Here is a 288,358-nt window from a genome sequence, read left to right on the forward strand (position 1 = left end):
AATCTCGACCCGGGAGCTCGGGCCCGGTTGGTGGAATTCCTCCGAGCCAATGCCGATGTATTTGCCTGGTCGGCGGCCGATGTACCTGGGATCGACCCGGAGGTCATTTCTCACGCCCTCAACGTCGACCCGACCCACCGGCCAGTGAAGCAGAAGAAGAGACACTGTGCCCTGGATCAGATCCGGGTGGTCGACCAGGAGGTAGACAAACTCTTGGAGGCAGGATTCATAAGGGAGATGAGTTACCCCGAGTGGCTGGCAAATGTTGTACTTGTCCGGAAGGCGAGCGGGAAGTGGAGGATGTGCGTCGACTATACCGACCTGAACAAGGCGTGCCCTAAGGATAGCTTCCCGCTTCCGCGGATAGACCAACTGGTCGACGCGACTTCCGGATATCAGCTGCTGTCTTTCATGGACGCCTTCTCCGGTTACAACCAGATAATGATGGCCCCACAGGACGAGGAGAAAACTGCCTTTATAACGGACCGGGGGCTGTACTGCTACAAGGTAATGCCCTTCGGTCTGAAGAACGCTGGCGCCACTTACCAGCGCCTCGTCAACAAAATCTTCAAAGAGCAAATCGGCCGGAACATGGAGGTGTACGTGGACGATATGCTGGTGAAGAGCCGCCAGGCAGACCAGCACATCGTGGATCCGGAGGAGACTTTCACCACCTTACGAAAGTTTCGCATGAAGCTGAACCCAGCGAAGTGCGCCTTTGGCGCTTCGGCCGGGAGGTTCCTTGGTTTTATTGTCGACCAGTGGGGTATCGAAGCCAACCCGGACAAAATCAAGGCCATCCAAGGTATGTCCCCTCCGACCAAAGTAAAGGAAGTTCAGGAGCTCGCTGGAAGGGTCGCCGCGCTCGGACGATTTGTGGCAAAATCGGCCGAACGCTGCCAACCATTCTTCAAGGTGTTAAAACGCCCAAAAGACTTCCTCTGGACTGCCGAATGTCAAGCAGCATTCGACCAGCTCAAGGAATACCTGGCATCTCCTCCTCTACTGTCCAAGCCGCAAGAAGGGGAGATGCTCTACCTCTATCTGGCGGTCTCCCCAACCGCGGTCAGTGCGGTGCTGGTTCGGAAAGAGGCAAAGCTCCAGAAGCCTGTGTACTACATCAGCCGGGTCCTACGGGACGCCGAGACGCGGTATACGAAGGCTGAAAAGATCGCCTTCGCGCTGCTGACCGCGACCAGGAGGCTCCGCCCCTATTTCCAGGCTCATTCTGTCACCCTCTTAACTGATCAACCGTTACGACAGATCCTCAGCAACCCCGAGAATGCGGGACGGCTGGTGAAGTGGGCAGTAGAACTCGGAGAATTCGACATCCGCTACCAGCCTCGACCCGCCATCAAGGCCCAGGTGCTCGCGGACTTCCTCGCTGAGTGCACGGTGCAGGAGGCGGAACCTAGACCGCCGGAAACGCCCAGCCTCGACCTCCCGACCTGGACGCTTCACATCGATGGGTCGTCGAACCCCGAGGGTGGAGGGGCCGGGCTGGTCCTTACCAGTCCTGATGGAGTGATAGCCGAGTATGCCTTGAGGTTTGGATTTCCAGTTACCAACAACAAGGCGGAATACGAGGCCCTAGTCGCAGGACTCAAACTCACTGGGGAGCTCGGCATCCGGCGTTTGAAGGTCTTCACCGACTCCCAGCTGGTGGTCGGGCAGGTCCGTGGGGAGTTCGAGGCCCGGAGCCCGACCATGCAGAACTACGTCCGGAAGGTGCAAGCACTCATTCCCGACCTCGGCAGTGTCGACATCCAGCAGGTCCCCAGAAGCGAAAATGCCAGGGCCGACAGGTTGTCCCGCTTGGTGGGCGCAGAGGCGCACAACTTGTCGAGGGCAATCTACCTGGAGACCCTGGATGCCCCGAGCATCGGCGAGGCTGGAGCGGTGATGGCGATTGATCCGGAGCCGTCTTGGATGGACCCGCTCGTCGCCTACCTCGCCGAATGGATCCTCCCTGAAGACGAAGATCAAGCTCGGCGACTTGTCAGGAAGTCCGCCCACTACGTACTCTATGAAGGGAGGCTGTATCGGACCTCGTTTACCGCCCTCCTCTTAAGGTGCCTCCGCCCCTCGGAGGCGGCCTACGTCCTCGGCGAAGTCCATGAGGGCGTCTGCGGATCGCACTCGGGGGCTAGGTCCTTGGCGCACAAGATCATGAGGCAAGGCTATTATTGGCCTACCTTGTTGGAGGACTCAAAGGATCACGTACGGAAATGCGACGCCTGCCAGCGCCACGCCAACATCCAGAGAGCCCCTTCTGTCCCCTTGGCACCAATCACCGCACCCTGGCCCTTCGCACAGTGGGGAATGGATATCCTCGGACCATTCCCCGTCGCTTCCGCCTAGCGGAAATTCTTGATTGTTGCAATCGACTACTTCACCAAGTGGGTGGAGGCAGAGCCGTTGGCCACTATCACGGAGGCGCAAGTCCGGAAGTTCGTGAAGAAAAACATCATTGTCCGATTTGGGGTACCCCGGGTCCTCATCTCGGATAATGGTCGACAGTTCGACAACAAGCATTTCCGTGACTTCTGCGAGGAATTCGGGATCGAGCATCGGTTCACATCTGTGTCGCATCCCCAAACCAACGGTGAGGCCGAGGTGACAAACCGGACAATCCTCCAAGGAATTAAGGCGCGAATCGGTCGGACGGGGCAAGCTTGGGTCGAAGAACTCGAGAACGTCCTTTGGGCGTATCGGACCACGCATCGGACCCCTACCGGGGAGACGCCTTTCAGCCTAACCTATGGCACGGAAGCGGTTGTCCCCGTGGAGCTCGGACTCCCCTCGCCCCGGGTGGCTACGCACCGACCCGAGGCCAATTCGGAGCAACTCCGAGGAAACTTGGACCTCTTGGAAGAAGCGAGGGAAATGGCGCAGGTTCGGATGGCGATGTATCAGCGGAGGGTGGCCCGATATTATAACTCCAAGGTCCGACCAAAACTTTTCAGAATCGGAGATCTGGTGCTAAGGCGAGCCAAAGCATCCCAACTCGCGGAAGGTGGGAAGCTGGCGCCAAATTGGGAAGGCCTGTATAGGGTTCGCTGGGTAAACCGACCTGGCTCCTACCAGTTGGAGGCCCTAGATGGTCGAGAAATTCCAAGGAGCTGGAATTCCGCTAACCTACGGGTGTATTACCAGTAGAAAGACAAAGCCAGAAAGACAGTTCAAAAAATGTATAGTCCTTTTCATTTCAATAATTCCTGGTCACAATGGCGTGTTCGTGTGATTACAAAGAATTCCCAGAGGGGGATTGGGGAGTAAAGAAAGTAAGGAAGAGGTGGGGACTCCGTAGAGTTGAAGATCCGGGATCCCGAACCCTCCACCCGAAGCAGCTGCAATCCCACCGGGCGTGGGTGCTTCTCCCCGGAGGCGCCATCGACGCCTCACGCAAAAGACGAAGAGCCGGCGCGGACGAAGAAGAAGTGGACGAAGAAGGAGTTCACACTGCTCCTAGAGGAACGCCACCTCCAAAGGATATTCCGGCCCTCCCCAAGAGAAGGGGAGGGAAGGAATACAAGGGAGAAGAGCGCGAGGAGGCGCGATCCCGGATGAAGCGTCTGGCGCAGAGCTCAATCGGGAGGTGGGACGGAAAAGAAGGGGGATGTGATCCCGGATGAAACGCCTAGAGCGGAGTTCCACCGGGGAGAATCTCCCCGTTGATCCCAGATGAAACGGCTAGTTGGCGGAAGTCGCGAGGGGCGCACCTCCCGTTCTTCCGGCAGGGGCTTCCCAGCCACGCACCGGAGAGGAGGTCCACGATCCATGGCAACCTGAACAGCTCCGGCTTGGCAGGCTCCACCGCACCTGCACTTATATTTATAGCCAAACTGTGGCCCCCCGGTCGTTCCGATGCGGGTGGCTCCAATAAATGCGGGCGCATCGAATCCGGAGCCGTTCCGGCTCTCGAGGCGTATCCTCCCACGACCTCCTAAGCGTCGTTCTCCTTAATTGCATTCTTCATGCAGGACACTCCGGGCGGCGTGTATCCCACGGCACACGTATCTCCGCACGCGCCCAGGCCGCATCCGCCTCGAAGAACGCGCGTATCGCGGCCGCTTAACTGGCACTCCTCGCAAGCAGCAACTGGCCGATCCGATTTCTCAGGTAACGCCTCAATTAGCATTTAATAGCCTTCCGGTGTTCCCCAGGCGACGCGTCGAGAGGAGGAGAAATACGATCGCAGCTGGCCACGGAGAAACCCCGTCGAGCGGCAAGTGATAGGCGCGCGACCAACGAGCGGAATTCCCCGAGGCTCAGTCCTCGGATGCCAGGCTAACCCGATGGTCATCCCGGGAGCAGACTAGCCTGAAGCCCCGACCGGTCGCCTCGGCTTGCGCCAGCCTTGGCCGACCAATGAGCGGAATTCCCCGAGGCTCGGCCCTCGGATGCCAGGCTAACCCGATGATCATCCCGGGAGCAGACTAGCCTGAAGCCCCGACCGGTCGCCTCGGCTTGCGCCAGCCTTGGCCGACCAACGAGCGGAATTTCCCGAGGCTCGGCCCTCGGATGCCAGGCTAACCCGATGATCATCCCGGAAGCAGACTAGCCTGAAGCCCCGACCGGTCGCCTCGGCTTGCGCCAGCCTTGGCCGACCAACGAGCGGAATTCTCCGAAGCTCGGCCTTCGGATGCCAGGCTAACCCGATGATCATCCCGGGAGCAGACTAGCCTGAAGCCCCGACCGGTCGCCTCGGCTTGCGCCAGCCTTGGCCGACCAACGAGCGGAATTCTCCGAAGCTCGGCCTTCGGATGCCAGGCTAACCCGATGATCATCCCGGGAGCAGACTAGCCTGAAGCCCCGACCGGTCGCCTCGGCTTGCGCCAGCCTTGGCCGACCAACGAGCGGAATTCCCCGAGGCTCGGCCCTCGGATGCCAGGCTAACCCGATGATCATCCCGGGAGCAGACTAGCCTGAAGCCCCGACCGGTCGCCTCGGCTTGCGCCAGCCTTGGCCGACCAACGAGCGGAATTTCCCGAGGCTCGGCCCTCGGATGCCAGGCTAACCCGATGATCATCCCGGGAGCAGACTAGCCTGAAGCCCCGACCGGTCGCCTCGGCTTGCGCCAGCCTTGGCCGACCAACGAGCGGAATTCTCCGAAGCTCGGCCTTCGGATGCCAGGCTAACCCGATGATCATCCCGGGAGCAGACTAGCCTGAAGCCCCGACCGGTCGCCTCGGCTTGCGCCAGCCTTGGCCGACCAACGAGCCGAATTCTCCGAGGCTCAGTCCTCGGATGCCAGGCTAACCCGATGATCAACCCGGGAGCAGACTAGCCTGAAGTCCCGACCGGTCGCCTCGGCTTGCGCCAGCCTTGGCCGACCAACGAGCGGAATTCCCCGAGGCTCGGCCCTCGGCCTAACCCTCGGATGCCTGGCCTAGTGCCAGAGGAACTTCAAGAGTCAGGAGTCGGCGAGACGCTATCAAGAGTTAAAAAGAGGAAGGACGAAAGTGAAATGAGGAAACACTTTGTTTGCATTAACTTTCGTTGCATCAGGGCCGAGACCCATACAACATGGCAAAACGCCAACATACAAAGAAAAGAACAAAGAAAAATTACAGAGGGTCAGCTTGGAGGAACCCCTGGATCGGGAACGGCGAGCACGTCCGCAAAGGGTAGGGAGACGGTTGGAGAACCGGCAGGCAATGGCATCGGAGGGGAGTCGAGGAGGGAGACCCCACTCAGGTCAATTCCGGGGTATTTAGTGGACACCCTTGCCAGGCCTTCATCGAAGCCTAAGGCAAAGGAGTCGGATCCCGCATCCGACATGTCACGGATGAACTCGGCGGACTGACGATAGGCCTGTACCGCCTGACGCCCGATTTCTGCGCTCTTCTCGGCCAGCGCCGCCTCCGCTCGCTCCGTAATCTGAGCTTTCGCTTCCATGACCTTCGCCACAATCCGCTCGTCCGCCTCGGAGGAGACCCTCAGCAGATCGGCCCGAGCCTCCATGTGCTTCGCCTCGGCAGCGACGCGAGCAGCCTCAGCCTCCTTCAGGCGCGAATGAAGCTCCTGGTTGCTCGCACGAGTCCCCTCCAAGGCCGACTCCAATTCGGCCATCTTGGCTTCAAGAGATCGGGTTCGGTTGCGGGCGTTGTCGGCCGACTGCTGGGCCTTCTCCCACCTCTCCCGGAAGTCGGCAGCCTTCCGGGACTGCTTTTCGGCTCGCTCCTCCGCCTTCCTGATCTCGCTTTCGAGACCCGAGGCAACCTTGAGTTGCTCCTGAGCCTCCAACAGTTGCCTCTCGAGGGCGGCGAAGCCGAGTGCCCGCTCTTCGGCCACCTGGAGCCTCGTCTCGAGGTCCCTGGTCGTTCTCCCCGCCGCAGCCTGGCCTCCCTCCTCTACAGCTTTCAGTCGGCTCTCGGCCTTCGCCAGGAGCCTCGCCTGTTCCTCGTGGCTCTCCTCCAGACGGATCATGTACTGGGCGAGCTAAGAGACAGGAAAAATGAGAGCGTCAGACGGGGATCAATAGAGCCTATAAATGACGAAAGCGACCAAAAGAACACTCACCGACATGAGGCAGACGCAGCTGGCAGCTCCGACTTCAGGGATCCTCATCTGCCGGACCTGCCTACGGTCACCCTCCAGCAGCACCGTCTCGATGAGGTTTCGGGCGCCGGCGAAAGTGAAGGCCGACCCCGACTTCGCCCCGGAGCCGGACGGTGGTTCTGCGGCCTTACCCTTACCCATTGCTTGAGGGAGAGTCATGCCGACCGTGCTCGAGGCGGGGGCCGCGCCAGAAATCGACAGGGTCCCGCTCGGCCGAGGCCTCGGCGCGCCCCTCCTCGTATCATCCGAGGCCGACCGAGTCGAAGGCCGGGCTGGGGACCGACCGCATCCGACCCGGCCGTCTCGGGCGCGCCCGGATGACACCTCCGGAAAAGCGGTAGTCTCATCACCGGAGGGCTGATACGGCGTCAACTGTCGGTCCGAGCCCGCGGCGTCCCCCTGATCGGTGGGCCCGGACCCGTCTGTCGGCGTCGGAGTCGCCTGCTGGCGGGGCTTCTTCGCCGGTGGGACCCCGCTCGGAGGAGTCCGTTTCTTCCTCCGGACCGCTTCCAGTAGGGACGCCCTACTAACGGCCATTGCCCTGTCCGACTGCATGACGTCGTCGATTTCTGCAAAAAGAACGAGATGGTTAGAAACTGAGAAGCTGATGGAAAGAAGAAACGAAAGAGGAGAAAAGAGCTAAAAAAGAAGAAGTGATGGCGGGCTCACGGTCGGCGAGGACCGAGCTCAGACCGACGTTCACCAAGGCATCCTCGGAAATAAGGCGAGCCACCGGGGGGAGCCGGCCCTCGGCAACCAACCCCCTCAAAACGGCGACGCCATCGGACTCCTCCCTTGACAACCTCGATAGGCCGATCGGGGACTTCATCGGCGTCTCCCAGGTTGTCCCGATTCCCCAAGAGGGATCTACGTCGATGAAAAAGAAACGCTCCTTCCAGCCATGAATGGAGGAAGGAGCCTCCTTGACGAGGCCGCACCCTCGCCGCGCCGCAAAGCACCACCACCCTCTGTCCCGGGGGTGGCCGTTCAGGCCGTAGCATTCCCAAAAGACATTCAGGGTGGCGGGAACCTCGTGCATGCGGCAGAGAACCTGGAAGGCCGTCAGGGTACGCCATGAGTTCGGCACCAGTTGCGTCGGCGCCACTCTTAAACCTCGAAGCACCTGCACGACTAAGTCCGAGGGGGGAAAGCGGAACCCAGCCCGAAAGATGTCCTCATTAATGGCGACCTTCCCTGGAGGAGGATGGGACATCCTCTCCTCAGGCCCCGGGAGCGTAACGTTGCAGGCTTCGGGAAGGTGGTACCGGGCCACGAACCTATCTAGGTCTTCGGGGACCAGCTCCGACTGAATGCGGTCCGCTCTTACTTCGTCCATCCCTAACGGCCAGAGAATCTACGGTCAGGACGGGGTCAAGAGGGGAGAAGGGACCGGAACGACTGGGGTACACTAATACGAAAGGAGAAAGTACGGAGAGCCCTAAATTGAAGAGTGGGGCAACTCACCGGAAGGGAAGGAAGAACGGCTCCGAGAGCATCAAAGGAGGAGCGAACGAACAGTCCGACGGCAACGGCAACAGCACAAGGGAGAAACTCGAGGATGCCTGTGAAGAGAAAGGCGGATGGGGGAGGGCCCCCGGTTAAATAGGCAGAAAGGCGGGTGACGCCTCGGTGACGCCAGAGGACGCCTGGCTACCGAAGGATCGTTCTCGCCCCAAAGGCGAATCGACGCCATTAAGGAAGGATGTCCGCCGAAATCCGCAGACCGCTAGATCAGCGACAACTGCCATACGCCATAAAAAAAGAGCGGGGAGCTCGGAGCGCGCGCGCCTTTCCAAGGGATGGCGGCAATCTCGAAGCATCACTCCCTTCACCCGTTCCCCTCCTGGTTCCAGGCTCGAAAGTGGGGGGCTACTGTTACGGGGGAACTTAGCCACCATGCCCCACGTGACCGGCACGCGCGCCCAGAAAGACTACGGCTGCCCCTTGATCCAGCAATCCGACCTCGGGTCGGATATCTTCGGCTCCGCAGCCCGACCCCGAGTCGGCTGCCCCTTGATCCAGCAATCCGACCCCGGGTCGGATATCTTCGGCTCCGCAGTCCGACCCCGAGTCGGCTGCCCCTTGATCCAGCAGTCCGACCCCGAGTCGGTTGCCCCTTGATCCAGCAATCCGACCTCGGGTCGGCAATCTCTTGACAACAACAGACTGTTCTCCTGAGGCACGCCGCGGCCCCCTGCTCCACTACTCCCTGCAACGGCCGAATCCGGCGCTGCCCCACGATCCCCTGTAACAACCGTACAAAGCGGAGCTCCACTACGCCCTGCCATGGCCGTACCCGGCGCTGCCCCACGACGCCCTGTAACGGCCACGTCAGTGGCAACCCCATCGTGCCACACGATGACCAATCCCCAGAAAAACCCCCCAGCCTGATATATATGGGGCTGGGGGGGAAGGGGGAGGGTAAGCAAGATTCTCCATAGCATCATCTTACCTGCTACCTCTCCTTCTCCTTCGATTCCCTCTAACCTGATCGTCGGAGGGCCCCCACTACCCCAGTGATGGTGCGAGGCTTGCTTGCAGGTTTTCCGGCGGAAGGTGGAGCGCAACCAAAGCAATTCAAAGGGAACCCCGTTCACACCGCTGTGCCAATCGTTCTCGGTTTGGACCCCAGCAACACTTTCCATAATAAATTTTAATTCGGCCTTGCCCATTTAACTATTCTCAAAATAAATTAAAAAAAAATTGTTATCTTATAGAAAGTTAGCCGTAGAGCGCACCAGCCAGGAGCAAGCGGAACGAACTTTACGGAATGCAACTTTTCTTAGTAGTATACTTTTGCGCCCAAGTACTACATTTTTGTTCAAAAGTTATGAGATTATTATATATCACTTTTCACAAAATCCCCAGACTTAAGGGGCACAAATTAGCATAAAATGATAAAAATTACATATTTTCTATCTCGCATTTTTCCATGAAACAATTCAATATGTGAATATGCATGACCACATTGTGTTTCATAGAATTTCCAAATTTGAAGACATTGTTGTAAAAGACTTGCAGAGATGAGATTTTTAATAGTTCTATTTACTTACAAAAAATTAGAAAAATGTGAATTCACATGGTCTTGGGTTCAATAGATCCCTCAAATTTGTGAAATATAGGGTAAAGAAATTAAAAATAATGTGTTTATTTGCCACCTTCTATTACTAAACATGGCCAGCAATTCTTACCAAATCGTTTTTATAGCATTCACCTTATAAAAAAGAGAGAGAGAAAATAAAAATGAAAGAAAAATATACAATAATATAAAAATGCCAAAAAGTCCCACTCTTGGTTTTGAAACTTCCTAGATAGGAGACAGCCCAAAATGTGAGATCTGCTGCAATACCTTCACAATGTTATCTTCTCCACCTGAAACAACCCATCGGTCATCTGGGGTGAATCTAATGGCATTGACCCGTCCGCTCTGCCCTTTGTATGTGTGGATGCATCCCTTCCTTCAGCATCCCATATCTTTAGGTTTGTATCCAAAGATCCAGATGCAATGAATTCCCCAAATGGATGAAAATCAACAGATACACAGTTGAACCTGTGCCCTGCTAGAGTGCAAACAACTGCAGGCCAAGAAAACAACCTACCATCACAAAGCAATTCCCCATGTTTTACTTTTGTATATCATAAAAAACAACCTGTGCATACCACGGGGATCAATTCTGGTTCTTAGCTTTTGCCTCCACTAATTCCCACAACTTTATCATGCCACTGGCAGATCCAGCAGCCACTAAAGCTTCTGATGAATCAAAATTTAACGACTCGACTGCACTTGTATGGCCTGACAGGCTCTGCACATTGTCAGCTGATTCATTTAACATAGGCAAAACCATATTACCCATCTAAGTAACCAGATATAGTTGCCAAGAATGTAAGGAATCTGGTGCAGCAAATAAAAAGTATCCTACCAGTATGGCATTGGGTTTGCCAATAGCCCAGAGATTGACCTTGTGATCTTCTCCACCGGTAACAAGAACCCTTGAAGTCTTCCTCCCAATCTTGAGGCATTTCACATTGGAAGCATTTGTTACAAACTCCCCTGAATTTAATCAAGTTAAGATACCCAAATAGAACCCGGAATTCCCAAATGAACCAAACCACAGATACTCTTAAATGTCAATGACAATTCATATAAAATTAAAGAGTTTTCATAAAAATCAAAAAATCATCTAATGAGCCACAAATAATTTAAGAACTTGCTTTTCTTAAAAACTTCTGAGCTAGGACAAATAGATCCATCAAGCAATCATAAATCTCAAACTCAAACACAAAAAAGGGGCTTTTTGATTGATTTTGGACAAACCCTAGCAAAGGTTTAAGAAAAAAATTGGGGGGGGGGGAAGAGGATACGTAGCTTATAGGCACGCTTGGTGGTCATCATGAAGCTGGGACGGAACAAACAAAACAGAGCCTCCTCTTCTTCTCCTCTCTCCTCAAAATATAACCAAAAGGTCCAAATTCGATCTCAAATTCCGCTTCCTCAGCCCATGACGGATCTCAAGAAGCCAAACCCCGCATATCTCCTTCTCTCTCACCTCCCCTCTTCCATTGCAGCACCGCTCCACCAGCTGCTCTCCGTCCACAGCTCCCGCCCGCCTAAACTCCCAACCAGAGGCACAAAAATCGAATCTTCGTGTAGAAGAGCAGCGATTTGTGGGCACTTCCGGAGCTCTCTCTCTCCCCTTCTTCCCTCGAGATATCAAAGAGAAGAAGAAGCCGAAAGGAAGTGAAGGGTTCCAAATTGCAACCAAAGGTCGAGTTGTTCTTATTTTTCGAGTGTTTCTTGGGTCTGGATTAAAAAGGCCGGACCTTTCTCCACTTCTTTGCTTTTTCCAAGGAAGATTCATGTCTTCTGACATTTCCCTCTCTTCTCTTCGTTTCTTCTCGGTTTGGTTGCCCACCTTTCCCTCCAATATCTTTGACGGGAGCTGGGGTTTTTTTTCTTCTATTATAATTCCGTCCTCCGTTTTTTAAAAAAAATAATGCAAAAAAATTAAATTATTTAAAAATTTTATTTTTTTCTAAATTTTAATTTAATATAATTAATATATTAAATTATTAAATTTATTTAAGTTGGACTTTTATGAATCTGCTCGCTGCCGTGACGAGATTATCACGTAATCGGCTTATATCACAGAAGATGATGATGCCTCATATAACATTACGAGATAATTCCATTACGGCAGCCAGAAGAAATTTATAATCAGAACCTGCATTGGACAAATTTAAAAATTCGATTATATTATTATACTAAATTAAAATTTAAAATAAAATTAAAAATTTTTAAATAATACCGAATTTTTTATATGATTATTTTTGTTTATATAACTAATTCCATCCCCATTGTACTGGGTATTTGCCTCGGGGTTTTGCTTGGCTGTCCATGTTTTAAGTGGAAGGGTTTCTCCTGTAATTAAGGTATGATGGAAAGTCGTATAAAAAAATAAAAATATATAAAAGTATATAAGAAAAACTGTGATGCGAAGAACTAAGTGGCTTTGGTGGCATCATAATTCATAACCCAGTAATCAGCTGAGATGTGTCCAAGTATATAGCAAAGTGAACGTTGAAGTGCAGGAAGAAAAGAAAATTCATTTTTTGAAGTAAATAAAACTCCAGCAAAACCTAATTTAAAGTGGGATTAGTGCTAAATACAAAATAGCTGTGAATGGAAAAGAGTTTTAGAACTTTAATCCATCTCTTCGCCTCACATTCCTAGGCTACTTAAAAGAATGAAAGATGAAGAGCTAGGTGGTTCATAATGTGATTGTGATTTGGTTGGCTAAAAATAGTCGCATGTCCAACAACTAGCATTAGGGTTCATCCACTCAAATACTTTCTTATGGTCTTTGATAGCTAGAGAAAATTGGGACTCCATCTTTGAAATCCTTGTGCATTCTCATGTGAATTACATCACCTAGGAGCTCCTACATCCTTACTTTGTAAAGATCAACTTCAATAGCAGTGTGCTAGATGACTAAACCAATGTTCGAGTAGGCTTTGTTGTTCGCATTCCTAGCCCGCTCTTCGTGGCAGTGTGGGATGTCATCTCTATGATACTGTTGTTCTGTTGGTAAAATTAAGAGAAGTATGGAAGAGTTAATCTATGCCACTACTATTCTTGAGGCAACCAATGGTATTAGAGGGGGATTCAAAAATTATGATCACTTGGTATCCAAGTCGGCAGCCTAGAGTGATTACACTTATCCACTTTTATTGGACTATTTGAGGATTACCTTATCTCTTGCAACCTTTGAAGCCATCCTGCGTATTGAGAGGCTAATGATGCTACAGATTGGGTAATGTCATATGTAACAAATCATATGAGTTCGATTCTCTGGAACTCCATCTCCTCCATTCCCACTCAGCTTTGTGATATGTTATACTCACATTCAAATGGATGTATAATATAGCAACTCTATCAAAAGAAAAAAAAATTGAGATACGTGAGCCAATTGGTGGGCTAGTTAGTTTCACGTTAAACAAGACTGACGTGCAAGAGGTCTACTAGGAGATGATGCATTGATGAGGATGGATTAAGGAGTGCCTTTAGGCCTAACCAAATTAGTCTCTTATGATGAATCTAGCCCCATGCCATGCAAACACAGGGAGGGGGCACTAAGCACACTAACGCTAGATTGGTGTTGTTAAGGCTTACAGAGTCTTGGCTGTCCCTATACCATGATAGCAGTGCAAAGAATAAGTATTCAGAGGTCAATTATAATAATCCATAACCTCATCCAAAAAAACTAGGTGGAAAATATTATATAGATTTTTTTGCTCTATATAAATATTTAAGATCTATCCATCGATGTGGAGACTAAACACATATTCGCATATTTCCTCACACTAACATTATGGCGAAATTGGTTAAATCTACTGCAAATTGCTATAAAGACTGGAAGAGACGCCGATTCGTGCTTTGGGGATGCTCCTTCAACTTGCGGGAGCAAATTATTTGTTAAAGACTAATACTATGAGCAGAGTTTTTTTGTACTATATTGCATAAGAGAATCAATATTCCAAGAATTTATCCGTAAGCATGAGATACTTCAATATTGAGTTCTTAATGATTATTAATGAGCCCAAAAATACATATAACGGATGCACCAAATTGTTTTTTTACATAAGCATCTCAAAACTCTCTCTTTTTAATATTTTTATAAAATAAGATAAAAACACATCAATATTCATTAAGATCATGAATTACAGTCAAAATAGAACTCAAATCGATTAATTTAACAAATAATTCTCAATGACTTTAACAAATAAACCAATTGGAATTCTCCTCGGAACTCTCTATGGGAGCGACAAAAATAAGCAAATAAAAAAATGACATTAAAGGCAATATTGAAATCAAGATTAATTTCTTTAGCAACCTAGGGGCATTTGTATAGGTGATGGAAGCAATGACAAGCAAAGATCAATCAAGACAAATTACACTCAAAAATCAAATTTAGAATGGAAACCATTTACTTGCAGAGGACCCTTAATCCAAATTTTTCAGGATTTTCGATCTACATTCATATTAGTACAGCATTTTTCAAAGTTTTGAAACACCAATTCTAGTTCTCTGAAAATTCGTTATGAGGGTGTATGTTGATTTGTCATCGCTCAAGCCTGCTTTATAGGTTCTAGATGGTCGTAATGCAATTTGTTGTGTACATGGCAGCTTGCATCACAAATAATTCCAGTCTAAATCTTCATTGCAAGCAATGCCCTAGGTGCCTGAACTGTAAATAACCATACTCTGAACCATGTGGATATGTCACGCAAACATCTACTTTCTATTACCTTTTTATTCTATTGAAAATAGTCACCGACAAGTTGAAAGCAGTCTTTATATGAATTACTCTTACTTGAATACAACAAGAAGAAACAAAAAGTGTCAAACAGCATATGCTCAAGGATGGATTGATGCTGCTGGTATGTTTGGCTGCTTATTATCCCCAGCACGCCAGTGGTGATGCGGACACAACCATCACGGGATGAGTGTTTTCCTAACTCAAACACCCATGTAGCACCCTGACATGCCACAGGCCAAGACGTAGTAGTCCAGCACCATAACCAAGCATGCACCTCTATGCCTCTGCCATGCAATTATATCGAACTGAACAGTGGACACAAGCAACACTCTTGAGTGCCCGCAAGCAATCCGACCCCTCAGATCTACCGCAATGCTCATGCATACCTCTATGCCATAATATAGACTTTTCTTAAGAGTGCTTTATAGATCAGCACCTCTATGCCAACTCTAAAGCTTTGCCGCTCAAGCCAAAATACTGCTCACCTAAGATGTCTCAATTATCAGGATACTTTTGTGCCATGACATAACCATTGTGCCACCGATCTGCAAGCCACAATGATACAACCATACAACACCACAACTATGCATGAGGCCTGAGCAAATCTATCTCTAATATCGCTCAGCCGAACCACCAAACTGACACACCTCGTATCCCTTCAAAGCTATAGTTTACCGTAACTTGATTACCAGAAAAAACTCTAACCATTTATTTTATTTAAAAAGAAAAAAAATCTCTGTAGCGTGTGTGATGTTGATGGCCATCGTCCAAGCATACATCATGTCGTGGTGCAATAAATAATGGGCTAACACAACTAGAGTACGAGATAAAGAAAGGTGGTGGTATGTCTGAGTTGGGTCCGCACATGAGTTGGTGCATCTCCATCAAGGGAACCCACCATAACCTGTCCTCTAAATAATCTTTCAAACCTCTCCTCCCTTGCTTCCTTTTTCACCTTTTTTTTTTTTGTTCATTTCAGTTGATGGTGGAAGGATTATAGTGATATAATTTTTATGCGATACAATTTTTTTCTTTAACTATTTTTGAAATACAATATAGAAATATAATAAATTATATCGAATAAAAATTTTTAATAGCCAAATTTCTGTTGCATATGATTATATGAAGAAGCTAACTTCATTGATGATTGAAAAGATAAAATCCGTTGTTAATATCAACATTGATTAAAATCTGCTATTAATACCACATGAACCACCAGCTAGCATCCAAGCTTGGTCTAACATTTACATGGAACACATTTACAAGTTTGAAGTCAATTATTTTGGAAACTTATCAACACCTGAATGAAATACTGACTAAACCGAGCTGATAAGGAATAATACAGTTCAAAACTATATAAGTCCAATTTCCTGTGATTGTTAAGATGGTTAAGGTTAAAAGACTCAAAACGAGCAGAAAACAAAAAAAAACAAAAACAAAAGCTCAATAACAAGCAGAAACAAAAATGTTCAATAACAAACCTATATCATGTTGGTTGACATATTTGAGATGGATGAGCTGAGAGACGGAAAAATATAACACATGGCTCAAGTGAAATAGTCCATAACTTTAAGCTGGCATGCAATAACGGGATAAAAAACTATTATAGATGATATAAGTATCAACAATAATATGTAACTAATATTTCTCTAGGGAATTTCACTGAATGACTCACTGAGGTTATTGTTTTATAAATTAAGTATTTGATATCAGGGGACATGCAACAGCAAACAAGAGAAGAGACAAAAATTTAGTTTCCTACTGTCCATTCAGAGGATGTGGATACACCTCCTGCAGTTCCCATCTTTGTAATACTGTGAACTCGTACCAGTTTTTTTGCCTGAATGGTATGGTACCAGGTAGACGCATGGTATGGGACTGCATCTTGTACCGTTACAGTACTTACTGGTGCCGGAAACCAACTAGAGCCTAGAAGTACCGTCCTGTTCCAGCAGTATTTGAAATCTTGTGTGAAGTATCAGAAACTACATTTGCTCACTTTTAAGGTTCAACTACTTGATTAGAGTCAGTATGACTAAGACATCTACATACATATCGTTACTGCCAACTTTATGTACAATGATCTATCGACCCTTTCAAAAAATATAAGACTCATTCACAACAGTTTCAACTTTTTGTGAATGCTGATATTGAACTTCTAAGGAAATTAAGCTTTTCATGGTTTTCTATTATCAACAATACTTATCTCTTCCAGAATTCAGTTGTAGGAATCTTGAATTACAAGCTGGTATCTTTTCTCTTTGCAATCAGTACGACAAAGAGACAGATACAGCAGCTCATGAGTACCAGATATATGGTAAAATTGATCCATAGATAGAACTTTCAGATGAATACCTTTCAACATGTATAGTAATTAACATAAACCTCTAGATCAATATAAAAAGTATTACGAAATATATTTATCAACTACATTACATACGATATCAGAAAATATATTGTTAATTATGATATCCAACATTTTTCATCAAAACTTCTATGCATTTGTCCAGATGGCTCTGTTCGAGCAATGGAGAAGCACCACCATGTTGGAAGTCATGGCCTATACTGATGGAATGCATGTTGCAACAAATAGCTTGATCTAGGGTTCTCAAGGAGTTAATAAAAAAAAAAAGCATACACATGGTTCAGCACCGCAGCCTCTGCCTATATGCGGAGACAATGGAGAAAGTTTCACTAGATGGTGGAGAGTACAAATATGGTGGAGAATACAAACACAAAGTTATAAAAAATCTAGCCCCACAGCCACTCAAGACCCCCTGAATACAAGATGATACCATCTAAATCCTAAAGATCCTTACAAAAAAACATATGTAACAACTCAACAAATTCAGGAGTGGGTTGAAGGCCCAAGGAGAGGCCCTTTCCCTTGCCCTTTTCTAAATACAAGACATCATCAATAACAACTTATGATGCTAACTCCCATAATTCTATAAAGGGAAGCAGCAACCCAGTGACGACCAGGAGAACAATCACATTATACAACATGAAATCGCTAAAAGATGATTCTTGTATTCTTTTCAAATGTACATTGTCTACCAGCAACTCTCATCAGTCAAATCTAACTATAGGAAGACAAATCCTAACACTACAAAATTATTAACAGAGAATGTAATAAGAGTACATAGGAATCATCTAGTGGCTCAACTAACAGATTAGATTACGAACCTTCCTTCCAGGAATGAAGTATATGGGAGATGCTGTCTAATCTTTTTGGAACCATCTACTCGAGATCATGTAATCTTGCACTGCCTTTTCTCAGCTAGAGCCTGGGTCAAGGACTGGAAGTCTGCAGTGGAAGCTGATGGATTTATCCGTCAATCTTGTTCCCGGGATGAAGAACTGGAATATCACCATCAAGCAAGCACCTTGTGGAGCTATACCTGCAAAGAACTCATAATAAACTAGCAGTAAGCCAACCAATCCGGTCCACGTAAAGATAATGTAATTGACTACTTCAAAGACCCCAACCATAAAAGGCACAATCTGGCTTGGCCAAATGGCATTGCAGACTCCTTGCAAGGTGCTTCATGCTCACGTGCTGCATAAGCACACAAAACAATCCACATAAGCAGGTCTATCAATACAGAAAAAATGGCAAGAAAAGGAAACCAAATAGATTACAAACAATGGAAAGTGCCTCCCCCCTTTGAATTGCCATTTCAGTGCGTGTTGGAGCACTCAAGTTCTGGTCCCCCACTGGAGCATTGGCTGAAATTGATAACCAAACATGTCATCCTTCCATAAAGCTGTTCTTTTTTCTTTCGAGCATACAATTACCAACAGACAGGATTCAAGCCATACCATGCACCCCAAGGACCCTGAGCCTCCTGAACTCTGAACCAACAGTGATGAGAGAGGTCGAGACTTGCAGATGGAGGTCCCCGTACTGTGTAATGGCGACGGCGAGCAGATCCCCAACATTCTTGAGCCGGTCAACCAGGTTCTGCATCTGGGCCAGATCCGGTACCTGAACCAGAGTCTGCCAACAAAAGTTGACGTTTTACAGAAAAACGGATTTGAATATCAGATTATTTGCCAAAATAGACATGAGCTCCACCAATTGCCTCAAGTTCAAAAATCCAAGATGGAAAAGGAGAGGATTATCAGCATTCTATCACAGCTAAAAAAGATAGCAGACAAGCCAAAAGAATGGAATTTTAATCCATAAAGAGAAAAGGAATTTAGTAATCCATCCCAGATTATCAGGAAAGAAGGAAAAAAGAGAAGAGCAACACCAACTGGATGGGACTTACAATACACAGAGAAAAGAGGGCAAAAAAGGATTTTGATTCCAGATAAAAGACAGAAGCTAAGCCAGATGCAGGAAATCGCCAATTAAACAAACAGATTTTTTTTCAAAAAACCAAATTGAAAAGAACATGCAAATTAAGAGGGGAAAAAAAACTGAGGTAAGGTTGGAGACCCGGGGGAGGTCCTGGGCAGCATCAAGGGCAGACTGAAGCTGGAGAACATCGGTCCGAGAGAGAGGCTTCGAGATGGGGACGTCCTGCACAACAGCAGAGCGCAGGCCTTTTGTCTCAAAGGTGAGGTATGGCGCGGAATTGCGAGACCCGGCAGGGAGCTTCTTGACAAGCTTAATCTGGATAGAGGCCGTGCCATCCCCGGCCTGGGTCTGGATGGTGACAGCACTGCGGAGGGCGCGGTGGAGGAGGGCAGCGTCGATGGCGAAGGCGATACGGTCAGCGTTCTGGCTGGAGATGCGGTAGTCCCGGAAGAGGACGTCCTTCTTGAACTGGGCGACGGACTGGACGCCATCGCCGCCGAGGAGATTGTGGAGGAACATGGCGTGATCGGGCGTCAGGTAGACATGGCAGATGCGGCCGAGCTTATCAAGGGCCGGGAGGAAGCCTGGAAACGAGAGAGGGAGAGAGTGGAGGTTAGGTGTTTGAGGAAATGAGTAACAGGAGGAGCGTTGAAACGGGAAGGGATAGCGGGAAGCATACGCTTGTCGAGGAGGTTGACGCCATCCTGGGTGAGGAAAGCTTTGAACTTCATCTCTCCTTGGTTTCAACTTTTCAGTGGTGGTTTGTTGTTGGGAAGGGAAGAGGATTTTTGCCTTCGGCGTTCCTCCCGCCTTTGTAGTTTCATCCCGATTTCAAACGGCCAAGAACCTTCCCTAAATTCCGGAAGGGAGGGGTGGCAACGGGTCCCACTCAGGTGGAGAAACATAAGAAAATTATGGACCTGATCTTTAATAAATAGGTTGATGAATACAATCCAAATCTTACCTAATAGTTGATTGGATACAATCCAAACCTTACTAATGTAACCCAATTAATAAACAAGTGGAGGAGGATATCGGGTTTCGGGTCAACATTTTGTTCCATATCCGGCATGTTGAAGTCGGGTTGGGTCTAGGTTCGGGGTAACAAAGACTTATCACGTCTGCAAGCATCCAAATATGTTTTAATATGTGATTGTTTTTATTCTATCCCATTTAGTTATAAAATTTTCATATATTAACTGTTCAAAAATTAGAGGTTATATAAATAAGATTAATACTATATATGTATATAAATAAAGTGAGTAATTAGTATGGAGCGAGTTTGGCTGAGTTTAAAAATCTCAAACAAGACTCAACCTGAAATTTTCAATAGATCTAACTTGGGGCCAAATCCAACCTATTCATCGGCTGTTTGGGGTTGAGTTTTGGTCGAGAATGGATTAGGTCTAGGTTGGGTACTAGGTTTGTAGGTTAGAGTGGAGGTTTTAGTGTAATATTGACTCAACTAATCAACTTATAACCAATGTTATCCACTAATTTCATATCTAATTAACTTATAGCTCTATATAATAACTAATAGGCATAATTTTAACATATAACTATATTCAAACATAACTAAATGAGTCTATAATAGATCTCTTTAAGATTTGGGTCATAACCATGTTGATCTAACCTAATTATTAAGTGAAAGCAATTTAATCAAGTGTGTCAAGCCTCTAAATTTGAACCAAATTCATTTGATAAATAGGTCAGTTGTGCCAGCCAACGTTTTTAAACCAATACAAATATGTCTTCACTAAACATGCTGTTGGATCAAGCGCTTACCACCATACCAAAAGCAATTGTTATTAGTAGAGGCGCAACTTTATTTCCTTAAGCTGAGGCTGACCATCGTAGGGCACCCCCCATGGCTATCAATGGTAGAGCAGAGCCCATACTAAGTAACAGATGGGCAGGAGGAGCTTCACAATGAGCCCCCCTAATTGCATCAACAGGCTGGACTGTCAAGTACCGATGCCACCATATGGCCCCCATAAGCCACACGTGGCAACGAACCCCTAAGGGGGGCTTGGAAAATCCCAACAATCCCCCCCAAGAGACACCCTGGGGGTTCGAACCTGCAACCTCGCTCTGATACCACTTATTGGATCAAGTGCTTACCACCATACCAAAAGCAATTGTTGTTAGTAGAGGTGTAACTTTATTTCCTTAAGCCGAGGCTGACCACTGCAGGGCACCCCCCACAGCTATTAATGGTAGAGCAGAGCCCCGTACTAAGTGACAGATGGGCAGGAGGGGCTTTGCAATGCGCCCTTATAAGCGCATCGGCAGGCTGGACTGTCAAGTACCAATGCCACCATGTGGCCTCCATAAGCCACACGTGGCAGTGAACCCCTAAGGGAGGGCTTGGAAAAATCCCAACACATGCTAACTTCAAACTGGGTCAAGGATTGGCACCCTTGGTTTCGTGTTATTGTTGATAGGGTACGAAAATGGATATGATGTAGGCATCTCATAGATTGTAGAAGAGATCATTGTACTTTTTATGTATATATGCATAATTATACATCATAAAATCAATTCATTGATGACATATATTATGGAGGTAGTGGTCACTAAGCTAACTCAATAGCTAATGTATTAACATAAGTGCTTATACCATAAATTGATTAACTAGAAGGGTTCATCAATTGATAAATCAATCAAAAAAGATAATATTTAGACAGCTAGTATGTGCCATGCATGTGGAAAATCTATACTACTCCCAAAAAAAAAAAGAATGTTTTTCATTTCTCACCCCATTTTTATTTGGATTACTAAACTACCCTATAATAAGAAAATAATTATAATTCTTGTTAAACATTTTTGTAGAGATAAGTTGTAGCCTATATAACAATCAATAATGATTAGATTCCAGTAAGTTAGAAAGTGGAGTGAATATAAATCAATACAGATTAATTACAATTGTTGGTGCATGTCATAATAATATTTAATTATTACATATAATGATAAACTACAAAAAAAATTATAATCTAATTTATATTTTATAATAAAATAGTATATTTATTTTTAATTTAACTAACATTGCTCATAATATTTGTAATACTATTTTGTAAGAGGAACAAACTATGATATAACACATATTATTATATTCCTATTAGTTTTTATTTTAATTTTTTTAGACCCATTCATAATCCGAGATTCTACAATCCGAGGATGAGCCCAAAAAAGTTATTGGGTAGCCCTCACAACCCAAATAAAATACTCTTCTGTTCTCTAAATGATCACGAAGAAATCTATAACTCATCAAATTCAATCAAATGACGAAAGGAAAAAAATAATTGCACCCTCATATAGAAATTTCTAAATCTAAATCAAAATCTACAAATCCAAGCCATAACCAACAGACGAAGCAAATCAGATTGAACATTAACCAAAAATTAAAATACTACATTTAATAAAAATTTCTAGATCAAAAACATTAAACCTCCTTAGTTAGCACCAAGATCATCCCTCAATCAAAAAAATAAATTAGATTGGCATCCACCGATTTGCAAATAAACTCGCCATATTGAATGATCACTAGTCCAAGATCAATAAGGCAAAACACATATGCTTTAGAGTCCAAAAAGAGCTTCCAAGTCATCCCCATGCCACCAATCCCAAAGTTGAGGGGGTCAATCTAATGCTCATGGTTCCACCAAATACCATCATCATGAGATTTGATGACTGTCGAACTCGTTGAACAACCAAAAGATCATGAACTAAACTGACTTTTTTTTCTAGCCACTATTAGGGTTTCCTCTGACACTTCTTCATTTTGTAGAGCTCGGAAAAAGGGATTGATTCCTCGATGATGGTGATCGTGCCTTCACCATAAGGGCCGCAGTCAACTTCTTATACCACTTCATCAAAGGCCTTCACCACTCCCCTAATAACCATTGCCTTGGCCTCTTGGCAGTTTGCATAATAGCCCCTTGCCTTGGTTCTTGGTTTGCTATCGAGGGCAACCTATTCTTCACCTTTGATTGATCCATGGTCTACCTCCACTAGGGAAGACCATGACCCCAGCCTCATTGCCCACTTTATTATTTTTGTCGACATCTTCATTGCCATCATGGATGGTAGCAAGATCTTGGTCACCCACTTCATCAACACCAACAGACCTCCTGCACCAATGGTGGAGGACTCTTATTGTTCTTATCTATCATCATCATATTACTTGGAAAGATTCGACATTAGTCCTTTTAAGAAAGGTCTAGTTAGTTTGAAGCGCCCTCTCTCTGTCCTATCAGAGAGTCCAGTTAGTTTAAAAGTCCTATCATGTACTTGTAGTAATGATGAGGAGTAACATAATGTTGCTTGAGAGTCAAAATGACGTGATATATATGAACATGATCTTCTAAATATTTGTACATCAAGCTTAATAGGTGGCTCTTCTTTTATTTTTTGGCACTAATAATGAGCCATCTCTTTACATAGATTAGTCTAAAGAAATTCTAATTTGTTAACTCATCAACAAGCCTTGTTGAGACCCTACTAAGGATTCATTTTACTTCAACAAGAGTTTCTTGCTTTTTAGGTAATCTTTTTCTAGCTCATAAAGTCAATGGTTATAACTGCGTTAGAGCACAAATTTTATTCGTGTCATCTATTTCAACTAACCCAAATAACTCAATAGGCACCTATGAAGATATCCTTCATGACAATCCTAAGCATTGCTCCAAGTGACACTTGACACATTAAAATTTTACTCGTTAGTGTATTAGTAGGGGTGTTAGCCCTTTCCTTCAGAGTCTCAAGGGGGATGTCAACCCTTTCCTCTTAAAAATCCATAAGGATATCAACCACCACTTGAGCCTCCGCAATGGAGTCAACCACCTTCTTCTTTGCTGGGACCGATTCATATGTTGTAGGAGGTGCATATATTGCAGGTGGTGCACTATCAATGCTAGATGTGATAATTGGTTCATAAATCTAGAGCACCAAGATGTTGTATGGCACCGATGCAACCTTCTTAATCAAGGTTGAGCTATTTGGAAGATTTGAAATATTATCAATTTGCTAGTCATATGAGTGATGCTCAAGAACTCTGTGCCATTGGTAGTAATATCAATGGTTTAGATGTGGATGGTAAGGAGGACTCTTTTGCGAGAGAAGTGGTGACCTTGCTGGCATCATGGTAATCAAGGGTGACATAAACAATCATGAAATGCTTGAGACTGTTAGCAAGGAGAGAAGAGAAGATTTGAAATATTATCAATTTGCTAGTCATATGAGTGAGGCTCAAGAACTCTGTGCCATTGGTAGCAATATCAATGGTTTAGATGTGGATGGTAAGGAGGACTCTTTTGCGAGAGAAGTGGTGACCTTGCTGGCATCATGGTAATCAAGGGTGATATAAACAATCATGAAATGCTTGAGACTGTTTGCAAGGAGAGAAGAGAAGGCTAACATTTTGGAGTTGGTAGTAGTGAGAATCACGTGGTTTGACGATGGCTGATCTCAATGGCAAGTAATTTTGTAATGCATTTTTATCAAAATAAACTTGTTAGATCAATACAATTGGTTCTAGAAAAATCTTGCTTCCAGTGACTATCAAACCATTCATCATGATTTGAACAATTATTGCATTTGTCATTTTGCTTGCCAACAACATGATAATTTGAAGTCCCCATTTATTGAAATGCATCTGCAATGAGACTACTCAATGTACCCAATTTAGCTTAATTTCTATTGCTATCTTGTGGTCATTACTAAAAAAGAAAACTCTTTTGGAAATGAATAAAGCTTTGGAGTAACTCAAGGATGTTAATCCAATAGCCATATAAACATTCTAGGAGCTAAATAGGAGTAAAACTTTTCCTATAGCATGTTAGTTTGATTGAATATGTTTTCATCATGGCTTGAACAATTATCATTATGATTTTTGAATAGAACACCCACTATTACATATTCATGGGAACCACCCTCCCTTATTCGTATTTAACAATTCAAATAAGGCCCATTCTATTTGCTCCAACTCTAAGTTAACCTAAATTTGACTATCATCTATGGTTACCAAAAGATAAGCTGACATCTGCCTTACGTATAGAATTTAACTTATGTTTATTTTACAGATGTGCTTTTAATTTCTATGTGCAATTTTATGAAATGTAAGATTTATACGCACATTTCCTGATAACCACCAAGCTATAGAAGTAAAAGTAGAGTTAAAACTATTTTTTTGTACTCAAAATATGTTTAACCATTCAAAACATATTTACGAACCAACTTGGTGTTGGTTTTCATGTTATTTAATAATTGTCCATTAAATAGCAATATGATCAATGGTTTTGCATACATTAGTCCTTATTAGTGGAGCAAAAAGTAAGGAACAGAAAGAGTTTATATGACAAGGTTAAGAAGCATGAAAGAGATCTATTGCAAGAAGTATGACTGATAGTACATATCACCTGATATGTTCAACATATTCTAATCATGTGCTATTATTAGACTATATTCCATCCATGGTTACTGACAGAGTCATGGTTTGACTCCCAATTCATTATATTTTTTATTCTTGATAACAATTTTGGGTTCAAAGATAGTGAATTATAAAGGACTCCTAGTATGCATGGGCACAGCATGCGATCCTCTTATTATTTGACTATTTTCAACATAATGTCATGTTTCTTGACAAAATCATAATTTAATTTCCAGTTAACTACTTGTCTGATCCTTGATAAGCAATTTCAATTTGTCTTCTAATGAAAAGTTTGAATAACAGAGGAGTTCTAGTTTATTTCTTTATAATAGTGTAATTTTTTTCGGTATACCTAGATCGTGGTTGTAAGTTCACTACTTTTTCGATCCTCAAAAGGCAGTCTAATATTTTTGTGTGCTGTTGATCACATCAACAACAACTGGACTAAGGATAAGAGCTCAAAATCAGAATTTTAATTTGAGCAACTTCAAGTTCATTGTGGTAGATCAAAGTAATGTGCATCTTCACTTTTAGTGAACCTACTAATAATAAGGAACTTTTATGACAGCTGCAGTCATTGGACTGTAGCTCCATGTTGCAGATGATATTTTTCTTATCACTCAGAAATCCAACTAATACTATGAACATTGGCTTTAGCTAGCATTGGTTTTGTAGAGCCACATCACAGCACTGAATTTCTGGGTTCCAATGTCTGCTCTTAAACTGCAGGCAGGCATGACAAATATGTAATCTGAATGGGTCATACAAACTTCATGATACCAATCATAAACAGCATCTAGTGAAGTGCAGCATCCGAAGTTCAAATCCAATGCACATACTTAAACAATTTTACTGAAACAAAGTGATTCAAGTTCTCCATCGAACATTAAACACAAGAAGAACAATCAAAAGGGCATACATTGTTGCTTCTGCCGCTGCGATGACTACATCCGAACAATGTATAGGAGACAAAAAAAAAAATCACATCTTTGAAGAGCAAACTTTCTTGCTATGACATCAACCTAGGCATGACTGAGTTTGCAACACTAAAGCTACATGATGTTGATGCTAAGAGCTAATATTGATGCTAAGAGCTAGCAGCAGCAGCTTTCCCACTCCCACCACCGAAGCCGCTACCACCGCGGTGAAGCGCGCGATGATGATCAAGCTCTCTCTTCTTGCTGCCTGATGACATTGTAGTTGGGAGGCTGTTGGTAGTAGATCCATCCCTCAATCTTCTGCCCCGAGCTTCAGAGTTGCGGGCAACCTCTCGCGTCGACTGTTGCTGCTGCTGCTGCTGTTCAACTTCATCGCCATTGATGGACTGCGAAGTCCAATATCGGTCAGTGGAATCACCTGAATTGGGCTCCCAAGGAGAAGACCAGGGTTGTCCTATGAAGCTATTGCTCCCTGCTGACTCCTGCGGCTCCATCTCACCACCTCCCAAGTCCCTCACCGAGACATATTTGTGGAGGCTGGGCTCCATCAGATCATCCTTCACAACGATCTCAGATTCGACAAATGGCCCCTTCGGCACCAAGCCCCTTCGTCCGAATCGCCCATCGAGCGAGCCATCATCGTTGTTAGACCGGTCTGCATCGGAGCTCTTGTTTTCGGAGCAGGAGGATTTGAGGTCAGCCACTGCCTCAAGGATGGAGCAGGCCTTGGAGACACAGGCCGGGAGAGAAAAGGCGGTGTTTTTCTGGTGGTAATTGTGGATATCTTCAAGCAGCAAAGAGGTGTAGGAAGTTGGAATGAGGTGATTGTCTGGGTTGAGATCCAGAGCGTGATCGAAATCTCTTGAAGATCTCCTCGAGGATCTAGTCCTTGTTATGGTTCTTGGGTTGAGGCTGCTTTCCACTCCATTGCTTGTCAAATGAGCCTCGCCATCCTTTGAAGCCCCTTTGACTTGTAGAGCTCCCTCCCCTATCTCAGGCTCCATTTGCTGCTCCTTGGCTCGCCGGTTCATCGGCTGCTCGCGAACGAAGTTGGTGATCACGTTGGTGCCTTTAACCTCCACTGCTCCTCCATTTCTCTGCTCGGATTTTCGCAAATTAGCAATGTTTTCACTTGCTTTCTGTGATAAGACAAATCAAATTACATCAATATGCAACAAATAGAGGGAAAAATTAGAACAAAAAAAAAAAGATCAACCCATAGAAGAACAAATATCTTTCATAAAGTAGAACATAAGAGCTAAGTGATTCTCACCTGAGTCTGTGATTGACTTGGCTTCCTTAACCCTTCCTCCCCTTCTTTGATCTTCTGTGCCTTGCAATTGTTGCTGCCATTCTGGTTTCCCCTGAGGGAGTTTTCATCGAGCTCGGCCATCGGATTCCTCCTATAAGGCGATCGCTCCGCCTTCCTCGATGAGTTCCGGCTGAGGGACTGAGGCTGAGAAGGCTGAGGATTGTGATGCACGGCATTCTCAGTCGCCGTCCTCGTGGTATTCGCAGGTGACCGGGACCGAGGGGATGCGCTCCTCAGTCCCCTGGCCTCACCAGCTCTCTTACTAGCCGCAGCGGAGGAGACCCTCCTTGCACCCACACCTCCAGCCTCGGTGACCAACCCGCCACCCTTCTCCCTCGCCGGGACCGACACCATCTTCGCAGGTTTCTTCGAATTATCGCCGGCAGAGCTAGATGAAGTTGGACCTTCCGACCTCCTCCCTGGTGATCGGCTCACCCTCCTTCCCCCGCCGCTGCTCCTTTCCCTGCTCCCTGACCGCTCCCTACCGGGTGTCCTCCTGCGGGGAGAAGGCCTAGAGATTGGCTTCTCCCACTCCTCCTCCTCCTCCTCCTCCTCCTCCTCCCCTTTCTTCTCATTATCAAAATCGTAGCTCCGCTTCGAGCCCGAGTACTTCCTATGCCCACCCCCACTCTCAGTGGAGGCCTTCCCTGATGAGCTGCGGCTGAGGCGGCCGCACTGGATAAGTATAGCATCCACCTCCTCCTTCGTGCAGCTCGAAGTCCTCACTGCGCCTAGAGGACTCCGGTCGCCACCACTGCCACTACTCTCTCCTCTTTTGCGGCTCTTCTTTGTGGGTGTCTCCGCTTTCTTGATCTTATCCTTCTCCTCGGCAGCAGGAGTTTTCTTTGGAGTTTGGGTGATGCCAACGTCCTGCTTCTTCTCTGTGGCTACTTCTGCCACTGGCTGAGCTGCTGCTGCTCCTTGCTTCTCCTTCTTCTCCTCTACATTCTTCTCGTTTGGAATACATTTTGGAATGGGATCAGGAGGAGGGGAAGGGCTTTCCTTCCTGCTGAAACAAAGACCCATTTGTTGCAAAGAGGAACAGAGAGATGGGAGAGAGGAGGAAGAGAAGATAAAAGACTAGCTAAAAGTGTGTCTATGGGTTACAGCGTTTAATATAAATCCACCACTACGGCTATGGAGGAGAGAGACAGTGGATGGTGGTCCGAGAACCAAGGAGAAGACAAGGGGTCCTTTCTTTTTTTCGCACGAGAGAGAGAGAGAGAGAGAGAGGTCTTTGGACCACTAACTCCATTTCGACCGTAAGATAGCCGTTGAACGTCCGGTGCAAAAAGAATTCCCCGCTTTTGGTCGGATGGCCACCTTCCAGTGGGACCCTGGTCAAATTATTAATTTATTGTCTAAAGATTATATTCAAATTTTGGGTATTTGAATGTTGCAACGGCTATATTCGGAGCAGGTACAAACCACGTCTTCCAGATTTGGCAGCAAGAATTGTAACAAAAGGGGTCTGGAAATGGATTCGACCGTTGGAGCATGTGGGATTAGGAAGGCTGTTGTTTTTTAAATATTTTAGGGTATTCCATCCTATCTCTTCCTACTCCATACTTCACATGAAGGTCTACCTTTGGTTTTTGCATGGTAATTTGGACACCTGTTGGATTTACCATCCATATTTAGTGGACCCTTTAATATTTTTTACCATCTAGCTAAGCTAAATACTTGGATAAAGCTATCTTAGACTGCTTCTGGTAGACGGATGTAACTGTGGGAGAGCCGTTGTCCCTCTATTGCAAGAGGATCATTTATTTCATAAAATAAATTATTTTTGGTGTTTGGTTGGAAAAATAAGTGGAAGGAGCAAGTAAATTCATTGATTTTTGTGATTATTTGAATTATTTTAAATTCATTTGATAAGTTCTGAATTATTAGAAATAAATTGGTATACAAAAAATACAAGAATCAAGATAACACCCAATGCGTAGGAATGCAACATATTGCAAGGAATCAGCTTGTTACATGCATTGACTGCAGAAAAACCTTCAAGGGCACATAAATTATTTTATAAAATAGATAAATAAGAGATGGAGGCAAAACGAACTATGTATACTGGCTATATGCAAGTAGACTCTTAAAGAAAAGGCGTAGCAGCAAACAAATGGAAAAGAGCACCATGCAAATAAGGTAATGTCATGTAAGTATGATGATGATAATGATAAATGATAAGAGAATTCGAAAATTCTTAAACGGGGAATGGCAAAAAAACAAAACACACAGACGACCAATGGAAAACAAAAAAAAATCTAAACTTAAGAAAATTCATACTTATCACTTTAAGTCATGCAGAAAGAAGAGACTTACAACAACAGAAAATTATCGAAAGGATTAAATTGAAACTAAAATGCAAGGCAATGGTTATAGCAAAAGAGAAACATATAGATCATGATCATGATAAATAATAATGAGAGCAATAACAGTAATGATAATAATTATAATAATAATAATAATAATGATAACGATAATAATTTGATTATGACGACAACGACGACGACGACGGCAGCGGCGGCGGCGATGATATTTTGATGATTATCTAAATCCAATGACTAAACATGAAAAGTATTAATAATATTAGAAGATCATTATTGGATTAAAATAAACATGATGAAAATGAAAGTACAGGGAGAAAACAGATCAAATAACTCAATGGACTAAATCTTGATTATGTGAAGAATGGCAACCGTTAATTACTTCAGTGATCATGACCACAAATAGTAAGGACAAGGATAATTCAGTCACTTGGCCCGTATCTTCCTCAGATTAATTTCAAAGGAGACAGTAACGAGGAAGTTGCACAGAAACTTGATCTCTCAGATTAACAAGGAAATGGAAGTTCCATCAATTGATGATAACTTTCCTATATTAGTTAGAAAGATTGACAAAAGGATGAGCAACCACCGATCAGGTGAGTAATATGTAGTCTTGTTGGATACAACAATAGCAAATGCCAATGACCATTTAGGGTTGAAGGTTATGTGCAAGAGGTAGTTCACTTGCAAGAGATACAAAAGACTATTCCCTCTTTCCATATTCTCTGAACTCATCGGCCTATTATTCACCAACAGACAAATGAAGATCCTAATCTTCTCAGGTATAACACTTCAAGAAATTGATGTAAAGAGAGGAGGGAGGGTTCCACCTTGGTGAAAGAAATCAAAGAATTTCTTAGAAATAAAGACTCCCTTTACCCAGCACCACTGCACTTCATCCGCTTCCTCACACGAAGGCATCATGTGAGGACCCGTGCGGGCGTATGTTTAGTTCTACAACGGTTATTCGTCAAGATCTTGGGTACTTATACAAGACTACAAAACTTCAAAAAATACCTCCGGCTAGCCTTTTTATGTGAAGTTCTGGGTTGTTACAAATGGTATCAGAGTGAACTCAACCCATAGATTTGAACCCTAAGCCTAACAAGGACCCGTGAGGACCCGTGCGGGCATGTGTTTAGTCCTATATTAGTTAATCACTGAGGAGATCTTGGGTACTTATACAGGACTAAATAACCCAAAAAATACTTTTCGGCTAGTCTTTTTGGATGAGATTTTGGGGGGTGACACATCAGTTGTAAAATCTGAAACAAATTGAAAGTTTCCTCTTCCTCCCTACAGTACTTGGACCAAATCAAAGGTAATCCATTACCAATCTGCTACACTCTCTTGGTTCTCTTTCAGGATAAGAGTCATAAGAGCAGATCAGCTAAAGGATGCTCACCCAACCAACAATCTTTCCAAAAGAATGTTTCAGATCCATCTCCTACCTTTCTCTAATTGCTTTTGAAGATACGAGCACAGCCAAACTTCCTCCTCCAATAGTATCAACATTTGATGCTAATTTTCCAAATCAATCTTCTTTCCTGCAGAAACTTCCACCACCATTTGATCAACAGAGATTCATTAAAAGTTCACAGATCCCTTACTCCTAAGCCTCCATTTTTGGCCGGCAAACAAGATTCCAACTGGCCAAGCAATGGTCAACTTAATAGTACCTCTTCCTTTCCAAAGGACTCCTATAGGGTCAATCTTCTTCCTCGGCCAACGAAGTAAAAGGAAAGCAGGCATGAAGTAGCAAGGCAAATAAGCATCGAGTTCACCAAAGGGAGTCTATTCCCAGTGAGAAGAATGAGTAGGTATAAGAAAATTCCTTCCCCTCTTTAAATTCCAAATTACACCATGAACCATTCAAAAAAGGGAAAATCATGAACCAGCCGAGTAATCTGTCTGATTTCCATAAGATAAAAGAATCAAATTATAAGAAAGTTAAAAGGAATGGAGTAAGTGGATAAATGAAATGCAAGCTCTAGAATTCTTTTTTTTTTTTCATTTCATATATCAGTGATGATCTTCAAGAAGTAAAGAAAAAAAATATTTAATTAGCTAGATACTCTATATGACCTTTGGATGTTTGACTTGCAAGTTGCAATATCACTTTCTGCTTAAAGTCAGTGCTCATGCATTGCATGTTGCATGTAAATAAGAGGTTTCATAGGAAACCTACTGCAAAATATTTGACTTAAAGATTTAGGCAAAATATATAATCAAAAATCTATCTTCTATCCCATTGTTTCATCCTATTGTAAACATGTAATAGTGCTCTATTTTTTTCCAGTTAGAATTTGGATTTGATAAACTTCAAGAACTCTCTACAGTTTTCATGTCATCCTCTTGATGAGCGATATCATCTCTGCTTACTAGGAAAACATCACTCTGCCGCAATCATTCTGTCAACGCCTCTTTTGTATGTAAACTATAATTTTAAATATTCTTAGCCATTCATTCCTATCAAGGGCCATGTCCACCAAAAAAAGCCTTTTCAAAGCCTCAACAGGAAAAATTATTCAAGATTTCATGACTTGTGCACGAAATTTATGTTAAGAAATTTTCTTGAACAAACTTTAGGATTGGAAATCCAAGTTATTTGGTAGCAAGTACACTGTCAACAGGCAACAATTAAAGATCTGCCCTGTCCGTGCTTTTGACAAAAGTTTTCTTTAGGGAGACTCATTTCTAACTATGGTTTGACATAGCAGTCGGTGCCAACGTATACCAATCGTATTATATCGATACAGAGGGGTATTAAGTGCTCATACACCAAACCGGCCCTAGTACCAAACGTACCGATATGGTAACAAAATGGTATCGATACGGGGCCCAGTACTGAAATGGTGAATCTTACTTCTAACACTCCAGAAAGTGTCTTTTGCTGTAAGAATCCATAAGTAATTACCCTTGATATTATCCCGAGTCTTAATTCCCCATGGTATCCTTGATGCCAAATCTTTGTTGCACAGACAGGTGCAAAAGTCGGGAAAATGAAGCTAAGCTCGATGATGTGCTAAATTCAATGTTTGCGAGTTTATCCTTCCAACTTTTGAGGTTCTTCAACATCCTTGGAGTTGCAAGTAATCAAGTTTCAGGCTTTCTGAGGACAAACGTTGGCGGATTACCCAGCCTAAAAGTTTAACTTGATTCTCTCTTGTCCTGAGATATCCTACTTGGTTGGCAGAGTTCTATACTTCTTACATGTGGATTATGTACCACCACTCTTCAAAAATATGCTTTCCAAGGAAAGCAATAAACATGAAATATGCTTTCAGCAGCAGCATATCAGTCATTATGCACAGAAATTTTTTCGAGCCAATATAGCCGGGTCTTACTGCTGAATTAGAAACTATAATTGAAAATTTTCTGTTTGCTTAACAAGGAGTCATTCAATTAACAGGAAGAGGTTTTGGGCCAAAGATTAGCGTTGAGATGCTTAATGATACAGCTTTTCAACAAAAAGGGACTATCTAAAAGGATAATTATAAAAAATGATGGCAACATCTATTTTAGATTTTGAAAGTTATGCATGAAAGATCAAGTGTTATTTATCTCTTAGGATCTATATGCACCTAAGAAAAGGACATGCAGAATCCATGGCTAGTTTTTTGTCTTATTTTGCCACAGTGAGTTTCAGCAAGAGCGCATGCACCTGAGTCATCTGCTACACTGTACAGAATAGTTTCAATTTTCAACAGATAAAGAAATTCATGTAAAGTGCCCATACAATAAGGTAACCTGGGAGTTAAATCTCTACAATTTTTCCTCCTCAACACTCTATAGTTGGCTGTTGGCATCCTTGATGATGTCCGCACAGGCAAAAATTATATAGTTAGCATCTTGGTCATGAATATTTATGACAAGAAAGGGCCTCTGAAGCGTTGTAAAATTATTTTTCCATGGTAGCATTGTCAATGTTTTTACGACGCTTTAAAAAGCGCCAGAAATCTGACTCGCAGCGCTTTTTCGCATTGGCAAATCCATTAAAAAGCGTCGGCAAAACCAGATGTTCCTATAATAAGTTGTGGTCTTATGTATGTATGACTGACTGGGAGTTCTATGTAACTGTCTTACGCATTCCAAATTTTGAATCATTAGTTTCAAGACTTGGTCCTTGCATATTTGGAAATATAAAAGTAAATCCATATAAGTTCATGTTTTATTCTGATCGCTATATTTATGACGGGGGTTTGTTTATGCATCTAGAATTTGGTGGTTAGGAAGGTGTTATGCAGACTATGAGGTGAAACAGGATAGAATTTGGAAAATGTCTAGTAGGAGAAAATAGTAACTCCCTAACTTGTTAGGTATTGCCATGGAGGATAACTAAATAGAAGAAAAGTTTCATTTTATCTTGATGCGATCGCCGAATCTAATTGAATACTCAACTTAGATCGTATGCAACAACCTTAACCGCATCCCTCTCCAAGAAACTGATAAACTCCGAGTTTAGTTTCCCTTAACAAAAAAAGAGGGAAAGCGAAAGCTTGCGACGGGTTTCCAGCCTAGCTTTTCGCAAAGATTGATGCCTATAGCAAGGGACTTTAGTCCTGTTCTCACGAATGAAGCTACCAATCTCCTTAAGAAAAGCAGCATGGAACCTAATGTTTCGCATACATTAAATCTCAAAAATAGACAAAAGCGTAGAAAATTTAAAAGAAGTCGGAAAAAAATTGTAGGAGAACACGATACATTAAAACAGCATACAGTTTATAGCAAATAAAATGTTTAGCATAACATATTAAGCATCCATACAGTTTATTATCAACTTGAGATTACCCAAAATATACAAACTATGATCAAAAATAGCAAAACACGATTAAATAATGTCAAATAACTGGATTTTTTATTTTTCTAGTTTTCATTTTGAGATTTTTCTAACTTTTAACTGAACTCAGAGAAACTGCCAAAACTGAAACTACTCAAGGGATTGAAACCCTGGTAAAATCAAGTTTCACTAGATCTACTCTATGGCCTGACAGGTGAAAACTGTAATCTTTCTAAACAATACTCACATCTTCTCTAACAAACTTTACTAAAGGACTTATGCTGCTTGCCAACATCCAGTGCTACACAAAGATGGACAGCAGATTGGAGCAGCATTCCTTGTTCATTAAGATGCTAATTTGCAGGAATAGAGATGTGGACTTAAACTAGGCAATGGGGCCAGTTTCAAAACAAGGCCGTTGACCTAGGAGCCACTGAATTGTTGAATATTTCCCCCTAATCTATGTTCTCATGACCAAGAAACCTTGGGATGATATCATGATAATCACTTTCCACTGTCACTTTGCTTCATCTCTCTACCGTTTCTTTTTAATTTGTTATATCATTTTCAATTTGAAAACAAGACACTTATCCTGCTTCGCAGACTCCATGTTGGATACTCCCTTGTGATTTTTACTAGTGTATTCTTTTTATTTTTATTGCAACAAGGAAAACAAATAGTTTACCAAGTTGGATACTCCCTTCTGATTTTTACTAGTGTATTCTTTTTATTTTTATTCCAGCAAGGAAAACAAATAGTTTACCAAAAAAGACAACTTTTCTCTGTAACTTCTAACAGATACAAATTTTTGACGCATCTATTTTCTTGTAGGTATCAGGGTTTCCCTTGTTTAGCAAGTCCTTGGTCCAGTGTTGATCACAGATTAGATTGTTGAGGCCTCATAAAGATTAGTATTTCTAAAAGTTCTTCACTTACAAAGGCACAATAATATAAGGCCAATATAGCTAAGTCACTGAACCGGATGTAAACAGACTGAATGGACAGGATAAGAGAGGCAACTCATTAACAAAGGTTGCCAATGTAATTCAAACATCAAGAAGTATAAGCTTAAACAAATGATGAAAGATCCATACACTACCATATTAAAAATAATATATCTTCTTCAAACTGAACAAAATTAAGATTCATGAGGCAATACCTAATGGGTTTCAGCAGTTCTAGAATTTTACAGACAAATCACTCGGACATTTTCTCCAATTTTATATAGAGTAGGCAAAGAAGAATCCAACCTACATCAAAGCGGCAAAATCATTTCTCAATAAACTTTCCAGACAAAGGAAATCAATCAGGTTACATGAAGTCCTAGTTCCTAATGAAGATAGAGAATGCTCGATAAGCTAATAGCATGATAAATTTTTTGAAACAAAGGTACTTAACTCAGAACAAGATCTTTGCATTAGTACCTTGTGATACAATACACACTAGTATGCTATGGTACCATACCAACACATGGTATACCTGTCAGTGCCAACACAGAAAAAGTGAGACGTAGTATCACTTGTTGGTACAGTTTGGCACTAAGAGGCAAAGTTTTAAATCCTATGGCACAGCAATGAACCGATTTCTCCATGAAACAGGCAGCCCTGCTATCCGGCCCCATCCCTATGGCTGTCCCAGTCGAGCATACTAGTAGATATCCTCTATCTCTCTCCCCTTCTCTTTCCTTCGTTTCTTTGTTGTTTGCTTCTTTTTCTTCTTTCTTTATTTTCTTCTTTCCTTCCTTTTTTCTTTTCTTCTTCCTTCCTTTATTTCTTTCATTTTCTTCTTCTTTCTTCCCCTTCTTCCTTCTTTCCTTCCTTCCTTTTCTTCTCATTTTCTACCGTTCTTTCTTTTCCTTATTCTTCTTCTTTCTTTCATTTCTTCCTTCTTCTTTTCTTTCCTCTTTCTTCTTCTTTCCTTGTGCAGATGGGTTTTGGAGTCCTGCCTTCATCCTGGTCTCGTTTTCTCAGAAATGGGATGGGCCAGCCAAAACACACCCCATCCAGCTAGGATCTAAAACATTGCTACGAGGCATAGTAGTACTATTGTATTAGTGCATTATCATTAAGGTACAACTAGTATAAATTGCTATACTATAATACTTTAGTCCATGAACCAGACCATGATATAATAAACAAGCAAGTAAATATTTTTACTAATGCCCTTCATAGTACCATCAAATCACAATAAAATAAGTAAATCCATGAGGCTACTCCTAATGGGTTGAAGACCATATTAATAGATGTCTCATCTTGCAAAACACACATATATAATTTATATAATCTATAGCTCATTACATTTGTTTATTGACTTAAATAAAAAAAAAAACTTCACTATATCAGAATAAAACACCCTAAGGCCCTGAACAAAAAAAAATGTTGGGAATATAATGAGAAATAACTACACTTTGACGTGTAAATTCAAGATTTGATCATAAAATATGCCTTTAAAAACTATTTGCTCAATTTTTTGAACTTGCTAATTGATTTTACGTCACATGAATAATATCCAGGATCATAGTATTATGACTCAAGTATCTACATTAAGCTCATTAAACTGACTAAGCATGGTATATATGAAAAAGCATTTGATGCATGGTTGTGATTCCATTATTCAACATTGCTTGTTTGCTATATGTTTGATAAATATACTCCACATTTTAGTTTGCATACTCTTGTATAGTCATTCTTTAAAGAGAACATGGGTGAGAGAATTTACTAGACAAATAGCATATTATTTAAATGAGTTTTGGGGAAGTTGGCTTAGGAAATTTGGCTAACAACCTCATAGACAAGTCCAAAAGAGTTTTCTTGGGACCTAACTTTTAAAAACATTTAGGAAAAAAGTTTGCTGACACAAAATATAGGAATCTTATTCAGCATAAAAATACCTATAAAGTAAAAGGCACAGAAAATAATTCAGAGAAAGAGAATGCACCAGACAGCAGCACAGAAAACAGAAATACTAAATTCTTGAAACCAGCATGCATTAAAAGAAATCCGTAAGGCATCACAATAAGTAAGAGCTTAACAATAAGACTTCTTGTGAACTTGGTAACAACATAAAGAATGCAGCAGCGCAATGAGAACAGGTGATCCAGACGCATGATACCAAAAAATGAAGCTCCATACATCAAATATGTAGCCGCATAGTGCAATATGACAGGCTACAAGCAAAAGAACTATCTATAGCCAGCATTTACCATTATAACCCAAGCACGACAGTCGTTCCAGCCATTAGGATAATCATCATCGAGCTCATCTAGGTAAAACATCATGACTTCTTACAAATTCTTTCCACTTGCTACCAACAAAAAGAACGCAAAATTTACACTAAACGAAGCTTCCAAATAATGTAATGCAGAATATAGAACAACAGCACTTGTGAAAAGGGCCTCTTCCCATCAAAAAGATTGAAAATTTTGCCTCTGATAAAAGAAAGGTCATTAACAAGGTTATAAATATGCCAAAAAAGAAAAAGAACTCGCAATTCCTAGAGGTAGGAAAAAGTAACCAAGAATCAATCAAGAGAAACAATCAAGAGATTATAAGGGACTCAAAGATTACCCACTTAACATCATAAGCAATACTTCTTCAGTTCTTCTTATGAAATGAATAGAATAATGAAGTTACAGCTAACTGTTTAGCAAAAGGGCACTCTTTTTTTCTCTTTTGAGTGAGGTAGCAAAAGGGCATTCAATAGAAACACACACACAGAGATTTTGTCAATGTTCATTCATACACAATTTGTCAGAGGCCACAATTTACAAAAAAAAAAAAAAAATCATTTTCAAAAGGTTTTAATTGATACCTTGGATTTGAATAAGGCATGCCACAGACCAACCTCAAAAATCAAACCAGACATGATTATATAAGATCCAGTTCTAAAGGAACTTTTCTCATCTAACCCCAGGCAATATTATCAGCAACCAGGAAACTAGCAAGGACTCAATGGTCCATTAACTCCATTCAACACCCCATTTCCATGTACTGTACTGCCATGTGAATCTCATTTCCATTCAACTATATCAGAAGCAAAAAGCCATATTCTTCTGACAAATTTTATAACTTAATGCATCAAAATTCCAGTCAATATTTATATGGATATCAAAATCCACACATTCAAAGACTCAAGAGATCACTGAAATCCTTATGAACTTCGATGTAACAGCCTTTTTCGCTTTAAAAGTAAGCAAGATCAGGTAATACAATCAAAAACGAATATAATCACCGTATCAATTCAATCAGAAAGGGAAGAAACATATTCCTTTAAAGGTCTATATCTGATTATACAACAAAACTCAGTCATCTTGTTTCAAACAGTTACCCAAATTGACAACAACAGCAGAAACAGAAGGGAGCAATGACAAGAAACTTACTTGGAGGCAGAACTATAAAGTGCCTTCTTCCCTCCCCATCTATTTATTAATTAATTTACAACCATCATGTTGCTATTACGGTATAATAGAAGGTCTTGGGGAGGAAAAGAAGGAGATGGATACTCAATAATTCCATCCATAAACACAGCTTGCCCCATAACCGAATTCCAAAAGACTCTCTGAAATTTGGAATCTTTACATCAAATTACACAACTTAGCTCAATCGGATGACGGAAGGTACTCGAACTCGTCCTCCTTGAGGTGGGCGAAGAACTTGACGGGCTTCGGCTGGCCCTCGACGGCGACGTGGAATTCGACCTTGAAGGGGAGATTGGCGGAGATCCGCTTCCCCTTCCACAACGCCACGTACTGCTTGATCTCCCCCTCCATCCCCTCCAAATCCAGCTCGGGGGCCTTGAGGACGTGGTAGACCTTCAGCGGCACCTTCACCCGGACCCTCCGCCCGATCTTGGCCAACGCCTCCGCCTCCTCCTCCGCCACCGACGGCGACGAGGAGGAAGAAGCGTCGGTAGTGATGGCGACCTGGCAAGAGATTCTCCTCCGGAATAACGCCGCCGGGCGCCGGGGGACGCCGATCGCGGGGCGGGCGGGGGCGACGGGGGAAGGCGAGGGGAGAGGGGCGGCGGCGTGGTGACGCCAGAGGAGGGCGGAGACGAGGGCGGTGGTGGGGATGGTCGCCGCCGTTGGCATCCCGATTCCGATCAAATAATCTCTCTCTCGGATTCCTTGTCTTGATCTCTCAAGATCCTCTCTTTGTGTGGGAACCGTTGGCGGGCAATAGAAGGGCTTCGATGGACTGGAGCCGGGGAAAGGGAGAAAAGGCAGGGTGAGAATTTCTTGTAGGCTTTTCGTCGAACACTTATCGGATCGGATTAATACCAGTGGTGGTCATAAATGGAATATTTGTATGGGCACGAATAAGCGAGCGGTCGCGTGGAGGATAAGAGGGAGGACGGAACGAGAGGCTTCGCGAGCGGGCGGGCCAACAAGAGGGATTTGGTCGCTGGCGCACGGAAGGGATAAGAGGTCCAGCTCAGACTTCGAGATGCGTTCACGCGCCCACCAGAAATTTAGCTGATGTGGTAGGTGGTAGTACACTTGATCAGCGACAGGTCGTTGGCAACAGAAAGTGTATTTTTTTTTTTTTGCCATTTCAAAAAAAGATAAGAAAAAAATACATGCAGCATCCTCCCGCTATATCTATTATCCCTCTCTTCTTCCTCATCAAACTTCTTACCTCTTCGCCCGCCATATATGTATCATGTTTTCAAAACATAACCGGCAGTGCACTAGTACATATGATTTTCAAAATATGATATTCACTAATACGCAGTCTAACGATTCAATACACACATTTAATCAAATTGATGCTTAAGTTTTCAAAATATGGTGTTCGCCAGTATACAGTCCATGGCCACGTAATACACTCTTGGTAAATAAAGTATCCAGTAATCCAACACACACGTCCACGAAAATCGATACAGAGTTTTCAGAGTATGGTGTTCTCTAGTATACAATTTATAACCACGTGATGCATACTTAGCAAGTAAGTCATGTAGTGACGCAACACACATCTTCAAACAAATACGAATATATAGTTTTTAGAATATAGCATTCATCAATACACAGTCTATGTCCACATGATACACATTTAGCAAATAAGAGAGGAAAAAGAAAGATAGAAAGAGAAGGATAAATTGGTGAGGAAGAAGAAAGGGATATGAGCAGACTTCCTCACACACAATGCTTCGTGTATTTTCTTCTCTCTTTTTTTTTTTCTTTTAAGTTACGGGATAGATGGGCTTTGTTAGTAGAAGAAGTTCCATCTCGTTTTTATTCTTCGAATTCCACTTTAAAACTTTCATGCAGGTGCAGTCTAAGCTTGTACTAGAGTGGATATTTGCTCTATCATTTCATGATCCCTCCCCCTCGTTGCCCCAAAAAGCCTGATGATTGATCCCACCGGCCTCTGAACATGGACTAGCGAGTTCTTCTTACTTGATCTGGATTCCGGATTTATTAATTGGATGTTATGTTTGCTTCACACTGGTGATGGTGGTGCTCTGTTATGTGACTTTTACGTATTCATGTCATGGATATGATCATGGGTGCTGATACACCTTATATTTTGGACCTCTATCTTTGACATCCACATCATGTTTTATGATGCCCAGTCTAGACTGCTTGTCATACTCTACCATATGCCTGGTTCTCTTAGCTTTATTTCAGTGTCTTATATTGTTGATAGAAGGGAAAATGGATCGTCCAGCCTACAACTAAAAGACCATCCAGTTTCGGCCAAGTAAACGTCAACGACAATCGGCTGAATCTTCACTTCGGCCCAGGGCCAGCCCGTCTTCAGGACTCCGCCAAAAGCTCTACCAATTTCAGATACTCGCCGACTCCTTCGACTAAGCTCGGGGTGCCTCCAGACACTCGCTGACCCGCCCTAACCAAGCTCGGGGCGCCTATTCCAGCAGTACGCTCCGACCCTCGAGCTTGGGGCGCTCCATCGAGCACGCCTCGGAACCTGGAAAGCCGAGCTACTCCCAATACCCGCCAAGCTGACCTCGTCAAACGAATGATGCGACTATTTAACAAGCTCGGCCTTGCCAACGATCGCACCCATGTGCGGGTCTATGCCTACCTACGTGGCCGTACTTTACTACACTATCGTGTTATGTCTTCATAATCGGCCTTCAGCAGTCAGACTATGCCTTGACTACTCCGGCCATGCCCTGATGCAACTGTCAACACCCTATCGTTCTCAAGAACGGGCAGTATTGCATGCCACCGGCTTGCCTAAGCTACGCACCATCCGGCTCAGAGTCATGCGCCCTCATGATGAAGGCCGACAGTGCCTCTGCCACCTGGGCCACTCCACCGAGACTATAAATAGCTCGGTCATATAACTTCTAAGGAACTTTTGGCTGGACCAATTTTACCCCACTCTAACTTAATCGTCGGAGGGTCCTCACCGGAAACACCGGTGAGGTTTTGTGCAGATCCGCGGCCGTCGTGCAGGAGGTGGCTCCCGTCTTTTCCTTCCAACCACCGACAGCTCCCTCAGCTCCACCGGCGTGGTCACCCTCGGGTCAAATTTGAACCACAACAGGTGTCATGCCTTGCTTATGATTATTTATGTAATTGTGTCCAAAATATGGATGATAGGTATACATACTGCAGCTTACGGTCTCTCTCCTGCTGCGGACGATTTGCAAGCTGCTGCCCACCACTGTTTGAATGCGACCCCTGCCATTGTGATCTCATTTTCCTGAAGGACCTTCAGTTTAGGGGTACAGCATGTGGAGTTTTTCCAAGTCTTACTGTGACAAAATTTATTAGTATCTGGTAGTTCTGCAACTAAGATAGCAGGCTCTAATCACACTGAGGGTAGACTCCGAGTCTCTGAAATTATTCTGCAGCAATTCACAAAGGGATGGCGCCGAACCAGACCCTAAAGAGAAGCAGACATAACTAAGTTGTTTAAGTGTAGCTACTACTTTTAATTTTTCTGAATAATTTCTAGGATTTGAAACGTGGACCTCCTGAAAGGAAAGCCCCAACTGAGCTAAAGACATGAGGGTGTTGAAAGTGACAATGCAAGGTTTGACCTCTTTTCGACCCTGCATGTCTTGGAAGAAGGATATGGCATCCTGCAACCTCTGCTGCTTGCAAAGACTGTCAATGAGGATGTCATAAGTGTATTCACTATGAGTAACCCCACGGGCTCTGATTTCTTTGTAGATGCCCCAGACCATATCTGTATGTCTTAAATTGTACATCAAACTGTCATAAGTGGATATTGAAGCTTGCATGTTCGGGTTGTCCATCTTGCTGAGAACACAAAGGGCATCATGAATCATTTCCAATCGAGAATAAACATTTGCCAAGACGTCCCATACTATACTGCAAGAATCCCAGTCTCTGAAGTTATTCTGCAGCAATTCACAAAGAGATGGCGTCAAACCAGACCCTAAAGAGAAGCAGACATAACTAAGTTGTTTAAGTGTAGCTATTACTTTTAATTTTTCTAAGCAATACCTAGGATTTGAAACGTAGACCTCCTGAAAAGAAAGCCCCAATGGAGCTAAAGTATAGCTATTGACTGCAACGCACAGGGCATATCAAAATGCAAATACAAGATACGTAAAATACAACAGACTAATTTCTTTTCTTACAACACCTATCATCTTAGGTGGTTTTCCCCCCTTCTTTGTGTGTACTTGCATCAGTATTTTGATTTTTACGGGACCTTTCCGCTTGGAAAAGGCTAATTGCCGGGCATCTAGTAAATGACGAAGTAACCAAATATTTAGCATGAAAAGACAAGGAATTTAGATTAATCTAAAATAGGGTTGTATGCATCTGTTATAAAACATATGTGTGCCCGTAGTATATTTTGACAATCATAGCTTGCAACGCAAATAATGACTGCAGCTCATTTTTCTTGATGAAAGCACTACATATAACAGTACACAACTCCTCATCTGGTTATATGCCAACATACAACATCATCTTTAGAAACATTGTTGCTTCATTTACAAAATTTCTTTTGCAAAATCGATTGATTGCTGCACTGAAATCTTTGATTGAAACTTCAAACCCAGATCTTATAATTCTGTTAAAGAGCATAATGGCTTTATCCGGCATTCGTTTTGCACATTGTGCTTTGACTATTGTGGTATAAGCAAATTTCCTCAACCTGACATCCTTATCTAGAAGAGAATCTAGAAACTTTTCAGCACAGTCTACTTTGTCTTTCAAGCAAAGGATATTAATAAGAAGGTTATATGTTACAGGGGTAGGCATAAGATTGTGTCGTAACATTTCGTCATGTATGCAAAAAGCCATTTCTATATTTTGCACTTCACAAAATCCATGCATAAGTGTATTATATGTAATTTGATCAGCACATATACCTGATATATGCATATCCTTGAGAATGTCAATAGCCTTTTGTAGCCTCCCTTGCTTACAGAGCCCCTTCATGACTACACTGTATGTAATAACATTGGGCATGATTGCTTTCTCAATCATTTCGTTGAACTTTCTTAACATTAAATCAGTATTTTCAGCTCCAACAAAGGCATCCATAAGAGTGGCGTAGATCACTACTGTTGGATTTATTCCATTAAGCTCAATTTGCCTAAGAAAGTGCTCTGCCACAGTTAACTTTTCAATCTTGCAAAAAGCAAAAATTAGGGTATTATATGTGACGGAAGTCGGCAGCATGGTGCAGAAATTCCGGGTGGGCGACGTCGTAGGCGTCGGCTGTGACGAATGCGACGATTGCAAGAGGGGATGGGAAGCTACTGTCCCAAAACCATTCTCACATATAGCAACATCTACCACGATGGCGCGGTAACTTACGGTGGATACTCCGAGAGGATCGTCGTCGAGGAGCACTATGTTCTGCGTTTTCCCGACGGTTTGCCCAAGGATGCCTGCGTGCCGCTTTTGTGCGCCGGAATCACCGTTCACAGCCCCATGTGGTACTACGGGCTCGCTGAGCCCGGGACGCACTTGGGTGTGGTTGGGCTTGGCGGGCTTGGCCATCTGGCCGTGAAGTTCGCCAAGGCTTTTGGGGCCAAGGTCACGGTCATCAGCACGTCGCCGAGCAAGGAGACGAAAGCAATCGAGCATCTCGGAGCAGATGCATTTCTTGTTAGTCGCAATGCTGAGCAAATGAAGGTACGGAATATTTGTGATAGGTCCAGATTAGATCCAGATTAATTATTATTGGTCAGGTCTTTAGTTGCTCGAACATAATAGCTTTTTTTTTCTGACACTAATTTCTTTCTGCAAAATATTTGTCTTGAGAACTTCTTATTATTATTATCTATTTTGTGTCAGTGAACCTTTTCGCCACCTTTTCTGACTCGCAAACTTGAGTAGGATCTAGTTGGCTTCATCTTGAGCTTATTAATAATTTTCATTTGCCAACTATGGATGGTTTTCCCCCTTCTGTTACATGCGCGTAGGCTGCCGCACGTACCATGAATGGTATCCTGACACAGCCTCGGCGAAACATTCTCTGTTGCCCTTGATGGAGCTCTTGAAGTCTCATGGTAAGCTGGGTTTGGTAGGTGCACCCGAGGAGCCACTCGAGCTACCAGCATTTCCTCTACTTGTAGGTAATAAATCCTTATTCTAGTGAACTTTGGTTTTAAGAGTACCTCTATCTGGCTAGCTGTGCGTTTGACATATATAATCAAATTTGGAGTAGATCATGTAGATTAAGATGAAATTTTTGTCAATAGATATACTGACGTTCCTCTCCCTTCCCCTTAACACTACAAGAAAAATGAGACTTAGCGACGCTTTTTAAAGTCTTTCCCGACGCTTATAAGTGTCGGTAAAGGTTCGTCCGACGCTATCAAAAGCGTCGCCGAAGCGTCGGCGATACCTGAGTGGGAAAAAATTTTTCCGATGCTTTGGGAAAGCGTTGTAAAAGATCGGTTTTTAGCGACGCTTAAAAGCGTTGCTAAAAGCCTCAAATTTTTTTTAAAAAAATAATTTTCTTCAGAAGACGAGCCGCCGGCGAGGACGAAGACGAGCCGGAGCTCGATCCCTCAACGGCTGCCCTAACCTCGACGTCGAAGCCAGGAAAGTGGGTTCGGGAGGCTGCAACTCACCATGTGATTGTTATCAAGAAACCACAAGAACCTTAACTCACCATGGATTACTCAGGAGGCTGCAACACCAGAGTCTCCTTCTTGCCGCCTCTCTCCCGCTACAACCACCGCCGCTGCTCGCGTCTCCTTCCCGCGCTCGAAGGCCCTCCTCCGCCTGATTCAATCATGGCCGAGCAAATCGAGAAAGCATTTCTGAAGCAACCGAAGGTGTTTCTCTGCTCAAAGAAGGCTGGGAAGGGAAAGAGGCCTGTTAATAGGAAAGATGAATCTTCTTTCCAAACACTATCATAAGAAATCTAGAACGAAGAACAAGAACAGGTTGCTCACCCAAAAGGAGGAAGGCCCCAATGACGGCGGCATCTCGAAGAGCACCACACGAACCCTGTGGATGGCCCCAGTGATGACCTCGAAGCCGTCGCCAAAGTACGCCCTCTTCCTGACGGAGTTGCCGAGGTTGATGGCGCCGTCGGCGAAGCTATGGGGGAAGCGGGCGGCTGGAGGGTCGGCGGGGTCACAGCGACGAAGAGGGAGAGCTTGAGGAGGGAGGAGTCGGGTATGGCGGCTGGGATTGAGAGGGAAGAGATCTAACGATGAGAGGAGGAGAGGAGAGGAGAGGAGAGATTTTAAGGGATTGAGGTCGGCGCAGGGGTATGAGAGGAGGAGAGGAGAGGAGAGATTTTAAGGGATTGAGTCGGCATAGGGTGTAGCTAGGGCATCAATCGAGATTGTGAAGGGATTTGGTCTCCGACGACGCTTATAAGCGTCGTCTTAGGTCCAGACCTTCGGCGACGCTTTTAAGCGTCGTCTTAGGTCTAGCTTTACTAGCGTCGGCAAAGTTTGGCACCGAACAAAGATTTCCCGACGCTTCCTTCTAACATCGGAAAATCTAGCTTTTTCTGTAGTTAAATTTCCTTTCAAAAAAAAAAAAACTACTAGCATTCCACGTGGCAAGGGAACGAGAATCGTAGTTTGATAACAAATTTGCTCAACTTAACCTACCTATCACGATCAATCAGCTATTACGACCCACTACAAACTTAGCGACCAAGACATATGATTAATTTATATTGTGACGGATATTTTTTTTTTTTTATAAACACACCACAATCGACATATGATTACAAAAAACAAAATACCACAAATAATGCATTATATTTTTTCAATGCATGCCGATCGACCGATAATTAAAAAAAAATGCCACAAACAATGCATTATGTAAACATGCTATCCCTGACCAGCCAAAAAGCAACTTGATATTTATCTATGTTGGGCCTAGATCTTTGCAACTATTTAAGTAAGAAACTCTTTGAATACCAAAATTATTCTCCTCAGTTGTATAAGCTCACAACATCATGCATATTTTGGGAGGCATCATAATATCATATACATATGCTATAAACATCTAAGTATGTGCTACTTTGGACATGCCATATAATAATTAATAAAACCAAATATCTGAGATGTACTACCATCTTTGGTTGCTAAATAGAGAAGTGTGATCCATGGGATAAACCCTAACTCAAGCCAACCTACCAAGCTAATAGGGCTTCTCCCGAGTTGCAACAAGACACGAGTTTAAATAATGCGCACAATCAAAGGCATATGGATTTTCCATCAAAGGCATATGGATCATGGAGGAGGACCATCGGTGAGTTCGAAAGCATGGTGCTAGCTCGTAGGACGACTCAGATGATTATTGACTTTCAGGCGGTACATTTGTTCAGGGAGGCAAACCGGGCAGCAGACTGGGTTGCCTCCTTTGTCGTCCGGTATTTCGGAGGTTTTCTTTGGACGTTTGCATCAGGCATTTTCCTACATTTGTATTTTTTACTTTCCTATGATTTGGATGGTTGTACTCACATTCGATCTATATGAGATGAGTAGCCGCTTTTACCAAAAAAAAAAAAAAAAATGGTGCTAGCGCTCAATGCGGGCTGCCGATGTAAAAAATAAAAAAAAATAAAAAATAAAAAGACCTGCATCCAATCCCGAACCCGAAATCAAACTGGACCCGATTTGCAGCCCGGGCTTCGCCTTGGCCCGGGACATTGGCTCTCATTGGGAAAAAAAAAGGGGAAGGGCTGGCCGGCTAGGGTTGTCTTTTCCCGCTTCTACGCCATGATAACCCTCCCTCTTCGATGCTCTTCCGATCGAAGTTCCGTCCTTTCTGCCGATTCCCTCCTCAGCTTCCAGCCCCCAAGCCCACGATTTCCTCGGCGGCGGCGGCGGAAGCGGCGGACGAGCTCTTTATTGATTCGTCGACATCCAAGAATCCGGTGAGAGAAATCCTAACCCTAGCGAAACGAGGGCATGGGCCACTGTTTCTTCCCCCTAATCGGACGCGGGTCGATAGGCAATCCCGCGGGGCCGGGAAAGATGGAAACTTTATGGATTGGGAGGTGGCAAGAACTAGATTAGAGGACGCCAGGCTTGCTCGTCTGGAGACTTGCCATGCTTTGGCTCGGGAGGGGAGGTTGAAGGAGATAAACAGCGTTTTGCAGCAAATGCTGCACGAAGAAGGTTTGATTGTTTTTCTTTTTTACTTAAAACTTTTAGTTTCAAAACACTGATAGTCTTGGTTCTATTGTACATTGGATTTGATGACCCCCTTTTCTCCCAATGTTCTATTAAATTGCAGTTTCTTTGTTATTTACTGTGTTTTTGCATATTATGATCACCTTTTCGGATTACCTTTTGTTGTTTTAATGTCAATTGTCCAGATCGATTTTTGGCATCAATATTGCCTGATTTTGATAATAGAAGCATACAACCCTATCTTAGATTAATCTAAATTCCTTGTCTTTTCATGCTAAGTATTTGGTTACTTTGTCATTTACTAGATGCCTGGCAATTAGCCTTTTCCAAGCGGAAAGGTCCCGTAAAAATCAAACTACTGATGCAAGTGCACACAAAGAAGGGGGGAAAACCACCTAAGATGATAGGTGTTGTAAGAAAAAAAATTAGTTTGTTGTATTTTACATATCTTGTATTTGCATTTTGATATGCCCTGTGCATTGCAGTTAATAGCTATACTTTAGCTCAGTTGGGGCTTTCCTTTCAGGTGGTCCACGTTTCAAATTCTAGGTATTGCTTCGAAAAATTAAAAATAATAGCTACACTTAAATAACTTATTTATATTTGCTTCTCTTTAGGGTCTGGTTCGGCGCCATCCTTTTGTGAATTGCTGCAGAATAACTTCAGAGACTGGGATTCTTGCAGTATAGTATGGGACATGCTGACAAATATTTATTCTCGATTGGAAATGATTCATGATGCCCTTTATGTTCTCAGCAAGATGGACAGCCTGAACATGCAAGCTTCAATATCCACTTATGATAGTTTGATGTACAATTTAAGACATACAGACATGGTCTGGGACATCTACAAAGAAATCAGAGCCCGTGGGGTTACTCATAGTGAATACACTTATGACATCCTCATTGACAGTCTTTGCAAGCAGCAGAGGTTGCAGGATGCCATATCCTTCTTTCAAGACATGCAGGGTCGAAAAGAGGTCAAATCTTGCAATGTCACTTTCAACACCCTCATGTCTGGATTATGTAATGCAGGTTTGGTAGAGGTTGCTAAATCTATCTTCTCTCTGATACTTAAATATGGGTTGCGTCCAGACAGATACAGTTATACTACTCTCATACATGGGTTGTGTGTAGCAGGTTCAATGGAGGAAGCTTTGAAGCTTTCTGAGGACATGGAGAAGGATGGCATATTGCTTGATGTTGTGGCGTATAACATTCTCATAAATGGATACCGTTTACTTGGGCTGATGAGTGAGGTTTCGAAGCTCATCAACATGATGACTTTACAAGGGCTGAGGCCAGACCTTATTACTTATACTATACTGATTACAGGGCATTGTGAAAAGGGTGATGTTGAAGAGGGATTGAGGGTGCGGAGGGAGGTCATTGCTCGAGGGATTCAGTTGAACATTGTTGCATACAGTGTGCTTTTGAATGCTCTGTTTAAAAAAGGAAAAATTGGTGAAGTACATCAGTTGCTTGGTGAGATAGAAGCTATTGGTTTGCACATGGATTTGGTAGCATATTCCATCCTGATCCATGGGTACTGCAAACTAGGAGAAATTGAAAGGGCGCTTCAAGTGTGCCAAATGATGTGCTCCAAACAAGTGATGCCTAATTCATTTACTCATGGGGCAACTCTTTCAAGCCTGTGCAAGAAAGGGATGCTGGTGGAAGCAAGGTGGTATTTGGACAATCTAGCCAGTAGTGGTCAGATGGTGGACATCATTTTGTACAATATTGTGATTGATGGCTATGCAAAAATTGGTGATGTTGACGGTGCACTTGAGTTGTATGAACAGATACTTAAGCTAGGGTTATCTCCAACTATTGTCACATATAATACCCTAATTTTTGCCTTTTGCAAGATTGAAAAGTTAACTGTGGCAGAGCACTTTCTTAGGCAAATTGAGCTTAATGGAATAAATCCAACAGTAGTGACCTACACCACTCTTATGAATGCCTTTGTTGGAGCTGGAAATACTGATTCAATGTTAAGATTGTTCAATGAAATGATTGAGAAAGCAATCATGCCCAATGTTATTACATACAGTGTAGTCATGAAGGGGCTCTGTAAGCAAGGGAGGCTACAAAAGGCTATTGACATTCTCAAGGATATGCATATATCAGGTATATGTGCTGATCAAATTACATATAATATACTTATGCAAGGATTTTGTGAAGTGCAAAACATAGAAATGGCTTTTCGCATACATGACGAAATGTTACAACACAATCTTATGCCTACTCCTGTAACATATAACCTTCTTATTAATATCCTTTGCTTGAAAGGCAAAGTAGACTGTGCTGAAAAGTTTCTAGATTCTCTTCTGGATAAGGGTGTCAGGTTGAGGAAATTTGCTTATACCACAATAGTCAAAGCACAATGTGCAAAAGGAATGCCGGGTAAAGCTATTATGCTCTTTGACAAAATTATAAGATCTGGGTTTGAAGTTTCAATCAAAGATTTCAGTGCAGCAATCAATCGATTATGCAAAAGAAATTTTGTAAATGAAGCAACAATATTTCTAAAGATGATGTTGTATGTTGGCATATACCCGGATGAGGAGTTGTGTACTGTTATATGTAGTGCTTTCATCAAGAAAAATGAGTTGCAGTCATTATTTGCGTTGCAAGCTATGATTGTCAAAAGTGGTATTCTTGCCCCGGATATCCAGTAAGGAGTTTATTTATGAAGCATAGCAAATTCAAGGGACTTTATATGTTCAAGCTTGATGGCACTGTGTTTATATGCATGAGCTATTGTACCCGGAAATTCTTTCAACAAAAGTTAGTTTAACACGAGCACTGACTGTTAGTTCTTTTGTCTTATATGCTGTGATCTTAAGCTTCATCTATCAATTTTGTTCTGTGTATAACTTACTTATCAATCTTGTAGGGGTTCAAATTATCTATTTCGAAACAATTATCTAGCAAGGAAAGATAATTGAAGCATGAAGTAGTCTAGTGATTCATATGATGACCTCAATATTTGAGGGGAAATTTGTCGCATCAGGAGATATCGGCGAGGTCAAGGTATGATAAACATCTTATGTAACATATTCCTGTTGATGATGATATGGTTTTGTCAGGTCAAACTTTTTTATGTAGCTGTTGCTCATTTCACCATTTTGTCTATTCTCTGAAATATTAAATGTAGAGAAGAATTCTGAAAAGAAAATTCAAGCATACCTGTTTTTGGTGCTGAGGTTTTTCCATCTGTTTTTACTTTGCTCTCTTTTTTCTTTATTCCTTAGAAAGATGCTCTGTTATGAGTAATTTCGCTTGCTTAAAATTTTCATCTAAGCTTATATTTTTCCAAAAACAGAGATCCCACCCACCTGCTCATCATCCGTACCATGCTTTTCAATTGAATCTTTCTGTCATGAAATTGATTGCTAGAATCTTTGTTTTTACTTGTTTACTTCGAATACCAATCACTGCCTCTAAGCTTTATGGTGGTGCATGTACCCTTTATGGGATCATTTCAAAATGGACAAGTTAAATTTTCATGTTATCACATATATTAGGCTTTTGTTACCTACTCCACATATATTCTTCATGTGGATGTCATGCATCACCTTTGGTTGTGGTACCACCAAAGTGTGGCCCTTTTCAACTTTTCTGACTCCACTTTGACCCAGTCCAAGCCTCTCCTTCCCTGCAGCTAGCAGCCCCTGTTTCCACTTGGAATGCAATTATGTCCTTTAACAACCAAATATAATACAAAGACACTTAGAAGAGAGAGAGAGAGTGCATGAGGCTACCAATATGGGGCCCAAGCATTTTCTGGATCTTGCTGCTGCCCATCACCACCTGTAATCTAATATTATAGCAAGTTGCTTAAATTAATAAGTAGGGAAGAAGTATAGGACAAGTAATGAATCTCAGTGGACAGAATAATGGAATAATGGGGCAACTGTTCCCAATTAAAGTGACAGTCTGGTGATTTATCAATTAGTTCATCAATGTCCAATGTTTGGTTTGAGCTTGGTTCTTATTTATTATTTTTATTAGCAAAAGCAACATGTCTACTTCTTACTTGTAGGCATGGTTGTTGCAATAGAACATCTAGTTAGTAGTACCATTAAACCTAGTCGATTGACCTAATCGAAGACATTTTTTTAATTAAACCACTAGTATGACCGGCAATTTTTAGCAGTATATTTTTTTATCATACTTATGTGATATGCTAAATATATATGTATATGTTATATAAATATCGGGTCCGCGAGTTTGGGCTATTGGGCTCATAAATTATTGCTCCATGCTCGGCCGGTTTTAGACCGGGCCGAACTCAAAAGTTTTATAACCTAAGCTCAGATAGACCTATGAAAATTATTGACCCAATCTTTCGATAATAAGAGCTGGGTTGAGTAGGCCATTGTGCATCACCCAATGTGCATCCCTGCTAACATCAGGTTCTCCAAAAATTCAGGAACATCTAATAAAAGATTATAGAGGTTAACTGATATCTAATAGATATTTAGGAACATCTTCCCCTCCTTTTTTTTCTCTTTTCATATGGAAGAACAAGTACTAATCTGCTTGCTAGAGTTGAATTTTTCATGTCTCCAAAAAAAAAGGAAGGTAAAAGTCTTGTTAGCGTAGCGATCCAAGATGGAGCTAAAGAGACAACATGAAGGAAGCTAATGAGACATGAGGTGATTTTGTAGTAAAATTTAACAGTGAGAATATTGAGGCAAGTTATGGTTGTCAGTATGAAGTTGATGACATTTTGTATAGATATATTTTGACTATCTTTAAAATCAATTTTTGGATCTCTCTAGCTGCTATGGCTTGAAGTGATATAGAGAAGACATGCCAAGACCGGTGAAGTATTTGATGATTATAGCTTTTAGTTTGAGACTATAAGGGTTACAGAGGTGCCCTCTTTGTCCATAGAGGTTTATCATGTAGCAATTGTAAGCCTTTAAGGAAGCTTAGGCTGGAGCTAAATCACTGGTTATACTAGAGGATGCAAGGAATACCCATGGTAATGCAATTAAAAGATGAGATAAATTTCGCAGAACTGAATGAAATGAGCATTGCTTCGAATAAGGTGACTATACAAGATCTCAAACATGCCAATGTTAAATATAGAGTTTTTAATGCTAGAATGAAGTCTACTTTGGAGAAAATGATAACAAAACATTTTTCTAAATTACAGAATGTCTAAAGGATTTGGAGACCATGGTAGTTTTGTACTTGTCCATTAAATCCCAAAAGAGCCAAGAATGTTGTGGTCCGTTTGATATCTTTTTGATTGCTTTTAATGAATAATCATGTGAAAGAAAAACTTAAGATTTATGTCTCCTTGGCAATTTGAGGTTCCATCAAGTTTCGATCTGATTTCAATCTTGAATTGTTTAATTAAATTAATAGTATAAATCAACATGAACAATTTCATGTACATGCATGGTATATGATATTATATTATAATTTATCGTTCTTTCCTACCACAAGGCTTTCATTTATCTTTTCTAATTGTATCAAAAATTTGATTCTTTTTATGGTTTTCTTTTAGGCCAGTTTTACTGTATAATGGCCTAGCAATATGAACCATTTCTTGCATCTGGTGAATACTAGCAGTCAGCATCCACAGCTCAAGGTACCCTATGAAGTAATATGTAATACTTAAGTGCACATAATCTTATAGATGTTGGTCAATTAATGACATTTCATTCTCACGGTATGAACAAATTAGATTGATTATAGTGAGCATGTATAATATACTACTCATAAAAATAAAGACAAAAATGATATCTTTACTTCTCTTTGCAAATGAAATTTGTAGTTCGTAAATTTTAACTATTTCTATCGGTGGTCAGCTTCATTGTTTCTATTCTTACTGGTCACTGAAGATTAATTCTCCATTTTGTAGATGAAAGTTAAGTCGTTTGGACTGAGACTAAGAGCTTTCCATGGGAATTAAGAACAAATACTTAACGAGCTTTGAAGCAAATTTGGTTTGATAATGCTAAGATATATAGGTCTTTAGCTATTTAATGTTCTTATTTTGCAAAATGGAGATTTCTCTATGTGGAAGTTAAAGTGCATTTTGAAGCAAATAGCATTTGAACACATCTCAATTATTTTGTTAATTAGTAGTTTATTAAGAGGCTTGTTTTGGTGAGTCTTAAATTGTTGGATCATTTTATATCCTGTAGTTTTAGGCTACAGGTCAAGTCGAAGAAAGGGCTCTTTCTATCCATCCTATATGTTGTCTTTTCTTTCTATGTCGAAAGTAATTTAGAATTATGAAAAAATCATCCAAAGTTTGTGGAAGTTTGTAATGTACAAAACATAAGCACAAACATTTTTAACCTAGAACTCCAATTAGACTTGCACTATCTCAAAGTCTAGAAGACACATACACATACACGCATATAGGCCATGATATTTCAAATCTTGTTAATATCTATAGGAGGCTTTGCTTAAGAAAAGAAGAGATGAACAGATACAGCAATTATAATATCGTTGAGAATCAATAAGTATAGTGTTGATTCAAAAGTTTATAACGGTTATGAAGATTTTCAATTTACATGAATATATGATATGGCCATAATTGATTGTGACTCTGAATTTGCTCTATATACTTGGTACAAAATTTCTTGGCATTTCTTTCTTTCTCTGTTTTGACCTGTTTGACTCAAGGGTGCCACCTTTTTCTCTGTTTCATCTATTTGCTCTGTTTTTTGATATGAAATGGAGGCAGGAGCAGAAGGGGAGGGTGATACCAATACTCTGTTGCAGAAGGGGGTTCCTTCACTTATCTCCTCTCCACCATCTCTATTATTCTCAGAAGGTACTTTGCTTACATCATTGATCCATATGTTGTTTGTTTCTTTTTGTGTTGTTTTTCAATGTATTGGGAGTGTTTATGCTTAACTTTTTGATCAGAGGTTTGTGCACAGGATGAGTGCGATGCAGGGAGGTCGGATTGCTGCTTCTAATTTTCAAGTAATTGTTAAGAGTTCGTTGGCACTTGGAGGATTGCTATAAGGTGTCCTTTTTTTGCTTCTCTTTCTTTCCTCTCTCTTATCCTTCTTTATAAATTGGGTTTATTGGACAGCAGGATGGAATAGGACTTTGGGCAAATTATCAATTTTTAAATTCTGTTTTTTCTTTTTTTTTTTGATCTTTTTTTAAACCCTGGATTTGATATTGAAGTTCTTATAGATGGGCTTTTCTATGTTGGTTTCCTGATGTTTGTGATCTCTGTTCCTGATCAATATAATGCTCTAATTTCTTGGGTTGGTGTGTTCTGTTTGATGTGCCGAAGTTGGCAAGATGTGCCGAAGTTGGGCCTCTGCACTTGCTCTCTAATATTCTTCTCGCAAGTAATTGGATTTGTATGACCGAATTGAATTAGATTACTATTTGAGTGGTTTCTTGGCGTTTGATTGATATCAATGGTTCTACCTAATGACTTTGTTTACTTAGGATATTCATTATCTGCAGTTGTTCCATATGCAATTAACTAGAGAATTATCTTTGATTGTTTATGTTTAGCAATTGCCTTATAGCCAAACAATTTTAAATCATTTTTTTGGTATCTATCTTTTTAGGTCATTGTTACTGAAAAATAGCTTTAGATTTGCTGGTCAAATATATAGCAAATCATTTCTACAGCTTCATGACAGCTATTGGTTCTTGACAGCTAAATATTTTTATAGTAAAAACTACTTCGCTTAAAAATGGTTTTTAATCTTAAAATACAGTTTTTGCCAAAAAAAATAGTTATCTAAGCCAAAAGCTACGGCATCCTCAAATGGAGCCTAAGAGATAATTTTTTTTTTTAGTTGATAGTTAGACTTCTTTCTACCTGAAAAATTGGTAGAGAGAGAAAAATGAGGCCTCGAGAACCAAAAGTTGCTTCTCCTCCCATAGTGCATTTAATATATTACCATCATAAGAGGTTGGAAGAGTTTCTTTTTATTTTAATATTTTCTTCCTCCCTTTTGGCTTGGAATTTATTTAATGAACATAAGCTTTTAAATTGCTCAAGGATTTAACCTTGCACAAATCTGCATGTGAAATGTTTATCCAATGATGGAAAAGCTAAGTGTAAACCCACCTTTGCTCCATGTGTGTGATAAAACTAGACTTTATATACCAGTTTGACTAAGCTTCTCTTAGAAAGAGGGGATTTTGTACTTATCCAAAATTAGTAATGCATTATCCAAATCAAAGATTAACATCATTAATCATGGTCTTTGTTGCTAAAAGTATCTATGAACTAAAAATTATATATTTTAGTGATCTCTAACTACATCAAATGAATACAAAAATGAATAGTTTCTATTGTACTACTGTGCTAAAATATATGATAAAATTCATCACTTATACATATTAAAATATATATAGATTGGAAACCGATAAATTTTAATAATTAGGTCATAGGAAAATATGATCTTATATCATTTTAATCAAATATTTTTGTATCCAATTGATGTATAGGTTAAAGACAACTAAAATACGTGATTTTTAAACTTGAGACAAGTTGATACTTTCTCCTCTCAAGAGACGAAAGTTGCATAGAGTGTAGAGTGTGTGTGTTATCTATCTATAAATGTATGCATGTATGTATATATATATGTATATATAGATATATATACACCAGAAATATAAACATACAATATAGTAAAAAATAATTTTTTTTAAAAAACTAAATGATAAGAGTGATGATATACCTGGATTAGATAAATAGTTTTTTATTTTTAAATTTTGAAAAAGTCCAATTTAAAAAAGAAGCCAGTGGGTTGGGATGTGGATAAGAGATAGATAGCGGCTTATTTTTCCTAAATAGAATCGAATTGGTTTGGGATATCTAAAAAAATTATATTGATAAGAAATAAAAGCAAATGAAAAGTAGAGTTGCACTACTAATTTCTTAATTATATTTTTTTGTTCAGATATTTCTGAAGAGAGAAACTAAGGATATTGTAGTCACAAAATTTTAACAGAAAGAATCTAAAAAAGCATTTCTCTCTTTCATTTAATCATATAGTATATATGCATATACATATATACACATTTATATGTATATGTTTATGCATATACGTATATATAGTATTTAAATATATAAATATATCTACATATAAATATACATAAGTAAATATATTATTATCATACATATATGTATTATTATTTATTATTAACAATAAATTATATTATCATTAATGTTATTTAACTAGTAAAATTATGAATGTAGTCAACATCAAGAAAAATGGGCACAAAGTGAAAGATATTCTTTTTCTCTCAATCTCTCCATTTTCAAATGACTTCGGGGCATGGGAGGCTCATAATCAATCGACCCCATTCTAGTTATTTTGGATGGATGCCATGACTTTTATCTTTTACTTTTACACTTTTATCTAATATTTCGTTGGGGTGAAATGGATGCATGTCACTTTACTAAAAGTAACTTTTAGTAGCTAACTCCAAGTTATAGTAGATAGTGTCTTGTTTAGCTCGATCATGTGTTTTATCCTTTTGTGAATGATATTCCTATATATTTATCTTCTGTAACAATGATCCCACGAGTCAAGAGTCGATTGTAACCATGTAGCTTGTCTAAATCCCAACAACAGAAAGGATGTGAGAAAGAAAGTTCCCGTCTTTTCAAACTTTACTTGGTATCACTACAACCTCTCCGACGTTAGCCCTTTTGTTTCATATTCTTCAACCCCGTGTCCGCCCCTAAAATGTTCGTACTACACCTAGCGTTCATATTCATGATGTCATATTACCATATTAACTCCATCCTTTTAGAAAATTTGGGACAATTTTTGCCATGCAAGTAGAGATGAAAATAGATCGGATAATATCCATTCGGTAACAACTAAGGACCTCTCTCAAAATGGCGAGCCATAAGGTATTATTTGGGTTGCTTGATCCTGTATAAGTACCCAAGATCTATCCAGCGAATAACCGATGTTGAACTAAACACATGCCCGCACAGGTTCTCACATACTCCCTCCGTTCAAGCTCTGATGTTCTCGTCAGGCTACGTGTTGCAGTGTCCCCTAATCCATATTGGTTATGAGCTGAATTCGCTCTGATACCATTTGTAACAACCGAGGACCTCACCCAAAATGGCTAGCCAGAAGGTATTATTTGGTTCCTTGATCCTGTATAAGTACCCAAGATCTACCCAGCGAATAACCGATGTGGGACTAAACACATGCCCGCACGGGTCCTCACATAAATAATGTCACGCTCCTGCCTACGCGGGGCACATGAGGCACCCAGTGCCCACATGGAAACCACATGAGGAGGGAATACGGGGCTCCCCTTCCAGATATTGTTCAGTTCCGGAGCCTGCACGTGCGCACACGCACCGCTCAGATCTCTTTCCGGTTTTATTTTCCACCCAAAACGCGTCTGCATGATTTGGAGACACCCGCCTCATATGCCCAGGCTCTGAAACGAGTCTAGCCGATGTGGGATCTTTCATTCACCCATCTTCGGACGAGTCGTCCTCGACTTTGATACCAAATGTCACGCCCCCGCCTACGCGGGGCATGTGAGGCACCCAGTGCCCACGTGGGGGCCACTTGAGGGGGAACACGGGACTTCCCTGCCAGATATTGTCCGGTTCTGGGGTTCGCGCGCGCGCTCCGCTCAGACCCCTTTCGAGTTTTGTTTTCCACCCAAATTGTGTCTGCAGGATTTGGAAATACCTTCCTCATATGCTCAGGCTCTGAAATGAGTTTAGCCGATGTGGGATTTTTCACATTCATATCCATTTTCATATTCAAATCTATCTAGTTATGGGTAAAAAATTGTATCCATTTTTGTCAATATATATATATATAGACATAGATAGAGAGCTATTCGATTCGTATTTGAATATCTGATTTTATTTGTAGTCTTATTTAATTTTATATAGCACGCATAAACTTTTAAGTGAAGTAAACTACTATATTGATATGCTATTAACTTGATTTATCATCTTTTTAGTAATATCTTCGATTTTGTGAATATAAAGCTTAATTATTCATACTTTCAGTAGTTGGATCCTGACCCGTGGACTCCTTTTGCCCGCGTTTTTGTTGTTTGTCTTGTAAGCATTTCGGGATCCGATTTATATTGGTATCCGTTTAAAATAAATATTGATATGAATTTTTATATCTAACTAATATTTGTATCTATATTTATATTTATCAAACAAAATAAATATGAATATAAATATACTAGTATCCGATATGTATCTAATTCAATCTTAGCCCTACACCCAAGTGCTACAAGTGTCAAACTTCATTTGCTATAGGTTGTTTTTGTAATGGATTTTAGTTGCTATGGATGTTATTATATTGGCTCTTTGCTTCTCATGTGTTATATGATACATTTCGATGCAATTTTAAGAATCCATAACTACTCCTTATGTATTTCGAATCATGATTGTCATGTTGCTGACTATCAGCTGGATACTGATGATTTCAGTGATAGTTGGTGGTTGATCAGGAGCTATATTCAAGCAACTGAGGGGGTAACCATCTGTTTTTCTCTTCGTCATTCTTACTGACTGGATTAGATAACCCCTCCTCCTCCTTCCGCTCCTGCTGAGGTGCCGCTTCTCCTGCCAGCACCTGCACCACCACCAGATGGTTTCCTGGATTTATGGTGAGTGGTCACTTACTGCTTCCTTCTTTTTCCCTATTTTCCTTCTGAAGAAAAAGAAAAGTGGCTTCCTTGTTTACAGTAGAACTGTACACTAATTTGGCTTGCCCTTAAAACTTTTTTCCCCCTTATACATATTGCAGCTTACGGTCTCTCTCCTGCTGCGGACGATCTGCAAGCTGCTGCCCACCACTGTTTGAATGCGACCCCTACCATTATGATCTCATTTTCCTGAAGGACCTTTAGGGTTACAGCATGTGGAGTTTTTCCAAGTCTTACTGTGCCAAAATTTATTAGTATCTGGTAGTTCTGCAACTAAGATAGCAGGCTCTAATCACACTGAGGGTAGACTTCGTATTTCAGATGATTTAATTTACTACCTCATCTAATAGTCTTGTTCTTACTGAGAAAAATTCGAAGGCACCGTATTCATATTTGTACGCATACAGCACCCATGCTTGGAAAACTTGTGAGTAGAACCTGTAATGGTTCTTATGTAGTTATAGGTATCGTATCTCCTTTGATTGTAGTTCATAGGGAAAATACACAACGAAGTCCTTTGTACGAGGATTAAATAACAGAGAATTGGAGTACGCCTACTTTCTTAAAGAAATCAAGATAATTGGTGGAATGATCTTTTAACGAAGTTGGTGGCTGTTTGAAGTGAATGGCGTTCCAGAGTGTGTTCTTCGTTTTGTTCAGCTCTAAGCCAGCGTGCCTACCGTTCAGAGTGCGTAAGGATCTTCTCATGGTTTTCATCTGGAGGGTCTGCTTGTTGAATCAGCCCCAACCACCAAGCTACCAAAAGCTGAGAATGGTGCAAACTTGTGATGATAAACTAATGTGTCGATATATGTTCTCTACTAGCGTCACATCTTCACCGTTCCTTCAGTAGTACTGCTGCTACTTCTGGTGGGGACTGAAGAATCTAAGGTAAGCATTATATCTGGATCATCCTTGAAATGTGTAATCTGAACTATATGTGTCCCTGATATTTTGTGTATTTTGGAGCAAAACCTCTCAACAAGCGCATATTTTGTATATTTTGGAGCAAAACCTCTCAACAAGCGCATATTTTGTATATTTTGCCATTGTCATCGCCATTCTTGGACTGATGCTCTTTGGATTGCTCATTGGAAATATGCAAGTTTGTACATTCCAGTATTTCTCAAAAATCCAAATGATATCTTATTCCGTTTTCATGGACTACTCACGGTCTTTTCAACACGGAGACTAACAAGCAACAAATCCCAAAGATAAATTAACTCATAATTAATAGATTCAAAGACAACGAACATAAGAGAGGAAAGCAAGGGAGAAGCTCAACATGCAAATATTAATCACCTTTCCAAGTGAAGCAAGAAATCCATCAGAACAAGATTTATAAGGGAGATATTAATCTCCTCTCCTCCTCCTCCTAAAGAAATTCCATAATAGAACTACAAGAAACAATTCCTCACTGGAATCCTTAGGAACAAGATTTATAAGGACAAGTACAAGAGGAGGAGCTAGACAAGCAAACAATTATTGGATGCTAATACAAGCTTCGCCATCAAAGAAATAAGTTGAGACCAGCGATTCCTAGTAAAGTTGTGGCATGATGCAAGTACAAGTCTTTTTCCTCCTCTATTTTTTCGATTATTCAACAGTTCTATCTCCAAGCAACAATGGTCCGATCGGAGGAACGGAGGATTAAGAGCACTGACATGGAGCAATGGATGCGTCACCGGCATCTGCAGATGGCTGGCAACCCTTAATCTCCGAACGTTGCATCAAAATTTTCTCAGAGTTCCTTACTAGGGGTGTCAAACCAAATGAGCAGTTCAATCTCAACTCGGGCTCGGCTCAAAAAAACCTCGAATCAAGCTCAGTTTGAAGCTTACGAACCAAAGTAAGCGCAAACCAGTAGAACTGGTTCAGAATTAATCTCAAGCCGAGCCAAAAATCTAAATGTTGTTAGAAGAGAGTGAAAGCTGGAGGAGCACTAATTATAATGACTTGGAATGATTTCTCTTATTTAACAGAGTTCAAAGACTATCTAAATGTAAATAAGAAACAAAACACGAAAAAAATGGTATAATGCTTTCTATTTTAAGGCATGCTGTATGCAATGCTCTCTTAAAGTAGAATTTGGTGTGCTCTACTCTGTTATGATAAAAGGAATTTTGCCAAAAGGTTCAAAGAGTTTTTTCTTTTTTTCAGTTTTAATTTCTTAATCTACATTTACTCAAATACCAACCTACTGTTGGGGATGAAAGCACTCACCCTTCGATCGTGCTATTTCCTTTCTTGGATCCAAATTGCGGAAAGACGAATCGAGAAGTAGTAGAGAATAAATCAAACAATCACAAAAACAACAATTTACTTAGTTCACCCCAATACGGGTTACGTCCACAGAGGCCACACACACAGATTCAAAATATATTCAGCAAGGGTTACAACAATTTCTCTTCTCTTTTGGAGATTGCACAACTAGGGCTTACAAGAGAGATCCAAACCTTCTAGGGTTTACAAGAGAGATAGGACTCAAAACAAAACTCTCAACAACAACTTTAGGGTTCACAAAAGACCCCTATTTGTAGGTTTCCAACACATAAGAAAACTTTCCTACGAAACCCTAAGTCAAAAGCGCATCTTGCCACCGTTTCAATCAATCCCGTGATCAGGAGTCGACTGGTCACTTTCAGGGGTCGACTCCTGATAAGTTCGAGTCGACTCGAAAATCGTCGAGTCGACTCGGAAATCCTCGAGTCAGCTCAAGGGATCGACACCGAAAACTAGCACGCTCTGTCTTCCTGAGAGAGTCGACTCCTTCAATCTTGGAGTCGACTCGAGCAGACCTCGAGCCGACTCCCGCAGGGCTGGAGTCAACTCCTGCAAGCAATTGAGGGGGTAACCACCTGTTTTTCTCTTCGTCATTCTTACTGACTGGATTAGATAACCCCTCCTCCTCCTCCCGCTCCTGCTGAGGTGCCGCTTCTCCTGCCAGCACCTGCACCACCACCAGATGGTTTCCTAGATTTATGGTGAGTGGTCACTTACTGCTTCCTTCTTTTTCCCTATTTTCCTTCTGAAGAAAAAGAAATGTGGCTTCCTTGTTTACAGTAGAACTGTACACTAATTTGGCTTGCCCTTAAATTTTTTTCCCCCCTTATAAGAGGGAGGCTTCACCATTCCACATGCTATATGATCTACTCCAACATTTTTTTTTTTTTTTTTTTATGTGGCTTGCCTTGTTACTACTTTCTTAGCATCTTTCCTTTCAATTTTAGGAAAATTTTATCTCAATGGACTCTTCTTATGCCAACTTGGATAACTTCATAGTTCTCCGTCAAGGGCTAAGATGGTGAGTAACGACGGGGACCATAGAACAGGACGTATCGGAATAAAAAAGATAGGTTCAATAATCTCCAGTATGCACCACAACTTAGGAATGCTGTGGGGAAGGCCCTTTGCATTCTCAAGTGCCTCTTCATGGTCCTGCAGTCCGTTGTTGTGCCGTGCATCCTTTGTAGGTACAGAATATTATCATGGCATGTTGCATGATCTATAATTTCCTAAGATGCAACCAGGGCAATGACAAAAATTTCAATATGAGGATAGATTATTTAGATGAGAATGCTGAGGATATTGAGGAGAGAGACGAGAGATGAAGAGGGACGACTCTGCATGGAATCATCATGCAAGAATAGGTTAGGGCTCAGCACATAACAATCAAATAATATTTAATTAAATTTGTAATTTAATATAGTCTTACTGTTTTGTTTGACAAATATTATTTGCCGGCCAATGGGGCAACATGAAGGATATGGAACAAAAATCATATGCGGCGGGCACCAGAGAAAAAATATGGAGCAAACTTCCATAGTTTGCCACAATTCCTTTAGTGCTTATCTTAAAGAAGAAACGGAAAAGTCATAGATTTTTTCTACTAACCGAGTTATTAGTCCCATGATTAAAAAAAAAAAAGAAAATCACGGTACAAACTACATAACCAAGTAATACATATCAAGCAAATTAGTTATTTAGCAAGCCAATACATATATCTAGGTAAATCGATATATAGTTTCTGCAACGTGATGTTCACCAGTACACAGTAAATATTCAGATGATGCATACTTAGCAAATTAGCCATCTAACAACCAAATATACATCTCCAAGCAAGTTAATACACAGGCAGAATATCATATTTACTAGTACATACTAAATGACCCGAGACACATAATTATCGACTTCCTGATATAGACTACAAGTTTATTTGATATACAACTAGCAATAATCTAATACACACCTCCAGATGAATCGATATACAGTTATTATAATATATTTTTAATTAGTACATACTACATGGTCAAGTGATATACAACAAGCAAATTAATCATCTCTCAAGCCAATTCACATATCTAAATAAATCAATACATAGTTTTAAAAGCATAGTGCTCATCAGTATCAAACTATCAATGCATAGTTTTCTAGCTTTGTTAACCTAAGAAATTATATGCATATCATTCCTTGGATTTCATTAACTTTTAGATGCAAAAATTCTAGAAAAAAGAGGAATTTGTAGGAGGAAAAAAAGGGACTCAGAAGGAGAAAGAAGACCTCATGGATGGGATAGATGGCTTGATAATGAAGAAGATAGATAGAAAGGTTGCACGAGGAAATAAAGATGCGGATGATCTCTCTCCATAGGCGATCTCTCTTGGTGTGTGTAATTTTATTTTTTTTATTTTTTTTTAAATTATGAAATTGACGGACTCTGTTAGTAAGAGTACTTCTAGCCCTATTTAACTTCTTGATTTCTTCTTTAATGTGAGCATTAAAAGAAACATGTCAAAATAAGAGCTCCATCCTATATTATATTCTATTGTGCCCGTCCCATATAAATTTTGTTTGAGGATATGGGGACAAGGTGCAGGCTACTGTACGTTGTGTTTGTTGGACTGCACCACCAGGTATCTATGACTCATCAGCAAAATGCCGGTAGCATGTCAAGGGCTTCTCGGGTGCCCTTTACGAGAAGTGTTTGATACATCAGGAGGCTTTAGGGTCGTATGGTAATTACATTAATATCCGGCACTCGAAAGGTTCCCAAAATAAAGGTCAAGGAATGTGCTTGCGGTGGCATAGAGGTTGATTTTGATGTTCGTATCGCTGACTATGGATGCCTTCATCTCACGTTACTTCATCCTGTTTGCAGCAACTACCATCATTCGTACCCTTTTTTTTTTTTTTTTAACTTTGTTCCCTTCAAGGGACAAGACTTGATACTATCATGTCACTGGATTGCATAACTTATAATTATGGCCCTCTCTGGACCGCCGCTCCGATCTGGCCACATAATGCTTATGTTATATTTGATGTTTACTGTTTTATATTTTGAAGCAAGTTCCAGTCAAGCGCTGCCATGATATATTTGATAATTGTCCCCAATCCAACCATGATATTGCTCCAGCAATTCGATGCACATTTTCTCCGATTGTCTTGTTGGCACTTCTGAAAATCCTGTGTACATCTAGGTAGCAACGTATAAGCTATGCATTGTATTATTACCATTATATGGTGGCACAAGCTCACTCACACTCGCTTTCTCCATCAAAACCCTTCTAATACAAAATATGGTTCTAAGAGTTTCAGCATGACTTTCCAACAACATGCAGAGCATATCAAGCACAGTATCTTCCTGCTCAATCACTGGATGAAATTATTCTAGAACAACAAATTAATCACACAAACTATGCATAAGAATACAGAGAGCAGACGATAACGAATATGATCTCTCATAGACATTCACGATGGAACAAAGTGGATGATGCAGCTAATAAAGTCGGGACACTGTATGTACTTTACTGAGGCCGATAGTAACTGCCTTGTTGAGGGGGATAAGGACCTGGGACAGTGTATGGGGGCGGAGGATGCGAACCTGGTTGCTGTTGATGCGTGTTGTAGTATGGTCCGCGCCATCCGGGATATGCTGGTTGCCCATACTCCTGGCTGGGCGGCTGTTGAGGACGCTGGTAATGACTGCTGGGGGCATAGTATGGTGGCGGCTGGGGAGTAGCATAAGCAGGGTATGGCTGAGAATATCCAGGCCTCGGCTGCTCGCCAGATGGGTGATGGTATGATGGCTGAGGATGAGATGGAGGAGGAGCACTCTGTGGTTCTGGCTGTTGAGGAGCGTTTCTTTGTGAGCTCGGCTGCCCGGGCATAGGGTAGTTGTAGCCTGTTTTCCCATCAGCTCTGAAGTTGAGACCAGCAATCTGCCTCTGCACATCTTCAATCATTTCCCGGCATTGGATATTTCTGGTCATCACGAAATCACTGCACTGCTGCTTTATGCTTGTTATTGCATCCTGTTGCGCAGAACATGTTTGAAGATTAGTTCGTACTTTCGTAACAAAGCACATGTAAATTTACACTGGAGCATTACATAGTACAGAGACTTAATAAATCATCATCACCAACATGCTTCCAGTTATTGTGATGTAAAGTTACCAAGCACATGGAGCTCATGAACCATTATGTAATTATGGCAGATTGAGCAGAGATTCAATAAGAGAAATAGTGTAAAATTCACAAACCTGAAGAGTAACATAAAACTTCAATCCCTCGTTGATGTTTTCTTTGATTTCTCGATATTTTGCTATGGCGGCAGAGATCTGTTTGTAAGACTTCTCCCGAGCAACTGGAAATAAAATTTTCTGAATTAATATCAGTGAGTGGAGCATATAGATATATGAGCTATCAGGCATATAAAAGAATAGTCAACTTGAGCTTATGGAATAATTTATCTTAGAAGAATCCATAGCATAAGGCTTATGATGAACAGCTATAACCACTTAGCATGGACCACACACCAGGCTTCCACAAAAGTCAAAAGACTTCCACAAAAGAACTGGAACAAAGTCAAATAATTTATGTCAACTATCGAAAATATCAGAAACAAAAACTGGAATATGGGAAGCCTTCCACAAAAGTGTTATAATTGTAGTATTGTTAATACAAATATAATCACATTCCACCAGCTTTATACTCGAAAATAAACTAAGGATATCAGAAAGAAACAAGTCATGTCCACAAAAATTCTCCTACAAAAGCAATACCTCACATGAATAACAGAATTCAGTTAAAATCTACCTGTGATTGGTAATTCCAAAAGTAAATTTAAAAACCATGACATTCTTTCATGTAGCCAATTCATTGGAATCATAAATGATCGGTTGGACATTAACCAGCTATTTCAGCCACAGATTCCTGATATAACAATATACCATCAATTTACATGTATATGTAACCCAAGACTTAACTCACAGTAAATTAACTTAAAATAACATGCCAATAATAGCTAGACACAGTAAAATAGAAATTTATGTTTTCTTAATGAATAATTTTTAGGACTAATAAGAAAAACCAGAAATCTATGGATATGCACCTTCGTCATAATGATAAGATATCTACAGTTTCAATACCGAAAGAGCACAAACTTTGCACTAATTCAGGACAACCATTAAATAAATGAAAGATATAAAAGTCTATGAGAAGAAAGTTTAGTGAAAAAAACATGCATAATATAATATGTAGCCAGTCAGGCTTCGATTTTTCTTTAAAGAAATCCTTTATTGTCAGAGAATATGAGCAATTCTATACCCAAAGTGACCAGAAAAACAGATAAAAGATAGAACACCTTTGTAGTCTTCTAGATTGAATACAGAAGCAAATTCATCATTTTGTGCCTGCAGAAAAAATAAACATAGCTTCTTTTTAGGATGCACAGCTAAAATCATCATAAATGTAAATGATTCATGAAAGAGGAAGCACAATCATCATTTTCTGCATAAAGGCAGCAATTGGAATGTTAGGATTAGAACAACATTATACCATTATAGTGTTCAGTGGATTCTTGCAACAGCGAAAAGAAATAGAGATTGACTAGTCAGGAACATATAGAGGAATGAAGTAGGTTAAGTTCTGGGCCTAAAGTTAATCCCAGCAGACCTAGCTACCAAGCTTGGGCTTGCCCAGCAAACCTATAAGTTCTAACCAAAGGGGAGACTTTCTACAAGCCACTCCTATTCAGTGACAAATCCAATTAAAGCCGACTAATATATTTTTCATTTTTATTGTGCATGAGTTGAACATCTGGATGTATTTAATGCAAACAGCTGGTAGGAGATTTACAGGCATTGAAGCTATGTTTGGTTGTTGAGAATGTTAGTTGAAAGAAAATTTTCTAATGTTTGGCATTAGAAAAAAATCAAAGGGCCACAATTTATCTATATAAATTGGTGAAGGCCCCTCATGGAAACAAATCTCAGGCGGGTGAGGTTTTGTGAGTTTTGTTAGGATAGATAATAGTCATTGCATTAATCATACTTGAAATTCACATTAGTTCATGGTGACCCTCACCATCAATGCCGGTTCTGACAAGTATCTTTGCAATTGCCTGCATTAAAACTTAGAATGTTGTCATGACTTGTGAAGCGGGGTAAGGATTTGAGAAAGAGGACTCAGGTAGCAGCAAGTGTGCTGTTGATAGATAGTTATCTGCTTATGCTGGGCAAGTCTAGAGGCTTAGGAACCACAAACAAAGGCTCAGACTAGTATCTGTCATAATAGTAGAAGTTTATATCTCTTTCTCTGTATGCGTATGTGTGCATGCATACTTTAGTTTGCATGCACAAATTTAGGCATGATGGTCTAGGTGATGTTGCCTATGCATCATGAGGCTTGTTTATTGCCTGAGCGGTCACCTAGGTGCCTAGGCACTGCCTGTGATAATAATTAATCAATTCAGATTAGTAATTGCATAAAAGGAAATATTCAACATCTGCTGTTCATTCATGACATTGATCGATTGATGGAAAAGAATGAGCTAATTCTTCAAGCAAACAAGTAGAAAACATAAATTGTTAGTCCCTCCGTTTTTTTCTCTTCCTGGCTTATTATTACCTTTCGAGTTCCAGGCCAATACCTAAGACCCAAACTTGGTTGAGCTTGATTAAAATGACAAGGAATAGTCTCAACAGAAATGCAATGAGAACATACTTCCACCCTTTCTTTTAAAAAGATTAATTGGTCAGTGTAGAAGCAACATTTTACTTGCAGTGATAGGATTTATCATTGACCAGCATTAATAATATTGTGACTGCTCCCAAGAGTTAAAACATAAGGCAAGTAGTGACTGCAAACTTAAATGACTCCCTATCTGAGAACAGGTGCAATTCCTGGCAAAAATCTAAAAAAATTGACTCACACGACGTATCATGAGATAATAATTTCACGATTCTAAAGAAGAAACAAGAAAATAGCCTACCTGAATTTGAAGCAATAATTGCTCCTGTGCCTCAATATTTTGAGCAATTTCTTCACAGATTTGGTCATACTTTGCTAGCTCCTTCTTGAAAAGATCCTCATGTGACCCGGTGCTTGTCATCAGTTTTGGTAGTATATCATCCTGCAATAAATGCAGAATGGTGAAATATGCATGAAGTTTAAGACATAGTGGACTTGTCAAATCTGATAGATATTGCAATTTTCTTTGGATATGTAAGAAAGCAAAGACCCTAGATACTTTGTACATAATAAAAAATAATAGCGTACTCAAATTATGATGTTATTAAATTGTCATTTCCCATTTTAACTGATGTTATAATGGTATCTCTTTTGCTTTTCAAACAAATTCTTTTAAAGGTTGAATTGAGCAAATAATTATTGCTTTTTCTGTCAGAATGATAATAATGGATCAGGAGGCTCTTCAGGGTTACTGTTACATCATATCTCTTATTTGCAAAAGTCTAGTATTTGACCAGGTCTCTTTTGAATAACAACAATGGCCAAAGCAAGATTTGCTAGTAACTTTATATACAGGTTATAGATTATAAACAAAGGTTTCAAATTCTAATCTTGTTTAGCACAATGTTGGTGGGTGACTAACATGGGGATAAACTAAGCAGTAGTTTTCAAGTGAGGGTTAAATGACTTTTAAAATCATTTAGATATTCAGATATTTAAGTTGACAATATAATTAATGGCTGAGATATCAAAATTGAAAGCTGACATAAGGACAATAAGATTAACCATGGTTTTCTAATTGGTTTTAACATTTAATTATTCAGGAAAAAGCACAGAAACATAGTCAATAAAATGGTCTAGAGACATAGAATGTTGAAATGAAACTGATGCAGGAGAGGCAGACCAGTCATTTCATATCAGCCCATTCTGGAGAGCCCATTTGATTAGTTCAAATTTAGTATCACAAGTGAAAGTCTTGTCATACAGTAATTATTAGCCATTAATAATGGGCAGTTGTTAAGCTTTTATTCTGTATCATAAATATGGAATATGTCTTTTAGGGTTTCTAGTCATTATTAATTACAATTCGTGCATGTGCCTCTTTACAGTTTATAAAGGCAATTGTTGTTTGTGCCTCATCGAAAGTACTCATGTATTAATTAAGGGATACAAAGAGTTATATGATGTCTATATAAACTGATATGGTAGACGATGAATGAAGAGCGAAGAAATAGTGTATTTGAGTTCGTTTCTTTGAATAGTGGTGGGTTCCACTTGATATCTCCCATTCCCCTACTATCTTCTCCGCTATTCCAAGTGCTTTCTTCCTCCTATGCTTTAGATAGTCATAGCATAGTAGTTGATATGTCAAGATATTATCACTTCAGTGGCCCATACTAATTAATATCGACATCTTGTTTGAAATGAAAATCATGGCTTTAACATTACATAGCAGGTAATAACAACCTAATAGTGTCATTATGTGACAAGTCATAATTTATTATATCATGATATTATTCTTCAAATTAATTTCTCACTCTTGGTTATTGTATGCATATCATTTTATTTCACAACAACAAAAAGGATGTCAACTACAATGGTCATTATAATACTTGTCCTGTGCAGTATTAGTGTGTAGGCTGCTTGCATGCATCTCAATTTGTTAGGAACAGTATCCATGAAATGGACAACTATGTTTAGTTTCAGGTTATGACAATGGTAATAGCCAATTCATTGGGATATAACAGGCAATAATTGAAAATAACAACATCATTCATAATCTATATTTAAATCATGTTATTTTGTATTTAAATAATATTATTATGGTCTGATTTATGGATAGTTTAATTTAAAATAATACTATATATTTCACATATAGTTTGACATGCTTTACAACCACTTCATAGCACTGTTCTAATAGTTATAATGTACATATGCGGTAGTGTGTTAATTGGCAATTCTCTATGTCAACCACAAGCCTTCACTACAAGATCCGCCATCTCGGTATCGGACCTTGTAATGGTACCATGCAGATACAGTGTTGGTGTGCCTGATATGAGGGTCGGTTTGGCATACTGAGACTTAGTACACCCCCATACCAAGTCTCAGTTCGATACCGATACGGTACAATATGCCTGGTATAGGGTGGAACGTATTGGTATAGAAAACCTTGCTTCACTGCTTACTTACACAAAAGCAAGGAATTTAGTATCACATACCAGTGATGTGATACCCTAGCAATAGCATGGTAAGCATCAAGTTGTAATGTTTAGGGCCAGTGCTTGGCACACTTGGAATGCTTGGCATGGAAGCATGCCAAATACTGGCATGCAGCCAGCACCATGCCAGTGCCACACGCCAGAAAGAAATGGCATGGTACATATTGGGCCATGATGATTACCGCTTAAAGCCATGCATAGAAGTATCAATGTTTTGTCTTCTATTATTCTTATGTTTACTTATATATTCACCAAGCATGTAAAAGACACATCGAAGTATGCTGGTTTTCCAAATTAGGCAATCTTAAGGAACCAATATGACAGACAGGATGATAACATTATGATCTATAATGAAACTCACCTTTCTCTTCATCTCCTTTAACATGTCTTCAAGGCCTGCCCTCTGTGCACCCAAAATCTCTAATTGCCTCTGAGTAGACAAGCAGGTTGTTAGGGTAACAGTTAGCTCATGCATGACTACAGATAAAACTAAAGAAAAATCAAGAAAAACTTTATGACAAAAAGAGGAAAAAATAGTACTCATTTTCCTTGTTTTAGCCCGACATCTGATATCTCAACAGAACATAGAACAATAATAAAAGGTTAGGCAGCAAGAATGCATACAAGTATATTGTGAGAATGTTAATGAAGTTAAACGAACAGATTAAACACTGTAGCCTTATTTATGTTCAAGGCCTCATTTGTAAGTTCTTCAGCCCTGCCCAGATGAGATTCAGCACCAATTCACTCCCCTAGTAGTTGGCTGCCTTTAGACAGCTTTAAAAACACATGCTACTAGCTTATTGAGATAGTCACAACACACAAAAATAAAACACAAACAAAGAAATACACCTGGCAGCACAATTAATATGTTTAGCATCAATAAAAAATAGTACAAGTTATAATTGCAGTAAAAGTGAAAAATACATACATTCATTGAAGCCATTGCCACCTCTAAAACATACAAGCAAATGCAAACAAAGAATAACATTAGAATTCTATATTCTTATGTACTTGTTAAGTCATTATTAAATTAGGTGAAAGACACCAGATCTAAAGGTGCCTCCATTGCGCATAAAAGAAACAGCAAAAACTCAACGCACTGCACACTTTCGTACAACCCATATATAATATTCACATGTTACTAGAGCTCAAAGATATTACACTAATTCATACATGCAATAATGGAAAAAAGAGTATAACATGGTAAATTAAGGGATACAATAAAAAAAAAAGAAGACAACAGCTAGTAATCGTTTTATGAAGTACTAATCTGATGATACAATCACCAAGAATCAGTTTACGAGATTATACAGATGAATAACTATGTCTCTTAATGTACTCTTAGAGACTCTACTACACAGAGAATGAGGGAGACAACTGAAAAATTTATCTTGCAAAAAGAAGTAAAAGACTTGTTATTCAAGTTAACAATTAATTTTAGAACAAAGAATTTTCAAAGTTCCATAGTTTGTTTGTATTGTTTTCTTTATAAAAAAAAAGACATATTTGATTGTGTTGGCAAGGTTCAACTGCGAATACATCATGACATGGAAAAGGTGAAGCATTGACGAAATTTTGTTGAACCACAAGGGTTCCAACTTCCAAGTAATCCAAACATGTTAGTCTTAGGAGAAACAAAACATGGAATACAGAAGGAAGAATACTCATCCTTGTTGCCTAAAACTTAAGTATGGAAGGCCTAGCATTTCTTACACATTCTGCCACAAGTCCCAATCCCATACAACAGCTAGACATTGCGCTAATCAACTGTGCATGTTTCATTTCAATTAAAACACCCTCATTTGGACAACAGAGCCTGTGTTACCCGGACACTCATGTCCAACTCTTAGAATCCATATTGGATACATGTCAAACACTATTTGTCAGATATTTTTGTTTGCAGCTTCTAGAAATTGGTAGAGTTGGATTGCCCCAACAATGAGTTTGATGCAGTATAATAATGTTTAAAAAGTGAGTTTTGTTCCTTCTTAGAGAATGGTCAAGAACATAGAAATTGAAACAAAATTCGCAAAGTATCATTTTGTATAATCCTTAAGATAATTAGTAAGTTTAAATTAGATTCAAGCATAATTACCAAAGAATAATTTTTGATATTTTCTTTTATACAACAGACAAAGCATATTTGTTATAATTATTTTTCTATTACTCCCATGTGTCCTGCTTTGCCTCTAGCCAAGTCAGACATTTTGACATGTCTGAATCTGATTCTCATATGTGTCTATGTAACACCAACTAGAACCATTTGCAAACTGGTGTCATAACCAAAAAGTAATAACCTTTGCCTATAGTCTAATTATTATGCTCATCACAGCTTTATTTGAATGTTTTAGAGTCAAAACGTGATTTGAAAACTCTATCTTGGGTTGACAATTTTTTCTTGTTCATATCATACACATCATTCTCTGGTGATTCCAATACAGCATTATCCTTGCTTTGGACATAGAGGGAAAACTAGGTGGTTGACCCTAGAAACTAGAAAAGAGAATAATGAGCAGAACCAAACAATCATGAAAGAAACAAAAGACAAGAAATAACATTCTTTTGCAATTTGTGGTTTGAAATACACTCATAACAGATGACACTAAAGATTTACTTTTGGATAGGTTATATACCAAAAGAATGATTCCTACCTTTAGAAGATGTCACGATCATTGACAATTATCTACCACTTCAAGTGAAGACTCAGGAAAACTCTACTATAGATCCAAGGATCAAAGTAACATATTGTGTCAGCAAGAGCTAGGGAAGGGACAGGGGTGTATCTTTCATGCGAAAGAAGGATTCACCTTCTTTCGCATGAATCCACTGTTAGATCATCAGCTGCTTGCTTTGAGATCTGTGCTGATGGATGAATGACAAAGTTCGGAGTGCTATGAGATCTGTGCAGTGGGTGATCCTGCCGTGGTTTATCCAACTGTGGTTTCACGTGAAGGAAGAAGAATCCTTCTTTCGTGAAAGATACAACCCGATTCCGCTAGGGAATGGCATGATATGCATCGCATGCCATGTTGTAAAAGATACATTAGTTTGTATAAAGACTTCAACTAGACAGGACCTGGCTGATCTGTAGACACGGTTTGAATGGATTGGTTGCTAACTAATCTATGAAGATGCATTTAGATATAAATGTTGATTGCTGTTTTCACATGTGCATTGCATGGTTTCAAGTGATTTATCATATAAACTAACATATAATCTCACTAATTGATGACGATGTACTCATTACGTGTATCCAGGTTTCAGGTGAGGCAGGCCCAAATGAATCCTTTTAAACAGTTGAAGCCACAACTTGAATGTTTTAAGAGCATATTACCAAGAATTATAATACTTCACACACTTGTATCTTGATTAGGCTAATTATAGAAGATGATTAAAGATCACAATACATGATGGTCACAAACTCCACATCACAAAACTCAGAAACAATAAAAGGATGAGGTCACTCATCCTTTACCAATTTTTCTTCCCTGAAATCTAATGGCCAAAACAAAGAATGCAATTGAATTACAAGCATATAAGAGATCTTAGCATTCCTCATCTATGAAACAAAGACCATATATAGTACAATAGTCCTTCTTTTATCTGTAGTTTTGTATTCAAACAGCTAATTTGTAAACAAAATTTATTCTCTTGAGCAATAAAGAACACATCCCAAGAATTTTCAACATTAGTTTTACCCAAAATATGAGGAACATGGGAATGTTTTTGATGAAGAAGATGACTCAATCCAGCCACTAAATCAAGGAGATTGACAATAGCCAAATACAATAATATTTAGAAATTTAAATTTTATCATAATTGTAATAAGTTCTGGAAGTCACAAGAATCCAAAATAGCACACTCATGGCATAAATCAAACACCAGATATAAATGGTCAAGCTTCATATACATAAAATGCTATATAAATTGCACAGACATTAGATTTTATCAATAAATTTTTTAAAAAATATTCAGATTCACTCTGCAATGCCCAAACTGCAGCAATCTTGTAGGTTCACCATGACCAATCCCCAATACAAAAACACATACACACATAAAAGGGGAAAAAAATCTTTAGTTCTTTTTTATGTTCTTTTTTAACTTAACTCTTTTCTCTTCATTCCCAAACTCTAAGCTTGACTTTTCCTTTTGGATTTCCCCCTCTGTTAAGTCTTCTCTTTTGGTAGTCTAAGGCAAATGCAAAAACAGATCTTGCCTAAAATCCATGTCTTCTAACTTTCACTTTTGACCAATGTTTAATTGGCCATGACTTCCAAACTTTTTAAAAATCAAAATAAGAGCACACCAAATCTAAACTATTAACAAATTATATACTCAAGACCACCAATGTGTGGAAATAAAAAAACATCCTCATTCAGGTAATTCAAAAACATATAATAAGCTCATTCCCACAACATAGAAATTCGTGGGATCTATTCAACCATCTCCAATAGACTAGGGTTAGCCATAAATTGTAAGTATCTTTTGATCATTAATAATAACCAAGGTTCGCTGTCTCGGTACTGGACCCAGTTGGTACGGTACGAAATTTTTTGGCATACCAAATGTCGATATGTCACCCGTACCCGTACCGGTACCGGTACCGAACCGGTATAGTATGGTACACTCCATACCGTCCGATTCGGGCCGGTATGGCATACCATGATAATAACACAGTATGAAAACCAAAATAATTCATCGCCAGAAATTTACATATATAAAAAAAGAGAGAATGAACATAAATGCATGTAAATAAAAATGATGAGATGAAGGAAAGATTAGCCTATATCTACCTGGTATATGGATGAGCAATTGTGAATATGGTGTAAGTCTTACAGCCTTACTTTTACAAATTTCAAACTATAATATTTTGTTGAACAGATGACAACATGCTCAATGTTTCAAGTTCAAGATAGTGTCAGACCAGGAAAGGTCTGCATGCATTAGAGGGGAAAGGGAATTTGGGGGGACTGGCAGCGCCCTGTGGGATTTTATTTTATTTTTTTTATGTGTGTGGGTGGGTGGGGGGGGGGGGTAAGGGAGTATAATGGAAGATAATTCAAGACAAGATCAACCAAGTCCTCACAATTTATCAAAGAAATTAATTCCTGCAATATTTCGTCAAATGGAAGGAAAGTGGAACATTTAAGAGAAAATTACCAAGCTTTGTTTGAGGGCTCCCACTATTGCATCTTCATTGCCATCCAAAGACATAATTGGCCTTGCAAGACTTGGAAGGGCTGATTCTATCTGCAATATATAATAAATTAAAAAAACAGATGCAAAGAAACAAACAAGAATAAAGACAAAACAAAACACAAACCAGAACTGGCATATACAAAACAAAATGCAGAAAGAAGCATAAAAAATAATTATACCCCTAGCAATAAGTAATCACATAAAGCTTCTAAAATAAAACAAAATGTTTCAAAGAAGAGTAGCTTCTTAGTGCTACAAAATGCCCAGGACTACAGGTTACATGCCAAGGAAGCAATTGATGGATTTGAACATTTAATATAAGATCAAAATTTTGAATCGAAAGTATTCAAAATTCAAACAATAAAAAAGTGAATTAGAAGAAAGATTAAAAAAAAAAAACAGAGGATTTGGAAAACAAATGAACTTAAAATATGAGAAATAAGAGCATGATTCAAATTGGTATCAAGCAAAGTAACATAAGTTAACGGACCAAAAAGGTCGGATGTTAATCAAGATTTAATTAGTTGGAGAAATGCTTAAACTAAATGGGTAGAATAAATTATAAGGCATAATTAGGATCGAGAATTCAAGTTTCGATCAAAATGGACTGCTTTCAGCTAAGACCAAGTTGAAACTAGCTGATTTCAGGTTTCAATGGTTTCAGTCAATTTTGGCCCAAAGTAACTAGTTTTGGTGTAGATAGTCAGTTTCAGGCTTTCAGTCAGTTTCACACTCGGACTAACTGAAATTTTGTTTCTATTTATGGATCATTTCTCCATTTGATTAGGTATATTTAGCAAGTAGGATCAATTTTGGATTTTCATTTTATTTAAGAGAACAATTACATTGCAGTATTCTATATATGTATATTAAAGTGTTGGCAAAATGTTTTAAGGGCTCATATAACATAATAATAAGCAACCCTACTTTCTCTTCTTTTTTGGGTGAAGAGCTTGAAGAGATGCATGGTCTGCTACATAATTTTACCTTGGTGAAGGGCAGAAAGTCTTTCTTGTTCTTACCTTTGGCTTTCAATTTTTGCAAACATTATCTGGCTTCCGCCCCCTTTGTACTTTTTACTTTCTTCTGACTTGGCAGGATGTACTCGCGTTAGAGCTATATGAATTGCTGCTTTTTACCCCAAAAAAAACATTATCTGGCTTTGCTTGTTGATAACATCTTAGTACCAGGTTCCTTTTTAGGTCTTAATATAGCATCGATTGTTAGTGATACACTAAAACTAAATCATTTTAAGCTGCCAGAATAGTCAATGCATTCGTTAAATATCACTAGATAGAAATGGAAAGTAATATGAGTATCTATCCATACATACATATGAATCTATAGTATATGACTTCTCTGGCCTTGTCTTTATTTCTTCAGAATCCTTATAAATCTTACAAAGATATCGGTTGGGCTTGTCTTCCTATACTGTACAATAAGTTTGTATTCAGTTTATTTAGTGCTTCGTTAGTGAAACATGTACCAGATATCAACAATATCAATGTTGAAAGTTGAACCCATTTTGAAGAAAAATAAGAACAAAAGCTACAGACGTTGATCTCATACAATATTTTGCTCAACCTGAAATATAGCAGGAGGTGCTAAGCATCCAAGGAGGTCCCAGGTAAAATTATAAAGTATAAACTCCTCAGAGAAGTCTGCAGAGGTATCCAAAGCCATTTTTAGGGTATCTAAAATAAGCATCTAAGAAGTATCCTATCATATGTAACAGGTATCAGCATCTGAGACATATCAAATATGGACACAACATGCAATTTATAGTATCTCCTGCTTGCTAGATAATAGTGACTTCAAGGGACCAGCTGGACAAATCATCTTGAGTGGCTAACATGCTTTGAGTGAATAGTAATTCTCTAAATCATTTTCACTCTTACACCCTTACCTACCTGTGTCTAAGCATATTTGTGAACATAAGCTTGTTGTTCAACATATGACATGTCTTGCGAACAGAAAGCTGTCAATGTCTTTCATGTAAATTTTTCACAAGCTAGCAACATTTCTATAAAAATGAAAAAAATACATGCATATAAAGCAACTAACATACCGGCCTGCGATCGAGGATCGCCATAAGTGCAGCATTGTCTTTTACAGCTCGCTCAATCCTTATATCGCTGTCAGCAGCTTGCTTAAGATTTGCAGCAAACCTATTTAATCTATCCTGCAGGTTTTTTGTCAAGGTGCTGGACTGAGGTCTCGTCCACCGAGTCCCAAATTGGGTCCTAAATTGAGTATCCTCATTCGTTTCCTTTTGGAGTAGCTCTTCAGTCTGCACCAAAAGCTCTTGATTGACCCTTCTCAAATCCCTGATTTGCTGTAACTCCGCTTCCAGGCCAGAAGGGCCACCACTGATCTGTACAGCCTCAATATCCTCCTTAAGATCCATAGGCAAGCTGAAATTACCTTCCAGAGCTAGAATAGAATCAGGCAGATCCATATCCTTAAGTTTAACCCTTGTTATCTCACTTCCTTGCTGCAGCTTCTCTGCTTGGGTTCGGATAATATCATCAACCATCTCCGTGTACTTGGAAAGGGCCTTGGTGCTGCTGTCTGGGACGAGACCTGAGAACAACCTCTCCTTTTTAGCGTCTAAAACTTCACCCATTGGTGTAGGCTTGACAAGAGAGGCTCCTGGTAGAGCCGACAAGGAACCAGCAGCTGGGACCCGCATGAGATACACACGATCATTCTCTTTGGTGGCCCTCTCCAGGTTGCGGTTCATGTTGCTCTCCAATCTGGAGACAGCATCTATGAGAGGTTGAGCAACTCCCTTAGCAGACTTCTTTGCATCCGTGAGGGCACCTAATCCAATCTTTAGCCGAGCAATCTCCTCAGCAATCTCATCCTTTTCATGAAGCTCTAAGGAATATCTATAGCAAGCTTCTGCATAGAACTGGGATGCCTTCAATTGCACATGGGAGACCCATGTCCGGTCAAAGTGTTGGTTGAGTGGAGAAGCATTGATGGCTGCATACGCTTCCTCATAGTAGAGACCCACCTACAGCAGTCACCACACACCAAAAGGTTTCACGACATAATCTCAGAGATTGTCAAACTTCAGAAAGCACCATAAAAGTTGTGATTCCACTGAATCTCAGCTAAGTTACAAAATTGTTGAAACTAGGGGGAAAAAAAAAGATATTAAGCCAGAGTTTTAAGGAAAAGCATGATAGACTTGAACAAGGCGCAAGAATTCAAGAACTGCTTATAATAGTTGACGAATAATCGAAAAAAAATCATTCATTCTGATTAAATCACCAAAAAGACTTCAAATAACTTAATATCCACCAAAACAGAGTGAAGTATGAAGCATATAGATGAAAGCATAAAATCTATATGACCTTCGTATAAACAGAACAATTCTGGGGCACAAATCCAATTTCTTAAAAAAAATCATAGAACAATATCTTCAATTCTTAATCTCCAATTAATAAATCAATCAAGAATTCAAGATCGAGAGAGAGAGAGAGATCCGGCGCATACCTGCCGAGCGATCTTGGAGCAGAGCCCAGGAGGCTTCGCATCAGCAATAACCTTCTCATAGAAGCACTCCTGCGCCTGGGCGAGCATGATGCGCTCGAGCATCGACGCACACTCGGGCGACAAATCAAGCGTCGCCCCAGCGGCGACCGCCTTGGCGGCAGCCTGATCGCGGAGAAAGGCGAAGGTCCCCGCAGCAGCCTGGAATGAATTGCAGGCCTGCTTGAGCCCGGCGGGTGAGGACCGATCGGCGGAGAGGGCGATCTGGCTGTAGACGGCGGCGAGGTTGAAGAGGACGGCGGCCTTCTCGAGGTGGATGGAGGGAAGGGATACTTTCTTGTTGGGCTTAAAGGCGTCGTGCCAGGTGAAGAGGAGGGAGTGGACGTGGGAGCGGTCGGGGGAGATGGGGAAGCGGGGCTCGATAAGGGCGAGGGCGCGGAAGTAGTGCTGGAGGAGGTCGCGGCGGAGTTCCGGCGAGGGAGCGGCGGAGGAGGGGTTCTCGAGGTCGGAGCGCATCTGGCGGACGGCCTCGAGGTCGTCCTCGTTGGCCTGAGCCTCGCGCTCAGAGAAGGTGGTGGCGATGTACTGTCGCAGGGGGCGGTAGAGGTCCACCGCCGCCGTCTTCTTCTCGTGCACCGCCAACATCACGTTCACCACCGCCGGAGATGCCATCGCCGATAGAAGGAATGGATCGGATCACCGGGAGCGAGGGTTTCTCTTTTCTTTTCTTTTTTTTTTCTCGGTCAAATCGACAGAAGGGGACGAGGGGGCATTTTACTTCAAGAGGAAGACGAAGAAAAGGGAAGGATTTTTCCGAACATTTGACGAGAAGACAGGGATAAGGAGTCGTGTTACGGTCGTATCCTGGCCGTCCATCTCTGATGTCCGTATGAACTATGTATATTTTGTGGGTCTCATTTGGGCCGGCCCTCTATTTAATGTTATTAGATGTCGCATCAGGATGGATTGATAGAGGTTATCAAAATCAAAAACAACTAAAAACTTGTTGAGGAATATATGGAGTTCTTGACATCTTTACTATGATAAACTTTTGAGTTCTAAACATTTATCATTAAAAATAAATAAGGCCTTGTTTGGGGGAGCTTTTGGATGGCCAAAAAGCACTTTCTGGCCCTCTAAAAGTACTTTTAGATAAAAAATAATGTTTTTTTTTTTGCTAAAAAAAATAGGAGGGGAGGGGGAGGGACCAGCCCACCCACGTAGCAGCCCCATTACTGGGCCCCCCTTCCACTAGGGAATGTTCGATACAGGTCGCAGGTTTCGCGTGCCTTCCCCGACCCGTGGGCTCACCCCACTGGGTTCACCGCCTCACGTGTGGGTACGTCACCCCAGCGCCACCTTGGTACAAGTGGAAGGAAAGCATAACCGCCAACAAGCCAGCCGAGCGTGGGGCATCCGGTCCCCTAATTTAATCGACGCCATAAAAAATGATGTTTGGTAAAATTTTCGGAAAGCTGTTTCAGCTTTTGCGGGAAGCTGAAAACAGCTTTTGGGGAGAAGCTCCAATTTGGAGCTTTCTGAAAACGTTGTTTTCAGCTTTGTCGGAAAACTGTTTTTTAACCAAAATATCCCATTTAAATCTCACTTTTTTCTCCCAAAACCCTCATCCTGCCTCTTCCTCTCTCACCCATCCACTTCCTCTCCCTCTCTATCTTCTTCTTCCTCTCAACGCCGCCGTCACTGTTCCTTCTTCCTCTTCTTTTTTTTTTATTTTTTTTTTTGTGTTGGGAGCTCGTGGTTGCCCATGGTGGCAGCCACCATACTGGCCACCACCCATGGCCGGCGACCCCTCTATATTTCAATGAAATAAAATAATAAATAAATAAATAAATAAATAAATAAATAAAAAAATAATGAGTGAGTGGCAAATAATCTGATCTAAATAAATAAATAAATAAATAATATTAATAATTATTTAATCAATTTTATCACCTAGCTAGAAAATTTATTAGAGAGATAAATGGTTATTAGAAGGATGAAAAATTAATTTACACTAATAATTATAATTTTTATATATTTATTATTGTATTATACTATAAATATAATATTATATTACATTATATCATAATACATTGATATGTTATGTTAAATAATTTAATATTATATTAAATTATTATTCTATAATACATAATATTATAGTATTATATTATAATAATATTATATTACATTATATTAATATTATACTATATCATATATTTATGTATTAATACATATCATATTTTATTATGCTCTGTTGTATAATACTGGTAATGTCCTTTATGATCATTTTGTCACACAAAAAATACTTTCTCAGTTTGTTTACCAAACACATGTTAAAGTGCCACAGCACTTCAGAAATGTAGTTACCAAACAGCAAACAGCTTTTTATAAACGCTCTGCTTTAGACAGCTCTACTTCCAAAAGCTCTACTACTAACAGCTCCCCCAAACAGGACCTAAAATGCCACCGAGGTGGTAGCTTAGTGAAACTGGGCCTTACTTCCAACCAAGTGGTTCCGAATTCGAAACACGCGGGCGTCGATTAAATTGTGAAGACCGGATACTCCTTGCTCAGACACGTGGTCTGGAAGGGCTTATTGGTCCGCTGGTAGCCTCGGTGGTGCTAGGTGTGACGTACTTACACGGAAGGTAACCGTATCGAAGCCCAGAGGGGTAACGAGCCGGGCCCACGAGTGGGGAGAGTATGAGTAAAACCGACCAGCGTGCCCAACACACGGTCATTTCTGCCCGCATCGAACATTCTCCTGGCGGGATAAAGGTCCAGTGAGCACTGCTACGCAAGGGTGGGCTTGTCTCTTCCTCCCCCTTCCCCTTTTTGTTTTAGCAATATATATATATATATATATATATATATATATATATATATATATATATATAATTCTTGATGTGGTGTAACTATTTATAATATGCCGTACCGCACACGAGTGGACGAGAACATACCATATTATATCGGTTTGATATCAGTAACTGATATAAATGGTATACCATATTTGAAATGCCAAAAAAAATTCTGTTTCATACCGTACTGATACTATACTGTATGGCACCGGTACGGAGTCTGATACTAAAATGACGAACCTTAATGATGATATTAGTTTAAATAATGGCGAAATAATTGCATGTAAACAGCTTAAAAGTCTAGCAAGAATAGCTATCATATAGCAATGATAAATGTAGTAAATAGTAATACAATACTCAGCAGTTCAACTAATTACCAACATAAATCAAATTATTTGAATAACAAATAATACAAACTTACAATACTACAGTTAACTTAATGCTAAGTATATAGAATATGTTTTTCTCAGAAATCACTTCTAAATGCCAAATGGTTATAATGAAAACTGGAGACCAAAAATTTTATAGAATGACAGGCATTTTATTGGTTATGATCTTTTGTTATGGCATCAGTGAAGGTAGCTAGTAAATGCATGCGTCCGTCCAGCTCAAGTCAAACCAACAGAGAAACACAGCTCAAGGTGGAGCAGCTTCGGGCAGTTGAGGGCATTTATTAAAGCAACACCCAAGCATGACTCAAATTTCCAATTACATACACTTCTGTCGTTCTAGTTGTTTAAGATCTGGCTGCTCAGCATTTCTGATACTAGCACAGAAGGAATAAAACCTAGGAATTTGCTCATTCAAGAAGTTGCTGATGACCGTCGCATGAATTAGTTCTGTTAATAATTTGAAGTGACAAAAGATGCATCTCTCATGAATCCAGATACACCAAAAGAAAGCTGGAATATGTTTACTGAATGATGCTCTCAAGTAATTACATCTAGAAATGCATTTCTCTAACATCAAGATTTCTCAGAATTTTTACGGAAATTTTATGCAAAAATTGAGGGCACCAACTAATGTGTTATGGCCAAATTAGCCTTAAACAAAGTAAAAATCTGCTCTCTGACATCAAAATTGGGTTTATCCATCCAAGACCAATCTTCAGCCCCTGGGCTGCGCTGCAAAACAACAGAAGTTTCCTTTTGAGATACCGATCTATATGCTAATTATTTGCACCCTTCCTAGCCTTCTTCTTAGGGCGTGGCCTGCCTCTCTTTTTCGAAGATGCAGTAGCCAACTTATGTTTCTTGTTCCCTTGCTTTGATGAGGAGGCCAGCTTCTGTCTCTTGCCCTCCTGCTTTAGTGATGCTCTCTTTGAGTCATGGTCTTCCTCATCAGAAGGCAAGCCCTCATCTTCACCGTCGTCATCATCATCACTTAGGACAAGATCTTCCACCACATCCTCATCTGCGCCTACATCTTGCTCCTTTTCATGGCTTCGCTTTTTCGAACTCTTTTTCTCATGCTTAACTCTGCATGCCAATGTATGTTATCAGATTTACCAGACATATTGACAGAGAAAGTAGGAAGGACATTGAATAATAATAATAATTAGTAGCCCTACTTGGATTTCTTTTCAGGCAACCAGGATGAGCTGAACACAGCAGCACCTTCTTCAACATCCCCATCATCATCTTGTTCCCTCATTTCAGATAGCTTGTTGGCAAAAACAGAAGATTCTGCACCCACAAGGACACTAGCAATAGGAAAGCACAAGTATTTATAACCAAAAGTGGTACTTTCCAACATTGACAAAACTTTTTGTGCGCGTGTTGGGGGGGAGGGGGTGTGCTAAATTCTACGATGTGAAGATATTAGGAATTTTAATAGGCATCGCATGCTAAAATGTGCAGGTAAAATGCCAATTAACAAGCACTGTTCAATTGTGACACAATAAAACAAACCAGGATTCCACCATTGAATCAATCCTCCGTCGAGCCTTCAGGTGCAAGTTAGCAACAAATTTTGAAAGAGGACTGCTCCCAGATTCCTTTTCAGCCTATAGCAAAACCAAATATCGTTAGTTTCTGATAACGGACACATCAAACAAATGAAGAGAAAAAGCGAAAATGGGGCCCCAGTTCATACCTTGAGAAATGATGCTGCAGCAGGGTCACTCGGTGAGAATTCAATACCAATTCGTTTGGAGTTTGTAAAGTCGCAATTGACCTCCACCTGGCAAGAAGAAATCAAGAACCATGAAAACATCATCATTTTCCTTAATTTAATTGGTATTTACACAGCTAATTAAATGATTATATATGTGCATATTCTACAACACCTGGCGGATGAGCTCCTTTATTTCTCGTCTAAACCTATCAGCTTTGGTGGATTTGCAAAAGCTACGGAGCTGAACAACTGGGATAAAAGATAACTCGAAGAAGGCAACAGAGTAGCTCCACTGAGACAAATGTTCAGCAAGTTCCTCGATCACTGAATATATACATGCCTCCTGAAAACCACGTGTCTTCAATGTAGTCTTGTCTACCTGCAATAGAAGATTCAGGTTATTTTCCCTCCAACATGCTCAGTTTGGATGGTAAAATTATCAGAATAAATTTCACCTGTTTAACATTAAGCAAATTAACAGCTTTACCAACACCTCCAGTAGGGGGCCTATTCAATTCTTTCATTTCCAACATACTAAGCAGGAGCGAAGACACAGGAATAAAGGTACCAGTGGCTCCAGCAACACGGTTGAGCATCCTTACACAACGCAACCTCAGAGGGAAGTACCTAGCAGTTGGAACTAAACTTGCCACCCCATAAATTATTTGAGTAAGTGGGTAAGCCAAAGGTCGGAAATCATCTTCTGCATTGTAGGCACATATAACTCCAGTCCAGAGCTCAAGGCAGAATATGAACTGCCAATCATAGACCTTTTGGTATGCTTTCTGGACAAAGAAGGAAAAACACATCCATTAAACCATAATCAGTAGGAAGCAATAAACCAATATTCAGTAATAATGACTAGCAAAAAAAAAAAAAAACGCAAACACTGATGTAAATTGAATGTCTACGTGTATTTTCCCAATGCCAGAAAATATAATGTAAAGTGTAAACCTAATTCTTGTCCTTTTTTCGATTAATTCTTTTAAAATTGTTCAACAATAAGTAAATGCTGGTCCGCTGCATTTAGCTAGCAATATAAATAATTGTTGTTGGGCACTATGCATTGACAAAGTAAGATGCTGAATTTAAAAAACCTCACAAACTTATACATTCTATACTGAAAAGCTCGATTAACTCATGGACTTGCATGGTTGAAGAAGTAGCAAATCGATGTACACATACAGAAGTACCATAGATATCATTTATTCTCAAACAAAGAATTACTGTAGGATATCAAATCAAAGGATTGTAGATTTCGAACAGTGCAACATGGGCATGCAAAGCGAGCATATCATCTTTGGCTATAGATTATAGATGCTGCAGACCAAGCGACGAACAGCTGCTAGAGCTACAACCACCTTTCCATTAAGATTTTTCACTTGTGACTACAGAGCTGTAGCTACTGAGAGGTATGAAATATTTTGTCTTAATCACTAACAATTACATAACCCATCAAAGTACTGTTTTTTCCATAAATCCAACATTTAACAATATGCTTGCAAACAGAAAAAAAAATGCACATACTGGTTCCTCTTGCTAGTTCAGTATTGTTTCTTCATTAGTATTTTTAAGTATATAGATAGCCCTCTTGCTAGTTCCCTCCAGAAGAAAGCAAAATAACAAAATATTTCATGTGAACATATCTGAGGATATGACATGGAATGTCATAATTCAACACTGTCTAACAAGTAGATTTCCAGATCAGTGCTCAAGGGTATTGCCATGACTATCAATCATCACCCCCAACCCTCCATAGTCCACACCAAAAAAGAAAAAAGGTAAACAGAAGATAATTAGTATCAAGTTTCTAGTCAATGGTTTTGGGGGAAGGGGGGAAGGGATTTGGACAGCTTATAAGTAGCAAGCAGGGTGGGAGACCTAGCTAGTTGGTCCTATAGTCCAATTTCATGCAATCAAGAAGCTACCCCTAAACTTAGAAAGAGCCCAGATAGAACAGGAGGAAGGCATGGTACTCAACTTGTGAATAGTCTAGGTAGAGATGGAAGGAGGCATGGTTTGATATAAAAGGAACTGAATTCATACTTCAGGAACATTAGTAGAGCTGCATACAAATGCAGGTGCACTCATGCCTGTCCAACAAATGCAGGTCAACTCATGCCTGTCCAACACCCATGCACATGCTCACAAGCCCACCCCAAAATGTGCGAGAGAGACCGCATGTATGTTCAGCTGCAAATATAACTACAACCAAGCAAAAACTGTTATCATTTGGAAAGTTACAATCTTTCAGAGGTAAGAAAACTCATTACATCAATAAACATTATATATATATATGCATGTGAAACCAAGTGTTGGCTCAAGTCCTGTATATCTATGTTGCTTATTCAACCAACCCAGCAACAATAGTTCAAGCAAGAATAGGGAATTATTAATGGTGGAAAAATCATTGTGTCGCTCATTAATGACCATGCGGTGACTGTCATTTATTAATGGAGGAAAGGAGAGAAAATAGGACATCATTTGCAGATTTAGGAAAGGGTTGTGTTTGCAGATGGGATGGCAGAGGTGGACGGGTTTTGGAGAAGGAAAGGATGAGGGAGAATTCCTACAATAACTTTTGGAGGAAGAAAGGAGGAGAATGTGCTACTGGAGAAAGGCCGCAAAAAGGAGGGCAGCATATCTTGATGGTAGTATATTTTTGCATCCAAACAGGGACCAATACTACCTTTCTATATGTTTCCGTTATAGTGATAATGGGGCTAAAACTCACAGTCCAACTTGAATGTAGACATAAACTCTAGGTTTCTCGCTTGCAAAACAATTATGCTGAAGATCATAAACTACACAATAATTATGAGGAGAGGCTTAAGAAAATCTTGACAAAGCTCACCTCAACTTGTTTCTTCGTGCTCTTGCTGCTTTCTTGCTGCTTTTTTCCTTTCTTTTTATCTTTTACTGCCTTTGAAGAACAATAAAAAGAGCAACAGCAGAACAGCTAGAGTAAGTAATGCAGACCAAATCAAAAGCATTACGATAATATGTGAACAAAAATTAAATTGGAAATCCAAGATATAAAAAACCTAAGAGATGGATGATGGATTTAACATTACCTTATTCCCCCTTTCAGTGAGGGCACCCCGTAATATCACTGCCAGTTGACGAATGAAAATAAATGCATGTTGATATGCGGCTGGTGGGTCCAGACCATATAATTCACTGACACAATTCCCAAGGAACTGAATGTGCTGCAACTTTGATCTACTTACAGATTTGGATAGTTTGCAATTCAAAACATAAGCCTTGTATACACCCTTAAGGCATGTATCAAGACAATCAGAACCAAGACGAACACACAAGTCTCTCAGGAATAGAAATGAAACAACTGGCAGAGCACCTTTGCCAGTACCCCAACAGTGTAAGGCAACCTGTAAAATAGAAAAACAATTAGCAGTGGCATCCAGGACCAAAAGTTTCTTATTCACATACAACATTTTGAAAATTGAAACCATATGCATGCACATAAAAGGAAGACCAGACATCCTGCTTATAATTTATAGATGGCAGGAGGGCATAAACACTTATGTACCTTAACATACTTCCTCAAGATAGCAGGATAGGCAACTAAAAAGACAGCTGATGCCTTGACACGCTTTAAGGTGAATGAGATCATCTGTTCATCTGTCATTTGTGTTAATATATGAAGTGCATTACCAAGATAAAGCCTCATCAAGCTGCCATACTTCTTCCAATTTTGAGTTGTTGTCAGATCCATAATGGTCTCCTTTTTCCCACCAGAGCTAGGGGCATTCAACATCCCACGAAGAATTCCATCCATTTCATTCAGAACAAACACCATTATCTTATTAAATACATTGCTAGATATGATACTAAATTTTGGTGCTGAACCATTTTCTCCATCATCTCCATAATGGCATGCTGTCCTAAAAGCTCGCAGCAAAGATCGAACTGCTCCAAGTTTACTACCTTCTTTGACTGCTTTGCACCATGAATCAACCATTGCAGTTGTGATAACTTTGGCTTTTGGTTTCTGTTCCTTCTCACGAGTAGGCTGAGATTCCACATCCTCCTCCAAATCAGTTCCTTCACCCTCCTAAATAGCCCATTCAGCAAAAAGTTTGATTTACAGTTTCTTACACCAAGAATGTCATAAAGAAATCAATATATACTCACATCAATATCTTCATCATCAAACTCTAAAAGCTCCTTATCATGCTCCTTCAGATACTGATAGAATTCTGGATCCTGCAGGGTGAAAAATGCCATTGCAAAGTAATCAGATAACATAATCAGATGAATGCCATCAAGAATTTTTTTTGTTGATTGATAATCATTTCTCTGGAACCTCCCAGGATGTAAAATTCCATGAATGGTTAAAAAGAAAGACACTTGTTAGTAAATAAGAAACATATCTTACTGAACAATGGAGAGGGGGCAAGCAAACTCATAGAATTAGTGTTGGATATTGACAATTGCAGTTCCTTCTTTTTTTTCATTCACTTAATCAGCAAACAATGAAGGCAAAAGCCAACCTTAGGTAATACAAGCCCACATCATCCCAGATTAGCTACAAGACCAAAATTGGCTACTATGTCCTAATACTTGCAGATGCTTAGTTTTTTGTCGGTCAGTTTCCATTGTAAACGTTCTGGCTTCCAGTTGGAAGAGTAAAGTTACCTTATAAATAAATGTGATGATATGGGTTCACACAACTCATGCATGAAGCTTCAAGGCAACAGAATGTTAAAAATCATAATCTACCATTTTCTAAAGATTTATGAGAAACCATCTTTTCTAGTGTCACATATAAAATTTCAGTAATCAAAATGTGCATGATCCTATGCACAAGAAAGTATTCAATTCATGAAGAAAAATTATCAGAAACAAGCGGTGGTTAAAAGTGAATTGTGTGAGCATATAAATGAATTAGTGAACACAGCCCTTCAAAAAAAGCAGAATTTCTTTTCATTCTAGCAAATGTTTTTTATAAACAATCAAATTTAGTCCCCTTTAATTAATAAACATTTTGTCTAATTTGCAAAAATGGGAGGTGACAGAAGAGATTGTGTTAAACCAGAAGAAAGGTCTTAGGTCTAGATGAAACTTTTCATCCTAGAATGTAATTTTAAAATGCCTTGCATGTAGTGTTTTGACTTTTGAATACTGTACCTATGTTTGAACCAAATGAGCATGAAAAAAACAGTGAAAACATTTGTGTTTGATGAGCATCACTAGAAACAAGCAAGATATTCACAGTTCAAAACCATAAACTTACCAAAAACAAGAATCATGAAGAAACGAAAATTTTACAAATGAACATTCTTTAAATATTTGGGCTTAAAAAGTATTAAGGCTCTATTTTCTTTCTAAGGAACTAAAGAAGACAAAGTTAGTGCTAGGAGAATCTTCTTCTCTGATCTTTGGTGATGAAATCTAACAACGAGAGAGGGAGCGGGAAAAAATAAAATGCCACAAGTCCCATCAGACACACCTAATATCAAGTGGATAGCTGACTCACAAACACTACATCTAAGACGTTCTCCATAGTTTTCGCAGCTTAATTAAACAAAAGGAAATCATTTTTTGTGTTCTTTTTTCTTTCATTTCCTCAATCAACTGAAATAGGTTAATCCTTTACTATAGAATCTTATGTATCATATTGGTATCATTTCATCTTAAAATCAAACATATACACAATGCGCACTCAGCAAAGTACAGAGGATGTGCATCAACCAGACCTCCATGCTATACATGTCATACAAGATGGTATCATATGGAGCAATAGTTTAAACCAGAAAGCAAACTTAAAGTTTAGCCACTTGTCAGCTGCAAGGTTGAAATCTATTAAGCTGACAAATGTGGCCAATCAATATGATAGCTGGTCATAAGATATAACCCATATTAGATACATCAACAAATATTTTATGTCTTGTGACACTTGAAAGTTGAAACCTCCATGCGATTTACATAATTTGGCAATGCAACCATTCTTTGCATCTTCATTGGAAGAACATTACCAACAGTCATATTGATATGATAGGCATATCTAAATCACATATACTAAGTGATTGTTCAACAGGGTGGAGACACCATTGTCAAATTTTTAGCAAGACTCTGAATGACCCAAAATATATAGCTTCTTAATTTTGCAACCTATGATCCCCTAGATTACTAAAATGTACCTAAATCATAAAATACACCCAAGAAAACAATTCCAGCAACACGATGAAGGCATTTTGACTCGATATTCGTAGGTATTTGCACTTTAATTTCTAAAAGATATCTATGAAACATGCTTTATTTCACCGCAGATGTCAGATATAAAATTCATAACTTGATTTTATTTCGCGAAAAATGTGTGGACCCATAATATAAGACTAAAATATGCTTATACATCAACATGTTATGTGGTAACAATTTTTTCCTGTCAGCATGAGCATTTATCCAAATGTTGCTTTTCCGCATCAACAAAGTTCTCAGATAGAAATTTTTCTTGGATGCAAATAAGCAAATGAAATCTTATTATACTAGGCAGCAACATGAGAGAAGAAGGAGAGCCGCCCACCTTTTCTTTAAGTCTTTCCAACTGTTCGACATGCTCTTTAGCTTTTCTCCGCGAAAGAGAGGGACTTTCTTCTTCCTCGGCATGCTTGCTATGATCTAATCCCAAGAGACAAAATTAGAGCCAAGTTAAACGATGAGATCTTCCATTCTTGTTATTATTATTTGAAACACCAAGCAAGGAAACGATAGTTGCCGGAACAGACCTAAATCCTCGATATCCGACATGAGTCTGCTTGAATTCTACTCTCGTCGTTCTCGCAATAAGAGGCGGAAAAAACTAAAAAACAAAAAGCTTCTCGTTGCACGCAGCCGCCCTAATATCCCTCCCTAGAGGAGAGGAAACCAGTCGGGAAAGACTCGAGAGCACTTCGGCTAGGTCGATGCACATGAACCGGTTTGGGATTGGGTTTTATAGTGTTTGTAACTCGTCGAAACGGATTTGCCGGTTCAGTTGCGGTTCGACGGGGCCCCAACTCCCAGTAATTCTTCTTCCCTGTTCTCCCTATCGGCGCTCTCCTCGTCCCCGATCACAACGCGCCGCCTCCAAGAGAAGAAGCAATAGAGGTGGAGGCTCCTCGCCGGACGACGCCGGCGACCGAGAGAAGAGGTGGTTGGAGGCTCGCCGAAAAACTGTTAACAGCGAAAGGCATTTGAACATTCAAAAGTAGCAGAAACATATTTAGTAAACACTAGAGAATCATTGAAAGGATCAAATCTCGTAAAAGGCACACAAAATGAAAATATTGGAATAGCCAACAGTAACCTTGAATTAGCCATGTTAGAATTGTTATTGAGAAGATAAGATTGATAAGTAGCGGTGAAGAATATTTTTGAGAGCAACCAATCCCTAATATTATATAATGAAGGTAAGACCAAGCATAAAATATTGCACTTTTTAACTAATTTTGCATAAATGAGCATCTTAAAGTCCCAATTAGTCTATCACTAAGTCAAATGACTATTTCAAGATGAAAGAACTTATAATGAGACTTCCAGTCAATGATAATCATGATTCTCTTTTTTTTATCAATAGCTCCTATGCTGGTAAACACCCCTACACACATGGCCTTACATGCAAACAATGGCAAGACATGATTGGCTGCAAGCAGGGCATCCACAAGCAATGAATTGAGCACTGACAGCTGGCATGTTGGACATGTTAGCATCTCTTTTCCTACAAGCAATGCTAGCGAAATCCATGATGGGACAGAAACAGGGGACGATAGACGTGGCAAGTTGAGATGGCTATTATGTAAATGTCCACCTAGATAAATTAAACCCGGGAGTGATTTTTAGAATTAAAGAAACGGCCCAACAACACCTTCATCTTCCTCTGTCACGCCAACCTGCTTGTCGTTTGCAATCACTAGCCAACCTATGTCTTCTTGCCTTGCCACACCCTCTACTTTCTCCTTTCCCCCACCATCTCCTCCTTTCTATCCATCATGGCCCAAGGCCATCGTTGACAGCACCACCTCCTGGAGTTCAGCGAGGATCCCTCAACAAGGTTAGCTCCAAGCTCCACTAGACATTAATGGAGGCCCTTTCGCTCTACTCATTAACTTGCCTCGCATTGAAGGCCACCATTAATGGAGGCCCTCTTTCTCCATTCCCTTTTTGCCTGCCACATCCCTCCATCCATAGTGTTAGCATTAACGACCACCTAACCTTTGTCGCTGACATCCATGTCGTCCAAGCCTACTATGGTGCCCCACCAACACCCTGCCACCATCATACCTATCCCCTTCTCCCTTCACCTCGCCGCCATTCAGGACCAAAATCTTGCCATCACTTCTCTTTGACCCATAGTATGCCGTACTGGCACGAACCGAACGGTACAATGCGTACCGTACCAGTTTGGTACCGATATTCAATACGGGTGGTGTACCGACACTTGGTACGCCAAAAAAACTCTGTATCGTACTGTACTAATACTGTGCTAGTGTAGCACCGGTATAGAGACCTTGCTTTAACGTCTCAGTCGACACCTTCATCTTGTCCCCTTGCCTTTACTTTGCACCCTCCCTGTCCTTAGTATTCATGCTCCCTACCTTGATTTTTCTCAAGCTCTAATGCCAAACCACCAGCAACCACCACATGTCTCGCCAACCAGCATTCCCTTTTCTAGTTTTGTTGTCCTATCATTCCACAATGAGAAAGTAAATGGACTTTTTTGATCTGAGAAATATCTAGATGGGATCTAACTTGGCATGCCATGTCAACTGTCCCATGTAATCTATCCCAAATTTGGGTTTAACTATCGTTTTCCTTTTCCATTTTTGTTATCCAAGTCATATGGATCAGGGAATATGACTTAACACAAATAAGAATCATAGAGCCACATTTATGACTGAGATCACAAAGACCGAAGCCCCAGCTAAATTAAAGGCGTTTAATATCTATACTACATCATAAAATGAGAGAGGAATATGCCAAAAATATTTTTTATGTCATTAGGTTGACTAAAATATTATTAAACTTAATTAATAAAGCTTAATTGAAGATGATATCTTAAAATAGTTTATAGGGAGCATTAACGCTCTTAGTTCAGTTAAATTTATTTTTGAAAACTTTCCACCAATTTAAAATTCCAGCCAAACATCTTTCCGACAACCTCCTCATCTATTAAAGAGACTCATACATCTGCGAGATTTTAAATTTTGACAACAAAGATCTGATTTACATAATTCTTAACAAACAGCTCCCAAGAAAAGACAAGCATCTGTGAGATGTACAAATTTAAGTGACAATCTATTCATAAGCACAGTATTACTTGTTGATATGGACTTCTTTAAACATGCGTAGGACACGCCAGTTTGCTAGTATACAAATCATCCAACCGTGTTGTGCAAATAATAATTGATCAAGATACAGAATATTTTAACAAAAGCACGAGATATCAACTCAAGATCCTCACACTCTAGTCACCTTCCAGGACCGCTCTTGGCTCTGATCGATCAAATCATTCAAATTCGACCAAATAAGGGGGAAAAATACTTGATAAGCAATAAATCAATCCTACTAAAGGCTAGTATAGAAGCAATCAAAGAAAAAAACACACGAAAACAAAACGTTGAGATGCACCCTCGCCGAGGGTTATCAGAAACAAACCAGTTGTTTTCCCTGTGATCGGCCTTCACTTTTAGATTACCAAAAACAACGAAGGCTTGGAACGAGAGAACGAGAGAAAGAGAGAAAAGCGATCAGAAGCGGAGGCCGAGGGGCGGAGGCCTCGTTAAAGAATGCCTCGGGCCGCACCCCCCCCCCCCCGCCCACCTCAAAATCCGGCCCGATGGGGAAGCTCCGGAGTCCCAAATATTTCAAAACCTGATGGAAGTTCCGAGCTCTCGCTCCCCCCCCACCTCTCTCTCTCTCTCTCTTTCTCTCTCTCTTCCATCCGGGCTTGAAGCTATATGGGGCTTTACTTCCGAGCTTGGGCAAAATTCATCCGGGATCGAGCTCGAAGAGGAGGAGGAGGAGGAGAAAAATCTTACCGGTGACTGTGAGTCGGTGACCGGAGCCGCGGAGGTTGCCGTCCGGGGGAGAAGGACGCGAAGAGCCGCCGGTCGGTCGTTGAAGAGGCGACGACACCGAGAGGAGGCGGCGGCTACAGGGAAACCGGCTACAGGGAGCGGCTATCGGAAGAGGGGGGGGGGGGGGGGGCGGCTCTCAGCGAGGGGGGGGGGGTTGGGGTTTGGTGGGGGGTTTGGGGGGGGGGGGTCGCGGCGGCTCTCAGCGAGGGAAAGGGGGGGGGGGGGGGGGGTGGGGGGGGGGGGGGTGTTTAGGACTTTAGTTTTAGTTTTAGGGTTTCTTATTTTTTTTTAATATATTATATCAGTGTTTTATAGCCGAGCCGGGCCGAACCGGGCCATTTTTAAAAGTTTCCAGGTCCGGCCTGATTTTTTTTGTCGGACCGTTTTTCCTGCCCAGGCCCGACCAATGGGCCCTTTTTCAATGCCCAAGCCTGAAAAATTTCAGACCAGGCTGGACGGGCCGGGCAGGCTAGAAGGCCCGTGATTACCTCTAGTCGGGCGAGAGCTGTCTGGCTCCACGAATTTGGACGGCATAAATAGGATGGACTAATCGATGGTATTGGGTCGGATCCAGAGCCTGCTAACTCTACCCAAAACTCAAATCCGACCCGAATTTCTACTAACCCAAAACTCAAATCCAAGTTCCTTGCTACTTTCAGGCCTCCCAATCTATACTAGTCTTGACTCTTGTAATGTATGGCAATTCTTGACCTGCCTACACAAAGCTGGAACAAAATTAGCGGGCTAATTTTATGAAGTTTGATAAAGTAGTTCATGTCCTAAATAGGTTGACCCAACCAGCACATTCATTAAAAAGGTTGTATTTGGGTTTGGATTGTTGAACCTTATGATCTAGTTGGATATATTTATAGTCAAGAACTATGACTTGGATTATATATCTCATAAAAAATCTAATTATGTCAATTTAATAGTTTACTTGTGTCAAAATAGATTAACCATGTCGACTAAATAAGTTAAACATGTTAGATTGGCAAGCTAAGTGTTATCATAGATAGGTGATCGGGTCTGCTTATTTTTTTAATGAGTCATTTGGATTTTAAAATATGACATTTAATAAATGGTTTTTTTTATGAATATCCTCATATTGCATGAATACCTTTCTAAAATTAAAATTTGCATGTATACCCTCGTAAAATATTTATTTTACTATTTTACCCTTTTTATCCTTGTTTTTGTTTATGTATCCACGCCATCTAACGTCATTAAAAAATTAACAGTTTCAAATTAAAATGACTAAAATATCCTTAATGGGTAGATGTGCAAAAAGAAACAAGGCAATCGCGATGGTGGACAAAAAAGTAATTTCACAATTTTATTTTATTTTTAATTAAAATAAATATAGTTTGTATTAACGATGTTAGAAGAACCGTTATATTAAGGGCATTTGTGCAAAAACTGTGTTCTATGAGGGTACAGAAATAAATATAAATTCTAAGATGGTATTCACGGAAATTTGAATCTTTAGAGGGTATTCATGCAAAAAACCCTTTAATAAATAACCGAGGTTTGAGTTGTTAGTTTTTCTAAACTATCAAAGTTGGTCAAGACCAACCCTTCAATGCCACTGATATTCGTTACTATACCTAATTGAAGGTTTCATTGTAGTCTAGTTCAAAAGCTCTACCAGGCTCTACCCCCTCCATTGTGTTTATGCTGAATACTTTAGAGTTGGTGTCCATAATAAGGACATGTTATAGGGAGGATATATACCATTGATTATGATTTACATTGTAAAAATCATTAGGAGATAGTTTCTTGGAGGTCATTTATCTATACATCAAGCAGCCAAAACATAAAATTATTTTAATAGTTTGATATGATTTTTTTCATGATTTATCGTCTAGAAACATCTGAATCTATCAAATTTTGTTTATATATGTTTTATGATGTGTATATCATGTTCAACAATGTAGATTTCAATTTGTATTTTTTTCATGACAACCCTCCTTAAACAAAGGCTATAAACATTGTTCAAATAAATTTTGAATTATCATACGTGTACCAGAAAATTCTCCATATCACTGTGAACATAATTAATCCTTAAATAGATGGTAATGGTGAAAACCAAACACTAGGATTTTTTTTTGGCATCACATTCTATTTCCGTTTTCCTCGAAACCAAAACCATTATTTTTGAAACTAAAATCTAAAAATTGTGTGATAGTTATTTGGATTATGACGGTTGTAGTGGTAGTAATAATCCGACTCATGGTGGTAATAGTGATAGTCTCTTTATTGTTGCTTGTGATAAGATCTCTTCTGCTATGTTTCAATAGGGAAGCTTTTTCCTTAATTTAATGAAGAAAAGGAAAATATTCATTAAAGTTATTTTGATACATAAAGCATTAATGATGTTGATATATATTAATAATGACAACAATATACACAATAAAATGGGGATCTGCAAACCGGCCTTAGCTCAGAGGGTTATACACCATCCCTTCCTGTACGAGGAAGAAGTTATGCTTTTCAAATCCTTATGGTGTGGAAAACAAGCTTTACATAGCATCCTTCTCCTCAGTCCAATAATTACTGGCGAGGATCAGGCTTGCCTTTTTTCTCTGTTGCCATTTAAATGGTTGGTAAATTTTTTGAAAAGTTCAAAAACCTTTCTTTTTTCTAGTCTCCCTTATTTTTATTTTTCAAAATCCAACATGAAACTAGTGAGCGAGGGAGACTTCAAAGATTATTTGGCATGAATGCAACAAAAAATTGTAAAGACAAGCAAAACAGAATTCAGGCATTGTGTGTTACATTTTGATTGTTCCCTATTCATACAGCTGCAAGGGCCTAAACTAGAGGAAGATCAACTAATGCCTGACTTGCCACTGAACCAATTATTATCCAGTGCTCAAATGCAAGTATTTTCATCTTGACCCATGAGTTTAAGCCTCATAAAATTATTCCAAGTTTGTTCATGTTGAATCTAAATGGCACCTCTATCAGATCCAACCCATGCAGCCATTTTAATGTACCATGTTAAAAATGATTGGTGTTTTTGATATTCTGTAATAATTATTGTTATTATTTCTGCAGAAATTATATTAAAAAAACATTTCATCAGAAGAGTTCTCGTTCACTGTACCCACTGCTTCAGGTCATCATCACTGATGTTAACTACAAGACCACCTGCAAGACTTCAGAGAAGAGACCGCCATGAATATTTATACAATGATAACATGCACTGGATCTGCCAATGCTATAGAGATCATGTTTAAGCATCTGACGCAATGTTAGCATAGTATATAGAAACTCAAAGTGGATTCATTTGCAATGTCAGCAGCAAAAACTTCCGAACACACACAGGATATCTGTATGGGGCAAAACCACCAAGGTTTAATGACTTATAAACATAAAACTGAAGGAACCTAAAAATTTAAAAAAAGGAAAATGTATTCAAAAAATGAGTATTGCAGCGACAGTATCCAGTATCCATCATTAACTATGCTTATCCATTGTCCTCTTGACAGGCAGTAGTGTCATGATTTGGGACCCATCCTGATGAGCACAAGTGAACAAAAGATGAAAAGGTGCCACAAGGTACGGGCTATACCAAGTCAGCATTCATCAACAAAGAATGATTGGGGCAAATTTTTCTCCGAGCATATAGGAAAGGAACGGCTATGAACCACTTTATAGCCTCTTCATAGTCGAAAAGGGCCCGCCGGCATGTTAAACAGGCTAAGGTATAAATAGAAATTTTAGATAAATAGAGCAGAACAAATAGAAGTCCAAAAATAAATTGCAAGGTCTTATTAACTGATTGGAAAAATAAAACCAACTTCTTTTGTTATGAAAAACATATTTCATGGAGAACATGCGGCAGATTAGCTTTCCCACATAGACATGCCCCGTTCCTAAAAGCAACTTCTTCCCCATCCAACCAGACTTGTTTTTGATTCCTATGCTTGAGGATATGCCAGCCCGGTACTGCCCCGCTACCAGGGTACAATCAGTGCCATCCGGTGGCTAATATGGATCGGCACCTTGATTTTAAATCTTGGTTACAGCAAATATCTTCATTTCCATGTATTACAAATTATAAAACATGCGCACGTACGCCACATCCAAAACAAACAGATCATGATAGCTATTCATTCTTTGACATCAAATAAATTTCAAGCCAAAGAAACCTACTCAAAAGTAGAATTGATTGAGTCACATACGATCAGATTTGAGAACCGACATAAGATCCAACTAGATGAAATTAAATCCACTGACTACCTATTTAGAAGTGAATGGCATTGATTGATAGTTCAAATTAATGGAACCCATGTCGGGCTGTATTGGGTCAAAATTGAGTCAGGTTGATATTCATTGGCCAACATGTATAGTATTCAAAAATGCAAGCCTAGCAAGAAAAAAAAATCACTTTCCTGGTTTTACAGATTTATTAAATGATGAATTCATTACTTGTTAACCGCCAGATCTCACTTTCTCCTCTGGAGCTGAGTGGGGATCGGACTCTGGACCTTTAGCAATTTAAGATGAAGGAGCAAGCTTCTCGGAAATTCAGGTGCATATCATTGGAATATGAAACCTGAAAAATTAAATAAATAAATTATTAGTCGGAAGACAAGAAATAACTAAATTTCGTTTGATCCATATTACTCCATTACATAGATCCCAGGCACAAACATGAGATGAATATTTATACCATCATTGACAGGTACTAAGAAAACAAGAGAAATATTTCTTGAGTACTGAAAAAAAAAATTGAAGGTAACTTAGTCATACTAAGAAAAAACTAGGTTACTTTTTTCTCTCTTAAATATGCAAATATGCGTGAATACCCTCACAAATTGATATTTGTGTGTGTGTGTCTTGACATATGTATATATGTATATGTGTGTGTGTGTGTGTGTGTATGCATATGTGTATATGTATATTTATATAAATAGATGTATATATGTATATATATACACTATCATAAAACACTATTTTTGCTTGAATACCCCCCAATATCAGGGTTTTGCTGGCACTGTTAGTTAAAATCAAATTTATTTAAATTAAAAATTAGTTAGAATTATGAAATTATGACCTATCCCTATAGCAGGTAATGGGTCTCACCCCTCTTGTACGAAATTGACATGATCAACCTACCACCTCTCTCTCTCTCTCACGCTCTCTTTTGCTCACTCTTCCTCTGTTAAAATCAGCAGGTCCCAAATGCGCTCCCTTCTAACTGGCAGTTCTTTGATCGTAACCTGTAGCTGTTAGAAAGGAAGGTAGGTGTGTCTCCTATCTCTACGCTTCTGCATTCCACTTCAATCAAGAGGACCGAGAAGAACCAGAGAGATCGTCCGTCGCTTCTGATTCTGCTGAAATCCCTAGTCCCCAAATTTAAATATAAGTATAGGTTGGGGGTGGTTTTATCTTTGTAAAGCCTTATGTTTCAGTAAGCAAGTTTTTGTGGGCTGTTAAAAATTTAGCATACCCATATTTGTGATAATTTAACAGAAGCTTAATTACCGCTGAGCTATCTTTGTTACCAGATCATTTTCTTTTTTTTCTCAATTCCCTTTCTCTATTTACATAGAAAATATCTGCTATTATCCACTATATTCAGTTATAATGAATAATAACAATCATTATAAAAGTTAATGTCAATTCTCAAAATAAACTTAAACCAAGGCATTTGTTTCATTCTTTTTTCTTAAATATTGTTACTCCTTTTAACATAGTAAACGATGGTCTAGGAGGGGTGTCCATTAACATAGGTTCCTAAAATTGCTAAACCGTGGCTAACATTCATTTGCATATAAACCTCATCAAGCGGCCACAAAGTCCGACAACGGGAAGCTAAAACTAGTAAGGACGGGAGAAAAACACCAAAGATCTGTTATATTCCTTTTCTCTGTTTTCATAGAGCTGTAAGTAGAAGTCAGGGGATCTCTATTTTTCTCGCCTGAGTTGTGTCCAAAGTCTACAGCTAACAATTTTTCAGCATTATTGTATGTTGCTAATGGTAACTCTAAATATTTAAAGAGAAAGATTTTCCTGACCTGGCGAAATTTGTGCTCTTTGATCAACACGGCAAATCCACTGAAAGCTGCTCTAAGTCCATAAAGCTGTGGAATTATCAGCTCTTGGTCATGTTGGTCCTCAACTAAAAGGACGATGCAGCATAACACTCCATTAGTGACCTCAGCGTCCACGAAGAAATCGCCTGCATAAAAAATGTTTTGGATTAAGAAAGTAAGTAGCATAATGAATAGGGCTATGAAGACAATTGTCCCATATGAATATTTTGCTTCCTCACCTCCTGGATTCGTTGTTATTTCTTCCTTAGCAGCATCATCACCTTGATTGATCTGACACAAGACATCAAGAAGTGGATTTGTGACCTTTAATAATATCAGTAGTAGCAGCCCAAAACAAGGGATCTTTTACTAATTCAGCAGTATATTTGCCCTTAGTTCTAGAAGCCCAATATGTTGCTTGCAGCCAGCGTCTAATTCTTATTTTTTAGTGCAACACCTTATAGAGAAGTGTTGGGAATACACAATTTTGATTGGTATTTCTTGGAGATCTTTTTTAGCTAAAGATAATTCAGCACATTTTTTGTCAATTTCAAGGACAAGACTTAATTGTTCAAAATTTTGTCATGACTTTCTGAGTTTCTGTCTATTGCCAGAACTTAGTCAAATTGTTGGTGAAGGAAATACTTTTCGTATGAGGAGATTTTTTTCATCTAGAATTGCATTCTAAATGGCTGTGTATATGCTAGTAATGCTTGTAATACCTCTAAAGAAGTTCAATTTCAATTGCTTGACCCTGATTGCATCTAAACCAGCAATTTTTATGTATAAGAAGTGTTTCCTCAATATTTATTAATGAAGCTGGAAAGCAAGATAATGTAGAACAGAATTATGACTTACTTGTAACAGGTATGCCCTTGGTGGAATCATACTAGGTTTGAGTAGTTACATGCAAGTTGCTTAATCATGAGATAAAAATCAGATACGGAAAATTAGCCTTAAAGGATATGATGGAAAACATAAACATGATTGAAACAAGAAGTAATTCCATTATTATATCATCTCGGTATACAAATATAGAACGACCATGATGATTTCAAGGGACGCAAGAAAAGGCAGATATCTAAATGCTTGATGAAGTAGGTGTGTTAGAGCCAAAACAGGGACAAAATATGGCAAAAGACTTAAGGAGATTAACCAAATCAATGCTAGCTGACGGAGGGGATGATGAGGAAGCATGAATTCAAGAAGTCACCCAAGTGCATGGATGAAGGAGCTAAAAATAGAAATTATGGCATGCCTTCACGATCGGAAGAAACTTGCAGCCACCATCTCTGGCCTCGTCTACCATCAGCACCATGGGGACTGATACAAACTGGAGATCTGCTGTCAAATAACTTAGCTTATAAGTGGATGGCACTATTGATACTATCCTTAGTTTCTTGCCACATCTTCGATACTTAGATGTTTTGAATAGTTACAATGGGCTGATCTTCAGCAAGTCATGGGACACCAACTCTAAGGAATCCTACCATGTCCGCAACCAGGCAACGAAGAAATGCAAATTGGAACTAGAGTGGGTCAAGGCTAAGGTAGATCAGAATTTATCAACTAATTGCAATAATAGTTACATAAACGGCATAATATCATGATACTCAAATAAATGATGCAAATTAAGCACCACCAATAGGAAAAGGCCAGAATTTACCTATACAAATTGAGACAAGCTGGGATCGAACTATGGACCTCATCTTTGTTGCGACCCAAAATAGAGCAGACAGAAGCATCTGGGGGTTTGCCTTTCCAGAAAACAGTTCTTTTGATTGTCAAGAATTTTCTCAAACGAATACATGCTTTTAAGTATTCCTCACGCATGATGTTTCAATCTTGAAATCAATATCTGAAATATTGAGGAACAAAAATTAGATGATGTTCGCACTTGATGACTTGTACACGTTTATCGCAAGGAATAAATACCCAAGAACATTGACATCACATGTACCGGCCAGTCCAGAAAATTAGTGGTAAAGCATGGTTAAGCTGCCAATTTAGACATTCTTTCTTGATGCATAAGTAACAAAGAATTCTGTCAGTTTTGCAGCCAAAGTAAAGCACCACTCGTTGCAAAAATTATCGAACAATATGTGGTGGGGATCATGATGACCTTCATAGTATCTAAACCTCACCCTTTGCACCTACTTTTGGGTACAAGATTGGACTTATTCTCAAACGTAAGTTAAAAAGCATATAGGGCAAGAAAAGTTTCTCCCGTATAACAAATTTTATTATGAAAGACTAACAGAAACTCAGATATGGATGAAAAAGGTCGTAAGCAAATAATATTTTTCATAAATAAGGATCATGAATTCATGATATTAATTCGATATAACGACAGAGTATGAAATGCATATAATTATGAAACTGTCGACAGAAAGAAGCATTTGAACATATGCAAGAACTAATGTTGGTGGTTTAAATGTATAAGAATGACTAGGACCACTTCTAGTAAAGGAGAAATCTTAATTGCCAAAAACAAAAGATAGTGTGGGAGCGAGTACATGTGCAGGTGTGGGAGAGTGGATATTACAAAAACAGTAAGAAAGCTCTCAGAAAGCAGAACTAGGTTCGAGATTCTAAATGGTCTCCAGAGTGGGGTATGTCACAATAGACAAAAGTTTCCTACTAATACAGGACAAGCAAAACAAACAAATTGGAAGAATAGCCAAAAGTAACCTAGATTTTGCTATGCTAGAATTTCCATTAGGAAGAAGCAAATTATAACTAATGGCAAAGAATATTAAGGAAACAGGAAATCGCTGTTATATACAATGAAGGCATAGCAAGCATGCATTTTTGCTCTTCGTACTAATTTTTAAACTAGGAAGCATCTGAAAGTCAAAATGAATCAAGACCACAAAAATTTATAAGCAAACACTAGAAAAATGCCATATAGATTGATAAAAGATGACAGTTGAAAATATATATATTATCAGCTACGGCACCTTGGTTCCAAAAATATTGAAATTCTTATGAAGGAAGAATGCAAAAATCATACGTGCTAACTGAACTTCTAGATCAAAAATGGTAGGACTCGTTCAATCAATAACATTAAAAAACTAAATGCGCTTAGTTCTCATAGACTAGAGGCAACATTATAGGAAAGCACCTAAAACAATCATGACCCTGATAAGTTCTTGAATGGCATAATTCATATATTGAAATGAATTAAACAAAACAGAAGACATGGTAGAAAACATGACCAAGGCAAACTAGTATGTGCTTATAATAAATATTATTTAAAAGCAAGGTTTTACATCTTGGTGCCGGGTGTAAAACCAATACATTGTAGTTAAGGAACGATTTGTTGCCGGTAAAAATGCTAAATCAGCACAACACCCATACCACGTGTCCGTACAGTCCTGTATCAAGCCTTCATACTATATATAGATTCTCCACCAATATGGCACAGTATATTTCTGGTACAAATTGGTACAATCCAATATGTAAAATCATGCTTGAAAGAAGGTCGGCTTATATACTTAAGTAACTACATGCTAAAGATTCAGGCTTTCAGGTTAATAAGGAAATAATAATAGAAAAGTTATACTTGTAGACTTGAAAAGTTAATAGACATATTGCAAGCTCATTAACTGATGCTTTATAAGTAGAAATGTGGAGAAAAAGCTCAAATTGAACAAATTACATACCATTTATACTTAAGAAAACAGCATATATCTTGTGATTAAAAGAATAAGACAGATAAAGTGTCATCCATCAAAGGATATTTAATTACTAATGCAGGAATTGTAACCTGAATATTTTTTTTGAATGTATAAAAAAGAAAAATCTAACGGAAATACCCCAGCAGTTAAAAAAATATAAAAAGATAAAACAAGAGACCCATTAGTTTAGTTGCTGAACAGAAGCAATTGAGGAACAAAGTTGCAAACCGATTACTTCATTAAATACGACTTTTTCTGTTATTCCCCTGGAGTTGTTGGAATTACTTATCTTGGTTGCACTGACCAAAGTTTGACAAAGACTTTGAAAACCTCCATTAATCTATCCTTTCTTTTTGATGCATGCCCTTGAGACTCGATGGAAAAATATATCAGGATGACTATGTATTATATTACAAAATGTTGGGTATTAAAGAAAGCCAAGTACTCTAATCCCCCCAACACCGCCACCAAAAAAAGGGGAAAATAACAAGCACAAAAACATAACCTTGGCAGATCTGACAAACAACAGCAGATGTTAGTCAAGTTTAGAAATGACATACAATTAACGAATACACCTGAGCAAACGAAAAGTTAAGCCAAATCGATGGCGACAAAATGGAGAATTGATCGAGAAAACATGATCATGCACAACAAAAATGTGCTGCCCCAAATGAGAATAAAAGCTCAGATTTGTCAAAGGGCCAAGAAAGACGAGAAGACTAAACAACATGGATAACAATTGTATGAACAAATTCAGGAAATCTTGTGGTGACAGCATATGCAGCCTTTAAAAAGAGTCATTTATAAAGGACTCGTTGTGTTGACTCCATTCAACGTGAAAAGATTTGCTGGTCATGGTTCTGAATTCAACCAGATTAAAATCTGATATGCGCTATAGCTATGAAGTTCGCCGATCAGAAAGCTACATCTATTGCATAAGATATCATGAAGACTGGCGCAGATCGGCAAAAATCAGAAAAAGCTAGATTGAAGGCTCTCGAGATCGAATAAAAAAATCGTCGGCAAACTAAAATTTGATCAACATACAAAACATCACAAGAACAGCAGTAAAGATTAGCACAAGAACGAATAAAAATCAAACCGTGAGCTAATAGGAACACCAAAAGAAGAGACAAGAGAAAACGATCAGAGTTTTATTTCCTCACCGAGAGTTTTCACAAAGCAAAACTGTTTCTCCCAAGATTAGTTTATGGTTTGAGAGAGATAGAGAGAGAGAGAGAGAGACAGCGGCGACGGAACAACGCTAGGGTGGGTTTGAGCAGCAGACTGCTCGCAGACTGAAACTGTGGCAGGCGAGAAATGGAACCCTCTATATAAGCGGCGTCAGCAGGTGGCTCCGATTGGGTTTGATCCGTCCAAACCCAAACTCAAGCCCAATGCCCAATATTAGATCCAAAAAATATTTGCAAATCGATCAATTTTTTAGAAATAATTTGATATTTTATAAACTATTTACAAAATCTTAAACTACTTTTTTTTTTAACTTATTGATGTACCAAAAACGTTATTCAATGAACTATGAGCTGCGGAAAATTATAATGATGCTTGAAAATGGTAAAAAATATTGTTTAAGTCATAAGTTTTAAAAATATAAAGTTAAGTTTGGCTTCAAGTAGTCAAATCATAAGTCACGGAAAAAAAATATTGAAACAAAAATGTGTTGCCATTTGATTTTTATAATTAAAAAAATTGTAACTCTTATATGATATATATATATATATATATATATTTATAATAAATTATCAATGAGAATGAAAATGCTCTATTATTTTTATGATTCTTTTAGATCTAAATTTTTTTGAATGGGATTAACTTCTTTCTCTCACTCTTATTCTCCTTATGTCTTGCTTTTCCTTGCGAACCCCTCTCAAGTTGAGATCTGAACTCTCCCTCCCTCTGCAGCCCCATGCCCACATAAACCCTAGCCTTCATTTCCTCTTTCTGCCCAACAATGCAACAATTGAATCAGCTGGATATGAGCAATAAAGATTTCGACGCTTTCGACAATCCACTATTCCATGGTTCATTCAAGGGGTTGAGATATCTCAGCCTCTTGAATGTAAATCCCATTGGAACTTTAAATTTATCAACTTAGCAAGCTCTCTAGCTTACAATGTCTTAATCTTCATGGTAGTGCACTTGCTCTTGACAATGCATGTTGGCTTTCTCATCTCACTTATTTGCAACAACTTGACATTTGACAATTGGACATGCTAAACATGCCCCATTCAATAAAGAAGATATATAGTTGTGAATTTTGTAGCTTCGCCTTCTCTGTCCCACATGTTAACTTCACATCTCTTTCACTTCTTCATCTTCCCTCTACCTCAACCAAATCTGCATTACCCAGTTGGTTATTTAAAGTTCAACTGAGTTTCAAGATCTCATTCCTACTATTGTATGGAACTTGGCCTCTCTTGAGATCCTCGAACTAGCTTATACTTCTAGCCTTGAAGCAAGGATACCACAAATTTAGAGCACTCTCCACAGCTTATGAAACTGGATTTATCTACATCAACATTAATTTCATGTTAGATGAAATTTTAGAGGATCATATTCAAGTTGTGTACGTGGCAAGTAGTTTAGAGGAACTGAACTTGCATTATGCTTCTTCTCTTAGTGCAAAGTTGCTAGCTTGGATAGGAGAACTTACGAATCTCACAGCGCTTGATCTTTTAAATAACCTCAACTTGATCTTCTTCTTGAAAATTTGGGACAAATATCTCAGCAGGTTGGTTTGGATCTCTCTCACAACACTTCGTTGGGTCAGCTGAAGGAAGAACATTTTGCCAACCTCACAAGTTTAGACAACTTGGACGTAAGATTCATTCCTTGGTTTTTAATAGGAGCTATAACTGTGTTCCTCCATTTCCACTCATGAATATTGGGAAGAGATCTTGCCTATTAGGACCAAAAATCTCTATATGGTTCCATAATCAAGGATGCTTATTTTATCTATATTTATCCAATGCACGGAGTTACTAAATAGTTATGGAACCTAGCACCTCTTTTGTTTCTAGATTTCTCCCACGATTTGATCATTTGTATGATGCCGTAATTTTCATCAAATATAAAAGAGTCGAATCTCTCAAATCCTTCATTTTTTTGCACTTGTTCCTCCTGATATTGGTTACATATTTCCTAATTTAACCTTTGGATATGAACATAAATAAAATAAATGATATGTCATTAGAGAATCTCCTCTTGATGTTTTAAATAATAATTTATCAATGACACTTCCTATTTGGCAGAAGCATTCTCCAAATCTAAGTGTTCGTTTGTTATCCTATAATGATTCAACTGTTAACCCATAATGACTTTTTTAGAGGTATTCTTGGATAGATTTGCCACTCCGGATGGTAATTACTCCTCTTGAGCAAACAACTAACTCCAAAAGCTTAAGCTTATAGGAAAAGGGTCAATAATGTATACGAGGCTTAAAGCTCCTCCTAACGTGTAACCCGGACTATTCATGTGAGGGATCTCAATGATTGAAACGAGTTAAGAAACAATAACTTGGATAATTGAAATAAATAATTAGCAGAGAGGGAATTTGAACTTGCAACCTCGAGTAAACTTGAGCTCCGAGGCCATGTTAAGTAACCAATTAATTCCAAAAATTTAAGCTTGTATGGAAAGTCCCATGCAAAAGAGAAGCATCGTCGCACGCCCTCCCGTGTGTCGCCACCACCGCTCGAACTGCCGTTTGTGGCCGGAACTGAAGGATAAAGATCGTCCCATGCAGCTCCATCGCCGCCCATGTGTTGCTGTCCGCTGCCTCATCGCGCCGCCGTCTGCGTCCGCCTACCCATGCATCGCCGTCCGCGTGCAAGGAGAGGAGGAGTTTCTATTGAGTCGAAACAGGTCATATTTTTTATTTTGCTCCCTCTTTTCTGTTTGCAAAAAATAAAGATGGCAGGGGTTTCTTCTATAAAGTTTAATGTGATAAAGTTCGAGAGAACTGAGAATTTCGGGCTATGGCAGAGGAGGGTAAAGGATCTATTAGTATCATAGGGGATGGTGGAGGCCCTATACGGAAAGAAATTAGATGATATGGGTGATGCAGAGTTGAAAAAATTGGAAATAGAACAATTAGAGTAGCATCGTGCTCTTAGAAAATAGATCAAGGTTCAATTTGGGACTGCCACGCATAAGATAAAGGGTATTCTTGACTCTGTTCATACAGATTTTGGGGACCAGTTAGAGTAGTATCACGGGGTGGACATACGTATTTCGTAACTTTTATTGATAATTTAATAAGAAAGGTTTGGGTGTACTTCATGCAATACAAGTCAAAAACATTTTCCAAGTTCAAGTTGTGGAAAGCTGAAATAGAAGACCAGACAGGGAGAAAAATCAAATATCTCAGGTTAGACAACGGGACTTAGTACACAGATTCAAAGTTCATTGAGTTTTGTGAGCAGCATGGGACTAAGAGACACTTCACAATATGCAAGACACCACAGCAGAACGGTGTAGCGGAAATGACGAACAGGACTATTGCAGAAAGAGTACGGTATCTCAGATTAAATGCAGGGCTTGCAAAGAACTTCTAGGCGAAGGCAGTGAGTATGACATGCTTCTTGATTAACAGGTCGCTTAAAGCAACACTAGATGGTAAGGTTGCAGAGAAGGTACACACAGGTAATGAGGTAGACTACTCAGATTTCAGAGTGTATGGATGTCTAGCATACATACACATTTCTAGTGAGGAGAGGTCAAAGCTAGACCCAAAGTCGAGATAGTGTATCTTTTTAGAGTATCAGAAAGGAGTGAAAGAGTATAAGCTTTGACATCCAAAGACAAACAAGGTGATCAGCAGAGATGTGATTTTTGATGAGAAAGCCATTTTGAAGAGTACTCAGAAAAAAGAGAAGCATGTGCCAGAAAATTGCAGCAGTAATAAGCAGGTGATGCAGGTGGAGTCAGAGAGTTCTATCAAGAAAAACAATGCTCAGAATATAGAGACTTCTACCTCAACAGATCAAGAGCATCACAATATAGTTACAGACAGACCCAAGCGCGCTATCAAGCCACCAACCAGATATGGTTTCAAAGATTTTGTTTTCTATACATTAATCACTAGCAGTGGAGATCCTACTATTTTTTAGGAGACAGTACACAGCTAGAAGAAGAGCAGATGGATGGTGCTATGATGGAGGAGATAGAATCTTTAAATAAAAATCAGACATGGGAGTTGGTGGAGCTTCTGGAGGGGAAAAGAGCGATAGGATGCAAATGGGTGTTCAAAAAAAAGGAAGCAGTATCAGAAAAAGAAGAAGAAAAGTTCAAGGCACATTTGGTAGCACAGAGATACTCATAAAGAGCTAGGATTGATTATGATGAGATTTTTTTCTCAGTGGCTAGACACACTTTCATCAGGGCAGTGTTGGCATTAGTCGTACATTACGACATGGATTTGGAGCAGATGAATGTGAAGACAACTTTTCTTCATAGTGAGTTGGAGGAGCAGATTTACATGTAGCAGCTAGAAGGATTTTCTAAATCTGGACAAGAGCACTTAGTCTGTAAATCAAGGAAGTCACTTTACGGGTTGAAGTAGTCTCCAAGGTAATGGTACAAGTGTTTTAACTCCTATATGATTCGGATTGGCTATACAAGATATAAGTATGACTGCTGTGTTTATGTGAAAAGTATGAATGAAGAGTATGAATGAAGTCAACAAGTTGAAGACTTTGTTGAGTAGAGAGTTTGACATGAAGGATTTGGGTATGGCCAAGAAGATTCTTGGGATGGAGATTCGCAGGGACAGAGATTCCAAAAAATTTTGGTATCTTAGAGTAATTATGTACTGAAGGTGTTGGAAAGGTTCAGCATGGATAATGCGAAGCCAGTGAGCATTTCTTTAGCGAATCACTTCAGATTGTCTATCTCATAGTGCTCGGAGACAGAGAAAAAAATTGAAGTCATGTCAGAGGTTTTATATGCTAGTGCAGTAGAATGTCTCATGTATGCTATGGTTTGTACTAGGCCAAATTTAGCGCATGCAGTTAGTGCAATAAGCAAGTTTACGGTGAATATAGAGAGACAACATTGGGATGCAGTCAAGTAAATTTTCAGATACTTGAGGGGTACTACAGACTATGGTATCATGTTTGTCAGACATCATAATGATCCTTCAATCATAGGGTATGTTGATGCAGATTATGTAGGAGACTTGGATGGTTGGAGGTCGACTACAGGCTATGTATTCACTCTTACAAGAAGGCCTATCAGTTGGAGGTCCATGATTCAGTCTCTAGTTGCACTATCTACGACTGAGTTAGAGTATACGACAATAGCTGAGCCTGCTAAGGAAGCATTGTAGATGACAGGATTAGTCAAGGAACTTGGTTTTTAGCAAGGTGGAGTTCAGTTGCATTATGACAATCGGAGTGCGATCTATTTAGCGAAGAACTAGATGTATCATGCGAGAACCAAGCACATAAATATAAGGTATCACAAGATTAGGAAGTTCGTTACTTCTGGTGACATATTGCTTGAGAAAGTTCACACTTTTGAAAATGCAGCAGACATGTTGACAAAATCCGTTACTGCAGAAAGGTTAAAGCATTGCTTGGACTTGATTAACATCTTTAGATGTTAGAGAGGAGGTGTTCCAACTCATCGGCATCAGATGGTGTCCCAGGTTATTTTTTCTCCGAAGAGGTGAATATTCGCCAAGGTGAAGATTGTTAGAGTAAGTAGCTCATATTGAGTGGTACACTGATATTCTTATTTGAGTAGTACACTGATATTCAAACGGAATAGAGCAAAGTGACGACATATGCTTATCTCTGGGGCAATTATGTAGTATTTTATTTTATCAGGGATGCTAATAGGGGTTGGAACTCTAAGGCTAAAGTTTAACTATAAATATTTTGTAACCCTTGTTATTTTGAGAGATTGTGAAATTACAGCCGTTTCGCTCTCGTGGACGTAGGCACGTTGCCGAACGACATAAAATCCCTATGTTGATTTTCTCTTCCTCTTTCTCTCTCAATTTCTTTGTTCTGTTCGTCGTTTGGATTCTATGATTTTGCGCAACACATGGCAAATTGCTGTGAAGATTGAGGAATAGGGAATGTTCATCTTGCGTTTCCATAAGTGGCAGTGCTTATTATCATTGGCCACAACCATAGGAGTTCAAAATTTTAATCATCTTCAATGATGTTAGCCTTTTGGAAAGCACTGCAATGGAAATAAGATGGAGGCTCATGGGGCATTCTCCATCCACAAATTTTATTGGTCTTTGAACAATCATGGAAAGGTTGTGCACCTCTTAATTGAAGATTTTTATATGAATTTTGACAAAAGAATGAATTACTTACAATTGATAATTTGAGACCCATAAGTTGGGAAGGTGGACAGAGTGCTCTTTGCAATCAGCATCTTGAAACTGCCAATTATTTATCTTTGCATTATAGATTGGTTTGCTTTATTTGAATTGCTTTAAAATTTAAATTCAAAGTCAAAGGTCAGCCACCTTTAGTTGGATCATTATGGCACAGGAAAATAGTTCCATGTTGAAGAGAACATATTAGGATTTTCATGCCTTTGCCTCCTGCTAGGTGGTTTGTTTGGAAAGAAATGTTAAACTAATGACGCACAAGTTGTACCATTTCGCAATTGATGCAACCACAATCTCTTTGTAAGTGCCTCGTCCAACCCCCATAACCACAGTACCAGATCAAGAGGGATGTTGTCAGATATCATACAAATCTCCTAGAATAAAATTAGGTTGGTATAGAAGTGACATTGTAAATGACATTTTCATAAGTTTTATACCAAAAGGGTGATATAGTTTAGGCATCCCAGGAAATACAAGCTGAAAAGAAAATACAACAATTATTTGATTATAAGATCCATGTATGACATTATCTGAAGTACTTGCAGTTCACTAATTAGTATGTAGCACTTAAATTCTAGTAATACATACTAGAAATGAATAACACAAGATTCCCTAATTTGATATCATGGTTAGTTGGTTACACAATAATATGTGATACAAAAGAATCTAAGAACTTGCTTTACTCAGTACTCACCAACTCAAACTTCATTATCCTACTCTTCTTCTTCATCATCTTCTTCAACTTTCTCCAAATCTTCTTCCAGTGCTTCTTCTTTTTCTCCTTCCTCCTCCTCCTCCTTGTCATCAACAATAAAACCTCCTAAAGTCTCATCTTTCTCATCCTCTTCAATATCTTCATCTTTTTGAGCTTTGACATCCTTCAGCAATGCAGGATGCCTTTTTTTGGCATCTTTAGATCTGGTATGGTAGCTAGGTCGCTTAGAACTTCCAAATTTTGCAACCAATACCTTCTCTTCCTCACTCTCCCCGCTCCAATTTTCGTCCTCGCTGCCTCCGTCTCTCTTCTTCTTTCTCCTCCTAACCTTCCCCCTTGGGCAAGTTGCTTCATCAGTAAGTTCATCGTCATCACTATCCCCTCCTGGATCCTCGAGGAACCAATTCCAATCTCCAATGGGACGAATCTTTTGCTTCGGGTAATTATCGAATTCATGACCTCTCGCCAAGAATCCAAACTCTGCAACATCGAATCGTGGAATTAAAATTGGCGATTCTAATCACAAGCATTCTCCTGGAACTCATAAGGCTGGATATCAGATGGGAACCAGCGGGATAAACCCAATTCGATTGAAAATTTGAGATTAAATTGATACAAAACATATTGAAAAAAAAAAAAAACAAATACTTGAACAAATAAGCAATCTAACCTCTCACGGGGTCGATCTGGGAAACGTCCAAGGAGGCCAGTTCTAGTTCCAGTCCTCCATTAGTTTCTTCTTCATCTCCTTCGCCTCCAGGCGCCTCCGCCCTCGCCGTCCTCTCCTTCTCCTTTCTCCTCTCTAGAGTCCTCCTCTCCCTCCTCTCCACCGCATCCAAGACTCTCTTCTCCACCTCCGGCGCCTCCCCACTTCCTTCGTTCCTCCTAAGAACGAAGAAAGAAGGGTTCTTTAGGGATAAGGAGAACCGGTCCCCAGCTCGGAGCTCGCCCTTCTCTGAATTACGGTAAACCCTTTTGTCCCCGCCGCCGTTGCGACAGACCAAGATGGGGTTCTTCCCGGTTACTTCGAAAGAAACCCTGAAATCCCCACCGGAGTCGTCGCACCCAGCATCGTCTCCGGTGGGGCCTAGGAGGCACAGGGAGAGGTGGCGGCGGGAGACGGTCCGGTCAGCAGCGGAGGGCCCAAACCCTAACTTCGCTCCTCTTCCGACCTCGGTCTTCGAACCCCTCTCGATGCGGATTCTCGTACCGTCCTCGGCCTCGAGTTCCATGGCATCTACGAAGAGAAGAAAAGCTCAAGAAAAAAATTGCATTTTTGGGTTTGTATCGGAAGAAAAGGGTAGGAGGAACAGAGAAGAAGAAGGAAGCGGAAGGAGGGAGCAGTTCCAGGAATTTTTTAAAAACACAAAAAGAATAATATAAAAATGCGTGACTCTTATTTATTTATTTATTTATTTATTTATTTTTGGCTTAAGCGGTAGGTCGTACCAATGCATCCAATAATATCCGAAAACAAAATACCTTAAAATGCACAAGGCAATTTTTCATCTCCTATTACCGAAAGAACTGGCCACATAAGCGCCACCCAGTCCGCAGCTCAATTAGCTTTTCAGAAAACATACTTGGCTTGAAAAACCCCTCTATCTCTCAACATTACCCAAATATTTTGGAGCAATGGTGGTCGCTGTTGCCTCATATATTTAATATTCGACCTGAACAATTATTTGGTAGATAAATATTATAAAAAATTAACACCACATTTTTAATTATGAAAACTCGTCATCGGTCGCTACCAATTAGAAAAAGATCGTCTACAAACAATAAATTTGTTATAGACAGGCTATTTGTATATCATGAATGGAGGGATATAAAAAAGGCTTTGGAGCATATAATGAACGAATAAGGAGATAGAGGGCACCCTTATCTCAGACCTTTCAAAAGATGAGAGAGTCATTTAGATATACTATTGATTGAATTAAGGTTGCAAACCTCATGACTCGGACTCGACTCACTCTCTATTAATTTTTCGACTCGAACATGACACATTGGCATCTCGGATGAATCATGTATTATATATAAGACATGTTTCTATAAATCACTAAAACACATTTGATTAAGCTAAAGATCTATAACTAATATGAATTTAATTTATTCTAAAATTCTACAAATATGAAAATTATATAGATATTGTAGTTTCAATAATAGTAACTAAATGCAAAATCAAGTGGAAGAATAGTATTATACTATTATCAAATGGTCTTCTAACATTCCAAGTAATTAAAAATCATGTCCAAGTTATTTAATCTAGAAAATATGCAAACTTCAAATTAAAAAAAACACTCATCGCTTGACCTAGCTCATCAAGGACTCAATCTAACTTAGCCGATCTTACAGAAACAAAAATTAAGAATCTGAATCGATCAATTTTTTTTGACTCATTGATTTAATCAAGTCATCAAAGACTCGTTCGGATTTTGCTTGTCTTTTCGTAGTAGCCTAGTCATCTTGACTTTTGACTTGGTTATCTTAATTTTTAACTCGACTTACTAAGTCACAAATTGACTTACCGAGTTTTGCAACCTTGGATTAGATTAAAAAATGAAGAAGAAGAAGAAATGCACTAAAATGAATTTCTTGAAGTGAGTAGAGAGGCTCAACTACAAAACTTTGAGTCAAGCTAGGGCCACTGTTCCCTATTATAAGCTTTGACCATATCCAAGTTCAATTGCTAAAAAATCTACTTTTGACTTGAGTCACGGAATATGAATAAGTTCATAAGCAAAGGTCAATTAGTTCAGCTCCAAATTTTATTTTTTCATAATATACTTTATTAATGTATTAAATTATAATCGTGCGCAAACACCTCATTGGAGGAGAAAAGACACATCATGATTACAAGTAGAGATTGTTTTTTACATGGAGAGTATTCTAGATAAAGAAAAAGTAATATGAAAATCTCTTCACTTTTCTATACATATTAAACATATAGGAGAGAGAAAACTCTCCCATCCAGAATTCAAAAAAATTCTAAAAAAACATAAAAAAATCAACCATGCGATGTCATTATAGGTGAATAACTGTAAACTACAATTATGCAACATCATCCTTAAATTTGGACTATATTCCTAGATAAGTATTATGCTAAAACCTTAAGAAACTTGTTGAATCTTCTAGCTTCCTGAACATTTACACTGCAAAAATAAGATAAACATAAAAAATATCATTAAATTTCTTAAAAAACAAGCTCCTTTTGATATCCTTAACAGATTTGTTGGTACCAAATTGTCCCAAAATTTTTCAGTTTCTTTTTCCTTCCTTTTACACATTATTGTATACCAAATTACCATAGAGAGGTTGTCAAAGTAGTTGATTTTGTTCCCAATCCTAATTAGATTTTTTTCTTTTGCACATGTTCCATTCTCTTTTTCTTTTCTTTCCCTTTTTGGGCTATTATAAAAAGTTTGAATGCAAATGCACTCTACCTAAAAATATAAGATAATATGAATAACTTAATAATTCAAGCTATCTGATAGGTTTCCATGCGCTTTGAAATTGAATTTGAAAAGAGTCTAGTTGTCGAGAAAACCAATTTTGAAATTGATATCTTTTCTTTTCCCACATGGGGGAGCTGCATGCATGGAAAGCTGAATATGTTACCAAATTTTTGTATGTTATGCATGACAAACAAAGGGAAAGGGAGAAGAGATCTGAAGCCCATTTGAAGGTCACTTATCGTTACATTTATGTTTTTAATTCTCTATATTTTTCTTTAATTTGGACTAGAAATTGTTGAACGTTTATCATCACTTAAATCACTTGCTACACCAAGAATTTTCACACAAAGCTAGAGTCTACATAATGTAATAAGATCTAAATGCTCTCCTCCTTTAGTTACACGTATAGATGATTCGATTGCCTGGGTAGTTTCTCGTAACTATTCTATTTCTTGCCTTCATAAGTCTAGTAGGGTCGGTAACACATGCTATGATGTTTCAAAAAAAATTGCATCATGGTTGTTTTCATTTCATACATACAAATGAGGTGTAACAAAGAAAAATTAGCTCACATGTCTCGCGCTAATAAAATCATTTCTTCATTGGGAAGGATTATGAAAGTCTATAGGAAACCACTCCATATTTTCATTTATTGACATTTTTTCTATAATAGTAAATGATAGCTTAGCTATGTTCTTGACATTCTAGGGTCTAAAAGGATTTTCTTTCATTCATTTGACTTTCCGTGCAAATGTTTCCCTTGCTTTTAGTAATGGTAGACTAAAAGTTTTAGCTTAAATTAGTCAAGCAAAAAGGAAAGTGGAAGACTAGTCTATTTCTACTTATTCTTGAGATGAATTCTTTTGACTTCTCGCTAGACAAGCCACTTTCTACCTCTCCTCAGATAACTAAGACAAGGACTATACATATATTACTCTTATGAAAATTAGACAGTTTAAATATTAACTTATTCCGAACCATGAGAGAGAGAGAGAGAGATTCAACTCAACCCTTCAAATTTTCTTTCTAAAATAGCGAAAATAAACCTCTACCATCCCATGCAAAGCAATTCAACTTGATCCAATCCACCATGTCTCTCTAGTATTTAGTATATCAATAAACCTCCTTATCTGTTTTTGTCTCTTTGAAACATCTCTCATGCTACATTTGTTGGTTCTCCTTGTTATTATCATTCTTGTAAAATCATTTTTATAAATTTGTAACAGAATTCACCTTCCAAATCTACCTAGCACTTCTATGTGTTACCTCTCCTTTGCCATTCATTTGCGGTCCTTTGAATCTCCAACTACATGCCACTTCTTGAATTCTTCCAAGGCTTGACTCCCAATTACCTTAATCTAAGAGCGGTTACTGTATTTTCTGACCTTCCACAGTCCTCCAACCATGAACTTGAACTTCCGAGAGATTCCAAAGTTCGAAGAAGCATTGCAAATTTTGGCATTACAGAAACTCCAACCCTTTGTTTCTTCTTGTTCTAAGAGAACACATTTCTCTTCTTTTTGGATTGTTCATCATATGCTAATCCCGAAGAGGGAAATAAAAGAAATAGGTCTATTGATGCAAGGGATTCACTTCGAATGGCAAAGAGGCAGATTATAACTCCTTTCCCATTGCACATCTTTCAAGAGAGTGAGTTGGTCCGTAAAATTTTTCTTCTCTTCTTTTCTTCTTCTTCTAGTTGATTTATTTGCTTTTCCTAAAGATTTTGTTAATGAAGATGTAACTTCCATCTGCCAATAATCAAAATAATTATTTTTATATTTAAGTAATACATATATATATATATATATATTATAATATAGTTAATGTTCAACTACCTGGATCTTCAATTTAAATAGTCTATTATTAATTGGGAATTGTTAACTCTTTGGATCATATCCATGCATACTAATATCAGTAGATTCTTATTTGTTACAGATTTTTTTTGAAATAGTATTATTGGTACAATGCCAAATAAAAATGCATATGTCGAATTAAAGTTTTTTGAAAGAAAAAAAAATAGGTAGTTTGGAAAAAAATTGTGAAAGAGCTAAAATTGGTTAAAGATAAGTATGGGTAAAGTAATTGACTAGTGGAAGATGATTTTTTAACTTCATAAATATGTGCTAACATTTTATCACAAAATTAATGGCAAATTTGCTCGAAAAAATAGCAAGTTCATGAGCTAAACTGGTTTTTTTTTTTTTTACTATTATAGTGGCATGGTAAACTAAGGACTTTCTCTTTATCAAACTTTTCTAAAGAGAGAATTCAAGGAATTCTAGTTAGGGGCTCCCCGGCTTGGTGTAGCCAAGGAACCCCTTCCATGCTGTCTCACATTTTTTCATCCCCTCTCCTGCAGCTCTTTGCCTCTCCCTTTCCTCTTATCTTCTCCGTTCTCTCCTGTGCCTTCCTCCCTCTCATTCGCCTTTCTCTGGCTATGATACAACACTGCTCAAGATCTTCATGCTTGTCTACTCATGAAATGTAACCATATTCACTACAATCATCCTATTAGATCTTACAAAAAGTAGCAACCGAACATGTCAGATACGTGATGATTCCTGTTCTTTTCATTTTGTAGTGTCATCCTTGTAAAAGGGATTATAAATCAATTTAGAATCATATCAAAGAGCAAAACAGAATGCCTCCTTAACAAGTAGAGATTACGATTCAATTAATCTTGCTTTCTTTTTAAAACCATAATTTTTTTTTCAAATAATCAAGATAATTTTTAAAAAAAATGACCATGGATTGCAGAGAAAAGAGGAAGGCATTTTCAGCAATAAAAAAATGACCGATTAGATTAAGGTTTTAATAGGTGCATTATTTTCTTTGGATCAATTAAATGTGAATTCAGGGCTCAACAAGACCTTCAATTAAGCTTGAATTCAAGAATTAAGCTTCCATCCAAGCTTGAACCAAGTTTCATTTAATCTCGAGCTAATTCCAGCTCAATTTAAGATTATCGTGCTGATCACTCTTAGGCTATTTCTTTTTGTTAGAATTGTTTAATTTCACAAAAGTGACAACTATCTTGATTTAATTTCTATTTAAGAATTCTTACATCTACTTATAAACGGAACCTCGAGTTTATCTCATTGTTTGCATTGTCTTTTTTTTTTTTTTTGATGAAAATGGAGGAAAAAAGTTTTCCCCCAGTCATTGTGTGCATTGTCATTAGGTTGACTACTCACCTTTTCCTGCTTATGGATGCTCATAAAATCTTATATGGCCCAACTTTCGGCTGATGATCTACTCATCAATTTTCTGTTCGAACCCAGAGTCACAGTATACACTGACATAGCCAATGATGCTACTAGTTATTGGGTTCCCTTTGTAAGCTCACAAGCCAAACTGACATCCTAATTGAGGCATAAGAACATCACAATCTCAGTTCCAGGGAACATTTTGGTGAAAAACTGCAATACAGTAATTTTAGACTGAACTTATGTAGGGAATAGTAAAATAAAGAAAAGGAAATAATCCAGAAACATTAGAGGGAATTGGAGAAATTTGGCACCATCATGTTGGTAATTCTTCATTGCAGGCTTTGCAATAAGTATGTCATATAAACTGCTTTTTAAGAACATAAATGCAACCCTTGTTACAGTAGGCATATCACTGAAACATGCAAATGTGTATAAGAATATATACGTCATAAGTACCTGAAATACAAATCATTCCCATAAAGATTTATAACTCAAGGAGCACATATAAACGGTTGATACCACCTGACAGGCATGAGGTAGGTTCTCGTGGTTGGAATACTCATGACTGTATGAAGAATAATAAATCGTATGCTCCCATTATGGAATCATCAATAATCAGAAAATAACAATAGCAACTGGAAATATACAGCAGCTCTGTTTAGCTGCCGATTGTAATGGTCACTGAAGCTAAATATTGTTTTTTCAAATGTTACTTGTCATAAAGTGCAATACAAAATTTTCATACTTCTTCATTGACTCATAAATTCTGTGAGAAGGGTATTTTTATACAAGAACTTCAGTTAACCATAAAAACAGAAGTTGCAGCTGATGCCCAGAAATACTACTCTAACCCTGAATTGAAGCATAAAATGCAAAATCTGAATTCTGGCATCGCATTTGATGCGCAGGAAGCAAGCAACTGAAAAATTAAATAATATTATAATATATTGATACATGGCACGGGCATACAATGAGATACTAAACCCCAAGTTTGGAAATAAAATAGAAAAAATTGTTATCTTAAATAGAACAAAACATCCCCAACTCCAGTTCTGTTGTACAATGAAGATATAAAAGTGCTCTCATTTCAAAAGTGATGCTTTTGGTCACATCACCATCCTCCTAACTTAGCAATCCGAGATAAAAACATGAGGCTTTAACAGAATAACTTCAGTTTTCAGTTGCTGGTGGCAGTATCAAAAAATTGACTTTCCAAGTGGCTTCAGCACTTCTAAAGATATTTTTGGGATTTTCCAGACGTCCTCAACCTCCGGATCCTGCTCTGTTACTCAACTGGAGCTCCATTTTTATATTCATTGCTGCCATTTCTGCCGCTAGATACTTGAAAACGTAAGGCATTGCTACTGTCTCCATTCCCTTGCTTGTTTTGCAGGCATGACATGTGTAACTCTTGGGAGTTCTTGCAGGAGGGAGCCCATGAATTTCTCGAACTGCTCTCTTTTGAGGTTGGATGACAGATGCTGTGAGAACACTTCCACAAAATGAGCATACCTCAGCTATGTGATAATCAGAACATGAGTGGAGCCTGTCATGTAACAAGTAGGCAGCTCCATGAGCAAGAACTGAATCACGCTCCATCTCCCCGAAACGGATCCCTCCCCCACGTTTCCTTCCTCCAATAGGCTGTCTAGTGATCTGGTCCACGGTTCCGGTAGAGCGAACCTGCATTCAGAATTCAGGTTAGTTGAGTCTAATGCACATGCAGAATCAGTCACTATGAGGATATGGTTAGAAACACGAGGAAATCCATAATGTCACTATTGTATGACTAAGTTTCATGTAATGAGGGTTTATATAAATGTTACCGTGCAACTGGAAATTTCTGATGTTTATAGACAATAATCATGCAAAATTTTCATCCTACATATGAACGAAGGCTAGAAATTAGGATGCCCATAGTAGATTGGCATTCCATAGTAATAAAACCCAAAATACTGACAGGTGTACAGTACATATGCATTATTAGTGTGTAGACATGTTATGTGTATAGTTTCTTTGATGTACTCTTAACGTCTTTGATTTGCTGATGTCTTAACAGCGACATCAAATGTTTATTTGAATGATAAATTCCTTGAAATTATGCAATATGTATGTGATACAGAAACAGAAAACATAAAGACAGTATTTACTACAAACTAGGTTTATTCGTTCAAAATATGTCCCCACACCAGTATAGCATAATTAAAATCAAGCAATGTTAAAGGGGGGAAAAACAAATGGGTGTACATAAACAGCAATATGCATGGGTATTTGCATTAATGCAAGTTACCTGTCTGCATTGTACATGTACTCTACCTGCTCCTAGCCAGCATGGCCTTAGTATCCAATGCTTTAATCATAATGTTAACTAGCTTGTGCTGGATTTTTTGCTTTCAATTTTTGGAAGATCAAGTCATGAATTATTCCCATGACATGCGATAGTGACCATCTTGAAACCCTATATAAAAACTGTAATTATTTTTAGTAACTTTTTAAGACTTGCACTTTTTTGGTCTTTTTTAAAAGATAATCCCCCTAATCATTTCATCATTACCATTATAACACTAACCCTTATTATAAATATTTGGAATTGGCTCTGTGCACCCTTATTTGCCAGTCATTCCAGTCAAGGGCTATCTCAATAGTGTTGTTGCAGTCATTTCTAAATCCTTTCTCAAGACTTTCATCCATGTCAATTTAGGTTATGCCCTCTCTATGCTAAATCTTCAGAAGCGCCGTGCCTTAACGTGACTTCAATTTTTTCTCAGACAATAGACTGAGGCATCCTTTAACGGGCATGCCATCTTAATTAGTTCTGTATTGCCCCTATCCATAATGAAAGAAACTCCTTAGCTTACCCTAGCATCATCTATTCTTTCTAGTTTTACAGCACAACAATGCTCCCATATCTAATACACTCATCTTGTTTGCTTAGGCCCTCTTTCTTGTCCAATCTTATCTCTCCACACTCCTCACAAATATTATACAACTTTTTTAACTACTTTTATGCAATGCCATCTTAACTAGGGCTAGGATGGTAAGTGGTAACTGTCTCCATTTCCAAATATGGAGTCCACAAAAATCTTCTTTTCAGATTACACAACAGTTACCAACCAAAATATTTGGTTCCCATGACACTGGCTGCATGAATAAGGCATAATGAGTAGTTTTGACTTCTGAACCCTTTTTTTAATACAATTATCTATTTTGAATTATGATAAAAATCTTATTCACGCTAATTACTGTCCAAATAACTTTGCTTGCATGACATGGCTACATCTGTATGAATAACTACTGCTGCAATAAGGAATAGGATGATCACAAGGTGTGAAGTTCTTTTGAAGTTAAACTATAATGATCCAGAAAGTTCTTCCTCAAAATTGGTTTCAAATTGATTAACATATCTTTTCCATGTATCACATAAACAAATTAGTTCTCTATATAACATGATATCTTGTCATTATACACCGGTTCCTTATCCTTCATTTCCATCATACACTCTATTGATACGATGGAAACTATCAGCAACAAAATATTAAGTACAATAAGGAGTAACGAGATGTCATTTAGTTCTTTATCCTTGCATAGGCGAACAAGTTCAAACTTACATGACCAGTCTTGTCCTGTCAGTCTAAGCAGATAAATACCAGCATTAGCACTAGAAGAGGATGGAAGAAAGACAGCATACCTGGAATTTGTCAGAGACCATGTGTCGAAGGCGTTGGTAATAAACAGGTCCAATAAAAATTTCACAAGTTAACTCTGTACCAAAAACTCCACTATATAAGACCTCTACTCCATGATAGTTGAAACCATAAGAGGCCAGCATTGGACCCAGCTCATCAACCAGAGTGCTTGATTTAGATGGTCTATCTTCATCTTTTTCACTGACTGAGTTTTGGAAAGGGGTTGCATCTACAAATTTTCCATGCAGACTTCCTCCCTGTCAGGAAATCATCAGTTCCATACAAATATTAGAGTGAAGAATGCTCCACAACTATCAACAAAAAATTAAACAACAGAACTTCACAAGTGAAAAAGGAACAAAGAAATGTCAACTATCAACCTGGCTCATGGAAGTTCATGGGCAGAAAAAAGACAAGCAATATAAATGTGCAGAGAATAAATGTTCTGGATCCATATTAGATGTAAAATTTCATCCAATGAAGTTTATCCAGTTAAAAGACTCAGAAGTAAAAAATAAGAGCCTACATGGTCTGCTTTATACATTGCCCATTGATTAACCAAATTTATCGTTTTTCTTTTTGATGGATTAACCAAATTTATTATTTGTAAGTTGCTATATTATGAATAAAACTCTTGGCGTTCAGGTCTAGAGAGGAATATTTTTCATAATATGATGTTAGCTTTTTAAAGTATTCAAAGGGTAAAACTTATTCACAATGGATGAGGAAAATAAACAAAATATAATTTGAAAGTTGATTACATGTCCAATGGGTAAAAACCTTCAAATCCAGGGTTTCTTTAAAGACAAGGAAAACAACAAAAAACTTGAAACCTGGTACCTTAGCTGCAATAGATTCTAAAAGCATTCCAATGGTCATTCTTGAAGGAAATGCATGAGGATTGATAATGAGATCTGGTCGCATCCCAGTGACAGCAGAAAATGGCATGTCAATGTCAGGCCATAACTGAGAGCAGACACCCTTTTGCCCATGTCTGCTGCTAAACTTGTCGCCGATTATAGGATACCTAGTGCGGCGGGTACGAATATTCACCTGCAAAAAGGAAACGATATATGTTGCATACTGATCTCTGTTGAAATTATAATCGGCTGGTAGACAAATTTTAGTAGTGGGAGATTTGATTGTTTCCAAAGAATTTTGTGTTCTATTACCAAAACGAGAAAAGGAGAAAACAGAAGGCAATTCTTGGCAGAAGAAAGGGAGTGCACACAAAGAATTGGTGATTTTGTTGTTCAACATATTTGGAGGATGACTGAAATTATTTGCCGAATATTTTTTGAATCTTTTTGTGAATGATTGAGCATACAATAACATATCATATCATAATTCATAACAGTATATTGTAACATAATACATTATACCACACTTAGTGGAATTCAGCATAATATTTATAGCATTATACTTTGTCATTATATGGTGCAATGCAAAACTATTTAATATTTAGGCAAAATCAAATTAAGAAAGCTAAGGACCCTTGCAGTCTCAATCCTATGCAACATTGCGTAAGTTTTATAGAATATAAACCATACTGCAGTCCCATAGAATGATATCAGGATCTCAGGGTCATATTATCAGCACATATGTATTAGTTTCAATCAATAGTGAAGTCTCCATCTATTTATTAAAACTGCAATACATTGACTCAATTCTGTTCTCCAAGTTGTTCCAAGACAAAGCTTCCTGCCTCAAATAAATCTACATCCTTAATTTTGAAAAAATGCATGACCTAAATCAACTAGATTAGGAGCAAGCAGGGGAAAAAATGATCAAAGGTTCCGCTAATAAAGTAAAAAATTTCAGTATAGAGCACAGGGTATGCCACCCGAGCATCAACTCTTTATAAGTCAAAATTCTTTAATAACAGTACAGCTGAATATTAAATATTAATAAAGCCACAAAGCACCAAAAAATAACCAATATACATTTCAGTGTCATACTACACTTGGATGTAACTCAGTAGCAGGAATTTTCCATTTAGGGTGGTGCAATCGCTTCTGAATCTTCTAGAAACTCATCATGCACCTAGTCCTGAGTGTTTATTAAATTTTTAAGAGCCCCAATTCCTGGTACCCGCATTTGACCTGCATCTAGTAACTAAGGGATATAGTAATACTACTGGTAATCTGATCTCAAAACAAGGTGTTTTAAAGTAAAAGTTTTACTAACCTTGTCTTAAACCCCCCCCCCCCACCACCACCACCACCACCACCACCGCAAAAAAAAAAAAAAAGTCAGTTGGTTGCCTGCTTTGTCGTGGGATAAAATTGACCCCAAACTGACTAGTAAGTATTTTATCGGCCATGGATTGGTGTGGTAGGCACTGTATGTACTGGTATTTGGCGAAACAAGATCACTGATTGTAATGCTCCCATCTTTGAGCATCGGGCAGATCAAGCAAGAAATAGCCCTACACCGCATCGAACCAAGCAATCTGTCTAATACCGCTTGGGCAGATCAGAAGTCAGAAGGCTTTGGATTAAGAACAACTGAATTTCGTTGGTGCTTAGATACAAGGTTTGGGGCTAAAACTTAGCAAGGTGATGCCCCCCTCTTTCAGAGATCAAAGAACAAATAATGATTAGATTTAATTGAACTTATAAGGAATATGTTTTAGGCGGAGTTTTTAGTGCATGATCACCAGATTGTTGCTCTAGATCAAATCAAGATAACAGTTTTGGATGAAACCCCAAAAATTCATGTAAATATTAAAATAATACTAGCAAATGATGCTTGTTAGAGTTGGGTGATTTTTAGATTTCCAGTAACCTAATTGCATTTCAGTTGTCAAAGAACATATATACATATATACCAATATATTTTAACTGCATTACATTTACAACATTTGAACCAAAGTTGTACAGCATATTGGCATCCACTCTGTTGATACAACATGCAATGAAAAGTATAGAGTACCAACCACCAATAGATATACCCTCATACTATAAGAAATCCTTGTTTGAGTGATACTAAGCTCGCGATTACTACAGGCATGCTTGACCCGATTTAAACCACAAACCTAGCCTATCGATGATACTCAACTTGGCCTTGCTCGCCTAGTCCATCTCTTCTCTTAAGAGATAAGGCAAAAACAGACACTACCAATGGGTTACACATGGGTACCCATGTGTCACCATGTGGCATCCTTCTCATGCCAATAGCCTCTCCTCTCTCTTAAACTAAGAGGAGAGGTAATGGATCCCCTAACTATCTAAAAGAAGAGATGGAAAGTGTGGAGGGAAAACTATAGAGAGATGTTGAGAAGGAAGAGATGGATTAAAGTCCACTCCCAGCCAAGAATTCAAGAAACCCTCTACCCGTCATCGTGATCGATGCACCAATCTCTTCTTTGCTCTCTACCCTCAGCTTGACCATGCTATATCAAGATGTCTCCACTCTTCTCTATGCTGGAAATGACGACAGGCTAAAACATCACCTTTACTTCAAATGGTTTAAGATCCATTTTCTAGACCTCGATATATTTGAGATTTGACTTATGATCGCTCATGTGATTTAGGCTTTAACTTTTAGCCCAATCAAGAAAAAAATGATAGATATAGAGGAAATCCTATTAAAATTATTTCAAAACTATCCATTATTTTTACCCATTCATGTGTCTAGTGTCTCATTTTTTTGAGAATTATCCTCAATAAGCTAATAAAGATATATTAATTTGATGTGGCCTAATTATTCCAATATTGTCGGACTCGCCAACTTCATCTTTATTAGATAATAACAAATTGACCTTTGGTGTTCTGATCTTGTTAGAATTTGTTTACTGCATTTGTTCTAAGGTATATGACATAGAGGTGTATCCTTATTATATAGCTCATGACTTGTGAACTTATGTAGTTCAATATTCTACTGAGCAGACATCAATAGTTCAGTTCAGTGAACTACAACTGGAAATTAGATACCAATAAACCTTAAATTGGGTGTCCTATTCATAGTTGGTGGTAAACCAAACCAAATACTGGGCTGTCTTCTATTTAGCCGACTGACTTTATTAGTCATAGATAATGTATTAGATTTAATAACCTAATAATTAATTTGAATGACTATACCATACACTAACCTAATTGTACACATGCCCTAATGAAACCCATGAAACTACTGTAGTTTATGATGAGAATAGAGAACTTATGTAGCCTCTCTCTAGCCCAATGGACTTTAGTAGTCGTATTGATGAGCCTAGCAAGCTTGCTTGATTATATGGGAATTGAAAATGAGGAACCCAATTGAGTTGTCTTCCCCATAAACCTTTTTGACTCCAACCTGTAGAGAGAGAGAGAGAGAGACTTCAAGGGTATTCTAGAGTCAACCTTGATGGGTGTGTAAGTGGGCACAAAGGACTTTCTTGGCTTGGTGTATCCTAGGGAGGCAAATTCATCCAAGATCATGCACAGTGGGAACCGATTAAATGTCCTAACAATTGTGCATCACATATGCACACATCAACCTCCAAATGTCTGCAAAATGATTCTGAAATAGTTGCTTATTATGTTGCATTATTTTTGTTTACTACTCCGGATGAATCTAGCTTACATTGGTACAACTACACTGGCATATAGTCCGTGAATATAAAGACAGTAAAATACGAACACAAGCATGAATGTACACGCATATACATGTAAATATGCATATACAATAAGATACAATGGAGAAAGTTAGCATACAACGTCATACAATAGGGTATAACCCAAGGAATGCTGAACCGGCCGGTTCAGCCCGTACCGAACCAATAACGGCTCTGACCTGTCCGATTCGGTGTTAAAAATCCGCACCGGCCCATACTGTTTCTAAAAATTTTTCGGAGCTTTTGGATGCATGAACCAAACCGAACCAGTGGTATCGACGGACCGGTACCGACGCCTACCGGTACATTGGTACGGTCGGTACGGCGGACCTTGGCTATAACCTTACTACTTTTAACTCTCAGGTACTTCTCTTTAAAATTTCAGCTCTAGGATTCTTTTTCTATCTTTGTTAATTTATTCTTTACCTTCTTCCACTTTCTTCTGTCATTCTTGTTTCTTTTTCTTTCTTTTTCTTCCCACTTCTTTCTTTACTCTAGTGAAGATAAAGCTTCTCTTCATCCCTTATCATGCTATTGTTCTAATTCTCCCTCTTCTACTGCATGCATAATCTTTTTCTTTTTAACTTTTATTCGCTCCTTGCTTTCTTCTTTGACCCATCCCTTTTCTTCCTCTTTTACCCCCTCTCCTTAGTTTGTCGATACCTCTTTTTTCACTATTATCTTTTCATCTTGTCCAAAAAAAATGATTATGGTCATCTAGTATAAAGTCAGAAGTATGTCTAGTTTTCATTTCCATCAAGCTTAATTGGAATATCCAAAAAGTTATAAATTAGTGTCATTAACAAGTTGCAGTGTTTTTTTGTCTATTATGAAGTAGAAAGTATACAAAATACTTGAAGCAAGTGATTCTTAACCGAGCATCCTTTAGTATGAGGTGATATAATCAGTATTATCTATTTCCAGTCCAAGTTGATTATATGTTATTGTCCAATAGAAAGAGTATTTACAAGAATTAATCTCTTTTCTCTAAGCTCATAAATTTTAAATTCCTTCAAAGTTAAAAGTGTTCTTAGTAGGTCATGCAATATAGTCAAAAGTGCTCTCGTTTTATCAATAACTTTTGATAAAAGACCCTTTAACTTTATTCCCTGGATGCTTGTTAATTCAGTCCAAGGTTATCAAAAGAAAGATTACCAGGTCAAAATGATTAAGAATTTATGAACGCATAAATCCTTTGTATGCAATATATTCATACTTCAGACATCTGCTTCTAAAAAGGGACTGCCTGTGCCCAAATGTTCAAGCTTCACCCTACCTAGGAACCACTTGATTGCTTTGATATCTGTGATCACAAAGTATGTTTCAGTTTCAATCAACGATCGTCAAACCGGTACCGGTAGGCATACCGGTTGGCCACCGGACCGGTTCGGACTGGTACGAACCGGTACCACTGGTTCAGCCTCCAAAAGCCCAAAAAAATTTGGCCTAGCCAATACCATCGGGTACAGACCGGTACGGAAGACGGTACGGGGACGGTACTAGCTGGCACAGGCCAGTACCGTTTTTTAACGCCGAACCGGACCAGTTCGGTACGGGCCGGTTCGGCATTCATTGGTTTCAATACACTAGGATGAAATTTCGAGAAAAGTATAACAACTTGCATGCAAGAGTTCAATGTTATACCTACAAAAGCTTTTATTAATTTATTTACTAGAAAGACAATGCAAATTTCAAAAGATATTCAAACTTAAAATGCTTTGACCCATAGAAAATTAATTACGTACAGATTTATCAAGGACATTTATTCCAACATTCTTCCAGTCAAAACTTTCTCGTAATCACTGGTTTTAAATAGGTATGCTGCCTTTTACATTATGTGCATGTGAGGATCCTAGTAAGAGGAAGGTTTCCGCACCAATGAGGCTTCATGTGTCAGACATGTAGTCAGTCCATGCTTTAAGAAATATCTTGTACTAGTGGTATAGCATTCCCAACACTGTTAACTGTCTTCAGAAAATTTTAATATCCACAGCAAGAACTAATTCAAGATCTCATAATGGGGTGATTTCATTGAACTTTTCCTTTTCTGATCTCCATTGCTAATTCACAAGGGTTCAATAACATGAATATCCCCACACAATAAGCCTCCCTCTGAAACCATTGTTTATTGTAATAATAGAAAGAACAACCAATATTTGCATAATTGAGCTGGATAAAATAATGGTTGTAACAACAAAATAATGGACAGTAACCAAAAAATTGAGCACTTATTTGCTTCGATCATTGTTTACCTAAATTATTGCTTTTATCCACCTGAAATTTTTACTCAAATGAACAACGAAAAGTCAAACAATGCTGATTATAACAGAATAACAGCTAAATACGGACTGTTATTTAAATGCCATTCACTAATATATATACTTAATGGGAGGCATCTGAAACCATCATAAATGCTGCTATACAATTATAAGCCATTATTTCAAAACTAGGTAATTCTACAAATTTTCAACATCTAGTTTGTTAATCGCTTGTGGCCATAGTTTGAAATCAAAAACCTACTGAATAGATCTCACAGTTGTATGTGACAATTATCGTATATTAAATTCAATTGCATAAACATTGATCGTACAGAAGCAGACATATGCATATGTATATGTATAGTTATAATGCTCCAATCACATAGTTTAGCAAATTGTCCGACAGATAAAATGAATAAATGCTCCATGATTGCCGCTAGCATAGGTTGATGGAAATAAGAGGCATTTTGGTCATTTGACTGTAGGACAACGTGTAGATGCTCTATCTCTTCATGTGTGTGTATATGCATTCAGGCGCACAGTAAGTTCAGGCTTACCTTTTGCATGTAATTCTTTGAGGTAGTACCATCCACAGTAACATAGTCGATAATGACTGGTTCTGAGCCCTTCAGCCGTGTAGGTTTCGTTACACTGGTAAGTGTATTATAAGAGCTATACAAAGGCTCATTTGGGTGTATCACCTGCAAAAGCAAATAGAACTCTCCTTAGGATTGGGTTACACATATCAAAAGGTGAACTACATAATCGATTTTTTTTCGCATGAAACCTGTCCAATGTAAGGAAGGCCATCTGAATCAATTGAAGACTTCATGGTTTTCTCACTGCTCCTCGCAAAGATTTCTAAAACTCGATCTTCTCTGTCATGATTCTTAGTTAAGTCAATAGATTCCGTCTGCATAGCAAAACAATGTGGAAAATGGATTATATTATGACTTTATGAGTAATAAGGTTCAAAATAATCTAATGCTGGTTTAGTTAAACAGAAAGACTGAACAATAAGAAGTCAACAGAAGAAAAAATATGCATATTTGCATGAGAATTTTGCTTGACAGCAAAACGAGTTCCATTGAAATAGTATCCAAGGACTCCAAGGAACTGCAAATATAGCAGCACCAATAATGCTTGAGCTCGTCCTAGATTGTTAAGTGCATGGCATCAATCTTCAAAAGCCAGAGGAAATCCATGAAGACTAAATAAACATGCAGAAAGTTCAGGGTTATAACAATATAGTTGTGCAAGCATTAAATGGCCCTCCATTCCTGACTAATATGACTACCGTGATTATTAAGATGAGCATATAACTGACTGTCATTAAAGCAGAGCCATCAATGAAACATTGCTGGACTTGTATTTATAAATATCTGTTACTAGAGAAATTGCTTGCCACACAGTTAGACCTCCAATGATTAGAAAATATTTTAATTATATCTCTATTGATTAGAGGATATACTAATTATAGGAGTGAGCATGAAAAGAAAAACAATGCGACCAAGAAAAACTATGAATTTGTGCTTCGTCTACTCTGGGACCAGGTCCTGTTTTAATAACTAGACAAGCTCTGGGACCGGGTGCTGCTTCCGCTCCTGTTGAACCAGTTTACATTACTAAGCCCGAACAATGAAATCAAAGATTGAAGCATTTTTAAGCAACTCTCATGTTATATACTACCAATTTATAAACTCTTGAGAGCCACAAAATCAAAAGCTGTACTGCTCTACAAGGCCAATAGGGAATTGGGGATTAGATGTGCCCTGTTGAAAAGGAATTGAAAATAAATATAAAGACATTATGTTGTGCTTCCTCTCTGTCAATGTATTCCTTTGCTGATGTCTTCACCCTGTTATTGACAATTTTAAATCCAGCAACCTTGTAAGAGGCTCCAAAACTTAAAAAGGTTGATCAATGTGTCGAGGAAACAAAAGAACGTTTGGACTTTGGACCCTCTCTTGTTCAAGCCCGAACTAGGCAATTCCAGTCCTGAAATAACATCCATCTATGTATTGCACAACAGTTATGAGTACACAAGCTCTGTATGGTACAGGAGGCTGATGCCCCATATATAGCATGGGTCCGATGCAATCATGACCGTCGTGCAATACACAAATAGACGTGATTTTATGATTGGACCTCTCTGGGCCAGAGCCAAAATGGAGACCAAGGTTCAAAATACCACATATCGATACCATACCAACCAATTGCAGGAATGGCATGCATTGTATTGAGGATTGTGTTAATAAAGGTTATAGATGGATACACATAGATATGCCACAAATACCTGTCTTTTTTTGTGGCCTTCAAACTTTGATCTTGGGTAATTTTATCATATTTTTTTGTCCAAATGTGTTTTTTCAAGAAACAAAGTAGAAGCATCAAGTCAAGTGCCCTAGTCAACATTTTGAGCAAGTGCTTAAGTCATTAATATGCACAAAAATAACTTGCAACCTAGAAACACATTTAAGATACATGTTTTAAAATTAGCAATTAAAATAGAAATAACACAAAAAAAGAATATATTTACAGGACATGAATTCGATGATCAAATATGGTTTAATAGCAACCTGACGGAGTTTCCCCCCAATTTCACTGATTGGTCACTAATTAGGGGTCACATTATTAATTATTTTATTAAAAAAGTTATGAAGAATATAACCTAGCAAAAATGAATATCTATATAAGAGAATGAAATAAATTGGTTGATTTAGTATGAAAAGCCCTAAACTTGTCTCCTGTTCATTTCATTTCCACCTTCAAATGGCTGAAAACAAGAGAGAATCACCCTTTACTAGACTTCCCAAGCAGAACACAAGCATACTTCATAAGTGATTCAAAACCAGTTTAGGGCAAAGCAACCTCAACCAGCTCTCGAACTACTTGATGAACCTAGGTTCAATGATGTTCAGGGGCAATTCAGATGGTTCTCATCCAAATCGAGCCTCCTTGTACCAAGCAAACCCCTCTATAGTGCCTACCACGCAATATGTATCAAATCGCTCAATATTTGAATCCTTGTTGGAAGAAATCCCAACTAAAAAAGAGTAACTTTGAACATTTTAAAAGAAGTGAAACAACTGAATCATAAGTTTGACATGACAAAGATATTATTCCATCATCAACTCATCCTACAACGAACCTAAACCTGAAGTAGAAAACTATATTAGATATAGGTCTTAGGCAAAGACTTCAAATTTGATTGGGTCAATATATGGCCTCACAGGTTTCAGATTAATCAGAATGGACCTGCCTCGAGCCAACAAAAATTAGTTTTAATGCCCAAGTCTATTAGATCTATCCCATTTCATTTAACAATTGAATGTCTCGAAGACTCTCAAACCTCATTTAGCACACTTATAGCCCAACATTATGCTACTACATTTTCTGGTTGGGAAAAACAAAATTGTGCATATTTGCAAAATCGCAATAAAGCAATCAAAAAGTCACCCTTGGCCTTGATAGTCGTAATGTATAAAGAATGATTTTGCGATGTAGTGTATAATCCCCATTAAGGAATGTCATACCGTACTAGTTTGGTATTGGAATGCAGTATGAGGGGCGTATTGACACTTGGTAAGCCGAACTGGCCCCATACCCAGCATATGGACACAGTAACTAGGTGGCACCAATATGGGGCCCCGTATCGAGACGGCGTACCTTGATCCCCATACTTCTTAACAGGAACAAATGCATATAATGACATGATTAGACTGACAGGAACCATGCATTAGAATTATTTACAGTGCAAATATTAGAACAAATGTTTTCATTGCAAATGTTGAATGATTTATGAAATTCAATATTCTTTTGTGAAAGAATGTAAAAGATTATTTAAATTGATTGCGACATTCATATAGAGTTGAGAAATTGATGCATCGTTTAGAAAAGCAAGGAACCTGATATATATGCCCACGACATAGCCCACGATCAACAGATGACTTATTTAAGATCATGGCATCCTCCATATCATAACTGAAATATGTAAAATATATATAATTAAATAACTAACATGATAGCTGATTCAAAATTGGTGGTAAAAAAATTTGGTTCCATTAATGGCTTTACCCCGTGTATGCCAAAACTGCTACAATTGCATTTGTCCCTGTCGGGAATTCATCCATGCAATATTTACTGTATGAAGCTGTCCGCACAATTGGTGATTGTGGAGTCTACAAGAAGACAATTGACATTTTTATAAATGCAAAAGGTAAAGATATAATTGTAATACTGCTCAATCAATGGAGAAAAGGACAAATAACTAATTACAATTAAAGAAGCATATAACAAAACACTGTGTTACTAAAAACATTATAGCAAATAAACTGTCTAAATCTAAGATGGAACGACAATTCTATATTATGGTGCTCAACTTACTACAGAAAATAATCACAAAAGTGCCAATCATCTAAATAATAGAAAATCATTCATGAACCTAGAAATCAAACATGATGTGCTATAGAGTCTAGATAAACTACAAATACAGCATGAATGAAAAAAAGAAGTACATATTAGCAGGTTCTGAATTTTGAAAATAGCAAATTAGAAATCAAAACAGGATCATTACTCAAGCCTGCCATTTAACATGAAATTACGACATCGAGTGCCTAAAACTACAACGCTCAGGATTCTAGATACCATTTGCATGGAATTCTACCTTGCGATAACATGCCTTATATAACTTCTAAATAACCTGGCAGGATCTATGGAGAGAACATAGTTGACAGCAGTTTAAATTTACAGACCATCTGGCCTAAAATATAATTGCTCAAACCTACCAAATCAGGCAATAGCAAGTTTAAATTAAGTTAGAGCAAGTACACCTAAAAGACCTTTGAGATTTTTAATTGAAGAAAGGAACAAAAATATATGTTTACAAGAATTATGGTGCAACAGCATAACAATAACATTGACTACTTGGAATGGATAAGAGTATGAAAGAAAACCCAATACACATGGCAACACATTTAGGAGAGACAGGTTTGAAGAAAGACTCCATGTACTTCATGTGACGCAGAAGACAACTTGTTTATGAAGGTTCAAGAAACCACGAAAACTGAAATTATACCTTTACATCCAAAAATTTCAAAGAGACAACAGAATCAAAAAAAAAAAACTGAAAAGTATCTGTTTTATTCACCATGACCTTAAAGCATAAGGTTTCCCATACCTTTTGATTTACTTTTACAAGACAAAATGAACTAGAAATTTATTAAATTTGGTACGTAGAATGAGAGACTGACAAGAGTCCAAATAATTAGTAAACGATCATGTAAAAAAGGAAAAGAAAAAACAACTAACTGGAAGAAACAAAATAATTTCAAGGCTTCAAATCCAGTGGTATGGAGGCATACCAGTTTTAACATGGAACGACATGCCCACGAATTATCCCCTCCCAATGGTTGGGATGCAAGGGACAGGATACTTGGGCTAAAATCAACATTTAAGCTACCAAAAAAGTACACCTAATCTGCCAAGTTTAGCACTGGGCAGTGTATCTCAGTGGGCCGTCAAATAAAATAGACATCCAAGCAGTGAAATAGTGAAATGAGTAAGCAAAGCAAGGAATCCTAGCTAGGTAACTTCCCACTCTCACAACAAAGGCTGCCACTCCTAGCCTTCCCTCTCTCTCTCTCCCCCTGCAGACTGTTGCCTTCTACTGCTCGGCTTGAATGCAGGAGGAGAAAGCCATGAACCATGTCCCAACGCTCACAAACCACTACTAACTGCTGTGGGGAGGCTATCGCCCATCCTTCACCCCTCCTTTTCTTGCTGAAACAGTATGATAGCAATGGTATTGTCTCGTTCGGCCAGTATTTTAAACCATAAGAAATTTAAAAGGAATGCTTTCACTTCTTGGTTGTTGTAATCACGAATGCCCTCAAAATTGGAATATTTTGCCAATGAAGCATCTATCACTTTACTAAATTTGAGGGGATCTTATAAAATTAGATTTTGGTACTCAATATCAATCTAGTTAAACCCTTGGAGCATAGAGGACAAAAGATGTGATTTTTCTCAATCTAAATTGTCAATGCAACAAAGATATAGGATTTCATATATAGTTACATGCCTTCAACATATGAATGGTCAAACAAGTTATGCACCTATAAGAATCATGAGTTACCTTTTTTGTTGACACATCCAACTTCAGCATATGAATGGTCAGCCTCCTAATCATATGCCAACTCAACAAGCAACAATGATGACCATAAAGTTCTTATTTTGTACTACAAAATTCTTCAGGGTATTAGTCCAGACTGGTGTGGGTGAAAAATACAGCTTGATCAAACAGCTTTCCTCCTTGGTACCAAAAATACAAGGACAATCAACAAGGGAAAGTCAAATTCCAAATGAATATATGACACGTTATCTTAAAAAATGCGTTAGGGGCCTGGTTTAAATGCATTCGACCCTACAGCGACTCAACTAGGCCGCATTGGTGCAAAAAAGAAAATCAGCCCGAAATAAGGGAGCAACTAAGCGCATGTCAGTGCCTAAATCAAGTGCTCAGGGTAGACAATGGGGCGAGACCATTGGTCCAAATCAGATAGGGTACCCTAAAACGTGCTTTCCCAATTTATTTCTCCCCACCTACTTTCCTGACCAGATCTAGTGGTGGTCATGGCTTGGTTGGTGGTGGTCGTCAATCGGCCACCAAGTGGCAAGCGATGTCTACTACTTGAGTGATAGCTGACAAATAATGCTGGATTTTACCTTTTCTCCTGATCAAATCTATATGGCTATGACCTGGTTGGTGCTGATCATCAATAGGGTAGTAGGTGATGAACAGCAGTGGGGAAAGTGGCTCAAGTAAGTTCCTTTATTCTCTTCCTCTTCCTCCTCTTCTTCTTCTGTTCCCTGCAGTGCTCTCCTTGTTATTAGCGGAGCCATAACCAACAGCTGCAACTTCTGGAAGTACCAATAACACCAGCATATGTTGCCACTATTAGACTTCTACAATGGGGTTGTGGTTGGACTGTCATCTAAGCACCAACCTAGCACCTAGGCACTAAGTGGCCCCCAGGCTGCTCGCCTTGCACCTCTCGTCTTTTAAAACCACGGTGATATGAAACGAATCAAACAATCAAATAGATGACAAAGTCCTTTTATAGCAGCAATTGAGCATTCCTAGTTATGCAACAACCATCTGAACCTTCTCTTGCAGATCACTTAGGCATGAGCACCAAATCTTTTTAGCCACAAATCCCCACATCCATACCCTTCTTGAACGTAACCAGAACCCTACACAATTTCAAACCTGGTATCCCCAGCCATGGTCAATGCCACTTACTCACAGCCATCCTCGTCCTCCACCCTACTGCATCTCTCTGCAATTCAACAAAATGCAGTTGAGAATGTGAGATGTGCAAGAACAGGAGTTTCTTCCAGCTTGCACAAAGATAAAACCTAATTCCCTCATTTCTCCCAACCACACAAGAACCCAATGCCATCCCAAACCCAATTTTAACAATAAGAACAGCCTCACCTTATTTATAGAAAGCCATCTCCAAATAACATCTCCAGATGTACACCAGTCAAACCTATTTAAGTGCATCTCTGGATCCAACTTGTAGATATTGGATAAAAGACCGGGTTTGAATTGCATTCTAATGGTTGATCCCAAGTCCAAATCCACGTGTTTTTAGGCCAAGTTCCATGTCCTCATAAAGCCCAAGGTTGATAAAAATTAAGGAGAGGGATAGTTGGATAATTTTTATTTAGAGAAGAGGAGAAAAGATGGATGAAAAAGAAACAAGCATGCTATGTGAATCCAACACACAATTAGAAGGGATAATATATCTTAGGTTTTTGGATCTTGATTTGCAAAGTATTTTTTGAGCCGATGTTGTCATTATGAAGACCAATTTTAGTGACAAGGCACAGTTTGAGATGGACTTAAGGGCCAGCTTGAGATGGACTTGGAGCACTTCAGCCAAGTGACACATTGACAACTATACATTTCCTTTCAAGTGACACCTTCCCAACCTATCCAATGACTTTGAAAAGCAAGACAAAAACCACAAGTATGAAAATTGCTGGAAGACATTAGTACTTTATTTTTGGAAAACAATTCTTGGATCACGAGGATCTAAGGCCCTTAATCACTTGGACCTAGTAATGCAAGTTAAATTCAATAAAAACTGTAAGATGAGGATAAAGGAGGTTGAGCTCAAGTAGTAACAGTGTAAGAGTATAATCCAATAACGGAGTATTGAACGTCTTCAATCTCATATGGGGCTTAACAGCTATTACTTGTATAACTTTTTTTTTTGCAACTCATGGCCTTAAGATACATGCTTTCCATAAATGTGCAGGACCAAACTCTGCACCTCCCATAGGTGAAGGCTATTTTCCTTACTTTACTGGCTAGCAGCCCCCCCCCCCTCAAACAATCTAGCAGCCATCACTACGCACAAAAGTTGTATGACTACTAAGGCCCCGTTTGGGGGAACTATTGGCAGTAGACCTTTTGGAAGTAGAGCTTTTGAAAGTAGAACTTTCTGAAGTAGAATTTTTATAAAAAGTTGTTTGCTGTTTGGTAACTACATTTCTAAAATGTTGTGCTACTTTAACATATGTTTCGTAAATAAATTGAGAAAGTACTTTTGGTATGACAAAATGACAATAAAGGACATTGCATAGTATTATACAACAGAGCATAATAAAATATAATATATATTAATACATAAATATATGATATAGTATAATATTACTATAATGTAATATAATATTGTTATAATATAGTAATATAATATTGTATACTATAGCATAATAATTTAATATAATATTAAATTATTTAACATAACATATCAATGCATTATGATATAATGTAATATAATATTATATTTATAGTATAATACAATAATAAAGGTATAAAATATTATAATTATTAGCGTAAATTAATTTTTCATAATATTACAAATTTTCTACCTGGTGATAAAATTGGTTAAACAATTATTAAAGAAACATTTGTGTAATTGTTATATTTTATCACGGATATTTTGTTCCAAAAAATAACTTTCCGACCGGACCTAAAAGTGCTTTTCTGGAAAGCTCCAAAATATAGCTTCTCCCAAAAAGCTATTTTTCGCTTTATAGAAAAGCTAAAATAGCTTTCCGAAATTTTTACCAAATACCCTTATTTCATCTAAAAGTACTTTTGGAGAGCCAGAAAGTACTTTTTGGCCCTCCAAAAGCTCCCCAAAACAGGGCCTAAATCATCTAACGCTCCAGACCTCTTTGCTTGACAAATCTGTGCAAACATAGACTTGCACATGGAGAAAGAAAAAGAGTTCAGAGATCCGAGCAATGCTCCATTGGTTCAAGCGGGGATAGGAGTTGTGGCTCCAAGGATAGGAACTGAACAGAAACAGAAGCAAAACTACAAATAGAAGATTAAAAGCATGGTCTGCTAAACCGACCTGTACCGGTCGATTCAGCCTGTACCGAACTGGTGCCGACAGGCATCGGTACGGTACAGCGTATAAAAACGGTTCCGACCCAAACTGGGTCGGAATCGATTGGTTCCGTAATTGGACCAGCTTGAACCGGGCCGGTTCGCGCCGGTACCGGCTTGCTAGAGCCCGCGTGGGCGGCATTTAACGCGTCCGCGCGAACGCGTTTTTTTTTGGGAAATGCGTGCAGACGCGCGAGCAGAGAACGCATGGCTGCGCGCAATTCCCCGGGCAAGAACCGTGCCCATGCGGGCTGCCAGCCCGCATGCTGGCATTAAATGCCACTCTGTGGCTTTTGACGGGTCCGCGCGCGTCTGCGGACGCGCGCGGAAGCGTTTTTTTTGTTTTTTTTTGAGAATCGCGCGCGGACGTGCGACAGGAGAACACGCGCCCGCACGCGATTCCCCTCGCAGGAACCGCGCCCGCGCGCGAGTCCCCAGCAGGGAATCGCACCCGAGCGCGGTTCCCCGCGCGGGGCACCGCGCCCACGCGGGCTACCAGCCCACATGGGGGCATTAAATGCCACAGAGTGGCCGCACGCGCGGCTCCGATTCGGTACCGATTCCAAGCAAGTACCGAACTGAAACCGTACCGGTGCCGGTGCTCACCGGTATGCCGGTACGGTCGGTCCGGCGAACCTTGATTAAAAGCTTAACAAAAAAAAACATTATCAAGTATAAACGCAAAGGAGTATTTGTGTTTCTTTATGTACAAAGGACTGTGTTCCCAATTCTCCAGTGATATCAAAACCTAAGGGCATGGAACACACATTTTAACCATATTTAGGAAGGAACTTTAATGGAGCACAAATGTTAAAAAACATTTTTTTGGTCCATTTAGATGTCACAGGTCCTATATTGCCCTTACATCATAACCTTTTCCCACAAAATTTGTATTCATATATGATCATTCCAGCTGAAGGCACTGTTCCACTATATTGTCTCAGACTGAGACTCTCAGTTGACATTATTGTTTAATGTAAGCAATTTTACCACATAGATCCCTTGAAATAATTATGAGAAGGCCCCATAAAACAAGTGAAGTAGCACTTTTATCTTTCCACTATCTTTCTTTAATGGTAATACTGGGTAACACTATCATGTACAAGAACAAAATTTACTTAATGCTTATTCATATCACAAAAATATTAGCATTTTTTGGCATAATTCAATCAACATTTCAACAATGATTAGGTACACTTATCACTTATGTCCTTCATTACAATCACAGGTTTCAGCTTATCATGTAAATATTGCATTTCATCTAAAGTAGCATGCATTCCAAATGGCACCCGAAGCTTAGAAAATCAATTCTCTACTAGAGACTCACACAAGTGATCAAAGATAATACGTCATTCGCTATGCCATAGCCACATCTGCCAGCTTTAAGTCCTTTAGTTATAACCCTTAGTATTCTAAAATGCAGTGCCTACAGCTGCATATGTGCCCACAATGCATATGCGGTCCCTTGATGGCACTGCATTGCCTACATGGAGTCCTATATCCAGTCATACCGCATATACACCTAAAAAAATAATCCGCTTAGCATGCGCATCCACATATGTGGCCTGCTTAGTATCGTATGGCTGCATATGTGATCTTACTTAGCATTTTCGAGCCACAAATACAGCCCGCTATTATGTAGGCCCATCTATGTGAAGCAAACTCAACCTAATGGTTAGGTTAGATATGGTTTCAGTTGGGCCTGATATGGATATTAATAGTGCTAAAATCTTGATTATGCTATAATCATTGTTATCGGTTATTAAATAACAGTAATAAACACTAATTGTTAGTTATTATTGTTATCAGTATTTCTATTACCCATCCAAAAAAAAAAATTCATTATTGTTGTTTTTCATTGGATTTAATATATTATACTTGTTTTTAAAGCAATTAAAATATAGAAACTGCATATACACCCCCCTGCATACCGTATATGTACTACACAATAGCTTGATCACCTGCATATCAAGCTACTTTCTAAAACACTTACAAACCTTCAAAAGGGCAACTCTATGTTAATGCAGATTTTACCAACCTATTTTAGAAACTTGCAACCAAGGTCAGCCGTACCAATGGGCACCGGTATCAGTACCGTACCGAACCGGACCGAAACGGAGAAGGCCGTGCGCTGTGGTCAGAAAGGCCATAGGGCGCGGAAAAATTAATATTTAACCTGTACCGGTGCGAACTGGTCTCGTATCAGTGTGAATCGAGCCGGTTTGCATCGAGACGGAGTTGGAACCGATCAGTTCCGACCCAGATGGGGTCATAACCGATTTTAAGGGCTGTACCGGACCAGTGCATGTCGGTACGAGATGGGCTGAACCGACCGGACAGGCACCGGTCCGGTATAGGCTGAATAGACCGGAACATGCTTGCAACAATGCTCTCCTCAAGTTGTATCACCCACTTTTTTGATAATTCAACACAAACTCAAGAGTCAAGACCTTCCTTTAAATGGACCTCCTTATAATTTCATTTATCGTTGTTATGATCTTAGGGATTCATCATCATTTTCCTTGATCCATGCTTAGAATATGGGGGGGTTTTACTAATTAAGTTATTCTCTTGCAGATGAAATGAATTTTGGCAAACATACAACATCCCAGACGTACCAATCTGCTCCATCTAACACTATGAGTTATTCCTTTGCTCATCACTCCATCAATGTTAATGATGGACTTATTTCAAAATATTTCTGGTTAGAAGCTCATCTCTCAACACTATTCAATCTTATCATTATTTTCGACCATGGTCCTCCATAAGATGCCAGCCCTAGTCTGTTAGTTACACTTGATTCTCTCAAGAAACAAAAACTATATTAACTTCTATAATCTTGCTTTTTGATACAATTCAACTTAAGATCTCTCTATCTACTCTCAGACCTTAATATCCAACGTCCTTACAAAATATATCATTTAACACCATATTCCTCAAAAACGTTTCCAACATTTGCTGTAAAACAGACTGTCATCGACTCATATGAACTTAAATCATGTTTGACATGCATAAAACCTAAAATTTTGTTGATTTGGTTGGAAAGGAAGTTGATGGAAAGAAAAGGTTAGCTATGCAGAAAAGCAAAGTTGGGAAGGAAACATTAAAATCAAGGTTCACCAAATCATGCCGAACCAGGCAATTCATGATGTACTGAACTCAACCAATCAGTGACTGGCATGGTTAGGCCCTTCAATTCGATCCTCTTTTTAAGATATAAGGTGGGCGACCAAGCGAGCGGCCTCTCAAAGCTTCTCTCAACAATCTCTCCCTCTCCATCTATGCGAGTCTCTCCCTCTCTCTTCACGATCTCTCTCCTAGTGTTCTCTCTCCCCCAACAATCTATGTTGATGGACATCGACGTCAACACTAACGCCTCTCCCTCAGTACACCCCTCTCCTCCCTCTTCACCCTCTCCTTCTCACTCTTTCTCCCCTTTGTCTTCTCTGTCCCTGTTGGTTCCCCTCCTTCTAGAGTTAGGGTTAGCATCAGGGTCTCTCCCTCTCTCCCTTCCATTTCTCGCAATCTTTCACCTCCGATACACCTCGGCTTGGTATTGTATGTACATTACCATATTGAACGAGTGTTAGCTAATACAAGCCCCAGTACCAGTTCCGCAAACCTTGCTTAAAATGCTACCTTCCAACTTACCAAGTTAAAAACATATTGGTAAACATAATAAACCTATTGATCCATTCAGTTATCATGAAACAAAAATTTTAGAAGCATGTCATTAGCAAAAAACTCTGCATCACAAAAATTTGCACATGGTTGCCTTCGGAAGGCTAAAACTCATGTAATCAAAGTCTTCAAGTTGCCTCTTTCCAAAAATTATCTCAAAGGCACGAGACTACTAATGAATAAAGAGCTTAATAATTCAAAAGAAAAATTAAAGACTAAAAGGACCAGTAAGATGTAGTTTGTCAAGAAGCAGTCTGATGGTTCAAAGCAGCCCAAACCTTAGGATAATTGAAATAGTAGGCCTTTTATGCAATGGGGCATCTTTCATCGTCAAATAAATGCAACAACGGAATATATTTAGATCAACCATACCTGAAGATGATATGACTTCACATCTGCACGAAATTGTAAAGCTTGGGCAGAAAAACCCATTGTCTGCTTTGCCATCTAAAGAACCCCAAAGAAATGGAGAAGGGTAAGATCCAAAATAACAACATTTAAACTCTCCTTTTTTCACGCATATTTAAATTTTAGCAGAAGTTAAAAACCTGACACTGGTACATGTTGCGAGGACTCTGATTGTGATCAGACCAAGGAGTGAGATTGGCAACTACACTAAGTATTCCAGTTGGGTGGATTTCTTCATGTGTTGCAGGGAAGGACTCTCTTCTTCCACCATCTCCACCATCAGCACATCTTATTTCCATAAAAGCCTAATTAATCATGTAAAATGAAATAGTCTTTCATTAGATAACTTAAAACTCATACGGCAACTTAAAAAAATTATAATAGTAAACAAGAAAATATAAAAATAAGATGAACCATTGCTATTTCACCTGTTCAAATGGCCCAATAAGCTCAATGTTAAGATTGCTGTCTGAAGAATGGGATATATTTCTAACTGGCCGAATAAATCTTGATGGAGAAGTAAACAGGTACAAGCCAGGATAGGTCCCACCCAAACTCAGGGGTACATAGCCGACCTCCAAATCATTAGGAACCTGTAAAATTGCCATCATTAATGTTATTGTTTAAGAAAAAGAAAAATAAAACTAGAAAAACAAATAAGCACCAAATTCAACAATACAGACCCCTGACAGAGATGAAAGTTTTAAGCTCCGAATGTGTGCAACAGCTTTCTCAACTTTACTAGAAGCAATTGAGCCTACGACACATCCATCTAAAAGAACATGAAGAACTACTGGAGGGCCAGCCCGCTCAAGCTTCGGCAGCAAGGGTGTCATTCCAACCCCAACCAAAACAGTCATAATAGACATTCTTATTTTAAGAAAATCTTTAACTTTTCCTTCAGAATCATAGAAAGATGAAATGCCTGAAACATAAAGTTCTATGAACATTAGCTGTTTAGTTACATGATACATCTTAACTTAGAAGTTTCTACATCAACCTCTAGCAAAATTTTGAAGAATATACATTAAAACATCAAACTTATAAGTGACAGCTGTCAGGAAATATAAGCAAAACCATATAAAATGATCCAAACCAAATGGTAAGTTTGAAAATAAATGATATTTTCTTCTAGGATTATAACACATTCTTCACCAAGCCAGTAGCATGAGTTACAATGAAAATGATGATCACCAGTTAATAATGTATCTAGTACTAGACCAAGATCATTATCATAGTAGTTTAGAAGGTGCATGTAAGACAACAGAGATAAATAGAAAGATGACTCAAGTATCCATATGCATATTAGAGTTAAAATGAAGACAGCACACTAGAGGATGACAGATTAACATAGAAATTCAAACTGAAGTTAATTTAAAAAATGGAGACAAATTACAATATGTAAGACAATCTTACAGCATGTAGAAGTCATATGGTTCAGCAAGCCACAAGGCTCCCCATCAGGCGTGTGAACAGGGCAAAGGAAGCCCCAAGACCTGTTAAGCAGCTGTCTAGACATCACAAATCATACAGAATGAACAAAAATTATATAAATAAGATATGCAAGACAACATACTCGGGCAGCAATTTTCGAACGCTTGTTATGCGCATTTTTGCAAAAGAAGCACCTCTATGAACAGAACGAAAATGTGAGAGGAAACGGTAAAAGTTAAGCCTCTCAGCCTGAATAGTCATCCCTTCTCTCTATTAAAATAATGAAAAAAATCGTTAATAATGTCAACATATTAAAATTCTACTAGAATAAAATTAAATAAGCATCCTCAAGGTTAAATATAATTCATTGCATAATCAAAAATATATTTAAAAAATTGTAATTATCATTCTCTACATATGCTTGCTATAATTTTTTTCATATAATTGCAAACATAATATTTGTTGTACCAGAAAAAAGATAAAATAAGAAAATAAAAAGTATCTTCAAAACAACTTAGCAAGTCTAAAGGCTTTGGTGGATATTAGTAGACATATGTCATGGCTTCATCCCTATTTGACAGCTAGTTTTTTGAATTGAAAATATAATTCATTCATCTAATAAACATTCAGTACAGAAATAAAAATATTGTTACTATGCATATTTACGTACAATTGATATTCAACAAATAGGTCAGACAAACTACCTTTTATTGGCAAGATTAAGTTCGATGATTATGAAATGAACAATGAGAAATGCTAGAAATAATAAGTGGAAAAAGATTAAAGGAAAATCTGGAAAGGATCGTTGACAAAATATTTTACCCATCAGTGACTTCTTCTTATCTAAAGGAGGGCATTGACAACTCCTTTAGCAAGGTTGTCCAACAGCCTTGGTGCAAGACAGGGCATGACCAAACATGATACCCTCATACTGCAACGTAATATCCCTAATTTCACTAATTAAGAGAGACAGCATCCAAACTGCACTTCCTCTTAAATTCAACTGATGAATCGCATATGTAAGACCTACTAAGTTGTCCTAATTAGAGATTCCTAAGCTTCACTGACTGATTTGTATAAAATAATGGAAAAATAAAGAAAGTCACATAATTAGCATCTTCAGTCACAAACTTGAATTTGGTCACCTAAATACCCAAAAGTACAATATCCATCAAAAGCTTAAACAGATGCAAAAATGGTCTCCACAGATCACGGTCTCCATATACTTCCAACCCATCCATGTTTCCATTCCCCATCCCGCATGCCCTTAAGATACCGTTGCAATCATATATGTCAAAAGGCCTGTTTGGATGGCAGGCTTACTAAGATGGATTTATACATAACCTAAAATAAGTAAATTTTGTTAAAAATTGTTTGGTTACTTTTCATAATAAAAACTTGAAAATTGAGTTTGGTGAACAAAAAATCTCCCCCCATTTTCATCAAACGTGTTTATGGTAAATAAGGTTTTGTGATCTTCTGTTTTAAGATTCCTCACAGACAAGAAAAGAGTCCCTAGAAGATGATAAATTCTGTTAAATTGTTTATGTGGAAATGATAAACAATAGATATGATCCCAAAAGGGGAAAACTGACACACACTACATGCATTGTCTCGAAAAAAGACTAAATTAAACATTAGTGGAATCCATTGACTACATTTTTAAATACATATGTGGACAACTTAAAATAACACTATTTATCATCTAATAAATGAAAAAGGAAAAAAAATCCAATGTCAGGTAAAATGGTGACAACAATTATATGGAAAAGCAACAGCATAAAATTCATTAGGGAGCAACAGATTTTGCTGATATCAACAGAATCTAGATTTCAATCAATATCATTCTTGTACAACACAGGCAATTAGACCACATGGACAGTAACTAGATTAACAGCTGGAGTGAAGTCCACTACACGAATGTCTTCAGCATAAGATAAAAACAGCATTAATGCATGTACAAGTTCACATTCTAAGAAGGGAAATTCTATAAAGGAATGCTTTAGGAACAAACCTGAGGCAAATCAAGACTTGATGACGTAGTCAATCTTCCAAGTTTTATCATACTTTCAACGGACCTTCCTACACTAGCAGCATTTCGATTCAAAAACTTTGCTACCTGGTGTACTGGATGCAATGCACATGAAGATATCAGTTTGATAAACAATGTTAGAATGTAAATATTGCATTACAAATTCAACCATTCATAAGCTATTACTACAGGAGAAATCATATGCCCAAGTGACCACAAGATAAGAAGTAAACATATCTTCCTACTGTTATAGATAATACATATAAATGATAAGTCAATTATGAGAAGAGTATGTAGTTTAAGCTACCTAACATTAATAGGTTAGGCTTTTAAGAAGATCGAATCAATGTTCAGTTCTGCAGTTTTAAACATAATGATTCATTTGGTCAGTATAACTACAATGCTCTATCTACACATTCAACAATTTGAAGTTGACAAACCATATTATATTTCACATTCAGGTTGGAATTCAAACTAGTTAAGATGACGACATGAAGAAACTAATGAGGGTGGGCAAATGACTACATAACAAAAGGACCTTGAAACAGAAGGCTTGATAACAAGTTCTAAGAAACATGACAGCAACCGCACTAGAAAAGCAACAGTGCACATCACGGTGAACAGGTTCATAAGCAGGAGGATGGAAGCAGTGCTCTAAAAATAAAATTACAAAAAAATCTGGTAAATAGGGCTTCCTAATAAGTCAATGTACTACAGGGATGATTGGTTGGATATGAGTTTTCCTAAAACAGATAATAATAAAGCATGATTCCCCAACAAGCCTTATGAAAAACCAGGAGAGATTTGTTTTTCGTGAAACTCATTTTTGAGATATTTTTGATTTGTCAGTTTCGGCAAAATATGTTTTATGGAAAGCAACCAAACTACTTTTGTAAAATTCCATTTTCAGTTTTCTGTAAGCCTGTATTCATAAAACTTGTCTCGAATAGCCATAGAAGTATCAAATTATGCAGAACGGATTTTTTTAATAAAAGATAGACTATAGATGTAATGGTCGAATAACAAGAAGCAAAAGATCTTCTACTCAAAAAGCCAAAAACCAAAAAGCAACACAATGTTTATTAAACTAACAAAAGCAATAAAGAATGTCCAATTGAGATAAGCGCACTGAAGCTAAGGAGGAAGAGAAATGAAGAAAAATTCAAGATAAGATGAAGCACTAAGAAAATTCTACCAGCTGAAATATTATATCAAGTTGCCATAATCTGCCAATGATCGGCAAGAACTAATAAGGTGCATAATAATGAATTGTATACCAGAATAATAATAAATACTACATTGACGGATTTACAATGTTTACTTTGTGGTTCATATACAGGTTACATAAATCTCCAAGAAAGCTTGCTAATAACTTACAAATGAAGGAAATATTAAACTCAGATGTTTAGAAGCTAGAATATATCGTGTCAATGAGCTGGGTTCGGGCCTTCATACCCATATTTATGAAAAGGCACAAAAATTTGACAAAGTTCGGGCAAGCCATAAGAGACATTTTGACATAACAATGACACTATCCACATATTCCAAAACATACACCATGAGGATTGTTACGAAATATGATTTGAAATAAATCAAAATTCTTAGTTTCATTGTTGTTTGCCATGTCAAAAACATTAGAAACAAACAACTTTTATTGACTTAATAAGCTGAAAATTTAAAATGAATGTTTGGACTTAAATCAATTTTCTTGGATGGCAACATTTAAAAGGAACAAGATTCCCAATAAGTTGCTAAACTTTAATCCCTCACTCCCTTCAGTGCTTCATTTGCACACACATGTAAACGACAGAGACAGCAGTGATGGACCTCACACTACTGTTAAATCTTTTGTTAGTCAAAACAGTGATAAAACATCCAAATTGAAGATCCACATTGATCATGATGTATGTAAAAAGCCTAGAAGCCCAAAATCATAAGTTTTGGAAGGCACTAAATATGCACCAAGTGGCTTCAGAAATAGATGACTTCAGTGCTATCATGAACGGTGTAGAATTTTAGTTCACATGCTACATTATAAATTTTATCACATACAGATAATTAGTAGTTTGGCGCCGTCCATTTTTTCACCATTTGAGGCTATAGGTAGGAGAACACCAAAACATATGATTTTTACTTTCTAGGCATTTTAAGCAGTACAAGCCACAATCAACAGTGTAGATCTCCAATAATAGTGACAACCGGTCAGTTGGGTTATGGATGGGACAAATGCCAATCGAATATAAAACTCTCAATTCATATTTAACCCATTTAGAATCGTATTGGAATGGATAACCTATCAATCCTTTTATTTTTTATAGACCTTTGCCTAACCCACCAATCTAATCAGTTTTTCACTTTTTATTCATGGACCCTAGAAAAAAGATAACAGAGTAGGGCAAAGAATAGAGAATCTAAGGTTAGGTGTCCAAATAAAGTGAGAAGAGTAAATCAAATTACAAAAAAAGCAATAAATCTTAAACACGCTCTCTTAGTCCATTTATCTTTCAGTTTTACTGTTCTTTCTCTTAACCAGGAACTGCATGACCATCCAAGTCACCGAAACCAAGACAGCATTTACTGTCTTTTATCTTAGCCATGAATTGCTTGATAGTCTGAATCACCCAAACCAAGACATGAATAACCTATGGCCCACCACACTACTGCCTGTTCCTAGGGGCCTAAGTCTGGGTTTTAACAAATTTTCCAACTCATCATGACCCATCTCGTGCAAGACCCAGGTCCAAACCTTCCAATTATAATCTTGTGATCTTGTGTTTCCCAAATTGATGCAGAATATAAAAATACCTTAACTAAATTATTTTATTTCAGGCGAGTTCAGCCAGTCCATAGAAAGAATTATCGCCCCAAATCTCTAATTTGGATGGCCTGCCATTTATAAGAATCATTCATGGTCCTATAAGAATCATTCACCAGAGATTTAGCATTTAATTCATGTTCCAACTCATATTTGTATGTGTATGCTTGTATTAATGTATAAATACATGCTTTAGAAAAGGTATTTGACATAAAACTTTTGCAAGACTTGATTTGCAAATCAAATCCAAGCTTTGTGCTGCACATAGACAGTCGCGAGTTTAAGAAACTTGTAGTGCTAGTTGATGCATGCTGAATGTTAAATCCTTGTTAGTAAATTCATGAACTGATATGCATGTTATTTCCCTTTGGATTTACACAGGAGAGGGAAAGGGTAAAAAGCAGAAGTGGCTTTGATCATCACCCACATATCCCTGTTGCTACAGGTCATTCCACCATCATACTTGCAACCAAACCTCACTAAAAGAAGACACCTTATTGCAGAGGCCAGAAAGCATGCTAAAGCAAGAATAGTTGTTGAGCAAAAACCTGGTGATTCCAATGATTCCACCAATGGCACTTCAATCATCACGCACTCTTGCCTACTAGTCCGTTTATGCTTCATGTAGGGCTGCCAAACAAACTCCAAACAGCTCAAGCTCAGTTTAAGCTCAGCTCGAGCTTAGCTCAAGAAAAGCTCAAATCAAGCTTGATTTGATGCTCTAAGCAAATCAAGCCTGAACCAGCAAAACAAGATCGAAATAAATTTCAAGCCGAGCGAAAAATTGCCCCAGCTTGATCAAGCTCGACTATGTAAGGCTTGAATATAATTATATTGTATATTGTAATATTACATAAATAATGTATTGCTGGATTAGGGCGTGAATTATTGCATTCTATTTATTCATGGAATCAACTAAATGTTAACTCAAGCTTGAAGAAAGCTTGAAATCAAGCTTTCAACATTGAACCAGGCTTGGTTCAATCTAGAATTGATTTCAGCTCAATGTAAGATTATCAAGTTCATCAACTAGACTCATGTTCAGCATCATTCGAAACTAAGCTCAAGTTGAGCATAAAACAATGGTAACAAATCAAGCTTGATCTAATAGTTCAAGCTTGAAATTAATTTCAAACCGAGCTAGATCAGAACCAAGCTCCATCAAGTTCAGCTGTGTTACACCCGCAATTTCATGGACTGAAACAAGAAAACCTGATGAAACATCACCCATAGCCATCCATGAATTTATACAGTTCAAAAAGTTTATTGAACTATCATACCAAAACCAGACGGACTATACACCAACTGATATTCATATCCATCCACGATATGCTTCCAAAACTTGGTTTCAATTTCGGACCCCAAGTAGAGATTCAGTTCTGGATGTTTAAATTGTCTCAAAAATTTCAAAGTTTTGAACAGAAAAGTCAAAATAAAATATAAAAACAAAATTAGCAAAAATAAAATAAACAAGACAAGTTATTCAACATTGTAATACTGCATTCTAGGTTATCTAGGATTGTAATTTGTATAAATTGGGTAGTTTTAGACTAAAATCCAATTGTATAGATTCATTGAAGCTTAATGCATTAAGTAGATCAAAATAATGTACTAAGTAACTAGACTATCGAGTGTAAATATCAAACCCACTCAATTAATCACAAGGATAAGTACACAAGAGTATAGAATTATTACATGTACCTATTCAGTATCCAAAGAGTATAATATTAATCAGTGTTTTCAATGGCGGCTGCAGTGTGCAGGTGGTCGAGGGAATAGCACCTATGCAGTGTGCAGGTCGCATATGCAGGTGCTTTTGTAGTTACTATTTTTCAGCTATTCAACAATAAATATAATATGTTAACTACAATAAAAAAACAACAATAAGGAGGGTATTTTTTTATGGATGGATAATAGAAATATAATAGCAAAGACCTAACAATTAGTGTTTAGTACTTAATATCTAATACCCAATAGCAATAACTATAACATAACACTATTAATATCTGTTCGCGCCCACCAAAAAACATATCAAACCTAAATATCAACTTGAGCCTGCTTCACCTACCTACGTGGGCCCGCATAAGAGCAGGTTGTATACATAGCTCTAGAATGCTAAGCAGGCTTATGCACAGCCATATGATACTAAGCAGGCCACATGGGGCCACGCCATGCTAAATGGACTATATTTTGGTCCATATGTGGTATGACCGCATATAGTATTGCATAAAGGCAACACAGTGCAGTCAAGGGACCACATCCACATTTGCAGGCACATATGTGGAAGTATACACTGCATTTCAAAAAAAAATTGATAAATAACCCATCTAAGCAATAAGAAACTCATGCAAACATCTTTCTTTTGATTTCAATAAAATCATACTAGTAAATCAGCTAATCACATATCATTTTAATAACCAATCTAAAGCATATTCCACTCCATTACCTAAGCAGAATTTAAAAAAAACATAGTTCATTCTATTTCATTTTAATAACCCATCTAAGCAAGAAAAGACATCTAAATACGAAAATATTTCATTTCATCACTTCATTCAATATTTCATTTTCTGTATGAAAAAAGAGAAACATCTAAGGAAAAAGGAATGACCAACATGTGATGTCTTTTTAGTAAAGAAATTCAAACACAGGAGAAATTCAAAAATGATACACTGTTGAGCAACAAAAAGAAGTTTCTGTCATTTTTGACTGAAACTAGTTGAACCAGATGTAACTAACTCAAACTGGTTCAAACCGTCTAGAACCAACCAAAATAGGAGATTATGGCCAATTTCAAACCAATATTCAAATGGTTTGCCAATAAGAATTTTTATAAAAAACCAAAAACAGTTGGTGTGCAGCAATATAATTGTGTTGATCTCTAGGGTTCTCTTACTATTATTTTAAACCAGCAAAGTAACTAAACAACGATGTCATACAATTAATAGAACCTAGAATATCCTTTTAGTGCATGAAAACCAAAAGTCCCATGTTTAGAGATTTCCTTTTAATGCATTTGAATTAACAATTTAATAGTTTTAATCGCCATACATTATTTTGACTTGTCTATTGGTTATGTGCAAACCATGATTAACAATCTGGACTGTCAATCTGCAAGGCCTACAGCATACTTGAGCATACCGGCTCTATAATGTTGCACCTTTTCTATCCACTTGAGGCAAGATAGCCTGAAATCCTACCTTTTCCCATTTTAAGGTACTCTAATAGTTCAGAAACCAACCAGCGATGTACATCATGAATTACGAAGACTCATTATTGGGTTTGGACTAGTAAGATGGAGCACTGCAATTGTAAAGATTCATTATTAGCTTTGCACTGATAAAATTGAGGCTTAAACCCTTCGGCTTAGTTAATCAGGTGCTGATGCAGGAACACAAGTATGGGGAAGCAGGTCTTGTAAAACTAAAATTAACTACTAAAAATTGTTTAGGAAGTAGGTGCGGTTACAAGTTTCCAAGGAGATTGAAAAGCAGATATACTTCCTTAAGTGGGAGACTCCTGCAATTAAGCTGTACCAGCAGGCTCTAGTAATACATGTGTATCTGTGTTCGTGCGCATGTACATATCTGTATATGTATACCTATGTGCATATGTAAACATATGTACATATTCTTATATGTATCTATGTACATAAGTGCATGTGTGTGTGTATGCTGTGTATGCATATATACCTATATATGTGTGTGTGGGTGATTGTGTATGAAAGAGAGAGTAGAGTGAGTCCTACTAGGATGGGAGAGTCAATACTGCCAATGCAAAATTGATGATGAAACATCTTGATTGAAAATCCACAACAGTACATATGATCTACAACATCTAAAAGTTCTACAAATTAAATGACAAAAGTTACGTAATTTCCAATGCATCAAGTGGTCTGGGGCCAAAAAACAACTTTAATGGCAAGATACAATGCTATTATGAGATTTGTAGCTTAAAAGCATGCAAATAGGTTGAATTTTGGTTTACATGCTTAATACATCTAGATCAAGATCAATAATTTGAACTCTCATTTCATGTACCCAGTATCAATATTTTTTAGCATCCAAGCTCTATAGATAATGTTCATTTCTTTTCCCACAAATATTATGAATCATGACCATTGTTGTGAATCCTCACTTTGGATTACCAATCACAGAATCACGGATACTGTGTTGGCGTGATTTGCAACTAATCTTAACAATAGGACACCATTTCAAGTCTTGACTTTTCTATGATAAATAATAGGTTTACTACAACTCTCATTTTACACATTTGGTAATTGCAAGACCTGAAATGATTGTGGCACTAGATAAGATGGTATAGATTTTTAGTTTTCAATTAAGATAATACTAAATGACTAATCAATGAAAAATTCAAAGCATCTCTAAAGATACTTGTTAAAAGGCATGCCAAAGAATAAAAGCATAAGAAACACAAAAACGGTTTCTTCTTGCTCCATAAAATCAATTTCCATGTAAGCCAAGAGAAAAAATTATTTTAAGCCAAGACAAAAGCAAACTCGTATAGTTAACATACCCATACTGATTTGCAGATTTTTCTCTTTCTTTGCTAGCTCATCAAGAAGCTGACGTCTTGACTTGTTTAACCAATCTTGAACCTTCTCCTGCAAAGTTGACAAAGTATCCAAAATATCACAAAATATAAAATATGTCAGCTAAGAACATATCTTCCTAATTAACCAAATAACAAAAATCCAGTTAGGATATATAAAAACTAAAGTAAATAATAATAATTTACAGCCCTATAAGAAATGATATTAACAAGGAAATATTTTTGATCCATATATCTTAACCATCAGATCGACCTATAAACTGATTCATGAACATTCCATCTCTTCTGCTATGGAAGCGTTTTAATTAATCCTTCCTAGAAGTTTTACCATCAAAGGCAAACTCAACATGAAACTATTATATATCATCATCTACAATTTTCTTGTACGAGCTCCATTCAGTAGATGTTGAATTCAATTTCACTCCTAGTAGTAATATGACTAATCCTTTATGTTGGAAACCTTCATATAAAGTAAAGAAAACAAATGAACCATGAAACTGCACAACAGCAAAAAAGAAATGAATTTTCTTCTTCAGAACTTAGTTGATAAAAGAGAACAAAGGCCAGAAGGCCAAGAAATAGTTCTCTCTCAAAAAATGATTAACACCACTCATCAACAAAAGTAGTGGAGGTATTCAGATGACATATCCACCACCATAGAAAACTGATGTACAAAACCACAGAACTTTTGGTGCTATAGAATGAATCAATATTCTCCTCAAGATGCTAGCCATTGCTTGAATATGAGCTCTTTCAAACAATGAATGAGAACAAAAGATTCACTCGGCTAACCACTAAAAAATGCCAAGTGACTTCTGTATTAACAATTAATATACATGACTGGTATGAATCTATTACATTTAGTTCTTAGAAGTATAGAACAACTTGGTCAGATACTGTTAAATTAAGATTAAAAAAAAAGAAGCACGTGGCTTAGGCAAATAAGATTGAACAACCCAATGCAGAAGCCACCCAAATCAGAAAATTATATACATACAAAAATACATAAATACATATATACATATATATCTTTAGTAATCTGATCAAGGTCGGAGAAACCGGTACCGAGCATCGTACGTCCGTACCAGTTCTCCGGTGGCACGACTCGGTACGGACCATGTCGGGCCTATACCGATAGAGGGCACAGTACCATGAGAGAGAGAGGAAAAGAGAGAGCGAGAGAAGGGAGAGAGAGGGAGGAAGGCCGAGGAAGGGTGGTGGACGCTGGCGGAGGGCCGGCGGAGGCTGGTTGAGTCCGCGGGAAGCAAAGCCATGGCCGGTTTCCTTGTTTCGAGCGAAATAGGGGTCCGACCGCGGTCTTAAAAAATTTCACGATTTTTAAGTAAAGTCGGCAATCGCGCCCCCCGCGGCCTCCATCGGACTCCGCCGACCCTCCATCGGCATCCCGACCTCTCCCTCTCCCTCCCACCCCCGCTCGCTCTCTCTTTCCTTCTCCTTCTCCGGCTCTGACAACAGGTCTCGTTTCTGTTGCTGGAACCGTACCGATAAGCCACCTTGAATCTGATAAATGCAGGACTCTGCTCAAGATTGAAAGCCATTTTAGCTCAATAGAAGAGATACCTAGAAACTACGATAGAGAAAACAAGAAGCACTCCATAACCACAATCTGCCAAGAATTGGCTCCTGCTAATTGTAGAAGTTTTAGCTCCACAAGGTAGCTTACGAAGCCCAATCAAACTTACTTTTTGCTTGAACTCTCAAAATTATAACAAAAGTTCAATGAATTTACTTCGAGCTATAAACAGAATACCTTGACATAAATGGTAATCAAGTGTCCAGGCAGTAGAATCTCCTGATTTTGTAATGCATCAGAATTATCTGGTGCAACAGTTTGATCAACAAGTGCGTAAAGTTTCTGCAGCATAAAACTAAAGCAAGAGATGCTATTAATACCACAAGAATGGACTTCACTTTTATGAAAACCCAGCTATTTATATCTCCAATATCTGGTGCAAAGATGCCACAAGTTGAGAAAAAACCATTGAAACACTAAAGGATCGCAATATAGGAGAAAGGAAGAAGTAACTAACATCAGTAAATTGAACTTGTCATGGTTTCTAGTGAGATGCACAAAAACATAGTCTCTAAGAACAGCTTCTGCAACCTATACAGATAGTGTAACAAGAACATGCCAATCAGAAAACATTGGCACATTAAAGCAAATTAACATGACGAACACCAATGACATTCCTGAGGCTAACTTACAGTTGTATGAAACTCATTTTCAAATCCATCCATGACAGGTCGGAAATACTCTCCTAAACAAAGACATCAGAAGATATATATATATATATCATAGAAGCATAGAACGACCATATGACTAGTATAAACAGAACATGAGTACCAATATGCTTTAAGCACTGAGAGCTTGTCAAGAGAGACAAATCCCTGACTTCTTCAAGAATTATTTGAGCCCTTTCACCAATTATTTGACTGCCAACTGCACCCCTCTGCTTTTGGTATCTATCATTATAACAGCATGTCAAGCTCACAAAGATTTCACGGTCACTGGTGTCAATAAGAGCCTGTTAACAACCAGCAAGCACTTCAGCAATCAAACCATCAATACAAGAAAAAGAGAATAGTGATGGAACATAGGAAGAAAAGCATAATTTAGAGGTACTCATAAGGTTTAAGACACAACATAAGACTGCAACCACAATGACCAAAGGATGAAGCACAAATAAAAAAGGATAAAATTAGAAATAGCCCACTGAACAATATATTCATGCATTAATTAAAACTATCATGATTTAATTGGCATCAATCTTCGTACAGGTTCTGTGTTCAAGAGAACTAATAAAAACATATGCTAGTCATAGATCATTGTGAAGTCTCCTGGATACTTGAGAACACCCAAGTCATTACAACCCAGATCATCAAAATTTTGCTTTCCTGTATTTCTATTTATGGTGCCAAAAATTTTTGAATATTCTTCATTCAATCATTTTGTGAATATTCTTCATTCAATGACCCAGGAGTTGACGGTCCCATTTGGCAGCCAAACAAGTGACTTGATGAATTTGTAATATTTACAGAAATAGGTGAGACTCATTAGAATACAGCTAAGTGCATTGGTATTAGATTGTAAGTAAGATCTTGAACGTATCATACCACTGGAATGACCAGACAATCGATTGCATGCAGAAACAAATGATCTCACTAATTAAATCTGCAGTTTATAGATACTCAGCCATGAGCAGCTACTTTTGGACATCAAAAGCACATCCCTTCACAATAACAAAATTGGAACTTGTAATGTCCCCAAATTACCTAGGGCTGCCAAATTAGTGAGCTGTTTGTAACAAGGTCGGTGGAACCGTCCCGAACCGGGCGGTTTTGGCCGACTCGAACCGTACTAGTGGCTCGTCAGTACGGTTCCGGCAATGGAAATGAAACCCATTGTCAGAGCCAAAGAAGGAGAAAGAAAGAGAGTGAGCGGGAAAAGGAGGGTGAGGAAGAGGTGGCGCATGCCAGAGGAGGGCTGCGGAGAGCCGGCGGAGGCAGTTCACTTAAAAATTTTAAAATGTTTTAGCCACGGACGAACCTCTGTTTCATTCAAAACAGAAAAACCGGCTGTAGCCTCGCCTGCCGCGGCCACCGCCGGCCCCTCGCGCCCTCCGCCAGCCCCCCGCAGCCCTCCGCCAGCATCCGCCACCTCTTCCTCTCCCCCCTTCTCTCTCTCTTCCTCTTCCATGGTACCAATAATCTCTCTCGGTGCAGGCCGGGCACGGCCCATACCGAGTCATCCCGCTGGAAAACCGGTACGGTGCCTGGTACCGGTTCCTCCGACCTTGGTTTGTAAACCAACCCATTTTCGGCTCAAAATTCAGCTCCAGTTTGGCCCAATTATTAGCAAGTGACCCAAACTCGAACTAGGCTTAGCTCACTCGAGCTTGGATCGATCGAGCTGAAAATAGGAATATATAAGAAATATATTGTAGGTGATGTAATATTTTAGTTGTTATTTTGTAAACAAGAAATATATTTTATTTTTAATTATTATAATTTGACATAACTTGTAATGTATTTTCAACCATTAAATTAAGATATTGTCTGAATAAATTCCACAAAGTAAACAAACAAAAGGCTCAAAAGACCTCAAAGATTGAAATCTCAGGATACAAGGGCCTTCTAATTTTCCCTTGGAACGATATACCCTAGATATTGTCCCATTCTGATGCACAAGATCATTGGTATGCTCAGAAAGGGTCAAGCATTTCACTTGGGCATGGAAGCAACATTAATTCCTTGAATACATCACCTAGTCCCGCTTCAGCACTGGGTTGGCAGGTCACCCAATAAAATTAGCTTTAATTCCTTGGTTCTTGACACAAAGGGAACTCCTCAACCCCCCCCCCCCCCCGGCGAATAATCCTTGCAAGTGAAAGCCAGCCTTCGCCCCGCCCCCCACAAAAAAAAAATAATAATAATAATTGCAAGCGAAAGCCACTGCTCCCAGCCTTCTCCTTCCCCCTACCCAACATAATTGCCTCCTTCCCCTTACACGACCCAGAGTCAGAAGAATGCCACACCTTTTCCGCCTCCACCTTGTCTAACACTAGCCCACTACATCCTCTGATGCCACCAAACCTTGTTTTCCTTTATTTTGGTTGCTCTGAGGGCCTCCCAGTCCCATTTCCATAACGAAAAGTATGGTACGAGTCAAGGTTCGCCGAACTAGCATCGACCGTCATACCAACTAACGACTAGTTCCATATGGAACTGTTATTTACTATACCGAGCCGAGGTGTACCGAACCAGGGGGAAGGGAGAGAAACAAAGAGAGAGAAGAGGGGGGCTTACGAAGAGGGGACAGGGGAGGAGAGGAAGAGAGGGCAGGAGGGGAGAGAGCGCGAGTGAAAGAGAGAATAAGAGAGAGAGAGGGGTTATGGCAATGGGAAAGACGGAGGAGAGGAAGAAAGAGAGAGAAGAGGGTGAGAGAGGAAGAGAGGGGAAGGAACAGAGGGACGGAGAGGGGTGTGTACAAAAATAGCCAAACCGCGAACACAACTTATATCGGGTTTTTTTTAAAAAAAAATGGTTTGGTTTCGATTTGAGAAAATCTTGAACCCAAAAAATTCAGCTTGGTTTTAGTTTGGGTTTTCAAAACACCAATTCAAACCGACCCAACCCGAGCCGACCTGACCTAAGCCATGCATACACACACACATATATGTATATGTTCAAACCGACCCGACCCGATCCAACCCAACCCAACTCATATGTGTCTATATATATAAATTTCAATTTTTTATTTTTTTCTTATATTTTCTTTTGTATATAAAATAGAATTTTTATGTTCAGACTTAGCCCAACCCATTTATTCTAGTCGATTGAATATCAAACCTATATAAAATGAATTTTTTTATGTTTAGACTTAACCCAACCCATTTAGCCCAGCCCATTGAATGTCAACCTAATAAACCGAACCGAATTTTTTAGGTCGGTTTCAAGCGGTTTTTGTAGATAGTTAGTTTAGTTTTGGTTTCGATTTTAGAAAACTGGTTTGAATCGATTCGGTTTCACATTTATCTCCAAACCGACCTAACCCGACCCGAGCACACCCTTATGAAGAGAGATAGACGGGGTTTACCTTGTAGATGGCAGCAATCGGAAGACCAAAACCCTAACCAAAACCCTAACCATAACCCTATCGTTAATCGGGGTCAACGAGGAACCCCATGGCGTCGACTGAGGATGACAACAGCATCTTTGGTATCAATGATGCCAACAGCATCATCTTTGATGTCGAAGAGGAGAGAGAGAGATAGAGAGAGTAATCAAAGCCTTCAGCCGAAGGGTCAGGGATTTTATAAGCCAAACCAACCTGAACAGTCGAACCGTCCCAATTTTGTGTTAGATTAGTTCGTTAGATTCAGATCAGTTTGGCAAATGTTGATATCAGTGGTACAGTCTTGTTTCGGGGGCTTTCGAATCTTTGCCTCAAGTTCACACTAGACCCTTAAACAAGCTACTTGCAAACCGTTCAAATTTGGCTCAAAATGAAATAAGCTACCTCATGTTCAGCTCAATTGTGAAGGAGATTAAGCCGGGCCTAACTTGTTTGAACTTGGCACACTTACAACCCTTTGTAATCAAAATGGAACTAAACCATTCAGCATACCTTGGTTATTGGCTATAACTTGACATGATCCCTAAAAGCACTAAAGGATACCAAATTTGACATCATTCCATTGCTACAGATATTCAAATCGGCGAGAAAAACAATCATGCTCGTTTGCTCAACTACACTACCCAAAATTAAATTCTTACTACGTGATAGTAGTTATGATAATCATTTAACCATTAGTAACTTCTACAAGTAATGGTCCTCAACTACATGGCACAAATGTTAGATACATATTCTGTATAGAAACAAAATACCATGAATCTGCAGATATATAACATACATATATATAAATAAATGTAGATACATAAATATGTAAATATAGTAGAAAATATGGAGATTAGTAATGGAGGAATTTTGTCATTTTAGTATTGATACAAGCACTTTCCTATGAGCTGCTAATGGTGATTTACATATAAATGATGAAAATATAGCACAAGATGAGTAATAAGTTATTGCTACTAAGTTTACACCAAATAGAAGTAGATGAAAATACAATATAAATACCTCCAAATGAAAATTGATGGAAAAAGGGCACTGCAATTTCAATTTCAAGACAACAAGATCGCATTCGATCAATATTAGTAACATACTTAGTAGAAATTCAAGATTATTTAGTTCACAATTTCCATATACAATTGTTTAATGTTATCAATCATTCTTCTTTTGGATTGCCTCTCTAGCTTTCTTCACATGCCCACACCTAGATCTCTTCTTTCTCATTGTGAACACTTCACTTTGGCTATTAAAACAAAATCTTGGCTAGGTTTCATTCTTCTATGAGAGATCAAACTCACCAGCTCATATGCTCATATATATTGCATGCAGGGTCGGCGGAACCGACCGGGCAGTTCCGGCCGTTCCAAGCCATACCGGAGGCTCACCGGTACGGTTCCAGCAACCGAAACGAAAACCATTGCCGGAGGCAGAGAAGGAGAAGGAAACAGAAAAAGAGAGAGCAAGCCGGGTTGGGAGGAAGAGGGAGAGGGAGGGAGGCCGACGGAGGGTCGCAGATGCCGGCGGAGGCCGTCGGAGGCCGAAGCCTTAGCGGAAGGTGAGGCCACAGCCGGTTTTCCTATTTCGCCAGCCTCCACCACCGTCCGTCGGCGTCCTTCTCCCTCCCTCCCTCTCCCCCCTTCTTTCTCTCTCTTTTCAGCATCCTTCTCCCTCCCTCTCTCCCCATTCTCTCTCTCTCACGGTCCGTCACCCTCTCCTCCGTCGATACAGGCCCGACACGGCACGACGTAGGCCCGTACTAACTCATACCGTCGGAGAATCGGTACGATGCCCAGTACCGATGTCGTCGACCTTGATTACATGTATTATTTCAAACTCTTAAAAGAACTACTAAATAACTGCTCAATATTAACATCAGATGATAATCAAAATGAATGAAACAACCACAATAACAACAATTATCGTAGCGGAAAGACTTTGGAATGAATGTTTAGCATATAAACACATCAAAAATCTCTTTGTATTAAATTTACCATTCAAGAAAAATAAATAGTAGAAAATGCATGTATGCCCTTGAAAGTTAAAATTTGCATGTACACCCTTCCCCACGTTTTGCTTTCATCTTTCATTCTAACCTCAGTTTGTATAGATTACAGTTAATACAGCATGTTTGTTGAATATTTTTATCGCAATTATATATAACATCAGCAGTGGCCCCAAATAGGAATTTTTGGCAAAGCCAAACCTAGATAGTTGGGAGAAGCCTAGATATTATAGTTACAATTAATATTTAATACTATATGATTTTTTCAAACATAGGCAATTAGCTGAAATTTTGTGCAAACAGTTTATAAGTACTTTTTAATCTTTGACATGTAAACTAAGTAACTAAGCACTTTGGAAGAATGCAAGTACAAAAAAAAAAACCTCGAGAGGATCCACTGGTAAGATGAAATGGTAACATTACGTTCATTTGCAAAATGTCATCTAACCAGAAGGGTGAATCTACAGTATTCAGATTTTGGAGGGCCACAGATACAAGTTTCAAACTTTTGGAGGGGCATTAATGCAAGTTTAGGATCTAAAAAAACTATGCATGTGTATGTACATTCTGCATTTCGCAATATTTTCTTCTAACTTTAACTTGAATATTGAACAATAAATGATAAATGAAACAAACTGTTGACAAGAACAAAGATCATGATACAACACCTTCAAAACAATCCCAACAGGAAGTAAGAACTCCCTTCCTCTTATCCTGCAAAAATTCAGTAGAAAATCCATGTTGTAAATACTATGGAACATCGATTACTTTTTGGGACATGTCACTGTAGGGGCTGTTACCAGAATCCAAGCCTTGCACTTCCATTTTGAAGGTAATACAACTTAACTGTCACAGAAGATTGGTCTTCTCGAACACATCTACAACATAGCAGAAAATATTAGAACAGTATCAAAGAATAGCCATCACTACAAACCAATTTCCAACTAAAATATTTATCCTATAACCTATATATGCATGAATTTACTGATATATGCATATGAATTAATTAATAGTTATAACATAAGACTTATGTCATAAGTGGAAAGACAACTCTTTCCTCTTTTTTCTTATGGAAAGAAAGCAACTAACACCCACTTACAAATACTAACTATTGTTTTCACAAAATAGAAACATCTCAAAGACAAACTTTAACTCTATGTACAGCAGAGAAGGCTTTCTCTAAAACAATTATTGTAGCAGATCATAAAGTCTACAATAAGAACAAGTAACTGGAATGGTTTTCTGCAAGCTTTACCTCATTTGGCACTTGCTATAAATTACTAAGTATAGCTAGATAAGTTCCACAAAGTCAAGCTGGAGATAACAGTTTATGTATGGATGACAATTTAAACAACATGGCCTACCATTACATGCACCCTGTGAGAAGAAACTACAATAAGCTACATCTTTCTTGATGCATGTAATTCTTCCCATGTCTCTTTCCAATAAATTCCTTTTCAAAAATTTACTTACTAGTTACTGCACCAACTTGGTTAGATTTGATGAAACTACATATCTATACCATGCATGTTTTATGAGATCATTCCAATAGCGCATATCAATTCAATCAACAATTAATTCATAATTTGAACTTATGTAAAATTTACTTGCTATTTTTAAAATCAATAGTTTTGCATTCTTCTGAAAAATTCGCAAAGGCCTTTCTTCTAACCATTTCATTGTAATTTTTATAAATGATAGTTTAATTGAAAATGATTTACAACTGTCAAAATCATTTTTTGTATTTTCACAACATTTATGATGGCTACGCCTCAAACTGAGTATATTCACAAAAAGCATACTGAGATACATTCTATTTCTAACATTGCTGGTTACCAAACCTTGTCAAAGATAGGTATGTCCCCAATTCCTATTAACCCACATTTTAGAACTTTTCTCTATCAGTACTAGAGAAAATAGGGAGTAGACTGGTCATAGCTCAAGTGTGCATCATAGTTTCTGCTCTCTACGTGGCAATTTCAGATATTATTCTAAGCCTATCCGCCCCACTTATTACTGCACTTTATCAAACTAATAAATGGTTCAAGTCCAACGATCCAAGTGCCAATGCATGCCAATCATCCTGTGACATAGCAACATGGTGCCATAAGCACACTTGTGCCACAATACCCTGCACATCACAGAACATCAACCAATTCCAATTTTGCACGGGGCAATACAGTCTGGCACCCATAGACATTAAGCAAAAATTTTCAAACTTCTTTAATTTTGTTGGCGCAAGGCACAGGCACTGCATGGTCCATTCCATGTTGGCCAGCCACAGGCATGCTAATTGGCACTGGCACATGAATCCTTCAGTTCAACATTATTGCATCTCAAGATCTACAATTTTGTGCAAAGCCGAAATGACTAAAGAACAACATTGTAGGAGAAACCCAGAACACTGCATCACCATGATAGTCTGCTCATGAAAGAAAACAAAACAATGATAAATTTCCTTCTTACCATTTTCGATTATGATTAATGGAGCAGAAAAACTAATGGAGAGAATCTAATAATCTTGTCTATAGCAGGCAATCTTCTTCCCCTTATGAGGGTGCTTTGCATTAAGTGATCAGCAATTGTGTATCTTTCTTATGAAACAATATTATCAAATGAAATGCACCAAATTACTATGCATATATTTACCTTTGTCAGGAACCAAGGGTACAACTAGTTAATGTGATTTACTTGTAGTAATTATGAATCCAACTCAAATTTACTAAGTTGTTTGATTGACCTGCAAGTGAGAGCGGGATGCCCAACAAGTAATTAATTATTCCAAGTCCACATTAGGATCACAATATGTTTAGATATGTATTTTTTGGACTTAATACACTTAATTTACATTAATGTGCTACTATATAATAATCTTGACAGTAGTTATATCTATTTCTTATTGGGAATAATAACTTCTTGCAAAACAAGTCCTATGTCCTAAGCCAGTGTTTGGGTGGGAAATAAAGAAGGCAGAAGACTTGGAATAACCCTTATGCATGTCAATCATCTTCCAAAAACCAAGCATACGCAGCAGTTAATTATCCTAGTCAAAAAAACTTAATTACGCCAAGCATAAACTATTCTAAGAGAAAACTATCATAAGCTGCTCCCAGCATAAAACCATCATTTATGCATGCCTCCTTTATTATACAGAAAACACTCTCAACCAGAAGTTATTCCAAAAATTGTAATCAAAGAAAAACAGGAATAACTTGTGCCTAGCTTCCAATTAAGGCTACAAATGATGACAGGTTGACTGTGACCCAACTCAACCCAACCCGATTAGACCAACCCAATCCATTATGGAAGACCCATGGGACCAGGTCAGGTTCAAATATTAGACCAGTTACATGAGTCATTTCTTCATTTCCTCTATTAAGAGAAAAGCTCTTAAACTAATCTCACTGCATCAAGAAAGCCAGCTATCGAGGTTATTAACCTCTTGAAGCATATTACGGTTCTAGATAAACTTTTAACTCAGAGTTTTGACCATGTTAGCAAACAATTTTATTCAACAGTAAGAACAAAATTTTGTTCATGAATTCTTGTTAGTAAACAAATGTAGTCATGGCCGCAACCGGACCCGACGCGGACTCAAATATTTTGAGTTGAGTCCGGATCATATATGACCCCACCCCAATCCAAACAACCTCCTAACAGGCCTACATAACAGCACAAATGGCTGCATAATGCTAGAAGGGTCATGTATGCATACCAGGCAAGCCTCCTAATCAAACCATTGCGACCCAATGATATACAATAACCGCAAATACGGAACTTTGTGTGATCAAGGGAGCAAATCTGAATATACAAATGCATACATATATACATCCTCCACCTGAACCTACCCCTTCTACGTAGGCCCATATAAGAGGAGCATATATGGCTGCATAATGCTAGGAGGTCCATGTATGCAGCAACATAATACCAAGCAAGCTTCCTATTCAAACCATTGCAACACAATGATATACAACAGCAAATAGGGAATGCAGTGCGATCAAGGGACCACATCCGAATATACAGGTCTATACATAGACACATACGCATCTTTCTTGAAAAATTGTTGATTCCCTGTGACTTATAATATATCACAAGAAGTTGATTGACATAAGATTTTGTGTAAAAATGGTCATGATTTGGTACGCAAAACACTGTGGTACCTATAAAATTGTTCTCGAAGAGTTAGATGTCCAGAAAATTTTCAAGAAATAATATTTAAATCTGGTTGCATATTCTCTTTATGATGGTAGTATGGTACTTCAAGTATCCCCCTTCATGGGCTTGCAGTGTAAATTCTATTTTCAATGAGCTATTTTAGCAACAATGCTGACCCTCAATTCTATTTTTATTATCTTTGTACTATAGCTTGAAGGTTAAGTTAGCAAAGTAAGAAAATGTTACAAAGTTTGAGAAAGTTATGAAGAAACTATGTAATTGAATGCACAAAAAAACATGAAAAAGAAGAAAGATATAATATAACAAAATTACAAAAAAATTTGAAAGCAAACAATCCATCGCAACCCATTTACGCAAATTTTAAAGATGAAAGCTACATGATCGATAATGTGAAGATACAAAATATAATTAATTAATTGTCACTTTAAGAAAACAGCAACGCACCTTATGACCACTGCTTTATCACTATATCCAACGCCACGAGAACGAAATGATGAACGAATCATGCCCATTGGCTGAAACAATAAAGATTTTTTATAGTGATGAAACTATAGACAAATACAAAAGGATAGATTAGGAAAAGTTTGTATCTGATGCAAGGTCTACCGAACTGGCCGGTTCAGCATGTACCGTACCAGTATCGGTCCTAACCGGTAAGGTTCGGGCCGGTACCAGCCAAATTTTGCTGTCTTGGTGTGAACCGGTGGGGCCGGAACCGGCCAATTTTCGCTGTCTCGGTGCGAACCGGGCCGGTTCACACCAGCCCAAGTGCGGCTTCCCTGTGTGCCCGCACACAGGCACCGCTTTCCGCTGTGTACCGTTGTGAACAGGGCCGATTCGCACCAACCCAAGTGCGGCTTCCCCGCGTGCCTGCGCGCGGTTTCCCACACTAGGAACCGCACCCGTGCGCAGGAACGAGCGCCTGCGCAAGCACGAGCGGGGAATCGCGTCCCCAACTCACGCCCGTGCGTGATTCCCCGCGCAGGGAACACACCCGCATGCGATTCCCCGCGTGAGGCAGCGCACCCACGCAGGTCAACCCGCGTGGGCCATTTAATGCCACTCTGTTGCATTGAATGCATCCGCACACAGAGGCGCGCATCCACGCGTTGTTTTTTTTCGCGTCCACACGCGTCTACTCTGTTGGCCAGTTTAGTACCGGTTCCAACCGGTACTGTACCGATACGGATGTCCACTGGTACGTCGGTACAATCGGTACGGCGGAGATTCTAATGTAAAGAAAAAATGACATTTGTGTTTAAATAAGGAGAGAATATAATTGAAGAATGGTGCATCTTACATAGTTACGTTTCGGCACGATTAAAAGTCGGCCAAGTCGCTCCAACCCATTACAAATGAAGTAACTAGAAAAAAAATAAACCATATTTAGTAAACAAAGAATCAATAGTAAAAATGCCCAATGATTCACCACAAAATGCAGTCATTGAAATACTAAAACATTAGAAGCCACTGATAAGAAATTATACTATAAGTAAATGAAATTAAATTGAGAATTAAAAAAAATAACAAGAAGTAGTCACTGCAAAATAGGACAATCTAATCAAATTAGTTGTTTTGTCAAAAGTGTTTTAGCTAGCAACCTTTGATCATTTGACTCCATAGTAGTATGATAAATATCAGATTGCAAAACTGTATATTTCCCAGAGCTATTAGACAGCAACATGCAGACTTCAAGTTTATATTATTCTTTATTAATTTACAATTAACAAAAGTTGTGAACCCACAGCAAAATCATAATGCCAAAATGAACCAAGCATAGTTTAAAGTTTAAACCAATGAAAGGAGGGGAAAACTCTACATCGCAAATATAGTTCACACTTCACATCAAAAAAAAACTGTCCATTGTGGATGATCAGGCAACAGGAGTAGCATTACAAATTCAAGACACATGTAATTTTAAGGGTACTAGGCAACAGATTTGTAAAACTAAATGAACAACAAAAAGCTTGTAATTGCTGAAGGATAATGGCTTAGCAACCCAACAAAATGCAAGATTGAAATCATTTTCACCAATAAATGATGATATAATTGGCATGGCCTTATAAGACGATGAGACTACCATCACATGGTAATGTTATTCTTAAAGGTGAGATCAAAGCCAAGTGAAGGTTAACTCACCAACCCACTAGGAGCAGAACACATACGTAGGCCCCAGAAATCCATGGTGCAATGAATATAAACCTAGCACAATCCGATGCCTGCTAATCCTTAGAGGATGAGAAATAAGAGTAGCACAACAAAAGAGGCCCATACTTTTCCCAGATTCCCACAATTTGCTCAAATGTCATTGCATACTCACCATCCACAGGTGCCACAACAATCACTAATACTACTCACAATATCCCATATACTAGAAAAGAGAGAGCAAGAGAGAGTGGACATAGTTATCAGCTATTACCTCCTATTGCTATCATTACAAACCGTATGCCCATAGATAAGGACACATGCCAAAGTCGTAAAGCAGAGAAAGAATATAACAGGAAAGGAGGTTAGCTATGTTATAGTCAAGTGAAATTTTGGTGAAGCCAAAATATTAGGTATGCAAGGCAAAGCTAGCCCGACTCAATATGTTACACTTCTTGATTTGATCTAACTCATCTTACAACGACCAACAACCTCCCCCAAAAAGGCTAATCAGAAGGTTATTAATTAGGATCCTCAACCTTGCTTAGGTACCCAAGACCTCCCCAACATGCCCATGAAGTGGGATTAAATGCACACCCATGCAGGCACTCACACATCTATTGGTCTTACTTGCTAAATGATTCCATTTGTGTCCCTTCATAATGTGAAGTTCTGGTAATTAGTTCAATGGATGATCATAGCAATTATGAGGAGTGGAAGCATATATTGAACCATCACAACAAGGCATACCAACACTTTGGGGTATCAAATTTTAGCCTTAGCTATCATGGCGCTTGATCGGTCATAATAATGCCTTGTGCTATTAGTGATAAGTAAGAAAATACATGAAAAACCAAAGCTATCCATATACAGCACTATAGTTCCAAGAGCATGGTCAAGGCGTGGAATGAACATCACTAGTGAGAGCTTTATCTTGATTCTTGACAAATATCAGCTATCATTACAATCTACTTCTCTAAAGGACAACTGACGGTTATTTCAGTTCTATAGTATATGGATCCTCACATGTCTACATATTCACTGATGTAGTGCTAATATATAGTGGTAACAACTTACACCTTTACTATTAACTGAACCTCATGAGAGAGTACTCCAAGAAAACTAAATTCATTACATAAGACGGGTCCAACACCACCAAAAACCATTGACACAACACATTAAGGTAGTCCTAAATTACCATCCTAAGGTTCACTGCATACACAAGAAGCAAGAAAAAAAGTTTTTCCTACAATGCTGATCTTATATATAATTAATTATTTAATTAGAATATCTTATTCCTTCTGTTTATAACATCATTTACATTGTTAATATGCCATTCCACAAGTTTCCTTTACAATTAAAGGTTTTTGTATTTGATACATTTAGTCCAATATCAAATAGGTTTGAGCTAGTATGTCAATCAATTGTGAGTGTCATAAATATATCAGCTCTAACAAATTAGCAGTAGCAAGCATTTTAAGTTTTATTTCAAATGTTTGATTTGTTTATGTACAAATTTCTGGGTTTAGTATTTAAAACATGTCTAGTTACCAATAATAAAGCTAACAAAAGTAGTTGCTTTTGCATAAAAATTCCAATTATTTGTGTCTATTTGCAAAAAACCAGTGGCACACAAATATTTTACATTATGAGTTGCACCAAGACATGTCTGGCATTGGCATGATACTTGGTAGTTCCTGCCCCACGCATGCATTAATAATCTCAATGTACACATCTAGGGAACCTTTCCTCTGACCAATTGACTTGAATCCATTCAATAGTTAACATTTAAGTTATCTAAAGCAGGAGAACATTTGGGCACTAGCATGGGAAAGTGGATCTCATATATAGTTACACACAAGCATGCACATACGAGATAAGGAAATATTTAGGAATCAAGAGTCAGCATGAGTTTCCAAAAGTTCCGGATGCAGGTATGGCACCATAACTTGAAGTTTCCAACTAATCTTGATATTATAACTAGAATCTCATACTACAACTTGTTGTCAAGATGGCATCAACTCTCCAAACATTACCTTAAAGTCTATGATTAACATCTAGATGCTTACGGACAAACAAGTGACAAAAAAATTGGTAACAAAATCATATTAAAAAATCCTATACATGTTGCCATAAGAAATTCAGATCATCTAAACAATTCCTTAGTAAAATGTCTCAAAATGCAACCATCCTAATTGAGGTCTGTTAGGAATAATACAATAATAGAGGATAAGAAAATTAACATTAAAGTCTGGGTTGAAGCATCATTTTAAAAAGAGATACTCACCCGCCCATTTCAGTTGCCTCCTCTTTATGAAAAATTAGCTTCTGAGGGTCGGCATCTTTTAAGTGGCAGAGTCTTGACTGCAAAAACAAAACTTCTGTCCTTAGTGCTTGAATAAGAACCACGTCCTATGAAGTTATTTTTTTAGATGGAGAAGTGAATAAAGAGAGAATAATACAACACAACCAGCCTTTATAGACTCCTATATCTTTCACTTAGATATCATTAATCAAACATCTCTAAATGCAGGTACTTCTCACGGTTTCATATTATGAATATTCAAACAGAGCTTACACAAATGGCGGGAAATATTAAACATCATAATACGAGAACATAGAATGCAACTAAGACTCTACAACCGTTTCACTTGATGAGTTGCACTGCATTTCCTTGTGTTCTTTGCTGCCCACGTTACATGTTCATGTAGCTCATGGTCATTCCAAAGCATGTATTTTTCCTTTGTTTGTCTGGACCAGTGGCTAGCTCAGATAGACTCCTACTTTATTCATTTCATCCAGCTGATGAAGCAACAGTTAACTTAACAACCACAAGAGCTCCCATGCCTCGTCCCCACAATTTTTCAACAAGCAATCAAATTCCAGTAGCCCATCTACTCCTCCCCTTAAAACACTATCATAGATCCCCTTGACCCACCTATAAGCCCGAACAACATTTAAGAGCACAAGATACCCCTCTATAGTGATGAAAAACCTCTAACAGCACATATCAACCACTCGGCTCAATCTAAGAAGATCCTCAGTGATTGCACTAAAATCAAAAAAAAAAAAAGAAAAAAAAAAAGATTTTCCACTTTCCAATCAAAGCGAGAAAAAAAAAAAGCCAATCTCAGTACACCCCATACCCCGGCAACACCCCAGCCCACAGAATTCCCAAGAAAATATACAAAACTACAAAAAGAAAAAAAGACGAGAAGCAGAAGCATAAGCATACCCTCAACATTATGGGCAAATGCCCAAAGCTCATGGGTGTTTGCACGGGCTGTCGTTCGTTGTACTGAAGACAAATTGTCACCTTGAATTCTCCTTTATACGTTGTCCTCGCTTGCCTGCACTGCTCCCACCCCCAAGAAAAAAGAAAGAAAGAAAGAAAGAACTTACATCGAATCCAATACTTGAAACTCTAGCTACTTACATTGACAGCAAACAGTAGAGATAATTCGAAGTCAAAATCACTAACCTCATGGGGATAGAGAGCCTCCGTTATACGGCCTTTGGTAGTAGTTATACGGCCTTCCCTCACCGGGTGGAAAACTTGGGGATTCTCAAAATATAGTGCCCGAACTCCGTCAAGGAAAAACAAGCAGCCAAAAAGCAACAAAAAAGAAACCTTTGAAGCGATCGAGGAAAGAAAAGAAAGAGAGAGAGTGAGAGAAAAAAAAAGTGATAAAGGATATTTCTAAGCTTGCCACCGGTGGAGGGGTCGGAGACCTCGACGGGGCGGATGGAGAGGAGAGCCTTCTCGAGGCCCTCGTCGATGAAGTAGTTGAAGGAGTCGATGTGCGGGCGGAAGAGCTCGCGGAGGGCCTCGTAGTCGGGCTTCGTCGCCTTCGACGCCATAGCCGAGCTCTCGATGGCGTCGCAGGAACAGCTCGGTGGAGTCTCTCGGCGGTTGGCCAATCGGAACGGAAGATAAACCCTAAAGTACAAGGGTTTTACAAGGGTTTTGCGTAAGGCTGCAAACGGCCGGGTTGAACCGTAACCGACCCAACCGAGTTAGACCTGACCCATTTTAGAGGATCCGTGGGTTCAAGTGGGGTTCTAAAATTAGACCCATTTTATTTTTTCGGTCGGATTTGGAATAACCCAATCTCAATCCAACCCGAACCCAACCCGATCCGACCTAACCCGAATCCGAATTATCCATGTAGACCCACAAGCCCACAGGCCGCAGCCGCCACCCGCAAGGGAAATCGCTCCAGCAGTCGATTTTCCGTGAGGAGTCCTCAGGCCCATAACTCATTCACTGCTTAATTAAGCGTTCAGCCGATGCTAGCCACAGCCATAAGCCCATTCGCTCTCTTTTGAAGGTTCTCCATTTCTCCCCTAAGGGCTGAGACAGAGGAACCCTAAAGAAAACCCTTCCTTCCTGGATCGATCTCCCCCTTCGTGCTCATACAAAACTGTAGACCTTGCGGCGATTCAGCAAGTCTCTTCGGCGACCGGCAACTTCGGCGTGCTTCATCCCTTCTCCCAAGGTATCTCCCACCTTCAAAACCTTAAATCTGCAGCTTACCCTACATTGTTATCCTCCATCCTCCCTTCTTCGATTCTTCCTCCTCTAGATATTCCTCTCTTCTTCGGTTCTTCAAAATCCTAGTTCTTCCTCCTCGAAATATTACTCCGGTTTAGGTCCTTGTATAATCCTAGGTTTCAGCATTTTTTCTAATGTTTTTGATTATTTGATGAAATGCGTAAGTGGGCTTCTGGTAGGGCTGTCAACAAGCCGAGCCGAGCCCGAGCCTGGGAGAGCTCGGCTCGGCTCGTTTCACAGAAGCTCGGGCTTGGGCTCGGGCTCGGGCTCGGTAACGAGCTCTATATTGGGCTCGAGCTCGGGCTTGCTTGGTAAAGCAAAGGCTCGGGCTTGAGCTCGTAAAGCTCGTTTCAATTACGAGCTCTATAACGAGCCCGAGCTCGGGCTCGTAATCGAATTCGAGCTCAGGCTCGGCCTCAATAACAAGCTATTTTTCTCTATGTGGTCAGATTTTTATGAATTATGGTGCTGAAATAAAATTTTTCAGTGGAAAACTAGAGCTCGTTTGGACTCGTGAGCTGCTCGGGCTCGAGCTCGGGCTCGGGCTCGAGTGTAAACGAGCCTCATATTGAGCTCGGGCTCAGGCTCGTTTGACTAACGAGCCGAGCCCGAGCCGATCCCGAGCAGCTCGGCTCATTAACAGCCCTAGCTTCTGGGTGCCGGCCTTGGCTCTATTTCCACATGACTTTCTGTGTGAATGCATTTTTTTCTATGGGATGAATGAGACATCTCCATCTGGTTAATTTGTTCTATTTGCATGAATAATTAACTACAATATGATTAATTTGCATGATTAGTTAATTTGTTCCATGAATATATTATTGGCTGTGTTTGGAGTTCAACTTGTGACGGGCTATGACAACATCATCTTGAAGTGTTCTCATTTACCACTGCATTTTTTAGTGCCATCAATTGTAGAGAAAATGTTGTGTGCAGATTGATTAAGGAGGTCTTGTCCCCTTCTCTAGATTAATTGCTCTTCAGATGACAACTTATTTTTGTTTTTCTGAATTTTGGTGTATGAGAAGTAAAAACATAGTGATGAAGGAATTGTCACATTTGTGCAATCCAAGGTGTAGATGATTTTCACTTGGCCATGTTTTAGCAGCTTTGGCTTAGGATCTTAGTGGTGATTATGAGTTTTGATCCTCTGAAACTTGAGGAGAAGTTTTTTAATTAATGCACTATATGATCAAAAAAAGAAAGCTCGGTAGTCACATTTATAGTAGCTTGCACGATTTGAGTTAGGTTTTACAATAGGATGTATACATTTATGTATATCCATGAAAACTAATACGAAGATAAACTAGTGCATAAGTGAACTACTTAAAACTGGTAGGTGTTGTAAGTTATATACAACAAGAGTATAATGTATCTGAAATTTCTATTTTTCAATACTTGATAGTTGATAGAAATTTGATGCTAGCGGACTATTTAGTATGCTTGCTAACAAGTGGATCATATCATTTGCTCTTCTGCTTTTATTACATAGCATCAATTTATTTTAAATATTCATCCTGAAGATTTAAGAGGGAAGAGGTTAGCTTGACTGGCAGTTGTTCGGCATGTTTATACATCGTTATGAAACTGTTAATCTTTTTTTTGTTATTTTCATCGTATTTAGTTGCATTTCATGCTTATACATCTTTATTGAATTTTATACAAAATAGGTTAATGTCTATGATGGGTAGCAATGAAAATGGCAAAAGTTTCAAGTGCACGTCGTTGCAGTAGTTCTCAAGCTATAGAGCCCTATAATACAAATAGCTCCAAAGCGAAAAAAAAAGGAGGTCGGAGATTTAGAATCATTATGGTGAGGTAAAAAACAAAAAGACAAGGCTAAATGCAATTATTGCTATTTTATTTTTCAGTTGATCCTAAAAATGGGACAAGTCATCTTCACAAACATACAAAGAACTGTAAGATAAAAAATATCTTGATAGAAAATAGAAAAAACTATAGGCACTATGACTTCAAAAGATGGTGTTGTATTGAACAAGTTAACGTCCTATTCATTTGATCAAGAAAGAAGCCGTGAGGATCTCGCAAGAATGGTAATTTTATAAAAGTTGCCATTTACAACAGTTGAACATCCAGCTTTTCAGATGTTTATTAAGAATCTTAGAACAAAATTTCATATTGTTTCAAGGACAACATTGGCTTATGATTGCTTTAAAACATATGAAAAGGAAAAGCGAAGGCTTGAAGATTTGTTCAAGACGAACTGTGGAAGAATCAACTTAACATCTGATATGTGGACATCAAATCGGACATTGGGATACATGTGTCTCACTGCACATTACATTACTAATGATTGGAAACTTAAAAAGCATATTATCAATTTTAAGTTGTTTCCTTTACCACATACGGGCTTAGTCATTAGTGATTGTATAGCTAGCTCTATTTTATCTTGGAATATTGAGAGAAGGTTAGGTTTAATCATCCTTGATAATTTGTATGCAAATACAGTTGTAGCAACGGAACTTTAAAAATAATTTAGAAAAAAATTATTTTTGGATGGTAAATTCTTTCATGTGCATTGTTGTGTACATAATCTTAATTTGATTGCGAAGGATCGGTTGAAGATAGTGGAGAATGTTATTCATAGAATCCGCGAGGCTATTAAATATATAAAATCATCTCCAGCAAGGTTGGAATTGTTTATGAGAATTGTGAAACAATTCAAGATGAATGGTAAGAAAGAGATATGCATAGATTTATCTACTCGTTGGAATTCTATGCATCTCATATTAAATGATGCTATTCATAAATATATTTATGCAACTTGCGGCCTAGCATCCTAATTTTGAAGATGCGCTAACTGAGGAAGATTAGTCTCAAAGCATCATTATTTGTAAAGGTTTCCCATATGACTAAATTTTTTTCACAAACAAAAAATTCAACTGCAAATGTGTATTTCTAAGAAATTTGTGACTTCTTGAGTGTTGGTTCAGCTGGGATGGTTGATCAAGATGGTTGCAGAGAACTCATGCTTTGACTACGATGAGTAAAGGAATCCAAGTCCGACCAAGATTGTTAAAAAAAACCTGCTCCAACTATGACTGCCACATGGACTCCTGGTCCGACTAGGACTGGACCGAGTGAGATAAAACATCGTCACCTTACGTATCTTACCAGTCCATTTATCTGTCCTCATTTAAACTAACGGGCTCCCGCTAACTCTCTTAATTATATATAAACATCTATTATTTCCTTTAATATATTTTTAAGTACTTCGATACACAATTTTACAAGTTATAGTCGGTAAACTTGCACCTAGAGAATTATAAATCTCTTGAATGAAATTTTAAAAAAAGAAAGAAAGAAGGAATTCATTTTTTATTTTTTTTTATTTTTTTCAAATTTTGTCATTTTATATTTAAATAACTAAAAAAAAAGCTAAATACTTAACCCAACTACATATTTGGCTTTTGACCTGACCAAGTCCGAACACACTTAAATCCAATCTGACCCAAATAACCCACCAGGTCCAAAACCTTTTTATTTATAAACCCAACTTGACCTGACCTAATTAACTAATAGGTTAGTTCCGAACACACGCTTGAGACTTGAACCCGAAAGTGGATTGGGTTGGTGTGAAGCAAGCCCCAATCCAACCTCACATGTTCGCACCCTAGGTGACTATGAAGATTGTAAAAGGCTTGTGAATATAACTGTGAGGAGAAGAGAGATGAAATATGCTCTGCACGCGAAACAGAACGACTAGATTTCTATTAAAAAAAAAACTATCGGTTTTAAGCCATTTCTAACAATATTTATACAGGATCGAAAAGAAAATTTCCAAGGAACAGAACTGATATTTAATTAGAAAAAATAATCGATTGACAAGTGGTAAGTTAAATAATAAATTATCTTCAGGAAAATTTCTCTCCAGTCTGGATAAAGTTGCAACCAAACCATCCCTGACCCTGCATCCCTTTCTCATGTGTGCTCAGGCTTCAAACTAGAACTGTGTTATAGCTGTCTGAGCCAGTGTTTCTCAAACACAAGTCGTTCCTCTTAACACAGGTGTACCCACACCTCCTTCACCTAGTCTGCCATGCAGGATCTGTAGTTGCAGGTCCTTAATGATCATCACGGTAATCTGGATTCTCTCTCAAGATGACAAATCCTTCCAATACTCGTGTGAGTGGAATGTACCTGCGGGTGTAAACAAAGTTCACACACTCAAGCAGTAAGATGATCATTAAACATAAATGAAAACAACTATATGCAATCCAGGACTTAATTGTGTTATATCATACTTCTCGGTAGCCAGCTCAGCCCGTTCACCCGCAGCGAGTAAGACAGGAGTAGAATGTGTCTGAAATCCAGTAATCGTCTTCGGCCGTCCCGCCTGCCCAACCACATCAACAGCCTGACCCACTCTTACAGGAACAGAGAGAGGCTTCAGAGTTTCATCCACTGTCATTAGCATCCTTGGCTGCAAAGAAGAGGAAGCTTCTAATTCATTGGGCATTTGTTGCATAGATTATAGAGAAGGCATAGGTTAGAGATATCAAGCCACACCTGCATGGCTAAGACAAGGACATAAAGCAAGTAGTGATACTTCCCAAGGATAATAGACTTCATGTCCAAACAAGCATGCAACACAGTAACGAGTCCAGCAAGAGCCATCCTGTGGAGAGGCAATACTTGGGATTCATGATTATTTATTATCATATAAAGGGATGAGAGGATTCCAAGAAAAAAATACTTACGGAGATAATAAAAACCGGTCAGAGTGGTAAGGTGAAAGAGTTAGCAAACCCTTGCCCAAGTGTACAAGACCTTGAGCAATTCTCACCTGTACATATATTTGGAAAATGGTGTGACTTGAGAATATTGCGAATAGCTAAAATACAAAGGAAAAGGATGCTTATGCTTACACAGAAGAGGTGCCCAGCTTCTTTGTAGTAATAACTTGAAAGGTTACGAAGCATGCCAGCTATTCTAGCATTATTGGTGCCCGCACCTATCAAACCCAAGGAGATAATTGCTGCCTGTAGAACAAATGTTAGATTAAAAGTAAAGATATAGTGAAATAAAATGCAATGAAATACCATGTAGAGAAACAAACCATAGACACATCGCCATCTGTATCATGACTGAGTCTGCTTAGCGTGTCCATGACATTGACCTGATCAAACTGGACTCCATAAGCCACAAAACAATAATCACTGCAAATATATCATAGACAAAGCTAGAATGGTTGATTTATAGCCAGTTTGGTCACCTAGCCATTATGGTACCAAAATCGCTTTCTAAATTGGACACATTACACCAAAAATTTGGGAGCAGGGAAGCAGCAGCCTCCTCCCACTTCTATATTCATTTTCTTGCTTTACTCAACAACTCCAAACTATGCGGCAACACCACATACAGGGTCATGCAGTGTCTAAACATATAATAACTTTCGCCACAAACAACAGCATTTAGTCTGTGGCGCAGTGCCTAAAATCATCTGCATCAGCTCAACCAACAACTGTGCATGAAGCAAGTCAAACTCAATAATCATGACAAACCAACAGGATGTTGTTTGCCCTCCTTCACCCTATTGTGTCCAAGTGTGAAACTTCAATAGCAATAGCAATGTGACAAACGTAAAGCCAACATCCATAAGATTGACCTACCTTTGGATTGGATATGCATAGTATTCCAAGAGCCAGAGGTACTGCTCGTCTAATGTTCTGCTCCCCATATTGCAAGAGGTGCTCCAGAGACCGGATAGCCATATCAAGACCCAATTCTTCAGCCATTGCAATTAGAGCAATTCCAAGGACAGCAGGTCCCTGATGAGTCTCACCCTTATCTAGATGTTGAGCACAGATCCCCAAAAGCTTCTGGACCTGCAAGACGAGGAATTGATGATACTTATCAGCTTACCAAACTCGTTGAATGTGATGCTGCACTATGGTTATGATAGATATGACAAACGACCTTAAGCACGTTTCCTGTTCCAGCATATGCCAAAGACAAGAGTGTGACATCACAATATTTTCTAATTTTTTCATTAAATGTCTTGGAAACCTCTGCAGTAGCTTCGACACTATCCTGCAGACAAAAAGTTAAACTAGATTGTAAGAAAATGATAGAGCACGCTGCTAGTCAACATTGTGAAAACACATATCGCAATCAATAATACAATAATGTCCACAGCATAAAGGTAATATCTACAGCTAACATAAACCACAACTGAACAAAAATTTGTGGAAAAGTAAGAAACCAACACACCTTATTGAAAGTTTCTTAAAAAAAAAAATGCAGATTGAGAAATGAATCATGCAATTCCCACCACAAACACACACAAAAAGAAAAAATCATGCCATTCCTACCGCATACCCATAAAAATAGTACGTTCTACACCTGGCTCCCAAGCTAACATATGAAACCATCTGAATTACTACCCAGATCACGAACAGCACAAATTTTCGTCTTGCCATGTGAACTCCAACAAGACCATCCCACAATACGACCTAGCAAGTTCAGTCCATTCTTTTTTGTTTCCGGTGAGAAAGCAAATTAGTCATAGAACCCAAGCTCATGCAACCAGAGAACCAACTCAATGACACCAAAATCAGGATCCTTTTTCCTCCTTAAATAGAAGTGACTCTAATGTTTTCCAATTTTCCACCAAAAAGAAATTCTGGACAATGTTCAATTGAGAAAGTGCTTTTGGTACCAAAATGTACCTTTAGAAAAGAAGAAGCAGTAATTTCATACATGAAACTTCAAAAAATGGTGCCAGATGGAAAAAAAAAAATCAAATACAAGAAATATGAACAAAAACCACAGGAGGCTAAAAAATATTACTACCTGCTTTCCAAGGTAAAGAAGGCCAAGGGCTACAGGGAGCAAGCGGATGAGCGGTTCATTCAGTTCAGTGTCACTACGGTCCATTAAGGCAAAGATAATAGATTGAGCAATTTCTTCATTACAAGAACCAACGTACACCAACCCCAGGGTGATGGCAGAAAATACAAGAACTTCAAGAGGCGTTTTTGGGTCTCCCAATATAAGGGACAGGCGAACTTTAAGCTGATATTCCAGTGAACGTCAGTGAAAAACAAGAATAATCAGGGGTTACAGATAGAAAAGAAACTACAGGAATTTCACCTCATCTTTGTGCGAACCAGCATATGCAATGCCAAGGCCCAAAATTGCCCCAATTCGAATGATAGTGTCCTCTTTATTAACAAAGTCAATAAGAAGTGCCAAAGCCTGGAAAAAGATAAATAAATAGCAAAATTCCATATGAGATAAAGTGCAACCAAACAAGGATATCACCGCTCCTGTGGGAACACGCAAAAGACAACTCACAGGGTCACAGTCATTCTTTACACCACAGTTGACGATCCCAACACCTAGCAAAGCTCCCGCAACAACATGGTTGTCATTGCTGTGCAGATATTTATCAATTTGAGCAAGTCCATTGTCCACATCCCACAAAAGAATCATCCCCTGTTAGTGTTACCAAAGGCATCAATTTCTGATGGTCATTAAGAGCTCAATACCAGATAGCACACAAGGACAAGAACTGTACCAAGCTGGCTGCCGCACTGGCCTTTCCATGCTCCTTGTTCTTAAACAACCAGCTACCCGAAGATCCACCGCTTGTAGATTCTGATGGGACAGTCATCAATTTATCCTGCACAAAAGCAGAGGAAAGATTCAAATTTACCATATATACCAAAATATTATAATTATAAAAGCATATACTCATAAATATATAAGGAAAAAAGCGCTCAGGTCTACCTGACCAAAGCCAGCATTCACAAATGCATTCACGAAAGTAGCCGCCAAATTTTGTCGAGCTGAATCAAGACTGGAACTTGCACTTGCTCGGCCATCAATCAAGTGTGCCTAATAAGTTAAGCATGTAATCCACTAAAAACCAAGCACATAGGCAGGAAACGCACACATAGATAACCACGTATATGGTCACATACAAGCTTTGTGATATTTTTCTTTCAACCTTTTTATCTTAGCTTCCATTAACTTAATTGAACACATGTGACTTTTTTCTTCAAAACAACACATCTTGATCATAGATTTCATTACTTTATAGAATGTATAACTGCATGGGTTGTGTGTATAACTTTTCCCTTCAGAATGATACATTGAAATTTTCATTACTTTAATTGAAAATATATCTGCATGCTTGAATGTGTCCGTGGATACTCTTAAAAGCAATGCTAATTAAAAATTTGACAGTAAGAGAGGAGCAACACTAAAACACAAACTCATTATTTCACTGAACAAAGGATGCATTAAAATGTTCAAATATTAATCAATAAAAACTTGTTGGCTAAATTCATAACCTAAACATGAATTGGAATCATTGCTGACACAACTCATAATCTTGTAAAATCTTTGGAAGAGGAATTAAAAAATTTACATCAGAGATTAAAACAAAATAGAAGCTCTGAAGCAAGGTCCGCTGTACCGACCGTACCGACGTATGGTGTGCACCGGTACCAATACCATACCGAACCGAACCGGTACCGTACCTGTTTGGCTGGTTCGGGCCAAAAGCAAAAAAAAAATGAAATCGGTACGGGCCGGTCGGTACGGGTTGGTACGGGCTGCAAATAGTTGGAACCGAAAAATATAGTTGTACCGTACCGGTTCCATCCGGTACCGATACGTACCAATCCGTACCGATCAGTACGGCAGACCATGTATGAAGCATATTTATATTTTCAATTCAACAAAGACAAAAATATATGAAAGATATACTCATTTTGCTATTTATTACTTAAAAAAGAAAAGAAAAATAAATGTGTAATATACTCAGGCTATTATAAATGTCAGCACCTTATAGATGTCTTCTGGAGATTTGGGTTCCATGACCTCAACATCACGAGCAAGAGTAAGGTATCCTTCACCTAGTTTAACATTGTTGACTATATCTTGCAAGGCCTCTTTATCATCATCATCTGCAGCTATATCATCATCAAGCTCCAGTGCTAATCCCTGGATTACAGAACAGCGATCAGTGAAGCAAGATAATCAAACATCACATGGGAATATAATGAAAAATTAAATATTTAGCAGAGCACCAAATTTACCAAGATAGATAGATCAAATTTAACATAATAAACTAATAACCTAAGTTCTTATTTATTCAAATGGCAGGTAATGTAAACTATATAAAGATGAAAAGACCTATATATATTAGTTAGAATACATGCACCCAACCATAAGGAATTGAATTTGACTAAGGCTTCCAATATTAAATGCTCAATAAGATAAGAATAGCTTACATGGCGAGCAATAATATAAGAAAATTGCTTCTTCAACAACAGATCCTCTGTCGATGTGTAGACTTGTTTCACATACTGTCATTCCAACAAAGTCTCATTACAGCATGTTCATGATAGCCAAACCTTGATCCAGTCAGAGAAGTGAAAAGAGGTTTCTAAAAACTAAAGGGCTCACAAGTGGACCTGAATGTTATCAATAAAGAGTGCAATTCGTAAGGCACTTGCATAGTCTTCAAACTTCATATAAATCGTATACGCTATATCCAACGCCAATACATCATCAGGACTTGGGAGATAGCTGCAAAACATATTTAATTAGAAATTTGTTCCAACATTTTGCACAATATGCTAAACTTAATGATAAGAGTGATTTCTTTGTAGTTTGGATGCTGCAAAAAAGCATACTTATTGATTAAAAAGAACTTGATTGGAGTGGTTATTAGCACTACGGCTCATGGAAATGTGGAGTGCAAAGAATCATAGAGGGGAAAAAAAGAGATTCCAGTGCAGCTAAATAAGCTTCTAAGAAAAATGATGACAGTCCATGCAGTTCTGAACCTACTTCTCTTCAAAATCAAGAGAGGAATATCTGGTACACCTGTGTAAACATAAGAAGCCAAGGAAACGCAAGTTTGAAAAGTCCCATTTATAGAAATGGATGACATCTCATGTCAAAATCAAAGCAAGTCTTGACAGTTGACACCAAATTCAGTAGTCGAACAATGTCCTCAAGCACAAATGCAAATGCTAATAACCTGATTCCATGATGATTTTTGCAATATTACTTTTCCAAAAGCATGTATTTTAACCATTAAATAGATCGGAGGAGACTCCAGTAAAGAGAGGTATTTTGATTTGTGTTGAAGGCTGCAAAAAAGGAGGGGAAGACCTAAGGTAACTTTAAATAAAAGTTGTGAGGTAGGACATCGAGAAACTTGCAATTAACATAGAGGAGGCCCTAAATATGAATACTTAGCGAATGAGGATCCATGAAGTCGACCCTAAATAGTTGGGAAGAGGATATATGGGTTTGATCATAATATGTAACCATTAAGTCTAGATGTCAATCCACCAGAAGTGCATGTTTATCATAATGTCTACAAATACCAGTGTCACCTCTACAAAAGCAGAAACCTTCATGAATCATATAAAACATGATCTGCTCCGACATTTGTTTGACCATAAGTTAATATATTTCCCAAACATAATGGTCCATATTGCAAGTCATATCTCATGATCACATGCAAACTTGTCAGTTCCAAGATTGTAATATTCAGACATGTCATATTTCATGGCAACAATTTATACCATTAAGTCTAGATGTCAATCCACCAGAAGTACATGTTTATCATAATGTCTACAAATACCAATGTCACCTCTACAAAAGCAGAAACCTTCATGAATCATATAAAACATGATCTGCTCTGACTTTTTTTTGACCATAAGTTAATATATTTCCCAAACATAACGGTCCATATTGCAAGTCATATCTCACGATGACATGCTAACTTGTCAGTTCCAAGATTGTAATATTCAGACATGTTATGTTTCATGGCAACAATTATACCATGATGCTTGGCAAGTCGATTCAGTAATCTCAATCCGGATCACTGGCTAAATTTAAGAAATTAATCTTCGGATAGGGTTCCCGTCATGCAAGTGAGTACGTACAGGGTGCTAGCTCCAATGTAATAGAGTAAGTATGCTTTCACCATTTCCCCTAGATATATCACCATCTTATACGTGATGCCACTTGTAACTTGATATCAATATTGCACATGTAACCACCTTTGAGTCACCCTTAAAGAATGTGAGGTGGCAGAAATAACAGTGCAACCCCATAAGACTAAAAGGAACGATATTTAGGGTATAATAAATAGTTATTTCTATTCATTGATATCAACAAATGGATGAGATCGCGTATGTACTTATTTTTTTGAAAGAAAGGGAGGGAAATTCACAATTTAGATTTGATTACACCCAGTATCACAGAAAATACCTCTGCAAGTCATCTAACTCATAACCTCCAACATTTGAAAGAGGCATGCAAGCACCAGGCAGCATAGCCTGGTTCACATAATTATAGGTGAAAAAATCTGGCTATGGGAAAGAAATGATTCACTTGTTACAATATTCAGCCTAGGGAAAACATGAACCAAAAAGGAGAAAAGAGAGAAGGGCGAGAAAACAATGGTAACCAAACACAACCTACACTTTTCCTACACTAAATAAAAGATCCAACCATCGGGATTATAGAATTAAAGATTGTGTAATCAGGAAAAAAGAAATCTCACATACACAGAATGAAACAAAAGTTGACCAAGATGATTATTTTATATTGCTAAAGGACCTCTAGCTTCAACTGAAATATCTAAAATGATTTTTTTCCCAAAAAAAAGGGCCTTCAAAAAGCAAACCGAACAAGTTCATATCCTGTATGCATTTGCTAGTAACCCAGTAGTGCTCCTTGAGTAGGCCACAATACCAAACTCAAACACACAAGGGAAGAAAATATGCAATGGTAGTAAAGTAATAAAATGTTATTGGAATAACAAATTTCTAAAGTAGATATTCCCAATGGACAGTAATTTGTATGGACAAACAACTGTCTTGTAATAAGATCCATCCAACTAAAACTTTATTTTAAAAGACTGTAAGCCACAGACAGGCAGCTCGGGAGATGCCTAGCACCTAGGCTCCAAGTAGGCACCCAAGTGAGAACCCAGAGGTAAATGGCAAGTATCAACTTGATGGCCTCGCCACCACAATGCCGCAAGAGAATGTTCAACGGCGACAACGACCACAAAAGGCTATATATGATGTCGTGTCTCACCACAGGAAGATTCCAGCCCAAATATCTATGGAATAGGTTTGTTTTTGACCTATTCCAAATTGTTATTGCCAGCAACCATGTATACTAGTTTACAAATCAACCTCATTCTTGTTATTGCTATATTGACTGCTATAGTCGTGCATGAAACAGTGAAATTAATGTTAATCAGCCACTTGAACAACCACTTTAATATCAGACAGCAATAGTCAAGTGGTTCAAACATAGTTGGATATTGTAAAGATGAATTTAATTTTTCAACCATGAAGATACAATACACATACAATCAACAAAAAGATCATTAAAGAAAATAAATAACTTAAAAAGAAAATTTTTTTACATAACTTTATTGAAGCATTTTAATATTTTGAACATATACATCTATAGTTATACACTCCCTGGGAGCAGAAAGATATCATCACAACATTTATTTTAGACATAATATTCTTGAGAGTAATTATATTATCAAGGCTCGTACTCTAGAATAAATAAGAGATACAAGGATTTACAATTCCAGGTAATATTCCTTTAAAAACAACGCCAATACAAGCATGAAGCAGAGCTATGATCAAGATGGCACAAGTGCATGGAGAATGCACTTGTTTGCAGCTAATTGGTCTGGTAGGTAGATAGACCACTCCTCAGGTAAGGCACTCAAAGTTTTAAACCCAAAGTCTGGGATACTAATGAACTCAAAAAGCAAGTGCCAGAATGGAAATGTCCCATTATCGCAGTCTACATAACATTAACTATTTCAGCCAAAAAATAAGATGATTGAAATAAGAAAAACACTAGATGCAACTTGTGGACATGTCCATCAGGCAGGTTACTTACCTAGAAGAACTGGTAAGGTACAAGCATGCCCTCTTGTAATTTGTAGCATCAACATGCTCAATCAACAGATCAAGATCTTCAACCTGGAAGGATAGAAAATTTCAGCATATACCCTCATGATATACACAAAAAAGTAGGCCATCACTTACCTCCATCAGAAGATCTACAGCTTCCGGCTCAGCATTATGCTGCACCAAAATTAACCATTTCACTAAACCAGGAACAACTTTCCAAGATACAAGTGAAGCATCATCTTAAAAACAAATGAAAAAATGCAGAAGGCATAGAATAACAAAGCATAACATAGAAACTACAAAAATGAACAAGCAGAGAAATTTAAATGACAAGGATTTCATCCAAAGCATACCTTCATGTGAAATGCAACAATTTGTTGAACGAGTTCCATTAGAGCATCTAAGGGCATGTCATCGTACTGCATAACATAAAGAGAAAGGTAATCAGCTGACACTTCTGTGAACCCTCCAGAATTTACAAGGTTCAGGCCAAATATTGTGGCATTCTAACCAAGAAACTGAAGTAACCAAATTTACAGCCAATTGTACTAGTGGCTAAGCCCCTGAAGAATGACAAAGATCATCTTCAGGAAAGACAGTGGTATAAATGTTCGACATTTAAACTCCAAAATGGAGAGAGTTATCAAAGTGAATTAACCAAGAAAACCTACAAACTTCAAAGGCAAGTTCAATGGAATTGTTTACCTCATTAGAAACACAAGTGCACTTAAGGTCATTGCTAAATTAAGGCTGGCTCATTATAACTTTAGTAGAAACTCAACTTATTAAATTGACATCAGCAATCCTGCATACTAGAATGAATTCATTTCACCATGAAATGAAAATAGCATATGGCAGAAGGGACAATGATAATGTGATATTTTAAGATTGCTTAGCAAAAATGGACTTTGGAAGTGCCAAAAGGGTGTGGTTGCACATTTCATCAGTAATCAAAATGTATTAAAATGCAGATAGCAGGCATGTAGCAGCCCCATGCTTTATAGCAGATAGTACATAGCGGTGCCATGAACACAAAGCAGGCAGTTAAAACATATAAATATTTTTTTCTCACTAAGTATCAACAATAAATAGTTCAACTTTATTTTAAAACAAAAGGGAAAAAAATCAAGGGCAAAGCTATAAAGCATCACAAACCTAACATCAAAAATTATTACATTAAAACTTACACTTACGCCTATATTTCATGCAAGATTAAAACATGCCTTATTTTCAATACATTGTTCATATCTCATGATCCAAAGACATATACAAGGTCCGCCATACCTAAACAGGGCCTCTCCCTCTTCTGTGCGGGTCTCTTTACCGCTTGAGCTTCTAACTGGTGATAGTCGCAGCACCAGGAGCTTTCAAGGGACCGGTTGGCATACCGGTAGCGGCTCAAACCGGTACGTATCGGTTCGGTCCAGTCCTGTACCGGTCTCATACCGGTCCCGGTTGAATGGCCGGATATTCGGTTCTGGCGGTTTTTTTTCCTTGAAATTTTGCCTCTATAGAATCTTATTTTTTGAATTAAGTAAAGTTTGATTTTTTTATTGTTATTTTTACGATTTTTGATGTTTCTATATTTACGTTTAAGGCTGAAGATAGATGATGCATCTTATTACTTCCTTCTGTTCCATATGATACAAAATTACAAATGATAAAATGATACACATAAAATATCTTCAAATTAAGATACAATAATTTACATACATTTAAAGTACTCTCGGATATTTAAAATCGGGACGAGTGCCGATGGCTCTCGTAGATATCCAGATCATAAGTATAGTCAGAAGGAGGCAGATCAACCAAATCAGAATGAACGCGCGTCAGGTTATAAGAATTGTCGGATCTCTCGCTCATGCTCTGAGTCTGAGAGGTGTCTTCTGACTATGTGGAGCTTATCCGAATATGGTGGAAGCAAAATCTGATGCACCATATCCATATTCGTATGCCTGAAGCTCTCGATGATAGAATCTGTATCCGTATGCGAGCTCATCTGCAACTGTATCCTGTCTTACTGAACCACCTCGAGAAGCGCTTTTTCTATATCCAATGATATCCTCACGGACTCTATCAGATGGTCGACCGTGGTCCCTATCCTGTGTAGCATGAATAAATTGGGACTCACCGGTGAAATAAAGACCACTCTTCAGCCGTGCCTCATAAGTACCAAACTATCCTCCGCTCCCTCTATGGCTAGAAGATCCATCACCACCAGAACCTTCATCGCTGCTGGTCCAAGTTTTCTCCACGACACTCTCCATTGTACCCTTTGTTTTTCTTTTCTGCCCCTCTTTGCTAGGCTATGTCGCCCTCCCCTGTTGAGCATCTCTCAATCAGCTCTCTGAGAGGGTGTCTTGTACCAATCATGTGGTGACTGGCTCTCCCATGCCTGCGGTTGATCACATATATGATAGTGCCATATTAGTAACCAAGTAACACCAAGTGAATGTCTTCCTGATGTGTGACGTACCTGGATTCATAGTCTGCTTGATAACGACAGCCGCTTGTCCAAAATTGTAGCTGCCCTCTCTAAATATTTTGCCCTGTGAAAAAGAAATGTATTCTACGATGTTAATAATTTAAGATGCCGGTATACTTACACATGCTGCTAATTACTAAATCACCAGTTACCTCTTCAAGACATAGAGCCGCGGTTTTTGGATCATGCTCCATCTTGTAAATGACATTACGCAAAGCCTCCAGAAGTATGCCATCCATACCAATTCCATCTAAGTATCGAAATCGGAGGTTTAGGTAGTATATTGCACATATATTAGACTATTTTAGCATAATTATACAAGTATATCTATCACTATAATTGTCAATATTCTTGCTTACCTGCTAGATGCAATTTCGTACCCATTTGCGCTCCCCATCGTCGCTCAATGATGTTGATGTACGACTGGCTATGGGCTGGATCTACCTCCATAATCTGAGCCTTTACCTCGCCCATTATGTGATACAGAAACCCCATCTGAGGGTAGATCTCGCTATCCACGGCTCGCAGCACTTCATAAAATGGTTTGATAGCATTAACAATTGAAGTTCCTGCTGCCAGAATGACTGTCTCATCACCAAGTTTTCTATCTTGCTCCCTTCCGTGCCGACATAAGAATATCTACTATCATGCCACTCGAAACTGACAAACATCTGACGTAAAGCTCTTTTCTTCTCAAGAATGCTATCAAGTGCAATGAAGTTGGTAGCAAACCGTGTGACTCCCGACCTCAGAATCTCTTCCCTTGCATACTTTTCCATCAGTGATGCATTGGGCTGTCTCCACCGTTTGCTGCACCCTACGGATCTTTCAATGTCCATCAGCATGAGATCGATACAATGTGTAACATATGGGGTCCAAAAAATATGTGGTCGCCCCTCCATCAAGATCTCTCTAGCGGTCTTATATTACGACTCATTATCAGTGACAACTTGCACGACATTCTCCTCTTCTACTAGATCAATCATATTCTCCATAAGTTTCAGGATGTACGAGGCGTCGTGCACTTAAGTCGAAGCACCAACCGACTTATGGAAGAATGATGGGGACGTCAGAGCCTTCCGTCCAAATAATAGAGCCACTCGCCTGCGTTCGCACCAGGGATTGACTTTATTGTGGCCAGGAGATGATCATTAACCACCAGATTGAGTCGGGCCCAGATTGGATCCATTCGAGTCTGTTTTATTTTTATTTTCTGCATTTGAGTCGATTTGGTCATTTGCTTTTGTTTTAGTCAAGTCAATTGAGTTCGTTGTTAAGTCATGTAATTAGTTCGAGTGATTGGATCGATTTTAGTATGTAATCAACTGGTTGACTTAATCAATTGATTGGGGATCCAAGTTTGGTAATGTCGTCAATTGATTGACCTGATGTAAGGCCTATATAAAGGCCACCCCTTTAATGAATTAGGGCATTGAAGAATTGAATAAAACTTGGCCTCCTTTTCTCCTCCTCTTCTTCTCTTCTTCTTCCTCCTCTTTTCTTCTTCCTCTTCCTACTCTATTCTTCCTGCAGTAGTCTTCCATCAAAAAAGGTCTTCGCATCACAATATGTCAGAAAGTTGATGATGCTCCCTCTGGTCGAACCGGTCCAACCATAGTACATGATGGTTAGTCCATATATGGGCCACTTGCTCTTGTAGGAGTCAATCCATTTTTCTAGCTCCTTATTGTTGTCAAGAAGCTCACCATAGATGTCCTTCGGGCCTCGAAGAACTATACCAGGACCGGCAGCTTATATGGCGAAAATGGCAGACCTGTAGTACGTATTGTCTGCCACATTCGCTGGGATGTGGCTGAAGTGGAAGTAGGATGCGATAGCTCGCCACATATTTTTTTTCTTATACTTCATCCATATTGAGTCTATTCTCTGTTGCCTTGAATCTTTGCTGGGAAGAGCATGTAGATCGATATCATGGATTGTCGCTCCTGGTAGAATCCCTCTAGATGACTTCTTTCAGCTACCAAAACCACCCAGCATAGATGCAATCCAGCCACGTTCTCTGCTGACGCACTCTCTGACTGAGGTTGTCCTCAAGAACTCTGGATCTTGCCTGGTGATCCTAAAATCGCCGCCCGACTCGTAGGTAGAGGCCCCAACTCGAGCATTATGCCTGGCCACCTCCTCCTGCTGCCACCGATCATCTAGGCTTGCCTACATGGCCGCTTGGATCTCTGCCCTCTCCTAATCTAGATTCTCAATCTCCTCTGGCTCTCTAGAGTGATAGGAAAGTGGCTCTGCCGCTCGGCGATCCACCTTCGCTCTCTTCTTGAAAATCCTCTTCTTCGCTTTTTTGACCTTAGCAAGATTCTGTCTCATCAGCACACGTATCTCGTCTGGGCAATTCGGGCATGTAGCAACCTCACTGGAATTTCCGGCTAAGTGTTGCTTTAACCTAGATACCCCTCCTCCCTTGAAGAACTTGTTGCAATAGTTTCACTGAAACTGATGCCGCTCCCCGATTCTTCGCCCATACGACCAGCCAATATCACGCTTTGTGGGGTTAGTTTTCCTTGATGGTTCCATTCCAACCATAAATCTACAACATATCAAAAAATTAAGCCAAAATAGTAAATTTTGTCAGGATCTTTTTTTTGGCAATTTCTAAACTATTTTTTTTAAGCTACTTATTAACAAAATTAAAGAAATAAGATAAGAAAAAGAAATCACACCTTAAATAGTCTGAGCTTGATTTTTTGAGAACGACCTGCTCCTCAATTTGTGGGCTATCTTTCAAATCTGCCCTTCTCTGGTTATCCCTCAGAGACTCAGAGGGCACTTCATTTATGTTGGATAGCCGAGGCTCTCGTTCGATTTTTACAGCCGAATGAGAGAGACAGACTCTTCACCGCGTCTGCCGTGGTTTTTTTTTAAAAGGAGACCGAAACAAGTGCGTGGTCGAAAGGCCATGCGCTTTGAATACTTTCTGACGAACTGTGGCCGAAAGAGCCACAACTCGTGCCACAGCGCGTGGCCTTTCGACCGCAAAATACTAAAAGAAATGGCCGTTATCAGCGACTTCTTTTAAAACCTTACTGTGGCCTTCCGTCATAGTAAAAGAAGTGGCCGTTGTGGTTTTAAAAAAAATTACGTAATTTTTTTTTTAAAATTGTGGTTTAAAAATATACATAATTTTTTTTAAATTGTGGTTTTAAAAAAAATACCTAATTTTTTTTTTAAACTATGGTTTAAAAGAAAATTACGTATTTTTTTAAAAGAAGTGGCCATTGCCGACAGCGGCCACTTCTTTTACGTGGCTGAAAGACCACAGTAAGGTTTTAAAAGAAGTCGACAACGACGACTTCTTTTAGTATTTTTGTGGCCAAAAAGCCACGCGTTGTGGCATGAGTTGGGGCCCTTTCGGCCACATTTCAACAAAAAGTATTCAAAGCGCGTGGTTCTGTCGCCGTTTCGGCGACAAATTGTTTAAAAAAAAAAAGCACAGCAAACGCGGTGAAGAGTCTGTCGCTCTCATTCGGCTGTAAAAACCGAACAAGAGCCTCAGCTATCCAATATAAATGAAGTGCCTTCTGCGTCTCTGAGGGATAACCAGAGAAGGGCAGAATTGAAAGATAGCCCACAAATTGAGGAGCAGGTCCTTCCCAAAAAATCAAGCTAAGACTATTTAAGGTATGATTTCTTTCTCCTATCTTATTTCTTTAATTTTGTTAATAAATAGCATAAAAAAATAGTTTAGAAATTGCCAAAAAAAAGATCCTGACAAAATTTACAATTTTGGCTTAATTTTTTGATATGTTGTAAATTTATGGTAGGAATGGAACCATCAAGAAAAACCAACCCCACAAAGCGTGATATTGGCTGGTCGTATGGGCAAAGAGTCGAGGAGCGGCACGAGTTTCAGTGAAACTATTGCAACAAGTTCTTCAAGGGAGGAGGGGTATCTAGGTTAAAGCAACACTTAGCCGAAAATTCCAGTGAGGTTGCTACATGCCCGAATTGCCCAGACGAGATTCGTGTGCTGATGAGACAGAATCTCGCTAAGGTCAAAAAAGCGAAGAAGAGGATTTTCAAGAAGAGAGCGAAGGTGGATCGCCACTTTCCTATCACTCTAGAGAGCCAGAGGAGATTAAGAATCTAGATTAGGAGAGGGCAGAGATCCAAGCGGCCATGTAGGCAAGCCTAGATGATCGGTGGCAGCAGGAAGAGGTGGCCAGGCATAAGGCTCGATTTGGAGCCTCTGCCTACGAGTCGGGCGGCGATTTTAGGATCACCAGGCAAGATCCAGAGTTCTTGAGGACAACCTCAGTCAGAGAGTGCGTCAGCAGAGAACGTGGCCGGATTGCATCTATACTGGGTGGTTTTGGTAGCTGAAAGAAGTCATCTAGAGGGATTCTACCAGGAGCGACAATCCATGATATCGATCTACATGCTCTTCCCAGCAAAGATTCAAGGCAACAGAGAATAGACTCAATATGGATGAAGTATAAGAAGAAAAATATGTGGCGAGCTATCGCATCCTACTTCCACTTCAGCCACATCCCAGCGAATGTGGCAGACAATACGTACTACAGGTCTGCCATTTTCGCCATATAAGCTGCCGGTCCTGGTATAGTTCTTCGAGGCCCGAAGGACATCTATGGTGAGCTTCTTGACAACAATAAGGAGCTAGAAAAATGGATTGACTCCTACAAGAGCAAGTGGCCCATATATGGACTAACCATCATGTACTATGGTTGGACCGGTTCGACCAGAGGGAGCATCATCAACTTTCTGACATATTGTGATGCGAAGATCTTCCACAAGTCGGTTGATGCTTCGGCTCAGGTGCACGATGCCGCGTACATCCTGAAACTTATGGAGGACGTGATTGATCTAGAAAGAGAGCAGAATGTCGTGCAAGTAGTCACTGATAATGGGCCGCAATATAAGACCACCGGAGAGATCTTGATGGAGCGGCGGCCATATATTTTCTGAACCCCATATGCTGCACATTGTATCGAACTCATACTGATGGGCATTGAAAAGATCTGTAAGGTACAGCAAACGGTGGAGACAACCCAATGCATCACCAGGTATATTTATAACCATACCTGAATCCTTTCACGGATTAGAAAGTATGTAGGGGAAGAGATTCTGAGACTAGAAGTCACACGGTTTGCTACCAACTTCATTGCACTTGATAGCATTCTCGAGAAGAAAGAAGTTCTACGTCAGATGTTTGTCAGTTTCGAGTGGCATAATAGTAAATATTCTTATGCCGGCACCGAAGGGAGCAAGATAGAAAACTAGGTGATGAGACAGTTATTCTGCCAGCAGGCCACTTCAATAGTCAATGCTATCAAACCATTATATGAAGTGCTGCAAGCCGTGGATAGTGAGATCTACCCCCAGATGGAGTTTCTGTATCAAATGATGAGTAAGGCAAAGGCTTAAATTATGGAGGCAGATCCAGCCTATGGCCAGTCGTAAATCAACATCATTGAGCAACGGTGGGGAGCGCAAATGGGTACGAAATTACATCTAGCAGGTAAGCAAAAATATTGACAATTATAGTGATAGATGCACATGTATAATTATGCTAAGATAATCTCATATATGTGCAGCATACTATCTAAACCTCCAGTTTCAGTACAACATAGATGAAATTGGTATAGATGGCACACTTCTGGAGGCTTTATGCAATGTCATTTACAAGATGGAGCATGATCCAGAAACCGCGGCCCTGTCTTGAAGAGGTAACTATGATTTAGTAATTAGCAGCATGTATAAGTATACCCACATCTTCAATTATTAACATCGTAGAACACATTTCTTTTTCACAGAGCAAAATATTTAGAGGGGGCAACTATAGTTTTGGACAAGCGGCTACCGTCAGCAAGCAAACTATGAATCCAGATACGTCACACATCAGGAAGGCATTCACTTGGTGTTACTTGGTTACTAATATGGCACTATCATATATGTGATTTTCATAAATATTTTTGCAGCTGAATGGTGGGTGCATTACGACGGATCCGTGAAAAATCTAAAGCGGATAGCTATCCGGATCTTCTTCCAAACAGCCTCCTCTAGTGGCTGTGAGCACAACTGGTCCAACTTCGCCCTCATCCACAGCAAACAAAAAAACCATTTGACAAAAACGTGCTTCAACGACCTTGTTTATGTGCACTACAATCTGCAGTTGAGGCTAAAGAGCATTCAGAAGAAAGTGGAGCTCAATTATGCAGATCCGATCTACGCGACCTTCACCGATGATGACGATGATCCACTGCTCAACTGGCATGTGGGTCAGCGACAAGAGCCCGATGCTAACGAGCCAGGATCGCCTCCACGACCAACTAGCTTCATAGCCACCGAGACTAGGGTCGATCCAGAGCAATGGGTTGAGCGCAATATTCCACGCACGCCCAGAGCTGATCAGCCGCAGGCACAGGAGAGCCAGTCACCACATGATTGGTACGAGACACCCTCTCAAAGAGCTGATCGAGAGATGCTCAGCAGAGGGCGACAACCAAGCAAAGAGGGGCAAAAAAAACAAAGGATCCCAATGGAGAGTGTCGAGGAGGAGACTTGGACCAGCAGCGATGAAGGCTCTGATGGTGATGGATCTTCTAGCCATAGAGGGAACGGAGGATAGTTTGGTAGTTATGAGACAACCGAAGGGTGGTCTTCATTTCAGCGATGAGTCCCAATTTATCTATGCTACACAGGATACGGACCACGGTCGACCATCTGATAGAGTCTGTGAGGATATCATTGGATATAGAAGACGAGCTCCTCGAGGTGGTTCAGAAAGACAGGATACAACTGCAGATGAGCTCGCATACGGATACAGATTTATTATCCAGAGCCTCAGACATACAAATATGGATATGGTGCATCGAATTTTGCTTCCGCCATATTCGAATGAGCTCCTACACAGTCAGAAGACACCTCTCAGATCCAGAGCGTGAGTAAGAGATCAAACAGTTCTTATAACCTGGCGCGCGTTCCTTCTGATTGGGTTGATCTGCCTCCTTCTGACTATACTTATGATTTGGATATCTACGAGAGCCATCGGCACTCGTCCCGATTTTAGATATCCGAGAGTACTTTAAATGTATGTAAATGATTGTATCTTAATTTGAAGATATTTTGTGTATCATTTTATCATTTCTAATTTTGTATCATTTGGAACGGGATGAAGTAATAATATGCATTATCTATCTTCAACCCTAAACATAAACATAGAAACGTCAAAAATCATAAAAATAACAATAAAAAAAAATCAAACTTCACTTAATTTCACAAAATAAGATCCAACATAGACAGACTTCAAGAAAAAAAAACCGCTGGAACCCAAAACCCGGCCATTCAACCAGGACCGGTATAGGACCGGACTAAACCGATACGTACCGGGCCAGGCCGCCACCGGTACCGGTACGGCGGACCTTGCTTCCAATGATCTAGTAGCTCCTGTGTACAAGGAAATCTCCCATGAAATTTCATCTTGCAAATTTTGATAGTTAAGATAGAATTTCATAATGAACTCAATCACAAATTCATGAATTGCACACATTTTCAATTCAAATGTAGAAGCAGCATTTCAAGAAGCAGCCCACCCAGTGCAAAAGGCCTTTAAGTTTTGCATCCTATCTTGAATCAATAATTGCCCAAATTGTAATTTGTAAGATCTTTTCATCTTCATTCAAATGTAAGGCTACCTCCTCCTTAACAATCATCAAATCACCCCATATATAGCCCATATCCATGCCTAAGCACTTATAACAAGTGTTCCCAAAATTTCAAAGCAAATGCCACATGGCCCCAAATTTGGATCTCCTTCCTAGATTTTTGTTGTACCATTTAGCATTCTCCCAATCACTGACCCTGTCTTCTTACCTATCATACTTTGCAAGCTCAAAAAAGTAGCAACCAAGTTTTTTCAGATCTCACCAAATCTATTTTATTGATGAACTTTCTCATCATGGTAAGTGTTTAAGGTATGCCCATATAAACCCGCTTTGGCACATAACACGCACTATAACCCAAATTGTAGTGCCCGCTAATGCAACTTTTTTTCTCTCAATATCAGGCACTATAGGCCCCAATGCTATAAGAGGCCACTATAGTACATAGCATAGCAGCTTAGGTCCAAAACCACTCTAGTCGCTGCTATGACCGTTTTTAAACAACTCTTGATATGGTTATTTCACTAATGGATGATGTATTAAACTGGTCACGTACAAGACGCACCTGCATGCTTTATTTGACCAACTATAAAGGAAGCCTTTGAAAGGTTTCTAGTGAAACACATCCAAACAAGTTATAATTTGCAATTTTGCATCACAAAGAAATTCTCCTAATATATGTAACTAGTCCATTGTATAATTCTAGCAAGTTTGGTTTAAGTAGCTGCTCTCGGATGAGTACATTTGGGAACGAAGCATAATATGTTATGTAAACTAGGTTGGGACAAGGTTAATGTGTCAGAATATGTTGGGCAAGTCAGGTGCGAATCTCCTAGTCCAATGCCCATGCTATGGGCATAGGCCAAACTATTGTACACCATCAGCAAGCAAAAGATTGGAGGCTTAAGTCAAAAATAATAAAAAAAATCCCAGCACAAGCCAATGCCATCCTTACCTCTAGAGTAGCACAATATTATTGTATGATTTTTATATTGAACTATCATAAACTGTTATTATAAAGGATTGTTGATGTATGAATTATTTTTTTACACTTTAATGTAGATAATGTAATAAGTAATAAAATTATTTTTTATAGGTGATTAGCAAGTAAGAAAAACTATCATAAAATCAAGCTGGGTACTTCTTGATTCTAATAGTAATATAAATGTTTGACTTCATTCACCCAAATATAAAACAGCAATAAAACCGTTTCATATATCCACAATCATAATAACAACATAAATATTCTCCAACGTTTTTAATATCCATGCTACACACGTAATATCCTAAATAAATAAGTCAACATATAAGAAGAATTGCAATATGATTACACAAAACATCCATCTTGCAGTTATTCAATTCCTGACTTTCTTCTGCTTCTTTCTTCCTACGGCTTATCAATATTTAAACAATCAGGAGGGACTAGATCCTCCTCACGAACATAAGGTTAAATCCAAAATCCGTAATTTCATGATTATGGCAATAAAAAAGACATGAACTTAAATGATTATGGTAACAAAAGGTATTCTAATTTAATTTTAAAAAAAAAAATCCATTGCTGGGACTTGAACCCAAGTCTCTCAAGTGAACTTTAGGGAAAAAAAAGCTTCTCAAGGCATCTTGAGTAGAGCTTTTGTCCAAAAGCTCCAAATTGGAGCATTTCGCTAGTAGACCTTTTTCAGCTTTTGGGCAAGCCAAAAATCTATTTTACAATTTTTACCAAACACCTCAAAATTGCCAAAAAGAGCTTTTGGCCCTCCAAAAGCAATGGCAAACAGGTCCTAAATAACTATAGTACCCAAGCCTAAGATTTATTAAAACTCCGAGTTAAGAAAATTAGATGCACCTCAATTTCCAAGCCCATGGCCCTAAAACATAAGCCAAGCCTAAGAGTTTGGCTCTCATGCACTCAAAACATGCCATCTTAGCCAACAGATAACCCTACATTCCATGTCCTCCAAAGGAATGATGTCAAAATCTATTGTATAGCATGAGGTAGATAACCTTCGTGGAACGAGAGCAAACAAGAAAGAATATAACCTAAGAAAAAAAAGACCTCTTATTGGAAATTTTAAATTAAAAAAGAAAACATTTCCTTTAGTTCACAAAAAGAGAGTTGAAGGAACTAAGCAATCAATTATTTAACGTACAGATTTATTCCATGTAAACAAGAACAGACGTAGCATTAGCCAAATCAAGTAGCAAGAAATGGTTACTTACATAATATAAGTTCTCTTTTAGATCAAGTATCATAGTATAATATGATCAAGGGTCATATAAGCAACGTTTCACCCAAACAAGTGGCTTATCAACAAATATAAGCTCATGGTTAATTAAGAGCCAACTAAGAGAACCTTATTATGAGCAAAACGAGAAGTCAGTTGAGTATCCCTGGATACTCAGCAAGTACTACTAATACTACATGTTGAATGTCTAGGTTGAGCATAGACGAGGTTTGAAGGACAATTTTTGAATGTGCTACGACAAAATGAATTCATATGCATTAACAAGTCTTAATATGCTTCATTAAATTCTCTTCAGAACAAGAGTTCCTTCCTACCTGATCAAGGAGGATTCAGAATTAGTTTGCAATTACGTAAAGACTAATTATCGACCTGGTCCTTTTTCATCTACAATTGCATGTGTGTGAATGTGGTTGAGGTTTTATTTGATACAAGAAAATTGTTCGCATGTTATGGCATCACAAGTTCCAATCGAGCCAATGCTAAAGAATCATAGAACAACCCGACTAAAATCAGCCATACCCTTCTCCATACTAGTGCTTGTCCCTGTGAAGGCATTTCATGATGGTCAAACCACTGCAAGGTGTGAAGTTGCAAGGAAGCATAGGATGCAAGAAGCCATCAAGATTAGGAGTTCAAGCTTAAAATGAGCATAGTGTAGGCACAGCAATATAGGCAGGCACAACGTATGTCATATATGTATCTTTACGATCCATTTTTAGCAGAACTTATAAATCATGTATGCACCAATAACTCAACTTATTCTTCATTTGTCTTCCACTTCTTGTTTCAAGTAGGAGAAACTTTTTCATTGGTTGTACAGATTGAAAAAACCTTAATAGTTAATACTAATCTTGGACTTAATCAGGTCTATAAAAATGTTCATTGTATTGGTACCCGGTACCTTACAGTTACGGTATGGTAGATATGGTATGGCATAGTACAACCCCTATGCTGAGAAAAGGATGCCAGACCTTTTTGTCATGCCCAACGCTGGTATTGCCAAAATCAGCAATTGAACGAGCCGGTATAGTACAACATTCTCGGGCCACACCAGTTGGTTCCACCTATACAGGCTAGTTCAGCCCTTGTGCGGTGCTGAACCTCGATACAATATCAATACCCTATGATATGCTTCGTACAAAGCCGTACCATTTTCAGGATTGCAACCATTTTTCATTCTAAAACACTTCCAGAAACAAAAGCCAAAGACTTTGCTTGAACATCAAGTTTTTAGAACCCTACAATTCCAAGCCATGATACATTTTTATGTTGAGACAAATGAAACATACTCTGTGCATACATTGAACACATTTTTAAGATTGCAATCATTTTTTATTCTAAAACACTTCCAAAAACAAAAGGCAAAGACTTTGCTTGAACATCAAGCTTTTAGAACCCAACAATTCAGCCATGATACATTTTTATGTTAAGACAAATGAAGCATAGGTCTAAAAATGGCAATTTTGGGTCTAGATGGATAACCAATACTATCCTTCATTTGCTCTTTTATTTTTGGCTTTTTTGCATGGATACCCTTCTAAATATCGAATTTTGCATGAATACCTTTTCAAAATTGATATTTGCATGTATATCCTTGTAAAATTCTCTTAGTGTACAAATACCCCTAATATAACAATTGTTCTAACGGTGTTACTCTTCCCTCGCCTCCCCACACCCCCCCCCCCGCCCCGGTGCCTTACTCTTCCCTCGCCTCCCCACACCCCCACCCCCCCCCCCGGTGCCTGGCTTCCCCCCCACCCCCCCCCCCCATATCGAGATCCCGATCGCGGGCGTTCCACATAGCTGTTCTTGTGCCAGAAGAAGAAGAAGACAGGAGCTCCACACAGCTGTGCTCTGCTTCAGAATATCTTGGGCCCGGAAAAGAGAGAGAGAGAGAGAGAGAGAGAGGGGGGGGGGGGGACTGCTGGTTTGAGTTGGAAAGAAGGTGGCTTGTCTAAGGACCAGAAATCATGCTAAGTAGGTGGCTTTAACAGCACTGAGTTGGTGGTAATGGAAACGAAAAAAGAGAAACAAAATCAGGATAAAGGCTGCACAAAGCCTTAAAATCCAGCAAAAGCTCACAGAAATGAGTTTGCTTTGTGATAACAAGCAAGAGAATCTCTTCTTTTTTTTGTGTGTGGGTGGTGGTACTATTGGTCGTTTTTAAGTGAATTTATGGCAGGTTTTCAAGGCAGACAGGAAGAAGATATGGGTTTCTTAGGAGCTTGTTAGCTTGCTCCCATGGCCTTATTATTCTCTAAAGGGATGGGAAATGCCAGCCAATGAGGAGGAAAAGCCCTAAGGGGAGTAGGGTTCAAGTGTGGAAGGATAGCAACAAGCATAGGTTCCCAGAATCCAAAGGAACCTCCGGCCGTCAGGATTCTCTCTCGATCTATTACACTGTTGATACCCCTGGTGTCTCGGTAGCTGGTTTTTATTTTTTTCCTTCTGTTTTTTGATTTTTGTTTCTTTTAACTTTTGAAGGGAGAAAATGAGGGAACACAACTAAATATGGGTCATGTGCCAGTTTTCTGCAATGGAATTGGATTTTGGAAGAAGGTCTGGCTTGTAAACGGACTTAGTTAGTAGGTCATGGGTCACCTATTCTGACTGGAGGTCAATTGCAAGTCTTTCAAGTCATGGGTCGCCCGACACCTCATAATTATGATATGACTAATTAAATTTGCCCAAATTCTTATTCAAAAGCGTGGTAAAGCTTCTCATTACTTATATATCCTTATAAAAATTTCTATTTGCACGCCTACCCATTAAGGATATTTTAGTCATTTTAATTTAAAACCATTAATTTTTTAACGGTGTTAGATGGTATGGGTACATATGCAAAAATAAGAATAAAAAAGGGTAGAATAGCAAAATAAATATTTTACGAGGGTATACATGCAAATATCAATTTTGGAAGGGTATTCACGCAAAATCCTATATTTAGAAGGATATCTATGCAAAAAAAAAACCCTTTATTTTTTATTCGATTATTTTCTTCTCACATCCTTCTCACTAAAATGTGAGTGGGAAGGAACAAGAATTGATAGCAAGAAACATAGATTGCATAGTCTAAAGTTATATAGGAAATCACGGCAAATAGGAAAAAACATGGAAAATTAGCAATCCCTACACCAAAGCTTTAATCATTGCTGCACCTCAACAATTCATTTTTGTGGTTAATAGACATAAAACTCAACATGTTATTCTATGCTTAACACATAAACCAACTCCATTCTACAATTCCCAAGCAATCTGTAGGTTTCCTGAAGCAAAATACATTTAATGTAGTTCAATGCACTTTTGGAACAAATGAATTCAGAAGAAACTAAGTAGGCGATGCACATGAAATAACTTATAGTTGGATACCATGGGTACTGCAGCATCCAAATGCACAATCATGGTAACATTACTAATAAGATTATTCAACTCTTTGTTGAGGCATGATATTAGTGTCATTCTCTTGCAGTGTTTTGTAAAACAGCTATGGTTTGTGGGCGGACAAGGGATTCCATGGTACATATGGGTTGCATATGAGGTGCATGTGTTTAATATATTTTAACTATTTAAAAATAAATATATAAAGTACAATAAAAGCAACAATAATGATATTATTTTTTTGTGGATGGATAATAGCAATATTAATAATTATAATAGCAACTGACAATTAGTGCTCATTTACTGAGTATCTAACACCCACAGGAATAATTATAATATAATCAAATTTTAGCACTACTAATACCCATATTAGGTCCCACCTGAAACCCATTCAAACCTAAATATCAGCTTGAACCCGCTTCACAATACGTGCCCATATAAAGTACATTATATATGTAGCTCCAGAATGCTAGAAGGCTCATATATGCAGCCATACAATACAGAGAAGGACACATATGTGGCCATGCAATGCTAAGTGGAATGTCTTTTTGTTCCATATAAGGAATGACCACATAAAGTAATGCATATTGGCAACACAGTGAAGTCAAGGCGCCCCTTATGCATATTCAAAACAAAAATAAATGCATTTCTAAATCCACCAATTACCATAAACCACTAAATGCAATAAAGAGAACAACTACAGATAACAATATATGTCAAGTAAACCAACCAAGCAGATAATATAGGATAAAATGGAAAATATATTTACCAACATAAATTATATAACAAGGTCTAAATTTTCGATCACAACTTCAGGGAGACTGAGCCTAACCTGGCGTTTTGCAAACTCTTGTGAAATTTCACCAGCCAGGTTTCTGAAATATCAATATCACCATTAGAAAAATAAGCATAACTACCTAATCAGTATTCAACCATGAATATATGTATAAACAAATCACAATGATCATAAATAACTATGTTAAAGCAGGATCTACTTCTTAACTTGGGATTGATTTTATGATCCATCAACAACATCTCTTTTTCATAGTTTTGTGGCATAATTTTAATTGAGGTCAACTGGTATGTGAAGATGGCCTGACTTTCATATATTTGCAATAGATCTCTAATCATGGCTAGTTGGTCAACATGGAATCATGACCAAGTACATTAAATATAGAATAATGTATAATGCCACAATAAATGTAAAACAATGCAAGAAATATGGATGTAGAATAACATGAATGATAAAATCAAAGTAACCAGAAAGTAATATTAAAATATAAAAATCATAATAATAATAATATGCCACAATAAGATGATACCAATAAAAAACAATGAAGACAAAAGCATCTAGTACTCATACCATGCATCAACAAAATTGCAATCTGTTTGATGTTATTGGGTTCATCCTTGCTTCACAAAAAGCTAACCAAGTTAACAAGTTCTATCATGATCGGCAACTACAGAAATTAAAAGTTAATTAAGATGACTGGAAGATCTCAGCATGCTAAGCTTGGCTTCTGGTTCTCTACAGACTCTGCTTTTACAAAGGACAAGTTGTTCCGCTTCTATTGTCCCCAAAATTAGCCATCCTGTCTTGGAAGTTTATGTTTATGCCTCCATGTAGAGTCTAGACAGGTGCTATCTTGGATTTTATCAAACTGATAAAAAAAAGACTCATGCCAATGCAGAAATAACTTCAGAACTGTTAAAGGAAAAAAGCAGAATATGTAAAAGAGAGCACTTAAAAAATTATTAACGTGGCAATATAAAGCTCATTTCACCAACGATACACAAACATGCCTGAGCACCCCAGTATACCTCGCTTGACATGACAAAACGCAAGCAAAAAGGTATGGAAACAGCATCCAAAAAGCACTCATTGCTTGGACAAAGCTGTAGAGAGAAAGGAGAAGCCTCAGGTGGAGGAGGAGAGGGAGCGAGAGCAGGACAGGACAGAGAGGGAAAGAGGCAGGAGGGGGGAGGATAGAGAGACAGGAGGTGCAAAAGGAGCGGAAATGGTGGGAGAGGGGTGAGAGAGAGAGAGAGGGTGTCAATGATGGAGGCGAGGCACCTACATAAGTGGAAGCAGGCCAGTGTACATGAAGGTTGGCACTGGGAGGAAATGGCTTGCAGATTATGGTGGCCAGCAGAGATCGAAGGTGGTGCAGCCATGAGATGGCTGACTGGGGTGGGCGTCTCACGAGATAGAGGAAAGAGTCAGAATTTAGGACATTTATTTGGGCAACTTCTGTCAGGTCTAATGCACCAGATTTGTTAAAGACTGGAGAACTTGATGGATGGTCACAATGCCATCAACTAGATCTGTTTAAAACCAATTAACATTCAATCATCATCTTGACTATTACTTAAAGTTAAAGGCCTCTTCATCATGAAGCAAATGAGGTGTATAATGCATACATATCTCTGAGGGCATGGAGAAATCATTTTTTTATGAAGAAAAAATCAAAATAATAGAAAAACAAAGACAAATAAAAAATGAAATTAATTTTTTTTAATAACAAGAAATGGGATATTTTCCTACTTATATGCCTAACCAGAAGCTAAAGCAACAAAGAGGAAGGTCAAAACGGGGCCACTACAATGGATAAGTAAAACGTCACATAGATGTTCTTTGTTGCTTTTGAACCTTTCAATCCTTGACTTTTCTTGTACTTTATTTGAACTTCATTGTGAAGACCTACTCCATTCTACTTTAAAAAAGTAACAATTTTTTAATTCAAGAAGATTTCTTCTCACACATTTTCCCCCAAAAAATAGTTAGCTCTTATAAGAAAAGGTCTGTCATAGCGACAAATTCGATCTTCAGGAATAATCTGGCAAAATTGAGAAGTTTGGAATTCAGAAATATTTGCTAAAGATATTGTTAAAATAATTAAAGTGTTATTCATAAATAAATACAAATATATATACATAGAGAGAGAGAGAGAGAGCAAAATAATTGGTCTGAACAACTATGAATCTTTATCTTCTAAAGAATGGAGCTGAGCATTGGACATCATCAGTAAAGAGAAGACAAAGATAAGTGATGTGGCCATGAGAGAATGAGAAAAGAAAGTTTAGAAAATGGAAGAACGTAAAATAAGAGTATGAATGGGAGAGTTGTAAATGGGGCCTAGAAGGATGAGAAGAAAAAAGAAGAACATGGAGACTGGATAAGAAGAATAGAAGAGAGAAAGGAGAGAGGAGTGGTGACTCATGGTCTACATTATCGAAAAAAATGGTCCACCTAATATCTAGTCAGATCCCCAGTTATTGGGACACTACTTTCCCATTTTCCATTGCTCATGGCCCATCTCTTCTCAGCACCCCTCTTCAAAGTGAGAGCCCAAGGAGCTCCTTCCACAAGCTATGAACTATATACTGCTCACAAATAAATCACAAAAAACACAAGATTTCATGACTTATTCATAATATGTATGTGGATGAAAGAATAATTTACAGAACAATTCATTTGGCATGCTGAACATGAACAATTAACGAATTTTGTAACTATGAGGTCTATGAAGTGATTCCCTGTCTCTCAGTCCATTTTTATGGTCCAATGTTCAAATCCATTCAACACCATAAGATACACATTTATCTGAAGTCCTCATACCAGACCAAGTCCTCTACACCTTCCCGCTTGTTAGTTTGTTAGTAGAAAGTAGGTTTTAGAGATTAAACAATTTGCCCTTGTATGCAACCTGATAGGCTGGATCAAAACTTCCAATCCTTCTAGATATAATTCAAAAACCAGTTCTGGCTCCTTTTAAGAACCCATCATCCATATCAATTTTGAAGAACGAAACAACTAAGTAAACCTACAACTTGAAGAAATTTTTTTCATTTAGTAATTAGAAACTTCATTTAGTAATTAACACAAAACATAACCATTATTTATGGAAGCCATGGTATCACATAAGAAATCATCAGCCAAGACAATCCACTCAAGTAAACCTGTCTCAGCTAATCATGATTTCTGTGAAAGCAAACAACAATCGGCTAATGAAAGTTTAATATATATTCAAAAAACCAATACAGATAGCCACCACCATTGATGAGCTAAGATGAGTTAAGTTTATTACCTTACATATTCATGGCCCCAAGAACCAATATCCTCCTCAGATCCTAACAACCGGTACTTCAGGCTCTCCTACAAAAAAGGCCGATAAATGTTTGATTATATTGAGCTTCACAAGCTAAGAATCCACTGTCACAATACATAGACCAAAGCTGGAGGTAGCATGTTCAAACTAGACTTGATTATATACAAAGATGTGACAAGAATGCTATTATTCTTCAAGGAAAGGTATCATGCCTTTCCAAGAAGACAATTTTGTAGTGGAACCACATTTTGTAATGTGCATGATCAATGTACAGTAAGTAAAAGTGCATTGGTACCTCAATTAACATCATGTTTAGACATGCAGTTCAGAAATGATACTTTCTTTGGGTGCACAATAACTGTGGACAATGTACCAATGCATCAAGACCTCAACAGACATCATGTATAATGAGCCTCTCAAAGGGGAAAAAGCCAAAATATGCATAAAAGCATGCAACTAGCAAGCTACTTATAAAAACATCTATGTACATGTAGCTTCCCTACATCTTATGGCCAAAAGAAAAAAAAAAGCCAAGAAACCAAGGCACCTAGCAAAGATACAATTCACCATATTGGTGCATACTGCCCCATACAAGCGTACCATACTATAACGGTACCGAACCAAGACTTAATACAAAGGGCATACCCAAGTCTCAATACACCGAATTGACCCCCATACCAGACATATCAAAATGGTACCATTGTGGTACCCAAACAGGATTCAGTACCGAAAGAGCGAACGTTATAGAAGCGTTATAGACCCAAAAATTCCACCCTCACAAATTCATAATTGTCAAAGAAAGTTCTGCATCCAAACCAACAATCCTTGTTCAAACCACCTTGTAATCAAACCAATCTATTGCCTGGTTCACATCGCATCTAATTCCAGTCACAGGACATTTTCCAGTAATAAGTCAAGGGCATTTCACAACCATTGTATTTGGCTAAAGTCATCTTATTTATTCTTTTATGTTTAATGACCCAAGCACAAATCCATATGCCATCTACATCTTTTTTCCAAAGAGAACATAACTACTTGTGAAGAGAAGTGCAGAAATCTCAACCATGTTTTATTTCACAGAAAGATCCCAACAATACACATGACAGAGTGTATAATACTCAACCTGCATATTATGAACTATGATACAATGTTTTTCTTCAAATTGGTCTCCATCATTGTGTCCAATATGATTCATCTATAATGCAAGTTGAAGCGTGATTTCAATGACATGCAAATGTAAAAAGGAATTTTGAGGATTTCATCAGAAAGCATTCCACAGTCGCCCACTTACTTAGCAAAACATGTAGGAAAATACCAGCATATCTACATGACAAAAATGGTAACTATGTGATGCAAAACTTAGCAAACAAAGGATTTATAAAAGTAGTCATAGGTAATCCATCAATAGTGGAGAAATATCATGTTAGATTGATTAAAAGTATAGTATGATGATGGTAATATTTATGCTTTATATATAACAATGTCAAAATAAGAGTTCTATGATGAAAGGACAAGGTATCATATGGGTGCACTTGCAGGATTCATAAAAGGTGCTAACTTGGTAATACTGGAGGTAATATTTAGACATGCAAAACATCAAGAAAATCTGATCAAGTGTCCAAAGTTTCAAAGTTGTCCCAACCTCCCCCGCCGCACCCCACCAAAAAAAAAAGGCACCCACAGATGCAATGACTTCTAGATTTGTAAAATATAATATAAAATATGATAGCACACATACACTTTGTAATCTTACTACATCTGCCAACTTTCACATATAGGTTTCACTTGTTTAGCTTTTTATGATGTTTTCCCAAGCCTAAATAGTCCACCAAATATCATCACCAAGATAGGACTTATAACCATGTTCCACATACGCATCAGTACAATACCTTTCAGCTTTTGTCATAATGCCCTTATTTAGAAACTGAACTATGGAATATGCCAAGTTGGTGTGACAAAATAACAAGCAAACTTAGTATCATAAGCCTTCCACGATTATAAGCCTGATACTCAACCAGATACCTAAAAAGCCTCAACTATTCTGTCACATACCATCATCATTCCAAAATTTCCACAAAGGTTTCACTATAAAATTCACATCTTCATCCCAGCTCTATGAACTAGCATCCTCAGCTGGTACAGTCAATAGGTGACATATAAGCTTTTCCCAATCATAAAACTTCTATTCATTTACAGGTTAAAGAAGTTTCAACGATTTTATTAAGCATTGCATCCTTCATCATAGAAAAATTCATACATTGTACTCTAAATTATCCACCTCCATGCCATTAGTATATTCCATCATTATCCATCAGGATATAGACCAACTCATGAGAACACCTGGCAACACAGTCATCGCAAATCCTACCCTGTAATGCTTAAACACAGTCTTCCCACACCACCTAACAAAGTAAAAGCTCATGTCATAAAAAAATTTATTCTGACTCAAAGGCTTACAAAGGAGATAAATTGACAAAAAAAAATCACTTTACAACTTTATTGGCAATGTAACTGAAGAAATAATTGGAAAATAAGACTTGGACCAAAAATTGACCTAATGACAGCCATATTATCAACTCTGAGTGAAAAAAGAAAAGAATGATATGCGGAGGCATGCATGTATAGTAGAAGATGAGGGGAGAAGTGAATTTCAGTTGCAATTGTTCTCATACACATAAAACTTTAATTTTCAATTTAGTGAACAAGCAAGTATCTAGCTATTACTGAGTTATTGAATTACCCATAGATAATACAGCAATTCATGAGACTTGGATTAAAAACATTCAAGCACATATACTAAACATCCACTTTGTTGTTTACTTTGGTGGTGATGGTACTATCATTTTTTCATCTCATCTCTTATATACTAACTGCTGCATATAATAATATATAAAAATACAAGAGAACTGTGTTTTTAATCCTCTAAGATTCAAGTAACATTAATCTAAGGGCAAAAGTTCCTAGAAAAACCAGCGAGAAGTTTATCAAACTAAATTGAAATAACTTAGATGCCATCAGCCAAATTTGTTGCTCGGCAACAATAGCATTATCCAAAATGATGACACAAACACTAACATGCACATTAACTAGGATAAAAGAACAATTAAAAATAGATGGAAGAACTAGGAAATCAAAATCTGTAACCCAATTGAACCAAAAATAAACATCCATTCAACGAAGCAAAAATAAACATCCATTCGACTAAGCAAACAACTCATCCTTGGTCCTTGTTTGTTGCAACATCCCAATCATCCTTCATACAACTCATTCTTATATATAAAAAAAAGAACAAAAGATAAACAACTGTAACCAAATAATGATTTAAATTGGAAGCAAATTACATACCCTTTCCCCTTCAGCAGACATCGTTAAGGCCAAGACAGAAAGAATGTCTGCTAGGTACTTCTGCAATTCATAGAGCCATATGAACTCTGAGAATTAAACAAAAACATACAAAAAATAAAACACAACAACAACATAGAAACTCTAATGATTTATTATACCTTCAGGTCAGAATCTAGCATCGTCTCAAAGTATGCTTTTAGAGTTCCATAATGAGGTCGAAGGAACTTTAGAGGCTTCGGGACAGACGTCATGGAGCTTGTTGCCGTACGAATCTCCTTCCTATTAACAAAATAGTAACATATCACGGAAAAAATCCTAACCCACCTTCTCCAAACCCATCAGCAAAATCAAGAACACAAAACAAGAAGCAGGTTTTCTTCTTGAAAACACATATGAAAATAGTAAATCAAGAACTGCAAAACCCTAAGCATCAGGAATCCAATTGTTGACATGATTTGCATCAACCAGATACCTCATGCTCTCGAGGGCGAACTTCTGGACACCGGGATCGGCATCCTGAACCCTCTCAACGTAAAGCTCGAGCTGCTGCTTGAACGCCAAATCCTCCTCCGACTGCAACGAAACCGTAGACCATTAGCGTGACAATCGAGTAAAATTGATCAAACATAGAAGGGAGAGAGGGAGGGAGAGAGAGAGAGAGAGAGAGAGAGAGAGATCAAAATCACCAGATCTTCTTCTTTCTTCTCGTCCTTCTTCTTCTTGGGGTCTTTGAAGGGGGGCTTGGGGGCGGCTTGCTCCCCGCCGGCGGAGCTGTTAGGGCTCGGATCGACCGCCATGGCGAGACGCTGGACGGAGCGAAAGCAACTCGGAGATTGATCACAGAAGAGAAAAAGAACTGGAAAACCCTAGGAATGGGAAAGGGGTCTTAAAAGTCGAGTGTTAGGGGGCGTTTGGTAACTCCAACAGGATCACTACAGATCTAAGATCCCGGTGATCTGGGGGCGATTTGATCCTTGTTATCTAATATCAATATTTGGTAGGCCATCATCCAGTGGTTAAAAATCTCCGAATATCCATAAATAACTTAGTATGGTACAAAAATTTAAAATCACCAACCATATAATACCACAAATACCTTGATATATATTAGATGAATTTTTTATATATTTTTAATTTTCATGAATCAAAAATGTAAGTCAATATGCTAATTTTTATAATAGCTTCATAATTTTGTCACATATTCTACTTTTAGTAGCTCTTATCATATATTTATTAATCATATAAAATATATTATAATAAAATATTAACATATTTATCAATATATTAATTATTAACATATTCTATAAAAATATATTTATTACTCCTATAAATTATTAATCTTATAAAAATATATTATTTTTCATTATAGAATTAATATTTTTATTTATATTTATAATACATTTTTTAATACTAGTAATTATTTTGATTAGAAAAATAAGGTAAATAGAAGTAATATATTAAATATTTTTATCATATAAATATAAAATATAATAATATATTTCTACTATAATTTAAAATTATCTTTCAATAATAATAGGATAATAATATGATTAGTAATATATTATAATATAATATAATATATATCATTAATATAATATATAATATCAACATAATATTATATATATATATATGTATATATAATATTGATGGTATATTGATATATCAATTTTTCTGCTAAATTGAGGGATATTTTTGTCTTTAACTTTTAAGCCAGAATCACCACCATGAGGTGATCTTAGATTTCCGACCTCAAGGACGGGTATCCCTTAGTGTTGAGGGAGAAAAGTAAAGCTCGGTACATTTAATTCTTCCTGTGATTATGTTGCCCACACCATCCATCAACTAATTAACGGTGTATGAGTGAAAAGGGATGTCCAATCATCCGCCGTTCGTTAAATTTTCTCTTCCTAATGAAAATCTTATGTGGTGCAAATCTCAAGACAAGATCATATTACTTGGACGGGATCTTATCCCCCACTAGTACTTTCCCTGCAAGAAAAGTATCGAACCAGGCGTGCCGGCCCATGGACAAGAATAACTTTTTTTTTACTATTTTTCCTAAACAAAAATATCGAATCTAATGCAAAAAAAAAAAAAATCATCTTCTTTTTTTTCTTTATAAATATTTTTCATTTTTAAAAAAATAAAAATAAAATTAGATTTTTACCCTTCTTCTTTCGAGCCCTTTTTTTTTGTCCAATCTCGCTCTCAGCTTTATTACCTCCATCCAACCACACCGGCTTCCCAGTTCCCACTGGTCATTTCTCTATCCAATGTCGAGATATTTCTTAATCTCATGTTGCATTGCCAGTCCTATCTCTATTTTTTCTTATCTTCGATCATTTTGCTGCTCCCCATCCCCTCTTCCTTATCATCAGCCACATCGCTGACCCTTGTTTTAAAAAAAAACTAAACATGATTTCTATAGCCAGAAATTTGGAAAAAAATAGAATATTTATTTTTAGATTTTTTTAACAAAATGACAGCAATGCCAAATGCAGCCTTCAAAGTTTTGATCTGTTTTTCTTTTTGTTAGAAGGTCACACATTACTTGATTTCATTCAACAATTAAAACTTAACAAATATCTATATTGGATAGATCATTAGCATAGATAGATTCAATATAGTAGGAAATTATTTCGTGATTCCTTGTGGAAGAAATAGTTGGATTTATAGTCGCTGTTTATCTTGATATGCTAAAATTTATGGAGAGGATTACTATTATTTGAAATTGTATGATGAATGTACCATGGTGGATGAGATCCTTTAATTAATAGAATCTTGAAGACATTATTTGTATCACCCTCCAAATAAGTATTTGAGATGTCAATTTCTTTTAATGTTGATGCTTCGACTTCTTTTGGCGAACATGTTGATATCGGTATTGCTTTATAAATACCTGATGTCCTCTATGATCTTTGATAATCACTTATCAATACTTGATCTAAATGATGATATTGTGCCACCTTATTATATCTAAAATAACCAATCTCAGATGCTTTCCATCCACTACTCTCATCCTAAGTAAACTCAATCACCACCCCTAGAAAAATGATAGAAGTGAAAATTTTGGTCCTATAAATTTCTTCCCTAGCATACATCAGCCCTAACAAGTACTAGAGGATTTGGCTTGCTTTTAGTAAAGATAACTTCATTTATAATCCCCAGTGGTCCCTTGCTTGCCCAAGGCTTCTTCACTCTTTAAAGCTTTTAGATTTAGAATAGACGAACATCCTTAAATGAATCAAACCAAACTAATAGTGCAAATTGAACATAAAAAAGTAAATAAATGATCCAATGTCTCCTCCATTTGGTTGCACATAGCGCTTGTGGTGCCCATATTTGGGAGTCTCACGTTCAAATCTATTTGGAAGCAGGGCAAAGAGACCTCTTCATATAAACATTAGAATCTTTGGTGCAATCATTTGTACTTTCCAAATATTGCCCTATAATTCCTTGTCACTACTAATCATAGTTGAAGATTCACATGAAACATTTTGAAAGAGCTTTTTATACATAGATTTAGTAGAAAATTTACCCACTTTGGTCTTGAATCAGAGGAGCTGATCTAGTTGGTTTACATCCACTTAGCAATTAGCATAAATTTATCTCGAAAATAGTTTGTGCAACGACCAAATTGAAAACTTCATTAACAATGAAAGCATTCCACCTTCTTGTAATAGGATCAATAAAGTCAGAACTTTCGAGTAATCCTCATTAAAATTTATGATTGCTGGCCTATAGTTTGGTAAAGAAGGAACCTAAGCTCCAATTTGTAAAATTTCTCTATAAGAAATAATGCTTCTCAATATGTGGAAGTTATTACCAATAGCCTTTTGCATTCCAAAATCCTTCTTTCAACAAATATTTTGTTTGGAGGAACACACTCCATAATTGTTTTGGTTGTCAACAATCTCCAACCTAGGGCCTAATTCACTACTTACAAGTCTCAAGTGCCAATACCCAAGAAATTAGGCTTTTGAAAATACTTCCATGATTTCATGTGTAAGTGTTTTTCCTTGCAAAGAGCACTCCACTAAAAGCTATGATATTATTTATGGGAATTACTAATGATAACATATGGTATGCTAACTGTAGATACTAATAGCACCAGCATGAGAAAGAGTACAAGCCTTCTAACTACTTCAGCCTTGACTTAAATGTATCAATAAAGAAGTTAAAAGTACTTTTTCTTAAAGCGAGATAAAGAGAGAGGACCGCCCAAAAAAAAAATTCTTTTGTCATTTGTTTCACCCCAAGTTCCTCCACCAAAACATATATATTATGCCTTTTCTTTTTCTTTTTTTTTTTGCTTAGAAAAATGAAAGAAGAAAGCGAGGAGTACCTCACCCGCATAGCAATCCCCACTGGGTCCCTATCCTGCTGGAGAGTATTCGATGCGGGTAGAATATTTTTTACTCATACCCTCCCCATCCATGGCAGAGCCCCACCAGCATGGCAGCCCTATCCCCGTATAAGTACGTCACACTAGCATCACCTAAGTAACGACGGACCAGATATCGACTTCACCAGACAAACCAGGTGGGCGGCATCCGATCCCCGTATTTAATCGACACCCACGCGTTTCAAACCTGGGCCACTCCGGTGAAATCAAAGTTCTGTTTCCACCGTACTACTACCTCGGTTTTATATTATGCCTTTGGATGTTAGAACTAAATAAAGGAGAAGTTTTTTCATAATTGACTTCTTGACCAGATGCCAACACATTTTTAATCATGAAAACTCATCATTGGTCGCTACCAATTAAAAGGAGATCATCTGCAAACATTAAATATGTTATAGATGGTGCAGGCTATTCGTATACCATGGATGGACCCTCCTTCCTTCTTTAAACTCATCAAATGTGAAAAAGGCATCGGAGCATATAATAAACAAATAGGGAGATAGACGGAACCTTATCTCAGACCTTAAAGATAGGAAATTCTTTTAGATATACTATTGATTAAATTAAGGTTGCAAAACTCATGACTTGGACTCGACTCACCCTCAATTAATTTTTCGACTCAGACAAGTCACATTGGCATCTCAGATGAATCATGTATTATATATAAGACATGTTTCTATAAATCACTAAAAGACATTTGATGATGCTAAAGATCTATAACTAATATGAATTAAATTTATTCTAAAATTCTAAATATATGAAAATTATATGGATATTATAGATTCAATAATGGTAACTAAATGCAAAATCAAGTGGAAGAATAGTATTATCAAAATGGTCATCTACATTCCAAGTAATTAAAAATCATGTTCAAGTTATTTAGTCTAGAAATTATGCAAACTTCAAATTAAACAAAAACTTATCACTTGTGATTAAACTTGTCTTTCGCAAATATACAAAAGATCACAATGATCTCTAGCTATTGCTAGCAAAGGGATAAAGTTTTGTTTCATCATCCATTGTCTCCTTGCTCCTATTCATCATCAATACCGTTGTCATTATCTAAATTGGTGATGATTTGGTTTGACTCGAGATGACTTGACATAGCTTATCAATGACTCAATCTAACTTAGCCAAGTTAAGATCTTGCGGAAACAAAAATTAAGGACATGAACCGATCATTTTTTTGACTCATCGATTTAATCGAGCCATCAAAGACTCGTCCGGATTTTGCTTGTCTTTTTATAGTAGCCTAGCCATCTTGATTGAGTCACAAATTGACTTACCGAGTTTTCCAACCATGGATTAGAATAAAAAATGAAGAAGAAGATGAAGAAATGCACTAAAATCAATTTCTTGAAGTGAGTAGAGAGGCTCCACTACAAAACTATTGGGTGAAGCGAGGGCCACAGTAACCTATAATAAGCTTTGACCATATCCAAGCTCAATTGCAAAAAAATCATCTTTAACTTGAGTCATGAAATATGAATAAGTTCATGAGCAAAGGCCAATTAGTTCAGCTCCAAATTTTATTTTTCCATAATACACTTATTGATGTATTAAATTCTAATCATGTGCAAACACCTGGCTAGAGGAAAAAAGACGCATCATGATTACAAGTAGGGATTGTTTTTTGCATGGAGAGTATTCTAGATAAAAAAAGTAACATGAAAATCTCTTCACTTCTCTACACCTATAAAACATATAGGAGAAATAAAGCTCTCTCCCCCCCCCTCTAGAATTCAAATTTTTTTTAAAAAAATATAGAAATATCAACTAGGTTATGTCAGTATAGGTGAATAACTGTAAATTATAATTATGCATCCTTAAATTTGGACTATATTCCTAGACAACTATTTTGCTAAAACCTTAAGAAACTTGCTGAATTTTTTAGATTCCTGAACATTTACACAGCAAAAATAAGATAAACAAAAAAATATCATTAAATTTCTTAAAAAACAAGCTCCTTCTAAAATCCTTAACAAATTTGTTGTTACCAAATTGTTCCAAATTTTTCTGTTTCTTTTTTCTTCCATTTACATATTATTCCATTCCAAATTGCTATAGAGAGGTTATCAAGGGAGTTGATTTTGTTCCCAGTCCCAAGTAGATATTTTTTTTTGCACTGGTTGTTCCATTATCTTTTTCTGTTCTTTTTCTTTTTGGGTTACAACGAAAAGTTTGAATGCAAATGCACTCTACCTAAAAATATAAGATAATATGAATAACTTAATAATCCATGATATCTGATTAGCTTTCATACACTTTGAAATTGAATTTGAAAAGGGTTCGGTTGTTGAGAAAACCAATTTTGAAATTAATATAGCATTTTTTCCCACTTCAAGAGAGCTGCATGCATGGAAAACTGATTATGTTACCAAATTTTTGTATGTTATGCATGCCAAATAGAGGAAAAGAGAGAAGAGACCTGAAGCCTATTTGAAGCTCACTTATTATTACATTTATATTTCTAAGTTTCTATATATATTTTTAAATTTGAACTAGAAATTGTTGAAAGCTTTTCATTACTTAAATGACTTGTTGCGGTGAGAATTCTCACACGGAGCCAGAGTGCACATAATGTAACAAGAATTAAATGCTCTCCACCTTTAATTACAAATATAGATTATTTGATTACTTGGGCTTAGTTTCTTGTATCTATTTTATTTCTTGCCTTCTTAAGTTTGGTAGGATCGATAACACATGTTATAATATTTTAGAAAAATTTTGTATCATGACCTAAATTTACTCATGGTTGTTTTCATTTTATGCATACAAATGAGGTGTAATAAGAAAAAATTAGCTCGCATGTCTTGCACTAATAAAATCATGCCTTCATTGGGAAGGATTATGAAAGTCTATAGGAGACCGACTCCTTATTTTTATTTATTGACATTTTTTCTATAATAGTAAATGGTAGCTTAGCTATGTTCTTGACATTCTAGGGTCTAAAAGGATTTAATTTCCTTCATTGAACTTTCAATGCAAATGTTTTTCTTGCTTTTAGTAATGGTAGCCTAAAAGCATTAGCTTAATTAGTCAAGCAAAATGGAGAGTGGAAGACTAATCTATTTCTAGTTATTCTAGGATAAATTCTCTTGACTTCTTGCTGGATAAGCCACTTTCTATCTCTCCTCGGATAACTAAGACAAAGATTATATATATATTACTCTTACGTTAGCCATTTTAAATATTAACTTATTCCAAACCATGAGAGAGAGAGAGAGAGAGATTTTCAACTCATGGCTTCTAAGGGCCACTAAAATAAAAACTGCAAATACTTTTTTTATAAAAAAATGTAGCAGGGACTCTACAATAGGGATGGAAATGGGGACATGTAAAGAGGGATGGCAACCATCCAAAATCTAGTCGGAAATTGCTTATGCACATGCATTCAGATGCTGTTGACATGTTTCAAAAATCATAGATCTCCTTATGTTTTAGATGGACCCAACTTGTAATGCTAGATGGATGCATATAAAACAATAGTCGAGGGTGTGGAAGCAGAGGAGGGTGCCAGCATAATATTCTACATAATATCTAGTATATAAATGACAGTTTAGAAATCAAAAAATGTTCTCTTAATTTCGTCCATCAATTTTTATCACGAGTATCCATCCATATATCTTCAATAAAATGCTAGTTATCTTGCTGGCTTTCTTACTATTAACTAATATACATGCTCTCCTTTCTCAATTATTTCTTTTGTAAAACTTCTAAACAAATTAGACTATGATCTTGTTCTATAACTTGACTTACAAATAGATAGGATCATCACATTGGACTATATCACCCACTCTCTCCATCCTTTCTTGTCTAATTAAAAAATAATATATTACTTATATACCAGTATTTTGAGGTATTTCAAGCTGTGCTCGAGTGAGCTAAACCTAGGTCTAGCTCGCCTGATTTCTTAATTGAGAGCCGAACTTAGGTAGGTCACTGATGGCATAGCTTGCTTGCCCTACTTTGACAGGATCAAATAATGACTCTTTGTTAATTAATTGAAGATTATTTACAAGAACGCTATCACAGTTCACTATTCGACGAGTCCCATCACTGCTCAGATTCCAGCATATAAACGGTTATATAACTTTCCCGTATACCTCGATGCAACCAGATTATTTTATCAATAAATTTTCCATAACTTATAAATACTAAAGCATATAAATAAATAATATGAGCTCTCTGCATGATGGAAATAGCCGTGAATTATAAACCTAATCTACACCATCAGAAACAACACAAACCAGATGACTTGGACCAATTCTAGCCGTCCAGGCTTTAGTCGCCGATCTTCTACAGGAAAACCAATTGGAATTGACGAAAGGCTTGTAAAGGTCCTTTGCTCCATTGTGGAACATTTTCAGATGTGATGGTACAGAAGGATGCAGGAAAGTCTTCTGAGGGTACTCACAAATCTGATGCTTAATATTGATTCCTATGGACACTATTATGGAACTTCAAATTATCTAAGTAGTCCTTCAAGACAAAACAATGTCTCAACAATGTAACTCTTTAATACAACCTGACTGTTAAATTTTTTCAGTCGTAATAACTTAAAAGGGCATCCATGTCATAAAATACTACAAACAGTTACTTATAATTCTGTTAAGCCAAAATTAACAAAAAAGTTATTCATGCAAAAGCACGATAATTTAAAGAATTATATACAAATATATAGTAAGCTATATTTGCACATATGTGCAGGCGCACGTCAGCACGTGCACGCACATATATATAAAACTAGACTTGGCTACACTCGAGTAAATTTCCACTTCAATCCGCTCATATCTATATTCGACGATAAAATTTCATATCGATGATCCAAGTTATTGAATGTGTTCTACTAACTACAAACTACTTACGACAAAAATCATGTAATTTAAAAATTTTTAACCTATGCATCAAATGATCAAAAAATTGAATAATCTAAATAATACCAAATTATATATATATATATATATATATATATATATATATGTGTGTGTGTGTGTGTGTGTGTGTGTGTGTGTGTATATATATATATATGTGTGTGTGTATATATATATATATATATGTGTGTGTATATATATATATATATATATGTGTGTGTGTGTGTGTGTGTGTATATATATATATATATGTGTGTGTGTGTGTGTGTGTGTGTGTGTATATATATATATATATATGTGTGTGTGTGTGTGTGTGTGTGTGTGTATATATATATATATGTGTGTGTGTGTGTGTATATATATATATATATATATGTGTGTGTGTGTGTGTGTGTGTGTGTGTGTGTGTGTGTGTGTGTGTGTGTGTGTGTGTGTGTGTGTGTGTGTGTGTGTATATATATATATATATATATATATATATATATATATATATATGTATGTATATTTCGATCACTTGATGCATAGGCTAGCAGTCTCCAAATTATATGATTTTTTGATATATATGCTGTTCAGAGATAGCAGATCACATTTAACAGCTCCGATCACCCATATGAAACCTACATCATCCAATCTAGACTTGACCGGATCTCATTGAAGATCTACTCAAGTGGAGCCCATCACAAGGTTCGCATTCAGCACAGTACTTGGAAATTATGGTTAAAGATTGCTCTATCAACCACATCTACTTTAAAAATGCATTTCAAAACATTTTCAAATTTAAGACAGTATTCCCATATGATTATTGGAAGGATTCCTCTATCTCAGCTACAAAAAAAGAAATCACAAAGTAATAATATGAAATCAGAAAAGATAAGACAACGAATAAAACTATATAAATAACCGAATTACAATGCCTCTACAATCCCCCACCAACTCAGTTAAAAATCTAGTAATAAATTTAGTAGCAGCTCAAGCACATGGAACTATAAAAAGTGTAAGGACCATATATTACAACTTCTGCTAACATACATGACATAAATCTACAAATACCAAAAACAAGCCAAAACTGCCTGTAGCCTTTGTGGGGGACTGCATACTCTCTCTCTCTCTCTCTCTCTTTTTCTTTTTTTTTCTTTTTTTTTTTTTGCGTCTCTGAAGAACCATGGTTCTTGTGCATATATGATGGTGGTTTTGGCAATTTCCATGAGTTCGCCATGTTTATTAACAGATGCTGCTCAAGGAGCTACAAATCTGGCTCAGGTACCCGGGTAACAACACCAACCGCAATGGTGCTTCCTGAAGATCGCAAAAATGCCCTTCCAAGAGCCCGGCATTTGGAATATTCTTCCACACATACTGCCCCATCAAGTGCAACCTTACAGAAAAGAAAAAAAAGAATAAAAATAAACTCAATCAAATTGGGCAGTTCAATGGTAATGACAACAAATAAAAAGGTTGCAAGATAGAGTACACTTGACACAATTTTGGGATGCTGATTTAGGGTGATCAGGAACTGCATAGAACAGCACCAATTGGCAATAACTTTACCAACAAAACAAATATTAATCTAATTTTACCTCTATTACAGCACTTTGTTTGGCTTTAAGAATCCGTGGTGCCATTCTAGAGACCTGCCCAGTCTTCTGGTCCAGCAACGACAATATCTTTACCACCCTTGCAGCTTCTTTTGCATGATGTATATGAAATTCGACCTATATTTCTCCTTTTTCATTTAGACCATCTAAAGAAATATTTAAGTTAAGCAAATAAACAATAGCTAGGTAGCCTGACCTGAGATCCAATTAGAATAGGTGCTGCATTGTCCAAGACAAGGATCTTCAGTTCCAAACGGGTTGCTACACGAACAGGGAAATCAGGATGACAGAGCACTCCACCAGGCATCACGAGACCTGAGTCGATGCCCTGTAAGCTGACAGCTACATTGTCACCAGCTCTTGCTACACTGCATGTACTAGAATCTCGCTCGATAGATCGTACTGTAGCTAAATCCCCTGAAGGCATTACTAGAACCTGCAACAAAACAATTTACATAATCAACAACAATTGCTCTACAACGAGTTGCCTTAAATTAGCAAGTCCGTTCATCTGTGACTTGGTTCAAGCACATTTAGCAGTGGCTCCAGTGAAAGTTGCAAATATGGAATCTTTAAAGCTAGAGACAACCTCATAAGAGCATACATCTTGAGGGAGAATCTTCTAACCTATACTAGGGAGTTTTTCTGAGCATCAACCCTCACATGTATGAAAAGACTGACTGTCCAACAGTGACATCTCATGGAAGATCCCACCTAAGATGAAAGAAGCTTGTTGAAGGTAACTTGTCAAATGTTTCTCGCATTACTAAATCATCTAACCTTTCAGAAATCACCACCTCCAAGGCTCCAACTCTACAGCATAGAAGGACATGGCGAACAGCCTATCTTTTAATTAAGAAGCAGAACTATGGCAGACCCCAGACCTCCACCAGCTTACTAGTTCCTTAAAAGAATGGGACAACATGTGAGAACAGTCATGTTGCATCTGGTGTCATCAAACGTCTAAAAATTCTTTTCCCTAAACAAGACCTAAGATGGTTGCTGCAATTCTTGATATGAAATTTCATTTTTCTTTTAAACATTCTCACCAAGCCAACAGGCTACCAGATTGGCTACGGTGTAGCAATGGACCATTAAAGCAGGAGGATCTTTATTTTGATTCCAAGAGAAAAACCAGGGGTTACATATTATGATTTTCCTTCTTGCTAAAAGTTTTAACACATTTCAATTCCAGCAACTAAACTTGAATTCACAACAAACTGATTTTTTTTTTTAATTAACAACAAACAAATTTACCTTGTTTTGATTTTAGCACTCCTTTCAAATCTAAGTTCAGCACAATAAGATTTAAAAATTATATAGGTAAAAAAAAATCTCAACCTCGCCTCACCTAGAACTCAACCTCCCATTAAGTTTCCAACCAAAACAAGCATCCCAAGATGTATAGAGCAGAAAATATATTTAATAAATTCTCTACTTGCGTCCTAAGACAACAACGTTTCTTCAGCATAAAAACATGATGGCACAATAAATAGTATTGTATGGGAAAAAAACCTTCCTAAGGTGTCATATATTCCAGTGGATGTTTTTTGTTTTTTATTTCTTTCTATTTAACACGTGCAACAATTCTTTATTTTCAGTTAGTATGATTGCATGTCCTCCTGATTAGCCTCCAACACAACTGAGATCACATACCTTTGAACCATGTCGAATAGCTCCTGTCTCTAGTTTCCCGCAAGCTGCCACTTGTCCCATGGATTGTGACTTGATGACATCACATATAGGAAGAATAAGTGGCTTTGAAAAATCCCTTAGAGGAGGCTGCAGAGAATCTATCGCATCCAACAGACATAGTCCTTGATACCTACAAGCAAAATGCTCAATTATTGCAGCTATGCCAAGACAAGGTGCATGCTTGACAGTTGGCATTCCACTAAAAGATGCAGAATGTGAAACATATAGAAAATCATAAATTGCTAACTTACCAGCCAGAAAAACGCACATCGGAAGCAGCTTCGACCAAATTCTGGTTTTCCATGGCACTAATAGGTATCCAAGTCACTGATGAATCCTTGAATCCACGAGACCGTAGAAAGGAGCTGAGTTGCAATTTTATGAAATTAAATCTTTCCTTTGAGTATCCAACCATATCCATCTTATTAACAGCAACAATAATTTGCTCAACACCGAAACTTCTGATAAGTTGGGCATGCTCCCTTGTCTGTCCAACACCATTACCATCCATACCTGCTTCGAAGGACCCAACAGATGCATCAACAACAAGAACAGCTGCATCTGCTTGTGTAGCACCAGATATCATATTTGGGACAAAATCTTTGTGGCCAGGGGAGTCCAGCAAAACAATGCGATATTTCTTTGAGTCAAAATATGCAACAGCCACTGTCATTGTTATACCCCGCTCCCTCTCTTCATAACTTTCATCCATTGCCCATGCATAGGCAAATGATCCTTTTCCCTGCATTAATAAATTATAGAACACAAACTGTAAACCATGGACACTAACTGTAAGTTAGTCGCAGTAAATAAATAAAATATATCATTTACGTCATAAAGAAGTTCCTGCCATAGAGGCTGGGTTGGTGCTTCTTGATTCTGGTTCAATCTTACTAATTTCATTGCTTAGAAACAAGACCTAGCAGGTTTCATATGATTTTTCTCTATCACATTTTGCACATAGAGCACGTTTAACAATGTTGTTTGGGGAAAAATTAAATATACCATTTCTTTCGCCCCCTTCTCATACTTGTGCATTTCTCTCTTCGATATTCGTCCCAAAAGATAGAGCAATCTCCCAGAGAGAGTTGATTTTCCAGAATCAACATGACCAACCTAGTAGGATTAAATTAACCTCACGCTTCAGACAATAATATTGACAATGAGATGATGCAAAAATCTTAAAGTCAAACTGCAGAGCATCAAGCCCAACAGGCCTAACAAGATGCATCACTTACTATTGCAAGATTTAACTGGCTCAGAATTCCTTGCTCTTGGTCCTGGAACATCCATTTCTCTGACTTGTATGGAGTGCGTGAAGGTGCTTTTTTACTATTCATAGTATTATTATTCAGCTTCAAATGGTCTAGGTTGCTGGCTAGACTTTTTGTTGCATCTTCAACATCCCTGGAAGCTTTAGACAATGAAAAAGATGAATTGTCAGTTATTTCACTAGATACAGCTATCCCCTCTTCGTTGAAGCTGGAGGCTGCCCTGGCAGAAACTGACTGCACCTCGTGAACTAGAGGAATAATAACATAAAAAAAAAAATGTTACAAGCACAGTTTTGCATATCAACAATTCTTATAAGCTTACTCTGTCAAAGTGTTGCTTAAAACTGCCAGAGGGGGCATTTAATTGTCAGTAAGGAATCTAATATGCAATAATATTGCATAACTTTCTATAGTATGACAAAACAAAAAAACAATAGTATACAGAATCATCAGACATGGAGTCCCTAATCAATCATAATGCACAGAATCAGAAACTGTTAAGGGAAAAAGCGATATTATCACCTATATACTTCTGACTTTGTGCGAACATTTACAAGTAAGATGAGAAGCAATTCACGAGACATTAAAAATGAACTTTGAAATAATAACATTTCATAGCACAACCTCAAAAATAATTTCTACTATTAAACTGCTATAAGGCCAAAGAATTAAAGTATAACCCCCATAGCCAATGTTATTGACTTAACAGGTACTAATAAATGATAGATATATGATCACATGGTTTAGAACATCAAACAGACTTGTACAAGCAAAAATGGTTTCTAGAAGCAGTGCCAATTATGTGTCACTTCATTTATTTTCACTATTTCTTCACAGAAATTTTAAAATGCACTTTCTCTACACATAATTCTTGAGCTTTGGATACACATACACAGATATTTATTGAGGTTAACAAAAAAGTATTTGTTACTAATAATGTGAAAAAATGGAAACAATAATAATTTTTAAAGGGCTTCAAGATACAACAATCAGAGTTTGGTGAACGAACCAAAGGATGGCATAATTAGGATCAAACACCATAAGAAACTTTAGTTTTGATGATGCATTGCCAAATAACATAAGCAGATCTACATTAATATGGTGATCATGACAAACAACCATAAAGTTTCTCGATATTATTAAAATGTTTTGTAAATTACCTTTCCCAAATGACTTGCTAGCTTTTTTACTTGGAAAACCAACAGAAGTTATTTCTGTTTGGAGCGGTGCAGAAGGCACTTGTGTAAGATTGGACTTGCCCATTATAGATGCTTCTGAACTTTTGGACATGTCAATAGCTGCACATTGTTATGCCATAATTCATCAAAGAGGCAACAAAAACAATGCAGAATTTATAATTTGATATTCAAAATTTAGTGCAGCCAAATAACGATGATAACCACCCAAAAGAACATGCCTTTATCTTTATCATTGTTGTCAAAGTTGGCAGAGCAATCGCGGATAATTCCACATATCTCACAAGACAATGAACTCTCATCATTATCATACGTACAAATGGAGCACTGCCATATCCGAGGTCTGCTAACTTTAGTGCCTTGTTGAGATGAGTTTCCTGGTAACAGTAAGAAACAGAAACAAATAAAACAGTGAGAAAATTAAGTTATTTCCACAAAACCAATTCCTTATGACCGCAAATATGATGAAATAACTACTGAGCAGCTGAATTGAACTGTAAAAGATCCGGTTAAGTCAGAGAAGTAATTGGGCAGAATAAAATTTCTTGTAAGCAAAGGGGAAGGAACACAATCTGTAGAGCCATTGATGTGATAAGAGCAAAGGTTAAGGTTGAAATCGTAACAAATAACAAACATCGCAACAAGTTATTCCAAAGATGGCTAAATATTATTTTATCTAACTCACAGCAAACACAAATTATTGACTAAACATGTCTCTTTCAAACCTTTGTTGGAATATAAAGGTTGTAGAATATCATACAAAGTTTCTTGCTTGTAGAATCCTCGTCTAAGCATGCTTCTTCCAATACTTTACTTCACCACAAAACTTATTTCATATATATTGGTTCAGCTTTATGGATCAAAGTATGATCATCAAATTTCATTCATGGTCAGTTCTCAAATTCATATGAACCTTTTATATATTGATGCCAAATTCTTAGCTTAGCTGATGTTGAAGGAGGCGCAAGCCAAGAAATTTATAAAGGCTAGTTGGTGGTATGACAATGCAATTTAAGCTCATGAAATTAGTTAGCAGTCCTCCAAGTTTCCCATGGATTTGAGAAGAGTTCAGAGAAGAGGATAGAATAAAAACACTTAATATGCTAGCATCATGTCATGAAGACTAGGCAAAATGAAAGTAGATAAAAGGTTAAACTCCAGGGATCCATTACATCGAAGAGGGGAAGGCAAGGACATGATCATTTTAAGTTATGGTGTAGAGGCTTAAGCAGTGGACTAGTGTTAAATGTGGCTAAGGATGAGATTGAGTTATTTAGCCTAAATAAAATGTTGGGGTTGTGACCTACAGACGAAGGACTAGGGTCTATTTAGAGAAAGACTCGGGTTTAGTGTATGAAGCATAATAATGTCAATTGAGTAGGAGGAAAAAGAGGATCAGAAGCTCAACTAGAGAATCAATTAAATAAAGCAATGCCCCAAATTCTGGTTGAACATCATTCCTGAAATTACAACTGACCATATGAAATAATTAGAAGTGGCCTCTAAACTAAACAAGAATTAGACCTCTCATCAAATGTAAATCCAGATCAAGACTGGCAAAACTTGATTATCCTAATATGATTTCTCGGAACTTCTTGACAATAACCAACATTTATTTGTGAAACAAGATTGAAGCTACTACAGTTCCAAAATTATAAAAAAAATAATGACCTCACATTTTGTATATCTCTTCAGTTAAGTTTGATCCCTAAATTTAAAATTTACTGAACTTATAAATATCATGGATTACCTCTAGTGGTTCTTTCATGTCTACCATGACGCTAGGAAAAAGCCCAGAGCATCTGCTTGCCTCTGTCCTAGTCCATTATCTACTAGCATAAATGTTTAGCAAGGACTCTACAATAACCAGTGTGTTGTGCAGCCAGACAAAACCCCTTTATGGTGAGGGTTTCAGATTTATGGATAAGGGTAAAAAAGATAAAGCTCAAAAGAAGATGGCTAAAAAGACTGCAAATACATTTACTATGATTCAGTCCTCAATTCATTGCCAGAGATGGCTTGGAACAAATAGTTCATTATCTAATGAATCTCACCATTCTAATACTCTATCCGAGACTATCAATATTTATCAAATATGTTCCTATCTAACGGAATGCTATTGGATCAAATGACAAAGACATTGTCGAGAAAGAGAGAGCTTGTTTCGGATGAATTGAAACGTTCGATTCGTAACAGGAGAAAGATTTCGTATTCCTCTGTTGTAAAGATATGTGGCCATAAAAAAGGGATTAACTGGAACAAACAGGATTGGCCAGGTGGTAGAGTCATGGAAACATTTGCTTATTCCATATTTTGGACCTTCGCTCTATAGAACAATATGCTTTTGCGGAAATATGGAAGAATTAAAATCTGGATTAAAACACTAAGTACAGATGATATAACCTTGCCTAAACAAGAATTCTAGAATGGCAAACAATTAGAGCTTATTACTCACTACATCAAATAATTTTCATTAATGAAACCATGTAAATCCATCAGAAAATCAAAAAATATGCATGCCCGATGAAATGGTTGTTGCTATATGCTCCAATAACAAAACACTAGTTTAACTGAATAACTAAAGAAACTAGATAGACCTTTGTCTTCGTATTAGGTTGATGGATCTTCTCAATTAGAAGATCTCTCATATGATGGGGAATAAGCAAACACAAAATTCGTGCAATAAAAACAGGTTAAGATTGCTTATTGATGCTTCCAACATCTTTTTCTTACTAATTCAACATGCTATTTAATTTGCAAGGCATAAAAGGTTAAAAATCACTTGTTTAATCTTTCCAACTAATTATTAGGTTTAAGTAGTTAATGCTGTTATTTTTCTATCTTAAAAGTTAGACTTCCCAAAATGTTCACCTGTGTCTTAAGCCTTTAACAGTGGAACAAAATAAAGAAACAAGATGAATTCCTAGAGATGTATTGCACGACCTATTCAAGTGTAAGAGTGTTAAACATCAAAGGATAAGACATAATTACAAATCAAAACCAAAATAAATCATTGGTAGCATGTCTACTATAATGGCAAGATAACAGTGCGACAACAAAGATTTTCGAGGAGAAAAAAACAATAAAAGGAATATAGATTAGAGATATCAAGTACAGAAGCCACTTGCCATCTCCTTGCATACCATTATCATTTTCATAATCATTGCCGTCTGCACCATAATCGTAGTCATAATCATCATAATCATCGTATGCATCATAGTCTTCATCATAGTCAAGTCCATGATTAACTTTTCGAGGCATTTTTCTGAATGATAAAACATTTAGGAATGAGACAATGTTAGATTGTCTAAAATATGAAACCTGTGATCCAAAGAGACAGATGATTTAGTATTATAAATCAAAATGTATTCTAGAATGTGTTGAAACACATAAACCTGACAAAAGCTTTGAGCAGTCTTTCTGCAACTAATAGTTTAGCCCCTTCCCGGACGATAAAACTTTTTGCACAGCAAGCAAGTTGGAAAAAAGAAAGGAATTTGTCTGAAAAGAAGTGCAAGTTCCAACCACTTGGCTAAAAGCAGACACTACTACAAACCTTAGATGTCAATTTAATAACAGATAGGCATGGAAATGTATAATCTACAATATTCCAAAGAAACCACTCAATAAAAAATAGTAACTCTTAAGCATCCAAAAATAAGCAGCAGAAGCCAGCATATAAATTTGAAATACATCAGCATCAGTCCAGATATCAAAGTAATTTAAATTAATGGAAATAAAAAACGAAAATAATAAACTGATTCCAAGCTGCAATATCAGAGCCCAAACCAATCCACTCGCACAATCTTTGTTGTATTTGTGCTCCAATTGGTAGTGTTGCTTTTGCATGATCTAGTGAAAAGTTTAGTAAGTGATGGATTCATTCATAGGAAACACATGATGCATGGAGGAAAAATGAAAGTTCAAGAGAAGCGATCTCGGTAAATGATTTGAAAGATTCTAAACCACTCTCAGCTGCATGAGAGGATCTAGCTTGATAGCTATTATACACTTCAGACTTAAAAACATGTTCACAATCATGCAGAAGGTTTAGTCTGTTCTTTGCCACTAGATGTTTGCCACACTGTATCTTCTAGACCCTTGAGATGGTTCCAATGTAATTAACAGGGAATAACTCCTACAAATTCCCAATTAGGTTTCGAGGGAACTGTTTGATATCTTCTCCGTCCCAATTATATACCTTTGGTTTCTTAGTATTAGTTTCACTCCACATCCCAAGGCATGAGCCAAGCACTGGTATTGACATCTACAATGTAACAATGCACACACTGAGGCTGTGCTTGGATGGCAGAATTATTATACCAAACAGCATAACAATTTGTGGGGTGTGTGCTTAATTGTTATCCCACCATCCTTATCCCTCCCAATTATCTTTTGCCTATTCTCTCCTTTGATCCCATTGTCCTTATTATTTTTTTAATATTTAAATACAAAAATACTAACATTAATAATAATATAAATAATAATATATAATACATAATACGATTATTTATTATTATGAACTAAATAATATTGATATTATTAATTAAAAAAAGTATTAATGGTTACTACCAATATCAAATTATTAATATTATTAATTATGATTGAATAAAATAGTATCATTAAAATGGCATTATTTTTTATGTTTAAATAACAGTGTTAAAATAACATTTAATAATACATTTGAATAATATTATTAAAATTATAATTATCTTATCATACTTAGCCATTTTTCACAAATGGTGGAAGGCCTATTTTGTTGAGACAAAAAACCACTTAGTCCCTCAGCTTATTTCACAACCCAGTTACTACATTCTTTTTCAACCAAACACTTATTGGAACACTTGGATTGAATCACTTTCTAGAAGGGCAAAATGGATTTTGATGAAAAGTTGAAACACAACCTTTTGTCTTCTAAATCCATTTAAGCCACCTGATACACTAATAAATTACTCCACCATATAGGTTGGAGTAATATTAAGATAACCTATTTATTCTGGGTTAATTTATTCTGCTTGCAATTGCAGACTTATTCCATGGAGTAGTCTTATTCCTCCAGACTTATCCAGATAGCTTTTCCTTACTCCTCCAAAATTTCTTCTGCAACCAAACACAGCCCTGAGGTTCACAATTGACTGCCCTGAAGCACAATTACCATTAGCTATCCCAAGTTTAGGGGTCCATTGAAGCTCCAGCATCTACATGAGATTATGATTTTCTCTAGGATAAGCTTGCTTGCATTTTTCTATTGAATTGCACGCCCAAGCTCCTATGCACCAATTAAAATTCATAGTACAGAATAGCATGGTTCATGCTCCATACATCATGGAACTGAACCAAAATTGTACCCAACTACGACTAATTCTTCAACCTTCACCATCATAACCAAGCTTATGATGGCATGTACTCGTTCTCCAAACTAATCAATCAAACCAAACCCGTTTTTATTCAATTCATAATTAGACAGCAAAAGCAATGCCCAAATTGCCTCTTCGAAACATAAATAGCCAAAAAAGGAGAAAAAAAAGGAGAAAGTTTCCAAAAGAGACGGTGAAAGGAGGAATCTTACCCTAATCCTCTCTTTCTCCACCCTGATCTCTGCTCCCGAATCACTCCTCAAACGAATCGGTTCGAATGCCTTCGCAGGAGAAACGAATCTGGACCCCCCCCCCCCCCCCCCTCCCCTTTCTTTCTTCCTGGATTAGGGAACGATCGGGATGAGAAGAGCGGAGAGCGATTGATTTATTTCTCTTCTTCTCCTACTTTTATAACGCAAAATCCCTCGCAGAACGATGGACTCGGCAGCTCCACTCCGCTTGTGTCCCGTTCCCATCTCGCCGGTGCATATGATTAAGGGAAGGAAAGCAGAGTCCGCTTAGAACGCAAACTCCATGATCGGATCGGACGACGAATTCTAACTCCGTGTTGGAGAGCACATTTAACGGCCTCCCCACGTACCCCAAAGCATCCATTGATGAGGCGGTGGGGACAAAATGGGGATTCCAATCTCCAACGGGTCCATCCGCTAATATGTGAGCTTAACCCTTACTCATCCTAACCCGACTTCAGGTCAAAAACTTTTTGGCCCAAACCTAGGGCTCATTTGGTTCGCGAGAAGTATTTTTTTCGTAAAAATATGATTTTTGAGAAGTAGATTTATAAAAAAAGTATGCCTGAAAAAGCACTTTTGGCATGTTTGGTTAACGATGAAAAAGTGATAGATTTTCAGAGTGCTTTTGTTTGGTTGACTATCCACTTTTTTCAAAAAGTTATGTGTAATTCCTATTATACTCTTAATAAAATTAGATTTTAAATGCTTTTTTAATGCTGAAGGGTTTTTTGGAAAAAAATAAAAATGAAGTGATTCTCGACTTATGAGAAAGTAACTTTCCCGTGTTTCTCATGGGAAAAACTTTTCCATAAAATATAAGAATCATATTTCTATGAAAATACAATTTTTTCATCTCTCTTCTTTGAAAACTCTAACCAAACAAGAGGCATCTCATTACTTTTCTATTGATCACATTTTACCCCCTTCTTTTCCTGCGAACCAAACGAGCCCTAGGATTCCCCATGAAATACTTCTAATATATTTGGTTTCAATTTATTTGAATGAGAAGAAAATGCTCGTCCAGTGATTGGTTGGGTTAATGGGCTTTGATGCAAGGTGGTGAAGCTAAAAGTGTGAGGATCCATGCGGGTATGTATTTAGTCCCACATCGATTATTCGCTGGGTAGATCTTAGATACTTATACAGAATCAAAATATCCAAATAATATCTCATAGCTAGTCATTTTGGGTGTGATTTTGAATTTTTATAAATGGTATCAGAATGGACTCGGCCCATTACCTATATAGATTAGAAGACACTGCATCACGAATTTTAACCTAAAGCTAACTAGCAGTCTTTTATTTTGCTTGTAAATGATTTCTTGGTTGCCCCAAATATGCTAAACTTCTTCGAAGCAAGCTGCAACTAAGGATTCAATCATGAATCAACTGGCCGCCATCGCCACCTCCAAAATCCATCAGGATCATTTTAGAATTCACTAAACACAGAATCCTCTGCACCAAAGTGAATACATGTGTAAGGAGAACACAGCTTTCATTAATCATCAATTTTGATTTTATGAGAGGCGTTTTTTGTAGTTTTGTTATGGCTCCTTACTTTGTCAGACTAGCGGGGTGTCTATATAATTTACTAGAACTCAAATAATACGAAAAAAAGGTTTTTAGGATAAATTCCGTGCCTTTAACTCGCTTCTGGATACGATAGAGGTAGTTCAAGCCCAATGCAAGCCTGCACATCCATGGACCGCCTGGTCCATTTAAATGGTTAAATAATTCTTTTTCTCGATTTCATGGATGGAGTTGAAATTATGACATGAACGCTATAGTATACATAAAGTTAGATTTAAATTCTTTTTTTGTTGTACTCCACCCAGCTTATATGCACAAAACAGTATTATTTATATGAACGCAGGCCTACCCTGTTTGACTTCAATTTGGACCGACGGGCCATGCGAGCCACGTCAAGCTTAGCCCAACCTGAAGATAATTTTTTTAGACGCCATCTAAAGGTCCGTTTGGATGGTTGCACTAAAAATTCTATAAAATTTATGAATTAAATTAGTATAATAAATAAAATTATAAAATTATAGGCAAAATTAGGTCTATATTTGTAAATATCTATGAATGACTTTTGAGGGGCCCAACACGAATCCTATGGAGAGAAGAAAAAAGATCTATTAAGATTATTTTTTTCTTTATGAAATTTGGACCATCCCACTTCAAAGCTACTTAGCAGGTTTTTTTTTTCTTTCCTAAAGGATTTAGACCGGCCCACTCCAAATCCAACTTTAGATATTTCTGAATATAGGCCTAGCCTACCCTATAATTTTATGAGTTTGTGGGTTGTGCTGATTCAATCTACGAATCTAATAGAATTTTTAACTCAATCATCCAAACATATCCTAAATTGGAGATGAGCTATCTTAAGCATAAGATGGCCAAACCCAATGTGGATCTAAAATTTGAAAGTTGAAAATATCCAACAAAATTCCTATCCTTGCGTCTTTCCAGAGAAAGTGTTCACAAATTTTATTGATAAATATGTCAATAAGGTCATAAAATATTCTGTGCATATAAATAGAGGTGCAAATGGGTCGGATCAAGTCGGATCTTGACTGACCCTGATCCGATCTGGTTTCTTGTTCGAATTTTAATTTTGGATCCAGACCCAACCCGATTGAAGATCGGATCGGAACAGGTCGGATCTACGGCTATAATTTTTGATCCAACACGTTATTCGGGTCGGGTCGGATCCATGTATAATCCAGACCCAATCCAAAAAAATATCGAGTTCGGGTCGGGTCTGGTCCTGGTTCGGTTCGGGTCTAGGTCGGGTCCAGGTCCGGTTTTTCCGATGCACCTCCTACTACCACTAAAAAGGGAGTGGAAGAAGGAGTTAGCATGAGAGCTTCCGATTTTTTCGGCCTAGCAAGCAAGCGAGATCGAGATTGAGGGAGAGAGAGGGAGAGAGAAAGAGAGAGATGTCAGGGTGGGACGAGGGGAGAATCTCATCCGCGGCTTTAATGGCGACAAGGGCAGCTTCCCCTACTTGTAACTAACCTCAGTAGTCCCCTCCCTTCTCTCTATCTTCTCTCTTTTCCTCTCCTCTAATCCACAACCCCGACCACCTTACGATAACAATGGAGGGCTTTGATGCCTTCGATGTCATGCTCTTCGATAAGATCCGCAAGTCCTTCATCTGAGCGAATCCTCTGCCCTTATGAAATTGAAGTAGCAGCAGCAACCACTGCAGCTCCTTCCATTTCCACTGCCCTGCAGCACAAAAAACCCAAAAAAATGGTAAGAACTGAGAATAGGAAAGGCCATCGCATGGGAAGGGGGGTCGTCCCATCATTATTAAGGGCGACATGACATTCTGCCACCACGATCAGTGTTGCCCTAGGGAGTGGGGAAGGTAAGAATAAAAAACAGTTAGACTGCGGGCAAATATTGTTGTGCCACCCCCACCTCCTTTTGCTATTTTTTTTAATCTTTTTTTAATACAAAATGTTTTTCGCTTGGTTTTTATCGGTAGACTGTGGGCCTGCGAGCCTAAACGGGTAATTCAGGTTCGAGTCAAATCGGATCGGTTTGTTAGGTAAACGATTCAAAATTCACCCAAAAAAATGGATCGGGTCAGGTCCGGGTCCGGTCGAGATTCGGTAAACTCAGACCCCACCCGAAAAATAGAACGATCCAATTTTAGGTCCCGACCTGACCCTACAGGTCCTCCAATTCGGGTCGAGTCGGATCGGGTCATGGGTCAACATGACCCATTTGCAGCCTACATATAAAACTTTCCCATGCCGGCATGACACTAAAGACTTATTATAATTAAATCACAAAATTGTTTATTGACATTACGTGCATGTGTGTTCTTGTGTACCCGTTGCCAATAGGGCTGCCAAATGGGTCAGGTGAGGTCGGGTCCTGAGTGACCCCGACTTGACCTAGTTTTTTATTCGGGTCCTAATTTTGAACCCAGACCCAACCCAATTGAAGATCGGGTCGGGTCAGATCGGGTCCACAGCAGACCCAACAAGTCATTCGGGTCGGGTCGAATCTATATATAACTCGGTCCCAACCAAAAAAATTTGAGTCTAGTTTGAGTCCGCTTGTTTGGGTCCGATGCATCACTCAATCCTCAGTTTTTTTTTGCCACCCTATTCGGCCCCAGTCATGTGCTTATTTCCCTATTCACAACACACTAGACAAAAGAACTCGTCCTTCAATCGAGCATTTCCCATCTGATCATCGTTCCACCTTCGGCAGGCGAGTGCGACGAACACCAAAAAAAAGATCACACCAAGGAAGTCCCTTCCGGATTCCTATCGAATAACCTATTTCCTTGAGTAACAAGTGACAGGGTCATACGGATCAATTGTCCAGCGAACCATTCGCTCCAAAAACTGAAAACAAAACAAAAAAAGCAACTAAAGTTACATTGTCTGTACTTCCCAATAGGACAAATCACAGCTGGAAACCAATAAGAAACAAGAGAAAAATAAAAAAAAATAAAAAAAGAATGCAACTGAGGTAAAGAAAGACCGGAGGGTACTCCTTAAAGCCGCGAGCCATCGGCAGTAATAGACTTCTCCCATATGCCATTCAAAGGCCAATGGTCCAACAGACCAAACCCTGGAGCAACAAGAGTCCAGGAGAAACAAAACCATGCTCATGCAAGATGGAAGTGTCATGCATAAAGATATAAGATAGTATGTGCACTTTTAGGTGCTATAAGTAACCTTGTAACAAGAGCCAACTACTATTATTTCATTGTAGATGGCTACCCTAAGCCTCTTATTCCCCCTCTTGAAATGTTAAGGGCTCGTGTGGATCGCAGGAAGTATTTTTCCTCCTAGAAATATAATTCCTGGGAAGCATATTCCTGGAAAGAGGATGCTTGGAAAAATACTTTTGTCATTTTGGTTGACAATAGAAAAGTAACAGATTTTCAGAGTATTTATGTTTGGTTAACCATCCACTTTTCTGAGAAAGTTATGCGTAATTCTTATTATACCCTTAATAAAAATTAGGTTTTTAATGCCTTTTTAATGCTGAAGGGCTTTTTGGGAAAAAAATAAAAATAGAGTGATTTCTGGCTTACGGAAAAGTAACTTTCTCATATTTTTCATGGGAAAGACTTTTCCATGAAATGTGGGAATCATATTCCCATGGCAATACAACTTTTCCGTCTCTCTTTTTCGAAAACTCTAACCAAACAAGAGGCATCTCATTACTTTTCTGTTGACCACACTTTTCTTCTTCTTTTTCTGCGAACCAAACGAGTCCTAAAATTTTTTGCTTAAGATTTTTTCTGCGACATAATCAATATACGGGTCACTCAGGTCGGGTCGGGTTTGAATTCAGTAAATCCAGACCCCACCCGAAAATAGAATGTGTCTAATTTTAGGACTCAGCTCGGCCCCGTGGGTCCTCCAATTTGGATCCGGGTTGGGTTTAATTGGGTCAGACGGGTCGGATTACGGGTCAACTCGACTTATTCGCAGCCTTAGCTGCCAATGTAATATCTTAGGCATTGGATTAATGTAAATTATTGAAAAAACATTTAGCACCATGCACCCATGCCCAGACTACTTCACTGTGACACGCGGCTCACTCTAAGGTGTACAGCTAAAATGGGTGCTCGACTGAGGGATCCCTCGTTGAGCTCTCATTGTCGCTTTACGATGTCCCACCAACCAAAGAAACGGTGACATAGACGCCTGAATTGATTCACTTTTAAAAACAAAAAAATATTTATTATTTTTAGATTTTTTTTATTTTTTTATTTTGCATCTATACCTTCTAAAATATATAAAATTATATAAATTTCCTCATAAAATTACTATTTGAATATATACCTTCATAAAATACTTATTTTGCATGTATATCTTTCTTATTCTTTTTTTATATATGTATATATACCATCTAAAGCCATAAAAAAATAAATGATTTAAATTTGAAATGATAGAAATACTCTTACATGTAGATACACAAAATTTTTTTTTATAAAAATACACATACAAATAACACTTTACAAAGGTATTTATGCAATTATGCATATTTAGGAGGATATACACTTAAAAAAATTCAGTAAAAAATGATCAAAATTCAATAAAGATAATTCAGTTGTTCTCAATAAAAAAAAAGTGACAAAAAATTTATATTATAATGTCACATGATCTCATATTAATATCAACTCTTATAGAATAAATCATGTTGCTTTTACAAAATTCTCGCCTAAAAAACGAACAACAACTCAACATTTACATATCACTAAAAAGTAGTTTACTAATCTAAGCATCTATAATTAATTTAAATTTGATATGATTTAATCTTTTAAAAATAATGAAGAATATATAGATGATATAGATTCAATAATGATAATTATATCAAAATCAAATGAAGAATAATATTACTAAAATAATCACTTAATAGCTTTTTTGAATATATACTCTTCTAAATATAAGAAATAACATGAACATTCTTGTAAAGTTGCTATTTGTGTGTATATCTCTATCCAATGAATAACCGATGTAGGACTAAATACATGCCCGTACGGGTCCTTACATACTCCTTCCGTTTAAACCTTGACGTCTTCAGACTAAGGGTTCAAATCCCTTCAATTCTAATGACAAATACCACGACCGGCTCGTGATCAGTCCCAGTGGATCCGTGTTGCAGTGTCTCATAGTCCACATAGCTTATGGGCCGGGCTCACTCTGATACCATTTGTAACAATGCAAGATCTCACCCATAATGGCTACTCGGAAAGTATTATTTAGATTCTTTGATCCTGTATAAGTATCCAAAATCTATCTACCGAGTAACCGATATAAGACTAAACATACGTCTGCACGGATCCTCACAACTTATATAGGAGAGATTTCTCAAATTTCTTTACATTAATCTTGTCGAGAGGAGAACTTGCCGCTCTCTGTGATTTCCCCTTGTCCCTCTCCAACTTCATCTCTCCCAAAGTTTCTAAGCGAGCCCTTACTTTTTTTATTTTTTGATTTTTTTTTTTTGGTAACCAGACTTTCTTTTGATTCACAGGCATCAAAGGGTGCTGAGTCGAGGGGTCTGCGCCTTTGAGGAAGACCATGTTTCCTAGGATTCTACATGCAATTTAAAATATTTGAACTGGAAGACCTCTCTATTGTACTGAATCCATTGGGGAAACAAGTTACCTTTGCGCAGCCGTGGTAGTGGGTTGGGTTGGAGTGCAGTGTCATATTAATTTGGAATCGTTCAAAATAAAAGCTTATATAATAATCTAATCAGGGATCCGATTCCTGTGCCACTAAACCTAATCCTTCATGACTTAAAATTAGGTAAATGTTTCCTAGCCTACATCAAACTGGAGTTTGGTACAAACTTGTCCAGCTCAAATTGATATTGCAAGGGTTGGGCTTCGGTTGATTGAGCTCAATTTGCTCAATTCGGAGAACCATGTAGCAAGCAAGTATGGTTTAGATCTTTAGCAGATCTATTGATAGAAATTATTTTTTTATTTTCAGATGCTTCATTCCTTTGGTGCATCCAATGGATACGCCTAGGTGGTTAGATTTGATTAGAGATAGTGCTTAGAACATTTAATGTATTTAACTTGATTTAACTTATTACAGATCAGCTTAGATTAAGTATTTAATAAAATAACTAAGTTCAGATTTGAATTTTTAACCTATTTAATAAATAAATCAAATTCGAGCTAATAGTTTTTTAACCTATATTGTATTCAACCACTACCCCATCCCTTTGTTTTTCCTCAAAAACTATCCAAACACTATGCTAAAGATTAAAACCCCATCCATACCATTTTATTTCAAACAATGGGGCATATTATCTATGAACAATGGACTTTGCTGACGTGTCCCTCCCGTTTGTCATTGGGTTGAGCCCAATCGACTAATAACTAGAAAATGGGCCTGTTCGGTCTCTATAAATTAGTAAAAAGAATACAAATAACTTTCCACCATTCTCTATAAATAATTACATTCGGATTTGAATTTTTGATTTATTTAATAAATAAATCATATTCGAGTTAATAGTTTTTTAACCTATTTAGTATTCAACCACTACCCCATCCTTTTGTTTTTTGATAAACACTATCCAAACACCATGCTAAAGATTAAAACCCCATCTATACCATTTTATTTCAAACTATGAGGCATATTATCTATGAACAATGAATTTTGCTAACCTGTCCTGTTTGTCATCGGGCTGAGCCCCATTGACTAATAACTAGAAAATGGACGTGTTTGGTCCCTATAAATTAGTAAAAAGTACAAATAACTTTCCACTGTTCTCTATAAATAATTACATTCAAATTTAAATTTTTGACATATTTAATAAATAAATCATATTCGAGTTAATAGTTTTTTAACCTATTTTGTATTCAACCACTACTCCATCCCTTTGTTTTTTCATAAACACTATCCAAACACTATGCTAAAGATTAAAACCCCTTCTATACCATTTTATTTCAAACTATGAGGCATATTATCTATGAACAATGAATTTTGCTAACCTATCCCGTTTGTTATCGGCCTGAGCCCAAGCAACTAATAACCACAAAATGGGCCTGTTCGTTCCTATAAATCAGTAAAAAGAGTACAAATAACTTTCCACTGTTCCCTGGTTATAATTTTGAATGCTACTTCAAAATCTTCCAGAAATTTCACCGAACAACTTTAAAACGTGAACCGGTTTCAGTGAGTCTAGTATATCCTTTCTCCCAGGTTTTTCAAAATAAAAATAAAAAATAAAAACAATACCAAACAAATTATAAGATAATACAAAACTTTAAAAAAATTATATAGTATATATATATATATTTTCATTTGGACTAAAAGATCAGAATATATATATATATATATATATATATATATATATATATTTTTGTGCGTTCAGTTTACGGGATTCCATCCAGCTGTTATAACTTCGCCTATCCGCAATCAATGCCCAAAAAAAAAAAAAAAAAAAAAAAAAGGAGGGAAAGAGAGAGAGGTTGGGGCGAGCAAATCCCATAAATGCTTACTCACACACGCGTACCCAAAAAAAAAAACTTAAAATAATCCCATACCATTCATTCACCCACTCCTACCACCTTCTGGTATCTAGTCCACCTCACGGTTTGCACTTAGTACCCCCCACCCTCTCCTTACCGACAGAAACAAGAGGGAAAGATCCAGCGGGAGAAGCAGAGAGAACCGTGACCGACCGGATCCCTAGATCTACTCCGGATCCATGGCGTCCATCCTGGTCCTGGTCATCGTCTTCGTCTTCGATCTCATCGCCTTCGGCCTCGCCGTCGCCGCCGAACAGCGCCGGAGCACGGTAAGCCCTCCAAATTATCGAATATTAGCGAGATCTGAGCTCATCCAATGTTGTCGATCTGAAGATAAAATACGGTGGTTCCAGGCGATCGTGGTGCCGGACTCGGAGAAGAACTACACCTACTGCGTCTATGACTCGGACATCTCCACCGGCTACGGCGTGGGGGCGTTGCTCTTCCTCCTGGTGAGCCAGATCATCGTAATGGTGGTGAGCAAGTGCTTCTGCTTTGGCCGCTCCCTCCGCCCCGGCGGCCCCCGCGCCTGCTCCCTCCTCCTCTTCATCGCCTGCTGGTAGTCTCTCCCTCTCTCTCTCTCTCTCTCTCTCTCTCTCTCTCTCCCTCCTTCTCTTACCGTCGGCGGTGACCATAACCGGAGCCGTTCAGATCTCCGACGGAGGTCGATTCCCCGGATCCGTGTTCCTATTTCTGTCCGTATTCTTTCGGACGGACTTGAAACGCTCAAAACATTATTTTATGTTGAGTTTTCAGTGATTTCACGTCCGGCGGTCGGTGATCCGAGCTGGAAGGTGGAGACAGCTGTCCCCCAAAACTAAGGCCGGCGAGCTGTTGACGTATAATGTTTTCTATGCGGGGTGTCCGCGTGGGATCTAACGGTGACTTAACGGCGGTGATCTTTTATGCGGTGGCTTTGGTTACAGGTTGACGTTTATAATAGCGGAGGCGTGTTTGCTGGCCGGGTCGGTGCGGAACGCGTACCACACCCGGTACCGGACGTTGTTCGTGAACGACCCGCCGTCGTGCCAGACGGTGAGGAAGGGAGTCTTCGCCGCCGGCGCCGCCTTCGTTTTCTTCACGGCGATCCTCTCAGAGCTCTACTACGTTGCCTTCTCCAAGGCCAACTCACAATACGACAAGGAGTCCTCCATTGGAATGAGCCCCTACAGCTAGATATCGAGGTCGATCACTCTTTAGATGGAGACTTGTTTTGCAGCAGTGTTTCTCTATTTCGTTATTGTTATTGGCTATTGATCTTTAGCTCTTTCTTGGTGGGTACAGAACATTACGTTGTGGGCTACTACTCATGGAATGTTGATCGAATTTTTTGTTGTTTCTTTTTATATAATATCAGCTTGATGATTCTGGGTGAGTGTGTTTATGGATTGCGTTGGTAGTTTTGATCCTAACCTATCTGGACCAACACTGCACTACAGATCTACGGATGTATTGGAGCTGGCCACGGGTTGGATTTGAATCTTTAGCCCGATGTAGGGCTTAAAGGGAAGAGTATTATAAATGATATCAGGATGAACTCAATTCGATTCATAATTTATGTAGATTGGGGATGTTGCAGTATGGATTCATTGAGACTGACCACGAGTTGATTGTTGTGTTTTTGATTAGATTTGAATAGATTTCAATACTTAGTTTGATGCGAACGTTGGGACTTAAAATGGAGGAAGTACGTAAGAATTTGTGCAGGCGTGTATTTAGTCTCATATCGGTTATTTATTAGATAGATTTTGGACATCAAAAAATTTAAATAATATTTTTGGTTAGTTTTTTTGTAGTGAGGTCTTGAGTTGCTACAAATGGTATCAGACGGAATTCGATCTTTAGTCTATGTGAACTAGGGACATTGCAATACGGATCTTGCAATACAGATTTATCGGGGTTGACAATAGGTCGATTGTGATGCTTGTGGTTAGATTGGAAAAGATTTGAATTCTTAGCTTGATGAGTACGTCAGGGCTTAAATGAGGAAAGTATGTGAGGATCTGGAAGATTATGTGTTTAGTTCCACATCGGTTATTCACCGATGAGATCTTGGGTATTTATATAGGACTACAGAATTTAAAAAGAATTTATATCTTCCGGCTAGTCTTTTTGGGTGAGGTTTTAGGTTATTACAAATGATATCAGAGCGAACTCAGTGCGTAGCCTATGTGGATTAGGAGACACTGTAGCATGGGTTCATAGAGGCGGATTATGAGCCGATTATGGTGGTTGTGATTAGATTTGAATGGATTTGACTCTTAGTCTAGCAAAGACGTCAGGGCTTGAATAAGAAGAGTATATGAGGATCTGTGTGAGCATGTATTTAGTCACATATTGGTTATTCGTCGAGGAGATCTTGGGTTCTTCTATAGGACTAAGGTATCCAAATATACCTTTCGACTAGCCTTTTTGGGTGGGTTGTGCCGAGGTTGGCCAAAATTGACATGGAAGGCGGAATTGATCAATAAAGAAGTCTACTTATTGGAAGGTTCTCGATGGCGGACCCTCTGATGCTTAAGTTAAATATTTAGAACAACAATGGAAGAGAGAGAATGAGTGGAGATGAGTGTTAGATTGCTTACTTGAGGGTCTTCGATCATCTCTATTTATAGAATGAGTGTAGGATCCTTGCCTGATTTATCAGCTAATCATGCATTAACCACATGGTAATAGCTTACAACGATTAGTACTTGGTGATAATCGCATTGATCGTGTATTAACTTTGTGATAATCCAGGACCTCACTGAAAATAGCTTGCCAGAAAGTATTATTTGAATTCTTTGATCCAATATAAGTACTCAAGATCTACTAGCAAATAACAGATGTGAGACTAAACAAACGTCCACATGAGTCCTCACATACTTTTTTAGTTTAAATCCTAACGTTCTCGTTAGATTAAGGGCTCGAATTCATTCAAATTTAATCACGAGCATCACGATCGGCCCATGGTCAACCGCAATAAATTCATGTTGCAGTGCCCCTTAGTCCACAGGTTATGGGTTGGGTCTGCTCTTCTACCATTTGTAGCAATCCAGGATCTCACACAAAAGGCTAACCGAAAGGTATTATTTGAGTTTCTTAATCATATATAAGGACTTAAGGTCTACCAGCGAATAACCCATTTGGGACTAAATACACGCTCGCACGAGTCCTTACATACTTCTTCGTTTAGATTCTGATGCTCTCGTCAGGTTAAGCGTTTAAAGCTATTCAAATTTAATCATAAGCACCACGATCGGTCCGTGGTCAATCCTAATAGATCCGTGCTACAGTGTCCCTAGTTCAAATAGATTATGGGCCGGGTCGCTTTGATACCGTTTGTAACAACTTAGGATCTCATCCAAAACGGCTAGTCGGAAGGTATTATTTGAGTTTCTTAATTCTATATAAGTACCCAAGATCTGCCCAACGAATAATCGATGCGGCACTAAACATATGTCCGCACGGATCCTCACATACTGTTATACCAGTGTCACTATTGTTAATGCTCATTTTTGCCATGCATCAATAATTTTTGGTGTTGTTTTTATATCGAACCAACCAAAATGGCATGTCAGGTTTATATCGAAGTCATTTGCCCCGGCTAAGATCAGAGATCAAAAAGGTCGGGACTAATATTCTCTCTATCAACCGGGTATATGCATTCTGCACGCCATGAGCACGACAGCTCAGTAGGTTGGTAGGTAAGAAAGAAATTGGCTTTATTGTTGTTGAAGTTGGTTTATTTATTGCTTATTTAATATATATATTTATTTATCTATTTATTAGGTTTGGAGGCGAAGGGCCGTGAATTGGATTAGCCCTTTATAACCCAAACAACTCTAATTTAGAATCAACCATCCTAAGCAAGAAATTTGACTAGGTTGGTGTCACTTGGTAGGTTCAACAATAATTAGGATTCTTTGGGGTTCATGGCACAATGTATTGAATGGTATTTTCGTAAATAAAATCAGTGTTGAACTTCTGTATAGATGTATGGAAAGGGAACCAAGATATATGTGCATGAGTGGAAGATTCGATGGCTTCGATCCTTCATTATAATAGATTTAAACCTTTAAACTGATGTGCCTTCTTATTAAGAGTTGGCCTAAGGGGGATGTTTGTTTGTCAAAGGGGGAGGTGTATTAGAATGCTTCTATTTGAAAATTACCTTTCCATGTAGCTTAGCATATTGGGTTCGAAGATCTTCGGTCACTTTGGAAGTGAGGAATCTAGTAATCATGTGAAGCCTTGCAGAACCTTAGGTTTATCAGTGAGGCCTCACTTTCTAGCTTTTTGCTGTTGAGGATGCTATTGTAGCTTTGCTCTGCTATAACCTTTGCTTTATAATCAACTAGCTCGTTTATTAGCAAACATGTTAAATACATAATACTTGGATCAAGGAAATGTTATCATCTCTTTGGATCCTATGTTTATTCATTTTAACTCGCTACCATCTCATGAACATTGGTAGAGAAAAGAAAAATGGGCTAACAATTGACTCAAACTAGAGGAACTAGTGGGTAAGATGCAATAAGAGCAAGTCTCTAATTAAGAGGAAAGAGCTTTTCATTGAATGCCAAAACTTTTTAGTACAGGCGAGTGCGTTAATGAGAGGTATTATAGAGTAGCTTAGAGTAGTGACTCGATGATTTGTGAGCCTGGGGCTCACTCCTATTTATAAATATAAGTGACAATTCTATGTTTCTTCGACCAGCTTTCATATTAAAAATGACTCTTGAACTACTTGTTACGACTCTTGGGACTACACAACATGACTTTTAAACTCCTTTAATACATGACATTAAATGCAAGCTTCTGTAGGCTTTTACTCGATTGCTTTGGTGAGCACATTAACTGGCTGCTTATTTGTATCTGCAAAGCCGAGGTGAGTTTTTTTTCCCACCAAGTGTGTGAGAACTTATGCAGGTGTGTATTTAGTCCCACATTAGTTATTCGTTAGATAGATCTTAGGTAGTCATGTAGGATCAAAGAATCTAAATAATACGTTTCGACTAGTCTTTTCGGGTGAGATTTCGGATTGTTACAAATGATATCAGAGCGGATTCGATCCATAATTCATGTGGACTAAGAAACACTGCATCACAAGCTCATTGATAAAATTTGAATGGATTTGGTCTCTTAGCCTGACGAGGACGTCACGACTTAAACAAAGAAAGTATATGAGGACCCATACGGGCGTGTGTTTAGTTTTATATTGGTTATTCGCTTGGTAGACTTTGGATATTTATACAGGATCAATAAATTCAAATAATACCTTCCGACTAGCTTTTTTGGATAAGATCTTAAGTTATTATAGAGTGATATTAGATCTTGTTGCTGTTAGAATTTGGATTTAGTTCGATCTTGCCCTCAGGCGTGTTGAGATCGGCTGAAACCGAGGTACGATGAGGTCGGCTAAAATTGAGATGCACCGAGGTCGACCAAAATCAAGGAGGAAGGCGAGATTGACCTATAAAGAAGTCTACTTGCCGGATGGTTTTTGGCAGAGGACCTCTGATGCTTAAGTTAGTAGAGATTTAGAGCAACAATGGAAAAGAAAGAGAGACTGAGTGCGGAAGAGTGCTCTAGGAAAAGAGGAAGTTTAAGAATGCTTTTCTAAGGGTCCTCTGGTCATCCTTATATATAGGATGAGAATGGTGTCCATTACCTAATTTATCTGGAGGTGTCATAATTGCACGATAATGGCTAATCGTGCATTAACCGTGTGGTAAAGGTTCCACGATTGATATGCAACAATAATCGCGTTGATTGTTTCTTTACTGTTGTATTGGTGTAACTGTCGTTAAGACCGTGATTGTAACTCATTCAATGATCTTTTGCATTACTCCTGGGTAGGACCGATCAGAATGGCATATTGGCTAATACCATGGTCATTCACTTCGATTAAGGCTTAGGCCATGGAGGTTGGAATAACCCGAGGCCAGGATGACCAATATTCTTACCATCAGATCTCAATATGTTTTATTTTGCTATGCAAGAAAGGTTTCTTTGTAATAGTTAGATCATCATTGAGGATGCCTATTTTCACAACCATTTGAAGTAGCTCTAAATTAAAAAGAGTTACTAAGGTCACAACAATCTTAAAAGTGTTCTTTGATGAAACTGGAGAATAGTCTTTTCTATGTCAATGCTTGCCTTTTGTATGAACTTTGTTGCCAAATTTCACTTTATAGTGTTGAATCATACAATCAGAGTTTCTTTTGGTCTTCTAGATCAATTTGCAACCAACTGATCATTGCACTCTTTCAAATAGATCGATTAGGTCTCAGATTTGGTTGTCATATATCCATAGAAATTTACTCTTTTTTCATGGTATTTACCTTTGCAAGGCATTCTCAATTTTCATGGCTTATGAGAAATGTCTCTTGTTCTCGCACGTTTGTTAAATATACCATATATTCTGAAGGTATGGTGGGTTTTCTTATTCGAGTAAATCTCTAAAGAGTTGTCCCTTGATCTGGTTGTGGCAGTGATTGGACAATTGGTTCTTTAGCAGTAGAACCTCCTGGGGTGGATCTAGATGAAGTGGTGATCCCTCGAAAATGTTATTTTGAGAGATAACAATGGAAATCATTACTTCAGTTTGTTTTTAAGATGTAGAGATTGTTCCGTGTATTTCCTCAAAGATAATATTTCGAGATAGTCCACTTCCAATAAAACTGCTATCCTCTAGAAATCTAGCTTTATTATCTACTATTTTATATTTATGGTGTATGAAATAGAAAATAGAATCTATACCCTTTTGAACCTCTCTGGATAACCAATGAAAAACCACAAGCTGTTCTCAGGTCAAATATCTTCTCTTGTGGGTTGTAAATATTGGGTTCACCTCAACACCCCATATATTCATATATATCTCAAGTTAGATTTTTTACTAGTCTATAGCTCATAAAGAGTCTTTTGGATTGACTTAGGAAAGATACTATTCATAATATGCATAGCAATCTCTATAGCCTCATCTCACAAGAAAATAAGTAGGGTAGAATAACTTATCATATTCCAAACCGTTTTTTTGATACATTATATTCCTCCTTTTAGCTACCTAATTTTGACCTAGTGTGCCTAGCATTGGGTGTTTTGGTATAATGTCCTATTCTTTAGAAATTTTGCAATTGGTACTAGCTTTTGTCCCATTTCTATGTATCTACCATAGTATTTGCTAATTCTATCCGATCTAAATTATTTTTTCTAATTATCTCTCTACTTTTATTTTGAATTTTTTAAAAGCCTTAAAAAATATCAGCCTTTTCAAATAGAAGTTATAGAAATATACGTACGTACGTACACACACATATATATCATTAATAATCATCAATAAATTTAACAAAATACTTTTCTCCTATAAGACATGAAAGAAAAAAAAATTGCATACATTAATGTGAATAATTTTTAAAATTTCTTCACTTTTTCTAGTACCTTTTTTAGATGTGTATACCTGGTCTTTCTTTATGTAGTTAATACAGGTCACAAAATTAGTAAAATTTAATGATCTTAAGATCCCATCCTTTATTAATTTTTTGACATTTTCTTCGGAGATATGCCCACTCTTCGGTGCCACAGTATGGAAGAGCTTTTATTAATTCTACATCTTTCGTTACCAATTGAAGAATTTACAAACCATAAAATTAATAATTATATGATCTTCAACTAATTTAAATCTAGAGTTTCCAAAAGAATCATGAAAGCCAATTTTGTCCAAAGTAGGAACAGAAACTAAATTTTTAGAAAAAGAAGGAATGTAGCGCGTCCTCTCTAAAACAAAGATAAAACTGGCATCTGAGACTACCTAAAGCATCCAAATGCCTTGACATGTGAATGTATGCAATTTCTTGTGGTGATGTATGTTCACTTTTAACAATACAAATTGTTAGCAATGTGCATATATGCATTAGAATCAATCCACTAGACAGAATTTGGAACATTTACTAGATTAGATTCAAAACATACATGAGAGCAAAATATATCTTTCTTTTGCAACTATTTTTTCTTTAGATGTCCCTTTTTTTCCTACGAGTAGCATTTCACAACTTTGTTGTTGGCTACACTTAATGTCACAGTTAATGCTTTCTTTTCTTTTCTTTTGGGCACACCTTTTCCTTTACCTGCATTTTTGCCTGCCCGATATGAAACAATGTTCACATTCTCTATCTTCTCCTCTCTCAATCTCTCCTCCTCTTGCACATATTTAATTAGTAAATAATTAACTATCTAACCCCCATTATATATATTGTAGGAGACTCTAAAGAGATTATACTTAGATGGAAAAGAAGTGAAAATAAAGTGGACTGAAAATATATAAAATGACAGAATTTTAGTAACACTTGACAAAGTCTATCACCACAAATGCTCTCTAGTAATAATTTTAAGAAATATCACAAAAGATATATAATATTACAATGATTCGTTTGTAGTATTACTAAAAGTTATTATATAGCGATAGTACTTTATGACTGCTAAAAAAAAAAATATTTTATATTTTTAAGAATTATCGTAAAATATTTATAATATCACAATGATTAATTATGAATGCTTCTAAAATTTTTTATATTGCGACAATACCTTGCAAGGATAATATTTTTTGGTTAAATTGAACTTGGTTGGTAATATATAAAAGTAATAAGATTTCAACTACATGTATCGACTATCATATATTTTATTTGTACTTAATAATTTTCACTAGGTTAAATATACTATTTTCAACTTTATTTAGCTAGACCTATTTATTGAATATGATACTTGATCGGTCAATTTAAATAAATAGCTGGTGAAGCATAGGGTGGATTCGGTTTGAGAGTTTTAATATATTTTATAATAGTTTTATATATACTAGTATTTTTTAAATTAACTAAATATATATCACAAATAATTAATTAATATAGGAGGTTGCGTAATATCTTTTACCTATTCTTATGAAAAAAGAATCTTTAATGCTTATTGGTTATTAGAGGGACAGTAAATTTAATAAAATTGATTGTGTATTATGTTTTTATTTGGAACTTTTTCATGGACTAATTATATTATTTTCAACTTGCTTTGATTTGATTTATTTAATGAACAAGTTACATAAGGCAAGTTAGTTTAAAATTAGGCGAAAATAGTTTTTGGACGAAAACCATTGTCAATATTGTAGGTGATGCATTGTAATTAGGAAATTAGCTAAGATGTAATTATTGAAAACTCATATGGAGATTGATTTAACCAAAAAATCAGATAACTAATTCAACCTAATTTGTATTAAATATATATAAAAATTAAAACTAATTAAATAAAATATATAACTTAAAGAATTAAAAGTATTCTATATTAAGTACAACTACTTTTCAATTACAATATGAAATAAAAATAATCAAAGAATAAAATGATGTAATTCATTTTTTATTTTTTGTCCAAAAGAGGAGGATTGAATTAATTATGAAAATAATTAATTTTTAAAATATGAAATACCATAACATATTTAGAATGAGTAGATTTTATAATGTGAACATGTTTTGAATAATTAAATAAATCATAACTTCATATTAGAATTTAATGTTGTCATGGTGGCATGGTGTAGTTAGTAACAATCCAAGAGGTCTTAGGTTTGATCTCTTATATAGGTCTATGTATAAGAATTTTTTTCGTATTCAAAATTTTGTGCATAAATCCAATTGGATACCGGGCATGGACACGGATTTGGTCCGATAATGTCCAGCGCATTTTCAGCCATATTTTATAATAAAAAATTTTGTTTCCAATGCTTGATTTTGGTTGCATGTTAAGTGATGGTTGCAATCACTGGAATAAGTTTTACCAATGCTTACAAACTGTTCCTCCTATAGGATGACTCAAGACTATTACCATAGAGTTGCTTATACTAATGATCATCTAAGCCGTGGCAAATAATTTTTTGCAAAGCTATCTGTTTCCGTAGTTAACTAATTGTTGGTATAAGTTTTGCCAATTGTTTGCTATATTTTTGCCGTAATTTCGACCACTGCTGTAGACCTTTTCTACTGTAGTGATCAGATATGGAAGCCTTAATTTCATTCAATTGTCTTGGCAATATTTCTCATCTTCATAATGTGCTCACGAATGCCATCTTTACTTGAATATTTTATAGAAACTAATATTGCCACTAGGATACCCCTAGGGTACTACACAGTGTAGTCTACACTTAGCCTTATCAGAGCTTATGTACTATTACTCCACAGTATCTGAGAAACCATGTCCTTTGACGGAAGGGATAGATCCCGTAATATACTCAAGTCCTCCTGCATTTCATTTGAAGCAATAAGCGGCAAAGATTCATCTACTACCAGGTCAAGTTCAGTACACCTTAATGTGAGCATTATTTTTTTTTATTCTAAAACAATTGATCAATTAAGATTTTTTTTTATACTACTATCAATAATTGTGGCGATTAATGCTGCAATAAGTAATGCCTTCTCATATTATCATCAAGTAATGTGACTAAATAACAGCTAAACTTTGGGCCCATTCTTCGAGGGGTAAAAAAATTATCTATTTTTTTTTAGGAAGTGTTTCTAAAGCAATAATTAGATAGAAAAATAATTTATGCATGTTCTTTTTTTATTGGAAAGTGGCTCTGAAATATGTTACCTATGTTCTTTTGCATTACTATTTTCATGAGCATGTTGCTAAGGTCTATTCATATTTCCTATAATATCCTCTATTATATATATATATATATATATATATATATATATATAATAATATATAATATATAATATTATATAATATATTTTATGATATAATATTATGATATATATTATATTATATTATATTATATTATATACTTGGGCTGGGGTATTTTAGGAATAAAAAAATATTATTTTACCGGCTGAGGAAAAAATAATTTACCCATCTTCTAGGTGGGTAAGTGTCGCGCCTTCGACCTGAGATTGCGAGCCGGGAGTTGCGGCAACCACCGCATGCTCATAGAGAACTCTCTTCACGAGGGTGCAAGACATCTCATCATAATATTATAATCAGATAATAAGAATAATTTAAATAATAATGTTCAAATTCTAGTTAAATAACATAATTAAAAGTCGTACAAAACCAATAATATTCTAAAATTCTACATCTACTTTCAAACAAAATCTAGTCTAAATAACCACCGAGGTGGTAGCACGGTTGGAACGGGGCTAAGATTTCATCGGAGTGGCCCAAGTTCGAAATACGCGGGCGTTGATTAAATGCGGGGACCGGATGCCCCCCGCATGGTTTGCCCGGTGGAGTCACCATCTAGTCTGCCGGTACTTAGGTGGTGCTGGTGTGACGTACTCACACATGGAAGGGGCTGCCACATTGGTGGGGCTTCTTCGCGGGTAAGGAGGGATGAGTAAAACTTGTCTGCCCGTATCGAACATTCTCCACCAGAAAAGGAGCCTAGTGGGGGTTGCTACGCGGGTGAGGTCATCCTCACCCCCCTCTTTGCTTTTCCTAAGCAAAAAAAAAAAAAATCTAATCTAAATAAAGATGTCAAAATATTATCTCTAATTGCTCTTCTATGATAAATCTTCAAGTTGAGCTAATTCTTTGGATTTGTAAAAATAGTAAAAAATCGTATAAGGAGCTAGAGAATTTAATAAGTAATGAATATCTTAACTAGGTAGTTCATATAATAAAATATAAATTATGATAAATCAATATAAAGATATAATTAATTTTATTTTAAAATATAGGTTCACTAAAATTCATATTTTTCAAATATTCGTATATGTAATTACGGATACAATCCGTTTTTTGTTCGGGTCCTAATTTGGGACCCAGATCCGTCTCGGTTGAAGATCGAGTCGGGTCCGGATCGGGTCCGAATATGATGTTATCACTTTCTTTGTGCTTTTGGAAAAGAATTTGGGCAAATCTAATTTGGTCAAATCATAATTATGAGGTGCTGGGTGACCCATAGTACCATGGGATCAAGCTAACAAAGCTCCTAAGAAACCCAAATCTCCTTCCTTTCTGCCCTGGAAACCCGCCATAAATTCACTTCAAAACGACCAATAGTACCACCACCCACACAAAAAAAAGAAGAAGCTCTCTTGCTTGTTATCACAAAGCAAACTCATTTCTTTGAGCTTTTGCTGGATTTTAGGTGGCTTTGTGCAGCCTTTATCCGATTTTTGTTTCTCTTTTTCTGTTTCCATTACCACCAACTCAGTGCTGTTAAAGCCACCTACTTAGCATCATTTCTGGTCCTTGGACAAGACACCTTCTTTCCAACTCAAACCAGCAGTCCTCTCTCTCTCTCTCTTTCTCTCTCTTCTGGGCCCAAGAGATTCCGAAGCAGAGCACAGCTGTGTCTGTCTTCTTTTCTTCTTCTTCTGGCACAAGAACATTTCTGAGATAGCTCCCATTCATTAAAGAAACCATCTTGGGTCTGCTTCTCTCGCTTTCTTGCTGCCATACCCGTCCCGAGTTAAACCAAATGCTTGAGAGCTCGGCGTTTGGGTTTCCTTTGGTTTTGCTCATTCTCTTCGGGTAGGTTCGGGTCGGGATCGGGTCTAAATTCAGTAAACATAAAATAAACCCAAAAAATAATGAATCGGGTCGGGTCGGGTGCAGATTCAGTAAATCCAGATCCGACCTAGAAATTGGTTTGATCTGGACTCGCGGGTCCTAAAATTCGGATCAGGTCGGATTTACGCGGGTCAGGTCGGGTCGGGTTATGGATCGACCCGACCCATTTGTAGTCTTATACGTAATCATAAATCCGATTCGAAATAAATTACATTCAACTCATCAGCCTTAGATTATGGCTATACTTAATACTTTGTGGCTAGGCTAGAAATAGAATCACACTTATACCCTGCAGAGTGGGCTAAAATACCATACTTATATCTGGCGGAGTGGGCCAGAATACTACACTTATATCTTACGGTGTGGGCCAGAATACCACACTTATACACTATGGTGGGGCCAGAAGAAGCATCAAAGAGCTTAATAATTGTCAGAGTGCCAATGCATAACCCTTAATTAGCAGGGTTGAGAGTTTAAATTTGGTACATATCAAATTTTTTTTAAAAAATAACATATATATCATAATCCAATAAATATAACAATAATCAAAAAAATATTACTCTGAGTTAGATATCTATTATTCATTCAAAACACTATCTCATTAATTCATAAATCACATATAAATCAACTAACAATTTATTTGATATAAAAATAATATTATATAAATAAAAAACAGAAAAGACAAATCATTACTTACCTTGCAAATATAATCTAACTAATAGATCCAATTAATCTCGAAAATCTTTCTCAGAGCCCATATTCCAAAATTATACTATTCATTAGAATTTATTTATTATTATTTTAAAAATAAAAATTTTAAATTCCAACATCCTCATAGGGCTGATCAAGCAAGAGTGCTCAACATCTGAGTCGGTCCAATTAAAGTGATTTCATCGAATCATATTCGGACTAGGGCATAGATGGTTCAACAGATATCGGAGGTGATCAAATTCAACAGTGTTTGGCATTGGCAAGGTCCAGAGTGGGGGCTGACACGTCATCCGACGATCTTGAATCAGGATATTTCACCTAGCTAGATTCAGAAATTACTAAGAGTCGTACTTACAGGTCCAATCAACTCTAGATAGAGAAAGTTGAGATAGAGAGAAATAAGAGAGAAAAAGGATGGAAAAGAGAAAGAAAGAGAGAGACGAGAGAAAGAAAAGAAAGAAAATAAGAAAGAGAAATAAAGAGGAGGGAAGAAGAGAGAGAAATTCCCCTCTCTTCTCTCTTCATGAACGGGGAAGTTCCTTTTCTCCTTCTTATTTTCTTTCCCCACTCCCCCCCCACCCGCAGGACCAAAGTGTGGCAGCCACGGTGGCCTAGCTAGCCACCAGATGACGGCCATAGGCGGCCGCAACCCCCACTAAACCCGACGGCCGGTGGTGGTAGAATTGGAAGATGAAGACTGAAATAGGGCACCCCTATTTTGGACAATTTTCCGACAATTCGCTGGCTCAAATCCTGATGGTTCACTGCTAAAATACCTAGAGAGATAGAAGGAGACGAGGAGCACTTATTTTGGTTCTGTGAGGTGGTCTGACAGCTCCTTCTAGTGACAAATCGGGGAGCACTTATCTCGCTTCGGCTGGTGGCGGCAGAATCGAAAGATGAAGACCGAAATAGAGCACTTCTGTTTTAGAGATTTTTTGGCGATTTGCTGGCTTAAATCATGATGGTTTATTACTAAAGTACCAGGAGAGAGAGAGAGAGAAGAAGACGAGGAGCAGTTACCTCGCGTCGATGAGGCGGTCTGGTGACTCCTTTTGGTGACAAATAGAGGAAGAAAATTCGAAAGAGGAGCTTGGGATCAGTGGCTTAATCTTGGGTAAACTTGAAAGAGGAGAAAGAGGTCTTTAAATAGATAATCCTAGCCTTATCCGACCAGTCTTTGGATCATGATGAGCTTCCTAATCTCCGACACAATTAGAGAGGAAGAAGAATCCTAGCCAGAATCTTCTTCCTTGCCTTCCTTACGTGCATCGCACATGAAACTTGGCCCAAAAATTAGCTGGGCCAGTCAAGTGGACTGGGCCCAGTCCACTGGGTTTCACAGTACGTATGTCCACCCATTTCATAGGTAAATGCTACATATGGAAAAATAACCTAACAACATAGAGAAACATAAGAACATGGGCAAGTTGGCTACTAGAAAGTCGACCAACTTTTTCCATGATATTTATCCACCAAAGAACGAGCCTCTTATCCAAAGTAAATTAATTTTTTATATATATATTTAACATCGGAGGGCGACCGATGCTTCATTATATATCTTCTTTTGGTGAGTGTTATAACATGCTAGTAGCTATAGTCAATTTTTGATATGTTGATACCATTGGTTAACCTATCAAGTCATGAACATTGAGTATAAGAGTGCTACTTGATCCAATGTACACTCCCATCGTTTCACCTATCTAAGCATCAAACATGAAGATGCTCCTTTGGGAGCAATTCAACAATTCAATAATTTAGGCACAATTATGACAGTATTGAAATTTTATTGGATCATTTTTATTTATCCACAAATATACATTGTAGAAAATTTGAGATTTTTCATATTCGAGGTCTTTTTGCCGATCATACTAAGCAAAAAATTTTATCTTTTATCATTAGTATCAAGCAACTTTACATGCTATTGGCATAAATACATGTATAATCAATCATTAAAAATATTCTACCGGTCCTAATATACTTTATTTTTGCATAAATAAATTAAACAACGCATAAATTAAACATATAGCATACAAAATAAGCATGTTTTTTCATGTAGGGCCTTGTTGTCCTCAGCTGTAACCGAAATTTAAAAACAGATCCTAAAGAAATATCTCTAGGTGCCTATCTATTACAGATTAGTCCCGTCTGGTCCAAATGAACCTGAAAATAGTTTAATCAAGTATTATGTAAATAGATATAGATTTAAACGGAAAATAGTCCCACATTAGTTTAATCAAGTCTGCTTTAAGCAATTATATCTGAACCATAATAAACCCGGTTCAATATGATTTGGCTTAGTCAATTGATTAATGGGTTATTGGGTCATCATGTCCAATCTAAAGACTTATATGGATGCAAACCCAGGAGGTTTATGGTACTAAACCCAAAACTTGAACCCATATCCCTTTTCTTCTTCCTCCCTTCAAGGAGCAAGCTGCTGGTGCGGTGGCACACCGTGAGTGATGATACCTCGAGAGGGCATGCCATCGGCTTGCCTGGGTGGTATACCGTAAGCGGACATTGCTGGTTGCTTAAACGGCCATGATGCCGCTAACCAATGTACCTCAGTGCATCCTCGACCGTCAACATCGGAGGGGGTCATGATGAAAGGACACTTAGGTTGTGGATCTGCCATTGTCCCTCTTCTTTTTTGCCTTTTTTTTTTTTTTTTTAATATCACAATTAGAAAACACGCGCCATCACTATACCGTATTTCCGGTTATTAATATGAAATTTGTGACCGGCACTTCCGTCACTGAATTGGTTACAACAACACGCGTCACTAAATTCTCCGTGACAACGGTAATTTCCATCACTAAACTCCGTGACAGAACTGCCGTCACTAAGCCGTTACAAATTTGAGAATTAAATATTTAAGAAATTACATATTTTCCGTCACTAACCAGTCACTGAGTTAGTGACGAAGGCAACTTGGTCACTGATTTTGTCACAGAATTCGATTACAAGTTTGGTCACTGATCTATCACAACCTTCAGTGACAGATTTAGTCGTCACAGACATGGTCACAAATTTTGTCACTATGACCTAGTGACAAGTTATCGTCACTAATTTGTCACAACTCATTGAGTAAAATCAATTTTTAGTAACCAAAATTCTGTCACTAAGTTTATAGTTGCTCGTCACAATACTTGATAAACAATTCAGTAACCAAATTTGATCACTGATCACATTCCAATAATTTGGTACATTTGGTACATTGATTAACTCATAATAATAATAATAATAATGATAATGACGATGATGATGGTGATAATAATAATAATAATAATAATAATAATAATAATAATAATAATAATAATAATAATATCATTAATATCAAAGGCATTCAACATTATGCAAGTCATTTAACATGTTATTCAAAATAGGCATCAACATGTCCTAAATCCATCAAAATCAAAGTCCAAAAGTATGTCATAGAGATCAACAGAGATTTCATTCCTCCTAGAAATGCAAAGACCTATCATCTAAAGCAAAAGCAATCATAATGAAGCATGATCAGCAGAACCAGAATCACCATTACTTCCCTGATCTGTATGCCTTGGTCCAAAGCCAATCTCTTTTCTTATCTTTTGAAGAATCTCCTCTTGCCATTTTTTCTTTTCATGCTCAAGAATACCTAGAAGGTCTTCACGCGTGTATAGCTCTAGAGCTTGACTTGTAAAGGTGTAAGAGGATGATGATTGCCCAATAATTCCAATAAGATCCTCTAGGGGACTAAAGCCATAGTGTTGCCCAGATAGACAACCCAAGAGGGGGGGGGGGGGGGGTGAATTGGGTTTTAAAATAATTTAGATATTTAAAACGTTGTGGATGACTAATTAAAACTATTGCAAGTTGTTTAATTAAATGCTATGTGCTGTGAGTGATAAGAGAGGAAGAAGAAGAGAGACAATCAAACACAAACACCAAGTTTTATAGTGGTTCGGAGCTAACCCTTGCTCCTACGTCCACTCCCCAAGTCTCACTTGGGAATTCACTATAACCCCCTTGGATTACAGCCGGTTGTTTTCCAAGCTCACAACCAAACTTGTTGTTTTACGAGCTCACAACGAACTCGGTCGGTTTTTCCAGGCTCACCGACTAGAACCACCCCGATTGTTTTTCCGGGATCACAATCAAACCCTTACACACGTTGGTTTTAATAACTAGGCTCACCAACTAACCTCTATACCCTTGATTCAATCCCCCGATTGAATCAAGCAAATACAAGTTGCAAATAAAATAGACAAACAGAAAAACAAGCTTCTCAAAAGCAGATGAAAGACAATATAATCTAAAAGGAGTTTAGAAGCCCTCAAACGCTTTTAAGTTGGAGAAGAGGAATGGCTTCTTAAACTTCGGTCTCCTCTTGAATGTGTAGTCGACTTGAATGCAGGAGGAGCTTCTTTAATTGCTGGGAAGATGTAGGTGGATGCAGTAAATGCAGATCTTCCCTTTTTCTCGTTGAAGAACAAGTTGCAGAGTTGAATGCTTGAATACTTGGAGTGGAATGGTTGTTCTCTGCCTTGCTACAGTCCTCTGTGGCTATTTAAACCAACCCCCACGGAAACTAGCCGTTAGAGAGCTTTTTCTGCCCGTTCTGCACACTCTGTACAGTCTGACAATGTGTCCGTTGGTGGGTTGGAGTCGACTCGCGCGATCAGGAGTCGACTCGTCTGTAGCGGGAGTCGACTCATACTTTTCCGGAGTCGACTCTGCAACTGTTCCAGATTTGAATTAAAGTTGCCTTCGCGACTGGGAGTCGACTCGTCTTGACCCAGAGTCGACTCGCCAACTTCTGGAGCTGACTTGGCTTTCTCGGAGTCGGCTCATCCCATGGAGTCCGTGGATCTATTTTTGAATTTGGTCCACTCGAGTCGACTCGTCAATCCGGGGAGTCGACTCGGCGCTCAGAGCCCGAACTCCCTATCTTCTGTCTTTTTGGCTCGTCCAGTCTTGGAGTCGACTCGAGCTTCCTCGGAGTCGACTCGAGCTTCCTCGGAGTCGACTCGGCTCTCAGTTTCCGAAACTTGGTCTTCTGCCCTTTTGATGTGAAGCTGCCTTGGAGTCGACTCTAGCTGTCTGGGAGTCGACTCGAATCTCAGAGGCAGTAACTTGGTCTTCTGTCTTCTTTGTGGTCGCGGAGTCTCGGAGTCGACTCGCGTAATGCGGGAGTCGACTCGAATCTCAGAGTCCAGAATCTGCCCTCTGACTTTTTCTTTGTGTACTGCTGAGAGTCGACTCTTGCTGTCTTTGGAGTCGACCTGCCAACCATCGGAGTCGACTCGCGTTCCACTGGAGTCGACTCGAATCTCAGACCCGAAAACTGCTCTCTGACTTTTTCTTTGTATTCCTCTTGGAGTCGACTCTTACTACCCTGGAGTCGACTCGGTGAACATCGGAGTCGACTCGCACACTTCGGGAGTCGACTCATTGACAGGTTCTGAGTTGAAGCTTTCTGTTCGTCTGTCTGTTCTCAGTCGGAGTCGACTCGTACTGATCCGGAGTCGACTCGAGCTCGTGCCAGTGAACTTGATACGCTTGGAGTCGACTCGTGATACTCTGGAGTCGACTCGAGTCTCAGACTTTGGTTCAAGCTGACTTCTTAACTTATCCAAAAATTATGAACCAAGTCTTGAGACACTTAGACAAGATTTTCACTGAAACACTTAATTGAACTCATTAGTAAACAAGAAATATACTCAAATGCTTTGAGCTCATCAAAATCAAATAGGATTTTAATCAATCACTCCACAATCTCCCCCTTTTTGATGATGACAAAACATTGAGTATATGTAAAGTGAATTGCACAATAAACAATCAAATAAAATCCATAAATGAATTCAAATGTCTGGTAATTCAATTTATCCAAGCTTGAAAGGAGTGAAACAATAAATTTCGGAGTTAAAGCTCCCCCTTTCATTTGGAATTATATAAGCCTTCATATCATGCATTCAATTGTTTGGCTTATATATAATTAATGATTTAGCTTTCTTAAAATTTCAGATTCTCCTCCTCAACATATGCATTCTACTTTGTTTTGATTCTTTGAATTTCCTTTTAATGCTTTGAAGTTTTTGAACTGAAATTTTGGTTTTTAGAGGGAAAATCTGTCAATTTGTTCTTGAGTAGGATTCAGCTAATCTCCGAATATCCCTTGAATAGATTCTGGAGATTACTCCATTAGGAGCCCCAAAAGAGAGATAATGAGCCTCGAGGTACCGAATCCACTTAGAACAAATTTGTGTGTTTTAAGAGTTTATCTTTTTATTGATTTCCATTGATTTCTTTTACATATTTTATACATATTTTTCCTTTTACATATTTTATACATATTTCTCCCCCTTTTACATACTTTATACATATTTCTCCCCCTTTTTGTCATCATATCAAAAAGGAGGTAAACAGAACACACAATCAAACATAGATCAAAAGGCACATTATTGAAGAAAAATGCGGCTACTCATTGTATTAATTTGTATGTAAGTACATTTCAGAATACAATAAGTAACGTAAAGCAATACATGTCAAAGCAAAATACAAAAAGTAGCTACGGTCTCCTCGAGGATGTAGGTCCTCCTCTCGAGGATGTGACTCCTCCTCTCGAGGATGTGGCTCCTCCTCTCGAGGATGTATCTCCTCGAGGCATGCGCTCCACGAGTGATTGGACCGCATTGGTCACGTTCTCTAGCTGGCGAATGATGGCCTAGATGGCCCTGCTCTGTGTCGTATCCAGTTCGAGTACTGACTTCTGCAGTCCGTCCAGCTTGTCGATGAGCACATTCGACAAGCGCGCGGCCCCTGCGGTGGTGGTGGACATGTCACGGCCGATGTCATCCCGCATCCGTCGAGTGGTGCTCGTGACCTCACTCATGCTGTGGAACTGGGCTTGTATCAAGGTCCTCATGTTGTATATCTCTTGCCGCACCTCAGCCGTCATGTCTGTCACGGCTGTCAGGGAAGGGACCAATGCGGAAGATGTGGGCGCAGGAGAGGGAGTAGGCACCGAACCTCGGAGCTCCCGAAGCAACTCATCCCTCAGATCTCGGACTATCTCCTGCCGCAGCTCCCGGAGCTGCTCAGAATCAATGCGGACCTCCATGGATGGTGGAGCCGAGGAGGAGGGTCCGGCGGAGGTGGTAGGAGCAGGAGTGGATGGAAGATCTGGTAAGTCTGGAAAGTCAGAGTCTGGCTCAGGACTGGAGGAAGGTCTGGTGGTCTGTGTGGTGAGGGAAGACTTCCTAACCCAGATCCCCTCTCTCTTCCGAAACCCCATCCTGTGTAGGGTCCCTGCACGCGTGCGATCAGTCCATCGCAATGCGCGAAAGGGTTCCCCCTCAGGAATGGGAATCTCGTACTCCCTAAACAGAAGAGTGAATATCATGCCGTATGGGAGGGTGAGCCTAGGTCTATCTAGGGGCTCACACAGATACCTATAGATGAGTTTGGGGAAGTTGATTGGAGTGTCCTGAAGAATATAAAACATCAGAGCTAGGTCTCTCTCATTTACAAAATCAAATCTCCCTGTCTTAGGAAAGATGGACCTAGACAATATACTCAAGAGGATCCGCACCTCAATCGGAAGTGAGCTAGCAGATACCTCGTCTAGGGGGGACTGAGGTGGATGCCCTAGTACGGCCGTAAGGGCCTCAACCCTGTCCTCGGGGTGTGTGGGAGCCACCCCGACTTGTGGAAGGTGGAGGATGTGGGCAATGAGATCCTCCGTAATGAACAGAGGGACACCGGCTACTGTGCCCTCGATACCTCCATCTCCCCGATGGACGGTACCGTAGAACTCTCTAATGAGGCCAGGGTAAATGGGGAGGTCTAATGTAAGGAAAAACTCTAAGCCCTGGACCCTAAGCCTATCACCTATGGTGAACCCTTTCCGGGAGAGATAGTCGAAGTCGACATATCTCCCGGTGGTGACGGCCTTTCCGGCCAATGGCCTCACGGGAACCGCCCTAGGCGGGGAACGAGCCGGAGGTTGTGGCCTCGCGGAATCGTGCCGAGCCTTGGAGCGTCGCTCGGGACCGGCCTCGGGTCGGGACCTCTTTCGGACTACGGTCTTACGCGGCATAATGACCTAAAATGGGAGGAAAACCTAATGAACGGTGAAGAACCGACGGGAAAGTCTTGGGGACGACCGGGGACGACCTAGAAAGGGAGAAAAACCCTAGGGGACGGTGAAGGGTCGACGGAAAAAACCTTGGGGACGACCTAGGAGTCGGCTCTAGGGCTTGTGAACAATGGCGGCTTGAGAAAGAAGTGTTTTCGAAACGATAAAGTTAGGGTTAAAAAGTCGGATCCCGACTGCGAGTCGACTCCACTGAGTCGCGAGTCGACTCGACCTCGAGTCGACTCCAGAATATGCGCGAGTCGACTCTCCTTATGCGCCTGTAGACCTCGAGTCGACTCTCGACTATATGCGAGTCGACTCCCCCTCTGCTGCCATCTTTGCGAGTCGACTCCCGCAAATGCGCGAGTCGACTCCCCCTCAGGAGCCGACTCTGAAACTTACTCGAGTCGTCTCTAACTTTGGCACGCACCTAAAAATCATGCTATGTTTGTGCCAAATGAGGGAAAATCACTAAATTAAGATCTGATTTGATGATCATTGAAGAGAAACTCTATTTTAACCACAAACTAATCATCAAAATCAATGAATCTAGTGGAAACTACCACTAGGATGGATCAATCACTTCTAATCCCCTCCTAAGCACACTAAACCTCTCTTCACTTAGGGGTTTTGTAAAAATATCTGCTAATTGATCATCAGTACAAACAAATTGGAGTGTCACATCACCATTCAATACATGATCTCTTATGAAGTGATGTCTTATCTCAATGTGTTTAGTTCTTGAATGCTGAATTGGATTTTTAGTTAGATTAATGGCACTTGTATTATCACAATTAATGGAAATTTTATCTTGTTTAATGCCATAATATTCTAGTTGTTGTTTAATCCACAAGATTTGAGCACAACAACTCCTGGCTGCAACATATTCAGCTTCAGTAGTAGATAATGCAACCGAGTTTTGTTTCTTGCTAAACTATGAGATAAGGTTTTCTCCTAAAAATTGACAAGACCCGCTGGTACTTTTTCTATCAAGCTTACATCCAGCGAAGTCTGAATCTGTGTATCCTATTAAGTTTAGGCTAGATTCTTTAGAGTACCATAACCCTATATTCTTAGTTCCTATTAAGTATTTAAAAATTCTCTTAACTGCAACTAGATGTGATTCTTTAGGATTAGCCTGATATCTAGCACACATGCAAATACTAAACATAATATCAGGTCTACTTGCAGTAAGATACAATAAGGATCCTATCATACCTCTATACAGTTTCTGATCTACAGATTTACCTGATTCATCTTGGTCTAATTTGTATGATGAGCTCATGGGGGTGCTGATTGACTTATTTCCCTCCATATCAAACTTCTTGAGCATCTCCTTGATATATTTGGCTTGATTGATGAAGATGCCTCCTTCAGACTGTTTGATTTGAAGGCCGAGGAAGTAGTTCAGCTCTCCCATCATACTCATCTCAAATTCACTCTGCATCAAATCAGCAAATTCTTCGCAGAGGCGATTGTTAGTAGCACCGAAAATAATATCATCAACATAAATCTGTACTAACAGCATATCTTGGTTTTTCTTTTTCAGAAATAGAGTTGTATCTACATTACCCCTAGAGAACTCATGTTCTAATAGGAATTTGCTAAGTCTCTCATACCATGCTCTAGGTGCTTGTTTCAAACCATAAAATGCTTTGTTCAATTTATAAACATGATTAGGGTATTGATGATTTTCAAAACCAGGAGGTTGTTCTACATATACCTCCTCATTAATATACCCATTTAAAAATGCACTTTTTACATCCATTTGAAATAGTTTGAAGTCCTTAGAGCATGCATATGCTAATAATAGTCTAATAGCCTCAAGTCTAGCTACAGGAGCAAAGGTTTCATCAAAATCTATACCTTCTTCTTGATTATAACCCTTTGCTACTAGTCTAGCCTTATTCCTTATAACAGTTCCATTTTCATCAAGTTTATTTTTATAAATCCATTTAGTACCTATAATTGGATATTCAGAAGGTCTCTCAACTAGATTCCACACTTTGTTTCTAGTAAATTGGTTTAGTTCTTCTTGCATTGCATTTATCCAATTTACATCATTTTCGGCTTCTTCTATATGTTTGGGCTCAAAGTGTGAGACAAAAGCTAGATGGTTATTCAAATTCCTAAGGGATGCTCTAGTCCTAACCGGTTGAGATGGATCATCTAGAATTAGTTCCTTAGGATGCCCGTGAGCATACCTCCAAGCTTTAGTTAGCCCATGATCCACAATAGCCTCTTGGCTTGATGATGCTCCTTCACTCAACTTTTGATTATCATCTTGTAATGCCATCTTATCTATCTTTTCTTCAAGAATTTCAACATCATCATCAAAATTATCTTTCTTACTAGAGGAGATGTCACTAGAATCATCAAATACAACATGTATAGATTCTTCTATAACTAAGGTTCTTTTGTTAAAGACTCTATAGGCTTTGCTAGTTGTAGAGTAGCCTAAGAAAATTTCCTCATCAGATTTAGAGTCAAATTTACCTAGATTATCTTTTCCATTATTATGAACAAAATACCTACATCCAAAAACATGAAAGTAATTAACTTTTGGTTTTCTGTTTTTCCAAAGTTCATAAGGTGTTTTTTTTATGATGGGTCTCAATAGAACTCTATTTAATATATGACAAGAAGTATTAATGGCTTCTCCCCAAAAGTACTTAGGGAGGTTACTTTCACATAACATAGTTCTAGCCATTTTCTCTAGAGTTCTATTTTTCCTCTCCACAACTCCATTTTGTTGTGGTGTCCTAGGTGCAGAAAAATTATGGGTTATCCCCTTTTTACTACAAAATTCCTCAAATGACTGATTTTCGAATTCGATACCATGGTCACTTCTAATAGCTATTACTGAGGTATCTCTAGCATTGGTTACTTCTTTATGGAATTTCTTAAAAACAGAAAATGCTTGATCCTTATGTGCTAGGAACATGACCCATGTGTACCTAGAATAATCATCTACAATAACTAGACCATATTTATTTCCACCTAGGCTTGTTGTTCTAGTTGGTCCGAATAGGTCCATGTGTAATAATTCTAGAGGCCTAGAGGTAGAGACACATTTTATGGATTTAAATGAGTTCCTAGATTGTTTGCCAAATTGACATGCTTCACATATTTTGTTCTTTTCAAATTTTAATTTTGGCAAACCTATCACGGAATCTCTTTTAACTAGTTTAGTTATTGTGTCCATGCTTGCATGACCTAACTTACGGTGCCACAACCAACTAGCATCATTATCCTTAGTTTCATTAACAACTAGACATTGGTTATGTTTTGCAAGATCTTCAAGGTCTACAACATATACATTTCCTCGTCTAATTCCTTTTAAAAACTAAACTATTATCATTAGGGTTTGTTATAATGCATAGTGATGGTTTAAACATAACATCATACCCTTTATCACATAATTGACTAATGCTTAATAAGTTATGCTTAAGACCATCAACATATCTAACATTATCAATATAAGTAGAAGGGGTGATTTGAACTTTACCAATACCAATGATGTGACCTTGGTTGTTGTCTCCAAAAGTCACAGCACCTCCCTTCTTAGCTTCAAGGGTGAAAAATTGATCCTTGTCACCCGTCATGTGTCTTGAGCAGCCACTGTCCAAGTACCAGCAGTTTTTGTTGACCTTGGCTGCAAGACACTCCTACACAAGTAGATCATATAATCTTAGGTACCCAAGTTTTCTTGGGTCCTTCATGGTTAGTCAAGTTGGTTCCTTTTGGAACCCATACCCTTTTAATTTTCCTTTTTGTTTTACTTTTCCTATAGTCACATACATTTGCCTTATGTCCTATAGTCCCACAACAAAAGCAGGTTATTTTCTTAGTTTTAGTTTCTCCAGCTTTAACAAAGAAGTTACTAAGAAGTTTTTGTTTATTTCTTGGTTTATACCCTAAACCCGCTTTATTAAATACTGCTCGTTGACTATTGAGTATCATATTTAACTTTTCAGAGCTATATGTAAATTTTTCAACTAAGGGTTTGTATTTGTTAAGTTCTTTAGTTAGTGTTTGATTTTCTGCTTTTAGATCATTAAGTTCTTTTGTGAGATCCTTATTTAAGATTTGTTTATGTTTTTTAAGTTCTGAAAATTCCTTAGTTAGTTTTTCATTATCTTTAGTTAAGGTATTAGTCTTTTGAGTTAAAAGTTGGTTGCTTGTCTTAAGTTCTATATTTTCTTTGGTGATTAAATCCTTATCCTTAACTAATTTATCGTATTTATGTAGGTATGATTGATAAGCTATTTTTAGTTCTTTATTCTTAAGATTTATTGCCTTATATTCTATCATTAATTCATTAAATGCATCATAAAGTTCATCAAAAGAAAAATCAAGATGCGTGTCGGAAGTTACCTCATTTTTATTGGCCATGAAGCAGAAATTGGCCTTCTCTTCTTGTTCATCATCCGATGAAGAGGATGATGAATCGGAGTCGGATAGTGTTGTGACAAGAGCCTTCTTCTTCTTGTACTTGCTCCCCTTTTTCAGTAAAGGGCACTCAGCTCTTATGTGACCCGGCTTCTTGCACTCGTAACACCCAATCCCCTCATTTTTCCTTTCCTTACCTTTGTCCTTGCGGTAGGAATTAGAGGGGCCTCTCCTTTGATGATAGGACTTCTTGTGGTTGATGAATTTTCTGAATTTGCGCACAAAAAGTGCCTCACCATCATCTTCCTCATGTTCTTCTTCTTCACTGCTGCTACTGCAAGATAAGTCCTTGTTAGATGAAGTAGATTTTAGAGCTATTACCTTTTTCTTATGGGAGGACTCTTCCTCGTTGTGTTGTTTCATGGTTAGCTCGTGCGTCATTAGGGATCCAAGAAGCTCCTCAAGTGGTAATTTGTTCAGGTCCTTGGCTTCTTGGATTGCGGTCACTTTAGCTTCCCATGACCTTGGTAGACACCGAAGGATTTTTCTGACAAGCTCACTGTTAGTATAGTTCTTGCCAAGGCTTTTTAGGCCATTGACAATGTCAGTAAACCTAATAAACATGCATGTAATTGTTTCATTAGAATCCATTTTAAATAGTTCATATTTATGAACCAAAATATTTATTTTGGATTCTTTGACTTGATTCGTGCCCTCATGGGTCACTTCAAGTCTGTCCCAAATCTCTTTTGCAGAATTGCAAGTAGAGACCCTATTGAATTCATTTCTATCTAAGGCACAATAAAGCACATTCATAGCTTTAGAGTTTAGTTGTGCCTTTCTCATGTCATGTTCATCCCAATCCTTTTCTAGTTTGGGTACCGTGACACCCTCTACATATATGGATGGGATGTATGGCCCATTTACTATAATGGTCCACATCTCATAGTCTTGGGCTTGGATGAATATTCTCATCCTAGCCTTCCAATATGAGTAGTCGGATCCATTAAAGAATGGAAGTCTTTGGGTGGACTGACCCTCAATGTGGGAAGATCCAAATGGGGTTGTCATTTTGATCTTTTACTCTTGGGTGGAAGAGTTTAGGCTCTGATACCACTTGTTGCCCAGATAGACAACCCAAGAGGGGGGGGGGGTGAATTGGGTTTTAAAATAATTTAGATATTTAAAACGTTGTGGATGACTAATTAAAACTATTGCAAGTTGTTTAATTAAATGCTATGTGCTGTGAGTGATAAGAGAGGAAGAAGAAGAGAGACAATCAAACACAAACACCAAGTTTTATAGTGGTTCGGAGCTAACCCTTGCTCCTACGTCCACTCCCCAAGTCTCACTTGGGAATTCACTATAACCCCCTTGGATTACAGCCGGTTGTTTTCCAAGCTCACAACCAAACTTGTTGTTTTACGAGCTCACAACGAACTCGGTCGGTTTTCCCAGGCTCACCGACTAGAACCACCCCGATTGTTTTCCCGGGATCACAATCAAACCCTTACACACGTTGGTTTTAATAACTAGGCTCACCAACTAACCTCTATACCCTTGATTCAATCCCCCGATTGAATCAAGCAAATACAAGTTGTAAATAAAATAGACAAACAGAAAAACAAGCTTCTCAAAAGCAGATGAAAGACAATATAATCTAAAAGGAGTTTAGAAGCCCTCAAACGCTTTTAAGTTGGAGAAGAGGAATGGCTTCTTAAACTTCGGTCTCCTCTTGAATGTGTAGTCGACTTGAATGCAGGAGGAGCTTCTTTAATTGCTGGAAAGATGTAGGTGGATGCAGTAAATGCAGATCTTCCCTTTTTTTCGTTGAAGAACAAGTTGCAGAGTTGAATGCTTGAATACTTGGAGTGGAATGGTTGTTCTCTGCCTTGCTACAGTCCTCTGTGGCTATTTAAACCAACCCCCACGGAAACTAGCCGTTAGAGAGCTTTTTCTGCCCGTTCTGCACACTCTGTACAGTCTGACAATGTGTCCGTTGGTGGGTTGGAGTCGACTCGCGCGATCAGGAGTCGACTCGTCTGTAGCGGGAGTCGACTCATACTTTTCCGGAGTCGACTCTGCAACTGTTCCAGATTTGAATTAAAGTTGCCTTCGCGACTGGGAGTCGACTCGTCTTGACCCAGAGTCGACTCGCCAACTTCTGGAGCTGACTTGGCTTTCTCGGAGTCGGCTCATCCCATGGAGTCCGTGGATCTATTTTTGAATTTGGTCCACTCGAGTCGACTCGTCAATCCGGGGAGTCGACTCGGCGCTCAGAGCCCGAACTCCCTATCTTCTGTCTTTTTGGCTCGTCCAGTCTTGGAGTCGACTCGAGCTTCCTCGGAGTCGACTCGGCTCTCAGTTTCCGAAACTTGGTCTTCTGCCCTTTTGATGTGAAGCTGCCTTGGAGTCGACTCTAGCTGTCTGGGAGTCGACTCGAATCTCAGAGGCAGTAACTTGGTCTTCTGTCTTCTTTGTGGTCGCGGAGTCTCGGAGTCGACTCGCGTAATGCGGGAGTCGACTCGAATCTCAGAGTCCAGAATCTGCCCTCTGACTTTTTCTTTGTGTACTACTCAGAGTCGACTCTTGCTGTCTTTGGAGTCGACCTGCCAACCATCGGAGTCGACTCGCGTTCCACTGAAGTCGACTCGAATCTCAGACCCGAAAACTGCTCTCTGACTTTTTCTTTGTATTCCTCTTAGAGTCGACTCTTACTACCCTGGAGTCGACTCGGTGAACATCGGAGTCGACTCGCACACTTCGGAAGTCGACTCGTTGACAGATTCTGAGTTGACCTCATAATTAAGAAACCTATAATTTAAAAATATTCATTAGAAAATAAACTAAATACTTTAAATGCAACAAACACATAAATTCAAGTTAGTGATGGAAGAAAGTGATATTTTCATACATTCCTCTTGTACACCTAACAATCACTTTTCCATTTGCATCAACAGGGGCTTTAAGGGTTGACTCTCGGCCATTGCTTTGTCTTGGATTAGCCCCAAGTTCATCATTCATCTGATCCTCATTCATTGTATCCTCATGATTTTGCACTGCACCATTCATTTCATCATTTATTTCTTCATCTGTATCCACCTCTTCATCCATGTCCTCATCAGGGATGTAGTCATCATCATCATCATGACATTCCTTGACACGCTCAGGCAACCTAGGAGGTTGAGGAGGAACTTGAGTAGCAGCCCATGATTGAGTAGCAGCCGGTACTAAAGCTGCTTTTCTATTACCTGTTAGTTTTCCTTTTCTTTTGACCATAGCTGCACAACAATAAAAAGTTATAGTTATTTTCCAATATGAATGTCAACAAATCCAATCAAGGTAAAGAGCAATCAGTGGACCTGTTGCTTTCCCTTTGCTCTTTCCCAAGTCTGCACAATTATAATTTCTAAGTCTAAAATTAGTTATATTAACATTCATAAATATGCATGTTATATTTTAATCTTTCTCAGCCTCATGCTCCTCTTCCTCGGCTTGTTCATCTTCAAAATCTTCTTTTTCATCCTCAAAGTCCTCTTCCATTTGGTTAGCATTCAACTTAATTTCTGCTGCATCAATTTCTTCTGCATCTCTGTTAACACCAACCAAAATGTCTGGATCATCAAGCTCATCTGTCATCGAGATTGGGGTAGGAATCCTGTGGTTTTTTTCTTGATAAAAATCAAGAAAATTTACTTCTGTCCCACTAGAAGGGAACCTACCTCTAGCTTTCGTCTTAATTACCGCCCACCACAATCTTCGTTTCTTCTTCTTACCTGGGTAACCAGTGTAGAACACCTGATGTGCTTGTTGAGCTAATACAAAAGGATCATTGGTTGGAAATCTTAGTTTGTAATTGATCTCAACTAGGCCATGTTGAGGGTGCACTTTCATACCCTTATCCGTATCATACCAGTCACATTTGAATAACACTACTTTATTACCAACCCCAAAATAGTCTAACTCGATGATGTCAACCAACATCCCATAATAGTCAATCTCAAAGTCATTGTAATTGCTTTCCTTAATGCACACACCACAGTTGAAGGTTCTTTTATCCTTTCTATACTCTTTGGTGTGAAATCTGTACCCATTCACAAAGTAGCCCTTATAATATTTAACTTTATTCCCAGGGTCATATGATAGGTCCTTTAAGCGCCCATCAACATGATTTTTACTATCATTAACCTAGCATGATAATAATAATATCATAAAATCATTGAAAGAAATGATATATATATATATATATATATGAATTGTGTACTCACATATGACCTAAACCAAGCCGGAAACTCCATTTCTCATTTCGCATCGTCTTTCCAAATCTATTTGGCTTATATTTGGACAAGATTGCCGGATATAATCATCAAAATACCTACAAGACAAAAGCTATAATCACATATGTTTTACTTAGTATGCATTTTCAAGCATGATTATAATTAAGTACTTGTGTAATTTACTTTCCAAAAGATAGAACATCCTCACAACTCAGAAGAACATATAATTCAGCAGCATTATACTCATGAGTAGTCAAATGCCTTCCAAAAGGTTTTCCAAAAGGCCGACCTTGATGAGTAAAAATGAACAGACGATTCATGAGATCAAACTCCCGTTCATCATCATTACGGAAAACTTGATTTAACCTCGTTTGTATAGAAGGCTCAAATTAATGCGAACAAAAAGTTGATATTTCTTCTATGATGTAAGCCTTGACAATGGAACCTGTTGCTGGAAATTCCGGACCCGGGGGCCGCCGCGAACCGAGAAGGGGGAGGAGCCTCCGCTGCCGGGACGGTGGGTGGCGGTGCGCCGACGGCTGGCGTCCTCCTGGAGAGTCCTGCAAAAAGTCGGTGGCCGGGCTTTTCCGGCGCCGGCCCTCCGATGCTTAAGTCAGAGGGGGGCTTCACTTTGGAGAAGAGAGAGGGATTGTATGTAGAAGTCCGAAAAAATCCCCTTGGGAGGAAGAGCCCTCCCCCATCTCAGAGGGAGAAGCTCCCCTTTTATAGGGAGAGTGGCAGGATTACCTGTGATGTGACTGGGCGAATTAATGGGTTACCGTCACTGTCAGGGAGCTGTCACGATTGATCGGACCCGTTGGGGTGGTTGAACCGCCGGCCGTGGTGGGCCTGGGGTCCGTAGATGACAAGTGCATTGATTGCTGAGTGAACCGGTGGTCAGAAAGAGCCGTACGCTTTGATGGTTCAGTGATCCGGAGATCATCTTGAGCCGTGTTCATTTAATGACTGAGTGCATCGGAGGCCTGAGGGGGTCTCATGCATTAATGATAGGGTGTGCCGAATGCCTGCGGAGATCTTGTGCCTTAATGACTTGGGGATGGTGGCAGATTGAAGTGGAGTCATATATTTAGTTGTCAGATCCTTTGGAGGGTTAGGCGGAGATTGGATATTTGGCCAAGGCATGGGCTCGGCGGGGTTGCCTTTCTGGTCGGCGCTCTCTGGTCTCGGCCTTCTGGTCTCGGCTCTCTGGTCTCGGCCTTCTGTGCTCGGCCTTCTGTGCTCGGCCTTCTGTGCTCGGCAGCCTTCTGTGCTCGGCCTGCTGTGCTCGGCTCGGCCTATGAGCTCGATCACTTAGAAGAGTCCGATCACTTGATGAGCTCGAGAGCGGAAGAGCTCGATCACTTGGATGAGCTCGAGAGCGGAAGAGCTCGATCACTTGGATGAGCTCGAGAGCGGAAGAGCCCGATCACTTGGATGAGCTCGAGAGCGGACGGATTTGGGTGCTATAATTGCATTTGTGGGGTGGTCCATTTTTCCACCAACACTACCCCCCGACTTCCGAGTTCGAGCTGCCTTTTGGCTCGGACGAAGGAAGTAGTCCAGTCGTCGATCATCCTGTAATATAGCCAAATATATATGGAGATGTGCGTGCCAAGCAGGATGTACCTTTCATGCAGTTATAGTGCTTTAGGTCGACTCAGCGGCCTTCTTTGGCTTGTAGTCAACTCAGCAGGGTGCCCCCACTCAGATCGGGGCGTGTTGTCGTAGGAGGCGTCGAATGGCGTTGAAAGGCGTCGAATGGCGTTGAATGTCGTCGAATGGCGTCGAAATGTCGTCGAATGGCGTCGAAGTGTCGTCGAATGGCGTCGAAGTGTCGTCGAATGGCGTCGAATGTCGTCCAATGGCGTCGAATGGCGTCGAATGTCGTCGAATGGCGTCGAATGTCGTCGAATGGCGTCGAATGGCGTCGAATGGCGTCGAATGTCGCCGAATGGCGTCGAATGTCGTCGAATGGCGTCGAATGTCGTCGAATGGCGTCGAATGGCGTCGAATGGCGTCGAATATCGTCGAATGTCGTCGAATGTCGTCGAATGGAGTCGAGTGTCGTCGAGTCGGCGTCCCGAGCTTAGCTAGAGCATCATTGGAGACGCATACAGGAGACAGACTTCGTCCGTTGGCGATCGTGCGCCCTATTCGGGGCGACGTTGGTCGTTTTTTGGATTCTCCGACCTGGAAATAGATAAAATATTGAAATTATTTGAAGCCAAAGTGGCGTCCTGTACCTTTTGGAGATATTTTGATGGCCTCCGAGCTTCGAAGTCCCTTAGGACTTAGCTTGGCACTAGCTTTCTTTGGCTCGATTTTCTGGGGGAGGTGTTCTGCATTCGGGCTTCTGAGCTCGGGCTTCGGAGCTTGGCAGCCTTCTGAGCTCGGCGGCCTTTGGTGCTCGGCCTTCTGAGCTCGGCGGCCTTCGGAGCTCGGCCTTCTGAGCTCGGCGGCCTTCTGAGCTCGGCAGCCTTCTGGACCATGAAAGGATTTAGCTTCATAGTACTTTCTTGGGGTAGAATCTCCTATGAATCTAGCCAGAGGAGCGCTCATCCTTTGGAAGGCATACAAAATAAGGCATCAGCCGAGCTTTCATTATGTACTAAAATCCTTTTTTAAAACCTTGCAATGATGAGGGAAATAGCTACAGCGTCGTCATAAAGAGGGCTCAACACCCTTTTGGTCTTCATCAGAAAAGGAGATGTGACTTTCACAGAGCACGGATGCTTTGAGAAAGCTCTTTTTTCCGAGCTCGGAGCTTCTGGTGCCTCTAGTTGCCCGCCCTCTGATGGTATTGATGATGCCCGTGAGAGGTCAGTTGTCATTCTGCTCCTTATGCGGCACTGGATTTTGTTCCTCGGGCTCTCTCCTGTAGGCATGATCACGGACAAAATAACTCAACCGACCTCGGTGGACAAGTGCCTTGATCTCATCACGAAGCTCGTAGCAATCCTCCGTATCATGGCCGCGATCTCGGTGGAAGCGGCAGTACTTTTTCGAGTGCTTCCGCGACTCTGTCGGACGCATTCTCAATGGAGGTCGGAGGTAGCCCCGACCCTCAATCTCCATGAGGATTTCTGCTCGGGTGGATGTGAGAGGAGTGTACGTCTGAAATTTTTGGAAGGGAGACCCCGGGCGAGCTAGGCTCTTGGGCCAAGGAGGCTCTTTCTCATGCCAGGGGAATCTGCTACTTGGTTGGGAGTGCTCCTGGTGCTTCTTCTGCATCTTGGCAGGTTGTTCGGCTTCCTCCCGCCGAGAGGCCATGGCTTCCTCAGCCTTGGCGTACTTGCGAGCTCGGGCCAACATTTCCGTGAGGTCCGCAGGGAAGTTCTTCTCGATAGAGAAGAGGAACCTGTAAGACCGGGCTCCAGTCTTTAGTGCCGACATGGCGATTGACTGGTCCAGCTCTCGGACTTCCCATGTTGCGGTAGTAAACCGATCCAAGTACTCCTTGAAGGACTCTCCCTCCTTTTGTTTGATGTCAAGGAGGGAGTCCGACGTCCGCCGCTGGGGCTGGCTAGCGGCAAAATTACTGGCAAACTGCCTGCCGAGCTGCTCAAAGGAGGAGACAGTACTCGGCTTCAGCTCGGTGAACCAAAGCCGGGCCGGTCCTCGGAGCGTTGCTGGAAAGGCTTTGCACATCATGGCCTCCGAGGCTCCTTGTAGGGCCATTAAGACCCGATAACTCTCCAGGTGGTCGAGGGGGTCGGCCCTGCCATTGTAAGGCTCCACCTGGGGCATCTTGAACCGCGGCGGGACTGGCTCGTCATCAATTTGCTGGGAGAAGGGGGACTTTGTGGTGAACTCAAAGTCACCATCACGTCCCGGTTTCCTTCCATGGAGTGCCTGGATCTGGCGCTCCAGCTCTTCGACCTTCTTGTCGAGCTCATCATTCTGGGGGATCGCTGCAGCGGTCCGTTCTGGTGCAAGTTGCCCTGGAACTGACTCGGCCTCTGAGGGTTGGGGCCAGCCACCAGGGCCTCTAGCTGGGTGTTCTCTCCAGAGGGAGGCCTGGACTTGAGAGTCCTGACCTCGAAAGGGAAGTCCGCTTGTAGGAGGCTCCGGTTGAACTGGGGCCGGAGGGGGCGGTACCGTCGGGGCGCCCCTAGGTTGCAAGCCTTGGACAGTGGTAGCCAAGGCCTGCACCTGTTGCACCAGGGCATGAAACTGCTCCGGCCGAACTTGAGGGGTTGACTCGGCCGGAGGTGGCGAGTTCTGGACAGAGTGTCCAGGACTAAGTGGAGGACGTCGAGAGGCGTTGGAAGCCCCTTTGCTTCTTAGTTTCATGGCAGCAACTCGGTCCCTTCCTCTAGCGCCAACTGTTGCTGGAAATTCCGGACCCGGGGGCCGCCGCGAACCGAGAAGGGGGAGGAGCCTCCGCTGCCGGGACGGTGGGTGGCGGTGCGCCGACGGCTGGCGTCCTCCTGGAGAGTCCTGCAAAAAGCCGGTGGCCGGGCTTTTCCGGCGCCGGCCCTCCGATGCTTAAGTCAGAGGGGGGCTTCACTTTGGAGAAGAGAGAGGGATTGTATGTAGAAGTCCGAAAAAATCCCCTTGGGAGGAAGAGCCCTCCCCCATCTCAGAGGGAGAAGCTCCCCTTTTATAGGGAGAGTGGCAGGATTACCTGTGATGTGACTGGGCGAATTAATGGGTTACCGTCACTGTCAGGGAGCTGTCACGATTGATCGGACCCGTTGGGGTGGTTGAACCGCCGGCCGTGGTGGGCCTGGGGTCCGTAGATGACAAGTGCATTGATTGCTGAGTGAACCGGTGGTCAGAAAGAGCCGTACGCTTTGATGGTTCAGTGATCCGGAGATCATCTTGAGCCGTGTTCATTTAATGACTGAGTGCATCGGAGGCCTGAGGGGGTCTCATGCATTAATGATAGGGTGTGCCGAATGCCTGCGGAGATCTTGTGCCTTAATGACTTGGGGATGGTGGCAGATTGAAGTGGAGTCATATATTTAGTTGTCAGATCCTTTGGAGGGTTAGGCGGAGATTGGATATTTGGCCAAGGCATGGGCTCGGCGGGGTTGCCTTTCTGGTCGGCGCTCTCTGGTCTCGGCCTTCTGGTCTCGGCTCTCTGGTCTCGGCCTTCTGTGCTCGGCCTTCTGTGCTCGGCCTTCTGTGCTCGGCAGCCTTCTGTGCTCGGCAGCCTTCTGTGCTCGGCCTGCTGTGCTCGGCTCGGCCTATGAGCTCGATCACTTAGAAGAGCCCGATCACTTGATGAGCTCGAGAGCGGAAGAGCTCGATCACTTGGATGAGCTCGAGAGCGAAAGAGCTCGATCACTTGGATGAGCTCGAGAGCGGAAGAGCCCGATCACTTGGATGAGCTCGAGAGCGGACGGATTTGGGTGCTATAATTGCATTTGTGGGGTGGTCCATTTTTCCACCAACAGAACCTTCAATTGATGCTTGATTCTTTACCTTCTGCTTTAGATCATGCATAAGCCTATAAATAAGATTAATATGTTAATTTCTCAAATTTAATGGATTTAAAGAAGCTATTTAATGGATTTAAAGAAATTATTATGGTTATAGATTTTACCTTTCAAAAGGGTACATCCATCTATACTGCACGGGGTCTCTGACCTTAGCTTCATAAGCTAGATGAACATGTAAGTGCTCCATTGAGTCAAAAAAATGCAGAAGGGAATATCTTCTCAAGTTTGAAGAGAGTTACCACAATATTTTTCTTAAAAACCTCTATATCTTGGACACGCAAAGTTGTGTTGCATAAATCTCTAAAGTAACAGCTTAATTTTGTCAATACATCCCACAATGCTGCTGGTAATACTTCACAGAATGCAATTGGAATCAATCTCAGTATGAAAACATGACAATCGTGACTTTTTAACCCGTAAAACTTATAATCATCCAAGTTAATACACTTCGATATGTTTGAAGCATATCCATCAGGGAGTCTTAATCCTTTCACCCACTCGCAGACCTCCATTGCTTGGTCTTTGGACAACACATAGGAAGCTGGAAGCTTAACTAGCTTTTCATTAACAAATTGAATCCTCAACTTAGGACGCTTGCAATACAACTCCAAATCTTACCTTGCTTTCACATTATCTTTAGTCTTCCTTTTTACATCCATGCAAGTGTAAAATATATTGAGAAACACATTTCGGACAATATGCATAACATCTAAATGCAACTCCCAAAATATGCTCCTTTTCACCCAATTATGCTCTTTACCGAATTCAGGAATGATGTGCTTAGGAGTTTTCAAACCAAATGTTATATTAGGCAAGGCAGAGACCCTATTTTTCAACTCTTCACCAGGCAGTCGAGGAGGTGGGGGGTCTGTCTCTATTCTACCATTGAAGAAACTATCAACTTGGTATCTGTATGCATAGTCTATGGGCAAGAATTGACGGTGGCAGTCAAAAAAAGAAGTCTTCCCACCATGTTGTAGTGTAAAAGTTTTCGAGTTCTCCATACAATACAGGCATGCCAACTTCCTATGTGTACTCCATCCCATAAGCATGCCATATGCAGAAAAATCATTGATAGTCCACAATAAAGCTATCTTCATTTCAAAATTCTCTTTTCTAGAAATGTCATAAATGGTGACCCCTACTTTCCACAACATTTTAAGTTCATCAATCAAAGACCTAAGCAAAACATCGATACTTTTGCCAGGGCTTTTAAGTTCAGAAATGACTAACTTAGAAAAATGTAGGGTCGTTTCATACACATTGATGGTGGAAGATTGTAAACTGTTACGAAAACTGGCCAACAAGAAAAAGGACGAGCTGATTGGATAAAAGAGTTAAATCCATCCGTACATAACCCAAGTCTCACATTACGAGGCTCGGTAGAAAAGGATGGATGAATGCGGTCAAAGTGCTTCCAAGCCTCCCCACAAGCAGGATGTACTATCTCATTTGAATCACCTCCCTTCACATGCTATGACATATTTTCGGCCGTCTTGCTCGACATAAAAAGTCTCTGAAGTCATGGTGTTGTTGGAAGATATCGCAAGCTTCTATAGGGAACATCTTTTCTCCTACCCCCACCATCATTTCTTCTGAGTTTATATCGAGGATGACCACAAATAGTACACTCAATCAAATTCTCAGTTTTCTTATACGATAGCATACAATTATTCTCACAAACATCAATGCTTGTATACTTCAACCCCAACTTCCAAAGCATCTTCTTTGATTGATAGAAATCAGGTGGTAGCTTCTCACTTTTCGGCAACATATTCTTCATTATTTTCATGATTCGATTATAGCAAGATATACTCATATTAAATTCAGACTTGCAATTTAATAATTGACTAATAGTAGATAACTTAGAGTATTTTTTACACCTTTTCCATAAAGGTACTTCTACATCTTTCAACAAAGAATAAAAATCTGCAGCATCCTTGTTTGGATCTTCCTCATGATTAGTTTCAGGTGCACTCCCCAAATGAAGTTCCTCTTCTGAACCCATAGCTTCTATCACCATGGTTCTATATTGCTCACCATGTTCATAACCAACATCCATTGATCTGGATGCATCTACTGCACTTGTACTTACAGGAGAAACTTCACCAAGTAACTCCCCATGTGCAAACCATGTTGAATACCCCAGTGTAAACCCTTTTCTCAACTGATGAACATTGACCGTATCACGGTCAACAAATTTCTGGTTGTCACATCTTATACAAGGACATCTAATCTTATTACCACTATAATATTCTAACTAAGTAAATGCAAACTTAAGGAATCCTTTAACTCCATCACAGAACTCAGCTCTTATGTAACTATTTTCACAGAGTTGGTGGTACATCCAGTTACGATAAATTAACATAGTTCCTCTAAAAATCAAATGACAATCAAGAAGAAAGTGAAAGAGATCTTATATATAAAATAAGCTGGACAGAAATCAACGTCTGCTTTCTGTATTTGCTCCCTGTATTTTCTTTCTGGTTCTTGCTATCAACTAAAGAAAACTGCTTCAGCTAAAGAAAAGACCCTAATCAAGAGAAAGACATCCAAGGCATCAGACTCATGAGTTATGAAGGCAAGTTAAAATTACCCAAACAGTTTAAAGCTAAAGCTAGGGATAAAATCCGTAGTGAGTTTAAGCTAACCTCAAAAAGCTTAACATTAGGTTTCGTCATATGGGATCCAAAAATATACTACTCTGTAAGCAAGTAGACATAGGTCAAAATAGCCACTATTGTTTTGAGTTCAATTACCATTCTTAAAAAAAATCATTCGTCGGTCTAGAGATTCTATCTCAAGTCTCCACTTTGAATAGTGGATTCGTGAGTGCCGGAACTGCATGGCTTATGAATATCGAAACAAGTAATCTATCTATGTATCTACATCGTATCGCTCCAATCTAAGATCCAGAAATTCATGAAGTCTGCACAAAAAAAAAAAAATCAAGAACACGGATGTTTCTATCGCTAATCAACAATCTCAAACCCATCTACCAAGATCAAAAACCACCGCAGAGCAGTTCGAAACATATCACACGATCCAACCAAAGCTAATCCAATTAAAGAACATAAAAAGACAACCATATAGGAGGAAAAAGAGGAAAAATACAAACCATGGGATTACCTTGTCACCTTCTGGGATCAAAGCGTCCAAGAAAACCAGATCGAAGTAAGAAGTCACGTAAACAAGAAATACAAAAAGATTACCATATTCAATCACACTTTGCAAGCAAAATCACCAAGAGAAGGAACGAAATATTCGGTTACATGGATTCAAAAGAAAAGAACGATGCTCAGATCTAGGGCATTAAAAGAAAGGAAACTTTTTGCGTGGATCAAAACTAGACGAAGCAAAAGCAGATGAAGAAACGAAATACAAATAGATTTAAACCTCCATGGAGAGATCAAACAGACAAAAAAAGAAAACCTTACAGGGATCGAGAGACGAGAAGAGGATCGTGGGAGGAAGCGGTGATCTTTCCTTCAGACGGGAGCGGGGAATATAAGAGCACGGGCAAAAGAGGCAATGGGTTTTCTGGAGAGCGATTGGGATTTGGGCTATCGAAGGAATTTGGGCGGGGCGGCGGGCACGCTTAGTTTTATTTTAGATTTTCCTCTTTTTACTTTTTTTTTGAAATTTATAATCACTCAAAAATAATATTTTTAATATTTTTGGAATTAAAAATTAAATTTGGTGACAGAAAGTTCTGTCAATAACCTATCACTGTCAAAAATAATTTTTTAAAAATTTATAAATATTTGGGTAACGATTTTTGTGACGGCTGAATTTGTCTCTGTCTGATTGCAATTTCGGTTATCAGTTTTCTAACAAATACCCTGTCACTATGGTAGTCACTAAGTTTTGGCGCCCATCCTACTCGTATATTCTGTGACCGATCTGTCACAAGTTCATACCACGGTGACCAAATTTTTGTCTGTCACTAATCCGTGACAAATAGTGACTGATAACGGGCCATCACTAGTTTTCTGTCACTATACGCTTATTTTCTGGTAGTGTATGTTATTATTTTCTATTTTCAATTTTACTTAAGGCTCTTTTAGGCTCTTTCCACGAAGTCTGAAGATGGGTCTGGCTCCATTGATGCCAATGGCAAAGAGGGTAGTCATCATCGGCAGGCTGAGAACTGCTGATAGTCAATCTACTACCATGGATGCCTTGGCGTTGGAGAAGAGGCAGTGAGAAAGAGGGGAAATAATTATTCAAATAAAGAAAAGAGGCATAAAATAAAATTTAAGGCTACGATTTCCCTCCCTAAAAGCCTTGATAGTTCTTGTTGCTATCGAAACTGGGCTGAGGTCAGAGCACAACTGATCAGATGGCTTGAGGGTCGACTGGAGACGAGTTGAACAGGATGAACAAGGTGCGGGGGGTGGATCTTCTCCGTAAGTGGTCTGCAAAAAATCCGCTTGCCGGAGAGTTTTTGATGGGGACCCATTGATGCCTAAGTCAGAATCAAGAGGCAACAATATGGAAGGAAGAAAATTTCAGCAGAGTGAGGGCTATGTAAGAAATGTTGTGTACATACTACGTACCTTAGGTCTCGGAGTTGTTCTTCTTATATAAGGGAGCTAGCTTTGTCGTTACTTGGGCCGACGTAGCATGCAATGATTGGCCAGACAACGGTCGTTCGCACAACCGAAGCGTGGGCGCTAGGCTGCGTAGGCAGCACGCGATAGGTGTGGTGTCGCCGCGACTGCGGGTTGCCAAGTCTGTCAGTTGTTAGGGCTGTTAATCAATGTCGACTCGTGCTGATTAACTCCTCAGCCGGGGCCGAGGTAGCTTACTTCAGTTGGTCTGCTACTCGGCCAGGCCCGAGGTTGTTCTTTTTAGCCTACATCCGAGATTAAAGGAAAGATCTGGTCCGAGGTCGAAGCATCCAATATTTTTTTCCATCACTTACCTCTATTTTCGAGGCCGAATGCATTCCGGTTTGGGTGATGGAAGTCGAGCAGTCGTCTCGATTGAGGATGAGACCTTTGTCAGGGACATTAAATGCGTTGGATGGTCTTCCCAAAGCATCGCTGGATGGTCTCCCAAAGTATCGCCTGATGGTCTTCCCATTTAATAAACAGGTCTAGACGAGTTGACCCATTCATGATCCAAACATATTTATATCATACCCAAACCTACTTAAAACGGATTGTTCGCGGGTTAGGTTGATTTATCGGATTATAATTTGTCATCCCTACCTCGAAGTCACCAAGACATTGATCTTAATTTCCTTTAGTGGAACCCCATGACCTCCATGATTTCAAGCCTAATTAACCAACACCTCTTGTCACTCTGATGAACATTCCTACCCTATTAGACCGCCTTAGCACTTTGCCTTACAATGACCCCTCCCCTTGTACCAATAACACACCAATGGGGGAGGCCGCCACTACCTTCTCACTTCAATCTAGCCATCCTCAACCTCCATGAAGGGCCTTTGTAGAATATGTCCGATGTCAGCAGATCTATCACAGAGAGATTGGGGAGCTGTGGAGGCCTTCCTGGAGTATGGGAACTTCCCTCTTCTTTTTTGTCCCTTTATAACTAATGGTCATGTATAAAGTTTATGGACAATATTCTTTGTAAAATTTTTGTATCTTGGAAATTTTAAGGACTTCATTGAGATATTTGGTTGTCAAAGGAGAAATGTTAAAAAACAAAATTGGCGGTCATTTATTAAAAATTTTCCATGTTTGCATAAAAATCTCATTTAAAGAAAATCATGTAAATAAACCAGAGTGGCCCCTATGAATCAACAACTATAAACGCCGCCAAATAATTGATCTTCTTTTAGTGAAATTTTTGGGTAACATTTGTTCATAATTATCCACTAACTTCAACATTTAATGTATCATTATCAACTACCAGAGATAAGATGGGCATTCTTATTTGTTTTAAATAGGAAAAATCAAGAATCATGTTCCATATGAGCTAACTTTTTTTTGTAACTTTTATTAATATAATGTCCAACAAAATTTAGCATAATGTGATAAGTAGGGTTAATTCAAATTTGGAATACTCTGCGGTTTTTGTTTTGAATTATAGAGGCCGTAGTGCTTGAATAGCTACCATATCACCCATCTCAGTGCCACATATTTTTAGCACCTCAATGCGATGGTGTCTAATCTCTAGTTAAGCGTAGCTGTTCGTTTTTTTTGAGATGACTGATATGGAGACTATCGAGGCACATAAGCCCTTTGTACTGCAAATCAGGACCATAAAGGGATTTAAACTCATTAATCCAACCCCCTAACGCATAACAATAAATTATCAATGACTTTAATGTTGACCAACAATTTATTAAACAAAGATGATTGATACCACTCTCAATGCCACCACCCGACAATTATTGTTGACTCTAGATTAAAAACTAAAGAAAACACTCCTCAAACAAATCTAATCATCATGCTCCAACTATGTGAACTATGTTTAGATACACCATTAGTTTCAGGCCACCTAGTTGTGCTTGATCGTTAAGCTTAAGGCCGAACTTTAGAGTGCCCAATACTAATCTCCATTAGTGGAGTACAGTCATCGCCCAATGGCAATCGACAGTCACCCTGAAATGCCATCTTGATAAGGCTGTCCTTTGGCTCCATATTCATTATTATAACTCCTCAAAACATAATCTACTGTTCACTGACATAATCTAACTTAGTGCTGCGTAATCATGAATTATTATACACATTTTCAACTCTTCCTCGACAAGGGGAGGAGAGAGAGAGAGAGAGAGAGAGAGAGAGAGAGAGGGTGGTCAATGCATGCTTCGATGGTTGGTTTGTCCTAATCGAAATGGTCCTCCACCATTACGTGCATGTGTATTCAGTGGATAAATATCGGGACGTCCAGCAACGAGAGGGTGACAAGTGTTGTCGGGCAAGCTCTGCAAGGGAATAGGAGACCGCCACGTGTCCGGCAGCATCTAGTGTGAGGCTGATATTTTCCCAGTACTTTAATGTTGGAAGTCCGATGATGATAACTATGATGAGCTGAGAGGGAGGCGCCCAGTGGCCCGCCGACACGTAGCCCTCCCCCACCGACTCCCTCTCCACCGGTTTGCGCTTGACCTTTTCCTGGCCCCGGTTCCGTTCGGGGGCCGCCGAAAGCGAGGGAAGAGGAGGAGGGCCGGCGCGCTGATGTTAGAACACTGAGAGGTATTTCAAACTTGCCGCGGAGAGATGGAGACTATTAGCTATATTTTTACTTGTGTACCTATCACTGAAGTGGACAAGGGAGGAAAAAAATAAAAAAGAAGTCAGAGAGAAACGAGAGGAAAGGAATGGAGAAGATGATGAGGCATGACATGCGTGGACAACAAATCAACAAATGATGTGGCGTCATGAGGACTTTACCACTTGATGATGGCTGGTGACAATTCTATCCATTTCTTGTGATGTATTGTGGCTCTGGTTTTAAGCTTTTGAGCTGTTTTTTTCTTTTAAGATGTACGGTTCTGCTGTTGCTCTAGTGCTAATCTGTAGCCCGTGAGTCTTACTTTCCTTCCAAGTGAAAGGTTAGTTTAGCTACATTTGCTTTAGCAAATCAGTAGGTACCATGTGTCCATATGAACTTGAAAGCTTAGCAAATTGTTGCAAGTGGTTCTTTTTTTTTTTTTTAACATCATTATCTTGCCTCGATTATTTGTGGGGAGACGGAGGTTCCATGAATAGTCTTGAAGAGCAAACTCCAAATAGGGTAGGATGAAGTTAGGAAATGGATGTCGTGAGAGGCCCTACCGACTACCTTTTCTTGGGGATAAACCAAAGGAGAGGTTTGCTGGAAAAAATTATCTATTAAAATGTTATAAATCTCTTTTATACGACTTTATTGTTTTATATTTAATATTTAATTAATTGCTTTCTACACACTAAATAAATAAATTAAGTTTTGATGTTATCTAGTTCGACTGACGCTATGAAAAACACTTTTTTTTTAGAGTAGAATTCATCTTACCTAGGTGCAAACAAGTGATGATAGTCTACTCCTAAGATACAACAAACTGCTTCATGCTCTTTTTGAAGTGTAGTCTAACGAAGGAGAATCAAGTTCAAACCTGAACTAGCCAGATCCAGATGCATTAAAAATTAACAAATTTGATTGAAGCAATCTTTCTCAATCCTCTTATATGTGGACACAATTCTCTTCTCAAATGCTTAATGGGTGTACTTGAGTTCATTCACTTAGTACTCTCAATTCTCTTCTCTAATTTCGGTGTTATTCAGATAGAAGGGAATTTTTTGTTCTAATAGATGGAAAGTCTGATTCTTTTTCTATTTATAGATGTGAAAGGATGAATATGATTAGATGCTTAAGCATCCATTCGTTGAATGCATCCCTTCACATAATTCATCATTCATTCAGTGTTGTGTCCTTTTGGATTACCATCATATCATATGCATCTTTTCATAAAAATGCATCTCTTCATCTACAAAAGTCTTTTGAATGGTCTATTTACGAAGTATCTCTTTGGAATATCTTGTGAGAAGAGAAAGTGTTTCTATGTTTTTTTTTTAAAATACCATATGAGAAACAATTAGAGAAATGTCCATATAATTTTTATAGAATTTTAAGAGAGAAAAGAAAAATAAAGATAAACAACTAAATCTTATCTATTTAGAAAACTGAGTTATTTGGAAATCTAAAATAAGTTTTTATATTTAACTAGGTTTATGTTTAGATAGATATTCAATATGGAATTCTAAAATTCTCAATATTTTGAATTAAATATTTTATTCATAAACCAACAAGGTTCTATCACTGCCCTAGTCATGCATTTGTCACTTTTGCAATAGAGTCAGATTTTAATATATGTGAAGTTAGATAGCCCGTGCTTACATTGGTAAAGCAGTATTTTGTTTCACTTGGAATATTTCAAAGGATCTAATGATGGTCTATCTCTAATTTTAATATACACTACCATAATGCAAACTACTCAAACTTCATTCATGGTACTGAACATTGGTTCAAAATGAGAACTACCTTGTCAATGAACGAGACATTCTAAATATGCCTTTTGTTTAAAAGATACTAGCTTTTGCCATGTGCAACATACATGATATGTACAAAATTTGTGGAGACTTTAAACTAATCCTCTCTCTCTCTCTCTCTCTCTCTCTATCTCTCTCTCTATATATATATATATATATATATATAAAATTAGCTTTTTTATTATTAAAACTCTTGCCACATTGGGAAATATATAAAGCGCCATTATTGTGCAATGACTTGAGCGATACCAAGTCTAGTCCTTCACGGTCCAAAATTTATGTAGATTGGTAGATAAATAGATATATATATAAAGATACAATTTCGATTCATCTGGCGCTCAAAAAGAAAAATAAAATACTACATTATATTAATCGACGATGACAATATTAATATCTCCTCCCATATAATACCAACTATGAGCAATTGTATTAAATATAATTTAGAACAATTGTGCACAAAGCTGACCGCATCCTACTATGTGTCATGTGCATGGCATGTGCTGGCACTAGCCAATATAATTAATGTTAGCGTGTTGTATATAATAATTGTCGCCCATTTGATTAGGTCGGAAGAGATTGGAGTGCAAGCCAAGGAACACTACTCCAAGAAAATAACTAGGGCGGGAGAGAAATCAAGTCCGTGAGGAGGGGATAGCGACCAGGTGGACCAAACGTGATGGGTCCATGGATCAAACGCTGACTAAGATAAGAGGCACCATGCTTATTATTAATCTCGAGGTCCACGTGTAGGGAGGTAGAAGGAAGAAGGAGGAACATGGGATAAATGCGCGTGGGACCCGTATATTCCCACCCGCACCGACCAATCTCGGAGGCCGCAATATTTTTCCGCTCTCAGGACGCTCCACGCCGTGCCTTCCAGTATCTGCAACCCCTCCCCACCTCCCACTTTATAAACCATTTCGATCGGCTCTGAAATCAGATCCCAAGACCTCGGTGGCTGGCTCTCGCGCTCGGTAAGAGAAGCTCTCTTCCCTCGCCAAACGTTGGCTCCCCCAACCCCCCTTCTCCTCTACTCTCCCCGCCGGCCGCCCGCCGGACCGCCCGCCCGCCCGCTCCTTTTCTTTTTTCTCTCTTCTCATGCTTGTTCTGTTTTTCTTATGGGTTCTGTTGTTATGATGGATGGCTTTGAGTGAGCTAGTTTTCGTGGTTCTTTTCTTGTGATTTTAATGTTTTTTTTTTTTTTGATTAGTAGTAAGAGTGTTGGGGGCTTCATTTGAAAACCAGAATTCGGCTCTTTTTGCGTCCGATTTTGATCTGGTTTTTTTAGATTCTTCAGTTAACCTATTAGATATCGGTTTTAGAGCGGGCGGGCAGGCGGGCGGGGGGGGTGCCTTTTTATTGGTATTGGGGGAAGCCATGGAAGGGTCGGGAAAGAGCGGCGGGAGGTCGGAAAAAGGGGTCGGCGGCAGTGGTGGGAGGAGACAGAAAGGGAAGGGTGCGAGGGGCCTGAAGTCACTGATGATGCCGGAGGGAGAAGCGCAGCAGTGGACGCCGGTTTTTGAGGAGGCGTCGGCTGTACCCCTCCGGCCTCTCAAGAAGATCAGGAGCCCGGATCGACTCCAATACTCTCCTTCCTCCAGTAATTCCAATCCCTCCATTTCCTCTTCCTCGAGCTCCAGTCTCCCTCTCCCCACTCCTACCGGCGCGACAACCCCGGCATCTCTTCCTCCTCTCTCTTCCCGGCATGTATTTCCCTTCGCCTGCGACAATTCGCAGCCAATATTGGACACAACTCTTCTTCCTCTTTTCGTTTCCCATCAGTACCAGCAGCCACAGCAGCAGATGCTTTCGTTTGCTCACAACAATCCCTGCCAGATGGGAGCTTATCCTCCTCCTTCATTCTTCGCCGGCGCCGGGGCCGGGGCCGGGGCCGGGGCCCAGCAGCTCCTCCAGTACATGAGCGACGCCCTGAACCTGAGCCCCCGCGGCCGCACCATGATGATGAACCGTCTGGCGGGACAGCCCGGGAGGGGCTCGCCTCCGTATTCCGCCCTTTTCCGGAATCAGATGCTGCCGGCCACCTCCAGCCCCACCAAGCTGTACCGCGGGGTCAGGCAGCGCCACTGGGGGAAGTGGGTGGCGGAGATTCGCCTCCCCCGCAACCGCACCCGCCTTTGGCTCGGTACCTTCGACACCGCTGAGGACGCCGCCCTCGCCTACGACCGCGAGGCCTTCAGGCTCCGGGGTGAGAATGCCAGGCTCAATTTCCCCAACCTCTTTCTCGGTCACGGGCGCGCCGGCGGCAGTAGTAGCAGGGATGGGGCTTCTTGCTCTTCCTCCTCATCCTCTGCTCCTGCCACCCCCGACCAAGTTCAAGCACAAACCCAGCACCACCAGCAACAGCCTGACAGCAATCGCAGCGACACCCACCTGCAATCCCCTTCCATGCCTGTCGTTTCTGCTGAGGCAGCTCCGGTGAGCGCGGAGGTCAGCTGGAGCATGCCCGACGATTGCCCATCGGGTTCATGCGACCCTCCGCCGCCGCCGCCGCCGCCGCTCGGATCGATGGCAGCCATGCCACAGTGCTCGGCGCCTGAATTGGTGTGGGGGGAGGCTGAGGAGGCCTGGTTCAGCACCTGGGGTCCAGGGAGCTCCGTGTGGGACGACGTCGACGGGGCGAACAGACTTCTCCTCCAATCCCGCCTCACCACCATCGCCGAGTCGGAGATGGATACCTCCAATGCCTCAGAATCAGCGCAACCACCAGCAGCAACAATGGCATGCCAGGATTTCACCACCACATCTCTTCCTGATCCTTCTCACCCTCCTCCCATGTTCATGTGGAAGGACTCCTAACTGGCCCTCCCTCTGTTTCCATTCCTCCCTGCATCTTCCTGCACAGCATTTTTAGAGGAACTTAGAGCATGCTTCCATACTCATCATCCCATTTAGCTAGGCTAGTTCACTGGTTGCAGATTTTTATAAGGCAGCCCGTGAAATTAGGAATCCTCTTATCTGCATGTTTCTAGCTACACTTTTGTCCATGAACCCTGTTTTGGCTGCATATTTTTTCAGGCCATACCCTTGCAGGGTTACAAGTTCTCTCGCTGTCCCAAGGTCTCTCATTCTGTTCCCCTTTTTTTGGGCTTGAGAAACCTAAAGCCTTTTATACATCATGTTCTAGCCTTCCTTGATCCTTTATGAATCTTCTATCTTGATTCATCTCCTTTACTTTTCCCGGTTCATGGCATTTGGTACCTAGAGCTAGAGATGGTAGTTTTATGTATGTAAGAGAAGGAGTTCTAATGGTTAGATAGGAATGACAAGGAGACAGTTTTGTGATCTCCTTCTCCTCCTATCTGTATAGGGTTTGATGATGTTGCTGCTTATGTTTGCACATTTGTGAATTGAATAATGACGCAATAAAGTTCGCATTTTCTTTTTATGAATTCTGGTTTTCCAAAATGATCATCATTTGTTTGCCTGGAAACTGGAAGATAAGTATGCTTGGATCAAAAAGGCATCTTTGGCCTTTACTAATTAAATTGAGGTGGTCTCAATCAATCATCATGCCCTCTGTGGTGTTCTCAAGCCTTTATTTTTAGGTGGATGGAAGGCAGCTCAACTGTTCAACTTTCAACCGAGAAAATTCAAGGCATTAATTTGGAAGACTAGGTGGATGCTGGCCACTGCCGGCCTTCAGAGGTCATTGCAGCTTCTGGTGGATACTTGCATAAATCAAGACTGAAATTAGAAGTCAAATGACTTTAGAAGAGGAAGGTCAGATGACTGCCTCAAGTTTCACACTGAGGGAGGTCTCTTTCTAATTCAAATTACTCATGAATGGACATAAAAATTTATAAAATCAATTTGTTGATTTATTTGGTTGGCATCTCTTTTTCTAAAGCGTGTTCTTTTAGAGGCCGGTCCCCATAAAACTTTGACTCTTGAAAGCTTTTTGCGTAGCAGCAAGGCAATTCCAAGAGATTATGTCTTTTCCTCTCAGTCTTTTGGGAATATGGAATAGTTTCAAGGCGCAAGATTTGAGAGTTACGGATTCTACGGGCTCAAATCCGTCCAACGATGCTGTACACAAATTTTGTTTGGGGCCTGCAAGTATAAACTTCGATTTGGACAGGATGTGAAATAATGGGGTAGCCCAAAAATTTCTTTTTTTTTTTTTTTTTTTTTTGGTACAACAGCACCTCACCCTACTCTAGTGTAGGACCTGCCAATAGGATCAGAGACTAGAACCTGGCTCAGAAGCGAGGGAGGAGCCTTCTGGTGCGGCCAAAGTATCTCTCCAGAGTACTTTGCAGCGTAAGATACAACCTAATCCGCCGTCCTGTTTGCTTTCCGGTACATATGCACTATCTGAAATATGCTGCAATCTCTCAGTATCAACCTGATGTCGCACAGTAGGGGACTGCCATTTCCCCTCCATCTCTCCTCCTGTATCAAATCAATCACTGTGGTTGAGTCACCCTCCAAGATAATGTGCTCGGCCCCTAACCTTCGTCTCGCATAGGAGACCCTCTTCCATGCTGCCCTAAGCTCCATCCCTGTAGCTGAGAGACCATCAATCCGTTGCCTACCAGCAGCAATCAGCTGTGAGTCATGGACTCTGATAACAAAACCTACACCGCCCCCACCACCAACTTCTGGGCTGCTACCATCGAAATTCACCTTTAGATAGCCGGAGGGTGGGGACTCCCAGGAGATAAGGAGAAACCTGGATGCTGAAGCTAACGTTAAAGCTGCCGAGCAGGGGTCCCAGATGTTCCTTGCCATCCTAAATGAACTCGGTGGGGTAGCTCTGATGATCTCAGCCTTCTGGATGCGGGCCCTCTCAATAATATGCCACGAGGGTTCCCGTCTATCATTGAAATTCCTAGCATTTCTTTCCAACTATATATGATATACCACATAGGCCAGTCGAATCCTCCACTCCAACGTCCGCAGTCGCCGCAGCGCTCCCCTCAACCGAAGTATAAAGTCATCTACATATTGGCTAACTTGCCCCTGAAACAATACCACACAACTCCAAATCTATACTGCCCGATCACAACCAAGCAGCACATGAGTGATGGATTCCTCCCCTTCCAAGCACCCGACGCAGCTCAGATTAATCCCCATGCCCCTCCCGGCCAACACGCCCCTCGTGGGTAAGCAGCCCCAAGCCA

At 38.9% G+C, this 288,358-nt stretch overlaps 13 protein-coding genes, 1 long non-coding RNA gene and 1 pseudogene across 48 annotated transcripts; 4 read left to right on the forward strand and 11 right to left on the reverse strand.

Moving 5' to 3' along the window:
* Nucleotides 1-9,698: 9,698 nt before the first annotated feature.
* On the reverse strand, nt 9,699-19,585 carry LOC120103909. Of its 6 annotated transcripts, none has more exons than XR_005507346.1 (9): nt 19,367-19,583; nt 18,826-19,271; nt 18,204-18,381; nt 18,028-18,110; nt 17,871-17,940; nt 17,568-17,782; nt 10,485-10,574; nt 10,225-10,367; nt 9,699-10,139 (listed from the first exon to the last, which is right to left on the reverse strand). XR_005507346.1 is itself a non-coding variant. In XM_039116918.1 (6 exons), exons 1-6 carry the CDS (start codon nt 19,416-19,418, stop codon nt 17,710-17,712), a joined length of 906 nt encoding a protein of 301 aa, XP_038972846.1. In that variant the 5' UTR covers nt 19,419-19,585; the 3' UTR covers nt 17,380-17,709. The 6 variants fall into 6 exon arrangements, 2 of the variants coding, with proteins under 2 accessions (XP_038972846.1, XP_038972845.1); XR_005507345.1 differs by having other exon boundaries at nt 10,485-10,615; XR_005507347.1 differs by having other exon boundaries at nt 10,225-10,381; nt 10,485-10,615.
* Nucleotides 19,586-25,933: 6,348 nt separating this feature from the next.
* On the reverse strand, nt 25,934-28,500 carry LOC103719283 (eukaryotic translation initiation factor 4B3). The gene is made up of 2 exons (XM_008808458.4): nt 27,326-28,500; nt 25,934-27,191 (listed from the first exon to the last, which is right to left on the reverse strand). Exons 1-2 carry the CDS (start codon nt 28,388-28,390, stop codon nt 26,202-26,204), a joined length of 2,055 nt encoding a protein of 684 aa, XP_008806680.2. The 5' UTR covers nt 28,391-28,500; the 3' UTR covers nt 25,934-26,201.
* Nucleotides 28,501-38,709: 10,209 nt separating this feature from the next.
* Nucleotides 38,710-39,826, reverse strand: LOC103719276 (ferredoxin-thioredoxin reductase, variable chain-like). The gene has a single exon (XM_008808452.3). The coding sequence runs from the start codon at nt 39,558-39,560 to the stop codon at nt 39,069-39,071; it is 492 nt and encodes a 163-aa protein (XP_008806674.1). The 5' UTR covers nt 39,561-39,826; the 3' UTR covers nt 38,710-39,068.
* Nucleotides 39,827-42,211: 2,385 nt separating this feature from the next.
* On the reverse strand, nt 42,212-44,105 carry LOC120104939 (pentatricopeptide repeat-containing protein At1g62914, mitochondrial-like). The gene is made up of 2 exons (XM_039116893.1): nt 43,793-44,105; nt 42,212-42,978 (listed from the first exon to the last, which is right to left on the reverse strand). The coding sequence occupies exons 1-2, from the start codon at nt 44,103-44,105 to the stop codon at nt 42,212-42,214; spliced, it is 1,080 nt and encodes a 359-aa protein (XP_038972821.1).
* Nucleotides 43,957-45,126, forward strand: LOC103719282 (annotated as a pseudogene).
* Nucleotides 45,127-47,582: 2,456 nt separating this feature from the next.
* LOC103719275 (putative pentatricopeptide repeat-containing protein At1g13630) lies at nt 47,583-60,866 on the forward strand. 18 transcript variants are annotated; one of them, XM_008808451.2, is made up of 8 exons: nt 47,583-48,028; nt 48,661-50,175; nt 50,945-51,081; nt 53,573-53,656; nt 54,764-54,853; nt 54,949-55,051; nt 59,497-59,676; nt 59,817-60,866. In XM_008808451.2, exons 1-3 carry the CDS (start codon nt 47,647-47,649, stop codon nt 50,977-50,979), a joined length of 1,932 nt encoding a protein of 643 aa, XP_008806673.2. In that variant the 5' UTR covers nt 47,583-47,646; the 3' UTR covers nt 50,980-51,081; nt 53,573-53,656; nt 54,764-54,853; nt 54,949-55,051; nt 59,497-59,676; nt 59,817-60,866. The 18 variants fall into 18 exon arrangements, with proteins under 18 accessions (XP_008806673.2, XP_038972848.1, XP_038972849.1 ...); XM_026809313.2 differs by having other exon boundaries at nt 47,584-48,028; nt 48,661-50,859; nt 53,578-53,656; XM_039116919.1 differs by having other exon boundaries at nt 47,585-48,028; nt 48,661-50,835.
* Nucleotides 60,867-65,260: 4,394 nt separating this feature from the next.
* LOC103719274 (vacuolar-sorting protein BRO1-like) lies at nt 65,261-80,693 on the reverse strand. The gene is made up of 8 exons (XM_008808433.4): nt 79,890-80,693; nt 78,454-79,404; nt 76,347-76,436; nt 71,545-71,613; nt 68,987-69,127; nt 67,358-67,406; nt 66,255-66,358; nt 65,261-66,026 (listed from the first exon to the last, which is right to left on the reverse strand). Exons 1-8 carry the CDS (start codon nt 80,556-80,558, stop codon nt 65,520-65,522), a joined length of 2,580 nt encoding a protein of 859 aa, XP_008806655.1. The 5' UTR covers nt 80,559-80,693; the 3' UTR covers nt 65,261-65,519.
* Nucleotides 80,694-83,562: 2,869 nt separating this feature from the next.
* On the reverse strand, nt 83,563-95,057 carry LOC103719273 (nucleolar complex protein 2 homolog). Of its 2 annotated transcripts, none has more exons than XM_039116923.1 (13): nt 94,900-95,056; nt 91,609-92,035; nt 91,407-91,501; nt 89,015-89,086; nt 88,410-88,934; nt 87,934-88,248; nt 87,714-87,782; nt 85,315-85,644; nt 85,032-85,238; nt 84,839-84,925; nt 84,655-84,749; nt 84,315-84,446; nt 83,563-84,222 (listed from the first exon to the last, which is right to left on the reverse strand). In XM_039116923.1, the coding sequence occupies exons 2-13, from the start codon at nt 91,628-91,630 to the stop codon at nt 83,913-83,915; spliced, it is 2,259 nt and encodes a 752-aa protein (XP_038972851.1). In that variant the 5' UTR covers nt 91,631-92,035; nt 94,900-95,056; the 3' UTR covers nt 83,563-83,912. The 2 variants fall into 2 exon arrangements, 1 of the variants encoding a protein (XP_038972851.1); XR_005507350.1 differs by having other exon boundaries at nt 83,965-84,222; nt 84,315-84,429; nt 94,900-95,057.
* Nucleotides 95,058-99,157: 4,100 nt separating this feature from the next.
* LOC103719272 lies at nt 99,158-105,965 on the reverse strand. 3 transcript variants are annotated; one of them, XR_605948.4, is made up of 5 exons: nt 105,829-105,965; nt 102,649-102,840; nt 101,222-101,273; nt 100,965-101,128; nt 99,158-99,499 (listed from the first exon to the last, which is right to left on the reverse strand). It is a non-coding gene; the product is annotated as an uncharacterized LOC103719272 (long non-coding RNA). The 3 variants fall into 3 exon arrangements; XR_005507351.1 differs by lacking the exon at nt 105,829-105,965 and adding an exon at nt 104,255-105,821; XR_003387919.2 differs by lacking the exon at nt 105,829-105,965 and adding an exon at nt 102,918-104,243.
* Nucleotides 105,966-112,505: 6,540 nt separating this feature from the next.
* On the reverse strand, nt 112,506-114,100 carry LOC103719271 (transcription initiation factor TFIID subunit 7). Its single transcript, XM_008808429.4, has 2 exons — nt 113,420-114,100; nt 112,506-113,229 (listed from the first exon to the last, which is right to left on the reverse strand). The coding sequence occupies exons 1-2, from the start codon at nt 113,979-113,981 to the stop codon at nt 112,748-112,750; spliced, it is 1,044 nt and encodes a 347-aa protein (XP_008806651.1). The 5' UTR covers nt 113,982-114,100; the 3' UTR covers nt 112,506-112,747.
* A 6,195-nt stretch (nt 114,101-120,295) lies between these two features.
* Nucleotides 120,296-172,260, reverse strand: LOC103719269 (DNA-directed RNA polymerase I subunit 2). Of its 3 annotated transcripts, XM_008808427.4 has the most exons (27): nt 172,034-172,260; nt 171,817-171,911; nt 171,571-171,690; nt 170,623-170,699; nt 167,491-167,554; nt 166,635-166,705; nt 162,815-162,892; nt 162,683-162,728; nt 156,728-156,908; nt 156,589-156,641; nt 156,414-156,487; nt 156,134-156,251; nt 154,327-154,414; nt 146,961-147,073; nt 145,089-145,216; nt 144,929-145,008; nt 144,196-144,437; nt 143,941-144,105; nt 143,653-143,817; nt 143,477-143,551; nt 134,032-134,135; nt 133,863-133,938; nt 130,742-130,867; nt 130,512-130,655; nt 123,943-124,155; nt 123,105-123,359; nt 120,296-121,099 (listed from the first exon to the last, which is right to left on the reverse strand). In XM_008808427.4, the coding sequence occupies exons 1-27, from the start codon at nt 172,194-172,196 to the stop codon at nt 120,680-120,682; spliced, it is 3,534 nt and encodes a 1,177-aa protein (XP_008806649.1). In that variant the 5' UTR covers nt 172,197-172,260; the 3' UTR covers nt 120,296-120,679. The 3 variants fall into 3 exon arrangements, with proteins under 3 accessions (XP_008806649.1, XP_038972852.1, XP_038972853.1); XM_039116924.1 differs by lacking the exon at nt 156,589-156,641 and having other exon boundaries at nt 156,414-156,480; XM_039116925.1 differs by lacking the exons at nt 166,635-166,705; nt 167,491-167,554.
* A 4,334-nt stretch (nt 172,261-176,594) lies between these two features.
* On the reverse strand, nt 176,595-209,970 carry LOC103719270 (26S proteasome non-ATPase regulatory subunit 2 homolog A-like). Of its 3 annotated transcripts, XM_039116927.1 has the most exons (25): nt 209,733-209,969; nt 209,519-209,619; nt 209,205-209,325; nt 209,047-209,106; nt 205,681-205,748; nt 202,425-202,467; nt 186,188-186,253; nt 185,970-186,008; nt 185,821-185,903; nt 182,340-182,454; nt 182,157-182,231; nt 181,708-181,866; nt 180,646-180,753; nt 180,434-180,538; nt 180,211-180,351; nt 180,007-180,111; nt 179,707-179,928; nt 178,831-178,944; nt 178,524-178,739; nt 177,971-178,030; nt 177,780-177,893; nt 177,612-177,697; nt 177,421-177,529; nt 177,156-177,334; nt 176,595-177,051 (listed from the first exon to the last, which is right to left on the reverse strand). In XM_039116927.1, the coding sequence occupies exons 1-25, from the start codon at nt 209,841-209,843 to the stop codon at nt 176,976-176,978; spliced, it is 2,676 nt and encodes an 891-aa protein (XP_038972855.1). In that variant the 5' UTR covers nt 209,844-209,969; the 3' UTR covers nt 176,595-176,975. The 3 variants fall into 3 exon arrangements, with proteins under 3 accessions (XP_038972855.1, XP_038972854.1, XP_038972856.1); XM_039116926.1 differs by having other exon boundaries at nt 180,007-180,351; nt 209,733-209,970; XM_039116928.1 differs by lacking the exons at nt 202,425-202,467; nt 205,681-205,748; nt 209,047-209,106; ... (1 more) ...; nt 209,519-209,619; nt 209,733-209,969 and adding an exon at nt 187,119-187,142 and having other exon boundaries at nt 180,007-180,351.
* A 9,211-nt stretch (nt 209,971-219,181) lies between these two features.
* On the reverse strand, nt 219,182-230,009 carry LOC103719267 (HBS1-like protein). Of its 6 annotated transcripts, none has more exons than XM_008808421.4 (11): nt 229,655-230,009; nt 227,214-227,350; nt 224,307-224,462; nt 224,050-224,187; nt 222,854-223,137; nt 222,621-222,731; nt 221,867-222,357; nt 221,577-221,745; nt 220,117-220,356; nt 219,903-220,037; nt 219,182-219,700 (listed from the first exon to the last, which is right to left on the reverse strand). In XM_008808421.4, the coding sequence occupies exons 2-11, from the start codon at nt 227,344-227,346 to the stop codon at nt 219,569-219,571; spliced, it is 1,989 nt and encodes a 662-aa protein (XP_008806643.1). In that variant the 5' UTR covers nt 227,347-227,350; nt 229,655-230,009; the 3' UTR covers nt 219,182-219,568. The 6 variants fall into 6 exon arrangements, with proteins under 6 accessions (XP_008806643.1, XP_008806645.1, XP_008806647.1 ...); XM_008808423.4 differs by having other exon boundaries at nt 227,229-227,350; nt 229,655-230,008; XM_008808425.4 differs by having other exon boundaries at nt 222,854-223,029; nt 229,655-230,008.
* An 8,732-nt stretch (nt 230,010-238,741) lies between these two features.
* On the forward strand, nt 238,742-240,104 carry LOC103700208. Its single transcript, XM_039116929.1, has 3 exons — nt 238,742-238,998; nt 239,083-239,288; nt 239,656-240,104. Exons 1-3 carry the CDS (start codon nt 238,909-238,911, stop codon nt 239,903-239,905), a joined length of 546 nt encoding a protein of 181 aa, XP_038972857.1. The 5' UTR covers nt 238,742-238,908; the 3' UTR covers nt 239,906-240,104.
* A 43,971-nt stretch (nt 240,105-284,075) lies between these two features.
* On the forward strand, nt 284,076-286,624 carry LOC103699307 (ethylene-responsive transcription factor ERF054-like). The gene has a single exon (XM_008781342.4). It carries the CDS (start codon nt 284,592-284,594, stop codon nt 286,029-286,031), a length of 1,440 nt encoding a protein of 479 aa, XP_008779564.2. The 5' UTR covers nt 284,076-284,591; the 3' UTR covers nt 286,032-286,624.
* The last annotated feature ends 1,734 nt before the right edge of the window (nt 286,625-288,358 follow it).

This window comes from Phoenix dactylifera, unplaced genomic scaffold, assembly GCF_009389715.1.
Source record: "Phoenix dactylifera cultivar Barhee BC4 unplaced genomic scaffold, palm_55x_up_171113_PBpolish2nd_filt_p 000144F, whole genome shotgun sequence".
NCBI classification, from domain to species: Eukaryota; Viridiplantae; Streptophyta; class Magnoliopsida; order Arecales; family Arecaceae; genus Phoenix; species Phoenix dactylifera.

Coding starts and splice junctions, on each gene's coding strand:
- LOC120103909 (XM_039116917.1), bottom strand. CDS start 19,418: ATGAAGTTCAAAGCTTTCCTCACCCAGGATGGCGTCAACCTCCTCGAC. Junction 18,111..18,203: donor CAGGGTCCTTGGGGTGCATG/GTATGGCTTGAA, acceptor TATCAATTTCAG/CCAATGCTCCAGTGGGGGAC. Junction 17,783..17,870: donor GCCAGATTGTGCCTTTTATG/GTTGGGGTCTTT, acceptor AGTTCTTTGCAG/GTATAGCTCCACAAGGTGCT.
- LOC103719283 (XM_008808458.4), bottom strand. CDS start 28,390: ATGGGTCTTTGTTTCAGCAGGAAGGAAAGCCCTTCCCCTCCTCCTGAT. Junction 27,192..27,325: donor CAAGTCAATCACAGACTCAG/GTGAGAATCACT, acceptor GTCTTATCACAG/AAAGCAAGTGAAAACATTGC.
- LOC103719276 (XM_008808452.3), bottom strand. CDS start 39,560: ATGCCAACGGCGGCGACCATCCCCACCACCGCCCTCGTCTCCGCCCTC.
- LOC120104939 (XM_039116893.1), bottom strand. CDS start 44,105: ATGCTGCCGACTTCCGTCACATATAATACCCTAATTTTTGCTTTTTGC. Junction 42,979..43,792: donor CAAGGATATGCATATATCAG/GTATATGTGCTG, acceptor TGTGCGTTGCAG/TCAATAGCTATACTTTAGCT.
- LOC103719275 (XM_026809313.2), top strand. CDS start 47,647: ATGCTCTTCCGATCGAAGTTCCGTCCTTTCTGCCGATTCCCTCCTCAG. Junction 48,029..48,660: donor GCAAATGCTGCACGAAGAAG/GTTTGATTGTTT, acceptor GCTTCTCTTTAG/GGTCTGGTTCGGCGCCATCC.
- LOC103719274 (XM_008808433.4), bottom strand. CDS start 80,558: ATGGCATCTCCGGCGGTGGTGAACGTGATGTTGGCGGTGCACGAGAAG. Junction 79,405..79,889: donor GCTCCAAGATCGCTCGGCAG/GTATGCGCCGGA, acceptor TGACTGCTGTAG/GTGGGTCTCTACTATGAGGA. Junction 67,407..68,986: donor AATTATTGCTTCAAATTCAG/GTAGGCTATTTT, acceptor TTTTTTCTGCAG/GCACAAAATGATGAATTTGC.
- LOC103719273 (XM_039116923.1), bottom strand. CDS start 91,630: ATGTCGGATATCGAGGATTTAG. Junction 87,783..87,933: donor TCACTGAAAGGGGGAATAAG/GTAATGTTAAAT, acceptor TGTTCTTCAAAG/GCAGTAAAAGATAAAAAGAA. Junction 84,223..84,314: donor TTGCCTGAAAAGAAATCCAA/GTAGGGCTACTA, acceptor ATTGGCATGCAG/AGTTAAGCATGAGAAAAAGA.
- LOC103719271 (XM_008808429.4), bottom strand. CDS start 113,981: ATGGAACTCGAGGCCGAGGACGGTACGAGAATCCGCATCGAGAGGGGT. Junction 113,230..113,419: donor CCAGATCGACCCCGTGAGAG/GTTAGATTGCTT, acceptor TCGATGTTGCAG/AGTTTGGATTCTTGGCGAGA.
- LOC103719269 (XM_008808427.4), bottom strand. CDS start 172,196: ATGGCGTCGAAGGCGACGAAGCCCGACTACGAGGCCCTCCGCGAGCTC. Junction 171,912..172,033: donor CACCGGTGGCAAGCTTAGAA/ATATCCTTTATC, acceptor GAGTTCGGGCAC/TATATTTTGAGAATCCCCAA. Junction 143,552..143,652: donor GCAACATGTACCAGTGTCAG/GTTTTTAACTTC, acceptor GGGGTTCTTTAG/ATGGCAAAGCAGACAATGGG.
- LOC103719270 (XM_039116926.1), bottom strand. CDS start 209,843: ATGGCGGTCGATCCGAGCCCTAACAGCTCCGCCGGCGGGGAGCAAGCC. Junction 209,107..209,204: donor TGCTAGATTCTGACCTGAAG/GTATAATAAATC, acceptor TATGAATTGCAG/AAGTACCTAGCAGACATTCT. Junction 182,232..182,339: donor TCTTTATTGATAACATTCAG/GTCCACTTGTGA, acceptor TTGGAATGACAG/TATGTGAAACAAGTCTACAC.
- LOC103719267 (XM_008808421.4), bottom strand. CDS start 227,346: ATGCCTCGAAAAGTTAATCATGGACTTGACTATGATGAAGACTATGAT. Junction 223,138..224,049: donor TAGCAAGTCATTTGGGAAAG/GTAATTTACAAA, acceptor TTATTCCTCTAG/TTCACGAGGTGCAGTCAGTT. Junction 222,358..222,620: donor AGAAGGGGGCGAAAGAAATG/GTATATTTAATT, acceptor TTATTAATGCAG/GGAAAAGGATCATTTGCCTA.
- LOC103700208 (XM_039116929.1), top strand. CDS start 238,909: ATGGCGTCCATCCTGGTCCTGGTCATCGTCTTCGTCTTCGATCTCATC. Junction 238,999..239,082: donor CCGAACAGCGCCGGAGCACG/GTAAGCCCTCCA, acceptor CGGTGGTTCCAG/GCGATCGTGGTGCCGGACTC. Junction 239,289..239,655: donor CTCCTCTTCATCGCCTGCTG/GTAGTCTCTCCC, acceptor CTTTGGTTACAG/GTTGACGTTTATAATAGCGG.
- LOC103699307 (XM_008781342.4), top strand. CDS start 284,592: ATGGAAGGGTCGGGAAAGAGCGGCGGGAGGTCGGAAAAAGGGGTCGGC.